The 250,239-nt window shown below is 53.3% G+C and overlaps 17 protein-coding genes, 3 long non-coding RNA genes and 2 other non-coding genes across 60 annotated transcripts; 14 read left to right on the forward strand and 8 right to left on the reverse strand.

Moving 5' to 3' along the window:
- Window positions 1-2,901: 2,901 nt before the first annotated feature.
- RPS11 (ribosomal protein S11) lies at window positions 2,902-5,382 on the forward strand. Its single transcript, XM_061389032.1, has 5 exons — window positions 2,902-3,012; window positions 3,935-4,066; window positions 4,253-4,328; window positions 4,643-4,772; window positions 5,206-5,382. Exons 1-5 carry the CDS (start codon window positions 2,998-3,000, stop codon window positions 5,327-5,329), a joined length of 477 nt encoding a protein of 158 aa, XP_061245016.1. The 5' UTR covers window positions 2,902-2,997; the 3' UTR covers window positions 5,330-5,382.
- Window positions 4,444-4,530, forward strand: LOC133231187 (small nucleolar RNA SNORD35). The gene has a single exon (XR_009731066.1). It is a non-coding gene; the product is annotated as a small nucleolar RNA SNORD35 (small nucleolar RNA).
- LOC133230940 (uncharacterized) lies at window positions 4,642-6,987 on the reverse strand. Its single transcript, XR_009730995.1, has 2 exons — window positions 6,840-6,987; window positions 4,642-6,740 (listed from the first exon to the last, which is right to left on the reverse strand). It is a non-coding gene; the product is annotated as an uncharacterized LOC133230940 (long non-coding RNA).
- A 7,031-nt stretch (window positions 6,988-14,018) lies between these two features.
- FCGRT (Fc gamma receptor and transporter) lies at window positions 14,019-20,611 on the forward strand. Of its 4 annotated transcripts, none has more exons than XM_061389050.1 (7): window positions 14,019-14,148; window positions 14,918-15,004; window positions 15,298-15,546; window positions 15,653-15,928; window positions 18,799-19,068; window positions 19,693-19,809; window positions 20,123-20,611. In XM_061389050.1, the coding sequence occupies exons 1-7, from the start codon at window positions 14,130-14,132 to the stop codon at window positions 20,200-20,202; spliced, it is 1,098 nt and encodes a 365-aa protein (XP_061245034.1). In that variant the 5' UTR covers window positions 14,019-14,129; the 3' UTR covers window positions 20,203-20,611. The 4 variants fall into 4 exon arrangements, with proteins under 4 accessions (XP_061245034.1, XP_061245035.1, XP_061245036.1 ...); XM_061389051.1 differs by lacking the exon at window positions 14,019-14,148 and adding an exon at window positions 14,375-14,503; XM_061389052.1 differs by lacking the exon at window positions 14,019-14,148 and adding an exon at window positions 14,375-14,499.
- Window positions 20,612-21,027: 416 nt separating this feature from the next.
- RCN3 (reticulocalbin 3) lies at window positions 21,028-42,609 on the forward strand. Of its 2 annotated transcripts, none has more exons than XM_061389056.1 (7): window positions 21,028-21,135; window positions 21,563-21,810; window positions 23,598-23,800; window positions 24,811-24,983; window positions 26,292-26,352; window positions 28,493-28,692; window positions 42,246-42,609. In XM_061389056.1, the coding sequence occupies exons 2-7, from the start codon at window positions 21,569-21,571 to the stop codon at window positions 42,291-42,293; spliced, it is 927 nt and encodes a 308-aa protein (XP_061245040.1). In that variant the 5' UTR covers window positions 21,028-21,135; window positions 21,563-21,568; the 3' UTR covers window positions 42,294-42,609. The 2 variants fall into 2 exon arrangements, with proteins under 2 accessions (XP_061245040.1, XP_061245038.1); XM_061389054.1 differs by lacking the exon at window positions 42,246-42,609 and adding an exon at window positions 28,935-29,491.
- Window positions 26,086-26,158, reverse strand: TRNAE-CUC (transfer RNA glutamic acid (anticodon CUC)). The gene has a single exon. It is a non-coding gene; the product is annotated as a tRNA-Glu (tRNA).
- Window positions 42,478-54,374, reverse strand: NOSIP (nitric oxide synthase interacting protein). Its single transcript, XM_061389057.1, has 9 exons — window positions 54,284-54,374; window positions 46,395-46,567; window positions 45,728-45,833; window positions 44,811-44,892; window positions 44,230-44,392; window positions 44,024-44,142; window positions 43,657-43,844; window positions 43,434-43,542; window positions 42,478-43,281 (listed from the first exon to the last, which is right to left on the reverse strand). Exons 2-9 carry the CDS (start codon window positions 46,462-46,464, stop codon window positions 43,210-43,212), a joined length of 909 nt encoding a protein of 302 aa, XP_061245041.1. The 5' UTR covers window positions 46,465-46,567; window positions 54,284-54,374; the 3' UTR covers window positions 42,478-43,209.
- Window positions 54,375-54,386: 12 nt separating this feature from the next.
- On the forward strand, window positions 54,387-60,884 carry PRRG2 (proline rich and Gla domain 2). 5 transcript variants are annotated; one of them, XM_061389069.1, is made up of 8 exons: window positions 54,387-54,474; window positions 55,225-55,287; window positions 56,078-56,248; window positions 56,903-57,078; window positions 57,245-57,284; window positions 58,766-58,901; window positions 59,723-59,860; window positions 60,299-60,884. In XM_061389069.1, the coding sequence occupies exons 3-8, from the start codon at window positions 56,164-56,166 to the stop codon at window positions 60,315-60,317; spliced, it is 594 nt and encodes a 197-aa protein (XP_061245053.1). In that variant the 5' UTR covers window positions 54,387-54,474; window positions 55,225-55,287; window positions 56,078-56,163; the 3' UTR covers window positions 60,318-60,884. The 5 variants fall into 5 exon arrangements, with proteins under 5 accessions (XP_061245053.1, XP_061245051.1, XP_061245050.1 ...); XM_061389067.1 differs by having other exon boundaries at window positions 56,152-56,248; XM_061389066.1 differs by lacking the exon at window positions 54,387-54,474 and adding an exon at window positions 54,523-54,655.
- A 246-nt stretch (window positions 60,885-61,130) lies between these two features.
- Window positions 61,131-90,500, forward strand: PRR12 (proline rich 12). 2 transcript variants are annotated; one of them, XM_061389035.1, is made up of 14 exons: window positions 61,131-61,692; window positions 63,200-63,312; window positions 64,281-64,442; window positions 64,531-67,850; window positions 68,355-69,000; window positions 70,927-71,372; window positions 81,354-81,470; window positions 81,689-81,822; window positions 82,121-82,593; window positions 87,194-87,319; window positions 87,411-87,508; window positions 88,863-89,009; window positions 89,224-89,319; window positions 89,519-90,500. In XM_061389035.1, the coding sequence occupies exons 1-14, from the start codon at window positions 61,607-61,609 to the stop codon at window positions 89,663-89,665; spliced, it is 6,111 nt and encodes a 2,036-aa protein (XP_061245019.1). In that variant the 5' UTR covers window positions 61,131-61,606; the 3' UTR covers window positions 89,666-90,500. The 2 variants fall into 2 exon arrangements, with proteins under 2 accessions (XP_061245019.1, XP_061245018.1); XM_061389034.1 differs by having other exon boundaries at window positions 61,132-61,692; window positions 68,334-69,000.
- Window positions 90,501-94,547: 4,047 nt separating this feature from the next.
- Window positions 94,548-98,283, reverse strand: RRAS (RAS related). The gene is made up of 6 exons (XM_061389063.1): window positions 98,093-98,283; window positions 96,212-96,299; window positions 96,000-96,102; window positions 95,812-95,920; window positions 94,933-95,051; window positions 94,548-94,852 (listed from the first exon to the last, which is right to left on the reverse strand). Exons 1-6 carry the CDS (start codon window positions 98,243-98,245, stop codon window positions 94,768-94,770), a joined length of 657 nt encoding a protein of 218 aa, XP_061245047.1. The 5' UTR covers window positions 98,246-98,283; the 3' UTR covers window positions 94,548-94,767.
- Window positions 98,284-100,118: 1,835 nt separating this feature from the next.
- On the forward strand, window positions 100,119-113,625 carry SCAF1 (SR-related CTD associated factor 1). 3 transcript variants are annotated; one of them, XM_061389038.1, is made up of 11 exons: window positions 100,119-100,204; window positions 102,875-102,988; window positions 103,234-103,291; window positions 103,983-104,077; window positions 104,394-104,494; window positions 104,580-104,695; window positions 107,655-110,435; window positions 111,037-111,119; window positions 111,326-111,544; window positions 112,832-112,960; window positions 113,192-113,625. In XM_061389038.1, exons 2-11 carry the CDS (start codon window positions 102,881-102,883, stop codon window positions 113,381-113,383), a joined length of 3,882 nt encoding a protein of 1,293 aa, XP_061245022.1. In that variant the 5' UTR covers window positions 100,119-100,204; window positions 102,875-102,880; the 3' UTR covers window positions 113,384-113,625. The 3 variants fall into 3 exon arrangements, with proteins under 3 accessions (XP_061245022.1, XP_061245021.1, XP_061245023.1); XM_061389037.1 differs by having other exon boundaries at window positions 100,204-100,221; XM_061389039.1 differs by lacking the exon at window positions 100,119-100,204 and adding an exon at window positions 100,261-102,484.
- A 1,241-nt stretch (window positions 113,626-114,866) lies between these two features.
- Window positions 114,867-120,674, reverse strand: IRF3 (interferon regulatory factor 3). Of its 3 annotated transcripts, XM_061389044.1 has the most exons (8): window positions 120,229-120,674; window positions 119,272-119,444; window positions 118,426-118,597; window positions 118,272-118,339; window positions 117,262-117,445; window positions 116,777-117,157; window positions 115,766-115,881; window positions 114,867-115,099 (listed from the first exon to the last, which is right to left on the reverse strand). In XM_061389044.1, the coding sequence occupies exons 2-8, from the start codon at window positions 119,434-119,436 to the stop codon at window positions 114,932-114,934; spliced, it is 1,254 nt and encodes a 417-aa protein (XP_061245028.1). In that variant the 5' UTR covers window positions 119,437-119,444; window positions 120,229-120,674; the 3' UTR covers window positions 114,867-114,931. The 3 variants fall into 3 exon arrangements, with proteins under 3 accessions (XP_061245028.1, XP_061245027.1, XP_061245029.1); XM_061389043.1 differs by having other exon boundaries at window positions 119,272-120,674; XM_061389045.1 differs by lacking the exons at window positions 118,426-118,597; window positions 120,229-120,674 and having other exon boundaries at window positions 119,272-119,831.
- Window positions 120,675-120,702: 28 nt separating this feature from the next.
- Window positions 120,703-127,566, forward strand: BCL2L12 (BCL2 like 12). 7 transcript variants are annotated; one of them, XM_061389060.1, is made up of 7 exons: window positions 120,703-120,788; window positions 121,350-121,464; window positions 121,677-121,819; window positions 123,780-123,866; window positions 123,953-124,044; window positions 125,206-125,484; window positions 127,333-127,566. In XM_061389060.1, the coding sequence occupies exons 2-7, from the start codon at window positions 121,358-121,360 to the stop codon at window positions 127,381-127,383; spliced, it is 759 nt and encodes a 252-aa protein (XP_061245044.1). In that variant the 5' UTR covers window positions 120,703-120,788; window positions 121,350-121,357; the 3' UTR covers window positions 127,384-127,566. The 7 variants fall into 7 exon arrangements, 5 of the variants coding, with proteins under 5 accessions (XP_061245044.1, XP_061245042.1, XP_061245045.1 ...); XM_061389058.1 differs by lacking the exon at window positions 120,703-120,788 and adding an exon at window positions 120,833-120,883; XM_061389059.1 differs by lacking the exon at window positions 120,703-120,788 and adding an exon at window positions 120,905-121,140.
- A 1,170-nt stretch (window positions 127,567-128,736) lies between these two features.
- Window positions 128,737-131,573, reverse strand: LOC133230955 (uncharacterized). Its single transcript, XR_009730998.1, has 3 exons — window positions 131,145-131,573; window positions 129,220-129,313; window positions 128,737-129,027 (listed from the first exon to the last, which is right to left on the reverse strand). It is a non-coding gene; the product is annotated as an uncharacterized LOC133230955 (long non-coding RNA).
- Window positions 131,574-131,664: 91 nt separating this feature from the next.
- PRMT1 (protein arginine methyltransferase 1) lies at window positions 131,665-141,933 on the forward strand. Of its 3 annotated transcripts, XM_061389047.1 has the most exons (11): window positions 131,773-131,904; window positions 134,157-134,210; window positions 134,751-134,852; window positions 135,602-135,757; window positions 135,900-135,963; window positions 137,728-137,870; window positions 138,623-138,710; window positions 138,803-138,918; window positions 139,554-139,704; window positions 140,006-140,127; window positions 141,633-141,933. In XM_061389047.1, the coding sequence occupies exons 1-11, from the start codon at window positions 131,869-131,871 to the stop codon at window positions 141,714-141,716; spliced, it is 1,116 nt and encodes a 371-aa protein (XP_061245031.1). In that variant the 5' UTR covers window positions 131,773-131,868; the 3' UTR covers window positions 141,717-141,933. The 3 variants fall into 3 exon arrangements, with proteins under 3 accessions (XP_061245032.1, XP_061245031.1, XP_061245033.1); XM_061389048.1 differs by lacking the exon at window positions 134,157-134,210 and having other exon boundaries at window positions 131,665-131,904; XM_061389049.1 differs by lacking the exons at window positions 131,773-131,904; window positions 134,157-134,210 and adding an exon at window positions 134,435-134,526.
- A 94-nt stretch (window positions 141,934-142,027) lies between these two features.
- On the forward strand, window positions 142,028-144,066 carry ADM5 (adrenomedullin 5 (putative)). Its single transcript, XM_061389070.1, has 2 exons — window positions 142,028-143,407; window positions 143,612-144,066. The coding sequence occupies exons 1-2, from the start codon at window positions 143,337-143,339 to the stop codon at window positions 143,862-143,864; spliced, it is 324 nt and encodes a 107-aa protein (XP_061245054.1). The 5' UTR covers window positions 142,028-143,336; the 3' UTR covers window positions 143,865-144,066.
- Window positions 144,067-144,551: 485 nt separating this feature from the next.
- Window positions 144,552-163,732, forward strand: CPT1C (carnitine palmitoyltransferase 1C). 3 transcript variants are annotated; one of them, XM_061389041.1, is made up of 19 exons: window positions 144,566-144,836; window positions 145,521-145,675; window positions 150,316-150,455; window positions 152,054-152,225; window positions 152,378-152,479; window positions 152,572-152,709; window positions 156,464-156,541; window positions 156,756-156,863; window positions 156,970-157,054; window positions 157,330-157,525; window positions 157,633-157,815; window positions 158,549-158,654; window positions 160,009-160,125; window positions 161,055-161,219; window positions 161,470-161,604; window positions 162,212-162,364; window positions 162,851-162,964; window positions 163,077-163,169; window positions 163,400-163,732. In XM_061389041.1, the coding sequence occupies exons 2-19, from the start codon at window positions 145,535-145,537 to the stop codon at window positions 163,511-163,513; spliced, it is 2,340 nt and encodes a 779-aa protein (XP_061245025.1). In that variant the 5' UTR covers window positions 144,566-144,836; window positions 145,521-145,534; the 3' UTR covers window positions 163,514-163,732. The 3 variants fall into 3 exon arrangements, with proteins under 3 accessions (XP_061245024.1, XP_061245025.1, XP_061245026.1); XM_061389040.1 differs by having other exon boundaries at window positions 144,552-144,836; window positions 163,077-163,492; XM_061389042.1 differs by lacking the exon at window positions 144,566-144,836 and adding an exon at window positions 149,408-149,555 and having other exon boundaries at window positions 145,587-145,675; window positions 150,316-152,225; window positions 163,077-163,492.
- Window positions 163,733-168,471: 4,739 nt separating this feature from the next.
- TSKS (testis specific serine kinase substrate) lies at window positions 168,472-184,428 on the reverse strand. 9 transcript variants are annotated; one of them, XM_061389071.1, is made up of 12 exons: window positions 184,155-184,428; window positions 183,649-183,874; window positions 174,995-175,096; window positions 174,810-174,905; window positions 174,520-174,603; window positions 174,128-174,211; window positions 173,278-173,564; window positions 172,635-172,829; window positions 171,035-171,208; window positions 169,970-170,105; window positions 168,751-168,950; window positions 168,472-168,651 (listed from the first exon to the last, which is right to left on the reverse strand). In XM_061389071.1, exons 1-12 carry the CDS (start codon window positions 184,322-184,324, stop codon window positions 168,495-168,497), a joined length of 1,911 nt encoding a protein of 636 aa, XP_061245055.1. In that variant the 5' UTR covers window positions 184,325-184,428; the 3' UTR covers window positions 168,472-168,494. The 9 variants fall into 9 exon arrangements, with proteins under 9 accessions (XP_061245055.1, XP_061245056.1, XP_061245062.1 ...); XM_061389072.1 differs by having other exon boundaries at window positions 168,783-168,907; window positions 184,155-184,427; XM_061389078.1 differs by having other exon boundaries at window positions 168,751-168,907; window positions 184,155-184,427.
- LOC133230958 (uncharacterized) lies at window positions 172,755-186,356 on the forward strand. Its single transcript, XR_009730999.1, has 3 exons — window positions 172,755-172,843; window positions 179,379-179,502; window positions 185,458-186,356. It is a non-coding gene; the product is annotated as an uncharacterized LOC133230958 (long non-coding RNA).
- A 3,553-nt stretch (window positions 186,357-189,909) lies between these two features.
- Window positions 189,910-217,969, forward strand: AP2A1 (adaptor related protein complex 2 subunit alpha 1). Of its 4 annotated transcripts, none has more exons than XM_061389082.1 (24): window positions 189,910-190,185; window positions 203,477-203,545; window positions 203,668-203,810; window positions 204,137-204,330; window positions 207,637-207,766; window positions 208,055-208,156; window positions 209,607-209,715; window positions 211,527-211,677; window positions 212,007-212,175; window positions 212,318-212,455; window positions 212,590-212,772; window positions 213,188-213,285; window positions 213,421-213,652; window positions 213,748-213,915; window positions 214,002-214,165; window positions 214,482-214,547; window positions 214,886-214,942; window positions 215,046-215,128; window positions 215,233-215,321; window positions 216,439-216,563; window positions 216,648-216,764; window positions 216,857-216,926; window positions 217,140-217,274; window positions 217,533-217,969. In XM_061389082.1, exons 1-24 carry the CDS (start codon window positions 190,119-190,121, stop codon window positions 217,608-217,610), a joined length of 2,937 nt encoding a protein of 978 aa, XP_061245066.1. In that variant the 5' UTR covers window positions 189,910-190,118; the 3' UTR covers window positions 217,611-217,969. The 4 variants fall into 4 exon arrangements, with proteins under 4 accessions (XP_061245066.1, XP_061245064.1, XP_061245067.1 ...); XM_061389080.1 differs by having other exon boundaries at window positions 215,233-215,312; window positions 216,430-216,563; XM_061389083.1 differs by lacking the exon at window positions 214,482-214,547 and having other exon boundaries at window positions 189,912-190,185; window positions 215,233-215,312; window positions 216,430-216,563.
- FUZ (fuzzy planar cell polarity protein) lies at window positions 217,754-233,606 on the reverse strand. 3 transcript variants are annotated; one of them, XM_061389100.1, is made up of 12 exons: window positions 233,497-233,606; window positions 223,796-223,981; window positions 222,628-222,749; window positions 222,293-222,377; window positions 221,720-221,788; window positions 221,391-221,495; window positions 220,374-220,571; window positions 220,130-220,225; window positions 219,673-219,779; window positions 219,533-219,597; window positions 219,377-219,451; window positions 217,754-218,236 (listed from the first exon to the last, which is right to left on the reverse strand). In XM_061389100.1, the coding sequence occupies exons 3-12, from the start codon at window positions 222,708-222,710 to the stop codon at window positions 218,010-218,012; spliced, it is 1,110 nt and encodes a 369-aa protein (XP_061245084.1). In that variant the 5' UTR covers window positions 222,711-222,749; window positions 223,796-223,981; window positions 233,497-233,606; the 3' UTR covers window positions 217,754-218,009. The 3 variants fall into 3 exon arrangements, with proteins under 3 accessions (XP_061245084.1, XP_061245085.1, XP_061245083.1); XM_061389101.1 differs by lacking the exons at window positions 223,796-223,981; window positions 233,497-233,606 and adding an exon at window positions 223,649-223,727; XM_061389099.1 differs by lacking the exons at window positions 223,796-223,981; window positions 233,497-233,606 and adding an exon at window positions 223,005-223,568.
- On the forward strand, window positions 229,647-247,091 carry MED25 (mediator complex subunit 25). 3 transcript variants are annotated; one of them, XM_061389085.1, is made up of 18 exons: window positions 229,647-230,156; window positions 230,250-230,295; window positions 230,796-230,920; window positions 236,328-236,426; window positions 236,832-236,952; window positions 237,154-237,316; window positions 237,442-237,572; window positions 237,785-237,872; window positions 237,955-238,148; window positions 238,569-238,697; window positions 239,110-239,195; window positions 239,270-239,327; window positions 239,414-239,521; window positions 241,671-241,859; window positions 242,220-242,291; window positions 242,411-242,629; window positions 242,882-243,062; window positions 245,279-247,091. In XM_061389085.1, exons 1-18 carry the CDS (start codon window positions 229,870-229,872, stop codon window positions 245,521-245,523), a joined length of 2,541 nt encoding a protein of 846 aa, XP_061245069.1. In that variant the 5' UTR covers window positions 229,647-229,869; the 3' UTR covers window positions 245,524-247,091. The 3 variants fall into 3 exon arrangements, with proteins under 3 accessions (XP_061245069.1, XP_061245070.1, XP_061245071.1); XM_061389086.1 differs by lacking the exon at window positions 245,279-247,091 and adding an exon at window positions 243,489-243,619 and having other exon boundaries at window positions 229,650-230,156; XM_061389087.1 differs by lacking the exons at window positions 229,647-230,156; window positions 230,250-230,295; window positions 230,796-230,920 and adding exons at window positions 233,635-233,726; window positions 233,761-234,595.
- The last annotated feature ends 3,148 nt before the right edge of the window (window positions 247,092-250,239 follow it).

Below are 250,239 nucleotides of genomic sequence, written 5' to 3' on the forward strand. Positions count from 1 at the left end.
GTTTGTTAGGAGCATAGATTGTATATTCTAAATGCAGTGCTTAAAAAAATTTTTACTAGACTTGTAAGTGGAAACAAAAAAAAAAACTCATGTTTTCTTCTAATATATAGCTTCTTTTCTTCATGGCTTCATTTCTCAAGCCTACCTAAATTTTATCCCTACACATCAGAAATTTACGTTGGCATAAAGTAGGAACTAGGTATCCAACGTTATCTTCAGATGGTCTCCCACTTGTCCTAACACAAAATTACTGAATAATTTGTATATTCCGCAGAGTTTTTAATTGCACCTGTCATCATATGCTAAATTCTCAGAGTTGGATCTATTTTTGGACTTCCTAGAAGATACACTTTAAATATTTACATTAAAGAAGTTAACTTTTTACTTAAATGTGACATAATATTTGCTCAAATATTTAAATATTTATATTGAAGAAACCAACTTTTATTTTTAAAAGAAATTGCATTTAACACACCCACAAAAATATAATAATGTACCAGGATTTCTTTTAAAATGATTAATTCAAAGGCAATTCGAAGCAGAATAAAACATACACTTAAGTCTTATATATATTGATTATGAACTCAGTACAACTTTGTACATTGAACTGGAAAAGTCTAGCAAAAGCCTAAATTTGAGGTCTTTGGTAAATGTGAAGCCTCAGCGAGAGCGCTGGGAAAATTCAGGCCAAGACTTAATTAAGGAAAGAGGCCAAAGTCTGGAGTTCGAATTCTCCCAACAAGGCCCAAGTCAGCACTCTTGCCTGGAAAATCCCATGGACGGAGGAGCCTGGTGGGCTGCAGTCCATGGGGTCGCTAAGAGTCGGACACGACTGAGCGACTTCACTTTCACTTTTTCACTTTCATGCATTGGAGAAGGAAATGGCAACCCACTCCAGTGTTCTTGCCTGGAGAATCCCAGGGACAGGGGAGCCTGGTGGGCTGCCGTCTATGGGGTCACACAGAGTCGGACACGACTGAAGTGACTTAGTAGCAGCTGCAGGGTGTTACAAGACAGAGGGTTGTTGCCAACACTGGCCAGAAGGGGGCGCAGTACGCAAAAAGTGCGACTGGTGCTAAGTCGCTTCAGTCGTCTCCGACTCTTTGCGAGCCCATAGACGGCAGCCCACCAGGCTCCCCTGTCCCTGGGATTCTCCAGGCAAGAACACTGGAGTGGGTTGCCATTTCCTTCTCCAATGCATGAAGGTGAAAAGTGAAAGTGAAGTCGCTCAGTCCTGTCCGACTCTCAGCGGACCCCATGGACTGCAGTCTACCGGGCTCCTCTGTCCATGGGATTTTCCAGGCAAGAGTACTGGAGTGGGGTGCCATCGCCTTCTCCGAAAAAGTGCGAAGTGAAGGTAAAAAGGACTCTGGTGTTCCTTCTTAAAAAGTTCATTTAAGTTCATCCGCTCAGTCGTGTCCAACTCTTTGCAACCCCATGGCTGCAGCACACCAGGCCTCCCTGTCCATCACCAACTTCCGGAGTTTACTCAAACTCATGTCCATGGAGTCGGTGATGCCGACTCATCTTCTGTCCCCTTCTCCTGCCTTCAATCTTTCCCAGCATCAGGGTCTTTTCAGATGAGACAGCTCTTCACATAAGGTTGACAGCTCTTCACATAAGGTGGCCAAAGTATTGAAGTTTCAGCTTCTACATCAGTGCTTCAAATGAACACTCAGGACTAATCTCCTTTAGGATGGACTGGTTGGATCTCCTTGCAGTCCTAGGGACTCTCAAGAGTCCTCCACCACCACAGTTCAAAAGCATCAGTTCTTCGGCACTCAGCTTTATAGTCCAACTCTCACATCCATACATGACTACTGGAAAAACCACAGCTTTGACAAGACGGACTTTTGTCGGGAAAGTAATTCTCTGCTTTTTAATAAGATGTCTAGGTTAGTCATAACTTTTCTTCCAAGGAGCAACCGTCTTTTAATTTCTCTAAAGGTAGGTGATTAAGTAGGGCTGGAGACAGACTGCTCAGGTTAAATTCCCAAATTCCCAACTATGCCTGTTTCCGCATCAGCAAAATGGGAATAATTAACAGAGCCATCCTTAGTGTGTTAGCACAGTTCTGCGTACATGGTAATTGCTATTAGATTTTTGCTTTCCAAAAATTGGTAAAATAATAAATTGATATTGATTTGGACCTGCAGTGACCAACGCAGTGGATAACTAGCTCCATGTGGCTATTTAAATCGAATAAAATTAAAATTAAAAATTGAGGTTCACAGTCACACGCCCCCCACTTACAGTGCCAGTGACCACTGTATTGGACAGCGCAGATAGAAAATATTTGCATCATAGCGAGGAGTACTATTGGACAGCGCTGTTCAACAATTAGCAGAAGGCCTTTTTGTTTTTTTTTAAATTCGAATTAAAATTGTCTTTTTTTTAATTTGAATTAAAATTTTCAACGAAACCACTCTCTGGGGAAAAAACGGCCCACAAAAGAAACCGACTTTTATTAAACTTCAGGAAGTTCATGGGTAGTGTCCGTCCCTCACAAAGATGGCGCTTCGCAGCGCGTGCATGTTCCTAACACTTTCTGGTCTCTCGCCCCGCAAAAAGATGGCCGCCGCCACGGCCCGTTCAAACCTTGCACGGAAACAGACACGAGGTCCCAAACCCCACGCGGTCTCACTCATCTCAGGAACATGGCCGCCTTCCGATAAATGTCGCGATAACATAGGCTGGTTAAGGCTGGCCACGCCTTCCCAACGTGACCTAGCATGCCGGCGCGCAATGATGGCGTAAGACTCTCGCGAGACAGTGTGCCGCTTCCCGCTCCTCTGCCTTGACCATCATGGCAGCTTTCGTTCTGTCTGCGAATCGCGTGCTTAGGTAGGACCGTTCGCCAATCAGAGTCTCGCCAAGGCACCGCCCCAAACCGTGTTTGTCCCGCCCCTTTGTCGTCACTTCCTCTCTAACCCTTGTACAGTCGATAAGGAAACCCGGACGCTGCCGCGGCCTTCCTTTTTTCAGGCAGCCGGGAAGATGGCGGACATTCAGGTATGGGCTACGGGCCGATGCCGACTCTGCGGGGTTTGTGTTTCAGAGGCGAGTCCTGGAGAGTGGGACTCCGCGCTCCAGTTTGGGGGTTAATTTCCCAGGGGTTAAATCGGGCAGAGGGCAGTTGTCTTGGCGTTAATCTCGATTAGCACCTCCTAAATGTTCCTTTGTAGCTCGGTCGGTAAATAATCTGCCTGCAGTGCAGGAATCCTGGGTTCGATCCCTGTGTCGGGAAGATCCTCTGGAGAAGGAAATGGCAACCCGTTCCAGTATTCTTGCCTGGGAAATCTCATGGACAGAAGAGCCTAGTGGGCTGCAGTCCATGGGGTCGCAAAGAGTCGGGCACGACTGGACGACTAACACTTAAATTTTGGAGGCTCCGCATTTGGGGTTTAATTTAAGGTTCAAGGATTTTGGAAGTTGGTCTTTTCAAAAATCAAGATTTACAGAGTACTTTTTTTGGGGGGGGGGGAGGCTTTAGGCTGTAGGGTTAATCCTTTGAGAACTGACGTCTAAGGGCCACTCCAGGGAGCCCGTCAGTTTGGTATTTAATTTTGGAGCCGCCTATGTTAGTTAAGGCGTGCATCCTGGTTGGATGTCTTTGTGTCTTGAATAATTTTTGCTGAACAGTTTTGGTGTTTAAGGCTTGTTTTGTATCGCTGGGGCTTTAAGGATTGAATGCTCCAGGTGGTAGGAGGTGTTTTAGATCATAAATACTGATGTAACCCTGGGTTCAGAGTTGAGTCTGAATTAGAGATATATTTGGGTTAGTGTCTTGGAAGATAATTCTGGGGTGCTTGGCGCTGGTGGCCAACGTTCAGGGAGTTAAATACCCGACAAGGTGGTATTGGGATTTTGTGAAGCTTTCCAGGCCAGGTTGTTGCCTGCTCGGGTCTTACCTGCTTCCTCCTCATCCCCTTAGACAGAACGTGCGTACCAAAAGCAACCGACCATCTTTCAAAATAAAAAGAGGGTCCTGCTTGGAGAAACTGGCAAAGAAAAGCTCCCTCGATACTACAAGAACATTGGTCTGGGCTTCAAGACTCCAAAGGAGGTATGGGCACCCTCAGAAGAAAGGAGGAGACCCCTGTGTCCCTGCACATGTGCCCAAACTGAGTTGACCTATCCACATCTCAGCGGCTGCTGCTGGGAACTGTAGTTTGTGTGTTTAGAAAGGCCACGCCCCTTGTTCTTTTCAGGAAGTATTTTCAGAGTTCCCTAATCCTCCTTATCCCTGCAGGCCATCGAGGGCACCTACATTGACAAGAAATGCCCTTTTACGGGTAATGTCTCCATTCGAGGGCGGATCCTGTCTGGTGAGTGAGGACCTTCCTGGGTGTGAGGGAAGAAGGGCTGGGGACACTGAGGCTCCAGGGTCCTGGGTTGGGGAAGGGGTTGGCAGACTTCTGGTGACCCCGGGGGCACACTTTTGGCAAATGATGTCTGTTTCACGATGGTCTTCAGATGCCCACCCTGGGCAGTGCTGAGAAGGCCACTTGGCACAGCTGATGCTGGAAACAGGGCTTCCTGGGAACCCTACTCAACGGCCCCCTGCTTCCTGGACACCCCGGGCTGCCCATGGCTCCCTTCCCTGTGGGGCCTGACCAGGAACTGCCCCCCGTCCCCCCAGGCGTGGTGACCAAAATGAAGATGCAGAGGACCATCGTCATCCGCCGAGACTACCTTCACTACATCCGAAAGTACAACCGCTTTGAGAAGCGCCACAAGAACATGTCCGTGCACCTTTCTCCCTGCTTCAGGTGAGCAGGGTTGGCTGCCCTCCCGGGCAGGGAGGAGGGGGTGGGCTGCACAGGAGTGAGTGACGTGGGACCAGACCTGGCTGTTAACAGGACGCCCTGGCTGCCGTGTGGAGGTCATCAGCTGTGGGGGCGGGTAGTAAAGGGGTCATGCATCACCATCTTTGTGAGCCTCCAGTGCCCTGCAAAAGGACATGACAGATGGAGGCCTTCTGTCCCTGGAAGGGTCGGCCCATCCTCCGCATGGCCTGGAGCCTGGGGTCTTACACGTAGTTTGTGCTCAGTAATTACCTGGGGACAGGTGAAACTGGAAATAGCAGCTTGGTTGGGGTTTGGAGGAGCCAAAGCTGAGAGGCTCCACCTAGAGACAGGAAGACGCCTTCAGGGCCTGCTGAGAGCAGAGCCTCCCCTAACCCAGCCCTGCTTCCCTCCACAGGGACGTCCAGATCGGCGACATCGTCACGGTGGGCGAGTGCCGGCCCCTGAGCAAGACTGTGCGCTTCAATGTCCTCAAGGTCACCAAGGCTGCCGGCACCAAGAAGCAGTTCCAGAAGTTCTGAGACTGGACCTCTGCCTGCTGCCCCAAACACAATAAAGTTATTTTCCCAATCTCTGGCAGGCTCTGGCTGTCTGTGCCCCTACAAGAGGGAGGGGTTGATGTGGAAGATGGGATTCGTCTTCATCCTCTGGGGGCATAAAGATGGGGACCACATCCTGCCTCCTGCCCTCACGTCTGGGTGAAGACAACCTGTATCAAGACGCTGCCCTCCTCTGATGTTTTGGTCTTTGTTACCTTTTGGTGGTGTGCTCATAAGGCCTTTCTACCTGGTGTTGAGCTCCCCCCGCAAGTCTCTGGGGAGGAAGTGAGTGAGGGTGGAGGTTCCTGGGTTCTCTAGACTCTGAGCCTTTTCTGGTCTCTGAGGGGAGGGGGAGGAAGAAATATCCGCCCTCTTGGCTTTGCTGGGTGTCAGCGTCGGTGGGTTGGGTGGGCTTGGGTTCAAAGCTGCCTGTTTGGGAGTTGAAGGTCTTGACCTCAAGCTGGGATTGTCTTCTGACGGGAAAGCAAGGCACCCACTTTCCCCCTACACGTCCCGCCATCCCTCCTAAGTGAGCACCATGCCTGTTGCAGATGAGCGAACTCATCTGAGGGGGCAAGTTCTCTGCTTAGGATCCCAGGAAGTACCTGAGCCACAGGCATCAGATGATGGTGACTACTTTGCCCAAAAGTCCTAGTGAGGAAAATGGTCTAGAGGGCGTAGCGAGGCCAGCTAGCAGTGAAGGTCACAGGTGGCTGCATGGATAGGAAGTCCCTCAGGTGGGACTGAATCAGGACAGACCAGATGGGGTGGCTTTGGGTGAGGAGAGAAATTGGAGATGGGGGAAAATGAGGGCAAGGCAAATGAAGGGGAAGAGATTTCTGACAGAGCCAGACAGGGCTACCTTGAGTGTCGGGGTAAAAACTCAGGAGGAGAGAGCTTAACAGTTGGTATTAACAGGGAAGGCTTTCTGCTAGAGGCAAATGGGGAAAGGAAGAGGGACCTTGAGTGTCAGATACGGAGATGAGAGATGTGAGACACCCCTCTGCTGGACACCAGTCAGAGACAGAAGCAGGTACAGAGACATGCATGGAGCAGGTGAGGCAGGAGGGTGGCAGGTGCAGACAGATGCCAAGGAGAGGAAGACAGCAGAGACCCTCACCTGAGCCACAACGGGGCAGAGATGGATGCTCAGGTTTAGGGGAGGCGCTGGTTACCCCGTTAACTCCAGCCCGGAGGCCTGGCGCTGCTGGGATCCCCAGGTCCCTGCCTCCCCGTACCTGTACCAGGGTCTGAGACACACACTGGTACAAGGGTTGGGAGACAGGGCCGTGAGGAGAGAGGAGCCGCCGCTGCCGCTGCCGCCTCCGGGGACTTTGCGTCTGGACCGGCCCGGGGGCTCCTTTTTACCCAGGCCCGGTGAGGGCGGGGGTTCCTGCCAGAGGAAGTGGGGCCGCATCAAAGAGGGCAGGAAGGGGCAGGGACGGGTCAGAAGGGGGCACGCCCCGAGGTTCAGCCTGCGAGCCTGCCCCACCTGGTGCTGGAGGGTGGGAGACTCCGCGGAGGGGCACTGGGACCCAGAGAGCGGGGGACAGCGATGGGGGAGAGGGAAAGGCAGATCGGAGAGACAGGACGGGGAACAGAGACCCAGAGGGGGACCTGAGGCCGCTCCAGGAGCCCCCACCCACAGGTGTTTCCGTTCGGGGTGGGGCCACCGTGTTTACAACAACAACAGGCCCGCTCCCCTGTTTCCTCCCAGCGGTGGGTTGCTGGGCGGCTCCTTGGCACCCCATTGTCGGGTGCAGCCCTGACCTGGTGGGGACCTCCTGATGGTCAGTGCACAAAATCCAAGGAAAAAGCCCCCAGGGCCGTGTCAATTCTCTGTTGCGATGACCTGGACGGGGACATTACCTGCAGTTCTTCTGTTTGTTTTGGCTGCTCTGGGTCTTCTGTGGCGAACGGGCTCCTTGTGGCAGCATGCAGCCTTTCTCTAATTGCAATGCAAGGGCTATAGAGTGGGTGGGCCCAGTAGTTGCCCCGCAGCATATGGGATCTTAGTTCACCGACCAGGGCTCAAAACCGCGTCCCCTGCATTGGAAGGCGGAGTCTTAACCACTGGACTGAGACAGGAGATAGAGGGGCTCCAGGTTAGACATTACAGCTGGCCTCCTGTTTGCATTTCACGGAGCACAAAGACGTGGGCTTCAGGCTGGATCCTTAACAACTGTTAGCATTTCCTGAGATGAGATAAATGAGATCCAGGAGGAATTTACAATCAGCCTCCCGTTTGCTCTGCAAAATGGAAGTAACAACAGAAGCAGGGTAAATAGCCAGTGTTGGTCTGCTGTAAACACTTTAATAGTCATGGCAATAGTCAAGGTAATAGTCAGGGCGAGGACAAAGAGGGCAAAACCCTGTTTGAATAAAGGATTATGGGATCTTCACTCCCCCTCTTTTGGGACAAGGGAGACCCTACACATGCGCAAAAAGGCTCCTTGGAGGCCAAAAGTCGGGATAACGCCAGGCCATAATGATTCTTGCTCCTCCCAGAAGCCTCCACTTTGAGATCCATCTTGGCTGAGCGGTGCGTGCGCACCCAGGGTAAGGGTCCCAGGGTAGGCCAGGTGTGGAAAAAGGAATCAGATATTGGGCTAAAGGTAAACAAAGACCTGGAAGAACTGACCTATGTAAACAACTTAACCGCCTCTTTACCGCACTCCTCCTCGCTACGGGGGACGCCCACACCCTCTCTGGGCGTGCATCTCTGCCTTGCTTCTGTCTTAACAGAGCAAACCACTTCTGTGTGCTCTCCCCACACTTGTTGTGCTCTGTCTCTAACAATAAACTTTGTACCTGCCTTTATAGTTTCTGCCTCCGTGATAAATGCATTTTTCACTGGGGCCAAAGAGCCAGGGAAAAACAGTTTATAGCCTCTAGTCCTTGCTGGTCTGGTGGCCAGGATTCCAGGCTGCCCAGTTCAATTCTTTGGAAGGGAATTAAATCTCGCTTCAAGCCACTGCTCACTGCTGCCTCACTGAGTTCAGGACCACCAGGAGGGGCCCCACTTGCCCTTCTTAGAGCCCTGTGACAGCTAGAGACATGACTCCTGGGCACAGATCACAGCCTCAGAGCTTGCCCTCTGCCTGCCTGGTCCTCCCACCCTCCCTGCTCCCCAGACTTGCTCCCTCCTCTGAGCCTTTGCACTGGCTGTGCCCTCTGCCTGGAACCTCTAACCCCAGGCTTCTACCTGCTGCTTCCCCCACCCCTTAACCTCTAGTTCTCACCAACCTCTTTCCATCTGGCAGAACCTCCAGCCCTCCCAGTCCCCGCTCCCTGCCTGAATGTCCCACATAGACAGGAAAGCCTGCTCATGGCATACTTGTATATTTGTTGCACAGATCCTCTATGGCCTGGCACACTTATTAGTTAACCTGTTAACTGCTGGAATATAAACTCCAAGAAGGGGGGAAAATCTCTGCAACCCCAGCACCTGGAACAAACTGTGAGTGCGCCTCACACATTTACCCGAGTGCATGAATCCTTTTGAGGTTAAATCCCAAATGAATTAATTTTCTAAAAAGTTAAATCCCCACATTCTCACAGGCCAGGCTTGACCCCTAGCATTACCCCAGAACCATCTCTTGGTGGGTGTTGAGCCGAAAGACCCAACTGAGCCAAAGATCAGGAAAAGGAAGGTTTGTTATAACTCGCCACAAGTAAGGAGAACACCAGGGACCCTCCCCAAAGGAGTGTCTCGCCAGCAGCAAAATTGGGGAAGTTTTAAGCTAAGGGAACAAGCACATTCATCGGGGTGGGGGCGTGGAGCAGAGGAGAAATCAGCACAGAACTGGGGCAAAGTTCACCAGAGCCCTAACTGTAGTTATTGAAGTCTGGAGGGGCAATATCATTCTACCTTCATCTGGGTGGGGCCTTAGTTACTGCAGATCTCAAAGATTGTATCAGATGGTTCTGTATATCCTTTGAGGAGGAATTAGGACTCTGTTTTATTGTTTCTTGACAGCTTTTCCTTTTTCCTGTATGCCCTCTCTTCCAGTAAAGAATCTGTCTGCAGGAGACCAAGGTTTGATTCCTGGGTCGGGAAGATCCCCTGGAAAAGGAAATGGCTACCCACTCCAGTACTCTTGCCTGGAAAATTCCAGGGACAGAGGAGCCTGTCGCAAAGAGTCGGACACGACTGAGCGTCTCACACTTGCACACTTTACTTGCACACTTTACTTCCCTGAAGATCACGGATTACTGAGACCTGTTCAAGGGCGAGCACTGGAGCCAGGCTTAGATCACAGATGGCTTAGGCCAAAATGGCTTCTCTTACATCAAGAAAGTCACTCCTGGTTCTTTGTCTTCAGGGACCCCCTAACCTATCCACTTACACTGGGTCTCAAGTCACAGAGTAACCGGAAGCAGTGAACATACAGAGAAATCTCCCAATGGTAGTATGAAGACTGCAGGCTCTGTTGCAGAGTCTAGCCCTACCCTCGTTAGCTGCATAACCTTGCTGGGAACCACAGGGCTTCAGTTTCCTAATCTATAAAATCTTGCCTCCCTGCCCCTTCGGGAACATGAGATAGACTTACCTGTGTTATTGGGGGTAGAACTAGTTCTAGTAAGTGATACTTCTTAAGGAAGTGATTGTGTCACATTCCTGAGCCTATTGTAAAGCAAAGCCTAGTGAGACCTTGGCGAAGCCTTTGCTGAGTCGCCTTGGCCAGCCAGAGGACAAGACTCTTTGGCAGGGGACTTCCCTGGTGGTCCAGTGGCTAAGACTCTGCGATTCCAATGCAGGAGGCCCAGGTTTGATCCCTGGCCAGGGAACTAGATCCCACATGCCACAGCTAAAGATCCTGCATGCCGCAAATAAGACCTGGTTCAGCCAAAGAAATTAATAACTAAAAAGTCTTTGGCAGAAGTCCCTAGAAGTATCAATGGTTATGTAATCCTGGATCTACTACAGCAAATCCTGGTGGTTTGTCATGGGATCTTGAGACTATTTTAGCATGCTTCTGGAATATTCTGTTGCATGCCTCTTATAGGTGTCCCCAGTGGTCATTTTCCAGGGAAATGAGCTCCAAGCATGTTTCAAAGCAGGGTCCCAGGTTATGATGACAGCAGGTGTCAGGCCTGTTACATGAAAACAGGGCAAATATTGGTTATATCATAACATTTTGTGGCCTCGCATCTATCAGAACAGGCCACAGGAATATTCTGTTAGAGCCAGACTGGTGAGCATCGTTGCAGCCCCTTGTGGTATTAGAGTACGACCAATAATAGATTGTAGTGGGACCTCAGGGTCTTGTAACTTTTTTTTTTTTTTTTAATTTTCCCTGTGGTCACAGTGCATGGTATGTGGGATCTTAGTTCCCCCACCAGGGATGAAACCTGTGCTCCTTGCTTTGGAAGCGCAGAGTCTTAACCACTGGACCACCAAGTACGTCCGTTGTAACTGGTTGTTGCAATACCTGGGTTATATGAGAGCCTGCACATGCATATTATGCGTGGAGCAGGCCCCTGGATTCATTAAACTAGCCCTAGGACTGCAAGTGGAATCTAGGAACATGGAATTGGAGCAGCTTCAGATGTGTGAGCAGCCTTGCTGTCGTATGTTAGCACTTCCCTGAGTTTTCCATCATCGGAAAACCCTGGAGTTTCGCATTACAGTAGGTCCGAGCTCTGTTGTATTTAACAGAGACCCACAGATTGTTCCAGGGCTGCACATAGATTCTGCTAGAACATTCTAGAAAAGTTTTAGGGACCTATTAAACCTGCCCCGGGTCTTTCACTACCAGCTTCCTTCATTCTGCTGATGCTTCCTGTGCTGGCCCCTGGGGATGCAAGAGTGAGCGAGACAGTGCCAGGGCCTGCCTACCATCTAGTGCAACCCTGGGGACTTTCACCTCATTGAGTGGGAGGGAGGCAGTGTGGGGAACAGGTTACTTCTATGCTCTACTATGTGCCCCGTGCCAAACCTTTGATTCATTGAAGCCTCTCTACCGAAGGAGGTACAATTATCCTACTTCCCAGATGAAACTGAGGAACAGAGAAGCCCGCCGGAAAGAGAGGGAGTTTGGTTTCAAACTCTGGTGTGATTGCATCCTTGGGTCAGGAGGGGGCGCTACAGTGCAGGGGAGAGAGGAGGGGTCGATGTTAAGGTGGTGATTCAGGAAGACAGCTCAGAACTGCCAGGGCCTATGTCCCCAGACACCAAGGGCGGCATCATGAGTGAGCTCCCTGTGCTGTTGTTCCAAAGGCACCTTGGTTCGTTTTGAAGTTGGAACTAAGCGCCCATATTTTCATTTCCCACTGGGCTCTGCACATTTCATAACTGTCCTGCTGTTTTCTATTACTTTATCAGGGGCCCCTGGCGATGTGATAGTAGGACCCCACGGAATCTAAAAGGTATAGGCAAAGGGACTTCCCTGGTGGTCCAGTGGTTAGGACTCGGTGCTTTTACTGCTGGGGCCCAAGGTTCAATCCCTGATCAGGGAAACTAAGATCCTGCAAGCTGCATGGCACACCCTGCAAATGCCACCCCACCCCCCCAAAAAAAACATGCATGAGCCGGGATCATTAGAGCATATGAGACAGGCAGCAGATGCTGTAAATGGTCTCTGAAGACACAGAAGGTTCCACGACACTTAGCAGCAATTCCTGGTGGGTATTAAGGGAACTTGAGAGCTTTTTCTTTTGAAGCAAGGAGGAGGAACATTATGAGGAATGTTCAGGTCAGACCTCTGAGAGGCCTCATGGCTAAACCCCGAGGTCATTCTGACAGGAGGAAAGGAAGACCTGAATGGGGACCCTACAGCAGAGCCAAGGGAGGGCACCCTCCATGACTGTGACCATGCTAGGCTGGATAGTGTTCCCCAAAGCTGCCTGTGCCCTAGAGCTCCAAAGCCTGTGATTACATGACCTTGTTTAATAAAGGGAACTTTGAAGATGTGATTAAATTCAGGATCTTGTGATGGGGAGATGATCTTGGATTATCCAGGTGGGACCAATGTCATCACAAGGGTCCTTAGAAGAGGGAAGGTCAGCAAGTTCCTGAGAAATGTGGAAAGTTTCTTGCCTGGTTCGCCAGCAATGCAGGAGACAGCAACAGGAGCTGTGGGTTTGATCCCTGGGTAGGGAAGATCCCCTGGAGGAGGAAATGGCAACCCACTCCAGCATTCTTGACTGGCAGAAGCCCATGGACAGAGGAGGCTGATGGGCTACCATGCACGGGGTTGCAGAGTCGGACACAACTAAGCACGCACACATACATGCTTAAAGACGTATCAACTTGGCGGGGCCACAGTGCCTGGATGTTTGGTCCAACATTATTCTGGATGTTTCTGTGTGGGTGTTTGGGGGTGAAATTACACTGAAATCAGTGGACTCTGAGTAGAGCCGACCACCCCCCACCATAATGTGGGTGGGCCTCATCCAATCAGTCGAAGGTGGAAGACTGACCTTGCCTCAAGCAAAGGGGAACCCTGCCAGCGGACTGCGTTTAGATTTCATCTGCAAGATGAGCTCTTCTGGGTTTTCCAGATAGCCTGCCTTTGGACTTGAACTGTAATTCTTTCCGGCCACCTCTATCACATTTTGAACTCGCCAAGTCTTCACGATCACGTGCGCCAATTTCTTATACTAAGTCTCTTTCTCTATATATATACACATCCTGTTGATTCTGTTTTTCCAAGAAACCCTGACTAATATATCATATGACCTAGCAAGTCCACTCCTGGAGAAGGCAATGGCACCCTACTCCAGTACTCTTGCCTGGCAAATCCCATGGACGGAGGAGCCTGGTAGGCTGCAGTCCATGGGGTCGCTGAGGGTCGGACACGACTGAGTGACTTCCCTTTCACTTTTCACTTTCATGCATTGGAGAAGGAAATGGCAACCCACTCCAGTGTTCTTGCCTGGAGAATCCCAGGGACTGGGGAGCCTGGTGGGCTGCCATCTGTGGGGTTGCACAGAGTCGGACACGACTGAAGTGGCTTAGCAGCAGCAGCAGCAACATGCAGGGGAAAAAAAATGTAAAAAAACAACAACAACCTTGCAAGCAAATATTTGCAGCAGCATTAGTCATAATAGCCAAAAAAGTGAAAACAACCAAATGTCCATCAGCTGCTAAAGGGATGAACCAAGTGTGGTCAATGCATACGACGGAGTATCATCCAGCCGTGAAGAGGAACGAAGTCCTGCCGCATGCTACCATGTGGCTAAATCTTGAAAACGGCATGCTGGGAAATTCCCTGGCAAACCAGTGGTTAAGACTCTGCATTTTCATTGTGATCTTCTGCGAGTCCTGCGGGGAGGCCAAAAAAAGAAAAACCCCACAGTACACTAAATGAAAGATGCCAGATATAAAATGCCACATTAATTTGAAATGTCCTGAATTGGCAAATCCATGGTGACAGAAAGTAAATTCGTGGTTGCCAGGGGCAGGGGGGAGAAGGGACCACTTAATGTGTCTGGCATCTCCTTTGGGATGATGAAAAAGTTCTGGAACTAGATCGTGGTGATGGTTGCACAACATTGTGAGTGCACCAAATGTCACTAATAGTAACTCCTTTGTCTTGGGCACTTTACCACAATAAAACAAGTGAATGGAAGCGTTATAGCAGGAATGTGGGCTGGAAGTGGGAGGCTGGATGATGTCCCAAGTATGGTGTAGAATATTGGGTCTGTGCATTACTGAGGTCATACCAGAAGATATCAAGGAATTGCAGGGGCACTTTAAGAGGCCCCTTGGGGGAGGAAGGAAGAAATGTGGAAGCTAGAGGACTTTTATCACCGCAGGCGTTAGTGACCTTTTCGGATGGGGGGCAGACAAGGAGGTAAGGAGGGGACCCACACAGACCTCCAAATTTGGCACTCGGATAATACTGATTCTCAACTTTGTCATGAATTTGCTGGGTGGCTGACATTCTCAAGATAAGAAAATCAGGGAGCAACAGTGCAAGAGAGAGAAAAAAAAAAAAAAGACAAAAGTTTCTCGAGAGAGGCAGAGACGGACACTCAGCCAGACCGGGCCCTGGGCCCGGGGTGTGCCCTACAGCTGTAGGGGCGGGGTTGGATATTCCTGGAGTCGAAGAGCCGTCGTCTCTGGACAGGATGTGAGAGAGGAACTGGGGTCTCCAGTCACGGGAGCCGGCTGGGGCCGCAGAGGGAAGGGATCGCGGCTGCCAGTGAGTGAGTCCAGAGCTGGGGCCCCTAGACCGAGGGAGGAGAGGGCCGGGCGCAGGACTCCCGGGTCTCAGGGACTAGGGAGCCGGCGATCTGGACTTTGGGGTCCGAGGGAGGAGGGGACGGAACTCGCGGTCTGAGGGAGGAGGAGGAAGGAGGAGGAGGCGGGGCCGAAGTCTGAGCCAGGAATCTCAGCCTATCCAGGCTCTGTAACTAATTAACCAGCGCGGATCAAATTAGTGGGTGAAAGTTCATCGAGGAGGAGGGCCTTGTCATCCTCCCCGCGGGATCGAGCTCCTCCACCTGCAGCCGCGGGCGAGCTGGGTAGCCGAGCCGAGCCGGGCCTGGCCGGGCCGGGTCAGAGCTGCGGGAGGGGCGGGCCGGGGGTCCGGAGGAGTCACGTGCCCCCTCCCGCCCCAGGTCTCCCACTCAGGATGCGGCTTCCCCGGCCTCAGCCCTGGGGGCTCGGTCTGCTGCTCGTCCTCCTGCCTGGGGCGCTGAGCGCAGGTGAGGGGCTGCCGGGCACGAGGGAGGTGCCAGCCTCCGGGAAATGACCGAAATCCAAGATCCCCAGCTCGAGCAGGGGGACTTCCTTCTCGGCCGCATTTCGTCTGGTTTCCCACGATCTTTTCTCCCTCTGGCGGTCTGTCTGGAAAACACCTGTCCCCTTCTTCCTGGGACTTCCCCCCCCCCCCCACCCCGCCAGGGTCTGGCCCCTCTGTCTGGGGTGGGGGTCTTTTCTCTCCCGGGGTGTCTGTCCCATCCAGGTCCCCCGCCCCATCTGCTTTCTTCGCCGGCAGAGAACTATCGCTCGCTCCAGTACCACTTCACCGCCGTGTCGGCCCCCGAAGCGGGGACCCCTGCTTTCTGGGTTTCGGGCTGGCTGGGGCCCCAGCAGTACCTGAGCTACAATAATCTGCGGGCGCAGGCTGAGCCCTACGGCGCGTGGGTCTGGGAAAGCCAGGTGTCCTGGTATTGGGAGAAAGAGACCATGGATCTGAGGAACCAGGAGACGCTCTTCCTCGAAGCGCTCCAAGCTTTAGGCGAAGGTGAGACGGGGACTTCCTGGGCGGGGAGCCTGGATCCCGGGTCTGAGGGAGGAGGGGACGGCGGACCCCTGCTCCCGGGCCGCTCATCCGTGTGTGGGCACCCCAGGCCCCTTCACCATGCAGGGCCTGTTGGGCTGCGAGTTGGGCCCTGACAATGTCTCGGTGCCGGTGGCCAAGTTTGCCCTGAACGGCGAGGAGTTCATGATGTTTGACCCCAAGCTGGGCATCTGGGATGGTGACTGGCCTGAGTCCCGGACTGTCAGTATCAAGTGGACGCAGCAGCCAGAGGCGGTCAACAAGGAGAAGACCTTCCTCCTCTACTCCTGCCCACACCGGCTGCTGGGGCATCTGGAGAGGGGCCGGGGCAACCTGGAGTGGAAAGGTGAGCAACCCCTGATCACTGCAGGCCCCCTCCATTCCCAGGGCCTCATCCTCTTCCCCAGCCTCTCCCCGTCGGCCCCCCTGACTCCAGTCCACCCTGCTCGCCCACAATCACGTCTCTGAGGGTCTTCCTCCACCCCTTGTGGTCTCCAGCCCCTCTCCTGCACACAGCCCTCCCGTGGCTCCCAGAGCCTTCGGGGCACGGCTCAGGCCCCTGGCATTGCGATCCCACGTGGCATGGCCTCTGCCCCTCACCTCAGCCTCGCCTGTCTCCATCTGCCCCACTCAGCCAGACACAGTCACCCAGAGCCCCCTGAGCTCGCCCCAGCCCTCCCATTTCTCCACCTTTGCCAGTTTCTCTGGTGCCAGAGGCCACTGGTGTCAGGTTCCACTCTGGCCCTGAGGTTTTTCTCTCGCCTCCTTCAGACGCCCGCAGGACCTTATGTGACCTCCATTCCATCCATCACGTGTCACTCTGAGCTATAATTACAGGCATGTCTAGGGAATTCAAGGGCTGCAGTTTAGAGCTCTTTTGTCCGCAGCCTCTCCAACATTGAGTTTCCTGCTTCTATCTCGGCCCTCAGTTCAGACTCTCCTCCACCCAGGAGTCAGGTGAATGTTTTAAAACATAAATGAGCTCCCATCCCACCCATGCTTAAAACCAGACCACAGATTCACGCTAATCTTGGATGAAAATCCAAACTTGCCTCCGAGGCCTGCAAGCCCTGCATGGTCTGGCTGCTTTCCACCACTGTAATTTCACAATGCCCCCAGTGACACTGGACTTCTCCCTTTCCTCCAGTATGTCAGGTTCTTTCCTCCCTCAGGGCCTTTGCACCAGCTGTTCCCGCTGCCTTTTTTTTTTTTTTTTAATTAATTAATTTACTTTTGGCTGTGTCAGGTCATCATTGTGGCAACACTGCAGGCTTCTCTCTAGCTGTGGTGCCCAGATGCAGTTGCCTCACGGCATGTGGGATCAAACCCCTGTCCCCTGCATTACAAGGTGGATTCTTCATCTCTGGACCACCAGAGTAGTCCCCAGTGTTCCCTTTGCTTTTGATGCTCTTTCTTGGGCTCCGGCCAGGACTGGGTCCTTCTCATGCTAAAGGTTTGACCTTGAATGTCCACTCTTCAGTAGGGCCCTCCCTGGCTAAAGGGTGCCCCCCAGTCGTACCCCCATTATTGTCTCTCATGCCCCTGTTTTTTGTCCATTCCTTCATTATAGCATCTTTCATTTTTTGTTGTTTTTTTTCTTGAGGTGTGACTTACCTATCTAAAGTACACTGCTCAGGGACTGCCTGGTGGTTCAGTGGTTAAGACTCTGAGCTCCCAATGCAGGAGGCAAGGGTTCAATCCCTGGTCAGGGAAGTAGACCCACATGCCACACAGTGTGGCCAAAAAAAAAAGTACATGGCTCAATTTTTTTTTTTTTTTGGCTGTGCTACTCAGGGATCAAACCTGTGCCTCCTGCATTGGAAGCACAGTCTTAACCACTGGCCACTAGGAAAGTCCCTGAACCTGGAATTTATCTGTCAAGAAGTTTTATATTATGGATTAAAATTTTTAAATAGTTATAGGACCACTACTCAGTTGTAAAATTTCTTCTTGTGTCTGTTCGGGAACATTGTGTCTCTCAGGAATTTGTCAAGTTCATTTAAATTTCAAGTGTGCTGGCTTGAAATTTTTCATATCCTCTATCTATTGAATGACTGTAGGGCCTGTCTTATTTTCCCTCACCACACTTTCATAGCCTGTTTTCCTTTCATTTATTTTAAAAATATTTATTTTTGGCTGTGTCTGGCCTTAGTTGTGGATCTTCCCTTGTGGTGCTCGGGGTCTTCATTTTGACGAGTGGGCTTCTCTCTAATTGTAGGGCATGGGCTCGGTAGTTGCAGTGCTCAGGCTTAGTTGTCCTGCAGCATGTTGGATCTTAGTTCCCCAACCAGGGATCGAACCCATGTCTCCTGCATTGGAAGGCAAATTCTTAATCACTGGACCACCAGCAAAGTCCTCCCTTTCATTTACATATACACAAATATTCATTTCTCTGGTAGCTCAGAGAATCTGGTGGTAAAGAATCTGCCTGCAATGCAGGAGACCTGGGTTCTTTGCCTGGGTTGGGAAGATCCCGTAGGGAAGGGAGTGGCTACTTCCGTATTCTTGCCTGGAGAGTCCCATGGACAGAGGAGCCTGATGGGCTACAGTCCATGGGGTCACAGAGAGTTGGACACGACTGAGCAACTAACACACTCCTCTCATTAGAACACAAGCTCCATGAGGACAGGGACTTTTGTCTCTCTTGTTCACTGCTGTATCTCTAGTGTCTGGAAGAGTGCCTGGCACATCCCATGGTAGATGCGTGTGTCATTGTAGGAAGGACTGGAAGAGAGATGGATACCCTTGTGGTGGGCAGGTTGGATATCAGTACCCCTAAGAAGGCCTTTCCCCCTTTATCGTTATGTTCTCTAGGCTCAGGACAGCATAGTGCACGATCAGGTGTAGTATGGGGGCTTCCCAGGTGGCACAGTGGTAAAGAATCCACCTGCCAATGTAGGAGATGCAAGAGACGCAGGTTCGATCCCTGGGTCCGGAAGATCCCCTGGAGTAGGAAATGGCAACCTGCTCCAGTATTCTTGCCTGGAGAGTCCCATAGACAGAGGAACCTGGTGGACTACAGTCCATGAGGTCACAAAGAGTCAGACACAACTGAGCGACTGAGCACACAGCACAGAGCAGCACACGGCACATGGTGAGACCTGCTGGGTAGAGGGGGAGGAATGGAGGCCTCTCTCCATCTCTGTGCAACTCTGGGCCTGGTCCTGGGGGGTCCCTGGGCCTGGGGCTTAGGCCTGTCTGCCTGTTCGTCTGCAGAGCCACCCTCCATGCGCCTGAAGGCCCGACCCGGCAGTCCCGGCTTCTCTGTGCTCACCTGCAGCGCCTTCTCCTTCTACCCACCTGAGCTGAAGCTGCACTTCCTGCGGAACGGGCTGGCCATTGGCTCTGGTGAGATAGACATGGGCCCCAACGGCGACGGCTCCTTCTACGCCTGGTCATCACTCACAGTCAAGAGTGGCGACGAGCACCACTACCGCTGCGTGGTGCAGCACGCGGGGCTGGCCCAGCCCCTCACGGTGGAGCTGGGTGAGGTCCTCCTGGGGAACTGTGCTCCCGACTTCCGGTTGTCTTTTCTCCCTCTGCTGCAGCAACCCTTCCTGAGTCTGACTGCTTTCTGCCCCACCGCTGCCAGTTCGTCCAAAGCCTGACAGCCTCTTGTCCTGCGTTGCTTGCCTCCCCACGTCTGAGTGCCTTCCATCCTGGTGCTGCTGGCCTCGTTGATTCTGGCCACTCGTTAACTGCTATGGGACGTCCTCCCTAAGTCTGACCACCTTCCGTCCTGCTGCTGCTAGTCTTCAGGGAGTCTGACCATTTGTTGTCTGCTGCTGCCAGGCCTCTATGAGTCTGATGTTTTACTGCTCTGTGCCCACCCCTCCTCTCCAAGTTGGAACACCGCCCACTCTGCTGCTACAGGTCCCTTGACCAGAGTGATTGAGACCCCTCTTGCTACAGCTGGTTCTTATATCCAACCTGGGGGCTTTCTAGATCTAGAACATCCTGGGAGTGGCCTTCCCTTTACCCACACCCACTCCCCACAACCTGGTGCTGGGATCTCTGGGGTTGGGAGGGACTGTGAACCCCCCGTCCCCTGTCCTGACTCAGATGTGGCGGAGGGTCCCTTAAATATCTCACAGCATTGTCTGACTGCAGAATCACCAGCCAGGACCTCGGTGCCAGTGGTGGGGATCGTCATCGGCTTATTGCTGCTCCTGACAGTGGCTGCGGGAGGAGCTCTCCTGTGGAGAAGGATGAGGAAGGGGCTGCCAGGTATGGGACAGGAAGAGGGAGGTGCCTCAGAGAGAGGGGTAGAGACCCCCTCCAAAATAGGGAGATTCATTCCTGCAGGGACAGAGGGGGACAGAGACCCAGAGAGAGATGGGGAGAAAGAAAACTGGAGGGGAGAAAGAGACTCAGAGGGGGATAGAAATCCATAGAGTAGGACAGAGACTGAAAAAGACACAGACACACACAAACAACACACACCACACACACACATACACACACACACGTGGGGAGGGGCAGGCAGAGACTTGGAGGATTTCAAAGTTTCTAATGATCTCCCCTGTCCCTCTTTTCTCAGCTCCTTGGATCTCTTTCCGTGGGGAGGATGTAGGGGCCCTCCTGCCCACTCCCGGCCTGTCCAAGGATGGTGAATCTTAGGATAAAAATGCATTCCCAGCAACTGCCGATCATCCCCCATCCTGGCTGTTACCAGCTAATGTCCTCAGGTCCTTTTCATGCTGTGAGACCTCCGGGAATCCTGGTATTTTTGAGCCTCCGGAAGGAGCCCGATGTCCTCCCTCTGGATTTCTCCTCCTGTGATCTGCCTCAGATCCCCCTCCTGATATATATGGTTCTTTTCCAGCTCCACATATAACATGGGTTTGGGCCCGAATCGTTGTGTTCTCATCGTTTCGACTTTTTTAGGGAATTGCGAGGGGGGATAAATGGTGTAAGCCTTGGGCTTCAAATCTCTCCTGAGGCTAACTTGTTGCCATGGTGGAATTTGCCAACTTTATATACCAAGTCATGTATTTTTAATGAATAAATTTCACAAATATTTACTGGATGTTTGTGCCAGGCATTTTGAGGAATTCTTGGCTGGAGTCTGATCTGACTTCTTGGTGTAGCAGAAGAGGTGTTCCCTCCTTGAGGGAAAGGAAAGCCTCCTCTGGCTCCTAGGTTCCCTTCCTAAAACCTGCGGACAAAGGGAAAGAGATAAAAATACATCTCCCGTGAGGCTTTGAAGCTAGAGCAACTGGAGGTGGTCGGGCAGGGCGCCCCGACGCCTGCCGGGAGTTGTAGTTCCCCCGGCCGTGTCTCTCCGGAGTTGCCCACTTCGCCGTCACCGGGAAGGGGCGGGGCCGAGCCTCGCGGGGCCGCGCTTTCCTTTGTGGACGTGGCGTGGGGCGCCCTTGGTCCGCCCTACTCTCTTTGACCCCGCCCCGTAAGGTCCTCAAGAGCGCTCATTGGCTGGGGGGCGGGGCCTCTGCACTTTAGGAGGCGGGGTCTGACTGGAGAGCCGCCAAATTGGGCATCTTTTTGGAGAACGCAGGGTGGAACGTAGAGAGCGAAGTGAAGCTATCTGACCCGGTAAAGGGAGGCGGAGGCGGGTGGCCTGTCCAGGGAGGACGGTTTGGGTCCGCTTGGGTGGAGGATTGGGGACCAGGCTGAAAGCGATGCCCGGGAACCTGCAAGATTTCTCTCTGGCCACGACCCTGCCCTGAACTACGCGTGGGAAGTGCGCCACGTCTCCCGCTTGAATCCTACCCTCTTGGGGTACTTCTCTGGGACTTCCTCAGAGGATTCAGTCCCCACAGCTGGTTAACCTCTGAGAATCCTGCCTTCCTTTCCCCCTTCCTGTCCCTTCTTGAGGCCCAAACTTTGCAACCAGCTACCAGCACTCTGTCCTGTCCTGGATCCCCCCTCCACCCCCCACCCCACACCCCGTCCCATCCCTCCCATCCTCTCTCTGTCCTTTCCTCTGTGACCCTGACTCCTAGCCTCCGCCACTCCTCAGGGACTGATGATGTGGCCACCCTCACTTCTGCTGCTGCTGTTACTGCTCAGGCGTGGAGCCCAGGGGAAGCCATCTCCTGACGCCGGCCCTCATGGCCAGGGGAGGGTGCACCACGCGGCCCCCCTGAGCGAAGCCCCTCATGATGACGCTCACGGGAACTTCCAATACGATCATGAGGCTTTTCTGGGACGAGAAGTGGCCAAGGAATTTGACCAACTCACTCCAGAGGAAAGTCAAGCTCGTCTGGGGTAGGAGAGAGATGGAGGGGAAGGAGGATAGTAATTTTCAAGAGGGAGGTTAGGGGAGCCTTCAGTGAGAAGGTGATATTTGAGCCACGTGGGTATATGGGGGAATAACATTCAGGCAGAGGGAACTGTAAGTGCAAAGGCCCTGAGGCAGGAGGGGGAATGATGTGCCTGGTGTATCTGAAAAAGGGAGAGGTCTATGTGACTGGAACCCAGTGAGCAGAGGGATAAAGTAGGAGGTAGTAGCAGAGAGAAGAGAGAGAGATCAGGTTGTGCAGGGCCTTTGGGGCCCCAGTGAGATGAGAGCTATGGAATGGCTCTGAAGGAGAAGGTGAGCCAACTTTGATTTTAACAGGATCCCTCTGGTTGCCATGCAGGGAACAGACTATAGGGAGCAAGAAGTAGAGAGCCCATTGAGGAAGGGACTGCAGTCTTCCAGGTGGGAGATAAGAGACCAGGGTATCCTGACTCAGGGTGGAGATAGCCGTAGTGGTCAGCTATGCTGACTGGAATGTTGTGCATGGATGGAGTTGGATGAAGTAGGCTAATGCGTTTGTGGTCGCGCTTACTACAATGCCCAGCACCGTTCAAAGGGCTTACCAGGCTTAACTCATTTAATCCCAACATCCTCAGTCTGAGGTATGTTCTATTATGTATTCCCATTTTACAGAGGGGGAAACTAAAGCACAGAGAGGTTATATGACGTGTCCACAGTCACACGGCCAGCAAGAAGAGGCAGCAGGATTTGAATCTTAATGTCTGGCTCTAGAGTCCGAGCTCTTAACCACAGCTCGAACCTCTGGGTAGCCGGAGCAGAGCAGAGACAACATAACGCTGGAGGGACGGGTCAGCGACCTAGGCAGGGCCATCTCAAATTGGATTCTGGGGACTGGGTCAAGGGGCTTTGGGATGGAGACAGGAAGAAGGGCTCCGTCAGCGGTCGGGCGAGGACACAGACCAATGACGGGACGTTACCAGGGATGGGACTTGGGAACCGACAGGCGTGGCCTGAGAGAAGGGGCATGAGGTGGTGGCCTAAAGGGGCTTGACCTGAGACAGAGAGGTGTGCAGGATCAGGCTGGAGTTCGGAGAGGAGTGGATGAAGGCCGAGCCCGCCGTGTTGGGGGTGACAGTCATAGGGCAAAGCCTGATAACGGCTAGGAAAAACCAGGCGCAAGAGGAGCATACCTCGGGACTGCAGGGCTATTGGCCTGAGATAGACCCGCGCGGCCAGGGAGGGGGCGGGGAAGAGGGCGGAGCTAGAGGGGCTAGCGGGCCAGGAGATTGGCGGAGCCAGGGAAGGGGGCGGGCCAGAGACGGGGAGCGGTCCGGACCGCGTGTTGCCGTGGCAGTCGGAGTTCAGAGTGAATCTTGGGACAGGGAATCTGCGGGCGATGGGCGCGGTGTGATTCCCTGCCCTCCGTCCCCTCCCAGCTCTTTCAAGTGAGAGATGGAACGTGCGCAGGGTTGAGAGGTGGGGCCAAAGTGGAGGGTTGGACCTGGATTGTCATGGGTCCTTCCCCCACGCCGGCTAGTTGTAGAGCGGAGCGCCAGCCACAGGCCCGCTGCATCTCGGCAGAGAGGTTATCGCCTTTGGGAGCGGAGCCTGGATTGAGAGGGCGGAGCCCTAAGATGGGAGTGGTCCTGGGATTGACAGACTCCTCCCCCCGGTTTGCCGGCGGGGACAGCATTTTCAGTCCTATATGGGGTTGTGTCTCCAGTGTCTAGAAGAAGGCGGGACCCGGGGTGGGCGGGGTCCGAGACTGACGTGCGCCCACTCCGGCTCGCAGGCGCATCGTGGACCGCATGGACCGCGCCGGGGACGGGGATGGCTGGGTGTCGCTGGCCGAGCTCCGCTCGTGGATTGCACACACGCAGCAGCGGCACATACGGGACTCAGTGAGCGCGGCCTGGAACACGTACGACACAGACCGCGACGGGCGTGTGGGTTGGGAGGAGCTGCGCAACGCCACCTACGGCCACTATGAGCCGGGTACGCGGCGAGAAGCGACCCCTGGTCCCCTCACACACCGTGACCCCGACATTTGTGACACCTTCATCCTGAGAACCTCAAGCCACGTTAACCATACCCCTAACCTTTGACTTCTGACCCTTGACCAGGGCCCACCCCCAATCCCTGATCTCTGGTTTCTCATTCTGACATCCACTGGGGACCTCAGTTTCTTGACCAGGGACATCTAACCGCCGGAGCCCTATCAACCTGACCTTTGACCTCTGACTTCTCATCCTGAGAACCCCAAAGCCATTTCCTCTGCCTCTGCCTCTGAATTTCCGCCTATCATCACCAGGCCCAAGAGCCCAACATGGCTCTTATCCTCTGGCACCTGAACCCTCACCCCAGCCCCCCTCCAGACTTCTTCACATACCCTCAGGGGTATCGTTCCACACTCAGAGCTGACCCTGACCTTCCTTTGCTCACAGTCTCCCATGACTCCCCAGGGTCCTCAGGCTCACCCAACCTCAGCCCCACATCAGCCCCACCTCAGCCAACCTTCCACTTTCAATTTTCTGCATTTTCTGTCCCAGCTAAATGGATCTTCTGCAGTTCCCCTGAACTCACCATGCTCTGCAAACCTCTGTACTCTGCACATATCATTTCCTTTGCTGAAAATGCTCTTCCCTTCCTCTGTTCCCAGCAAGCTGAGTCAGTAAACTGCACCAGAGTGTGACTTCAGGGCCCAGAGGGCCAGTGTCAACTCACAGTCCATCCTTCCTGACTGCATAACCTTGGGCAAGTGATTTCCTCTCTCTGAGAGTCAGTTTTCTTCATAAAGTGAGGACAAACAAAATAACTCACTGTAGTCTCTTCTTGGGAGAATGAATTGCAGTTTGTAGATAAAGAGCTTAGCACATCATCAGGTCTCACTACAAGGTTAATTACTGTTAATTATTATTAATCGGTGGAGGTCTCCCTGCCGTGATTCCCCTGAGTTAGATCCCTCTATCTTAAAGCCCAGTCCACCAAAACCCCTCCTTCCCCAGGTGAAGAATTTCATGATGTGGAGGATGCGGAGACTTACAAGAAGATGCTGGCTCGGGACGAGCGGCGTTTCCGGGTGGCTGACCAGGATGGGGACTCAATGGCCACTCGGGAGGAGCTGACGGCCTTCTTGCACCCTGAGGAGTTCCCTCACATGCGGGACATTGTGATTGCTGTGAGTGGGGCCTGAGGAATCCGGCTTCTTACCTCCCTTCCCGGGACCTAGGCTTCTGACACCAAGACTTGCGTCCCAGCGTTTACCTTGGGGGCCCCAGTGCCCACCCTCCACCCCCTAGTGTCTAATATCTCCTAATCTGGCCTCTCCCTTACTTTTCTTTTTTTAATATTTATTTAAATATTTTGTTGCTGCACATGGGATCTTTAGTTGTGTCCTGAAAACTCTTGGTTGTGGTATGTGGGATCCCATTCCCCGACCAGGAATTGAATGCATGTCCCCTGCATTGGGAGCATGGATTTTTGGCCACTGGGCCACCAGAGAAGTCCCTGGCCTCCCCCTTTCTGTGCTCACATTTGGGATCCAAGCACCCAGGCTACCTTCAGAAAATCACCCCCCTCCATAACTGCCTTAGAGGAGACCCTGTCCAAGCTGAATCCCAGGAAAATTCCGACCCTAGACATGGAGTGTCCACTCTGAGGCCATTTCTGCTTGCCCCCCATCTTCTATTATTTTATGATTTTTTTTTTTTTTTGCCAACTCTGTCTGTATTCTAGAGTGACAGGATTTTTTTTTTCTCTTCTCCCTCTTTTTTTTTTCCACTAGACTTTAATCTCTAGAGCCATTTTAGGTTCATAGCAAAGTTGAATGGAAAGTCCAGACATTTCCTCTGTCCCCCTGCCCATGCTAGGGGTAGTTAAATTCTTCCACCTGTTCCACCTGGTGGGGGTTTCAGTATCTTTATTACATTAGACATCTCAAAGGATATTGCTCAGAATATTTTTTTAGTATTTATTTTTATGTATTGGGCTGCGCTGGGTCTTAGTTGTGGCATGCAAATTCTTTTTTTTAAATTAATTTATTACGTTTATATTTGGTGGTGCTGGGTCTTCAGTGCTGTGTAGACTTTTCTCTAGTTGCGGTGAGCAGGTCCATTGTCTGCTTGCGGTGAGCAGGCTTCTCATTGCTTCTCTTGCTGTGGAGCGTGGATGTGTGGGCTTCAGTTGTTGGGGCTCCCGGGCTCTAGGCAGGCAGATTCTTTACCACTGAGCCACCAGGGACACCCTCATGCAAACTCTTGGTTGTAGCATGTGGGATCTAGTTCCCCATCCAGGGATCGAACCCGGGTCCCCTGCATTGAGAGTGCAGAGTCTTGGCCCCTCGACCACCAGGGACGTCTCTATGGCTCAGAATATTATCTACAGCTCTTGAGAGGAACTTAACGACCAAACTCCTATTATTTTGTCCTGTTTGACTGCTTTCCTCTGTTTCTGCATTTTCTCAGCCCCGATGCCTCTTTCTCCCCAGGAAACCCTGGAGGATCTGGACAGGAACAAAGACGGCTACGTGCAAGTGGAGGAGTACATTGGTGAGTGGGCCAAACTCTCCCCCCGAGGATGCCTGTCCTCTCCCCAGCCAAGGGTAGCAGCTGATACGTATCAGCCGTTAGAACAAAGACCCTCTGGAGTGGAGGCTGCCAGAATCCACTCACCCAAACACTCACGGAGCATCAGCTGTGGGTCAGGCCTGGGGGGCCTTTACCGATGATGTATACTTGCTGGGTTTGGGCACATTTTTTTTTTTTAATTATGTATTTTTCTATTTATTTTTGGCGGTGCTGGGTCTTTGTGGCTGTGTAGACTTTTCTCTAGTTGCGGAGAGCGTGGGGGCTACTCTCTAGTTGCGGTGCACGAGCTTCCTATTGCGGTGGCTTCTCTTATTATCGAGCACAGGCTGTAGGGCATGGGGGCTTCACTAGCTGCGTCACAAAGGCTCTAGAGCTCAGGCTCAGTAAATGTGGTGCACAGGCTTAGTTTCCTCGGGGCATATGGGATCTTCCCAAATCGGGAATCAGACCTATGACTCCTGCACTGGTGAGCAGATTCTTTACCACTGAGCCACCAGGGAAGCCCTCCAGCAAATCTTGATCAAACACCCACTGGGTGCCAGGCCCAGAAAACATTTATTGACTTCCTTTGGTGTGCCAGACCAGAAAAGCATGTATCAAGCACCTACCGTGCGCCTCAGTTTCCTCATCTTGTAAATGGAGATAATAGACCACCTACCATGTAGGAGCTATATATATAGTCAACCCAAATGCCCATCAGTGGATGAATGGGTAAACAGGAGGGGATCCAGCCAGGCCATGGAATACTGTTCAGCTGTAAAAAAGAATGAAGCACCATCCATATAACAATGTGGATCAACCTCGAGAACATCAGGCCAAGTGAAAGAAGCAGACATAAAAAGCCACATCGTACGTGATCCCATTTATCTGAAATGTCTAGAGTAGGAAAATCCATTGTGATAGAAATCAGATAATTGGTTTCCAGGGGGCTGGAGGGAGGGAGGAATAGGGAGTAACTCCCGAATGGGCACAGGTGTCTTTTGGGGAAATGAAGATGTTCTGGAACTAGAGGGAGGGGGTGACTGCACACTGAGAATGTGCTAAGTGTCACTAATGGTGAATCTTAGGTTGTCGGCTTTTTACCACAATTCCAAGAAAAAAAAAAAGAACCCCATGTAACTTCCAGTTACTGTGGTCATCATTTCCCATAAGAAATGATGACTGGGACTTCTCTGGGGGTACAGTGGTTAGGACTGGGCACTTTCACTTCCATGGCCACAGGTTCAGATCATGGTTGGGGAACTAAGATTCTGCAAGCCGTGAGGTGTGGCAGGAAAAAAGAAAAGCCTGAAGGTTAACTGGGTAATTGTGTGCCCAGCACCTGCTCCATTATTTTTTTCCCCTGCTTGCTCCATCTTTGATGACATCTCTAAGACAGCTCCCTGGTTCAAACCCTGAGGAGAAGAAAGCATTCTGTCCTAATTATGGTGGCTTTGTGTCTGGTATAAAAAAAGACTTGTCTGTTTGTAATGTCTTCCAGATCTATCTGTGGGCCCTTGGGGTGAAGGGTTTTGCAAACATTTACAAATGATTGCCACAAAGGAGGGGCTCCTAGAATCTTGAGGGATGTTCTGGATGTGGTGAGCTGTTCATAGTGTAGATTCAGAAGATCACCTATAAAAATTTTCACTCATTCCTCCTTCACATTCCTCCCCCACATGAGCACCTACCATGTGCCAAGCAGTGCACACTCTTGTGTCACGGGTGTATCAACCAAGTGGATGGATGATTCAATCAATCAAACGACCAATCCATCAGTGCAGTCAGTTTCAAGTGTAGCATAGGGATCACTGGAGAAGGGCATGGCAACCCACTCCAGTATTCTTGCCTGGAGAACCCCATGAACAGAGGAACCTGGTGGGCTACAGTCCATGGGGTCTCAAAGAGTCAGATACGACTGAAGCAACTTAGCACTCACAGCATGCATGCATAAGGGATCAGCTGTAAATCAGGTTTGTTCCTAATCAGATTTAAACAGAAGAGGAAATTAAGGCAAAGGACAGTGAAAGGCCCGGGATCCGGAAATGTCAGAACCAGGCTGGGAGGTCCCGGGAACCGCCCCTGATGTCACCCCCTCTCGCCCCCGACTCCCCCATCCCAGCTGACCTGTACACGGCGGAGCCCGGGGAGGAGGAGCCGGCCTGGGTGCAGACCGAGCGGGAGCAGTTCAGGGACTTCCGGGATCTGAACAAGGACGGGAAGCTGGACGGGAGTGAGGTGGGCCACTGGGTGCTGCCCCCCGCCCAGGACCAGCCCCTGGTGGAGGCCAACCACTTACTGCATGAGAGCGACACGGACAAGGTGCGCGGACGGGGCCAGCTGGCGGGTGGGTGGGATGCGCAGAAATGACCAAAACCCGGGCTTGGGGCTTTGGGGTTCTTGTTTGCAGAAAGGAAGAGGGACAGAAAGTTTGAGATGGGGAGGGAGAAGAGGGGGGGACAGGGACTTAGAGGGCGATGGAGATAGGGAGGCCATCCTTAGTTTCAGGGACGAGCCTCCCGGATGGGGTCCATTGCCAGTCCCCTGACCTCTGACCCCCTCAGGACGGGCGTCTGAGCAAGGCTGAGATCCTGGGCAACTGGAACATGTTCGTGGGCAGCCAGGCCACCAACTACGGCGAGGATCTGACACGGCACCACGACGAGCTCTGAGCCCCATGAGCCCACTGCCGCCTCGTCGCCCCACGGGCTGACCTGGGGCGCCCCAGTGGCTAGGCCCCCACCTGTCCAGCCCTGCAGGAGGCGGGCACCGGCCTCAGCATCCCCCTGCCCCTGGGCGCTCCACGGACTCACCACTGGGTCACCTTCTTTCCCTGAGACACTGCAGCCCCTCCCAGCTCCCCAAAGGGGCTCACAGGCCCAAATGATGAGATGAGGGATCACCCCTTTCTCACTGGCAGAGTCTCCCAGCCCAGACCAAGGCCCCCCGACATCAGGCTCAGCCTCCAAAGGCCTCCACTAACCCCCCAGCTCCAAATCTGAGCCTCATCCCACACAACGGAGAAACACACCCCTGGGTGCCCTGAACTTGCCCCCAGCACCTGCCCAAAGGATGTCTCTTCTCTGCCAGGGAGGCAATAAAATCCAGTGCTGGGGCCTCAGCTGCGTGTCTCTCTGAAGGGGGGACAGGGGCCTCGGGGGCTGTGACTGGAAGAGGAACGTGTTGGGAGTTGGGGGACTGCTGTGGGCTGAAGGAAGGGACTAGGCATTTGAAGAGGGGGCTCTAGGGGTTGGGCAGGGTTTGAGGTTGTTCCTTAAATTATACATAATGACCCATCTCGGGGAACCCTGCCTCCCAGGTTATTGTTCGGTTGCTCAGTCGTGTCTGACTCTTTGCCACCCCATGGACTACAGCATGCCAGGCTTCCCTGTCCTTCACTGTCTCCCAGAGATTGCTCAAACTCATGTCTATTGAGTTGGTGATGCCATCCAACCATCTCATCCGCTATCATCTCCTTCTCCTGCCCTCAGTCTTTCCCAGCATCAGGGTCTTTTCTAGTGAGTCAGCTCTTTGCATCAGTGGCCAAAGTATTGGAGCTTCAGCTTCAGCATCAGTCCTTCCAATGAATATTCAAGATTCATTTCCTTTAGGACTGACTAGTTTGATCTCTTTGCAGTCCAAGGGACTCTCCAGAGTCTTCTCCAGCACCACATTTTGAAAGCATCAATTCTTCAGTGCTCAACCTTCTTTATGGTCCAACTCCCACATCCATACATGACTACTGGAAAAGCCATAGCTTTGACTAGACGGACTTTTGTCAGCAAAGGGATGTCTCTGCTTTTTAATATGCTCTCTAGGGTTGTCATAGCCTCCCAGATGCTGAGCATTAAGCCAGAATACCTGTGTAACTCATGGGAAACCTACCTAGGTTCACCTGTGGGTGATTGTGGGAAGGAAGAAATGAACACATCCCCTCCAGGCTCTGACCCAGAACCCGGACCTGCTCTCTCCCCTCTTAGTATAAAAGAAGTCTGAATTCTAACTCAGAGAAAATGGTTCTTTGAGACACACTAGTCCACCACCTTCTTGGTCTGCTGACTTTGTGAATAAAGTCACTATTCTTTGCCCTGACAACTCATCTCTGATTTATTGGCCTGTTGTGGGAGGAGCAGTACCAGTTTTGGCAAAGCCAACTGGGAGCCTCCTTGCTCCTAGCCAACCCACCCCTGTTAGGGAATTTTGGGGTAAATCCCTAGCAGCTGTGAGACCACTTGTCCTGAGGATCTTCCCTTCAGAATCCCCCAAAGCAACACCAGCTGCCCCATCACTTGGCAGTTGGAGCAAGAAATTGACCTGTGGGAGCCGCTGGGTTCCATACAACAGGGCAAGTCATTTCCGGAGGAAACTTTTCTTCCAGGTGGGGCTTTTTCCCTCCAGAATAAGCCAGTTTGTTTTGTGTTGAACTGGGGTACCCTGTTGGAGAGAGGCAATGATTGCTGAACTTTTCCCTGAATTGTGAACCGGTTTGTCTGATGCTGGCGTTTGTGTGTGCTGTGTGCGTTTTATTTTTTCTTGTGTTTCTGTCTCTGCAAATTGAGGAATGTTCCGACTATCCCTAAAGAAAACCCTCTAGGGCACATCTTGGGTAGATGATCTGATTACAGCTACAAACCCAAGACTGAGAGGCACATAATACTTAATGCGTAACAATGTGTGACCACAGTACCTGTTAGGATCTCCACAAGAGGGTTGGGGAGGGGTTATCTTGGGACTCTGTGCCCCGTGTACCGTCACCTTTGCTGTGTTAATTCCATCATCTGCAGTCTCCTGGGTCATTGGTCTGGATACAGCAGCTCTCCAAGGAGTCACATTGCCCAGGGGTTGAGTTGATGGTTCTTGTGATACGTAAAACCTTGAGGCCAAACTTGAGGATTTATTTAGAGTTCTGCTTGTGGTCTGGGGTTTTTAATTTCATTTTGCTTTGGTACCATTTCTTTATTTACACACTGATGTCAAATGGAGGAAAGGAAGACAGACACAGATACACATATACAGACACACTTGCTGATACACACACAAACACCTGTCCATCCCTGTCCCAAACTGGGAGAAGAGAAAGGTTTTACTTGGATCCTAAAATCACTAAAGGAATTATCCCAGAATTCAGCCCACTTGGTGGATGCCAAGGCCAAAAGTCATCTTTTAATGGTTAGAGATGCTCAATTGCTATGTATGGTTTTACAGGAGACTTTGAATGGCTCTGTAGCTATTCTATGGTGAAGCAAGGAAGAGTAATGGAATTATCTAGGTGCAAGCATTTGTGTATGACATCAGGGTGAGAAAAAGACAGTTGTCACTTAATGGTAATAGAAACCCAAGAGAATATCTATCACACAGGAAGAAAAGGAAGGGAGCGAGTTGACACAGAGTTGACACAAAGTCAGTCTGTCCACTGAGGATCAGCACATAGGCTTTACTCAAATGCTTTAAGCTGTGGGAAATTTCAGATACCAGCTTGTGCATGTGGACAGTTTTTTTTTCAGGACAAGTGGAGGCATTTCCCACCCAGACAGAAAAAGCCTCTGAAGTGGTGAAAACCCTCCTTAAAGAAATTATTCCCCAATTAAGATTACCTTACAGCCTTCAATTTTCTTGGGCTCCAAAATCACTGCAGATGTTGACTGCAGCCATGAAATTAAAGACACTTTCACTTTGGGGGGGAAAAAATGACAAACCTAGACAGCATATTGAAGAAGGCAATGGCGCCCCACTCCAGTACTCTTGCCTGGAAATCCCATGGATGGAGGAGCCTGGTAGGCTGCAGTCCATGGGGTCGCTGAGAGTTGGACACGACTGAGCGACTTCACTTTCACTTTTCACCTTCGTGCATTGGAGGAGGAAATGGCAACCCACTCCAGTGTTCTTGCCTGGAGAATCTCAGGGACGGCGGGGCCTCGTGGGCTGCCGTTTATGGGGTCGCACAGAGTCAGATATGACTGAAGCGACTTAGCAGCAGCAGCAGCAGCAGACAGCATATTAAAAGTCAGACATCACTTTGCTGATGAAAGTTCATATAGCCAAAGCTCTGCAAGGAAATCCAACCAGTCCATCCTAAAGGAGATCAGTCCTGGGTGTTCATTGGAAGGGCTGATGCTGAAGCTGAAACTCCAATACTTTGGCCACCTCATGCGAAGAGTTGACTCATTGGAAAAGACTGATGCTGGGAGGGATTGGGGGCAGGAGGAGAAGGGGACGACAGAGGATGAGATGGCTGGATGGCATCACTGACTCGATGGACGTGAGTTTGAGTGAACTCCGGGAGTTGGTGATGGACAGGGAAGCCTGGAGTGCTGTGATTCATGGGGTTGCAAAGAGTTGGACACGACTGAGTGACTGAACTGAACTGAACTGAATGGTTTTTCCAGTAGTCATGTACCGATGTGAGAGAATATAAAGAAGGCTGAGTGCTGAAGAACTGATGCTTTCGAATTGTGGTGCTGAAGAAGCCTCTTGAGAGTCCCTTGGACTGCAAGGGGATTAAACCAGCCCATCTTAAAGGAAATCAGTCCTGAATATTCACTGGAAGAACTGATGCTGAAGCTGAAGCTCCAGTACTTTGGTCACCTGATGCGAACAGCTGACTCATTGGAAAAGATCCTGATGCTGGGAAAGACTGAAGGCAAAAGGAGAAGAGGGTGGCAAAGGATGAAATGGTCAGATAGCATCACTGACTCAATGGATGTGAGTTTGAGCAAACTCTGGGAGATAGTGAAGGACAGGGAAGCTTGGTATGCTGCAGTCCATGGGGTGGCAAAGAGTTGGACACGACTTAGCAACTGAACAACAACTTCCTTCAAAGGGACAGTGTCCTTGCTCTTGTCTCCAGTGTAACCAAACATATCTAAAGGATTACAAATCAATTGGAAAGTATATTCGTCCTGGAGATTACAATTAACAGGAAAAACTGAGAAAATGAATCCTATGTTAAAGAGGAGCATTAGTAAAATATGTCATGAGACTAATTTAACTTTGGGTTAGGCCTAGACAGTAATTGTTTTGTCTTACCCAGAGTTTATAATTGTTACCTGTTGGAGGGTTGGAATTTTTTAATCTCTGTGGCTCAAAGCTTTTAATTATAACACACTGTCCCCTAGTGGCGGAAGGTGGAGACTCTGTTTAGGAAGTTCAGTTCACTTCAGTTGCTCAGTTGTGTGCGACCCTTTGTCACCCCATGGACTACAGCACGCCAGGCTTCCCTGTCCATCACCAACCCCCAGAGCTTGCTCAACCTCACATCCATGGAGTCAGTGATGCCATCCAACCATCTCATCCTCTGTCGTCCCCCTTCTCCTCCGCCTTCAATCTTTCCCAGCATCTGGGTCTTTTCTAATGAGTTAACTCTTTGCATCAGGTGGCCAAGTATTGAAGCTTCAGCATCAGTCCTTCTGATGAATATTCAGGACTGATTTCCTTTAGGATGGACTGGTTGCATCTCCTTGCACTCTAAGGCACTCTCAAGAGTCTTCTGCAACATCACAGTTCAAAAGCATCAATTCTTCGGCCCTCAGCTTTCTTTATGGTCCAACTCTCACATCCATACATGACTACTGGAAAAGCCATAGGTTTGACTAGATGGACATTTGTCAGCAAAGTAATGTCTCTGCTTTTTACTATGCTGTCTAGGTTGGTCATAGCTTTTCTTCCAAGGAGCAAGTGTCTTAATTTCATGGCTGCAGTTACCATCTGCAGTGATTTTGAAGCCCAAGAAAATAAAATCTGTCACCGTTTCCATCATTTCCCCATCCGTTTGCCATGAAGTAATGGGTCAGATGCCATGATCTTAGTTTTTTGAATGTTGAGTTTTAAGTCAGCTTTTTCACTCTCCTCTTTCACTTTCACCAAGAGGCTCTTTAGTTCCTCTTCACTTTTGACCAAAAGGGTGGTGTCGTCTGCATATCTCAGGTTATTGGTACTTCTCCCGTATAGGAAGGAGTAGGGCAGATTTGTAGCTTTTTGAGAGCTGCATGGCTACTTGATGCAAAGAGAAGAACCGACTCATTGGAAAAGACCCTGATGCTGGGAAAGATTGAGGGCAGGAGAAGGGGGTAACAGAGGATGAGATAGTTGGATGGCATCACCAACTCAATGGACATGAGTTTGAGACTGCTCCAGGAAATAGTGAAGGGCAGGGAAGCCTGGCGTGCTGCAGTTCATGGGGTCACAGAGTCAGACACAGCTGAGCGATTGAACAACACTGTTTTAAAACTTTTTTTTTTTTTAATCAAAACAATAGACATAGCAACAAATTTGTAGGGAACAAATTATGATTAAAAGCTGCCCAGGGACTTCCCTGGCGGTCCAGCTGTTGAGATGCCACACTTCCAAGGCAGGTGGCTTTAATTAGTCACTACCCAATTCCCTCCTCCCTTCAGTCACTCAGTCGTGTCCGACTCTTTGTGATCCCATGGACTTCAGCACTCCAGGCCTCCCTGTCTATCACCAGCTCCCGGAGTTTACTCAAACTCATGTCCATTGAGTCAGTGATGCCATCCAACCATCTCATCCTCTGTCACCCCCTTCTTGTCCTGCCCTCAATCTTTCCCAGCATCAGGGTCTTTTCAAATGAGTCAGTTCTTTGCAAACCATTCAATATCACAGTAATCCAAGCCTATGCTGAAGAAGCTGAAGTTGAACAGTTCTATGAAGACCTACAAGACCTTTTAGAACTAACACCCCAAAAAGATGTCCTTTTCATTATAGGGGACCGGAATGCAAAAGTAGGAAGTCAAGAAACACCTGGAGTAACAGGCAAATTTGGCCTTGGAGTACAGAATGAAGCAGGGCAAAGGCTAATAGAGTTTTGCCAAGAGAACGCACTGGTCATAGCAAACACCCTCTTCCAACAACACAAGAGAAGACTCTACACATGGACATCGCCAGATGGTCAACACCGAAATCAGACTGATTATATTCTTTGCAGCCAAAGATGGAGAAGCTCTATACAGTCAGCAAAAACAAGACCAGGAGCTGACTGTGGCTCGGATCATGAACTCCTTATTACCAAATTCAGACTTAAATTGAAGAAAGTGGGGAAAACCACTAGATTATTCAGGTATGACCTAAATCAAATCCCTTATGATTATACAGTGGAAGTGAGAAATAGATTTAAGGGACTAGATCTGATAGTGCCTGATGAACTATGGACAGAGGTTCCTGACATCGTACAGGAGACAGGGATCAAGACCATCCCCATGGAAAAGAAATGCAAAAAAGCAAAATGGCGGTCTGAGGAGGCCTTACAAATAGCTGTGAAAAGAAGACAAGTGAAAAGCAAAAGAGAAAAGGAAAGATATAAGCATCTGAATGCAGAGTTCCAAAGAATAGCAAGGAGAGATAAGAAACCCTTCCTCAGCGATCAATGCAAAGAAATAGAGGAAAACAACAGAATGGGAAAGACTAGAGATCTCCTCAAGGAAATTAGAGATACCAAGGGAACATTTCATGCAAAGATCGGCTCCATAAAGGACAGAAATGGTATGGACCTAACAGAAGCAGAAGAGATTAAGAAGAGGTAGCAAGAATACACAGAAGAACTGTACAAAAAAGAGCTTCACAACCCAGATAATCACAATGGTGTGATCATTCACCTAGAGCCAGACATCCTGGAATGTGAAGTCAAGTGGGCCTTAGAAAGCATCACTATGAACAAAGCTAGTGGAGGTGATGGAATTCCAGTGGAGCTATTTCAAATCCTGGAAGATGATGCTCTGAAAGTGCTGCACTCAATATGCCAGCAAATTTGGAAAACTCAGCAGTGGCCACAGGACTGGAAAAGGTCAGTTTTCATTCCAATCCCAAATAAAGGCGATGCCAAAGAATGCTCAAATTACCACACAATTGCACTCATCTCACACGCTAGTAAAGTCATGCTCAAAATTCTCCAAGCCAGGCTTCAGCAATATGTGAACCGTGAACTTCCAGATGCTCAAGCTGGCCTTACAAAAGGCAGAGGAACCAGAGATCAAATTGCCAACATCCGCTGGATCATGAAAAAAGCAAGAGAGTTCCAGAAAAACATCTATTTCTGCTTTATTGACTATGCCAAAGCCTTTGACTGTGTGGATCACAATGAACTGTGGAAAATCCTGAAAGAAATGGGAATACCAGACCACCTGACCTGCCTCTTGAGAAACCTATATGCAGGTCAGGAAGCAACAATTAGAACGGGACATGGAACAACAGACTGGTTCCAGATAGGAAAAGGAGTACGTCAAGGTTGTATATCGTCATCCTGCTCATTTAACTTATATGCGGAGTACATCATGAGAAATGCTGGGCTGGAAGAAGCACAAGCTGGAATCAAGATTACCAGGAGAAATATCAATAACCTCAGATATGCAGATGACACCACCCTTATGGCAGAAAGTGAAGAGGAACTCAAAAACCTCTTGATGAAAGTGAAAGAGGAGAGTGAAAAAGTTGGCTTAAAGCTCAACATTCAGAAAACTAAGACCATGGCATCTGGTCCCATCGCTTCATGGCAAAGAGATGGGGAAACAGTGGAAACAGTGTCAGACTTTATTTTTGGGGCTCCAAAATTACTGCAGATGGTGATTGCAGCCATAAAATTAAAAGACGCTTACTCCTTGGAATGAACGTTATGACCAACCTAGATAGCATATTGAAAAGCAGAGATGTTATTTTGCCAACAAAGGTCTGTCTAGTCAAGGCTATGGTTTTTCCAGTGGTCATGTATGGATGTGAAAGTTGGACTGTGAAGAAAGTTGAACGCCGAAGAATTGATGCTTTTGAACTGTGGTGTTGGAGAAGACTCTTGAGAGCCCCTTGGACTGCAAGGAGATCCAACCAGTCCATCCTAAAGGAGATCAGTCCTGGGTGTTCATTGGAAGGACTGATGTTGAAGTTGAAACTCCAATACTTTGGCCACCTCATGCGAAGAGTTGACTCACTGGAAAAGACTCCGATGCTGGGAGGGATTGGGGGCAGGAGGAGGAAGGGACAACAGAGGATGAGATGGCTGGATGGCATCACCAACTCGATGGACATGAGTTTGAGTGAACTCTGGGAGTTAGTGATGGACAGGGAGGCCTGGCGTGCTGCGATTCATGGGGTTGCAAAGAGTCAGACACGACTGAGCAACTGAAGTGAACTGAACTTCTCATCAGGTGGCCAAAGTATTGGAGTTTCAGCTTCAGCATCAGTCCTTCCAATGAATAGTCAGGCCTGATTTCCTTTAGGATGGACTGGTTGGATCTTCTTGCTGTCCAAGCGACTCTCAAGAGTATTCTCCAACACCACAGTTCAAAAGCATCAATTCTTCGGTGCTCAGCCTTCTTCACAGTCCAACTCTCATATCCATACATGACCACAGGAAAAACCATAGCCTTGACTAGATGAACCTTTGTTGGCAAAGTAATGTCTCTGCTTTTGAATATGCTATCTAGGTTGGCCATAACTTTTCTTCCAAGGACAAACGTCTTTTAATTTCATGGCTGCAGTCACCATCTGCAGTGATTTTCAAGTCCCCAAATAAAATCTGTCACTCTTTCCACTGCTGCTGCTGCTGCTAAGTCGCTTCAGTTGTGTCCGACTCTGTGCGACCCCATAGACGGAAGCCCACCAGGCTCCCCCGTCCCTGGGATTCTCCAGGCAAGAACACTGGAGTGGGTTGCCATTTCCTTCTCCAGTGCATGAAAGTGAAAAGTGAAAGGGAATTCGCTCAGTCGTATCCAACTCTGTGCGACCCCATGGACTGTAGCCCACCAGGCTCCTCCATCCATGGGATTTTTCCAGTCAAGAGTACTGGAGTGGGGTGCCATTGCCTTCTCTGCTTTCCACTGTTTCTCCATCTATTTGCCATGAAGTGATGGAACCAGATGCCATGATCTTAGTTTTATGAATGTTGAGTTTTAAGCCAGCTTTTTCACTCTCCTCTTTCACTTTCATCAAGAGGTTTTTGAGTTCCTCTTCACTTTCTGCCATAAGGGTGGTGTCATCTGCATATCTGAGGTTATTGATATTTCTCCCGGCAATCTTGATTCCAGCTTGTGCTTCCTCCGGCCCAGCATTTCTCATGATGTACTCTGCATATAAGTTAAATTAGCAGGATGATGATATACAACCTTGACGTACTCCCTTCCCTATTTGGAACCCGTCTGTTGTTCCATGTCTAGTTCTAACTGTTGCTTCCTGACCTGAAAACATATTTCTCAAGAGGCAGGTCAAGTGGTCTGGTATTCCTATCTCGAAGAATTTTCCACAGTTTATTGTGATCCACACAGTCAAAGGCTTTGGCATAGTCAATAAAGCAGAAGTAGATGTTTTTCTGGAACTTGCTTGCTTTTTCGAAGATCCAGTGGATGTTGGCAATTTGATCTCTGGTTCCTCTGCCTTTTCCAAATCCAGCTTGAACATCTGCAAGTTCACAGTTCACATACTGTTGAAGCCTGGCTTGGAGAATTTTGAGCATTACTTTACAGCATGAGAGGTGAGTGCAATTGTGTGGTAGTTTGAGCATTCTTTGGCATTGCCTTTCTTTGGGTTGGGAATGAAAACTGACCTTTTCCAGTCCTGTGGCCACTGCTGAGTTTTCCAAATTTGCTGGCATATTGAGTGCAGCACTTTCACAGTATCATCTTTCAAGATTTGAAATAGCTCCACTGGAATTCCATCACCTCCACAGCTTTGTTCTTAGTGGTGCTTCCTAGAGCCCACTTGACTTCACATTCCAGGATGTCTGGCATTAGGTGAGTGACCATACCATCATGATTATGTGGGTCATGAAGATCTTTTCTGTATAGTTCTTCTGTGTATTCTTTTTATTTTTTCCTTCTGTGTATTCTTGCCAACTCTTCTTAATCTCTTCTGCTTCTGTTAGGTCCACACCATTTCTGTCCTTTATGGAGCCGATCTTTGCATGAAATGTTCCCTTGGTATCTCTAATTTTCTTGAAGAGATCTCTAGTCTTTCCCATTCTGTTGTTTTCCTCTATTTCTTTGCATTGGTCACTGAGGAAGGCTTTCTTATCTCTCCTTGCTATTCTTTGGAACCCTGCATTCAAATGGGTATATTTTTCCTTTTTTCCTTTGCCTTTAGCTTCTCTTCACAGCTATTTGTAAGGCCTCCTCAGATAACCGTTTTGCCTTTTTGCATTTCTTTTTCTTGGGGATGGTCTTGATCCCTGCCTCCTGTACAATGTCACAAACCTCAGACCATAGTTCTTCAGGCACTCTATCAGATCTAATCCCTTGAATCTATTTGTCACTTCCACTGTATAATTGTAAGGGATTTGATTTAGGTCATACCTGAATGGTCCAGTGGTTTTCCCTCCTTTCTTCAATTTAAGTCTGAAATTGGCAATAAGGAGTTCATGATCTGAGCCACAGTCGGCTCCTAGTCTTGATTTTGCTGATTGTATAGAGCTTCTCCATCTTTGGCTGCAAAGAATATAATCAGTCTGATTTCGGTGTTGACCATCTGGTGATGTCCATGTGTAGAGTCTTCTCTTGTGTTGTTGGAAGAGGGTGTTTGCTATGACCAGTGTGTTCTCTTGGCAAAACTCTATTAGCCTTTGCCCTGCTTCATTCTGCACTCCAAGGCCAAATTTGCCTGTTAGTCGAGGTATCTCTTGACTTCCTACTTTTTCATTCCAGTCCCCTATAATGAAAAGGGCATCTTTGGGGGGTGTTAGTTCTAGAAAGTCTTGTAGGTCTTCATAGAAACATCCAACTTCCCTCCTCCCTTCAGCCCCTGGTAACCACTAATTTATTTTCTGTCTCTATGGATTTGCCTATTCTGGACATTTTATGTAACAGAGTGTGACCTTTCGTCTGACTTTTTACTTTGTATAGTGCTTTCAAGGCTTATCCACTTTGTAGTATGGATCAGAACATCATTCCTTATGTCTGAGTAATATTTCATTGCATGGATTCAGCCCATTTTGTTTACCCATTCATCAGCTAATGGACATTTGGGTTGTTTCTACTCTGGGGCTATTAGAAGATTACTGCTGCTAGAATCATTCATCGGAGAAGGCGATGGCACCCCACTCCAGTACTCTTGCCTGGAAAATCCCATGGATGGAGGAGCCTGGTGGGCTGTAGTCCATGGGGTCGCACAGAGTCGGACACGACTGAGCGACTTCCCTTTCAATTTTCACTTTCATGCACTGGAGAAGGAAATGGCAACCCACTCCAGTGTTCTTGCCTGGAGAATCCCAGGGACGGGGGAGCCTGGTGGGCTTCCGTCAATGGGGTCGCACAGAGTTGGACATGACTGAAGCGACTTAGCAGCAGCAGCAGCAGAATCATTCATGTCGAAGTTTCTGCATGAACATTGTTTTCTATTTTCTTGGGTCTATGTGTAAGAGTGGAATTGCTATGCTCATTTTTAAAGGGATATGAAAATCTACTCGCACAATATCCCCTTTTGCATTTTAAAATTTTGATTCAGATAAAGTCCAGTTGTTTTGCTGTATAGGTCTATGAGTTTTGATAAATCAGTCATCCAACCACCACAATTAAGATACTGAACAGATCCATCATGCTGCCCCAAATTCTTATTATGCCAGCCTTGCAGTCAATCCCTCCTGCTCCCCTAGACACCAACAATTTGCTCTCTGTATATATAGTTCTCCCTTTCTAGAAAAGTCTCCCCATTAAAAAATCTCAACCAGTAATTATAATTGTCCTAAAATGCTGTGGGCTAGCTGATGCTGAAGGTCAAGATAAGCGCAGCATCCCCCACCCCATGCCCATTTCTTGCTCTAAACTGTAGACCACCATCTAGAGAACCTCTGCTGAGAAAAGACAAAACTTGTCTCCACTTCCCGTCCCACCCTTAGCTTCTGCTGTGGTCTGACTCTTGCTTCCTCTCCTTGTTACATTTGAAATCTTAAAGAAAACCTATTTCTTAGAGCTAAGACCTTGACTTGCACCCTACCCCTCCCAGGAAAGGGTATCTCAAAGGGCCTGTGAATTAAGGAGTGAGATTTAGGCTTCTTGTGGAAATCTGGGATTTCCAAGTTGCACCTTTAAGTCTTTATTTGGGGTGGTGAATGGCCTGTACCACACATAAACAGGATTGGAGTCCTTGGGTGGATGTGGTTCCAAGAGAAGACTCCGGGTAGTTAAAGGCTCTTAGGGAGGACAGAGATTGGGCGTGTTTAGCCTGGAAGATCCCATGGACGGAGGAGCCTGGTAGGCTGCAGTCCATGGGGTCGCTAAGAGTCGGACACGACTGAGCGACTTCACTTTCAGTTTTCACTTTCATGCACTGGAGAAGGAAATGGCAACCCACTCCAGTGTTCTTGCCTGGAGAATCCCAGGGATGGGGGAGCCTGGTGGGCTGCTGTCCATGGGGTTGCACAGAGTCGGACATGACTGAAGTGACTTAGCTTAGCAGGGAGGGCTAATCTCATCACTCTGGGTATAAAAGGATGGGGTGAGAGCTTGCCACAGTGGAGAGGTGTGTGGGTGGCAGTGTGTAAAGTCTGAGGGAGGAGGAAGCATAAAATGATAGGGGGGAAGGGCAGGACTGAACAAGGGGATCCAGAGGTGGCTGATCTCTGGGGGAACCTGGGTTCAGCTATGGCCTTGAGCAGTGTGACTTTGGGCCAGCTTTCTCAGCCTCAGTGAGCTATTCTGCAAAATGGGTACAAGCATTCTTCCCTCAAGATTGTGGCCAGGACTTGCACACACTGTAGACCGACAGGCCCAGAGGGCAAGGGCGCCCTGAGTGTCAGCAGCACCTCAGCTGGTTTCTGGAGACTGGGATCCCAAGAGCAGGGCATGAAGGTTCTAGAAATGTCTGAGGGAGGAAATGCTGGGTTTTGGGGGCTCCCCAGGGTGCAAGCAAGGATGACCCACCCTCCTACTGATAACTCTTCCCTGCAGCACCCCAGATGCACCCCCTGGTCCTACACCAGACATGAGCTTGCCTAGCATTCAAGGACACTTATGAATCTCGTCTGGGCTTTGGATGACAAGACCATTTTCCAAAATGAAAGGGCAGAGACTGTTCAATGAACGGAGAAGTATGTGCATGGAAATCTCTTTGGTGGAAAAAACTCCTCTGAGAAAGACCTGGCCGATGAAGACCTGGCAGGACAGAACCCGGGGATCGCTCTGAGAGGCAGGACTTCCAGTCTTTATTTTTACACTCTTTGCCGTATTTTGCAGCTTTTAGCTCTGGTTCTCCACACTGCACAGGGTCTGTTTTTCTGACTCAGCGGTTATTAAAAACGTAGCTTGAAAGGGCCCCCCTGCCCTCCCAGCCGAGTCCGAGCTCCAGGCAGGTCCACCAGACCGGGTTGCTCTGACCTCCTCCCACTCCTCACACCCGCCGAGCACATTGCTGCCTCTGGGCTTTTGCACTGCGGTTTCCTCTTCCTCTCCACCCTCCAGCCTTCAGCCGGCGGGGGAGGGGGTGTTCCTCACAGCCTTCTCTAGACCGGGTGCCTAACTTTCTCTCTCTCACAGACACAGCACTTCATTTCCTTTGGGTGTCTTATTACACTTTGCAATGGGAGACACGTGCCGCTAAAGCTCCCAGGCTTCAAATTTGGTTTAACTCAAAAGGAATGCGCGGGGATTTCCATCTACCCCGTTAACGTGGCGCCCTCCGGTGGTCGCAGCTCACATTCCGACTTGGGGCCACTCAACCCATTTACAGCTGTGCGTTTGCATTCCATTCAGACTTCAATCTTAACGTGAGACCACACCAAACATTCCTAGACCAGGCTTTCAAAGCACAGTCATTCCGGGGCGCACGCCATTCCCGGGCTCCTGGGCTCCGGTGCGGTGAATGAAGGCGCCACATGGCCAGTAGCGTCCAAGCCCTTTATTTGGTTTCCCGCGCTCAGGCCTGCATCACCGGCCGGGACTTCTCCGCCTGCAGCTTCACTCCGGAGCCCGCGAAGCCGGTGCCGCCCTGTAGGAGGAGAGGGTGCCATGAGGGTTCCCTAGCTGCGGAGGTGAGGCTGGCTGCGGAGGCCCTGGCTTGATGAGGGCGGGGCTAAGATAAAAGGGCGAGGCCTCTAGGAGGAGGGCAGGGTTACCGGAAGGCCAGGGGGCGCCACTCACCCGCTGCAGCACGATGATGTCACGGTCCGTGAGCTTCTCCCCGGTCACTGGGTCCACCATGTCCTTGCGAATCAGCTTCTCCACGCACTCCAGGGTGACCACAGCCCCACTGCGGTGAAGGTGAGGGTGGGGGCTGTGGATCAGGGGCCCCGCCCCAGACAGTGGGCCACACCTGCGCCCGCCGCGTCCAGCAGGTCCCCGGCCTGTCCCCTTGGCGACTCACGAGGGCCGCAGCACGGCGCACGGCGTGGCGTTGCTCAGGCTGTCGCGGGTCACGGCGCACACGTAGCGCTCGCTGCGCGTGATGAGCCCCACGCGGTCCACGGAGCTGTCCAGCGGCGTGAAGCGCACCGGCGTCAAGTCGGACATGCGCAGCGGCTTCCCGGACATGGGGCAGGTCACGATGCGCGACTGGGGGTAGGGGTGGGGGAGGGAGGCAGGGTCAGCAGGCGGCGCTGGAGCCGGGTGGTGGGAGGATGGTGAGGGGACCTTCAGGACCCCCGTTTGGGCGGGGGGTGTGTGTGGGGGCGTGAACCTGGCCCTCTCTGGCAAAGAGTACGCACAGGCGCGCGCTGGGGTAGGGGGCTCACCGGCTTCTCCAGCTTCGTGGCCTTCGCCTCGGGGGTCAGCGACGGGATCCAGAAGCTGGGCAGCGCTTTGTCCTTGTCCTTGCCTGCAGGGCCCGCACTGGACCCGGGTTGGGCATCGTCTGGGGGGGGGGAGGGGCTAGGATGCCGCACCCACGGAGGCACCTGTGGGACCCCCCCCCCCCCACCTGCAGACTCATCTCTCTCACCTGGGCCGTTCCCTGCCGAGGCGGCCTTGGGCGTGAAGGGGTTGAGGGGCCGGCTCACGATGGCTGCCTCCTTCTCCAGGAAGCCCCGCACGTGGTCCTGCGCCGCTGCCCGCTGCAGCTCCTTCTGCTCCTCTCGCCGGGCGCCCCGCTGCTTCTCGTAGGCCTGCAGGCAGCCAGGGAGCAATGAGCCGGGCACCCTCCTGTGGGTTGTGGGTTTGGGGCACCCTAGGTGGGGGCAGGGTGGCTCTCTGAATTTAAAGGAGGGTAAACCGGGACCCACCCAGGGGACACTCCGGGCAGAGGCTCTGTTTGGTGCCGGCTGGTGGCCGCAGTCATATGCCGTGTGTCTGCTGCCTTGGCTGGTTCCTCCCATCAACTGTAGGACGCCCGAACCATTTCCCTTTTAGCTGGTTTGGGACTCGGTGGCTTTTCTGTCCCTTGGCAGCAGAGTGGTCAACAGCTTGGCTGGAGACAGACTGCCAGAGCTCAACCCTGCCTCTGTCACTGATGAGCTCTGTGGCCTCTAGAAAGTGCTGTGACCTCTCCTGGCCCCAGTTTCTTCACCCATAAAACAGGCTCACCTTCATCTGCCGGGCAATTTCCTTCTTCTGGTGCAAAATGTACTCGAGGATTGCTTCCCGCTCATACAGGTAGCCATCTGGGCTGCAAAGACAGGACAGGACAAGAAAGCATGGCCAGTAGTTAACAGCCACCCACCAAACATCAGCTCCCTGTCCTGGAGACCCCCTAAGCATCTTACAGGCAGCAGCTCACTCAGGGCTCTGCTTAGGTGACTGCGCCGTTTTAACTCTCCTGGCTTTGTAATGTGATCCAACACGTAGGGGAAAATCTCGTGCCATAAAGGGTTAGCTCAGAAAGCCAAGGTCGTCCACACGCTGCATATTCCAACCAAAGGCCTGGCCTGTGCCTGGCTCCTGGGAGGGTACTTCTAAGCCCTTGGAATGTCCCGCCTGATAAGGGTTTGCCTGGGGGGTATGGCTTATGTGGCATCAGCTGGATCTCTGCAGTCAAGTGAGGGAAGTGAAGTCGCTCAGTCATCTCTGACTCTTTGCGACCCCATGGACTGTAGCCTACCAGGCTCCTCTGTCCATGGAATTTTCCAGGCAAAGGTACTAGAGTGGGTTGCCATTTCCTTCTCCAGAGGATCTTTCCAACCCAGGGATCGAACCTGGGTCTCCCACACTGCAGGTAGACACTTTACCATGTGAGTCACCAGGGAAGCTTCTGCAGTCAAGAGGCAGATAACGGGAAGCACTCTGTGAACTGTTATCATGGGCTGGCGGTGTCCCAGGAGCCCTACCCTCTATTATGAGCGTATTCTCTCCCACACCCCGTGAAGTATACTAGGATCGTGCCCAGTTATCAGAGGGAACACCGAGGCTCCGGGAAGGTAGGTGGCTTGTCTAGGGTGCCTTGGCTGTACAGCCCCTCTCTTGCCCTTTGCCCCCCGACCAGCCCACCCACGTGCCCAGCTTACGTGACGACAGGGTCGTGGCAGGGCTGCAGCGAGAGGCAGCAGCAGTCGAAGTCCTTGACGGCATCCCGGCTCAGTCGAATGTTCTGGGTGCCATAGCCTGAGGCCGCTGGGGACAGGAACACACAGACGGACGGAAAGACAGGGGACGTGCCCCTGTGCAAATCCGGAGAGAAAGGCACAGCGAGGACACAACAGAGGTGGGGGGCGCTTGTGCCCGGGGGCCGTGTGTTGGGGGCGGGGCACATCCACAGGAGGTGTTCATCCCCAGAGGGTAAGTGACAGGCTCTGAGGCAGCCCGAGGGCCAGCTGAGGGAAGAGGCTCGTGGCTGACTCCCCTCGGGCCTTCTGGCTCTGGGACCCAGCTCAAGCGCCCGCATCTCTCTGGGCCTCAGTTTCCCCATCTGGAATATGGGCTGACAACACTGATTCCTTCCTCTGTGGGTGTTTAGGAGGCTTAGTCGAATTCAAGCAGGAAGGCACTTAATGTACAGGCAGGGAAAAGGTTGTTGGCTTGTGTGGGCTGTTATGTCTCTGGTTATGACCGTCAGTCACATGGGCTATGTTAACACGGTCAGGAGAAAGACACACATAGCAAGCTCAACCAGAGGGGCAAAGTGAGCGACCTGGGCATTTTGGGGTCCATTTGCCCCCCTCGCAAACCCAGTACCTGTGTCCTTCTTTTTCTCATGGTAGGTGTAGACGGCCCCTGCTGTGCAGTTCTTGCCGTGCCGCGTCATCCCGGCGGGGAGGAAGGGGTAGCTGCAAGGCGGTGGTGACCGGAGGGAGCCCACACAGAGAGGACTGGACCTTTATGGTCCCCGAGCTGACCTGATGGGGAAGCTGGGAGTGGGGCAGGGGAAGATAGTTTTGTACTCATTAAATGGTTAAGAAAGGCCTCTACCCTCAAAAAAAAAAAAAAAGCACTCCATCCTGAAAAAGACCTGAAGTTTGCTTCTGGAAGTGGTGTTGGAAGGGGCACAAGTTGCGAGTTATCCTGAGGTGGTGGAAGGAGGGTTACGTGCAATCTGACAGAAAGTTCTGGCATCCGAGGCAATGGGTGGGGCCAGAACTCACGTGGGAGACGGAAGCGCCAGGCAGATGCTCTGGGTTCTCGAGCCCATGTGGATGCTACACGCCCATTTCAACTGAGTGCGTCTGGATTCGCTTAGGTGCAGTGCGCCTGTTGCTCAAGTTGTTCCCTCATGTGTCATTTGCATTGGAAAAAATTCCAAGTTTTCAAAACAAGTGTTAGAGGGAGAACTGACTGGTAAATCAACCAGAAAAACCCAGCTACCCTGATAGGAAAACGCGCCAAGGGTGAGAACAGGTGAGTTACAGGAGCGGCCCAAAGACTGACAGGTGGATGCCTCAAGCTCTCCTCACAGGAGAACCAGGACGAGATGTCACTGTGCTCCTCTCTCCAGGGCGGCGGGTGGCACCGTGAGCGCGTGCTAAGGCCAGGGTGAGGGCTGGCAAGAGGAGCCCCCGCAGGGGGTGCTGGGGGAGCATGTACGAGGATGTTCACAGCGGTGTCGTTTATCCCGGAGGGGAGCTGAAGGCAACTGAATATCCCACCCTGGTGAAACGGACAGTGAGTGCCCACCAAGGAGACCACCCAGCAGTGAGATGCAACTGACTGGGTGTGTACAGAGCATCATGGGTGGATCTTAAAGCCATGGCACTGGGTGAAAAGGAAAGAAAACAATCTACACGTGCACCAAACATTACATTTTGAACACCTGCAAACAAAAGGATCAAGCATGTAACAATGGCTGCCCATGTAAGGGAGGGGACTGGATAGGGGATGGATGCACGCATGCTCAGTCGCTTCAGTCCTGTCCCACTCTCTGAGACCCCATGGACTGCAGCCCACCAGGCTCCTCTGTCAGTGGGATTCTCCAAGCCAGAATATAGGGGTGGGCTGCCATGTCCTCCTCCAGGGGATCTTCCCAACCCAGGGACTGAGCCCACATCTCCTACATCTCCCACATTGGTAGGCAGGGTCTTTACCAGCTAGTGGAAGACTAGGGGGATTACAAGAGTAATCCCCTTTTAACAAGAGTAAATCAATCGAACAAGCTAAGGGTTGATGGGATCAATGGAATAAGACCTTCTGCCTGGCCTTGGCCCTCTCCTGGCGGTGACTCTGGATGGGTAATTCCCTTTCAGCGCCCTTTGGGTAAGAGGTGCGGAGAACCATGGGCTGAACCTGATGTTAACTGGATGGCTGTGTGGATTAAATGAGGTCATACACAGAGTCTGGCTATGGAATGCTCAGGAAATTATTCTCTCCAGTTCTCCGGCTGCAAGGAGGAGTCAGAAGGCAGGGGTGGGGGCACCACCAGGGGCTCCCAAAATATGAAAAAGCAACTTCATCTTTATTTCTCTGGTTTGTGATGCTTTCAGAAACTTGCCTTTCTCTTTCAAAACATAAACCTCTCCTGGAACTTATGGACCTTGCACGCCCCCTACTGGCGTCTTCCTCCCAGTAGGTACATTTACAGAGAATAGATGCACAGACCCGTAAGATGCAGTTGATGTGTTTTGACAGATGCATACACCCTCCTAACTACTGCCCCAATTGCGATGTGGAACATTCCTGTCACTCCAGCCGCAGCCACTGTGCTGCATGCAGCGGTTCACCTTGGTGAAACACCCCAACTCGACCCACGGCCCCTCCTCAGGCTTCCCCTCACCCCCCAGCTTTGGAGCAGGTGTCAGGCACCTGCTGCCTCCCCAGCTCACCTGCCACCCCCCTCCTCCACCCTGGCCCCCTGGCTTCCGCCCCCATTCCCCCACCCATCACCAGTCATGAAGGTCGAGTTCACCTCCGCAGGGACAAATTCCCCACTCTATTCTTAGTTGTCAACTGCCTTGACCCTCCGTGGTATTTGGCACTGGGCTGCCTGTCTTGTGGCCAAGCTCTTTGGCTTTGTGGACTGGGACATTTTCTCTCTGAGAAGAGAGGAACTGCTAGAGAGGGATCATCACTTCTCTGGGCTGTCACGGGAATAAGCACAAGGGACACTGCTTGACCCTTGACCCCTAGGCCAACTCCTCGAGGCCTCATGTCATCAAGCGTCCAACTTCAGCCACCCTCTGAGGTCTGCTCCATCGGCATCTCCACTTTGGAGAGAGGCAAACAGAGGCACAGAAGTGAAGCCACTTGCCTAAGCCAGTGGTTCTCAAAGTAAGGTCTGCCAAGACCCCAGGGGTCCCTAAGATACTTTCAGGGGGCCCACAGAACGATTTCCATGACATCAATATGTATTTGCCTCTGTTCCTCTCATTCCCTAATGAGCGTCTGGTGGAGTTTTCCAGAGGCTGTGCGACTTGTACTTGTACAACCCTGGCTTTAAAAAATGTCTGGTACGGAGTGAAAGAAGCCAGGTACAAAAGGCCCTATTGTTGATTCCGTTTATATGAAAGGTCCAGAATGGGCAGATCCACAGAAACAGAAAGGAGACTGGTGGCTGCCACCCGCTGGGAGAAGGGAGGACGGGAGTGGGGAGAGGCTGCTAAGGGGGATGGGGTTTCTTTCTGCAGTGATGAAAATGTCCTGAAATCCGAAAGTGGAGATGGTTACAAAAATAGTGAGTATATGAAAAACCAGAGTTGTATACTTTAAGATGAGTTTTTTGTTATTTGAATATTTCAGTAAAGACCCTTTCATGTCTGTTTTCATCTTATAAGGCAAGTCTTTTTTCCTTTGGCCGCACTTGTGGCTTACAGGATCTTAGTTTCTGGACCAGGGATCAAACCCAGGCCTTCAGCAGTGAAAGTGCGGAGTCCTAACCAGTGGACCACCAGGCAAGTCCCCTGATGTGGCCAACTATGATGGATCGAACTTCCACACACAAAAGCTTTTTGGAGTCCTTGCTGATTTTTAAGATCCTGAGACCAAGAAGTCTGACAACCGCTGACTGGGGTGGGCAGGTTTATGGTCTCCTCAGTTAGGACAGGCTCAGAAAACAGAACACTAGCACTTCAGAGAGGACACATCCAAGTAAGAGCAGCTATTATTTATCAACCTTCCCCTCTTACAGAGGAGAAACCAGGCCCGTGGAGCCCCCCTGGCAACAGAGCCGGACTTGAACCCGGCACTTGGGCTCCAGAGCCGCCCCCCCTTAGTCACGTGACAGCTGGCAGTCCTCCCAGGGAGGTCACAATCCGAGAAGAAAGGCTAATCCACTCCCATTCTCCCAAGAAATCTTCAAAATCCACAGTCTAGTCCACCCTTTTAATATGTCTCGAGTCAGAGAACAATTTTCACTGGAGGAACTTGTCCAACATTTTAGATTTCATAAAATTTACAGGAGCAAATGTACATTCACACGTCCTGGTTGCCCCAGACATACTTAAAAGTTTTCCAGGGACTGAATCCAGTATTGGTGCTTGAATGTAAATTAATTAAAATGAAGTGATTAAAAAAAAAAAATACAGTCCCTTGGGGCCCTGAGACAAGTATCAAAGTGCGCCACAGCCTCTGGGGACTCGTGGCTACTGTGTTTAAAAAACATGATCACAATACCATGGATGCATTAATAATTCCTTAACATCATCTACTATCCAGCTGGTATTCAAATCTCCCTTATTATCTCCCCAGGTCTTTTTCTGCAGTCGATTTGTTTGAATCCTCAATATCCTGAGGTCAGAGATCCCTCTGAGAACTAAAGGATGAGAAAACTAAAGAAGAACTAAAGGATGCTACAAGTCCCCTCCCGAGAAGAGCATGGGGTCACATGGATGCTGCTGGCTGTCCCAGGGGGGTGTAGGCCTGTGTTGCTGCTGCTGCTGCTGCTAAGTCGCTTCAGTCGTGTCCGACTCTGTGCGACCCCATAGATGGCAGCCCACCAGGCTCCTCCGACTCTGGGATTCTCCAGGCAAGAATACTGGAGTGGGTTGCCATTTCCTTCTCCAATGCATGAAAGTGAAAAGTGAAAGTGAAGCCGCTCAGTCGTGTCTGACTCCTAGGGACCCCATGGACTGCAGCCTACCAGGCTCCTCCATCCATGGGATTTTCCAGGCAAGAGTACTGGAGTGGGTTGCCAGCCTGTGTTAAGGGAACCCAAAGGTCCAATTACATTCAAGGAATTCACAGACAGATATAGGAAGTATCGGAAGCAGGAAGGAGGGAGGCTCCCTAAAAGCAAAGGGGAACATCTGAGATTTTTCTATTAATAGTGACTGGTATTCATCTAAGAGGTTTGGTAAACCCAGCCCTGTTATAAGCACTTTATACATGTTAACTCCACTGAATCCCAGGGCTTCCCTGATAGCTCAGTTAAGAATCTGCCTGCGATGCAGGAGACCCTGGTTCGATTCCTGGGGTGGGAAGATCCCCTGGAGAAGGGATAGGCTACCCACTCCAGTATTCTTGGGCTTCCCTGGTGGCTCAGACGTTGAAGAATCCACCTGCAACGTGGGAGACCTGGGTTCGATCTCTGTGTTGGGAAGATCCCTTGGAGAAGAAGGGAATGGCTACCCACTCCAGTATTCTGGCCTGGAGAATACAGTCCATGCGGTTGGAAAGAGTTGACCAAGCGACTTTCACTTTCAGTCTCCACCGAATCCCACAGCACAAATGGCTGCTACAAACAAGGAAACAGAGGCAGGGAGAAGGTGCCCAGTGCAGCCAGGGGTTGCCCTAGGCATCTGTGTCTGTGGCCGAGGCCATCCCATCGATGGTGCCGCCTGGCTGCAGGTGGCCCCAGGCTCTGTGCTGACTCAGTGTGGAATGGGCCCTACAGGCAGGGCCTGGCTCTGCTCCTGGAAATCCCTGTGGGCCTGGTGCACCCCCTACCCTGCCCTGGAAATCCCATCTGCTTCCTCCTCCCAGGACCCATCAGGAAGCCTGAGGGAGGCATTCCTGATGCTCTGACAACGCCCTGATTTACCTCCATTACAGCCATCTCAGAATTTCCCCCTCCAGACTAGGAGCCCCCTAGAGGTGGGGCCTGGGCTGGACTCCAGGCTGGGTCCCAGCACTGCCTGGCACCTGGGGGTGGGGGCTGGGCACAGAGATGGCATGACAGTATCAGTTAACGACTTCCAACCATAGGGCCTGGGTAGGTGTGTAATCAATGAAACGAACCATCCATCCAGTCAATACATCACAAAAGCACTATAATAATAGAAATGACTGGACTTCCCTGGTGGTCCAGTGACTAGAAGACTTTGTGCTCGTAATGCCGAGGACCCAGGTTTGATCCCACATGCCATCACGAAGATCAAAGATCCCATATGCCACAACTAAAACCCACCACAGCCAAATAAACAAATAAATATTTAAAAAGAAAAAAAACCAGGATGGTGTGGAGGGGGAGACTGTTAGAAATTAAGAGGAATTTAAAAGACAAAACAATTATTTGAATTGATTCTGATTCAAACAAATGACATTTTTATTAGGGTTGCTTTTGTAAGTATTATGATAATAGTATGATATTATGATAATACGATTATGATAATAGTATTGTGGTCATGGAAGAAAATGTTCCCGCTTTTTTGTGTGCCTGAAAACGAAGATCATGGCATCTGGTCCCATCACTTTATGGGAAATAGATGGGGAAACAGTGGAAGCAGTGGCTGACTTTATTTTTCTGGGCTCCAAAATCACTGCAGATGGTGATTGCAGCCATGAAATTAAAAGACGCTTACTCCTTGGAAGGAAAGTTATGGCCAACCTAGATGGCATATTCAAAAGCAGAGACATTACTTTGCCAACAAAGGTTCGTCTAGTCAAGGCTATGGTTTTTCCTGTGGTCATGTATGGATGTGAGAGTTGGACTGTGAAGAAGGCTGAGCACCGAAGAATTGATGCTTTTGAACTGTGGTGTTGGAGAAGACTCTTGAGAGTCCCTTGGACTGCAAGGAGATCCAACCAGTCCATTCTAAAGGAGATCAGCCCTGGGATTTCTTTGGAAGGAACGATGCTAAAGCTGAAACTCCAGTACTTTGGCCACCTCATGCAAAGAGTTGACTCATTGGAAAAGACTCTGATGCTGGGAGGGATTGGGGGCAAGAGGAGAAGGGGACGACAGAGGATGAGATGGCTGGATGGCATCACTGACTCGATGGACGTGAGTCTGAGTGAACTCCGGGAGTTGGTGATGGACAGGGAGGCCTGGCATGCTGTGATTCATGGGGTCGCAGAGTCGGACACGACTGAGCGACTGATCTGATCTGATGCTTTTTAAAATTAAAAAAAAAAATTGTTGAAAAATTTTTAAAAAGTTGAGGTATAGTTAGTTTAATGTTGTGAAAATGTCTCTGCTTTTTACACATGTATCCTAAAGTATTTAGGGGTGAAATGTCACGATAGACAGGCTTTGCCTTATATATTTAATTAAAAAAAATACCCAGCCAATATGGCAAAAGTATTAATAAACAGAAACTCTGGCCATAGGAATTTTTATATTATGATCCCACTTTTATGTAAGTTGTGTTAGGTAGGAAGTTAGACATGAGCAAGGAGGGGAAGCCTGGCTGAAGGAGACACACCCAGGAGAGCTCACAAATATGCTACAAATATAACCACAGAGACTTTTCAACTCCTGCACAGGTATCCTATTCACACAGTGGATACAAAATGACCACAGGGGCCTCTCCAAGTAACCTTACCTGCGGTGAGGCAGTTAGGAGCCTATTAAGACATAACCAACACAGCCTGCAGCTATACAATTTATAATTAAATCATTGAGCGTATGCTCATTTCTATTCCCTTTCATTGACTGGTGGTGGGTAGAAGCCCTACTTTGAACGGGGCAAAGCCAAAAGAAGACTGGAAGTGTAAAGAGGGAGGCTTGACAGGAAGGATGAGGAGGACTCCTACGGAGTGTTGGATTAATAAAAGATTATCTGCTTGAGCTGAATGGAGCTGTAACTTGTCTGTTGTTCTACACCGTTTCGTCCATTGCTCCAAATTTTTGTTGCCACGAGACAAGAACGGAGGAAGAGACATTAACCTGACAGGTGGGACACTTTCATAGTAAAATATTACAGTAAAACTGCTTTAAGGATCCATCAAGACCTCAGTTCACAACGAATCGGCAGCACCATCAAGGTGAGAACCTAGGACTGCCTAACCCCAAAGTTCCACAGAGGAAAACGTTAACCTACAGCAACTCCAAGAGGGAAGGGCCTGTCAAAAAGGTGCAAGGAGGCAGCGGCGGCGACTGCACAACCCTTCCCCGCTCTCCCCATCACGATCTGAGAAACTGAGGCCAAGAAAGGGGGTGCGGGGGTTGCTTCTCATTCAATATCACTCCTTAGACCTCCAGGAGTCCCAGTCTCTTCCGTGCCCTGGGATCCGCAGCCCATTCGTCTGCACTGGAATTAATACTCTCGGGAGAACTGCCGGATGAAGATTTGGCTACCTAAAGGGATTTAAAGCACCTTCAATTCGGCTTTAAACTTGAGGCACCTAGAGCGCTCTATTAATAACTGCCAGGAAGTCAGCATTTCAAAATATTGTCCCAGTCTCCCTCAGGACCACAAGACTCTTGCCCACAGGAAGGCAATCGCACTAACACTATTCTTCTACCGCCTAGAACTCACCTCAGAGACGACCCTCTTTCCTCGGTGGCTACTTCAACAGTACCCCTACACCGGAAAGGAGAGCTGTTTTCCCTCTCCGCTCCGACGCTTCCGCCCGGGGAAGAGACCGGAAGTAGTTCTGCCCCTAAAGGCGGAGATAGCGCTTCTGGCTTCGTAAATTCTCCTTTCTTTTTTTTCCTCCCCCCGGAAACGTGAGTGGCAACTCGAGGGTTCCGGCCGGTGAAACTGGCGTGAATAGGGGGCGTGCTTAGTAAATACTAGGCGTTTCCCTGGGCGGGCAATTTCCTGCTTGTTCCTAGGCTTTGCGTCTCTTCAAGCCTGTGTTTAAGGACTAACCACTTTGCCCAGAAATTGAAAAGCCCGCTTACCAAAGTATGTATCATCCACTTTTCTGCCGCAAAAGAAGAAACAATAGAGAAGGGACAGCTCCTCTGTCCCCACTTTGTAAATGGAGCAGTTGAGAAATCGAAAGTCAAAGCCTTTCAAATTGTCTTAGGAAGCAGGAATTTACTGCGGCGTACCTACCTATCTCTAGGGACTAAGGCATACGTTTCCCTCCAGTTTCTAGATAGCTAGATATCTAGATGTTCATTTCCCTAGCTCAGCCTGGCGAGCTCTCTGGGGTGGGGTGGGGGGAGGAAATTATAGGAGGGGAGGGGAGGAGGCGCCTATCCAACACCCTAAGTGTCCCCATGGTGTCAGGAGACCCAGGCTCTCTATGAGGCTCTGGACGTTATACCCTTAATTATAAGGTCCCTTTATCTATTTATGTATTTTTTCATAAGGTCCCTTTAAATACTCTGTCCCTTACCTGAGTCCCGCCCAGGGCAGGTAATAAAAAACCCCGCCCCTCTTGCCTGGAACCAGGATTGTGCCGGCTTTAATGAACAAAGTACCCTCTGGTTCCTCTCCCCTCCCCTCTCCCCTGCCCCTCTTCACAGCTGGCCGCAGTTAGCCGAGGAGGCCCCGATTAAGTAGAGGACAGTGCTCAGAAGTCTAGGCAGGTAAGTGAATGTCCCTGGAGGCAAAGCTTGGCTTGGGGACCTTGGCGACCTGGCTGTTGGAGCCCCCACATCCAGGAGTCCAGGATCACTGCCCCCTCCCTCAACTGCTGGACCCCAGGATATGCCCCTCTGGTTTTACTTCTTGTATACTCTTTGATCTCTGTGGGTGGAAAGGTTTCCCTGGTGGTCAGGCAGTAAAGTATCTGCCTACAGTGCAGGAGACCTGGATTCAATCTCTGGGTCAGAAGATCGCCTGTAGATGGGAAGGGCAACCCACTCCAGTGTTCTTGCTTGGGAAGTCCCATGGACAGAAGAGCCTGATGGGCTACAGTCAATGGGGTCGCAAAAAGTCAGACACGACTGAGCGACAAACGCTGTAGGTGGATATGGCAATGGGCACAGAGAGATGGGTGTGGATGTGGCAGTGGGCACATGGAGATTATCAGGAAGAAAGGGATCCAATCAATGGACGTGTTTACGAGCGCCTGCTATGTGCCCAAACCCATGCTGGGTGCTGCATGCACAGCTGGGAAAAAGATAAGCTCCTGGCTCTGGTCTCTGGAGGGACACTGCGTTTGCTGAAATCCTGCCTCTGAATCTTGCGAACTGTGTGAACTTGGGCAAGTTCTTTTACTTCTCTGTGCCTCAGTCTCCTCCTGTATCAAACGGAGATAATAGCACTGTGATGAAAATGAAACTGAGTTGATAGAGGTAAATGACCTTGAACAGTCTCTGGTCCAGATTACAGGCCACGTAAGTGTCTGCTCTTATTATAATTCACGGACCACAGAGTCTGATCAGGGAGACCTGGCCTCATTCTTCAGTGGCTGAGGCACTTCTCATCTAACCACACCTGGTTCCTAGTGTCCACAAAATATGAGGGGCCGCCCCTCTGTGCTGCTGCTATACCTGGGATTGGCCACCTGCCTGGACACTTCACCCAGTGGGAAGCAAGGCCGAGGTGAGTGTTGGGGGGAAGAGCCAGAGTCCAGGCACCAACACCCACCTTCCTCTGGCCCAGGAGAAACCCTGCCTCCAGTCGCCTCCTCCCCAGGACCCCATAGCTCTCCGTTTCTTTAAGTTCAGGCTCCTTCATGTCCCCAAGGACTTGCCTGTAGCTCAAACAGGAAGGAATCTGCGTGCAATTCAGGAGACCAGGGTTTGGTCCCTGGGTCAGGAAGATCTTCCGAAGAAGGGAATGGCAATCCATTCTAGTATTCTTGCCTGGAGAATCCCATGGACAGAGGCACCTGGCGGGCTACAGTCTGTGGGGTCACAAAGAGTCGGACACAACTGAGCGACTAACATACACACACACACACACACACACACACACACACACGTGTCAGTCCGAGGAGCCCTCCGTTTTCTGTCCCTTGTGTCTTTTGGGTTCCCCTGGAGGCTCAGACGGTAAAGAATCTGCCTCCAATGCAGGAGACCAGGGTTTGATCCCTGGGTCCAGAAGATCCCCTGGAGAAGGGAATGGCTACCCACTCCAGCATCTTTGCCTGGAGAATCTCATGGACAGAGGAACCAGTGCAGGTTACAGTTCGTGGGGTGGCAAAGAGTCAGACACAACTGAGCGACTAATGCCCTGTGTGTCTTTTGGGCCTAGAGGTCTTCCTGGACTCCCCAGAGGCACAGAGCTTCCTGGGCAGCCGTAAGCGGGTTCCAAGAGCCAATTACTGGGACCTGGAGTTGTTCACACCAGGGAACCTGGAGCGGGAGTGTCTAGAGGAGATATGTTCCTGGGAAGAGGCGCGAGAGTACTTTGAGGATAATATTCTGACGGTGAGGACCTAGGGTCTCCCGAGGAGTCCCCTCTAGGACCTGGGGGTGGGGTCCTGCCCCTCAACTCCCTCTGCCCTCCTGCCTCAGAGATCAGGGTGGGCTGGTCTGGGGATGTGGAATCTTCCAGATAATGCTTTTCAGCCTTCCCTCCTCCTGCCCATTCAAGGATCGCTTTTGGGAGAGCTACATCTACAATGGCAAAGGAGGTGAGTTGGGAGAGCTCTGTCATCCTGTACAACTAGGGCAAGGCTTTACCCGGGAGGCTGAACCACCATCCCCCACCCAAAACTGGCCCCCTCCAGATTCCACGCTCCCTGAGTTCCTGGAGGGAGTTGTCAAAGAAAGCCCTTCCTCTGAGACTAGAGCCCTTGCCTCAGAATCCCACCACACCTCACTGGGAGGAGGTCCCCTGTCCCCAAGAAGGGGGACAGTTGGAAGGAGAGGTTACAGCCCTGAGGCCTCAGACTCAGAAGCCCCAGCCCACCTGAGCCCATCTTTGGAGTCCAGAGCCTCAGCAGCTTGGTTGCTAAGGGGTTGCTCCCTAGCAACGGGGCCAGGGTAGGCCAGTTGGTGGAAGCCTGTGTGTCTTCACCTGCCGGATCAGCCCAGGCCCAACCCCAACCCCTCTCTGAGTTCTGAGGCCCCCTTGGTGGCTGCAGCCTTGTTGCTAAGGGGGGGGGGTGCTCCTTAGCAACCAAGCCTGGCCTGACCAAAGAAGCCAGCAGCACTCACTACCTGGTTGGTTCCCCCTCCCCCACAACTCCATCCTGGCTTTGCCCTGGTTGCTAAGGAGGCCTTCTCCCTAGCAACCACACCTAGCCAGGCTCAGGACCCAAGGCCTCCTGCCCACAGGAGGACCCCCCTCCAGGTACCAGGCGTCTCACCCCTCTAGTGGCTTGGTTGCTAGGAGTGTATCCTTAGCAACAGGCCCTAAGTCTGGGCTAGAATCCTTACATTGGTTGCTAGGGGAGGTAACTGATTTGCTACAGGCCTATCAAGGCCTGGTGGCTACTTGAATCTACCTGAAGCGTGTCCAAATCAGGAAGCCCCACCTTCTGAGTGCAGCTTTTTGCGAAGAGGGCTAAAAGCCTGGGGTTTACTGTTTGAGGAAAGTCCCCCCACTACCCAATCCTAAAGGAAACTTCCTCAGCAGCAAGACCTAGCAAGGCCTCAGGAAGCCAGGGTCCTCCCTGTGCCCCACCCCCATTTTGCTCAGATATGAAACCTTGATTGCTAAAGGTACTTCACCTTAGCCAAGGGTCCACATGAGTCCTAAACCCCATTGCTCTGTGACTGAGGGGCGATGTCCCCCTTGATAGATGAGTTTTTCTGACCTGTGTGGTGAGGCCCCGCCCCTCTGTGGGCTGGTTGGTAAAAGGGACTGCATTCCAGAGGGGACAGGGTTGCCAGATAAAATACAGGATTGTATTTTATCCCCACCCTACACCCCCAGTTAAATTTGAATCTCAAATACACAGGGATAATTTTTTTTTTAGTATATCTTATATAGTCCATGAGACATATGAAAAAGTTACTCATTGTTTATCTAAAATTCACATTTAACTGGGTCTCCTCATTATTATTTGCTAAAATCTGGCAGTACTCAGCGTGGGGGCTCAGAAAATTGTCTACCTGAACTCCCTACCTTAACTAGGCATGTCAACTGCAAACACCCCACCCCCCGCAGGACGTGGACGAGTGGATGTCGCAAGCCTGGCTGTGGGGCTGACAGTAGGCGTTGTGCTCATCATCCTGGCCGGCCTAGGAGCCTTCTGGTATCTACATGGCCGTCGGGGCCGCAGGCAGCGTTCCTGTCCTCAAGAGTAAGGGGCTTTGGGGGCTTTAGAGCTTTAGAGCAGGGTGAGCAAGGGAGGGAGGGTCATCCTAAGGAGACAGACCAGATTGGGGGCACGTAGGCACTGCTGAAAGATCTGAGGAGATCGTCCTGTGAAGAGTCTGTGAGATTCTGTGTCCAGTTGCAGCATCCAATTATATCCACAGCGCTCGGCACCAAATAGGGACTCCGTCAATATTTGCTGCCTGGCTGTCTTTGCAGTACCCGGTTTACCAGTGATCTTCATCCTGTGGATGCTGTATCTGATGAGGCTGCAGCCTGTGGTCTGTGGGTGTCTGTGGGATGTCAGTTTCTGGGGTGACAGGATGAGGCTGTCTTTGTGTGTGTGTCCGTGTGAGTTGTCTAGGTGTGTCTTTCTCAGTGACAGAGTGTAAGAGAGTGCTGGAGCATCCGTCTTCAAGTGGAGTGGATTTGGAGGTTTCCAGGAAGAGTTTGTTGGAAGAGTGGATCTGGGAAATTTGCGCCTGAGTGTTTCCCTGTTGTGTCTGTCTGTTTCTTGTGTGTTCTCTGCAGGGCTGTCTGTTTCTCCATGACTCTGCCTGTATCGGGGCACATGTGTCTGTGAATAAGCCTGTCTCAGCAACTGTTGATTTCTGTGACTGCCTGTCATTGCGTGGTGCTTTTCTGTGTGCAGGGTTCGGTTGAAGGTGACCCTCTTTTTCCCTGGTCTATCTCCCTTACTTTGTCCCCCTACGACCCTCAGAGTCTCTGTCTCCCTAAGTCTGACCTTTTCCCAAGGCTCTCTCTCCTGTAGGTTTCCCCTGCTAACAGTGCACCTTCTGTCCCCAGTGTCGAACTCATTAGGCCCCTTAGCGATCTGAGCCCGCAGACGCCCCAGCCTCCACCCCCACCTCCAGGCCTCCCCACCTACGAGCAGGCGCTGGCGGCCTCAGGGGTGCACGACGCACCTCCGCCCCCCTACACCAGGTACTGGGCTGGGCTTCGGCCTGGGGGCGGGGCGCAGAGGGAGGGCACGGCCGGAGGAGGGGCGTGGGCTTAGGGGCGGGACTTAGAATTTTGAGCTTATTATCCAGGGAGAGGCTTGGAGAACGGGGGCGTGGCCCAGCCGTGTGTATGTGTGTGTCTGGAATATTATAGGAGGGTGGGTCTTGTGTGTGTGTGTGTGTGTGTGTGTGTGTGTGTGTGTGTGGTATATTGTAGGAGGGCGGGTCTTGAGTGTGTGTGTGTGTGTGTGTGTGTGTGTGTGTGTGTGTGTGTGTGTGTCTGGTATATTGTAGGAGGGCGGGTCTTGAACCCAGAGGGTCCGGGATTGGCTGAGACGCCCAGGGCGGGTCGGAGTGGTCTTGGTTGATGGGGCAAAAACAGCCGGGCCTTTGACTCCGCACTGTTATCCTCCCCCTGCAGTCTCAGGAGACACAGCTGAAGAGCGGCTTCGGAGCGGAGCCGGGGTTCTCTGAACCGTGCCCCAGATTCGCACCGGATTCCGGAAACCCCCAGGCCTCTTAAACTCCGGAGCTGAGCTTGGAGGGGTGATGGGAGTAGGGGTCGTCCGGCCCGAGGCCTACCCTAGCACACGTGTTTCCGCTGCGTACGGATACACGCAAGTTCCCAGGCAACGTGTTCCCGCGTCCCGGCCCCTCGCAGGCCCCCACGGTCTTCTGACCTGGGGGTATCCGCCAGCCCTGCCCCCGGGGTAGGAGTGCGTGGAAACTCGGACCCAGGAGCGCAGTCCGGGTGCGCAGACTCTCATGTGAGCGGGTGTGACACGGCCATCGCCCTCACTGTCACGGACCACGGACACGCAGAGACTCGCCTGTGCACACGCGTGTTTCCCTGCGCTCCCCGTGCGTGCACAGGGGCACTTTGCAACCCAGGAAAAGATGGGGGGGGGGGTGCGTATTGCAAGCGAGCTCGGTTGGGGGCAGAATCACGCTGCACCTGGGGGACTGGAGTTGAGCTCTTTCCCCAAATAAAAACACCTTGGAAAAGAGATGCAAGAGTGAAATAATGCAAAAATTTAAAAAAATCAAATAAACTGAACTGCGTTCCCGGGCGCGTCTGCGCACGGCGGAGCTGGCTTTCTGTACAAACGCTGCACCCTACACCCCCAGGCCCTGCTAGCGCCCTGTGTCTGCCTCTCTCTCTCTCTCTCTTTTTTTTTTGCATTTGCACGGGATTGTGGGAGGAAGCGGAGCGCAGCCAGACACCCCGCCGCCCGCCCCCCCTTCCCCTCCCCCCTCCCCCAGCCGCCTTGTGCAAAGATGGCTGCACCGTGAGCGCAGAGGAGGAGGAGGCGGCGGCGGCGGCGGCGAGAGCGAGCACCCAGAGCCCGCACCCACCCCGGGGCCGCCCGGGACGCCCCCTCCTGAGCGCGCGCCCCCCCCTTCTCTCTTGCAAGGGCCGGGGCAAAGGCGGAGACAGCGGGGTCCCTCCTCCCCCCTCTTTCCCTCCAGGGGGAACCCCCCTTCCCCCCTCCTTGGCTCGGCGGCTGCACCCCCTCCCTTGCCCGCCCCTCCGCCCCTGTCCCCTCCCTCCCCCGCCCGGGGCCTTCCCGGGCCTTCGGCGGCTGCAAAGAAAAAGAGAGAGAGAGAGAGAGAGAGAGAGAAGGGAAAAAAAAGCAACAGCGGAGGGAGAGGCGGCGGAGGAGAGCGCGCGCGCGCCCCCTCCCTCCCCCCTCCCTCCCCCTCCCCCAATTTCCACCGCGGCCAATTCATGGACAGGAACTACCCCAGCGCCGGCTTCGGGGACCCGCTCGGCGCCGGGGCGGGATGGAGTTACGAGAGGTCAGCGAAAGCTAGGTAAGGAGCCGGGGGTGGCCTGGAGGAAGGGGCCAAGGGGTGGGGGCCCAGCCCGGCCGGGCCCGCCCGGCTACGCGTGCATCGCAAACTCCCCTCCGGCTTGCAAGGGAGCGGCCTTCCTCGGTTTGCAACAACGCCGCCGCCCCAGTTTGCAAATTGCAAACTCCGCCAAAGCCAGCTCCGGCATGCAAAGAGAAAGATGCAGCGGGGAAATGGGGGTGCAAAACAATTTCTGATCGAGAGGCCTTGGGAAGGTGGGAGGGACTGGCGAAGCAAGGCCTGGATTTCCCCCCATCCTTGGATTCCCAGCTTGCTGACCCCTCCCCCTCGCGCCCCAGGCTCTGCTCTTGCAAAGGTGGGAAGGAAAAGAGAATTAGAACGCAGACCTGGGGGGCGCGCCCCCCCTCCAGGTCCTATTGTTCCGGGACTGCGCGAGGCCGCGCAACGCGGGCCCCCCCCCCCCAGAAATTCCGCGAGCAGAGTGGGCACGGGGCCCCGCCCCCTTCCTAAGCTGGGGTTCTGTGTGTGTAAGGGGGGGGTCCTGGCATCAGAGACACGCCCCCTTGAGCTCCCCCACCCGCAAAAAAAGAGAATCCTAGTTGATGGCGAGGAGTGGAGTGTTTGACCTCTTGAGTCCGGGCCATGGATGGGGGCCGCTGCATAGGAAGACGAGGCTGTTTTTCCAGTGTGTGGTTGTGTGTGTGAGCGTGGGCCCAGGCGTACATAGCTGGCAACCAGTTCACCTGCGAATCTGCCCCTTTTCTGCTGTTTGTGTCACGCCCTCACTCTTCACCTGCCCCCTGCTCCCCTCTCCCCACACACCTGGGTTTCCCAGCCTGGCAGGGCAGGACCCCACGTGAGTTAGTATTTTCCATGTGGGACTCCTCGCTCTGTATCTTGCCCCACGAGTGAGTTGAATACTGGTTTGCACACATACCTGGCCTTGCACAGGCCCATGCATCTGAACCTCAATCCGGGGGATGGACGACGTTCATGTTCACACTTGTACCTGGTACTTTCCCGGAGTCCTATCCTCACCCCACCTCCCCATCCCTGCTGTTGGGGAACAATCTGCTGCTGACCCTGGCTCGGTTTGCACCATCTCATGAGGTTCAGGGCCTCTGTTCCCACGTGTCTGAAGAAGAGGGGGCGTCCCTCGGGGTTGGCCCCAGGGCTTTGTGTCACCTACAGGGTGGGGGCCCTGGGAGCAAACTCCCTGTTTTCAACTTAAGACACTTTTCTCTGACTCTTCAGCCTGTCTCCTTCCTGTGCATGTCTGTGAGGCTCTCTGGGATCTATTTACTGGGGCTCGAGTGGGGACCATGGCTCTTTTAAGTTGGGGACCCCGATTCCCTTGTCTTTCCTTTATGGCCCAAGGTTCCTGATGATAACCCCCAGTCAGCTGGAAGATTCTCCCGAACTCCCTGGGGGATTTGCTGAGTTCCTCACTCCGAGGGCAGCTTCGGAGGAAACCCTAACACCTCCCTTTCCCCCTACCCCCGCCCAGCTTGGTCTATGGCAGCTCCAGGACCTCACACCCCGAGACGGACATCTTACACCGCCAGGCCTACGCGGCCCCCCACCCACTGCAAAGCTATGCCACCAACCACCACCCGGCAGGTACGGCCCCTGTCCCGCCCCGCCTGGCCCTCCCTCCAAAGCGGCTGATTGGCTGCTGAAAGTTCCACCCTTCCTAATTGGCTGTGCCCTCCGTCCTGGCTCGCCCCTTGCCACTTCTTCCCTGATTGGTTGTTCTGAGACTGGTCAATTTCTCGCCGGATTCGTCCGCTCCTGTTTCTGGTCCCGCCTCTTTAGCTCCAATTGGTCCGGTCCTCTCAGCCCCCAAATCCCACCTTCTCTTCCAGGCTTTTCCGCCTCTCCAGCCCACCCGGTCCCTTCCCTCTGGATTTGTCCATCCTCTTGGTTCTCTGAATTCTTTCTTCCTGATTCCCTTTCTTCCTGATTGGCTCCGATTCTTGGACCTCCGCCTCCTCGCTTAGATTTGCCCACTACCTGATTCTTCTGTGACCGGGCCTCTAGTACCTCGGGTTGGTTCTCCTTTGATCCTGCCGCTTCCTTTCCTAAATGGATCAGCTACCAGACTGTTGTCCAGTTTGACCCTAAGACCCTCTTGGTTGGCTCCTTCCCTTTATCCCTCTCCCCACCCCCACCTTTTTTAAAAAATCCGGACCCTCTCACTAGGACTCAACCCCTTTCGACTTGTTCTCTGGTTCTTCCCAGTGGCTCCAGTATCACCCCATCTCTTCCCCTTTCTTGTTAGAATTGCCTAACTCCTTTGGCCTCCCTTGGACCATAGGAACTCTCTGTTTCTCCCACTTTTTTTCACTTCTGGATTTTTCTACTCCTTTGTCTACCTTTCCCCTCCTGGGCTCCCTGCCCTTAGGATTGCATCCTACTCCATCCTGCTTACTGTCTCCTTGTTTCTGCCTACTTTCTCCTCTTTGAATCTGCACCTTCCATCCAACCCCCTTTGCTGACCCAACTTGCCTTTAGCTTGCTCTTTTCCCCTTTCGACCTTGCCCTATCCCCCACCTAGCTGACTCAACCCCTGCCCCCACCCTTGCCAGGCCTCTCTGGACTCTTCGACACTGGCCTCCATCACGCAGGCTCAGCAGGGCCCGACGCCTCCGTCATGAACCTCATCTCGGCCCTGGAGTCCCGGGGCCCCCAGCCTGGCCCTTCTGCCTCCTCTCTCCTCTCCCAGTTCCGCAGTCCTTCCTGGCAAACAGGTAAGCCCGCTGCCAGCCCAGGAGGGCCAGGGTGGGGCTGGCTTGTGGTCAACCCTCACCTGTGGTCTCCTCCCTCATTCATCCCTAGCCATGCACACGCCAGGCCCCACGGAGCTCTTCATCTCAGGCGCCCTGCCCGGTTCCAGCACATTTCCATCCTCCTCCGCCCTGTCGGCTTATCAGCACCCGGCTTCCTTTGGCAGCCGCCCCTTCCCAGTTCCCTCTTCCCTCAGCCTCCAGGATCCCCCATTTAGTCCCCCAGCTAATGGGCTCCTGTCCCCTCATGACGTGCTGCACCTGAAGCCCTCGCAGGCACCCACGGTGCCCTCCTCGCTAGGTTTTGAGCGCCTGGCGGGGGGTGGTGTCCTGGGGCCCGCTGGTCTTGGCCCAGCCCAAACCCCACCTTACCGCCCTGGTCCCCCAGACCCACCCCCACCTCCCCGCCACCTCCCGACTCAGTTCAACCTGCTGGCTTCCTCTTCTGCTGCTGCTGCCGCCGCTGCCGAACAGTCCTCTCCACAGCTCTACAACTTTTCGGGTGCTGCCCCCGGCCCGCCACCCCCCGAGCGGGCCCTGCCCCGCCAGGACACGGTCATCAAGCACTACCAGCGGCCCGCCAGTGCCCAGCCCCCCCCACCCCCACCCCCAGCCCATGCCCTCCAGCACTACCTGAGCTGCGGAGGCAGCTACACCTCCATGGGCCATCGGGCCAACTTGGCCTGCAGCCCGCTGGGCGGTGGAGAACCCTCGCCTGGCGCTGGTGAGCCTAGCAAAGCTGGGCCCAGTGGAGCCACGGCCGGGGCATCGGGCAGGGCTGCGGGCCCTGAGGCAGCCGGAGGAGGTGGGGCAGGGGGTGGCGGTGGAGGTTACCGCCCCATCATTCAGTCGCCTGGTTATAAGACGGGCAAAGGTGGTTACGGGGCAGCTGCGGGCGGTGCCAGTAGGCCCCCACCAGCCCGTTCGACCGCCACACCCAAATGCCAGAGCCTAGGTGGGCCAGCAGCGGCCTATGCCACTGGGAAGGCCTCCGGGGCTGGAGGGGCCGGAGGCCAGGCCTATTCCCCCGGTCAGCCCCAAGGGCTTCTAGGACCCCAGGCCTATGGGCAGGGGTTCGGAGGGGGTCAAGCACAGGACTTGAGCAAAGGCCCTAGCTACTCAGGGGGGCCACAGCAGCCCCCGAGTGGTCCCCCGCCTCCTGGCCTAGCCACGTGTCAGAGCTATTCCCCAGACCAGCTGCAGGGGCAGCTGTATGGGGTGCAGGGTGAGCCGTATCCGGGGCCAGCTGCCCACTCCCAGGGTCTGCCCACAGCCAGCCCCTCGCTCAGCTACAGTACTGGCCATTCCCCAGCACTCTCGGGCCATGGAGGCGGTTGGGGGCCCAGCTCCCTGGGGGGCGGCGGAGAGGCCAGCCCTTCTCACATCATCCGCCCACTACAGTCGCCACCTGCCCCTGGCCGCCCACCCGGAGTCGGCTCTCCAGGAGCCCCTGGCAAATACCTGAGCTCCGTCCTGGCCTCAGCCCCGTTCCTGGCACCCCCAGGGGCCAGCAGCTATGCAGCCGGAGCAGGTGGCTACAAGGGCAAGGGGGATGGCTCCGAGCTGCTGGCGGGCCCTGGTGGGCCTCCCGCTGAGCGCACGGAGGATGAAGAATTCCTCATTCAGCACCTCCTCCAGGCGCCCAGCCCTCCGCGGACCTCAGGGGCAGATGGCCTGGTGGGCGAAGATGGGGCAGCGGATGCCTCCAAGGGACTTGGGGGCAGTGGAGGGGCTGGGGGTCCCCCAGGCACACCCTACGAGCTGGCCAAGGAAGACCCCCAGCGGTACCATCTGCAGAGCGTCATCCGGACCAGCGCCAGCCTTGACGAGGGTGCCACCGCAGCCCTGGAGCTGGGCCTGGGGCGGCTGAAGGAGAAGAAGAAAGGGCCGGAACGGGGTGGCGAGACCCCTGAGGGGCTGGCCACCTCGGTTGTCCACTATGGGGCAGGTGCCAAGGAGCTGGGGGCCTTCCTCCAAAAGAGCCCTCCGCCCCCACAACCCACGGCCCAGTCGGCCCAGCCTGCCCCCCATGGCCTCCTCCTAGAGGCAGGGGGCCCCGACCTCCCTCTGGTGCTGCCGCCCCCTCCTCCCCAGCTGCTCCCCTCAGTCCTCAGCCACACTCCCAGCCCCTCCTCCAGTGCTCCCAAAGTCGGCGTCCACCTCCTTGAGCCGGCCACCCGAGATGGGGCACCCCAGCCGCCCCCGCCACCTCCCCCACCCCCACCGCCCATGCCCCTCCAGCTTGAGGCCCACCTCCGCAGCCATGGCCTGGAGCCTGGTGCCCCCAGCCCCCGCCTGCGGCCGGAGGAGAGCCTGGAGCCACCCGGCGCCATGCAAGAATTGCTGGGGGCCCTGGAGCCGCTGCCTGCTGGACCCGGTGACACTGGCGTGGGCCCACCCAACACCGAAGGCAAGGATCCCTCCGGTGCCTACCGCAGCCCCAGCCCGCAAGGCACCAAGGCCCCCCGCTTCGTGCCACTCACTTCCATCTGCTTCCCTGACTCCTTGCTCCAAGACGAGGAGCGCAGTTTCTTCCCCACGATGGAGGAGATGTTCGGCGGAGGGCCGGCGGATGACTATGGCAAGGCTGGGCCACCCGAGGACGAGGGTGATCCCAAGGCAGGGACCGGGCCGCCCCCCGGTCCCCCTGCCTATGATCCCTACGGGCCCTACTGCCCTGGCCGGGCATCTGGAGCCGGCCCCGAGACTCCGGGCCTGGGCCTAGACCCCAACAAGCCACCCGAGCTGCCCTCCACAGTCAACGCTGAGCCTCTGGGCCTGATCCAGAGTGGGCCGCACCAGGCGGCGCCCCCGCCCCCGCCTCCCCCTCCGCCGCCGCCGCCCCCTGCCTCGGAGCCCAAGGGAGGCCTGACCTCGCCCATCTTCTGCTCTACCAAGCCAAAGAAGCTGCTCAAGACGTCCTCTTTCCACCTGCTGCGGCGCCGCGACCCGCCCTTCCAGACGCCCAAGAAACTGTATGCCCAGGAGTACGAGTTTGAGGCCGATGAGGACAAAGCCGACGTGCCCGCTGACATCCGCCTCAACCCGCGGCGCCTGCCTGACCTGGTGTCCAGCTGCCGCTCCCGCCCGGCTCTCTCCCCGCTGGGTGACATTGACTTCTGTCCACCCAATCCAGGCCCCGACGGCCCCCGGCGCAGAGGTCGCAAACCCACCAAGGCCAAGCGTGATGGGCCGCCCCGGCCACGTGGGAGACCCCGGATTCGCCCACTGGAGGTCCCCACCACCGCTGGGCCAGCCTCAGCCTCCACACCTGCTGATGGGGCCAAGAAACCTCGGGGCCGGGGCCGGGGCCGGGGCAGGAAGGCCGAGGAGGCAGGGGGCACTCGGCTGGAGCCCCTGAAACCACTGAAGGTGAGGGGTGGGACCCTAATGCCTGGGGGTTGGAGCCACATTTGAGGTTCTTGGGCAGGATAGGGAATGTGGTATGAACTGACTCCCAGGAGAAAATGAATCAGAGGGCTCAAACTCCAGAGTTCCACGCTTGGAGAGATCTGAGAGTTGAAATTTGTGTGTTCAGAGGGAGGCTGGGAGATAGTGCTTGTGTTCTTAGGTTCTAGGTCCCACAGGACTATTGATCGTGGGGATCCTGGGTTCCTGGGTCTTGTGGGAGGGAGTCAGTAATGAGGGAGGAATATCAGTTCTGTCATTCTGGAATCTGAGCAAAAGGGTTTGTGGGATTCAGTTCTAGGTCTGCAGGCTGAGATTGCTGAGAACTTGAACTTAATAGTCTTAAGCAGGGAGAGGCCTGGGGCCCCAGACTCCTGAGTCGGAGGGAGGAGGGGACTTAGGGGCCGGGACACGTGGGCCCTGACTGCCCACTGCTCCCACATCTAGATCAAGCTGTCTGTGCCCAAGGCCGGCGAGGGTCTGGGAGCCTCATCGGGTGATGCTGTGTCAGGAGCTGACCACAACAGCCTGGACTCCAGCCTCACTCGGGAGAAGATCGAGGCCAAGATCAAGGAGGTGGAGGAGAAGCAGCCCGAGATGAAGTCCGGCTTCATGGCTTCGTTCCTGGACTTTCTCAAGTCAGGCAAGCGCCATCCACCACTCTATCAGGCTGGCCTGACACCCCCGCTCAGCCCCCCCAAGAGTGTGCCGGCCACTGTGCCGGCCCGGGGCCTGCCTCCCCAGCCCCCCACCGCCCCCACTGTACCACACCCCCCACCCGCCAGCGCCTTCGGGCTGGGGGGGGCGCTGGAGGCCGCGGAGAGCGAGGGGCTGGGGCTCGGCTGCCCTTCACCCTGTAAGCGGCTGGACGAGGAGCTGAAGCGGAACCTGGAGACCCTGCCCTCCTTCTCCTCTGACGAGGAAGACTCTGTTGCCAAGAACCGGGACCTCCAGGAGAGCATCTCCTCAGCCATCTCTGCTCTCGATGACCCGCCACTGGCCGGGCCTAAGGACGTCTCCACTCCAGATGGGCCCCCCTTAGCTGCAGAGGCTGCAGTCCCCGGGCCACCCCCGCTCCCGGGGCTCCCCAGCGCCAGCAGCAGCGGCACACCTGGTGAGAGCTGGGAAGGAGGTCTGTGGGGGCAGGCCAGGGATTCCCCAAGATTCAGGGCACAGGTCTGATGGTGTAGGTTACACACTGGTCAGCATAGGTTATAAGTGATGGGGACAGGTGGGTGACAGGGTCGGAGAGAGCTTTTAAAACTGATGAGGGGACATGGGATGTGCGAAGACCTCTAGGGGTTAGAGATGTATGACAGAGGACAGAAGAGGGTCTGGGGGAGCAGACAGAGACTTGGGGAGGGTTGGTTAAAGAAACATGCATTACCAACGACTAGTCAGATTGTGGGGTGTGGGGCATCAGGAAAGGCTAGGGGTACAGTCATGTCTGAACGGCATTTAGTCCTGAGAGGGCATGTCGGACAAAATTTCAGGGGCTTTGATAGGGGCATTGGGGATGAAAGAGTTGAGGTTTGGGGGAGGGTGTTTGGAGCAGTGAATGAAGCTTAGGTGCTCAGAGGAGTCTTATGGAATGGTGACATCTTCTGGAAGGTGGGAAATGGGGAGTAAGACAGTGAGAGACTAAAGGAAAGCATCAGGGAAGAGATGGGAAAGACTGGCAAGTTCTATGCAGAGCGTCTGGATCGGCTGTAATGGGAGAGAGCATCATGGAAAGAGAGGGCCTTGGAAGGGTCAGGAAGGCTCACGGCTAAGGACCCAGGGATGGATCAAAAGCAGTTTGAAGAGTCAGGAGATCTCAAGGCGTTGGGCTGGGTGAGTGAGGATGTTTCAAATATCATGGGTATTTAACAGGAAGGAGAGGGCATTGGCAATTCCGAAGAGCAGGCTGAGGAAAGGAAAGGAAAGGGGAGAGCTTGGATAGAGGAGGATGAGATCTCTGAGCAGATAAGGAACAGGTATACAGAGGGGATGGCCCAGGAATCAGGAGGGACATTAACAAATGGGAAGTAAGCACCAGACTGGGACCCCAAAACAGCAAAGGTAATTCTGGACTACAATGGACTCTGTGGGAGCCTGTTTCAGGGGCTCAGAATCCTCACTGGAGTCTCAGGGAGGGATGCTGGTGTGGCAGAAGGACTGTTGGGGAGCTGAGTGGCAATAAGGAAGGAGCCAAGGGGCTGTTGGCACAGGGAGAGACATTCACGGACAAGAGCAGAGGTGCTGGGATGGAGAATGGTATTTGCAGACTGGGGGGCAGGGCAGGGCCAGAAGATTTGTAGGGACTAGGCTAGGGAGCCAGGAGGGGGGTTTGATGGGACCAGAGAGGCCTCCTGGCCATTGTGGTGGGGGGACACTAAGCAATGCAGTTGGGTTGCAGAACTGCCCTATGACACTGGGGGTCTGCGAAGACCGGGGAAAGATGAGGACCAGAGTGGCATGTCTGCCTGAGTGCCTAGTCAATCAGTCACGTCTGACTCTTTGTGATCCCCTGGACTGTAGCCCGCCAGGCTCCTCTGTCCATGGGGATTCACCAGGCAAGAGTACTGGAGTGGGTTGCCATGCCCTCCTCCAGGGATCTTCCCAACCCAGGATCGAACCCAGGTCTCCCACGTTGCAGATGGATTATTTACCATCTGAGCCACCAAGGAAGCCCATTAGGACATTGGAAAGAGGAGTTAAAGGAACATGGGCTTCTTGTAGGTGTCGGGGATGGGGCGGGTGTTGAAGGTCAGGGAGAGGACAGTGAGCGGGTCAGACAAGGACCCTCTTTGAAGGAGGAGAAAGGGCAACAGAAGAGTAATGGAAAGTAGAAATGGAGGGGGGTTGAGGCCAGAGATGGTTGTTAGGTGAAGAGCTCAGTTTGATCAGGAGGGATGTTGGGATACAGGGCAGGAAGAGGACTGTGTTGGGAGCCCCCCCCAGAATAGGCTGAGAGAGTTTTCACCGTCAGCAGGTAACATGTTTGGTGGGAGGGTGGGTTGAGGGGGGGCTCCAGCCCTGATGCCCCTCTCGCCCCTAGAGCCCCCACTGCTGGAGGAGAAGCCCCCACCCTCGCCGCCTCCCGCCCCAACACCGCAGCCGCCGCCCCCACCGCCGGCCCTGCCCTCGCCGCCCCCGCTGGTGACCCCAGCACCCAGCTCGCCGCCACAGCCACAGCCGCCGCCGCCGCCGCCTCCGGCCCCGGCCCTGCCGGCCCTGCCGTCGCCGCCCGCCCCCGTGCCCCCACCGCCGCCGCCGCCCCCGCCGGCCACCGCGCCCCCGCCGCCGCCCCCGGAGGAGCCCGCCGCCCCGTCCCCCGAGGACCCGGAGCCACCGGACGCCCGGCCCCTGCACCTGGCCAAGAAACAGGAGACGGCGGCCGTGTGCGGGGAGACGGACGAGGAGGCGGGCGAGAGCGGCGGGGAGGGCATCTTCCGGGAGCGCGACGAGTTCGTCATCCGCGCTGAGGACATCCCTTCTCTCAAGGTGAGCCCCCGCCCCCGACCGCCGGCGTCGCGGGGACCAGCAAGCCTGCTGCCTCGGCTGCTGGAGAGGCTGCTGGAGAGTTCGCGGAGCCCTTGTTGGATGACAGGCCCGGTGCTGGGGGCTGCACGTACCGCGGTGGCGGGGCCTCTCCGCTGCACCTCCTAAGACCCGTGGCAGGGCAGGTGGATGGGACCTGCTAGTCAGTGTGGAGGATCCCGGCCTCTGAGCTGTTACTCGGGTGTATATGCATATGTCACCGGTAAATACGGTGAAATGATTGTTGGCAGTTATTCCAGATACTCTTACTGTGAGTGTTAGGGTCATACTAAGGGACAAAGCTGAAGCAGGCGCTTTTAACAAGCCGATGGGTGCTGTAAAGGCTACTTGTCACTTATAGATGGAAAGGTGAGGTATTGATGTGACCCGTACCTTTGAAAACACACACCTATACAGTCACAGCTGATGGTTTGGGAATGCCTGTGTGTCAGGCCACATCTTAAACCCTTTTTAATTTTTTTTGCCTCACCATAGGGCGTGTAGGATCTTAGTTCTGTGACCAGGGATAGAACCTGTGCCCTTTGCAGTGGAAGCAGTCTTAACCACTGGAACACCAGGGCAGTCTGTTAAATACTCTATACACCAGCCCATTTACTACTTCCAGTTACTTTATACAGGGATGGGTGCACTATGACACACACACACACCCCACCTGGTTTTGGAAATTAAGTTTTATTGGCACATGGCCCCGCCCATTTATTTACATATCATATACATAGGCCGCTTTTCCCATCCAATAGCAGAGTTGGGTATTTGCAGCAGAGCTGAGCTGACCCACAAATCCCAAAATACTTCTTGTCTACTTTGTTACAGAAAAAGTGTACTGACCTCTCCTGTGGTCATTTGTTCATTGAATAAGGTAATTGGATCAGAGGGTTAATGTCAGTGCTTGATAAGGGTAGGTGAATTCAGATGCCTGTGTGGTGCTTCTCACAGGGCATGGGGCTAGAAGGAGTTCTCAGGTCAGCAAGCCATGATCACCCTGGTCAAGATACCAAAGTCTAAGTAAAGCCATTCTTTATGTTAGTTACTGTCACTGACTGGATATTCACTAGGGGGCAGGAACCATGTATCTTAACTTTAATTTCACCTTGGGTGTTGTTTCTTGTCAGTTACAGATAGAGAGGTTGTGGAATGCATTCATTATAAAGATAGACACTATTATTATACTTTGTTACTAAGAGTGTGTTTTGGGAGATGAGCTTAATGTGCTTTTTCCTGTGTTGTTTTCAATTTATTTTATTATGGAAAGAGTAGAGCAAATAGACCCCACTCTACTACTCTTGCCTGGAAAATCCCATGTTCGGAGGAGCCTGGGTGGGCTGCAGTCCATGGGGTCGGTAAGAGTCGGACACGACTGAAGCAACTTTACTTTCACTTTTCACTTTCATGCATTGGAGAAGGAAATGACAACCCACTCCATTGTTCTTGTGTGGAGAATCCTAGGGACTGGGGAGCCTGGTGGGCTGCCGTCTACAGGGTTGCACAGAGTCGGACACGACTGAAGCGACTTAGCAGCAGCAGCAGAGCAAATAGAGTAAGGGGGCTGTGTGTATCCATCACTCAGCTTTTACCTTATCACCTTTTTGTTGGTCCTGCTTCCTCTCCACCCTGGCATTCTTCTTCTGCTCCTTTCTTTTTTTTTTGGCCCCACATCACAGCATGTGGAATCTTAGTTCCCCAACCAAGCATCAAACCCATGTTCCCTGTATTGGACATGTAGAGTCTTAACCACTGGACCACCAGGAAGGTTCCACCATTCTACCTCCTCCGCCCCAGCCCGCCAATCCCGGGCTGTGTCTTCTTACCCATTGTTTTATCGTCTTCATATCATGGTATTCGATAACATACAAACGAACATTCACGAGAGATTGGTAAGTTGTAAAGCAGAGTGAATGCTAGCATGAACTCTCACATCCCCACCCCTCCGCCAGTGACGGGACCATTCCTGATGCCTTGCGTCTCAGTATCCCTCCCTGCCCGGTCCTCCCACCTCGCTCATGGTCGTGCTCACTCTGCTAGTGCCCTGTGCACATCATTTCATTTGACGTCAAGATTTCTGAGACTCTTTGGCCATCAGCTGGGACAAGCGATGGAAATGTCAGATGAACAGCAGTGATGGGAACTGCTAGCAGTTCTCAGGGGATAGGATTTTTTTTTGGGGGGGGGTTTATTTTTGGCTGCACTGGCCTTTCTTTGCTGCATGTGGGCTTTCTCTAGTTGTGGCTATCTTGTTGCAGAGCATGGGGTCAGGAGCTCAGGGTCAGTAGTTGTGGAACATGGGCTTAGTTGCTCTGTGACATGTAGGATCTTCCTGGACCAGGCATCAGACCTGGGTCCCATGCGTTGGCAGGTGAATGCTTAACCACTGGGCCACCAGGGAAGTCCAGGGTTTAGGATTCGGGATGCATCACATTCAGGATTTAATTTTTTTTTTTTTTTCTTTCGGTTATGTTTTTCGGTTTTTCGGTTATGTATGATAACCGATACACATCATGAAGTTTATCATTTTAACCATTTTTTTTCCCTTGGGAGGGGGCCATGCCACACCGTATGTGGAATCTTAGTTCCCTGACCAGGAATCGAACCCACGCACCCCCTGCAGTGGAAGCACTGAGTCTTAACCACTGGACTACCAGGGAAGTCCTTGTTTTAACCATTTTTAAGTGTACCATTCAGTGGCATGAAGTATTTTCACATTGTCATGCACACCATTGCCCCCACTTGTAAATTTTATCTTTGTAATCACTTTCTTTATAAGGATTACTATCCTTCTTTTACAGGGAAGGAAACTGAGGCTCAGAGCATTAAAATGGCTTTTCCAGGCTTTTGCAGCTTGGGACCTGGATACAGTTACTGGCCCTGGGAGCCCACGCTCTCAGCACCAGGGTCAGCTGTTCTTTGGGTATTAGAATTCTAGCAAACACTAGTAGTGCCTCTGGGCACCCAGTACTGGACGAGATGAGCCAGGCTCTGGGACCCTGACCATTCCCAGTTTACAGATGAGGAAGTTCACATTCAGGGTGAGGGAATCATTTGGCTGGCGAGTGCCAAGCCAGGATTGGAGCCAGGGCCATCTGATACCACCTCCCAGCTGGCATGGGGCAGGGGAGGGGGCCAGCCAAGGACTCAGATGCTTAAAATACAACACGGGTATGTGTTCTGATGGGGAACTCAGAGCACCAGGATTGAGCCACTCGTACAGATGAGGACTTGTTCGTGTCTCTGGAATCCGGGCGGGCTGGCAGCATGGTTATTAAGAGCCCAGCTTTGGCACAAAACTGATTGGCTTGAATCCATGCCACTTCCATGCTGGACTAGGGTTTGACCGTCCCGAGCCTCAGTTTCCTCATCTGTAAAATGGGAGCTGATTGTGTTAGAATTCCTTCATATAATGTGAGGACTCAGGTGTTACAGCCTGTCCGGTGTTCTGATTGTGGGTGGCATGTCGAAAGCACCCTGTAAACTTTGCTTCTGGGACTTCCCTAGCAGTCCAGCGGTTAAGACACCACACTCTCAGTGCAGGGGCCACAGGTTCGATCCCTGGTCAGGTAACAGATCCCACATGCCTCATGGCCACACAGCCAAATAAAAACAAAACAGAACTTTGCTTCTATTATTCATCTCAGTGATCTTGGGCAAATCTCTAATGTAGAGCTTGGCAAACTTTTTTTGTGAAAGGCTAGAAACCTGGGCTCGATCCCTGGGTTGGAAAGATCCTGTGGAGCAGGGCATGGCCACCCACTCCAGTATTCTTGCCTGGAGAATCCCAGGGACAGAGGAGCCTGGCAGGCTACAGTCCATGGGGTCGCAAAGAGTGGGACACGACTGAGCGGCTAAGCACAGCACACATAATAAATACTTCAAGCTTTGCAAGCTGCTTATGGTGTCTGCCAGGTATTCTTTTGGTTTTGTTTGGTTTTTGATTTTCTTTTTCACAATCCTTTAAAGTAGAAACCATTCTTAACTCATAGATTTATAGAAATGGGCCACTGGCCATAGTTTATGGTAAAACAAGGGCAGCCCAGTATAAATAATCATACAAGCCATGTTCTTCATTTAAAATTTTCTTACATCTACACTTCTTTAAAAAAAGTTAAAAGATGTGTGAGGTTAGCCATAGGGTTTTCTTTAACCCAGTACATCTAAAATATTTAGTTTCTGGACAGTTTAGGAAGAGTTAGTGAGTTGTTTTACAGTCTTTCTTGTTTACCAAGTCTTTGAAATCCAGACTATATTTTACACTTACAGAACGTTGATTCAGGTGAACTGGGTTTCAAGTGCTCAAGAGCCATGTGTGAGGAGGGCTTACTGCACTGGACAGTATAGGGTTAACAGCCCTCTCTGCTTCAGCTTCCCCACCTGTAAAATGGGCATGAGAATATTAACTCCCAGTCCTTAGGAATGCTGAAGATTTACCAGGAGCTAATCTCTGAGCATGTAAGTTTATTGGATAGAGAAAAGTATGTGGAGGGCAGTCCAGGCAGAGGGAATAGTCTGTGCAAAGACCCTGTGGTGAGGCATGTCTATGTGATGTGTTGGGATGGAAGCAAGGGCTTAAGTGTCTGGACAGCAGGAGCCGAGGCTGGGAAGGTGGGCAGAGTCCAGATCATGCTGGGGTGAGATCAGGGGTCCTTGCTTGAGAATCTGCTTTGGGTTGTCTGGCTGCTTCTCTGCCCCGGCCAGCAGGGAGGTGGCTGGGAACCTGCAGTCCTGTTGACAGTCTGTCCACTGCCTCAGTTCTATGACAGACTCCCCTGTGTCTGACCCTGTAGCTTTCTCCTTAATGGCCAAGCTGGGTGCCTCTACCTTACTCATATCCTGCTGCTTACTCCCCTTGTCTCAGCTGGTCACCATTCACTTTCCCAGAATACAATCTGATTGGTCCAGCACAGCATTTGAAGTAAAGATGAGCTTCATGGTGTGCCTGCTGATTGGCTGTCCTTGTCAGGTCTCCTCCAATCAGCTGTGGTTTCTGTTGAATAGGGGCCATGGGTGGGGCAAGTTTCCCACTTAGGGGAAGTGGGTGTGGTCTGTGATTTGATTGACATGGGGAAAGGAAAGACGTGGCTTTGGGACTAACGGACCCTGGTTTGGGAGAAGGCAAGGAGGATGTTGCCAGGGCCTGGATGATTGGGGGATGGTGGGATCCTGGGAGGAAGAGTGGTTTGGGGAAAGAAGCCAAGCCCAATCGGGATGTGGTGAGTTGAGGGCCCCACGTCCAGTTAAGAGAAATAGCTGGCTCCTTAGAGAAAGGAGATTGGCAGTGGCAAGAGACAGAGAAAGAGGTGCTCTAATGGATTTTTTTCAAAAACATCTGAGAACTGGAACAAGGAACGTTATATCCACAATGAGAGGGAAAAAAAGGCACCTCTAGTCAGGGGCCCCTGCATATTCAGAGACTTGAAAGTCAGAGAGTCTGGGCTTTGGGTGCTGAGCTTTGAGGGCCACCCCAGGATGGCCTGGGATGGGAGAAAGGAAAGGAAACTGAGGCTGTCTCTATGCCAGGCTGTGGAATGTGCTTTGGAGGCCCTGGTGGAAGGTTTTGGAGCAGGCAGGATGTAAATGGACTTTTGAGTCCTTGAAAAGGATGGGAAATAGACTTTTTGATCTTCGGACTTCTGACCTGAGGAGCCAGGAGTGAGGATTGAAAACTGGTATCCTTGGGGAAAGCACTTGGGGTGAGAGGTCTACAGCCCTGTCTCATCCTGCCTCCTTTTTTTTTTTTTTCCTTTTCTGCCTTATTCTGCCCAATGAGATTGCAGCCAAGAACCTCTCTGGCCCTCATTTTCATTCGGTTGTTTTAACTCCTCCTTTCTGTTCCCCTGGCTGATCTGAAGGATACAAAAATTCGTGGATGTGAAAACATTTGACCAAAAACCAAGAGTAGATAACCAGTACGTGGCATTCAGGCTTCTGAGCTGCAGCTGCTGTCAGCAGCAGACATCACTAACTGATCCCAGCACTTGCTGCTCCTGAGCCTAGTGCTCAGGGCAGCCATGATCAATCCATTGGCGTTATCGTCTGAATCTTGTTTATCACTTGACTGTGGAGTCTTTGAATGCCAGGGCTTGCCTGTCATTCATCTCTGGGTTATCACAAAGCCCAGTGCGTATTTCCCACTGTGTTCTTATTCTTTACTTACTGATGCCTGTCAGTTGCTCTTTTCTAGAACCATAGCTGTCCTACATGTTACCTGGCGGTCCCTGGTCATCACCCAGCCCCCTCATGGGAGACACAGCCTCATTTAGGTGTCACTTCCTCAAGGAAGCATTCTTGGATTGAGCCTGAGTCCAGAGTCCTTCTAGGCTTCTGGGACACCTGCCATCAGCACATTCATTACTTGTGCTGCTATTTTTTTTATGCCCAAGCCTGGTTCCCAGGTACCCCTCTTACTCCCTGAGATCAGATTCTGGGCCTGACATCCTTTGTTCTCAGTGCCCTACTGGGATACATAAGCCTTGGGTTTGGGGATGGGAGTCTGAGTATGCTGAGGGGAGTGTAGATTGGGGAGCCTTTGTGTCACTGTCCTGCCCTGCAGTGGCCAGGCTGATGAAATAAATGGTCTCATGTAACCTGCCACGTGTCTATTCTAGGCACAAGCCACTACCTCACCCTGTTTTGTTTCTTTGCTTGTCTTATTATGTCTGTAATGACGACCCCAAAAAAGGCTTTGTCAGCCTTGTTCTCTGCCTTACCATGGTCCCCATCACCATATCTAGAAGACGGTGGGTGGGTGAGTGCTCAGATTCTGTCATTTCTTTGAGTCATGCAGATGGCTTGTTCCAGAATAGATTCAGGGAACTAGATCTGGTAGACAGAGTGCCTGAAGAACTATGGATGGAGGTTCCTAACACTGTATAAGAGACAGTGACCAAAACCATCCCAAAGAAAAAGAAATGGAAGAAGGCAAAGTGGTTCTCCGAGGAGACCTTACAAATAACAGAAAAGAACAGAAGTGAAAGGCAGAGGAGAAAGGGAAAGATACATCAACTGAATGCAGAGTTCCAGAAAATAGCAAGGAGAAATAAGAAAGCCTTCTTAAGCGAACAATGCAAAGAAACAGGAAAACAGTAGAATGGGAAAGACTAGAGATCTCGTCAAGAAAATTGGAGATACCGAGGGAGCATTTCATGTGAGGATGGTCACAATAAAGGACAGAAACAGCAAGGACCTAACAGAAGCAGGAGAAATTAAGAAGAGGTGGCAAGAATACATGAAGAACTATACAAAAAAGGGTCTTAATAACCCGGATAACCACAATGGTGTGGTCACTCATCTAGAGCCAGACACCCTGGAGTGTGAAGTCAAGTGGGCCTTAGGAAGCATCACTATGAACAAAGCTAGTGGAGGTGATAGAATTCCAGGTGAGCTATTTAAAAATCCTAAAAGATGATGCTGTGAAAGTGCTGCACTCAGTATGTCAGCAAATTTGGAAAACACAGCAGGATTGGAAAAGGACAGTTGTCATTCCAAAGAAAGTTTAAACTACCGTACAATTGTGCTCATTTCATATATTAGCAAGGTATTGCTCAAAAGCCTTCAAGCTAGGCTCCAAACAGTACGTGAACCGAGAACTTTCAGATGTACAAGCTGGATATAGAAAAGGCAAAGGAACCAGACATCAAATTGCCAACATCCGTTGGATCATAGCAAAAGTAAAGGAATTCCAGAAAAATATCTACTTCTGCTTCATTGACTATGTTAAAGCCTTTGACTGTGTGGATCACAACAGACTGTGGAAAATTCTTAAAGTGATGGGAATACCAGACCACCTTAACTGCCTCCTGAGAAATGTATATGCAGGTCAAGTTAGAACCGGACACAAAACAATAGACTCCTTCAAAATTGAGACAGGAGTTCATCAAGGCTATATATTGTCACCCTGCTTATTTAACCTATATGCAGAGTACATCATGTGAAATGCCAGGCTGAGTGAATCACAAGGGGGACTCAAGATTGTCGGGAGAAATATCAGCAACCTCAGATATGCAGATGATACCTAATGGCAGAAAGCGAAGAGAAACTAAAGAGCCTCTTGATGAGAGTGAAAGAGGAGAGTGAAAAATCTGGCTTAAAAGTCGACATTCAAAAAATGAAGATCATGGCATCCAGTCCCATCACTTCCTGGCAAATACATGGGGAAAAAGTGGAAATAGTGACAGATTTTATTTTCTTGGGCTCCAAAATCACTTTGTACAGTGACTGCAGCCAGGAAATTAAAAGGTGTTTGCTCCTTGGAAGGAAAGCTATGACAAACCTAGACAGCGTATTAAAAAGCAGAGACGTCATTTTGCTGACAAAGGTCCATCTAGTCAAAGCTATGGTTTTTCCAGTAGTCATGTACAGATGTGAGAGTTGGACCATAAAGAAGGCTGAGTGCCAAAGAATTGTTGTTTTCAAATTGTGGTGCTGGAGAAGACTCTTGAGAGTCCTTTGGACTGCAGGACTGCAAGGAGATCAATCCAGTCCATCCTAAAAAGAAAATCAGCCCTGAATACTCATTAGAAGGACTGATGCTGAAGCTGAAACTTCAGTACTTTGACCACCTGACGTGAAAAGCCAAGTCATTGGAAAAAACTCTGAGGCTGGGAAAGACTGAGGGCAAGAGAAGAGGGCAACAGAGGATGAGATGGTTGGATGGCATCAACGACACAATGGACATTAGTGTGAGCAAGCTCCAGGAGATGGTGAAGGACAGGGAAGCCTGGCATGCTGCAGTCCATGGGGTCGCAAAGAGTTAGATATGACTGAACGACAACCACAATCGCACGGTAAAGCTATGATAAGTAAAACCTGGTAGCACAGAATGAACAGCCTATTTGTAACAGCGTGAACCGAACTAGAGATTATGGTACTGAGTGAAGGAAGTCAAAGACAAATACCATGTGAAAACACTTGCATGTAGAATCTACAATACGACACAAGTGAATTTAACTACAAAGCAGAAACAGACTCACAGACATAGAGAGCAGACTTGTGATTGCCAAGGGGGTGGTGGGTGCGGAGGGAAGGATGGGGAGTCTGGGATTACCAGATGTAAACTGTTGTGTATTAGATGGATAAACTACAAGGTCCTACTGTATAGCACAGGGAACTATATTCAGTGTCCTGTGATAAACCATAATGGCAAAGAATATAAAAAAGAATATGTGTAACTGAGTCACTTTGCTGTACTGCAGAAACTAATGCAACATTGTAAATCAACTATACTTCAATACAATGAAACACACAAAAAACAATAGAATGAACAGCCCGGTTGGAAATACACATTGTCCTCAGTGGTTCAGTTCAGGATTTTCCAATTTGACGGTGATGCAAATGCAATAGGCATTTAATTTTGAATTCTTTTCTATTCCTGGGCTAATGATACACGCTTTGATACTCTTGTGATGGTGGGCAGTAGCAGGGAGCAACAGAAACCTCCAGTTCGTGGTCAGCCACGCAGTTAATCACAAGGGTGAACAAGTGATACACTTTCAAGCCTCCCGTATCCAGACAACCATTCTGTTTTTCACTTTCAGTCCAGTATTCAATAAATTACATGAGATGCTTTACAGTTTATTATAAAATAGGTTTTGTGTTAGATGACTTAGTGTTCTGAGAACCTTTAAGGCAGGCTGGGCGAAGCTATGCTGTATGGTGTATTTAGGTGTATTCGGTTTATTGGGAGGGAACTCCATGGCAAGTCAGAGAAGCTCTGTTGGGTGAGCTGTAGGAAGGCAGGGCAAGATGGAAGCTGCAGCCCCAGAGCTGAGAGCATCAGGAAGCCAAAGATACCCATCAGCTGCGTCTTGGTTGATTCTTGTTGACGACGATGTCTTTTCTCTTAAGGGGGTATGGAGGGAGGAGAGAGGTCAGGAATTGGGTTTGGAAGGGCCGGGGTGGGGGTTGACCTTGCGGTCTTGCTGTGCCCCCCCTCAGCTGGCCTTGCAGACCGGGCGCGAGCCCCCACCCATCTGGCGAGTCCAGAAGGCGCTGCTGCAGAAATTCACTCCGGAGATCAAGGATGGACAGCGGCAGTTTTGTGCCACCAGTAATGTGAGCCTGCGGAGGACAGCGAGGGCCAGGGGCGGGGGGGAGCCGGGGTCCCCCTCACACATGACTCTGATTTACCGTGGGTCTAAGAGGCGTCCCTAAGGGGCTCTCCAGCCCCCGGCAGGCTCCCGCGGTAGCGCAGGGCGGGGCTGGGAGTGCTGGGTGTTGGGTTGCCCATCTGCGGTGGACGGAGTTCTTCACGTGCTCCTTTACTTTCGTAGTATTTGGGGTACTTTGGGGACGCCAAAAACCGGTACCAGCGCCTGTACGTCAAGTTCCTGGAAAACGTCAACAAGAAGGATTACGTGAGGGTCTGTGCTCGGAAACCTTGGCACCGGCCCCCAGTGCCTGTCAGGTACCTTGGAGGCTGCGGGGCAGGTCATGGGCGGGGCGAACAGTCCTAGGGGTAAAACATACTGGGATATTGACATAAGATCAACCATTTTAAAGTACAAAATGCTTCTAAGCAAGAGTCGGGAAGGGGGTGCAGAGACCCTGAGAGTGGGGGCCTCAGAGAGACGGGGACAGAAACCAACTGCGTAAGAGTCTGTGCTTTCAGCTGTGGGCTAGGTAGTGGGGGCTCGGGTACACCAAGGGGGACAATTTGGGTTTTGGGGGCTGCTGAGCACAGTCCCATCTATGTCTCCTTCCAGGCGCTCTGGGCAGGCCAAGGGCCCCGTGTCCGCTGGGGGTAGCTCTGCACCGCCCCCCAAGGTCCCGGTACCACCTCCTAAGCCCGAGAACCCTGACAAGACAACGTCGGAGAAGGCCCCAGAGCAGACAACTGACACGGCCGTGCCTGAGCCCCCTGCCCCCGCGAAGCCCTCGCCGCCACGGCCCGCTGAGAAGGAAAAGGAGAAAGAGAGGGCAACGCGCGCGGAACGGCCGCTACGGGGCGAGCGGGGCATGGGTGGCCGGCAGATTCGGCCAGATCGGAACCTCACCACGGGCCAGCCCGCCACCTCCCGGCTGCCCAAGTCCCGACCCACCAAGGTGAAGGCCGAGCCGCCCCCTAAGAAGAGGAAGAAGTGGCTGAAGGAGGCGGCAGGCAACGCCTTGGCGGGTGGGGGCCCACCGGGCAGCTCCTCGGACTCGGAGTCGTCCCCCGGGGCCCCCAGTGAGGACGGTAAGGGGCCATCAGCAGTCGTTGGGCTGGTGGGGAGGTGACCCCATGGTTTTCAGAAAGAGGCATGGTTGGTTATTATACAGAGGGCTCCAGGCAGCGTCATCAGACAGTCATAGTAGTAATAAGTTAAAAATCATAGCTATGGCTGATGGTTATCTGGCACCTAACCATGTGACAGGTTGTCCCATAAGTTGTTTATACATGTTAACTTGCTTGATTTTTTTTTACCGTGGCCCTATGAAGTAGATACTCCATATTATCCTCAAATACAGGTGAGCAAACTGATGTGGAGAGAGTTCAGCACAGCTGGGTGTGGGTGTGGAATCCCACCTGAGTTGGCTTGCATCCAGCAGAGTCTCAGGCTGTGCCTCCACACTGTTTTGGCTCAGAACAGGCACGTTCTCGGGCTTCCTAGGTGGCTCAGTGGGTAAAGAATCTGCCTGCAGTGCAGGAGACCTAAGAGACAGGGGTTCGATCCCTGAGTCGGGAAGATCCCATGGAGGACAGCATGGCAACCCACTCCACTATTCTTGCCTGTAGAATCCCATCGACAGAGGAGCCTGGCGGGCTATAGTCTATAGAGTTGCAAAGAGTCCCAGGAGTTGCAAGTTGCAAAGAGTTGACTGAAGCATGCACACGCGTAAGCAGGTTCTGAGGAGCTCTGGGGACCAGCATCTATCCTGGAAGCCCATAGACAGTGGTGTTCCCTATGACCCGCTGGGTGACTCTAGGAAACAGGCGGCAGCACCTCAGTGACCTCACCTGTAAAATGGGTTAATAATAAAGTCAAGTAAAGTAAAAAAAATTCACAGTAAAGCATGTAGGAGGGTACTCGACTATAGTGGGCACCAGATGGGAGCTCCATTGCTTAGAATGATGTCTGGTTTATTATGATAGGAACAACAAAAATATATGTGCACATATGTATAAAAATATAATAGCTGACTTAGTTCTTTTAAGTGACAGGCGTCATTTTAAGCATTTTACACATTGGCTCATTTTATCTGTAGATAAACCCTGTGGGATTAGGTACTTTAGAATTCTCATTCATTTTAAAATATGTATTATTTCATTTATTTGGCTGCACCAGGGTTTGGTTGTGGCATGTGGGATCTTAGTTCCCCAGCCAGAGTGCAAACCCAGGCCCCCTACAATGGGAGTCTTAGCCACTGGACCACGAGGGAAGTCCCTAGCCTCATTTTATTGTCAACCATTTTTTAATTAATTAACTTACTTATTATCCTCATTTTTAAAGATGAGAACACTGAGGCCCTGGGAGGTGCTATGACTTGCCCAAGGTCACCTACTCTTTGAGGTGTAGTGCAGGGGTAGCTGTTTTAATGGAGGCTAAACATACAGCTCGTCAGTCAAATGAGAGAGATGGAGTTAATTCTCTTTCCATCGAAATCCTGATGAAGTAGAAGATTTGTGGAGCATAAGAGGCTCCTCTCAAGGTTGTCCAGGTCTGGGTTTCTTTTCCTCTTGTTGCTCTGCTGCCCCCAAGCTTGCTGTCGTCGAGCACGTGGTGAGAGGCATAGCCCAGCAGCCCCACAGCTGCAGTCCTGCCAGTAGGAAAGGACCCAAGGGTAGCGATAGACTGGCCTTCCAGCTCAGTGCCAGATCTGGGAATGGCCCACATCCTGTCTCCTCTTCATCCCACTGGCCAGAACTCATAACATGGCCACACCTAGCTGCAAAGGAGCCTGGGAAATCCAGTCTTCTGTGGGTGGTGGGCTCAATCTGACCAGGTGGAGGCACCCTTGGCCAGTTACAGCTGGCTCAGGGGAAGATGCTGGCAAAGGAGGAGCTTAACCAAAGGCCCAGATTTGCAGGACTTGTTTCTTAAAACAGTTTAATTCTTTTGACTTTTAGTGTAGTCAGAGCTGTGTATCCATCTGGCAATCAACTTTAGAATATTTTCATTGCCCCTAAAAGACACCCTGCTTCCTTTGTCCATCACTTCCCTTACTCCCCCTCTTCATCCCTAAGCAACCAGTAATTTACTAATTTCTATAGATTTGCCTATTCTGTATATTTCACGTAAGGGATATCACACGATGTGCGCTCCTGAAGCACTAGCAACTTTGCTTAGCGTGTTTTTGATGTTCATCCATGTTGTAGTGTGTATCAGTACTTCATTCTTTTTTTTTCTAATTGAACTACAGTTGATTTACAATACTAGTTTCAGGTGTACAATATAGTGATTGAACATTTTTATTATACTCCATTTAAAGTTATTCTAAAATATTGGTTGTGTTCCCTGTGCTGTACAGTATATCCCTGTAGCTTATTTATTATTATACATAGTTGTTTATAGTATTTCATTCTTTTTTATGGCCAAATACTATTCCATAGCTTGGATATGCCACATTTTATTTGTGGACTGGTTGATGGGCATTTGGGCTGTTTCCACTTTTTGGCTACTGCTGCTGTGAACCTATATGGACAGCCCAGAATTTTCTGAACCTATGAAATGGGAGAATCTAAATTCTACACCCTAAAAAAAAATAAAAAATAAATTCTACACCCTTTGGGGAAGCTGTTCCCCAGCCAAGGGTCAGTATCTTTCTCTCAGTCTGGTTCTTTGTCCATTCACCCCGTTTGACCAGGAGCCCCTCCAGGGCAGGGTGAACCTGACTCCTGTCTGGGTGCCCTGAAGGTTCTGCCCAGACAAGGAGACCTCAGACCAACCCTCTCACTGGTCTTAGACTGGTGACTCTCCTTGTGCTAGAAGCTGATGTGTCTCCTTGGATTCACAATGAAAGTTCTAAAAAGGGGCTGTGCCCTCCCTTCCTTTAGTCCACTCTCAATCTGGCTTTCTCAGTCCCTTTCTGCAGATGTTAACTGAACACCTACTATGTGCCCTGAACTGGGGGTTCTAACCCTGAACAGAATAGACAAAAACATGTATCCCCATGGGAGTTTACCGACTCTCTGGGGGAGTTGATCAGATAAAGAGGTTATGTAATAGAATTTCATAGAAAACTATGAAAAATCATCAGTGTAAGGCTGGTTGGGATTAAGGGCAGTAGAGAAAAATAAATCTGGTAAACAGGATCCGAGTGGGATCCTGGGTGATTATTTTCAGGAGAGGGGGGAGTAGGGGAAGGTTTCTGGAAGTGACATTGGAGCCAAGATCTGAAGGCAACAGGGCTGGGGTGGTGTGACATTAGGGGAGAGAACATTCTGGACTGGGCGTGTCTGAGGATCAGGAAAGAGGCCAGGCACTGGAGGAAGTGAGGGCAGAGAAGGAACAAGACCAGATCCTGGAGAGACAAGGAACTTGGGACTTTGCAGCCCTACTGGCAGGATTTTATCACGAGCGAGACAGGAGCCATAGGAAGGTTCAGGCCGAGGCTTGACGGGGTCTAACTTCTGCTGCCAGGTGGTCACTCTGGGCTTTTGAAACTGCTGTCAGCGAGGACCGTCCATGTGGATAAATCAGGCGGTCATTTCTCGGGCCTCTTCCTAAGGGATTTTTTGGGGTCTTCTCATGCGTGGGCCCCCTGCTTCTGTTTTCTCCCCGCTACTCCTTCTTGAGTTGCTAGTGGGTGTCCCTCCAGTGCTATCTTTGGGGGATTCTCTGGTTAGGACTCTGAGATTTCACCGCAGAAGCCCGGGGAACCATCCCTGGTCAGGTAACTAAGATCCCATGAGCCAGGTGGCATGCACTACAAAAAGTAAGAAGATGATCTTCCATCCTGTTGCTTGACCTTCCGTACCTCTCACTTGGCCGGCTCCCTCCACTTTCGTGAGCCTCAGACTCCTTTCTTTACCCTGGCCATCCTCCCAGCCTACCCCCACCCCCCTTCCAGAGTTCATGGAGCAGGTCCTGGTTTCTGTATCTCAGATGCAGCCCCACTAGCCACCCGCTTACTAGGCCAGACCCTCCAGGCCCCTCCCTCACCTCTGCAGCTCGGAAACCTCCAGTCCCACCCCTCCAACCCCAACTGTCCCCACCCTACTGCCCTGTCCCACAGCCCTGGCCCAGACATTGGCCCTCCTGCCCCTCAAAATCTCTGTACCTGTCCCTCCAGCCCCATCCCCGCCTTGTTCTTTCTCAGCTGCTCCATTGCCCTGGCCTCTGGTCTCCCTCTCCGATCCATCAACATGGCCTCGGAGAGGTTGCTCTCCAATTACCTTCACCCTTCCCTGCTCACAGCTCTCTCCCATGGCTCCCTGGGACCCCTCCCTAAAAAAGCCCCTGCCCTTTGCACCTCATCTTGGAGGCCCCATGTGGTCTGGCCTACACTAACCTTTGCAGTCTCAGTTCCCACCTCCTCCCTCAACCTTGCCCTTTGTGATCTGATCTCTCAGACTTGATTCACTGGTTTGGAAACCAATTCTGCTGCTGCTTTAGACTTTACAGAAACTTTGTGGAACTGGTCAAACACAAAGGTCACCGACCTGGAATTCTCTTTCAGATCTCAAGATTTGGTGCTTGTATGACCTTTAATAGCTTTCCCTGACTTGCCAGGCTGAGCTCGTGATGGTACCTGTGATTCACCCTTAGAGTTATTGTCCTGGTATTGGAGCGTCTTCCCTCAGTGGACTCAGAAGTTGGAATAATGGATCCATGTCTCCTTTTTTTTCTCCCCAGAGCGGGCAGTACCTGGGCGTCTGCTGAAGACCCGGGCGATGCGGGAAATGTACCGGAGCTATGTGGAGATGCTGGTGAGCACGGCACTTGACCCAGATATGATCCAGGCCCTGGAGGACACACATGGTAAGTGGACGCAGACCCCTAACCCCTGCTTTCCTCCCACCATGTATTGTCGTGGGGCTAAGCTTTTCTGATGTCCCTCCTCCCCTTTCAGACGAGCTGTACCTCCCACCCATGCGGAAGATTGATGGCCTCCTGAATGAGCACAAGAAAAAAGTCCTGAAGCGGCTGTCGCTGAGCCCAGCCCTGCAGGTGCTTGGGGGGCTGGGCAAGCGGTGTCTGGGACCCAGAGCTCAGGCCCAGAGGAGACACGTGCACGTCAGCCACTGTGCTCCTTCCCAGAGCTTTGGGCCCTGGAGGGGGTGATCATTGGAAGGCTCAGGCTTGGTCAGGAGAGTAGTGGAAGGCTGAGATGTTCCATGGGGATCTCTGGGCCCAGCATCCCCACCCACCCAGATAGAGACAAGCTGCGATGGCCTGGAGGGGTCATTGTCAAGGTCTGGGCTGGGCTGCTGGGCAGGCCCAGCAGAGCATGGTTATGCAGTACAAATTTGGGGACAAAAGGTGAACTAGGACCTGGACCCAGGGCTCGCTGGAGCAGAGTGTCGAGCAGATTCTGATGGCTTCTCTTGTCAACATAATTCAGGCTCTTTGAATTTCAGGCTCGAGCATGAAGTTGTCTATGTAATTTCCCTTCTGGGATGGGATGTTAGGGTGGCTCCGGAAATTCTGGGAGATAACACTAATCTGGCTCTGAGAATTCTAGTGGGGATGTTAGTGTGGTGCTGAGAATTGGGCTGTGAAATATCAGGACAGCTCAGAATTCAGCCGTGGAATATTAGTCTGGCCCTGAAGGTTTGTTGGGGGGGATGTTAGTCTAGTTCTGAGAATTCTGGGATGGATTTTAGGCTAGCTCTAAAAATTCTGATTGAGATATTAGCCTAACTATGAAAACATGGGGTAATCTGGTTCAGGAACTCTGGGTGGGATGTCAGGATGACTCTGAGAAGCCTGGGATTGACTATTCGTCTGGCTCTGAGAAGACAGGGCTGGGTGTTGTGCTAGGATTAAAAATTGCGCTGTAATGGGAATTCCCTGTGGTCCAGTGTTTAGGACTCCATAATTTCACTGATGAGGGCACAGGTTCAATCCCTGGTCAGGGAACTAAGATCCTGTAAGTCTTGTTGGCATGCCCCGCCTCTCCAAAAAAAAAAAAATTTACATGGTAGAACATTAGGGTATGTCTGAGCATTATGGGATGGAATATGAGTCTGGTTGTATAATTCTGGGGTGGATGTTAGGGATTCTGGGTTTCAGGCCAACTCAGAATTTTGAGTAGGACGTGCAAGTGACTCTAGAAGCTTGGGTGGGATGTTAGCTGTCTCGGGAAGGCCTGGGCTGAGCCACAGAGCACATGATAAGGGTCACCAGCCTGGCCTAGGTTTCTGCCGTCCTTGGAGGAAACCAAGATGCTTGTGTCTTTTCTGATGGGTTTTCTGGGTGAAACCCAGGCATCTGACCACTCGGAATCTGAGAACCGGGGAGGTGGGTGGGTCTGGGGTGGGCGGGTCCAGGGAGGTCCCCCTGATCCACCGGATTCCTGCAGGACGCCCTGCACACGTTCCCCCAGCTACAAGTGGAGCAGAGTGGGGAGGGCTCCCCCGAGGAGGGAGCTGTGCGGCTGCGGCCAGCTGGGGAACCCTACAACCGCAAGACGCTCAGCAAGCTCAAGAGGAGCGTGGTCCGAGCCCAGGTGCGATGGGTAACCGGAGAGTGGGGCCTGGACGGGAAGGTGGGGGGACAGGGGCGGGGCCTAGACTGGAGGTGTGTGGGTCAGGGGCGGGGCCTGAGAGAGGTGTGGTCAGGGGCGGGGCCTTGTGGGAGGGCGGGGTCCGGGCGGGGCGTGGAAGGAGGGGCTGCCTCGTGCTGGGCAGGGTGACTGAGGCTTCTCCTCTCCACTTGCCCAGGAGTTCAAGGTTGAACTGGACAAATCGGGATACTATACGCTCTACCACTCACTCCACCACTATAAGTACCACACCTTCCTGCGCTGCCGGGACCAGGTGAGCCCATGCACGCCCCGCACGTATCACTCTGGGATTCTGCCCATCACAGGCTCCTGGCTGGACCCTGGCAGTCCAGGTCCCCGACCCGTCTTCCCTCAGACCCAGGAGTCCCACTCCCAGCCCCCTTTTCCCTGAGACACTGACCCCGAGGCCCCCAGCCCCCTCCCACCCCAGATCTACGTTTAATCCCCTACAGACCCTGGCCATCGAGGGCGGCGCGGAGGACCTAGGCCAGGAGGAGGTAGTCCAGCAGTGCATGCGGAATCAGCCGTGGCTTGAACAGCTCTTTGACTCCTTCAGCGACCTGCTGGCCCAAGCACAGGCCCACAGCCGCTGCGGGTGACCCCACCCTGGCCTGGGGGGGGGCCCCTCCTCCATGAACCAAGAATGGGGACAGAACTGTGCCCTCAGGAGTTAACCCCTGGGCCCTGTTGCTGGGGAAGGGGGGGTCACTGGTCAGGGTGTGTCCGTGCTGCCCCCACAGGGCAGGGTTCAGAGTTCGACTCCCCCCACTTCCCAAGCCCTCTCCACTCCCTCCCCTTTCCTCCCACTGTCGGGTGTACAGAGAAATTATTTATATATATGTATAAATGTCTATTTAGTAACGGTTTCCCTCCCCCACCTTGCCCCGATCCCCGCCTCCATGGCCATAGCCCCAGCCCCTCCACCTTGTACATAATGTATAGGAAAAGTCTATGTATGGTTGAGGGGGGCGGGGCGGCTTCAGAGAGCTGGGGGACCCCTTCCCCCTCCCCGCAAGCCCTCCCTCACAGGCCAAGATCTTTGCTAAAGGCCATTCCCTCCCCAGGGCATTTGGCGTCGGGTGGGAGGGGGCAAACGCATCTTGTTAATTATTTTTAATCTTATTTATTGTACATACCTGGGGCGGGGGTCTGGGGAGGTGGAGGGGGGAGAAGGGTCCCCTCCCTTTACCCCTCCCACTCCTTTTCTACTGCGATTTGTCTGTGTCTGCTCCCTCCACCCCCATCCCCTTGTCATCTGGATGTGGTTCTATTTTTTATCAGTCTCTTCTCTCCTCCTCCCTCTCTCTAACCCCTCTGCTCCCATCTCCCCACCACCCTTCGTCTCTTGCTCTTTCTTGGGCTTCTGTACAACTCAACTTGTATACACTGTGTACACACAACCAGCCAAACGAAAACCCAACGGCAAACACTTTATCGGCTGGCTGGAGTGCCTCTGTCCTGCGGCATGGTGGGGCGGGGTAGGGGGGGTGGCATGGGCAGAGTCTGGAATCTGGAATGTGGCTTTTCTAGAGCCCTGGAAGGTGGTTGGGCTGGGGTCACTGTTTTCCATTATGTCTTGCTGTGTAACAAATTAGCCCACCCCAAAACTTAATACCTTGAAAACAACAAACATTTCTATCATAAGGTTTCTGAGTTCAGGAATTTGGGAGCCAGTTAGTTGGGTGGTATTAGGGTCAGTCATGAGGGTTCAGCCCTCATGGGTTTGACTGGGCTTGAAGGATCTGCTTTAAGGTGGCTCTCTCATGTGGCTCTCGGCTGGAGGCCTCAGTTGCTTGCTGTGTGGACTATGCCTATAGGATGGCTGAAGAGTCTTCCACACGTGACAGCTGGCTTCCCCCAGAGCGCGTGATTGAAAGGAGAGATCAAGGAGGAGGCCACTTAATCTTTACGTCCTAACCTCAGACAGTGTGCTCCACTGCTTCTGCCACACTGTTCATTGGAGGGGGGTCATTAAACCCAGCACACACTCAAGGAGGGGAATCAAGCTCTACTTTGTGAAGGGGAAAGTATATGAGTTTGGAGGTGTTACCTTTAAACCAGTCCAGGCCGTGATGGGTGTCAGGAGTTAACCAGGTTTCTCTTGGCTCCCTGAGGTAGGCTTGAGGGTTCTCAAACTTGAGGTAGGGTTAAGATCCTAAGTGGGTTGGCATTTTAGAGGTCAGCCTGCAGAGTTGAATGTGAATTCCTGTATTCTCACGCCTTCCTGGAATCCTCAAAGAGCTGGTAGAGATGTAGACTCTTGGGTTCTTTCTCAGCCCTGAGTCAGAACCCATTTTTAAAATAAAATCCTGGGAGGATTCTAATACGCATTCAAGTTTGAGGAACAATGTTGTAGAATAAGAATGTTAACAATTTGGAGGTCACCTGGTGTCTACTATACCAGCCTATAAGGTAGTGAGTAAGCCATTGTTCTAGTCGTGGACGCATCCTCAAAAGGAGACCATTGGTATTTTAGAACTCTGGAGTCAGCGTTGAGGGTGGCTGGTCAATGGGTAGAGACCCAACAGAAAGTGTAAGGTGGATTATCAGCATACTAGATTCTCTTCCAGATGAAACTGAGGAAGAACCCCTCTTCTAGAACCTTGGATATTGGCTAGATCATAACCAATGTGATAAATTTTAGAGACCTGGTTTTATAGAATGGAGGACTGCTAGTAACATTTGAGGACCATGACAGAGTGAATGATGAGCCATTTACTTTCTAGAATCATGGAATTAAGATGAGTCATTAGTGCCCTTGAACTCTGACCTATAGCACATGAGTGCAGCCTCTGTGAGGGAGTCACATTTCTGGATTCTGGGCTGCTGATGTCAAATTGGGACCAAAGTTCCCTGGATTGTCCCAGAGTAGAGATCCAGGGTAGAATTCAGAAGAAATGTTCAGAAGGTGACCTGCGGAGGCAGTATCATCCCTTTGGGGACAGAATTACCCTGTGGTTGGCCTTCAGAATTCAACTGTCCAAATCCTATATCAGCTCCAGCATTGACCAGACAAGTTGGATAATAGCCTCTACCCTCAGCTTTGTGATCTGTAAAACGGGCTTCTGTCAAAAAGGAAAGCTATTTGTTTGAAGCACTGTTCAGTGCATAGCAGGAGACCCTGAGAGGTTTGGTAGCAGTCCAAGAGATGACGAAAAGGGAGGAGAAGCAAAGAACTATAAAGATGGATAAAGCAAGGGACATTAAAACCCCCAAGGGATTTGAAATCATTGACAAGCCCTGCTAAGCCCAGGGGAGGGCAGGAACCTGAGACTCACAGGCACACACTTCACCTAGGCAGATGCCAACTGGGCCAGCCCAGCCTCTTTGCTGTTGTCTGACCAGCTTTGGCATGGTGGTGGCTGCAAACTTTCCAAAAATGGCCTGCCAGTTGTCATGTGGGTTTTGTATCTGTGCCTTTTTTAGGGGCAAGCAGTAGCTTTCGTCACTTTCTCAGAGTGCATCTTGGTCTTCTGAGAAACGAGGTGTCCCAGCCAGAACTTAACCCCATTAGACCACACAGAAAAGACCGCTAGCGGCGAGACTGGTAGGAGCCGGGGAGAGAGGAGTTAGCAGGGGCCCCCCTGGTTCCTGTTGAGAGGAGCTCGCCCCTGACTGGGGCTTAGGTGGAGATATCAGATCTTAAATGAAACATCCCCGTCCCACAAGGGGAGGCCTTTGCTGAACAGAGGTTCTTCTGGGGGAGTGGACACTGGGGAAGGGAGGGGAAACGCAGCACAATACATCTGAGCCACGCTTATTCCCAGGGCGGAAGGTTGAACCCAGGCCAAGGATTCTGTGATAATGAAACCCGGAAAGGGATCTTTAGCTAATCGTTGTTCTAATCTGGAATACAGAGGGACCTTCATGCTTCTAAGACTGGAGAACTCTGTCATTGCTCCTGAGCGCGGAGTACCTCCCAGGCCCTGCTTTCATCCTCTGGGTGCAGGTTTGGTTCCGAAAGGCCTGTGGCCATGGGAAGCAACTGCAGTCTCCCCCACTCTGTAGATGTGAAAACTGAGAAGCACGCACAAAGGCACTTGCCTAGGAGAGTCAGCGCCGGATTGGAACCCAGGCAGCCTGCTGCCAGGGGCCACGTGGGGTCATCGTCCACCCCAGAACCAGGAAGCAGGTTCTGGGGTGGGTGGGTAGGTGTGAAGGGAGCGTTTTGGGATCAGGGCCCAGAGATTCTGTTGAGAATTAGCCAATGTGAGGGTAGGGGGAAGAGATCATTGACTGTTAACAGTAGTCAGGTGGGGACCAAAGTTCCAGGAGACACAGACATCTTGGTTGAGATTTCTGGTGTGGTGTGTTGGAGTTCAAAGATGGTCTGTCTGGGACTTCTCTGGTGGTGCAGTGGCTGACTGAGTTCTCAGTGCACATGGCCTGGGTTTGATCTCTGGTCCAGGAACTAGATCCCACATACCAAAACAGACCTGGTATAGCCAAATAAGGAAATATTAAAAAAAAAAAGATGGCCTCTCTGATGGGCCTGGGCGATGGGGGAGTGGTGTTCTCCGGTTCTGGCTCCAGTCTTCGAAGTTAGCAGCTGCGGTACAGAATTGGGGGTCCTGATCCCCAAACCGTTGTCACCCTACACTTCGGCCCCACCCCCAGAGGAGAGGCTGGCAGGGAGGTTCCTCCACACCAGCCTCCAGTTGAATTCAAGGTTGAGAGTCAGACGTCAGCCCAACCGAGACCTTTCTGGAACTGAGAACCTGCCTGTCTGCGGCTTAAACACCATTCAGCCCACCTGTTCCTTCTCCCCTGCGCAACCAAACCGCCTTTCTCAGTACACATTGGAGGTGGGAGGCAGGTGGGCACGGTTCGTAGCACTTGCTGCTCATCTCCAAGGTCTCCTAGAACACCACTTCTGTCCGACAGACCTGTCTGCAGTAATGAGAATATTGTGTATGTGCCCCACCCACGGCGGTGGGGCTAGGGTGTGGGTAGTAGCCACTAAGTCACACGTGTGAATACTGAGCTTTTGAATGTGGCTGTGTGACTCAGGAGCTGAGTTTTTACATTGAAGTTAATTTAAATAGCCACATATAGCTTCCAGCTACCAGACTGAAAAGTGCAGTTCTAGAACTTCCCAGAAAAAAAGATTTTTTTATTTACGCCCCCCCACCCCCACCCCAGCCCCGGTCACCAGCTCCTCCCTGCCTGCCTGCCTGTGGGAATCTTAGTTCTCTGACCAGGGATCCAACCCATACTCCCTGCCTTGCAAGGCAAAGTCTTAACCTCTAGACTGCCAGGGAAGTCCCCCCTCAAATATTAATCCTCATCCCAACAAAATGCCCATTGAGACAGAAAAGGGTAGAATCTGTTAAGAGAGGAAGTGGGGGTCAGATGGCTGGCTCAGCTTGTCTCTGCCCTGAGCAAAGGGTCTTAGATCTGATGGTTCTCGGTGGCGCTAGGCTTTAGCAAGTGTGCACAGGCCTGGAGTTCACCCGGTCCCTTTTATAAAAAAACACCTCCTTGGCAGTGACGTTTATTTCTCTGGGGAGGGGAGTTATATACAGCAGTGACCCGGGTGCCCGGGAGCCCTCACCCTGGGGCTCGGGTGGGGGAAGGCAGCGGTGACAGAAGGCACAGGGTGGTCACGGCCCCCTGGGGGAGGCCAGGAATCGCGGGTGGGGGTGTAGTGTGTCCTGGGAGACCCAGATCGGGAAGGGGGCTCAGCGAGAGCAGCTGGTCCCTACAGAAGGACACAGGGGCAACCTCCGGCCTTCTTCCTGGGGGCGCTGGGCGGGGAGGGCGGGAGCTCTTGTTCCTGGTACTTCCTGTGGGAAGAGGCTGGTGAGTTTGGGTGGAGTAGGGGCTTAGGGGACGAGGAGGATCACGGGAAGGGGGCTCAGCTCACCGGACAGCCCGCACCAGCTGCTCGAAGGCTTCATCCACGTTGAGGCGCAGTTTGGCAGAAGCCTCGAAGTAGGCCACGTGGTGGGAGGCACTGAAGGTGGAGGCTTCAGATCGAGGGACCTGGGGCACGGGGGGCATACGGAGGAGTCAGGTGCCTGCTGTCAAGGCTAGTCCCAGCCGGCAGGGAGGCAGAAAGACAGACTGTGTGCTCTAACTGGGGTAACGTACTGTGGAGGCTCAAGTGTAGAGGAAAAGGTCCGGGGTGATCACGACAGAGGAGCCCAAGGGGCTGGGTGCCATGTAAGTAGGGAGTAAGAGAAGGCGCCACAGACCTTCCTGAGTTGTCAGGCAGAGAAAAGTCAGGGTGTTCCCAGCAGAGACCCAAGCAAAGCTCCAAGGCCTTAATCGAAAAGATGAGTTCTGTGTGGAAATCACAGTCTGTGTGTATAGGGAAATGGTGAGAGCAGAGGAAGGAAAGGACAGGACCGCAGGGGTGGGCATCAAAGGCCAGGTGGCTGAGCTGGGGTGTGAGCAGGGGAGGGGCAGGTGGAGTGGGAGGTTGACTGGAGGGGAGAAATCCAGAGGAGGCCGAGGCCAGGCTCCAGGTGGGAACAAGAGGAGGGGTCAGGACAGAACAACACTGGGGCTGGTAGACCCTGGGAAAGACACCCTTTTTCCTTTTTACCATTCAGCCACCTCTCCTGAGAACTCCCGTGTGGGCAATGCTGGGGACTCAGAAGCTATGACTAGTGGGGTGTGTGGCTGCAGACCGAGGGAGTCAGAGGAGGATGCTGACGTGAGGAGCCTCAGGAGGTGGCGCCAGAAGGAACCTCCCAGACTGAGATGGGGTTGGGGTCGGGGGTAGAGGGGAATCCCAGACCTGGCGCTGTGTTTCCAGATCCGCCTTGTTGCCAACCAACACGACGGGGAAGTCGTCTCGGTCCTTGACTCGAAGGATCTGCGTGAAGAGCTTGCCCACTTCGTTGAAACTGTGGATGAAGCCAGAGGTCCAGCCAGCTGCTCTCTCCCTGCGCCCCCTGCCGACCCCCCCCATACCATCACTCTCACCTCTGCCTGTCATTAATGGCAAACACCAGCAGGAAGCCATGGCCCGCACGCATGTACTGTTCCCGCATGGCACCAAACTCCTCCTGGCCGGCGGTGTCCAGAACTGCAGAGAGAGGGAGAAGGGTCTCCAAGGGGACGGGGGTCCGGCCAGCCACCCCCACGAGCCCTCAGCCCTGCCACCCTGCCCCCACCGCCGCCCCTGCCGCCCTCACTGTCTAGCCGGGCTGGGACGCCATCCACAGTGCAGATCTTCGTGTAGGAGTCTTCGATAGTGGGGTCGTAGTCAGACACGAAGTAGGACTGGTGGGATGGGGAGAGGACCTCGTTAGTGCGGCGTCCCAGCCAAGGTGACGCAGCCCGGCCTCCAAGCCCTGGCTTTCTCGGCCTCCTTCCTTCTGGGTCTCTTCCCGCCCCTGAGTTTGTCTCCCTCTCTCTGGGTCTCTGGGTCTTCCCATTGCCTTCCCCAGGCTCTTCTCTCTGTCTCCTGGTCCTCTCTCTCTTTTTCTGGCATAAAGTACATTCCTGGCATCGTCATTACATCCTGGCTGTGTGGCACTGGACGAATCACTTCCCTCTCTGAATCAGTTCCCCTCTCTGAACCTCAGTTTTCTTATTTGGAAAATGAGGATAAAAATAGCTGTAGGCTTAATCCAGGGTTTGTGAGATTCAGGGAAAACCCCTGTTCAGTATTTAACACATCACTTGGGCATAGTAGGTGCTTGGTTATTGGGAACTGTTCTTGTGCAGAATCTGCCTGTCTAGCTCTCTCTTCTCCTCCTCCTTTTTCTCTTCCCTTTCACCCCCTCCTCCTCCCCCTTCTCCTCCTCGGGCAGTGTCTCCTCCCAAGGGAAGGTCCGGGTTCCAATCCGGCGGCGAGAAACTGCCCCGCCCGCAGGCCGGCCCCTCCCTTCCTGCCCGGTCCCGCCCGCCTCCAGCCAGGCTTTGGGCCAGTTTTGGGTCTGCCCCTGGGTGCAAGGGGCCCAGGGCTGGGGCCTTTCTCTACACAGACAGGGGCTCCCGGGCAGGTGCTGGCCGGGGTCTCTTGGTGGGAGAGCTCTGCGGTAGCATCTCAGTAGCAGACAGACACCTTTCTTGGGTTTCTCTGAGGTGGGAGGGTTTCCCCTGGCAATGGGGTGGAAGTTTCCCACGCAGAGGTGGGTTTTCAGGAGAGAAGTGATGACCTGGCAGCTGGTGGTCTGCAGGCTGCATTCTGCCTGTTAGAGGGGTGTTTGGTGAGGGAGGGATCTAGCCCTAGGGGACTGAGGGGTGTGTCTGCAAAGGGGAAGCTCAATGGTGAGAACTGGGGGCTGGGCTCAGGAGCATCTGGGAGATTTGCCCTAGAATATAGAGTCTAGAGAGTCTTAAAGACCCTGGAGACGTATTTAAGCTATCAGAGACACTCTCAAGGGGCAGGTCTGTCGGGGGTGTCAAGAATCTGGGGGCCTCCTCCATGGAGATGATTTGAGGACTAGCCAGATTTTCAGAGAGGGAATCGGGGAATCGGAGTGGAGGACGACTCAAGATGGAGGAGTGGTTGGTTTTCCTTGGGGAAGGCTGGCAGGGGGGAGGGTATCGGTCTCAGGGGATGGGGGATTCCCAGAACTTGGGATCTCAGAGTTCTCTGGAATGGCCAGAGGGCAGAATCTGACTAGGGGAATCTCAGGGGCGTTTTCCCAGTTAGGTTCTGGGAAGCTGGGATCTGGGATTTGGGGGAGATGGGGCTCAGGGTTGGGGGAGGTGGCACCTGGTGGGGGTGGGGGCCCATGAGAGTGCTTAGGGTCTGGATGGGGTGACTTCTGGATTTAGGGTGCTCCCAGGAGGCACTCAGGGTCAGGTCAGCAGGGAAGTGGGGTTCTGATTACTAGGGATGGGGTGATGGGTCTCAGGACACACGTACAGGAGGAACGTCCCTCGTGTGTGGGGGGTGGAGGCCCCAAGGGGCTCAGAGTCACATCTGAGGGGATTTCTTTTAAGATTAGAGGGCCTCATAGGAGGGGTTGAGTGATGGATCGAGGGGCAACGGGAGATCTGGGATCCCGCAAAGGGCTCAGTTCTAGGTCCCGGGGGCACCCCCCCTGGTGAGGGCCCTCTACCTGGATGAACTGGATGGTCAGCGCGCTCTTGCCCACGCCGCCGCCGCCCACGACCACCAGCTTGTGTGTCTCGCTGGGTGGGGGGTCCCCGGGTCCCGGCACCCCGCCCCGGGGCCGCCCCCGCCCTGTCCCGGACGCCGCCCCGCTGCTCATGTCGCCACCGCTGCCTCTGCCGCCGCTACCGCCTGGGGGGGAACCGGGCGGGGCGTAGGGGCGGGCCACGCTAATAAGGCTACTGCATAATCATGAGCTCCAGCGAGAAAGGCTTGTGTCTCCGGACACTTAAGGAGGAGGCAAGGCCTGGGAAAAGGAGGAGCTATGCTAATAAGGGTAGGCGACAGGCGTTCGCCAAGAAGGGGAATTCCAAGTGGAGCTGGAGAATGCTAACAGAGAGCTGTGCTCACCCGGAGCAGCGCCACGCGCTCTCGGCTGCCGGGCCTCCTGGGGGCGGAGCTATGCTAATAAAGGCCTCATTCTCTCGGCGGACGGGTTGAGAAGCTCGTTCGGGGTGGGGCTATGCAAATAAGAAACCCAGGGATGCAGTTTCTTAGGACGCCATCCCAGAGGCCTCGTTCTAGTAGGCGGAGCTCAAGGACTCGCGCTCGGCCGTATATAGGCGCGCTCCGAGAAAGTAGCAAGTCTTGAGGGGAAGCTCAGCCTCCGACCTGGGATCCTAGCCAAGCTCCCGACCCGGATGTCTGGGCTGGATGCTAGAGGCTCCGCCCGCTAAGGGACCCAGGCTTCCGGTCCCTGCTGTCCCAGCCAAGCGGAAGACAGACTGGGAGGGAAGATGGGGCCCTGGAGGGGGACAGCGGCTAGCTGGGCAGGGAGGGGCCGTGAGATCACTGCATTCCTAATTCATGAGCCAGCTCGCTCAAGCCGGGATGCCTGGGTTATGAACGGTCTAGGGTCAAGATGTCTGGGTCATGAGAGAGGAGAAAGCTGAGACCCCAGGGTCTCTAGGAGGGAAGCCCAGACCCCTGAGTCCCTAGGAGAGAATAGCGCTGAATGTTTGAACTCCTGGATCCTTGGAAGGAGGGGGCCAGGGGGTCCTTAGTACTAGGTTCGGTAAAGGAGAGATCTGAGAACCCAGACTCTTGGATCCAGTAGTTGCAGGGGCTAGGGACCGAAAGTTCTGGACCCGAGGGAGTTAGTGAACCCGAACACCTGTGTTAGTGTAAGGTATTTGCTTGAGACCAGGAATGGTCTGTGGAAGACCAAAGGGCCTGACTCCTGGATCTAAAACGCAAGAAGGGCTCAGACTTCTGAGTCCCATGTGTGCTTAGTCGTTAGGTCATGTCCGACTCCTTGCGACCCCATGGACGCAATCTGAGCCCGCCAGATTCATGGACTGTAGGCTCCTCTGTCCGTGGGGATTCTCCAGGCAAGAATACTGGAGGGGGTTGCCATGCCCTCCTCCAGGGAAACTTCCCAACCCAGGGATCGAACACAGGTCTCCCGCATTGCAGGCGGATTCATTACCGGCTGAACAACAGTCCCATGGAGGAGGGAAATATGAGTTCGGATACTCTGCTCTGAGTGAGAGGAGTGTGGGCTTTTCTGTCCTAAATGAAGAGGAGGCTGTAGGGTCGGGCTCCTAGGTTCTAAATTTAGCGAGGACTTGGTATCGGGATTCGGGGATCCCTAGAATGTAGGCGGGGCAGCTCCCAACCAGTCCTGCATTTTTTTCCCTACGGCACACTCCGCGGAACTACAACTCCCTTGCTTCTGTCAGGCTGACCGCTCTTTACGTAACTTCCTTTTCCGCCGCTCTTTCCGCGCGCGTGCAGGGCACTATGGGGCCTAATCGCGGGCTACCGCAACCCCGCCCACTTCACCCCTCATCTCCTTGCTGTCCCCGCGCGGCAAAGGCAACGCGCAGACTACGCCTCCCGGCGTGCATCGCGCGCACCCTGCCCATGTGTCCCGTTGGCTGCCGGGAAACTGAGTCCGGAGCCTTCTCACCAGCCTTCGCCGCACCGTGCTCGGTACTTGAAGTCCCGGCAAGCTCGGCGGCGTTTTAGCTCCACCCCTCCCCTCCCTCTGCTCGCGAGCCCCGCCCCAGCCCGCCCCGCCCCGCGCCGGGGCCGGAGCCGCAGCCCGAGCGGCGGGGTAAGATGGCGGCTGAGGTCCGGGCAGCGGGGCTCGGGCCTATTGGGGTGGGCGGGGCGGAGTCGGGTCGCTAGTTGTCCAGGGGTCCTCCCGGCACGCCGCAGGGCCTGGAGGGCTTGGCTGGGTGGCCTCGGGCCCGGTAGCGGTGGCAGAAGCTGGCGCCCAGAGAGGGGCCTTCTGAAGGCCCCGGGACGCGTCTGTGGTGCCGGGGGGCATCCACGGGGCGTCCCCGAGAGGACTGGGGGCGTCCACAGGGCCTGGCCTGAGACTGAAGCCTGCCTTCCATCATATAGCTGCCTTGGGTCATTTCTGTGGGCACTGTTGAGCGTCTTTATGAGCTGACCGGAGGCTAGGGTCTGTTTAGAGGGTTCTGGGGCCATCTTGAGATCTTGAGATATGTCCCAGGGGTTAAAGAGATCTGCAAGAGCTGGAGAGTATCTGCAGAGCCAACTATAGCGCCTGGGCTATGTCTGTTAGCGCTGGGAAGTGTGTGCACGGGCTGACCTAAGGATGCGGCTCACCTACATGGGTAGGAGCCATTTAGGTGGGCTCTGAAGAACTGTTTCAGGACTGGGAAGTCTTTTATAGTCACCCAGAGGAGCCGGATGTACCCACTAAGGGAAGGAGACAAATCCTGAGATGTTCTCAGAGAGGCGTGGATGGGTTTCCAGCTGTCTGAGGAGTGTCTAGTCTGGGTGACAGAAGGCTTGGGGCAGTTAGAAAGACCTGGAACCATCTAGGTGGCTTTGAGTGTGACTGCAGGAGTGCCGTCTCTATGTCTGGAGCAAATTTGAATGTCTTTGGGGACCCGATAATTGCATGGAAAATAAGACAATGAAGAGATTTGGAAAGTTTGCTGGGCTGTGTTGTACTTGCCCTTTCGAAAGTAATTGAAATGCAAAATGTTGAAAAATTCTGCATGGCCCTGGGGCTACAGAGAGAGTTAAAATTAGTCCACATTGGTCTGGGAAAGTCCATAGGATCATCTAGACCCATCTATTGCAGTGCTTCTCAAACTCTTTTGACCTTGATCTACAGTGGGAAATACATTTTTCATTGAGACCCAGGGTACACCGTCATATGAATGTAGTACTCAAGTCCCATTAATAATATTTCCATTTACTTGTGCTGTATGGTGAAGAACCTTGTGTGTTCAGTTTGCTTTGATGACAAGCTATTTGTGAAGCACTCAATTGCTACCAAGTTTGGGAAACTGATCTAGAGTGACCAAGCAGTGTTTGCAGAGGCTTCTCTGGTCTTAAAAGATGTAAGGAGCCCAGGGTGTGTCTGCAAAGCCTGAGGCATATCTAAATACACAAGGGAGGATCTGTATACCACAGAGGGTTTGAGGCTATGTAGGTCTGTAGTCAACACTTCTTGATTGAGCATCTCTTACCTCTTAAGACACTGCCCTACCATACAAAGTATGTGCTTCCCCCCAGAGGTGCCCGAGAGCAGCTCCAGGGTCGGGAACTGTCCGGGGGGTGGGGGTGGGGGCCTGATCAGGATGAGAGGTGTCTATTGGAGTTAGGGAAGGAGGTGCAAGCTCTTAGAGAGCTGGGAGGCGGCACAAGAGCTTTTTGAAAATCTGGGATGAGGCCAACCAGGACCGAGGTTTCTTTGTTTTGCAGGTATGCAACTAGCGGTGTGGGGGAGACCACAGTAAGGGAAACCTGGGTATTAAAGGCTAATGATAATTATTGTTACTCTGTATAGAGGGCTTGGGCTGTTAACTCTTGTGTCAGGAGGCAGTCTCCTTTCTCTTGAGAAGAGTTTCCTATTGGACCCACTTGGAGTTAAGTGGATGGAGTTGGGGGTTAGGGGTTTTGAAGCTTTCTAGGAGCTGTGGGACTGGATGCTGTTTTCAGAGTAGGAGATTTGATGGTTGCAGGGAAACGTACAGTGAAATACTTTTTCTGAAGCCCTAATCAAGCCCCGCCCCTCCCTCAATCAATCTGAAGAGTGATCTTTCAATCTCTGCGTGTTACCTAAGAATTTCTGTGACAACGCAAAGGCTTTAGCCACACTTCCATACAAGGGGGCAGCTAGGTGATCGGAGGTTGCTTCCTGTGGTGTCTGGTGGACAGCATTCCTGAAATGCGTGTTTTCATCTTCAAGATGGCACACTGGTTTTGTAGATCATTGTATCCTAGTTCCATCTTCTGTGTTTAAATACATTCTGTCGGGTCCCTCACCATTGAGGAAAATCGATGCTTGAGGAAGTGGCGTGGCATTTGAGGCGCACGCGAGCACACTGGCACGTATCTCAGTTTGGGAAAGGTGGGTTTCTGAGACTTCCGGACGCAGTATTTGACATCACAACTGGCCAGAAAAAAGTCTCGGCTCCTGTGGGGTCTTAAAGTTTGGTTGTGGGGGAAGCTCTGGGAACTGGGGAGTGGGATGTGGACATATACTGGGAAGGCTGCCCTTTGACAGAGGGGGTATCTGAAAGTCAGAAAGAGTTGCCCAAGCCCCTCCAGGGTCTGCACTGGGCCTGGAGCTTAGCGCTGGCCAGGGATGAGGTGGGGGTTGGGGGAGGATGGATGCTGAAGCAGATGCAGTGCTGGAGGCCACTGAGGCCTCCACGTCCGTCGTCTCCTTCCGCCACCTGACACCACCATGCGCTGCCCACTGGCCTCCACTCCAGACTCTGTCCCGCTCCCCCACCAGGTGACCATGGAGGAAGAAGATGAGTCTCGAGGGAAGACGGAAGAGTCAGGCGAGGATCGGGGCGACGGTCCGCCAGACAGAGACCCTACGCTTTCTCCTCCTGCTTTTATCCTGGTGAGGCTGTCAGACGCCTGGGGCCGAGGGAGGGAGGGGCGGGGAGCCCAGATTCCTGGGCCCTGACTCCTGGACCCCCGGAGGAGGCGGGTTGGGGGCCAGGACTCTTGGCCTGTCTGTAGGGTTTGAGTCTGGTTGTAGAGGTGTCTGGAATGGCTGTCTCCTAGCAGCAGAGCTTGTGACCTTTGGCATGCATCTCTGACTCATCTTTGTTTCCACCCTCTTCCCTCTCACCTTGCCTTCAGCGAGCCATTCAGCAGGCTGTGGGGAGTTCCCTGCAGGGGGATCTGCCAAATGATAAAGGTATGATGGTGTCTGGTTCCTCCGAGACTCCTGCCCCATCTCTGTGTTCTTCCTCCTGCTCTCATTCATACATGATTTCCCCGGGTCTCCCAGGTGCCCCCGCTGGTGCTGGCACAGGGAGCCCCAGATGGGTTGGCCTCCGTGGCTGCCTTGGAGGGGCTCACAGTCTGGTGGAGGGGAGACATAGTCCCATCACAGAGGTAACCCAAGGCAGCCCAGCTAGGGTAGTGTGGGGAGAGATGGAGTCCAGGAAGGCTTCTGCGAGGAAGTGACAGGTGACCTTGGTCTCTAAGGCCGTAGGAGCACTGTCTGGTTAAGAGGAAAGCCTGAGAGGCAGCAGGTACACGACCCAGAGGCCGCTGGACTGAGTTATGGGTCTTTGGGGCTGGCGGGCAGAGGGTGTTGGCAGGAGAGCCTAGTGAAGACTGGGTTACAGCAAAGCTCAGAGGCCAGGCTGACCTATCTGGACTTTATCCCAAAGATGGCTGGGGGCACAAATCGGGTGAGAGAGTTGGGGCCTCTGAAAAGTGTTGGTGGGACCCGGCTTGGGAGATGGTGGGATGGAGGCCAGGAAAGTAGGCAGATGTTCTCGGTTCCCTTGTCAAGAGCGAGGCGGTCTCTTTCTTCTCTGCTGTGTAAGGTCTCTGCCTCTAGTCCCCTGTCTCTAGTCCCCCATTCAATGTCTCTCCAGATGGCTCTCGGTGTCATGGCCTTCGATGGAGGCGCTGCCGGAGCCCACGATCGGAGCCCCGTTCCCAGGAATCCGGGGGGACTGACACGGCTACAGTAAGTAAGAAGACAGGGCTAGGTACCTGGATTCCTGGGGCTGGGGCAGGAAGGTCACTGGGGCCTGGACCCCAGAGATGGGGCTGGGGGACCCAGTCTCCTGGATCTGGGGTGGTGATCAGGGGCAGTGTGGAAGAGTCTGAGGGCCTGGTCCCTTGGGTCCTAGAGGCAGTCACGTTGAGGGAATTGGTTGGATCCTTGTGTTTTCTTAGCGTCTCAGGAGTCTGGGTTACTGAGAGGTTGGGGCCTGGGGAAATGGGATGTGTGGTCCTCACATGAGCAGGGACAGGGTGGAGCCCCTCCTGGCCTATTCCAGGTGTTGGACATGGCTGCCGACGGCCTCCTTGCGGGGCTGGTGAGCATCCTGGATCCCCCAGACACCTGGGTTCCTAGCCACATGGACCTGCGGCCTGGCGAGTGAGTATCTGGGCTGCTGGACTGGGAGAGGCCCTGGCGTGGGGGTCGGACACACCTCTGAGGCTCCCTCCTCCCTGTCTTGCAGAAGCGAGGACATGCTGGAGCTGGTGGCCGAGGTCCGAATTGGGGACAGGGATCCAGTCCCTCTGCCGGTACCCAGCCTGCTGCCCCGTCTCAGGGCCTGGAGAACAGGCAAAACGGGTATGTGGGGCCAGGGCCGCCCTGGCAGGGGTCAATCGAGGCCTTAGCTGTCGCTGGTAGCAGTGGTAGTGCTGTTGGTGTCATTTAGACAAAACCTGTACCTTAACGTCTTTCCTGCTAGACTTCAGGAAAGGCTGTAAGCACGCACGTGTCGATGTAAGTAAAGCTGAAACTGACATGAGAGCTAGTGCCTGGGAGCAGTGAGCGCGTGTCCAGGGCTCTGTGTATCAGTGTAGCTGTGTTAGGAATTCAGCTTTCCGGGATGGGGGCTTCTCAGGAGCGCTGACTCCAGGGGGAGAAAAGTCTGAAAGAGGGAAGGTTCTTCCTCGAGGTGGCACCAGCAGTTGCTTCATGGTGGTCCTGGGTCTGGGGCCTTCTCTGTGTAAAGCTGGAGTTTTTCTCTTCCAAGGTGGGCACCTGTCTGAGGGAGTGTCTGCTCCCAGCCCCGCACACAGTGCGGGCTGAACTCCTGAGCACTGTAGAGCAGAGGGTGTCCCAGCTCTGGGCGTCTGAATCACCACAGAGGATTCGTTAATCCATGAGTGGCCTGGCCCAGGGGTGTGTGTGTGTGTGTGTGTGTGTGTGTGTGTGTGTGCGCTCAGTCACTTCAGTCGTGTCTGACTCTCTGGAATCCTATAAACTGCAGCCCACCAGGCTCCTCTGTCCATGGGATTCTCCAGGCAAGAATCCTAGAGTGGGTTGTCATGCCCTCTTCCAGGGGACCTTCCCCACCCAGGGGTCAAACCCACGTCTCCAGAGTCTCCCGCATTGCAGGTGGACTCTGACTAATTCCCCAGTTTTGCTGCTGCTGGTCACTGGGGCGCTGATGAGAACCCTGGGTTTAGTCTTCCCTTCTGCGTATCCATACGTATCGGGAGCGGTGGGGAGGAGAGGAAGGTAGGGCACTGGGTCAGCTGTGAGCAGCTGTTCTGCCAGAGGCTCGCACATCCTGTGAAGCAGGTCAGGTTTTATCTCTTTTTTCCCTCACATATGCAGGATGACTTCCTTATCCACTAGACTCAGCGAACATGGTGCTGGGGGCCCATCAGACTCTTGGAGGCCCTCAGGGGTCTTTTCTTTTCTTTTATTATTTTAAAAAGTTTATTCATTCAGGCCTCACCACTCGGCCTGCGGACTGTCAGTTCCCCAGCCGAGGGTTGAGTCCCAGGCCTGGACAGTGAAAGCCCCGAATCCTCAGGCCTGGGTCACCAGTGGCCACCCTCTTCCTTTAGAATCGGGAGCCATAGGGGATAAGTAAACAAGTGGGCGGACACTGTTACCTATTTACTTATTTACAGTCAGACCTGATTTACTAAAACAGATGGTGGGCGGGATTTGGCCCCTGGGCCAAAGTGATATCCATAGGTGGGTCTGGAATAGCTGTCTTCAGTAGGATCCTGAGGTTATGATCTGTTGTCTTTTTTTTTTTTTTTTTTTTTTTATGGTTTATTTATTTTTGCTGTGCTGGGTCTTCATCACTGCACTCGGGGAGCGGGGCTACTTTCTAGTGGTGCTGCGTGGCCTTCTCGTTGCGGTGGCTTCTCTTGTTGCGGAGCACAGGTTTAGTAGTTGTGACACATGCGCTTAGTTGCCCCATGGCATGCATCAAACCCCTGTCCCCTGCATTGGCAGGCGGATTCTTATCCACCGGATCACCATCGAAGCCCATGGGCTTGTTTTTCTTAGGTGTTTTTTGGTCTTTATTTGGAATGTGTTAAGAATGCAAGAAAAAGAAAAGAAACTCACCTGTAGTCCTATTTTGCAAAAACAAAACAAAACTGTAAAGAAGCAGATGTTTTGCTTTGCTTCAGTCTGCAGGCTTGGTTTTTGCCTGAGGTGGTTGTAATAACAGCCAGGGTTGTCAGAGCTCCTGGCCAGAGAGTCCTTGAAAGCAGAGATTTTTATCTCTGTGTGCCGTTGTACTCTCAGTACCCCAAACTGCTCCTAATCAGTGATCAGAAAAAAGTGCTGAATGAATGAGTAGACTCCCATTTCATAGATGAGGAAACTGAGGCAGACAGGGGTTGAGTCGCTTGCCTGTGGGCAGGTTGAGGTTGAGGGCTGGGGCCTGGGGTCCAGGTGGAAAGTGGCCCCTGGTGCTACGATCTCAGCCCTGGGCTTCTCCAGCGCTGTCCGCATGACCCTGCCGAGGTCCACGTGACCCTGCTGAGGTCCCTTCTGGTGCAGGAGCCTGGCTGTTACGTGTGGTTGAGAGAGTGGCCTCTGAACTCTGATGTGTGTGTCTGAACCCTGGCCCCGTCACCTGGCCTGGGGGCAGCCCTGGTCACTTGGCTCTACATGTGTATGACTTGTGGTGTGGAGGCCATGAAGTGCTTCAAAAGCAAGATCTTGGGAGGGCAGAGGAAATAAGGGAGGAAAGCCCGCTGCCTGGCCGGGTCATTGATGTCTGAGTCCTGAGCAGATACTGCCCCGGGGATGGGGCTCATCAGACGGCCGGGGGCACACGGGGACTCAGCCTGTCGGGGCTTACCGGCTCTGCCACTTCGCACCTTCTCAGGCTCCTGATAGGCCTTCTGTACAAAGGGATGGATTCCCACAAGAGGGGCTTGACCCTGCAGGTGGCGCTAGGTTGGAACCTGGCTCTCCAGTCCCGGCACATGCCTCCTGTGGGAATATCAGTGCTCTTGTTGGTCAGGGCGGTCTTGGGTTGCCGGCCTGCTTGCCTCTCAGGATATCAGAGGGCAGCCTCCAGGGGTCACTTGTACCGCGCTGACTGAGCCCTCAGGGGAGATCCTGCTGCTCTGGGTCACAGTACCTACCGCATGGAGCTGTTAGGAGCGTCCTCCGTGTTGACTGCATGAAGCACTGGGCGCAGTGCCTGCTGGAGCAGTGAGGGCTGAGTGAGGGGGCCCAGCGGACGGGGTGCTGCCCGCCTGCGGGCCCCTTGCCACACCGGGACAGGCCCCTGACCCCTGCTGTCTCCGCTCTTCCTTTGCAGTTTCTCCGCAGTCTGACTCTTCTCGACCCACCTGTGCCCGCCACCTCCTCACCTTGGGCACTGGAGACGGGGGCCCTGCCCCTCCCCCTGCCCCCTCCTCTGCATCCTCCTCCCCTTCCCCTTCGCCCTCCTCATCCTCCCCTTCCCCGCCTCCCCCTCCACCACCCCCAGCACCCCCAGCTCCTCCTGCACCCCGGTTTGATATCTATGACCCCTTCCACCCCACCGACGAGGCCTATTCCCCACCGCCTGCTCCGGAGCAGAAGTACGACCCCTTCGAGCCCACAGGCTCCAACCCCAGCTCATCAGCCGGGACCCCTTCACCTGAGGAGGAGGAAGAGGAAGAAGAGGAAGAAGAGGAGGAGGGCCTGTCACAGAGCATCAGCCGCATCTCTGAGACCCTGGCGGGCATCTACGACGACAACAGCCTGAGCCAGGACTTCCCAGGTGACGAGAGCCCGGGCCCCGACCCCCAGCCCTTGCAGCCGACTCCAGCCCCTGGCACACCGCCCCAGGCCGACTCCACCAGGGCCGACGGAGCCACCCGCCGGCGTGTCTTTGTAGTGGGGACCGAGGCGGAGGCCTGTCGGGAAGGCAAGGTCTCCGTAGAGGTGGTGACAGCTGGCGGAGCTGCCCTCCCGCCCCCTCTGCTGCCTCCGGGCGACTCGGAGATTGAGGAGGGCGAGATCGTCCAGCCCGAGGAGGAGCCCAGAATGGCGGTTTCCCTCTTCCGCGCCGGCGGCCGGGCAGCGCGGCCCCCACCCGTGGCCCCCTCTGCGGCCCAGCCCCCGCCCCCGCCGCCCGCACCCCGGGCCCCCGAGGGGGACGACTTCTTGTCTCTGCACGCGGAGTCCGACGGCGAGGGCGCCCTGCAGGTGGACCTGGGGGAGCCGGCCCCCGCGCCGCCAGCCGCCGACACGCGCTGGGGCGGCCTGGACCTGCGGCGCAAGATCCTGACCCAGCGGCGCGAGCGTTACCGGCAGCGATCGCCCTCTCCGGCCGTGGCCCCCGCCCCCGCCGCCCCCACCGGCCCGCCCACCCGCAAGAAGTCGAGGCGGGAACGCAAGCGGAGCGGCGGCGAGGCCAAGGAGGCCGCCTCTTCCTCCTCCGGAGCGCAGCCCGCCCCGCCGGCCCCGGCCTCCCCCTGGGACTCCAAGAAGCACCGCTCGCGGGACCGCAAGCCGGGCTCCCACGCCTCATCGTCCACCCGCCGCCGCTCGCGGTCCCGTTCCACCCGCCACCGCTCGCGGAGCACCGACCGGCGCCGCGGGGGCAGCCGCCGGTCACGGTCCCGGGAGAAAAGGCGGCGGCGGAGGCGCTCGAACTCACCGCCTCCGGCCACCTCATCTTCCTCGTCCTCCCGCCGCGAGCGGCACCGTGGCAAGCACCGCGATGGCGGTGGCAGCAAGAAGAAGAAGAAGCGGTCGCGGTCTCGGGGCGAGAAGCGTTCCGGGGACAGCGAGAAGGGCCCTCCCCCGGCCCAGCCGCCCTCTGGCTCCACCTCCCTGGGCAGTGACCGGGACAGCCGCCGGCGGGGGGCCGTTCCGCCCTCCATCCAGGACCTCACGGACCACGACCTCTTCGCCATCAAGCGGACCATCACCGTGGGCCGGCCGGATAAGTCTGACCCCCGAGGCCCCTCCCCGGCCCCGGCCTCATCCCCCAAGCGGGAGGTCCTGTACGACTCGGAGGGGCTGAGCGCCGAGGAGCGGGGCGGCAAGAACAGCGAGAAGGACCGGCGGCGCTCGGGGGCTGCCTCCTCCTCCTCCTCCTCCCGGGAGAAGGGATCGCGGCGGAAGGCGCTGGACGGGGGGGACCGGGAGAGGGACAGAGACAGGGACAGGGACAGGTCGTCCAAGAAGACCCGGCCCCCCAAGGAGTTGGCACCCTCCTCGGGGCCCCCGCCAAAGCCTCCAGTCAGCAGCGGCTCGGGCTCCTCGTCCTCCTCGTCCTCGTCGTCTTCCCGGAAGGTGAAGCTGCAGTCCAAGGTGGCGGTGCTGATCCGCGAGGGCGTCAGCAGTACCACGCCGGCCAGGGAGGCCTCCTCTGCCGGCCTGGGCTCCATCGGAGTCAAGTTCAGCCGCGACCGGGAGAGCCGCTCCCCCTTCCTCAAGCCAGACGAGCGGGCTCCTGCGGAGGTGGCCAAAGCAGCTCAGGGCAGCACCAAGCCCAAAAAGACCAAGGTCAAGGCCAAGGCTGGGGCCAAGAAAACCAAGGGGACCAAGGGAAAGACCAAGCCATCCAAGACCAGGAAAAAGATCCGCAGCGGGGGCAGCAGTGGCCCGGTGACGCTGAAGAAGTCCAAGGCGGATAGCTGCAGCCAGGCCGCGGGAGCCAAGGGGGCCGAGGAGACCTCCTGGTCCGGGGAAGAGCGGGCAGCCAAGGCCCCCAGCACCCCACCCCCCAAGGTGGCCCCTCCACCCCCTGCACTGACGCCCGACTCGCAGACTGTGGACAGCAGCTGCAAGACACCTGAGGTCTCCTTCCTGCCAGAAGAGGCCGCTGAGGAGGCTGGGGTCCGGGTTGGGGCAGAGGAGGAGGAGGAGGAGGAAGAGGAGGAGGAGGAGGAGGAGGAGGAGGAGCAGCAGCCGGCCACCACCACAGCCACCAGCACGGCGGCAGCCGCGCCGAGTGCTGCCCCGAGTGCAGGGTCCACAGCTGGTGACTCGGGGGCGGAGGACGGGCCCGCTCCCCGCGGCTCCCAGCTGCCCACCCTGCCCCCGCCCATGCCCTGGAACCTGCCCGCGGGCGTGGACTGCACTACCAGCGGCGTCCTGGCCTGTGAGTGTCCCCCGGGGACCTAGGGCAGGTGGGGGCAGACAGACGGGATCCAGGAGGAGAAGGTCATATGGGGATGAGCTTGGAGGCAGCGGTGGAGACACCTTGGAAGGGCTGGGTGTATAATGACCAGGACCGGGAGGGCCTCAGGTGGGCGAGGGCCAGTCAACATCTGTCCAGAAGACTCCATGACGTCTGGGTGTGCTGGAAGAGAGCAGCAGGGTCACAGGGGCAGCAGGCAGCTGGGCCACTCCAACACAGCCGGGAGGGGTGGGCTGTGTCCTGGGGTCTGCGTAGAGGCAGCCTGGAATAGGCTTGGTGGAGGAAGAATGGAGAGAGCAGGGTCCCTTAGGGGATGCCAGGAGTCTGCTACACTGCAGACGTGGGGAACGGCCACGGGGGCTGGGGACCAGCCCCACGCCCACACACCTGAAGTCCTGAGAACACACAGGCTGTGGGCGGGCCCTCTCAGTGCCTGAGGCCCCCTCCTCCTGGTTGGTCCTGAGCGGAGACCTGCAGCCAGGGTGGGAGCGAGGGGGCAGCAGTGGTTGGGGGAGGCTTACCCTCTCCTCTCGCATCAACTCCTGATCCCCACCTCCTGCAGTGACTGCACTTCTCTTCAAGATGGAAGAAGCCAATCTGGCGAGCCGAGCAAAGGCCCAGGAGCTGATCCAGGCCACCAACCAGGTGGGCTTCCTGGGGAGGAGTCCCCGCTGCCCCCTTTCCTGTCCCCTGCTTCGGGTTAGGAGAGGACTACAGCTCCTGGCAGGCTCTGGAGCAGGGTATTGGCCAGAAGAGGAGCCTGTCGCCTCTGGGACTGTTGGGAAATCAGGGTGGGAACGGGTACCGGTTCCGTCATCCCCTCCTGCTTATCCTCCAACCTTTCCCCACAGATCCTCAGCCACAGGAAGCCACCCTCAAGTCTGGGGGTGACCCCAGCTCCTGTGCCCACCTCCCTGGGTCTGCCCCCTGGCCCCTCCAGCTACCTGCTGCCTGGCAGCCTCCCCTTGGGAGGCTGCGGCTCCACCCCTCCCACCCCCACTGGGCTGGCTGCAGCGTCTGACAAGAGAGAGGGCAGCAGCAGCTCCGAGGGACGTGGGGACACAGACAAGGTGAACTGGGCTTGGGAGAGGTGGGTTGATGGTGACGGTTCTGCTGAGATTACAGATAGATACTGAGATGCAGGGGCTTGAGGAGAGCTGTGGACTGATGCCCGCAGATGAGGACTTAGATAAAAGGGAAGTCATTCAATTGTAAGGAAGGAAACTTGTCCTTGATTAGACGAGTGGGTGGGAAAAGAGTGCTAGGCAGGTTTTTTAAGAGTTTCATATAGTGGTGGGGATAGAGAGAGATGGATATGAACACACACTGATATTTATATGTATACCCACTGCAGTCTACTCCTTGGTTACCTGTCTCCCTTTCTCTGACCCCAGTCTTTTTGTGTAAGCGGGGCATGGGGTGGTATACAAATGAAAAATCAAGCATCTCTTGCTGGACGGAGGGAGGAAGAAAGGATGCAGGGCAAGCAGGGGTTTTTTCTGCTCCTCTAGCTGGCTCCTGGGTCTCGGCTTGTGCGCCTTTTTTTTGGTCTGGATGCTGGTCACTATTGTCTTGTCACCAGATGATGGCGCTGTTCACCCTTTCTGCAGCCCACGTACGGTGCCAGAAGGCTGGCAGAACAAACTCTTGTATTATAAACCCCATATAAACGGAGATGGGCCACAGCTTTGATGGACACTTGTCTGTGGCCGGTGCCATGGGCTGCAGGACAGGAACAGTATGGGCTCTGTGACGAGCAGCAGGTCCCTGTGCCGCCGGCGAGGCTGCCCTGTATGTTCCCTACCGTTGTTGTCTCGGCACATCTAGACAGAGGTGGGCCACACCCCCTTTCTCTTGGCCGCATGTCTAGAACCCACTCCTGTGGGGCTAGGGAGGCCTGAGGAGACGCCCTGGGGTGGCCATGCCTCCCCCAGCAGCTTGCCCGACAGCTGGCATTCTTGTCTCCGGGGAGATGCTGACCCTGAAGTGTGGGGTGTCCTGCCCTCCCGGGCCTTGGTTTTGCTGCTCCCATCTCTCTGAGGCAGCAGGGAGCAGCCGCCTGGCTCAGGTCTGTCTCCCTAATAGACCAAAGGGCAGCGGACATGTGGATCCTGGTCAGGGATGCCTGGGCCAGCCCCGGGTCCAGCCTGGAGGAAATGCTGGTGACACTGAGGCCCAGGCCTGGCCTGGCTGGCGGGGGTGACCACAGCAAGGGCAGACCCTCAGCAGGACTTCACCTCCAGGAGTAACCGGGTGGTCAGGAACTCTGAACCTGCAGGCCGGTGAGCGAGGCAGGGTTCTGCAGAAACTCACCCGGCCTTTGCTGTCCCTCTTCCCACCCTGTCACCACCTCCCAGTATCTGAAGAAGCTGCACACACAGGAGCGGGCGGTGGAGGAGGTGAAGCTGGCCATCAAGCCGTATTATCAGAAAAAGGACATCACCAAGGAGGAGTACAAGGACATCCTGAGGAAGGCCGTCCACAAGGTGGGGCCCGAGGAGACAGATGCGCGGGGGTGGGCAGAGGGGAGACAGCGTGGTGGACGTGAGCGGACAGGCAGACAGGGATGGTGGGTCAGTCTGGAAGGTGAGAGGGAGATAGGATTTCCTCCAGCCGGCATCAGCGGGGCAGGTTCAGACGGCCTGGACCTGAGGGTGGGCCTCCCACCCTGGGGCCCTGGGGGCTGGTGGTGACTGCGGCTGCCCCTTGCCCCCCAGATCTGCCACAGCAAAAGTGGGGAGATCAACCCCGTGAAGGTGAGCAACCTGGTGCGCGCCTACGTCCAACGCTACCGCTACTTCCGCAAGCATGGCCGCAAGCCAGGGGACCCTCCGGGGCCCCCGCGGCCACCCAAGGAGCCAGGACCCCCTGACAAAGGCGGCCCGGGCCTGCCCTTGCCCCCTCTCTGAGATTCTCGGCCCCGCCCCTTTCTTCCTTCGCTGCCTCTCTGGAATTCTGGACGTATTTATGGCTCCGTCTCCCCGTTTCCCTCCCCCGTCAGTGGGATGATTGGGGGAGGGCTGCTGCGGGAAAGAGGAGAGCCCCTGCCCCATCTCACGCCCATCTCCCTTGCCCCAGAGCCTGTGCCCCGCGCCCAGACCCTTTGTTCGTGCCCCTCCCTCAGTTTCATTAAAGGTTTCATGAAATGTTATCCCTGAGCCCCATGATTTTTAGCCCTTCTCAGAGTCCAGTTTGGGAAGTGTTGGGGAGGAGACTTGGCCCAAGTGAGAGGGTGGTTAGCGGAGAGGATAGACAGTGTGACTTGGGGAAAGTGCAGCTGTCCCACCGGGCCTCACTCTTCGTGTATAAAGTGGGGGCTGTGAGGATTAGGAAAGACCCAAGGCGGGTGAAGCACTTAGAACCAGACCTGGCAGCTCCCCAGCTGTTGCTCTTGACAGTGGTGAGGGGAGGGCAGGGTCCCCACCCACCTGATCACTGCCTGCCCAGCTCAGGGCACCTGCATGCTATCTGCCTGCCTTGGAACTGCCCCAGAAACCGGATCTTTGTCCTCCATTGAATTGGATCCTTTCTCCCGCTTCCCTGAGGCTGGGGTCGTCTAACTGACTCCCCCGAGATGGAGGGAAGCTGAAGCACAGCGCAGCGAGGGCCACACAGTAAGTCAGGCCTCTGTCAGCCCGTTTTTTTTTTTTTTTTTTTAAAGTAGAAGTAAATAGAATTGTGTCAGATGGGCTGATAGGACCTTGAAAAGGTGTTTGTTATTTTTTTTAAACTTTATTTTGTATTGGAGTATAGCCGATTAACAACGCTGTGATAGTTTCAAGTGGGCAGCAGAGGGACTCACCATACGTACACGTGTATCTGTTCTCCCCCGTCCATCGGTCCCTGTTACCCAGAACCAGGAGTGATGAGGCGAGGTGGGGGCATCCAGCCCGTGGGGTGGGTCAGAACGTCTTTACAACTGGCCCTTGCAGGCCCACACAGAGGGGACCCCAGGCCCAGAAAGGCAAAGGACTGGTCTGCCCAGCAGGAGTTGAGAACGGCACCCGAGGCTCTTGACAGAGTCTCTGCCTCTGGCCGTTGGCTTGAACTGTTTATAGGCAAGATGGACGTTCCAAATTGAGCCCAAAGGCCACCCTCAAAGAGCAGCCATTTAAGAATGAGACCTGGATTCTGACCTGCCTTGTTTTCCTATTTTGTGACCTTTGTTCCTCTCCAAGACTCGGTGTCTTGGTCTCTAAAACGGGTGACTCACTAGGTCCCAGAGAAGAGAGGTAAAGTGTCAGCTGCCCCCTGCACAGTGCCTGGCCCTCAGGCCATGAGCACCTACGATGTGAGTGGCTTGCACAGGTGGATAAACAGGCCTTAAGGAGGAATAACCCCTTGTTTGGGTCAGGGCTGGCCCAGTGACACTGAACACCAGACACACAGTGATGACCATGGCCAGAACCAGTTTATTGGTCGAGGTGAAGGGCTTGGGCTCAGGCCTCCCCAGCAACCTAGAAATCCATGTCTTCGGCCAGGTCCTGGAGGCAGGCCATGTACTGGTCTGGGGTGAGGGAGAGGGGGTCGCTGTTGGAAATGTGCAGGTCGACAGTGTTCTCCAGGGAGGAGGCACCCCCTTGCCGCGCTATGTCTACAAGAACCCTGAGACACATGGGGACAACCTGTGGGAGATGGGGGAGAAATTGTCAGGAGACAGCCAACACCATCCTCTACCCAGGATGGGGTTGAGTAGACTACAAATCCCAGTATCCCCCACTGTAACCCAGGATGAACCATTAGGCCCAGGCCTGCTGGGAGTTGTAGTTTTCCCCATATTCACGCCCAAGTTCAGTTTAGTTCAGTTCAGTCTGTCAGCCATGTCAGTATCTTTGCAACCCCATGGATTACAGCACGCCAGGCTTCCCTGTCCATCACTAACTCCCGGAGCTTACTCAAACTCATGTCCATCAAGTTGGTAATGCCATCCAACCATCTCATCCTCTGTCGTCCCCTTCTCCCGCAACCAAGGGAGGCCACAAAAACTAGGGCTAAGGCTGCTGAAGGGGTTCCTAGAAGCTAGGGCTCAGCAGCTGGTGCTCAGAAGGATTCTTGGAAACTGAAGTACCTCACACAGGCTGCTAGGACTTGTAGTCCACCAACTTCCACATGGTTGAGTGAACTCAAAATTGGCTCTGGGAGAAAGGCCATTGGAGGGACACCCAGAAGCCCCTGAGGAAGAACTGGCAGTTGCAGAGACTGCCAGAAGAACTATGGGAGTTGTAGTTTCTGGAAGCAGCCTCTCTTTTAAAATCCACCTCTCAGCTCCAGGAGCCTGGGGCTGGCAGTACCTTGACCATCACAAGCCTCTTGATCCATGGCTGGTCCTGGGGCCATGACTGCCCCACACAGAACCAGAGGGTATAGAGTGGTGAACGTCTGCTTCCTTCAATGAAGGTGATCAGATCTGGGGGCCAAGGAACAGAGAGTCAGGGATGGGAAGAAGACCTTCTACCTGCCCCTCTCCTCTGCCCCAAAACCTCATTAACATCCTTACCTTCTCTCCTGATCAAAAGCCCGGCATACCTCTGCCACCATGACTGGGGGCTGTTAATTTGGGGAAAGCCCCTCCACTTACGCACAAGCTTAAATGTTCCTCCTCCCTCCCTCTCATCAAGATGGGGCTGGAAGGTGAACCCCACCGCACCCTCCACCCCGCCCAGAGCCCCAGCCTTTGGATGGGGAAACAGGCCCAGGAAGGGCGTTCTCCTCCCCAAGGATTCTCAGTGGTTCTGGAGTACCAGATCGGTGGTGGTAACTGCTCTTTAACCCCCCAAGCCCACACTGTCCACTATGTAGCCATTAGCTATGACTATTTAAGTTTTAATTGTATCTAATTAAAATCAAATAAAACTTAAAATTCACTTCCTCATTTTCACTGACCTCATCTAAATACTGAGCATCCACATGCAGCTAGTGGATACGAAGCTGGGCAGTGCAAATACAGTGCTATTTGCATCCCTGCACAAAGGTCTATTCGGATAGCAAGCCTCTAGAGGGTATCTTTCTCCTGCATCTGTCTTTCCACCACAATTGGTAATAACGATAACAACTCTGGCAGCTAATTCCCTGAGTGGCTTCTGTATGTTGGGCCTGAGCCCCCTGCCAGCTCCAGGCAGGTAAGGAGAGGGAGGAGACAGTCTGCAGATTTCACAGGTTCAGAGCAGTCCATCCTTCTCCCCAGGTTCAAGCACAAGCAGAGCCGCAGGGTCTGAATTCAATCTCCAACCTCCTGACCCCAGAGATTTTCACCACTGTTGCCTCCTGTTTCCACAGCAGAGTGAAGGCCCTGTATCACTCACCTGTTATGAAGGGCCCCAGGTTGAACACACCTCCTTCCCTGTCCTTCGGGACCTCGCCGTCAGGCTTGTGGCCACAGCTGGGGAGGAGCTCCTCGCCTATGGCCCAGTACACGTGGCAGTGCCCCAGCCTCTGGGCGCAGAGCCACTGCCCGGCCCGCCACAGGGCCAGCCCCCCGCCCAGGCAGCTCAGCACACGCTGCACGTAGTCTGTCACGCTCTTGTCTGTCAGGGACGTCGCAGGGTCCGGCAGTCGTATAGGCTGCCCAGGCAGCATCCTGTCCCCTGCTTCTGATCCCACCAGCCGCAGGCCCCCAGGGCAGAAAACAGTCTGCTGGAAGACTTGGCAGCCCCGGTAGAAGGCAGTCACCTCGAACTCCCAATCTGAGCAACAGCAGCCATAACGTGAAGGGGGAGAGAGCATGAGAGGGTGTGAGGGGGTTCTCGACCCGGGTCCTGGCCCCTCCTGCCCCGCAGCTGGCACTCACCTTCCTCGTTTGCCAACAGCTGCTTCAGGGGGTTTTCAGAGAGTCCCGAGTTTGGGCAAAGAGCAGGGATGTCTGAGTCGGGACTCTGCAAGAACTGAGGGGGGTTCTCAGAGGCCATAGTCAGATTCGAGGGCCCTCCTGGGCTCAAGTCCATGTCACTCAGTAACTTCTCCAGAGTGTCTTCCTGGACAGGAAAAAATAAAGATCCAGGTGTTTCCATGGCCTTTTCTGGACATTTCTCACTAACCAAGCTTTGTGTTCAGCCATGTGGAGACCCAGAGAGGAGACAGACCTGAGCTTTGCCCTCAAGGGGCTTCCAGCCCAGGGGAGACACAGCCACCAGCACAGTAAAAGACAGACAGCCTGGGTGTATGCTGGGCACTACAATGGCCCGAGGGGAGCAGCTAATTCCAACCTGAGGAACTGGCTCTACAAGCAAGACGTGGGCAGAGGGCCTTCCCTGGTGGTCCAGTGGCTAAGATTCCGTGCTGCCAATACAGGCAGCCCGGGTCCCATCCCTGGTCAGGGAACTAGATCCCACATGCTGCAACTAAGCGTCTGCATGCCACAGCTAAGACCTGGTGCAGCCAGATAAATGCTTTGTTAAGAAGACCTGGGCAGAGAAGTCTCAGGAGAATTTCAGAGAGGACTTTCCCCGGCACAGACATCAGCAAGATCAAGGATAGTGAGGTTCTGAGCTCACAAGAGGCTGAGAGAACCCTGCACAAGGAGGAAAGCTGTCAAATCCTGGAAAGTGGATTGGGGCCTCGAATGGCTGGTGAAAGCTCTGAGGTTTCTCTTGATGATGGCGCTGGGAAGCCATGGGAGGGCTGTGAACAGGGAAGAGTCAGGGGCAGACCTGGGTCAGGTTGGGGACAGACTGCAGGGGAGAGAATGGAGCCTGGGGTGACGGTCCCGGGGGAAGAAGATGACATCTGGACAAGCTGGTGAGAACACAGAAAGAAGATGGGGTAGAGGCTGAGGGCAGCATGGTTGGGGAGCCTTCTTACCTGGGTATCAGAGGTATTGTGTCTGCCATTGTCTTGAGAGGTATCTGGCTCAGGGATGTCCCTGACTCCTATGGAGAAAAGTGGGCAGTGTAGTAGCGGCCCTGGGGACACTCGAAATCCCATCCCTCTAAGGGAAGCCTCATTCCCAGCACACCTGAGTTCACAAACTCATAGATTTTGTGTGGGTCTTGGGAGTCCTTGCTGTGGTCCTCCGCTAAACGCAACACTTCCTTCCGGTTCAGGGCAGACCGGAAATTCCTCTTCCAGGTCGGCAGGTCGGGCTTATCCTTCCCAGGAGTATAGGCACCACTGGCTACAGCCCAGGCCTAGGGGACCAGTGGTGCCGAGATAGTGGGGAAGATGACTTAGACCTTGCTCCAGGGGTCCTAACCCTGTCTCCTCGTGCCCGAACACCGTCCTCTCCGCGGGCACGTTCTAACTTGTCAGGGTTTCATCCCCAAATTCTCAGATTCTCTGTGCCCCAAGTCCCACTACCTCCGCCCTTCGAAAACCTGTGCTTGCTAAGCCAGCCTTCCAGGTCCCTTTGAATGTCTGCCACCAACTTGTCCGAGGACACGCTCTGTAATAACCTCGGCCCCTCGCACTCTACTTCGGCTTACCACCACCGGTGTATCCCAGTTTGGTGGTAAGAAACCTTAGCTTCAGGGCCAAGTCTTGCCTCTAATATCCAAGACCGGCCCTCAGAAATCCTACAACCAAGATTCCCACCCCAGGGGCCTCTGAACCCCCTAGGATGCATTTCCTTCCTTTTCCGGTTCTATTCCCAGAACCAGGAGACTCCAATCCTGACTGCTCTCCCACACCAGTCTGCGGATCCTACCACCTTCTCCCTTTCGAGTTCTAACTCCACCCACTTCCACCAGCCAACATAAATACCGGGCAGCTCCAGGTGCGCTAGCCCCGCCTTCTCGGCCCCGCCCGCTTTGGGACCGCCCCGCCCTGCCCCACTCGGGGACGGCCCCTCCCCGCCGGCACGCACCTGGAAGATGCCGAAATCCTCCTGCTGGGCATCCTGCCGCAAGCCGTGCTTCCAAGGGATGCGGAAACGCGTGCGGCTCTCGCCCAGCCAGGCCACGCCCTCCAACTCCCCTCGGTCCAGCTGAGATATCAGCCAGGGCAGTATCCGAGGCTTTTGGGTTCCCATGGTCTGGCCTGCGCGCAGATAATACTTCCTGGGCACAGGCGGCCTCCCAGGCCCGCCCAGTCGGAGAGTTCCGCACCCAGACCTCCGTCTCAAGGGCCGCGTCGCAGGTCTCTAACATATTTTCCTGGGGTACAGACCTCCCATCCTCCACGGAGGCTCTCTAAATTCAGCGAGGACTCCCTCCCAAGCTCATTTTACACCCCTCCCCTCTTTCCCCCAGCTTCTGATGTGTAGATATATCTACTTCCGTCAATTCCGCCGGTGTAGACCTCTCTTCCATTGAATACCTCTCCCTCCCACCTACATAACCCCGTGCAGATACTCCCACCTTCAAGGTAGCGCCCTCCCCCTAGTTACTGCGGTGTAGATGCTACTGACCTGTAGACCTCCACCCCCGCACTTACCCCAGTGAAGAGACCCTTCCACAGTTCCCCCCGCCGCCATGATCCTTTCACCCATTTCCACCGTAGACCATCCACAGTCTCTCCCAAACAACCTCCCCCAGAGCATATCCTCATTTTCTAGAGTGGACTGCCTCCCATTCGCAGTGATCCTTCTCTCCCGAGATCCGCCAATATAGATGCCTCCTCTCCCCTCCTCCTTGCAACTCCGTTTGTTTTTGTTTGTTTGTTTGTTTTACAGCCGACCTGGGCGTCTGCTATTGCTTCACTTTTTTCCCTGCTTGTTTCACTTTCCCCAGATTACCCGCCTTCCCCACTGTCAATGCACACCCATCCTTTCTCCGCTTCCTCACTCCTGGACGCCACCAGGTCTTCAGTTTTTCCGTGTTACCTAAGTGTTGGGTCGGGGCGCGCAGGGTGCCAGGGCCCAGCCCTGTCTTTGGGGTCCCGTAGCTCTCGAACTCTCAGCTGCACACCCCCACTTCCCGTCAGTTGAGCTTTAGAGGTGGGGCTTCTTTTTCTCTCGATTTCTCGAAATAAAAAGGGCTTGATCGTCGTTTGGGTGACAGACTCCAGAACCAAAGAGGCGGCTCGGCGAGTCGTGACGTCCGTTCACCTCCCATCCCTTGCCCTTCTTAGGTTTTCCGACCATTGGCATGCTGGGAAAGTCACAAGCAAATTAGGCGGGACCCAGCGCTCCGCCCCTCTGTGTTTGGGCCCTCACCAATCCGAACCAGTGCGCAGGCGCGGGAAAGTTGTCCTAAGAAAAGAAACTTAATACAAGTTCAGAGGAGGAGGAGGTGGTGGCGGCGGCGGGGGCCCAGGATCAGGTGAGCGGGACGTCAGCGCGGGCTTGGAGAGGAGGAAAGAAGAGGGAGCCGGGATCCAGGAGCGGGCAACTCAGTCCTATTCCCCCGACATCCAAGCGTCTTCAGTCTCCCAAATTCTAGCGTGAGTCAGAGAGTAGAACTATACCTCCCAGCAGGCTGCGCGGCGAACCAGTAACGCACCGAGGGGAATGTTTGCTGCGAAGCCTGCTGGGATTGGTAGTTCTTGATCCTCTACGGATTTCAGTCTCTTTGCATCTTCCTTCAGAATCCAGAAGTCGGAGCCCTAGAGGCCCTTCTTCCTCGGGGATTCAGGGGTCTGAGGCCACAGCCCCAACCCTAACCCTTCTCTCTTAGACTCAGGAGTTCAAACCCCCAGCCCTCTTCTCCAAAAACTCAAGCGCTCAGGCCCCAGACCCCTCCTCCCTTAGACCCAAGAATCAGAATCCCCAGACGTCTCCTCTCTCAGGATCAAGGTGTCTTTGTCTTCATTCCTCTTCTCTCTCTAGAGACAAGCATCGGGGCTCCCAGACCCCGAAACTCCCATAAAAGACCTGGGATCCCCTTCCCTCTTTGGGGATTCATTAGTCCTGGCTCCCTCCTCATTCCCGGACTAGGAATTTGGGCCCCAGCCTTCACTTCGCTCTGAACCCTAGAGCCCATCCTCCATTTCCTTCTCTCACAGGTGCCCCCATGGCGGGCTCGGAAGAGCTGGGGCTCCGGGAGGACACGCTGAGGGTCCTAGCTGCCTTCCTTAGGCGGGGTGAGGCTGTGGGGTCTCCCATTCCGACCCCACCCAGGTAAGAGGGAGTTGCCCTCCTTCCTCAGGGTGCTGCATTTGGGATGGACCCCTCTCCAACTCTTGCTCCTGGACTCAGTCTGTCTCTTTCCCCGCCTCTTTATATCTCGCTCTACTCCTTGTCCTGGGGGTTGCAGGGAAGGGCTCTCAGGAGGACAAAGGGACTGCTTGCAAAGAGCTTCTGGGATCACTCTCTGAGGTCCCCTTCCCCAGGAGCCCTGCCCAGGAGGAGCCAACAGACTTCCTGAGCCGCCTTCGAAGATGTCTTCCCTGCTCCCTGAGGCGAGGAGCTGTTCCCCCTGAGTCCTCTCGGCCTTGCTCCCTGCCACTCCGGCCCTGCTATGGTTCAGAGCCTGGTAAGAGAGTTCCTTCAATCATCCAAGAACTGGCAGGGTCAGCAGCTTTGATTCTTAAAGCATAGAGAGGATAAGGAACTAGTTTAAGATCACCCAGCTAAGGGAGTAGCTCTGAGGGGTCTCCAGCACCTACCTTCACCCCCGACACCCAGCTGGATTGCTATCTGTCAGTTCTGTGAGCTGCTTTAGGAGAGCTTTTGGTCCCTCTCTATTATCTCTCTCTTTCTACACGTGCTTCCTTGCCCCTAAACTTTTGTAGCCACCAGTACCCCCAGTACTGGATTTAGAAAAGGCAGAGGAACCAGAGATCAAATTGCTAACATCCATTGGATGATAGAAAAAGCAAGAGAATTCCAGAAAAAATCTACTTCACTGACTATGCTAAAACCTTTGACTGTGTGAATCACAACAAACTGGAAAATTCTTAAAGAGATGGGAATACCAGACCACCTTACCTGCCTCCTGAGAAATCTGTATGCAGGTCAAGAAGCAACAGTTAGAACCAGACATGGAACAACAAACTGGTTCCAAATTGGGAAGGGATTATGTCAAGGCTGTATATTGTCACCCTGCTTATTTAACTTATATGCAGAGTACCTCATGTGAAATGCCAGGCTGGATGAAACTAGAATCAAGATTTCCAGGAGAAATATCAGTAAGGTCAAAAGTGCAGATGACACCACCCTTATGGCAGAAAGTGAAGAGGAGGAGCTAAAGAGCCTCTCAGCGAAAGTGAAAGAGAAGACTGAAAAAGCTGACTTAAAACTCAACATTCAAAAAACTAAGATCATGGCAAATAGATGGGGAAACAATAGAAACAGTGCAGACTTTATTTTTCTGGGCTCCAAAATCACTGCAGATGGTGACTGCAGCCATGAAATTAAAAGACGCTTGCTTCTTGGAAGAAATGTTGTGACCAATCTAGGCCACATATTAAAAAGCAGAGACATTACGTTGCCAACAAAGGTCCATCTAGTCAAAACTATGGTTTTTCCAGTAGTCATGTATGGATGTGAGAGTTGGACCATAAAGAAAGCTGAGCACTGAAGAATTGATGTTTTTGAACTGTGGTGTTGGAGAAGACTCTTGAGAAGAGTCCCTTGAATTGCAAGGAGGTCAAACCAGTCAATCCTAAAGAAATCAGTCCTGAATTTTCCTTGGAAGGACTGATGATGAAGCTAAAGCTTCAAAATTTTGGTCACCTGAGGCAAAGAGCTGATTCATTAGAAAAGACCCTGATGCTGTCAAAGACTGAAGGCGGGAGGAGAAGGGGATGACAGAAGATGAGATGGTTGGATGGCATCACTGACTCTATGGACATGAATTTGAGCAAGCTCCAGGAGTTGGTGATGGACAGGGAGGCCTAGTGTGCTGCAGTCCATGGTATCGCAAAGAGTTGAACATGACTGACTGACTGGACTGAACTGAACTGTACCCCCAATAGGGAGGCAGGAGACCTGATTTTCAGTCACAGTTGCCTGGCCGTTTTGGTTACATGAACCCTTTTCTCCAGTAGCAAAGTAGGAATGAAGAGGGGTGGGAATTGGACTTGATCAAGAGTGATAGGTTTTTTCTCACACATGAGCCTGGATAGACTAGTAATGGCTACTGCAGGGGCTTTGTTGAAGAGGATTTCACAGCTGGGGAGAAGAGTTCTGTGATGAGTTGCCTGAAAAGGACAAGGGGTAGAATGGGATGCTAAGGGTCATTAACCTGGGGTGTGCCGTATGTCTGCCTTCCTTAGATGGGATCATCTTCAAGGTCCAAACACTCTTAAGTCCAGCTTGGGGAAGAGTACAAGGGGTTTTTTAGTCAGGTTTGCTCATTGGTCTTCAGTTTACCCCACTCTGAAGTAGAAATCCTTGCTACCTGGCAAGATGATTGGGAGGAGAGAATACCCAAGTTCCCGATGTTGGGTCCAAAGTTCCTAAAGACCCATCGCTGGCTCTTTTCATTCCAGGCCCTGCTACCCCAGATTTCTATGCCCTGGTGGCCCAGCGGCTGGAACAGCTGGTGCAAGAGCAACTGAGATCCCCACCTAGTCCAGGTGAGGTGCAGAGGGGTGCTGGAGAAGGATGCATGTAGAAGGGTCACCAGGGTTCTGCCCCCAGCCAAATTCTCTTCTGCCTCCAGAATTACAGGGTCCCGCACCCACAGAGAAGGAAGCCCTGCTGCGAAAACTGGTCGCCTTGCTGGAAGAGGAGGCAGAAGTCATCAACCAGAAGGTGATGGGTGGTCTGTTCCCCCTTTAGCTAGGATAGGAATTGCAGCATGGTTCCACACTGGGACCTGAAGCTGAATCTGCATTCTCACTGGATGGTCGGACAGGGAACGGTGGTACAAGGCTTCAGTGAAAGAGTGAGTAGAAGGGTAAGCCAGGGCAATACCTTAAATTACTGCCTTTCATTGATCGCTAGAGGGGGGTGGCTTATAGGCAAAGACTGTGGCCACCAGAAACACATTCTAGGAAAGAAATTGGGACCAGGTGAGGAAGTAAGGGACTGTATGGTGATGGGAAAGGGTGGGAGGTGTGGTTTGAAGCTGCTGATGCTGTTTAGTTGCTAAGTCGTGTCTGAGTCTTTGCAACCCAATGTACTGTAACCCAAAGGCAGCTATCTAAAATCTGAAGACCTGATTGACTATATAGGGCTATGACTTAGAATGTAGGAGAAATGGACTGCCAGAGGGAGTGTGGCTTGTGGCTCTGTCCTGGAATCTAGTTGGCTCAGGAGCTTGGGCAAAGTGTACAGTCTTATTCATTGTACGGTAGAAGGCAAGGTTGTTGTAGACACTGGCTTGGCCTCTGGGTCTCTGGGAAGCCCACAGAAGTGTCGCTATAATATTAGCAAGCTAGAAGGCAATGGCACCCCACTCCAGTACTCTTGCTTGGAAAATCCCATGGATGGAGGAGCCTGGTAGGCTGCAATCCATGGGGTCGCTAAGAGTCGGACACGACTGAGCGACTTCACTTTCACTTTTCACTTTCATGCATTGGAGAAGGAAATGGCAACCCACTCCAGTGTTCTTGCCTGGAGAATCCCAGGGACGGGGAGCCTGGTGGGCTGCCGTCTATAGGGTCGCACAGAGTCGGACACGACTGAAGTGACAGCATAGCATAGAAAGTTTAGGGCTTGGCCCTGATTGGCTGTTGGGGCCTTGGCAGGGGCGTGGCTTGGCTTCGCCGGTTCTTGGCCATCTTTCTGGGAGTAGCTTGGCTGAGATATTATAGTCTAGTTTGTGATTGGCTGATGTGCTGGATAGGGGCGTGGCCTAGAGCGCCAGTTACACCTAGAACTCGCTTGAAGCCACGCCTCCGAGCTTCCTATTGGCTAGCTACGAGGGTGTGACTGAGGCTTACCTTAGCTCTTCCTCTCCCTGTCCCACAGCTGGCTTCAGACCCAGCCTTACAGCGCAAACTGGCGCGCCTCTCTGCCAGTTCCTTCAGCCGCCTAGTGGAACTCTTCTCTAGCCGAGAGGTCAGCCCTCGCCCAAGCCAAGCATTACCGTGCCCTGGGCCTCCGCCACCTTCCCCGGAACCCCTGGCCCGCCTGGCCCTGGCTATGGAGCTGAGCCGGCGCGTGGCTGGGCTGGGGGGCACCTTGGCCGGACTCAGTGTAGAGCATGTGCACAGCTTCGCGCCCTGGATCCAGGCCCATGGGGGCTGGGTGAGCCGCCACAGCCTCTCTGGGCTTCTCTTTACCTAATTGTCATTGTATGTGTGTGTATTGGCGGGGAAGGACGGGGGTGGAGTCTTAACCTTCCTTTCAGACATCACGGGTGTTCTCCCGCTTCCACCGTTCGTCCGTTCTGTGTTTATTGAGCACCTACTGTACACCAGGCACTGCCGTGATAACTGCAGATGCCCTGCCCAGCTTTAACCACTCTGGTATACACAAAAAGTTATGTCAGAAACAAATTCCCTCATCTGTAAAGGCAGGAGAACTCCAATACCTACCTCAAAGGGTTATTGTGAGGATTAAAATGGGATCATCCTTGTAGGTACTTGGTCTTTGTGGGATGACTGTCTGTGCAGCACTGCCTGCGGGAATGCCTTTTCCCCAATATCCCCCTTCCTTGCTTCCTCTGCCCATCTGCTCAGGTATCACCCCCAGTGAGGCCTTCCCTGGTCTTCATTTAAAGTCGCAGTCACCCCCACACCCTCCCACCTTACCATGCTTGCTCACTGCTTTAAATCCAGCGCTGGGCTCAGAGCTGGATGGGGCTCCTGTGTACGGACTAAATGACCTTTGGCTGCTGTCCCCGTCCCCTTGAACATCAATTTCTGGCTGCTTAATGGACACCATCTCATTTACCGGCCTCATCACTGCCAGACTGTCATTGCTTCACAGACTGGCAGAAACTGGCTAGGTGTGTTTGAGGAGCAGAGAGGCAGCCAGTAGGGCTGGAGCAGGGTGGGTGAGGGGGAGAGGATGGGAGATGAAAGCAAGAGAGGCGGCCAGATCGTGCAAGTCTTTAGGCCTTGCGATCATGCTTAAGAACTTGCACACAGAGTGAGCCCGGAGTTGTAGGAGGGCTCTTTGTAGAGGGATGCAAGCTGACTTGGGTGGTCACGGGCGCCCTCTGGCGGCCATATGGGGACTAATGTAGGGGGCAAGGGCGGAAGTGGGGAGCCCCAGAAAGATACCAGCGCTGGTCCAGGGAGGAGATGAGGGTGTATCAGACCAGGGTCGGGGCAGTGGAGAATTCCGGATTTAATTTGGAAATAGACCTGACAGATTTTGCTCACGGAGTGAATGGGGAGACCAAATGGGAGACAGGAGTCGCGGATGATGCCGAAGATGCCGACCTGAGCAGCTACAGAGCTACATCTGATGTCCCCTGAGACCAGGAAGAGCAGAGTAGAGGGGAAGGTGGGGGGCAGATTTGGGGAGGAGTTAGAGGTGATCGGAGGTGGTTCAGTTAAGGGAGAGAGAACCTTCAGACCTCAATGCAAGATGATGATGGAACAGTGGATATTAGGGTCCAGAGCTCAATGCAGAAGCTGGATTAGTCGTAAGAACATTTTATTCTTTAAGGAATAACAGGCAAGCTTGGCCAGGTGCTCAGGCAAGGCCTTTAGTGGAATGATCCCATCTATACCCCTCACCCACCTTATAGGATTCGATTATTATCCTGGTTTTATGGAGGCTGAGGGAAAGTCCTTTATTCAGGGTGGGGAATTGGAATTAGGACTTTAACACAAAGTCAGGGCTCTGTATTGTTAAAGCCCCAGGACTCTGTTCCCCTTCTTTCAGTCTCTCTACCCCAGCTGTGGGGCTTTGCCTCTCCCACCCACCCCCAGGACCGTTTCCACCCACCCCAGGTCTCTGATCCTTTCTTGGGGTCTCCATCCCTCACCTCTCATCCCTGTCTGCCTCTCTCTGGGTCTCTGTCCCCTCCTCCTCTCTGGTTCCTTGCCTTCCCGGTCTCTGCTCTCACTGGGCCAGCGTGGACACTGCTGTGAGTGGAGGACGCCTCTCCGCTCACGGGGATCCGCCACTTTTCCCTTCCAGGAGGGCATCTTGGCAGTTTCACCCGTGGACTTGAACTTACCCTTGGACTGAGCTCTCCCTCAGAAGTTGCTGCAAGATCAGACCTCATGTCCCTGCACCCTCTTTCCAAGCCTTCCTATTCTACTCAGGGCTGTGGGGTGGTGCCTGCCCTGTTTTTTTGCCAAAAAAAAAAAAAACTGTTTAAAATGTTTTCACATTAAAAACTTTTTCAAGTATTTTATTATGTGTTCTTTCTCTCAAAAACTAAAGGACTAAGTAGAGGAGATTTGGTTCAGGGACCTCTCTAGTTTATAAATTGGGGAAAGAACCAATATTTTCATTCCTTCTGGAAATATTCATTTGGGGCACCTACAAACTCCTGCCACCTGAACAGCTATCTCCAGAACAAAGCTATGCTCTTCCTTCACGGGGCATCCAGAACACCATCCGCTTCTCATTTTTCTCTTCACACCGCTCCTTCTGAGCCTTTTTTGCTGGTTTCTCCTCATCTACCAGTCTACCAGAGGTTGTCACCCTCTTAGGGCTATCACTGCCTTCACTGAATTATGTCTGTAAATGCCTAAAATGAAAAGTACAGGATTACAAAGGAAGCCAAGTACAGTCAAGCCTTGGTATTCAGATTCCGGATTTTCGAATTCGCCTACTCTTGAACATTTGTCTGTAGTCCCCAAACGAATACTCACGTGCCTTTGCACTCACTGGTAGGCGTGCACGTGCTCAGGGCAGTTAACGATGGGACTGACCCAGTGGGCACCCTTCAGCTCAGGTTGGCGAGGCAGCGCTGCCTTCTCGTTGCAGCTCTCACACTGTGTACACACATCCTTTCCACAGTCTATTCAGTGCCACATTTTTCACGTCTCTGTGCTACTTGTGGTGATTTCGCTGTCCCAAAGGGCCCCAAAGCATAGCCCGAAGGTCCTAGCCAGCATTCCTAAGTGAAGGAAGGCTGCCATGTACCACAATTAAGTACAGTTTGTCGTAGCTCGTTTTCGTTATAGTGCTGTTGGCTGCAAGACCAATGTGAATAGGCCCACTATACATTAAATAATGTCTCTACAAACAAAATACACAGAAAACCTGATTATATTTTGATGGGTTGATGAAAGTGTTGTGACAAGACACTTGTGGCAACCTGACCCTGTATCTCCCCCAGGATCAAGGCTGAACAAGGTGTTCGCCAGTTCAGTGTTTGTGATGACTTTGTGGGATGTAACCAGTGCAAATAAGGATCGAGTGTGGAAATAAAGCTTTCAAGATTAATATAAAAATTAGTGGTATAATAATAGACATGCCTCCTCATTAATTAAAAACACCTACGGTGGGTCTCATAACCATGATTTCTAAGTAGAGCAGGAATGACATTTGGAGATGGATCACTTATGGTCGTGTGACAAATCATACACATTTAGCGGCTTACAACAACGCATTTATTAATCTCAGTCTCTGTGTGTCAGGGGCACGGGTGCAGCTTAGCAGGGTGCTTGGCTCAGGGTGTGACTATGCTGCTATCAAGGTCTCAGCTTCAGTCTCACCTGAGGCTGGGGGCCTCTTGCCAGTGCTGGTTTTAGCAGAATCATTGCGGCCTCATAGAGACACCCAACTCTTCAATTTGACTCAGGTCTTCTGACCACCTTTCTAATCACACGAACTCGCCAGTGATCTTGTCCATTTCGTGGTCTATGACCTAATGCAGCACTGGCCAACAGAAATATAACATGAGCCATAGGTGTTATTTAGAATATAATAGTAGCCCCATGAAAGCAAAGTAAAAAAGTTAAATTAATTTTAACAATAATTTTTACTTACCCCATTTATCCAAAATAGAATCATTTTAACATGTAATCAATATAAAAAATATGAATGAAGTATTACAGATTCTTTTCTTACCTGAAGTCTTCAGAATCTGGTGTTTTACAGCCATAGCTTATCTCAGCTAAGACTAGTCATGGCCCATTACTCAGTTGTCCCATGTGGCTGCCATCTTGGAGAATGCAGAATTTGACACTTGAGACTCCCCCAGTTTTGCTTCCAGCCCAGACCTCCCCCCTGTACTCTCTGTGGTGTGGAATTCACTCAGTCGTATCCAATTCTTTGCGACCCTATGGACTGTAGCCTGCCAGGCTCCTCTGTCCATGGAATTCCCCAGGCAAGAATACTGGAGTGGGTTGCCATTCCCTTCTCTAGGGGATCTTCCCTATCCAGGGATCAAATCCTGGGTCTTCTGCATTACAGGGAGACTCTACCATCTGAGCCACCTGGGAAGCCCCTATACTCTATACCCAGTGACACTGGTTTATTTCCTAATGTTGTAGAGAATGTGTTATAATTTTTCCTTCTTCATAGCAACACAAGAGCAAAAGTAATTGATTGGGTTAACTGGAAATCAGAAAAAAAAAAGATAAGACACGAAAACCCTGCTGAAATATTTGGAGAAATAGAAAAGAAAAAAAAATTCCACACAACATATAAAGATCAAGATGTGGGTTCAGATAAAGTCTCTGCTTTTCAACAGACAACATTAAGAAAAGGAAAAGACAGGTCACAGATTGGGAGAAAAATGTAAAGTCAGTATACCTGACAGAGACCTGTATCTATAAAGAACATTTACAGTTGATGAATAAGAAAACAACTCTGTTTGCAAAAATACACAAAAGACTTGAGCAGACACTTGACAAAAGAAAATACACAAATAGGGGAACTTCCCAGGTGGTCCAGTGGTTAAGGACCCGCCTTCCAATGCAGGAGATGTGAATTCCATCCCTGGTTGGGCATCTTGCAGCAACTACTGAACCCACATGCTCTGGAACTTGTGCACAACTAAAACCCGAAGCAGCCAAATTAGAAATAAAAAAAATATATATATATATAAAAAAAAATATATATATATATATATTTTTTTTTTTTTTTAAGAAAGAAAACATGCAAATAGCCGATAAGCACACGAAAACATGAAAAGGTGCTGAATAACTTGGCGGTCAGGGCAATAATGCAACTCACAACCAGGAGATAATCTCTTCCTACATAGGAGAGTCGTTAAAATTATAGACTGATTTTATCAAGTGCTGGAGGGGATGTGGAGCGCCTAGAACTCTCACGCATCACTGATGGAAATGCAAAACGGTAGAACACCATAGGAAACTTTGGGGCAGTTTCTTATCAAGTTAAACATACACCTTGCATAGGACGCAAGCATGTCCTCCTAGATTGCCCCAAGAGAATTCAAAGTGTACATCTACAGAAAGGTTGGGACACGATGGTTTATAGCCACTTTATTCATAACAGCCCCAATCTGGAAACCACCCAGATGTCCACCAAGAAGAAAATGTGATCCAGCCACACAATGGAATACTCCTCAGCAATAAAAAGGGTTGGACAATCGTTATATGCGACATGAACGAATCTTGAAACCATTATGCTGAGAAAAACAAGACAGGCACAAAAGAACACATACTTTTATCGGAAATTTTAGAAGCTGAAAAGATACACTATAGTAACAAAACATAGTAATTGCTTCTGGGGTTGGGTGGGAGGGCGGTGTTGACTAGAAAGGGTCGTGAAGGAACTTTCTAGGGTGATGGATACATTCCACAAGTAGCAGTTACCTTCATTCAACAAGTAACTTTTTCTACAGGTCGAGGGAAGCTACCTGGAGGATGTGGCGACTGAGTTGTGTCGGGACTAACTCAAGACGGCCAGACGAAGCGGGTGGGTGTTCCCAGCGTGGTAGGACTCGGCAAAGGCCAAGTGCTTGAGTGGGGTCACTGGGTTTAAAAAACTTGTAACAATTAAGTAGAGGGCTAGAGATTAAATACCTCGATGCCTGAGTCCCATTTCTGACTTGATTCGGGATCCTGGCCAAGACCTCCCTCTCCTTGAGCCTCTCACTGCTTCAGTTTTCCCGCAGGAAAATGGGCACAAGCTCCTTTATTCCCCCTTGGATTCCCTACAAACTGGGAGAGCCACAGAGTGGACGACGAGTGACAGTTTGTTTGAGCCAATCTCTGAAGCCTAAAGCCTGCTTTCCTTTCTCGTGGGCCAATCGTCACGTTCTCCTTGCGGCCAGCCGCTTGGTGGAGGCAGGCCGAAAGCCTCATGACGTCACATCGTTAATAAACCAATAGCAGCTATTAAGAGGCGGGTACTTTTGGTGATAGTTCTATTTCAAGATGTCCGCTCAGCGCAGGGTCCGCCGGGAAGCTTTGAGGCGGTACTGGAGAAGGGGCGGGAACTCCCAGTAGATTCTGCCCAATCGTCAGTCGCGCTTCTTGCGATAGACGGGCAGTCTTTCCCATCCCCGTCGACTTAAGGGGGCGGGGTTCGGCACGCCAGACTAGGCGGGCACCTCAGCTTTGATGGGCGTCTCCTTCGCCCAATGGCTAAATGGCATTTCCACACAGGTCACCTCCGCTGCCAATGAGATCTCCTGGCGGGGTCGCGGTGGGCGGGCCGTGGACCCTCCGGTATAAGGCGGTCCCGGGGGAGTGCGGAGAAAGGGGGGGGTCTCGGCGGCCGGAGGAGGAGTAGACGCGGGTGAAGATGGCGGCAGCCGAGGCCGCGAACTGCATCATGGAGGTGAGCGCCAGGAGCGCCGCCGGGGGCGGGGGGCGGTTTGGAAGTCGGTGTTTTACGCCTCCGCCGTGGGGAAGGGGCTCTGAATCGCCGGATTGGGGTTGAAGGCCCCCGGCTGTACGGAGGGGGGCGCCGCGTGCTCCGTGTCCGAGGATACCGTTTGAAGTGCGGGTTCCTTAGCTTTCGGGGGCCTGAGGCGCCACGCCGAGCCGAGGGCCTACTGCCCCCTCCCACGTGGAGGAGGGCTGGGGGCGCTTCCGGCCTGGCCCCCACGTGGCCGCGGCACGGTGGGTGGGGAGGGGGTGTGCCGTGCCCGCTGGCCCGGCGGGTTCCACGTGCGGGACAAAGGCCCCGCCCCCGGCCGGGGGAGGGGCGCCCCGGGGGGGGGGGGGCGGAGAGGAGGCTCGGACCCTCCCTCCGAGGCCCCCTGCCCTCCTCCCCGGGGATCGTGACAAGCACCTCGGGGTGGAACTTACGTGGGGACCTCCGCGCAGTAATGAGGCTCTTGGGAGGGACAGTGTGTCTCGACCCTCAACAAACCCCTTCCTGGGACCAGGGCATCTGCTTAGGCATCCGTCCAGGTTTCGTGCACTCTTGCGTTGGGACTGGAGGAAGACGAAGAATTGGTTCCCTCTGGGACCCCTCCTACCCTCCAGTTTCTTGTCTCTGGATTCTCCCCCTCTTTGGGAGCTGGGGGGATGGGGCATGCCCCTGTGACCTCCCTCTGGTCGATGGGGGGGCATCGAGCTGAAGGAGATCTTTCCCGATTAGGCGCTGTGCACCCCCTTGTGGCCATTTCTGGGTGTGTGGGCGGGACATCTTTTTCATGGGGCGTGTCTCCAAGCCCCCCTCCCTGTCGAAGCCCTCCCGGGCGAGGGAGAGAGAGGGAGAGAGAATCTGTCCTGGGAAGGGGGTGTGAGGCAGTGGAGGCAGCGGATTTACCCCCTTCTGGCCCTTCCTCTTCCTGGGGTATTTGTGAAGGTGGGAGGTGACTTCCTCCTCCCCGAACCCCGGTTTGAGGGTCTTGAGCCTGCTTGCGTGAAATGGTGTCCTGTGAGGTGTGATTCTCTTGCAGCTATGTGGGGCTTGTCCTGATGTTGTGTCTCAAGCGCTCTGGGGGCATGTCTGGCGGTGATGTCGGTGGTGTAGAGAAATGGGCCCCTGTGGGAAGTCCCCTCACCCGCCGTCTTTCTGTATCCGCGTCATTCACTGGCTTGGGGAGGATGGAGGTGGGGCTTGGAGCCCAGGGGTTATGTCTGTGATTTCACGCTTCTTGGCGCCTGGAGAGTGCTTGCATCTGGAAGAGCTGTAATCTGTTTGGCCCTCGTACTCTCGCCTGTTAGCTTGTAGCAGTCTCAGGAATGGGAGATGAGGTCCCAAGATGCATACCTTGGGGGGGCAGCCCCCAGGAGTCACTCCAGTGACACCCCCCCCCCCGCCCCGCCTTGGCTCTCTGCTAAACAGGGCCTTCTTGGCTGGAGGAAATATCTTCCTCAGAGGGGGCTCCAGGACTCGGCCCCTCCCCTGGGGAGTTTCGGGGCCTGAGATGGTGGTTCGAATGGGGAGTAGAGGGGCTTGGGGGGTCCAGGGTCTGGCCTCCTCCGTGGGACTCTGCCCTCCTGTGCAGAGGGTCATGATCAGGAGATTGGCGCTCCCTTGTTTTGTTTGGGACTCCCTGAGTCCCAGGCAGGAGCTAGCAGCCCACGTGCCAGCTCTGCTGGGGGCGCCTGTGTGCCACACCTCCTTTCTGGAATCCTCTCAGATGAGAGACTGCTTTGCAGAGGTGGCAGATGCCCAGTGGATACACCCTGCCAGTCCCTTCCCCCAGCTACGAATGGTACCCCAGGATGAGGCTTTGTGTCAGGAAGTGTCATCTAATCTGGGGAGATTAGACGGTGAGGGGGAGTGACAGCTGGCAGTGCCCTTGTGCCCGGCGGGTGCCAGTTCCTTTGGCCTGGATGGGGGAGGCGCGTGTGCTCAGGTGCCTGGCCCAACAGGGGCAGTTGTGGGGGCAGGCCGCCATCTCTCCAGCCGCAGCTGGGACAGAACCCCCTCCCTGCTCTCCCCACATCTCCCACACCCCTGTTGAAAACAGCCTTGCCTCTTTACTTGTTCCTTCTCCCACCACTGCTCACAAAGGAAAAACAAAATTGTAGGAAACATATCTTTCTCCCCCAAGAGCCAGAGTCGCCTGGCCTGGCCCTCCCCTAGCCGCTCCCGGTAGCTAATCCTTTCTCCGTGTTACTCTCTCCTAGAATTTTGTAGCCACCTTGGCTAATGGGATGAGCCTCCAGCCGCCTCTTGAAGAAGTAAATATCCTTTTGTGAGACCCCCTTCCCACATACACATATCTCCTCACATGTCAGGCCCTTTTTAGTGGTCTGACTGATCCCTCTGGCTTCAAATCACTCTACCCTTGGCCCCAAAACACTTAGTCCAGACTCCGTCCAGGTTTTGGCCCCCACCTGGCCTCCCCCAGTACTGTGGCTACTTCCTTAACTCCATTTACAGCCCCCCACCCCACCTTTGTCTTTCCCCGTGTCTGCCCTGCTTCTGCCTTCCTCTCCCCTCCCTTCCCCAGCTGTGGGCTGAGCTAGAGACGGGGGCAGAGAGACTGGAGAGATGGTAGGCCTGGCTGAGGTATTGGGGGTGCCCTCCTGGATGGTGTTCTGGGGGTGGGGGGTTCCTGGGAGAGGCAAGACGGCAGCTGGGGGCTGTAGGGTTGCCATGGTACGGTTTGGGGAGTGTTCTGTATACTCCAGGGAGCAGTAGAGACCTGCCTGGAGGCTTCCGAATCTGTGGGGAGTCCCCAGATGTGACCCCATTTGCTCCCATTCACCCCCTCCCAGGTCTCCTGTGGCCAGGCAGAAAGCAGCGAGAAGCCCAACGCTGAGGACATGACGTCCAAAGATTACTACTTTGACTCCTACGCTCACTTCGGCATCCACGAGGTGAGTATGGACAGACAACTCCTAAGGCTGCCGAATCTTCCGGGGGGTCATGTTGGGGAGGGCTGGAGCTTCATCTCTGACGCATGCGCACTCCCTTCCCTGGCAGCGGGCCACCCCCTCTGCGCAGGCAGAGCTCGCACTCCGGGGTCGCCTCGCGCAGCCGTTGCCTGGGAGACGGGGTTAGCCTGGCGCTCTACCAGTCCTCTCCTGGGAGGCCGCCGTGGGAGCGCGCATGTGCGTCTGAGACGTCAGCCTGAGGTCAGGGCCTACCGGTCTTTGCCGCCCTCTAGTGATCGGCAGCGGCACTGTCCCCCAGCGGCTCGAAAGTCTTCTCCACCCCTTTTGCATGTGGTGGAGGCTGAGGTCCCAGAAAGCAGCAGAGATGGGGTGGGAAAATTTTTCTCTTTCCTTTTTTTTTTTTTAATTGTTATAAAATGTGCATAGCAAAATTTACCATTTTCACGTGGGCGGTTTAGTGGCTTTGGCTTACTGAGGACTTGTTAAAGTCAAGGCTCTACAGGGAGGCGGCAAGGGTAGAAAATGCCTAAGATAGGATTTTGGTCCATCCAGTCCAATTTCATGTAGGGAAACTGAGGCGTGTGGAAGGGAAATAACTTGTCCCAAGGGGACTAAAGCAGGTTTGAGGACTGAGTGCTGGTCCTCAAGTTGATCAGCGTGTTGGAGGCCAGGACACCCTGGTTTTCGGGACGCCAGTCCCCTCATGATCTCTTTGTTCCCACCCCTGCCAGGAAATGCTGAAAGATGAGGTCCGCACCCTCACATACCGCAACTCCATGTTTCACAACCGGCACCTTTTCAAAGACAAGGTGGTGCTGGACGTGGGCTCGGGTACAGGGATCCTCTGCATGTTTGCCGCCAAGGCTGGGGCCCGCAAGGTCATCGGGGTGAGTGTCCTCGGTGGCCAGCTGGGCCTGGGCCTAGGGACGGAAAGGGGGCCCCTTGGGGCTCAGGGATTGGGTGGAGGGGAGTGGGGGCGGAGGGTGGGACTTGGGGGGGTCTCACCCTCCCTTCTTCCTGGGCCCCCAGATCGAGTGTTCCAGTATCTCTGATTATGCGGTGAAGATCGTCAAAGCCAACAAGTTAGACCATGGTGAGCCCAGGAAGAGAACGGGGTCTTTGGGGAGGGAGCGGGGGATCCCAGCTTCCCCGGGGCCCCTCGGCAAGGGAATGGGGGCCATGGAAGTCAAATTCAGGCGTTCATCCCCTGTGGGCTCTGGGCTGCCGACAGCCCCAAAATCCAGCCTTCTCAGAACCCATCACCTGATGAGCCGTCTTAGAATCTGCATGTCGAAGTCACAAGCTTAGTGCTTCAGTCTTTTATTTAAAAAAAACAAAAAAGTTCAAGAAGCATCTTGAGTTTTTTCAGTGAGTGATAGAGTCACGTGGTTGGCACATGAGGCCCATAGTAAGAAGTCTCCCGCCCGCCTCTCAGCCACTCTTCTCTAAGTGCAGCCAGCTCTCCCTCCTGGAGAGGTTCATACCGGTGAACAAACAAGCGTGCGTATGGTTCTGCATTCACGTGCTGGTTTTTGACACAGATGGTGTTTCATATGTGCCCTTTGCGATTTTCGCCTGTGTATCGTGTAGTTTAGCACCTGACACGATGTTGAGAGGATCTTGCTTTTTGATGACGGCCATCCTCTATTTGCACATACACCAGCTCTGTTAACCAAGTTCCTGCTCATGGGCATTTGAGCTTCCAAGACTTCCGTCCCCCACGTGTAATGTCATCATCAGTCATATATGAACTAGTGTTATCTGTGAGGTCAGTTCATAAAAGTCGGGTTGCATGGATCAGAAGTGGAAGAAAGTTGGGCAGAAGGTGCCACATTGCCCTTCCCACCTGCAAGGTTTGAGGGGCGGAGAACATGGGAACGTGGGGTTTTTTGATATGAGGGCCCTTGGCATTCTAGAAGCTGAAGGGGTTTTTTTTTTAAAAAAAAAAAAGAGAAACTAGTGTAATGAATCCTCAAGTTCCCATCACTCAGCTTTAAATACCTCCTTTTGAAGCAAATTCTTTTTTTTTTGCAAATTCTGACTATAAATCCTGCCATGTGTCTCTAATAGATAAGGCTATTTAAAAAAACATGACCACGGGAATTTCCCAGCAGTCTAGTGGTTAGGACTGCTTTCACTGCTAGGGCCCCACTTCGATCCCTGGTCAGGGAACTAAGATCCCACAAGCTACACAGTGCAGCCAGAAAAACAAAACATGACCATGGCTGTTAGCGGCAAAATCTCTTTTTTTAAAAAAATTTACTTTTCTGCGTCAGGTCTTAGTTGCAGCGTGTGGGATCTAGTTCCCTGACCAGGGGTTGAACCCCAGTCCCCTGTATTGGGAGCACGGACTCTTAGCCACTGGACCACCAGGGAATCCCATGGGCTGACTTCTAGTAGATTTCAGGAAGGGCGCTGCTCTGCCCCATACAAAACCCTGACCCAGAACCAGGTTGTCTGCAAATGGTTTGGCACCAGGTTCCCCATGAGTGTGTGAGGCGTGACGGGTAAGAGGGTGGCCGCCTTTCCCATTCTGTGTCCTAGAGCGAGGGGCTGTCTGCGCCGGGTCCTGGTCCTGCCTGTTAATGGCAAAATCTTAACGTCACCTAATACCTGATTCATGTCAAGTTCTGTTCCTGCCTCAGAAATATCCCATGATGAATGAATTTTAAAACTTAAGTTGACAGGGTGTGGCTTCAGCTCACAGAGTTCTTTAAAGGGCCCCCAGCCCTTCCTTGAGAAGACAAGGCTGTCCCAGTGGGGTCCCCAGGCCCTGGGGTGTCCCCACCGCCCCCAGGGGAGGCAGGCAGACGGCTGTCCTCGGGGCTGGTGGCATGTGCCCTTGTCTGCCCCACAGTGGTGACCATCATTAAGGGGAAGGTGGAGGAGGTGGAGCTCCCAGTGGAGAAGGTGGACATCATCATCAGCGAGTGGATGGGCTACTGCCTCTTCTACGAGTCGATGCTCAACACTGTGCTCTATGCCCGAGACAAGTGGCTGGTGAGGCCCCTGGTGGGGCGGGAGCAGCTCGTGCAGGCTGGGGTCCCGCTGTTGAGCCGGTGTGGGGGTCCAGGCAGAAAAGGAAAGCCATGCTCGGTACTTCCCACCACGGGGACTGAGTACAGGGGCTGGAAGACATCTACACGGATGTTAGGAGGCCCACGGGCAAGATGGAGGAGGCCCAGTACCAGAGGCTAGACAGGGACAGGGAGATGGTGCTGGAGAAGAACCACAGCAGGCCAGAGGGATTAGGAGGGACTATGGACCCAGGTGCTGTCACAGCAGGCCTCCCAGGGAGCTGACCGAGACCTGAACCCTGGACGGGGAGGAGCCACATGGGATCTGAGGGGCAAGGCACACTGGACAGAGGATTTCGGGCAGTGCAAAGGTCCTGGGGCAGCAGCGAGTTGGCTGTGTAGGGAACCTGCAGTAGAACGAGGATCGGGAAGGAAGTTGGAGGTGAGGGGTGGAGGGGTCTATGCAAGTCTCGTGGGACCTCATGGACGTGTAAGACTGCTTTACTCCTCAGAGGGGCGAGGTTAGGACGGGGTCTGACTTAGATGCTCCTCAGAGCCATCAGGCAGCTATCTGGGGAGTAGACTGAGGCTGGGGACCAGTGAGGAGGCCACAACAGGGGCCCACCTGGGAAATGCTGAGCCCAGACCAGGGCGGTGTCGGGTGGATAAAGAAACAAAATGGGGCAACCTTGCCCAGTCCCCCCATCCTTCACGCCCTTGCCCTGCTCCCCGTAGGCACCCGATGGCCTCATCTTCCCAGATCGAGCCACGCTGTACGTGACGGCCATCGAGGACCGGCAGTACAAAGACTACAAGATCCACTGTGAGCTCGGGGCCCGGGGAGCTTACGGGGTGGGGACTGGCTGGGTGCCGGTTCCCCCTTGGGCTCACCGCTCCTCCCCGCCTCCTCCCCAGGGTGGGAGAATGTGTACGGCTTCGACATGTCTTGCATCAAAGACGTGGCCATCAAGGAGCCCCTGGTGGATGTGGTGGACCCCAAGCAGCTGGTCACCAATGCCTGCCTCATCAAGGTGAGCGGGTAGGGTGGCTGGGGGTCGCTCAGGGTCAGCCCAAGAAGAGCCAGCACCTGGCCCATGTGTGGGACCGTGAGTGCTTGCTTGTTTGAGGTCTCGGGAGCTTATATACACACGTGGGTCCCTGATGATATACCGACAGCCATCATTTTTTGAGGATCCCCTTCTCAACCCCAGTATCAACTCTCACAAGGATACGGGAGGCAGGCCAAACTGGGTGGAGGAGGGAGTTTGTGGACGGAGATGGGGAGGGGCAGACGCCCTGACTGGGCACGCCTCCGTGGCCTGAGGCAGGACCCCCAGTTTTACCCTGAGCAGTCAAAGGATTTTAAGCAGGGCTGTGACGTGATCCGTTTCTAGGCTGTCAGGCTGTCTGATAAGGGATGTGGGAGGAGAAGGCGGGAGCCATGGAACCTTGTTAAGATGCTGCCACAGCGGAGTGGGGACACTGGCTGGGGGCAGGCATTGGAGAGTGGAAACTGGGCGATTCTCCAAGGAGCGGTACTCCTTCTAGGAGGTCAACCTGTCAGATTCGGGGTTGGGGTTGGGAGAGCAGGGGATCCAGCTGGGCCCCAAGGTTTGACCGCTGGGCTGGAGGTCAGGGAAGGGGGCTCACGAGGCTTTTCCCGCAGGAGGTGGACATCTACACAGTCAAGGTGGAAGACCTGACCTTCACCTCCCCCTTCTGCCTGCAAGTGAAGCGGAACGACTACGTGCACGCCCTGGTGGCCTACTTCAACATCGAGTTCACCCGCTGCCACAAGAGGACCGGCTTCTCCACCAGTGAGGCGGGGCGCAGGGGCGCGGGCACAGTGGGGCCTACGACAGGAGTGGTCAGAGGGAGCCCCGGGGGCCTGGAGGCTTCTGACAGCAGCTCTGCCGGCCAGTCCGAGTGCACGGTGCTCCAGTCTCTGCGCCCGAGAAAAAGCCCGTCCCAGGCTTGATCGGGGTGAAGGGACCACAGTCACTGCGCAGTCAGTGGGCTCTGGAGGGCGAGGGGGTCCCGAGGAGGGAAGGTGGGGGTGGGGAGGGACAGGCGGTGAGCTGGGTGGGCCGGGCTGATGCCGCCCACGCCCACCCCCAGGCCCCGAGTCCCCCTACACTCACTGGAAGCAGACAGTGTTCTACATGGAGGACTACCTGACGGTGAAGACAGGCGAGGAGATCTTTGGCACCATTGGCATGCGGCCCAACGCCAAGAACAACGTGAGGCTCTGGGGCAGCTGGGGGGTGGGCTCGGGCACCTCTGCCTGTTCTGGGGCCCGGGGACCTCTCGGCCCCAAACCCGCCAGCTAGCCTGCTTACCCTCTGTTCTGCAGTCATCTGTCTGGCCTGTGCCCCTCACACTCCCACCCCCGGTCTGCCTGTGACCAGTTTCATTGAGCACCTACTGGAAACCAAGGGACCCCAGGGACCCAGGCATGATCAGGCCGGACCCCTGCTGTTCAAGTTCTAGACACAGGAGAGTCATGTCAGTGCCAGCTGGTCATGACTTCTGTGCTCAGCTGGGAAAGGGGCCGGCAGGTACTGGAGCAGATGGAGACAGGGCCGGAGGATATCCTGGCCCAGGAGTGGGAGCGAGAAAGGAAAGGAGGGCTGTTTCATCTGCTGAGATGTGGCGGGGAAGCAGGTCTGGGAGAAAGTCAGGAGCTCAGGCATGGGTGGGAGGACTCCTGGGTTGGCGGGAGGAAGGTCTGGAAGTTGAGGGGCGTGGCCTGAGCTGGAAATGTCAGTGGAGCAGGGAGTGGCACTGCCTGAGCTTGGAGGGGAGACCCCAGGGTGGCCCCACTTTCTAAGTCAGGGAGGAGTGGCACTGCCTGAGCTTGGATGGAGGGGAGACCCCAGGGTGGCCCCACTTTCTAAGTCAGGGAGGTAAGAGCTGGTTTCAGCAGCTGTTCTCAGCCAGGGATGGTATTGCCCCCCCCCCCCACGTCATTGTCTGGAGACATTTTTGCCACAGTTGAAGAAGGGGCACGGCTGGCATCTAGTGGACAGGCAAGGGAGCCGCTCCGTGTGCAGGGCACAAGATAAGACTCCCTCACAGGAAAAGAGTGGTCTGGTAGCGAAAAGGCTGAGAAAACTCAAACCAGAAATTGAAAGAGACCCAAAGAGGGAAGAGGGACCCAGGAGTGACGTGCAGTCAGGTCTGAGGAGGGCATCAGTTCTTGAGGTTGTTGGTGGCTTTGCCCCAGTCTTTTCAGGGGTTGCTGGGAGCCCAGGCCACAGGGTGGGCCCCAGGAGGGTTGGCCTCCAGGAAGCTTTGGAGGAGAGGAAGAGGGGGGCGGTGGGGTGGGGCCCCAGAGTTTTTTGAGAGGAGGAAGTTTGCTAGAAAGAGGTTTGTTTCTTGTAAAAGAAGAAAGAAATAACTTTTGCTGATAGGGTTGGTTTTGATAAAGGAAATCTTAACGATGCAGGAGACAGCAGTTGCCCCTCCCTTCCCTCTCCACCCCCCACCCCCCAAGGCAAGGGATTGGCTGGGTTCCAGGTGGTTTTGAGGATGTCACGTTGAAAACCTCACGGGGAATCGGGCACCCCGGGTCAAGACAGATGCTGGGTGTGGGAGCAGCAACACGGCGTCTCCAGGGAGGGGGTGTGGACCACTGGGGGCCTGCGGCACCTCTGGCGGGCTGTGCTGTCCTCCCCCTTCCCCCCGCTGCCCTCTGTCTGCCTGCCCTGTCCCAGCCCCCCTCATGGCCGCACTCTCCCCACAGCGTGACCTGGACTTCACCATCGACCTGGACTTCAAGGGCCAGCTGTGTGAGCTCTCCTGCTCCACTGACTACCGGATGCGCTGAGGCGGCGCCCGGCTTCTCCCACCCCAGCCAGGCTGGCCCTGCAAGGGCCCAGGGGCTGTGGCGTTCTTAGGCGGTTTCGGGGCTCCCCCTTCCTCTCCCTCCCTCCCACAGAAGGGGGTTTTAGGGGCTGGGGGTGGGGGGGGCACATCGTGACTGTGTTTTTCATAACTTATGTTTTTATATGGTTGCATTTACGCCAATAAATCCTCAGCTGGGATGGCAGCTCAGCTTCCTGGGGGGCACGGTGGGGTCGGGGTTCTGTCTGCAGGTGTCCAAACCATCCAGGACACAGAGACAGCACCCGCTGGTGGCTTCAGGTCTCTGTTACCACTTCTGTGTCTCTGGGTCTTGCTACCTTTCCCCAGCCTCCTGGATTCCACAGCCTCCACTCTCAAGTCCCACCTGGCCCTCAGCTCACTCACAGGGTGGTCTCCACTGGCTCTCAGAGTCTGCCCCCCGCCACCCCCATCTAATGTCTCCTCCTGTCACAGGGGCCTCTGCCGGGCTGGGGGAGGGCTGGGGTGTGGATTTCCAGCACAGCTGGCCTCTGAGGTTTCCCAGAAGCCCTCTCTCACGCCTTCCCCCATCACACACATTGTTCCTCTCGGGCTGTTTTTTCCTGTCCAGGACCCTCCAAGGCCAAACCAAGGCTGATTGGCAGTGCCTGCTGCCCTGCCCTCTCCACCTGGGGAAACTGAGTCGGGGGTGGGGGGGCGGTTCTTTGTTGGGGTGGCTGCCTGCTTCCTCCCTCAGCCTGGCTTGGAACTCAGGGGGTTCCCACCATCTGCCCCACCTTGGAGATGCACACTGAGACCCCACTGGCCTTCACCGCTCCCAGTGACTGGCTCTCCAGCCTCTGCTGCAGACGTGGTACCTGCGCCTGCCCACCCTGCCCTTCCCAAGGCCATGTCCCAAAGTCACTGGCCCCCTAGGTCTCTGTCCACACGACCTGGATCACCCTAGACAGAACCCATGACCTTTCCATGACCTTCCTACGGCTGCTTCAGTACAGCTGAAATGCTTGGCCTGCTGGCACCCCACACCCATCTGCACACATTCCTCTTCTACCAGCATGGTGTTAGGGTCCAAGCTGACTCCACGACTTGAGGTGCCTCAGTTTGCCGCCTGTCCCAATTGTCAGTGCCCCGCATTGCCCAGCCCCCGCCCTGGAAGTCGCCTGTCCCTTGACATTGCTGTGCCAAAACAGCAGAAGAGGGTGAAGTCGCGCCTTGCAGCATCCCCGCCCCCAGTCCTTTCCTGGAAGCCCTAAACTGCGTCGCCACTCGCAGGTGTCGGCTGCCCCGCCCCTCCTCCTTCCGCCTTAAAGGGGTCGCGTCTCCCGGGGCCTCCCAGGGGCATCGACGGCACCGCGGGTCCCGTGAGGTCTCCTTGGCCGTGGTGCGGGAGGTGGGCATTCCGAGTCCTAATCCTGCCCTTCTGGCGTGGTGTGGCTCATTCGGCCTCAGTTTGCACGGTCTGAGAAGTGGGGCCGCCCTGATTTCCTGACGCTAAAGAAGGCGCTCAGGGCATTTTCCAGGCCCGGGGAGGGGGCGGGGCCGCACCCCGGAGGAGCCGCTTCGCCCACCGGTTTCTCAAACGCCGGTCCGCCCCACCCCCACGATGACCGCCCACATTCTCTTGCTGTTGCTCGTCGCCTCCTCCATCCTGGGGGACCCGGACTCGGCGGGCAGGTGAGAAACGCCGAGGGCAGCGGGGACGGGGCGGGAGGGAGACCGCGGTGGGTGTGCGCCCTCTCTAGGCCGTTTTCCGCTTCAGTGGAATGGGAAGTTGGCCAGGAAACGGGCCCCGCCCGTCTCGGAGTTCTGGGTACCCCCCGATCCCCCTTTCTCGGGTGGGGTGTTTGAACCCGGTCTTCTCCCACGCTCCATCCCCAGGCGGTCCCAGCCCCAGGTCTCCCAGCAGCGCGGGCGCCTCTGTTCCCTGGGCACGTGCCAGACCCACCGCCTGCCAGAGATCATATACTGGCTCCGGTCTGCCTCCACCAAGGAGCCCTCAGGGAAGGCTGGCCGCAAGCCTCAGGATCCCCACAGCTACGGGCGCCGCCGGCGGCGCGAGGCCAGAGTCCCGCTACGTTTCCAGGACCCCAGCCTGCGGCAAGGCCAGCGCAATGCCCACCTCGCTGGCTGATGCTGGGCACATCTCTGCACGTCCCCTGACTTCAGTTTACCCATCGTGTATTGGGGCCGTGACCTCAAGTTTCAAGACCCCCTAACTCCACCTCCTCGGAGGGAGGGCTGGGCTGGACTGGGCTGGACCCACGTGCACACCGGCCCCAGCAGGGACAAAGAATATTAACGACCAGAACTGAATAAAACGAGAGTTCCGTGTTTCGGTCGGCTTGTCTGTGCCTATTCTGGCCTCCCAATTTGAGCCGGGTCTCTAATATATTTTCCGCTTTATCCAGGCAAGTCCACCCCCCAACGGAAGCCCCTCTGATTAACTTGAATCCGACCCGCTGTAGCACCTCCACGCCAACTCAGTCCCTACAGCTGCATCTCCCGTGGGTGGTTTTGGTGGGTCTACCGGACCCCAAAGCAGTCCCCTCCCTCCCCTGGGTGGTGGGGCTGAAATTCGCTCCGGCTCCCACGCGCGTGGGCTGAACTCTAAGCTGAGCTTCTTTCCTCGAAGAGAAAGGAGAGAAAAGAGACAAAGAGTGGACTCCGGAGCCGAAGAACATGGGGTTCGGAGGAGAGGTGCTGCGTAGAACAGGGGAGGCCCAATGGTGGAGAATCAGGCGGGTAGGAGTCTGAAGGCAGGGGATGCAATGGAGGGAGGGGATTGGACGCTGCAATTTGAAGGGGGCGGGAACTGAGCGAGAATTGAAGGGGGCGGGGATAGAAGATTAGAAGAGGGCGGGGATAAAAGCCGGGGCTTGAATACCCAGCGAGGAACCCGAGAGGCAGAAATTGGGGTTCCTGGATTTTGGATAGTCGGAGGCGACAGGAGCTCCGGAGGCGCATCAACCAAGTCGTGGACTCACAGCACTGGGACATATGCAAGTGGGAGGCTCCAGTCCGGCGTTCTAAATAGGGGGCGGGTGTGTATGTGTGCTCGGGCTTGGTCCCCAGGATCCGGTCGGCGGACCCCTGACTCAGCGTGGTAAGTGCTGGACTGTAGGGGCGCGAACTCCTGCGGGGGCCTGAGGATTGCGTCTTGGGCTGGGAGTGCGGGCATCTCCATCACTTGTCCTCGACGCTCGCCTCTGCTCACAGCCTCAGCATCCCCGAGGCATGCGCAGCAGTGTGCCTCCTCCCCCGTCCCCTTCAGCCCGGGGCGGGGGGAGGGGACGCTGGGTCACCCCAGAGCACATGAATTTATCAAGAACCCCCCTCAACTCTCCTCCGCCCCCGCTCCCTGCCACAAGTCCCTCACCCCCAGTCCTTGCCTCGGAATGGGAAGCGGAAATGAAGTGGACAATGCCAACGTCCGGCAGGTGTTCATTTCAAAATCGGTTTGGGAATAACGCTTTTTCCGAGATCCCGCAACTCACCCTGGACCAGTTTCCTGCCTCGACCCCCAAATCTTGAAAGTCCTTTGGAGGGGGCCACTGTCCCCGCACCACGTTCTCAGAATAGCCACAAAAGGGGTTAACGCGAATTATCCGCCCTGCCTTTCTGTGCGTTCACAGAGGTCCCCGGCTGAAGCCCCCACAACACTGGAGTCTATGGCCAGGACCCTCAGGACCCCGCAGGTGTTAGGGAAGGTTGAGCTGGCGTCCTACATTCCTGGGTCTGCGGAGAAGGGGCTGGGGGTCTGGGGAATGACCCTCTGTCCTCCTCCCAGGGCTGTAGCCTGACATGGCTGAAGCTCACCAGGCGGTGGGCTTCCGACCCTCACTGACTTCGGACGCGGGGGAAGTGGAGCTCGGTGTCCCGGTGTTACAGGAGATCTACCTCTCCGGACTGCGCTCTTGGAAAAGGCATCTCTCCCGTTTCTGGGTGAGAAGGGCTGCGACGCGGTTTCCTTCCGGGAATCCAGTTACCTGTTTCCAGGATACGCGAGGCTCCCTTCCTGGCATCCCGGGTGGTCCCGCTTCTGGGAGTTTTCATGTCCACTTCCAAACCCCCTTAAAGCCAATTCTGGATTCTCTGTGGCTCACTGCTGGGTTCCTCAACCTCGCCTAGAACTGCCATTCACCTGTGGTACCCACTTCCTGGACGCTCTTCACACTCTCCCCACAAACACAACTTCCATCCCAATTTCTAGAACTCAGTCCCCTTACCTGTGGTGCGCCTCTCACCTTTCCCTTTCATCTCCAGGCTCTAAACAAGATGCTCCCTGTTCCAGAACACCATGGCCTGATCAACGACTTGGGTAGCCCACACCCCAGTCCTGAAGGCCCCCTTTCCCAAAGCCCTTGCCCACTGGCTCTCTGCGCCACCTCCTTGCCCCTGCTCTCAGCCCCCAGTACCCTCTCCAGTATGTGGCACACCCTCCCTCTGGTTCTGAAATGTGAACCTCCACCGACTGAATTCCAAACTCCCACTTCTTGCCTTTGCCCTAGAATGCCTTAGAATGCTCACATCCACCTAGAACCCGTGTCAGCCCCGGGGTCCCCAGTTCTAGAAGTCTGGCACCATCTATGGAGTCTCCCTGGAGTAGGAAATTGCAGCCCACTCCAGTATTCTTGCCTGGAGAATCCCATGGACAGAGGAGCCTGGCAGGCTACAGTCCATTGGGTCGCATAGTCGGACATGACTGAAGTGAATTAGCATGGGCTCATGGAGTCTCCCTGCTGGCCACACCCTCTTTGTGAACACAAGTCTTGAATGCCTTTGCAGTCTACCAGGACTGGGTTTGAGTCCTGACTCTGCCACTGACTAGCTGTGTGGCCTTGGGCAAGCGCATCTCTCTGAGCCTCAGTGTCCCCACATGTGAAACAAGAGTGATGGTAGCACCTCCCTCACAGCACAGTTGCAAAGATTAAACAAACTCTCACGTGTAAGCCTTGAGTCGAGTGCTTGGCCCATGGCAAGTGCTGAAGGTTAGCTTTTTTTGGCTGCACCTTGAGGCATGTGGCCTGGAGAAGGAAATTGCCACCCCCTCCAGTATTCTTGCTTGGAAAATTCCAGGGACAGAGGAGACTGGCGGGCTACAATCCATGGGTCGCAGAAAGTTGGACATGATTGAGCACAAGGCATGTGGAACTTCCCTGACCAGGGATTGAACCCGTGTCCCCTGCAGTGGAAGCGAGGAGTCTTAACCACTGCACCACCAGGGAAGCCCTCTGAGTGTTAGCTTTTGATTATAATATGGTTTTTCATTTGCAAAATATCTGTGGAGCATTTGTGAAGGGCCTGGCACCATTTGAGGCCCTGGGGACATGGCAGGGAGCAAGACAGACAGAGTCCTTTCCTCATGGGGAAGATAAGTACTCAAAATGTAGAGTATGTCAGATGGTGACGTGCTGTAATGGACGATAATGTGGGCAGGGAAGAGGGAGCATGGAGATGTTAGAATACAACCCAGGGGCAGCCCAGGGTTCTCTCTGGAAGCTGCAACATTTGAGCAGGCTGGATAGCACTTCTATGGCCATATTGGTTGTTAAAACGATTATTAAAATAGGGATGTATCTGCTCCAGTGAGTAAATAGCCACTAACCCAAACCCCCAGAGAACCCCTTTCAGCCCTACCCCTGGGAACCCTTGGGCCTCAGGCCAATCCAGCAACCAAAGTGTTAACTTGTGGTTTAATAAACACACACATACATACACACATAAATAGGTATTTAAACTAAGATGTAATTATATACAGAAGAATGAGGATGTTTTAAGTGTACAGACCTTGAATTTTGTAGTATCTTTGTAACTGGGGTAATACCTATGTAACCAACTCCCCAACAAAACAGCATAGCCATCATTCTAGAATGTTCCTTAGAGCCCCTTTCCTGCCAGTACCCCTTACCTCGCGCTCACTGCAAAGCAATCACCGTACTGATTTCTATGCTTATAGACGGATTTGAACTGGTGCTGCTATGTCGAAAAATTTTATCTGTAACGCCTGTATTCGAGTCAGCTCTGAAACTCCTTTCTGACTCAAATGCCACTGATGGTCAGTGGCCCCCACCAGACACTCATATTAGTATAACTGATAATTGTAACAGTGACTCTTTCCTTTCAGTTACATAGCTGCCTCTCGCCCTGATGGTCACTTGGAGTTCTCACATCCTTCCTTTCCAATCAGGGACCCCAGGAACCACCCTGAAGCCGTAGCTCCTGGAACTGGGTCCGAAGGAGAGGGCTGTGCCCTCAGTAACACCAGAGCTGTAATGCCATAGACTCATTGCTAAGCCTGAATTTCTTCACTTAAAAAATGGGAATCTTGACAGCCCCTGCCTTGAGGGACTGTTGTAACCATTAGTTGTCTTAGGAGAAGGTCTGACTCACAGAAGTCACCACTCCAGCATGGCCGTTCTTATCTCACATACCACACAGGTGCTGTGTGACCTCCGGCATGTTAGTAACTTCTCTGGCCTTCTGCTTCCTCATTTCTAAAACCATACTAGAGAGTAATAGATCTCAGGCTCTATACCAAGCAAACCCTTTGAATGTATTGCTCATCTGGTCCTCATTAAGACCTCTTTTTTTGTCATGCTGAACGACTTGCAGGGTCTTAGTTCCCTAATCAGCTAATCAGTGATTGAACCCTGGCCATGGCGGTCCTAACCACTGGACCACCAGGGGATTCCCTCATTTAGAGCCTTCTAAGGGAAGCCCATCATTAGTCCCATTTTACAGATGAGGAAACAGAAACTCAGAGAGATATTTTCACTTCCCCCAGGTCACACAGCTGCCATGATGCAGAAGTAGAGGCAGACCTGGAAGAATTAGAAGTCTAGCTCTGGAGCCCATGCTGACTCCTCACTATCCTGGGCTGCTTTTCTAGAACATGGTCTCAGTACTGATGCCCACGAGTTGTGAATTACACGCAGTGGGTCACCTGGGCCAAGCATGTGGCTTTGGTGTAGGTGGTTCATTGGCAGGAGATTAGAGTGTTGCCTGAGATGGTTTCCAAACGGATATGAAATTCTGAGATACAGAAGATTTCAGAGTATGGTACCCTCGTCCAGCTGGTTTGAGTGATTGACAGTGCCCTCTGGAGCCAGGAGACTGGATTCGAATCATGCCTCCACCACTTCCTGGCCATGTGGCCTGGGATGAGGTCTTCAAACTTTGTGTCGCCTCCGTTTCTTCACCCATATGATGGAGATACGAATAATTACTATCTTACTGAGTGTGACGGGGGACGAAATGATTTAATGATGCTCCTGGTACTTGGGAAATGCTATAGAGAAATTTTCTGATATTAGGAAGCCCCTGTTCTATTGCAATCTAGAGCCCCAGATAGGAGCACTGAAAACATCTTTTAAAAAAAGAAAAACTAAACAACAAAAATAACCAGGTTCACCCGTAACCTCCTTCTGCCAAGCCAAAGGGAGATTGCCCAGTAAATAAATCCCCAGTGAGAAGATTAGCGACAAAGAGGACATGGTAGTATTTATTGAGGTCCTATGGTGTGCCTGACTCTGAGCTATGCAATTGACCACCCTGTGCCACCCTACCCCACCCCCAGCCCTCTGCTTCATTTTCTCCATAGCACCTCTTGCCATCTGACTCATTCCACTAAGCCTGTATTTATGTAGGTGTTGTCTCTATCCCCCATGAGAGCAGGAATCTTGCTGTCTTGTCACTGCTGTTGGACTGCAGTAAGCCTTTGTGGAATGACATTTCCTCATCCAGCCCTCGTGACAGCCCTATGAGCCAAGTACTGAGATTTGGATTGTTCCCATTCTACAGATGAGGAAACTGAGACACGGAGGTAAAGTCACGTGCTTGCAGTCACTCAGCTAGGTAGTGACAGAGCAGAGATTTGAGCCCAGAGGGTGGGGACTCCAGAGCCCAAGGTCTTAACCATGATCTCTGGGAATTTCCTGGCAGTCCAGTGGTTAGGATTGTGTGCTTCTCTGGAAGACTGCAGGAGGCACAGGTTTGATCCCTGGTCAGGGAACTAAATTCCCGTAAGCTGCACAGTTTGTCAAAAAAAAAGTTTATACTTGTAAATGGCACCTGGCATGTAGTAAGCACTCATTAAATGTTAGTTATCACTTCCCTGGGAGTTGGGAGTTTGGTTAGTTACCCAGCAGCTTGTGGGATGTTCCCTAACCAGGGATTGAACCCTGACCATGACAGTGAAAGCGAGGAATCCTATCAACTTGACCACCAGGGAATCCCAACCCAACATTTTCATTCATTCCTCATTCATTCCAAGGCCAGCCCCTGAGCTCTGGACCCTGCTGTATCAATTGTTTTGCCTTTTTGACAGTCTCACCTTCAGGGTCCTGCCTGAGAGTAACCCCTCCTCCGGGAGCCCTCCCTGACTCCCTCAGCCTGAGCAATCTGCCTTATCCTATCACCATGACCACTCACTGCATTCTGGTCTGACCTCCTTGGGGGCAGGACCCAGATCTGTTTATTCCTCACGGTATCTTGGGCACGCATCTCAATGCTAAGTCAACATCTAAGAGTGGTGCTTAGCAGATGGGATAAGTGATTGAATAGGTGACCTTTCCTCTCCACAGAACGACTTTCTCACAGGTGTGTTCCCTGCTAGCCCCCTCAGCTGGCTTTTCCTCTTCAGTGCAATTCAACTTGCCTGCTTCCTCCAGCTGGATCCTTCCTTAGGACTGATGGAGAAGATCAAAGAGTCTCTGCCAGACTGGTGAGGTTCCCCACTTCAACCCAGTAACCTCCTAACCCCTTGGCCTCCACCCAGGACATTTCTGTATCAGCATGTGTGCCTGTTAAAGAAAAGTCACCTCTAAGACTTACCTGGGGTCAGATTAATAAAGGTAAAGCATCAAGTAAAGGGAGGTGATTTCCTCTATTGTCTCTGCACATTTTTCATCCTGGCTGCTTCTTGCTAAAGAGAATGTTGGCAAACTAGACAAAGGCCAGGTATGGTTATATATACTAACAGAAGTATGAGTTCTGCTAATCTACAGTTGTGTGGTCTTAGGCAAGAGACCTCACTGTTCTTGGTGTCAGGGGCTTCACGACCCAAATGAACTTTTGGGCCAAAACCATGATTGGTTTTTAGGGTGGTTGAGGAATTAAACAAAATCATGCATGTGGAATATATAGTACAGTACTAGGAGGTACTAGGATCTACCCTGGTGGCTTAGACGGTAAAGCGTCTGCCTACAATGCAGGAGACCTGGGTTCAATCCCTGGGTCAGGAAGATCTCCTGGAGAAGGAAATGGCAACCCACTCCAGTATTCTTACCTGGAAAATCCCATGGATGGATGAACCTGGTTAGGCTACAGTCCATGGGGTCGCAAAGAGTTGGACACGACTGAGCGACTTCACTCATTCACTCATTAGGAGGTTATGAAATGGGAGTAGTTGAATGATTATTGTTGTCTGGAAATCAGATGTAGGTGAAGTTGTCAGATAGCCTGAAAGGGCAGATCTAGGATCGGAAGTAGAAATTTCCAGAAAGGCTAGATTTACCTAATCTGAAGAGGGTAAGTGACTCCCTTCAAGTCCTCCAGGTGGGATTCGCTCATAGTCTGTCCTATTGCAACTTTGCAAACATGTTGACTTACTGTATCTTTAGACCAGCCATTCCTAATCTTGAGTTTGTATTAGAGTTATCTGGGAGGCTTGTTAAAACACTGATTGCTGGGCCTAGGGCCCAGGAATTTGTATTTCTGACAAGCTCCCAGAGGGTGCTCTTGCTGCTGGTCCAAGGGCCACACATTGAGAACCTCTGCCTCAGGGTGTAATTTCATATCTGGTATAGTGAAAGTAGCTCAGTCTGCCAGACTCTGGGATCCCACAGACTATACAGTCCATGGAATTCTCCAGGCCAGAATACTGGAGTGGGTAGCCTTTCCCTTCTCCAGGGGAATCTTCCCAACTCAGGAATCGAACTGGGGTTTCCTACATTGCTGACGGATTCTTTACCAACTGAGCCATCAGGGAAGCCTGATATCTGGTATATTTCAATAGAAATACCAGCTCGCATTTATTAAACTCCTACCAATTTCCATGGGATGTGATTAGAAACTTGGTGTCTCCATATTCCTGAGGGGAGATGGTGGGCACACCAAGAGAGAGAATCACACCTCTAGCACTTCACAAGTGAGGAAACTGGACTTTTTCTGACCGACTCTAATTCTACGGATATTCCTCCAACAGCCAAAAGATCAGAGTCAGAGAGTGTTAGGAACAGCAGGCGCTGGGTAGGGCTGGAGGGGAGGGATGTTCTGAGGCCAGGAGATGCTGGCCTATTCTTTTTCTCTACCCGCCCCCAGGGGTGGACAGCATCACAGGCTGCGGGGGGTCCTGGCGGCCGCGCTGTTTGCGTCCTGTCTGTGGGGAGCTCTGATCTTCACGCTTCATGTGGCCCTGAGGCTACTTCTGTCCTACCACGGCTGGCTCCTCGAACCCCACGGAGCCATGTCCTCGCCAACCAAGACCTGGCTGGTACGGGAGAGGCAGAGCCCTTGATCAAGCCCCCTCTGTCCTGTTTTCTCTGTGGAGTGCCACCCTCGCCGCGCCCCCACCCCCACCCCAGCACCTTGGCCCCGGGCTGCAGTGAGGCGTTTAATAAACTACTAATTCCTGCTCCCCACCAGGCCCTGGTGCGCATCTTCTCCGGCCGCCATCCAATGCTCTTCAGTTACCAGCGCTCTCTTCCGCGTCAGCCTGTGCCCTCCGTTCAGGACACTGTGCGCAAGGTGGGCCAGGTACCCCAGGATGGGGAGGGAGGCGGCCGAGCTGGTAGGGGGTTGTCTATGGGACCTGCCCTCTTTCCTTCCGTGCCCCGCAGTATCTGGAGTCTGTCCGACCCGTCCTCTCCGACAAGGACTTCGACTGGACCGCGGGCCTAGCGCAGGAATTCCTGAAGCTGCAGGCCTCACTGCTGCAGTGGTACTTGCAGCTCAAGTCCTGGTGGGCGTCCAATTACGTGAGTACCGCGTCCTGTAGGCGAAGCTTCTGAACCGGCGCTCCTAACTCTGCGAGTTCTACGTCCCGCCCTACGCCCCGCCCACAACCCCAGGCCCGGCGGCGATTGGCGCTTCACTCCAGATGTGAGCCCATTGAGTCCCGCCCCCACGCTCCAATAGTTTAAACCTAGCCCAAGATGCTCCAATATTCTGGGCTCCCCTCACCTCTCCAATATTTTGAACCCCATCCATCCTGTGCTAACATTTTAGGCCCCATCCCCCACGCTCCCACATTCGGAGACTGGGTCTTCAATGATCTAGCTCCGCCTCCAGGACCCGCCCACATCGAGAACTCCGCCCCCAACCCTCTAGTATTTAAGTCGGAATTCCGGGCCCTTTCTAACATTTCAGTCCGTCCCCTGGTGGCCAGAGACTCCAAGCCCTACCCCTAGAATAGTTCTTTTCCTCTGCCTTCTGTGCGCACAGACGCCTGCCCTAAACGTACTTCCATCTGATTTCAGGAACTAGGGTCCTAGAAAGCACTCTGAGTTAAACTCCTTGAGAATCTGAGGCATAGAACCAGGCATCGAATTGCCCTGTAAGCGGCTTCCAGGTCTCTCATTCTGTAGGAAGCCATAAATAGCTGCCAGGCAGCATGTGATGTGCTGGAGGTAGTGAAGAAGAAATAGATGTTATTTTTTTTTAGGTTCCACGTATAAGTGATAACATATAATATTTGTCTTTGTCTGACTAACTTTACTTAGTATGGTAATCTCCATCACTGACTCGATGGACATGAGTTTGAGCAACCTCTGGGAGTTGGTGATGGACAGGGAAGCCTGGCGTGCTGCAGTGCATGGGGTCACAGAGAGTCGGACACGACTGAGTGACTGAACTGATGTTGCTGCAGATAGCAGTATTTCATTCTTTTCTATGCAAGCCTTAGTTTTAGAGGGGTTTTTTTCCTTCATGTTCTTAGACTAGAGTCCATTCTTAAAAATATATATATATATATATATATATATATATAAAACACTTAAATAACATAATTATACAATGTATAAATAATGTACATGTATAGTTATATAAATAATATATATACACACCATATGTATATTTAATTGATACATTTCATTATACCTCTAAGGCACTGTCAGCTGTAACATGCACCATTACCTTATGGACAAGAAAAGAAAAAGAATTAAGTCTAACACAGTGCTTTCTTATCACTTATACAGATCAGTCCTCATTATTCACACATTCTGTATTTGAGATTCTTCTACTTATATTAGTAACCCCTAATCAGTACACGTGGCACTTTCGTGATCATTTGGAGAGTTGTGCAAGGTTGCAAAAATTTTGACTTGGCTTGAAGTGCACATTTCACTGAGGTGAAACAAGAGTGGAAGGAATCTGACCCTGTATTTCCCTTTGGAAAAATGGCTCAGTGTTGGCTAATCAGCCTTCACTGGCACTTTGTAGGACATAACGACCTTGAGTAACAGGTGTGTATTAAAAAGAGCTCACTTAGGGACTTTCCTAGTGATCCAGTGTTTATAGAATCTGCCTTCCAATGCAGGGGACACTAGTTCAATCTCTGGCCGTGGGAATGAAGATCCTGCGTGCAGCAACTAAGACCCAATGCAGAGACATCACTTGCATATACTGTTGCATCACATGGATATAATGTTACAATATTATACATATAGTAAAACACACACGTCTTACACATACGGCTTAAGTTTTATGTATGTATATAACCAGATAACCCCTACTTAGATCAAGGTATAGAACTTTTCTACCATTTGCTGGAAACTTCTGGATTTTTCCAGAATATGTTGCCTATTCCCAGGGAATGACAGCTACATCCTGGCTGGTCTAAGTTTAAGGAAATGTACGATACCACCAACTTAAAAGATCCCAAATGCTGCAAGGAAGACCAAAGATCCTGTGGACTACTACTAAGACCCAGTGCAGCCAAATAAATAAGTAATTAAATATATTTTTAAAAAATAACCTTAATAAAAAGGAAGGAAAATATCTAGAAAACACTAAAAATCTCTGACCACCTCCCTTTTAATTCTTGTCCCTCCCAACATTGCCTGTGAGAAACACTTTGGTCAGAGTCTTTTCTGAGTGTATGTATACATATATTGATACCCAGGGTTATGTAGATATTCTTCAGGTATATATATTTTATTTATAATATATAATTTTAATATATTTAATAAGATAACATGTTATATATCATATTACATGTTTAATATACAGTATATAAACACACATAACATAAATATATATAATTTTAATTATGATTCAAATGTACATAATATAAACTTTGCCATTGTAACCATTTTCCAGTGTACAATTCAGTAGTACTAAGTATAGTCACAATGTTGTGACCCCATGGACTGTAGCCCGCCAGGCTGCTCTGTCCATGGGATTCTCCAGACAAGAATACTGGAGTGGGCTGCAATTCCCTTCTCTAGGGATCTTCCCAACCCAGGGATAGAACCCAGGTCTCCTGCATTGCAGGCAGATTCTTTACCGTCTGAGCCACCAGGGAAGCCACATAACATAAATATCATATAATTTTAATTGTGATTCCAAGGTGCATAATATAAAATTTGCCATTGTAACCATTTTCCAGTGTACAATTCAGTGGTACTACTAAGTATAGTTACAGTGTTGTATAACCATAACTACTATTTATCTCTAGAGCTTTTTTATCATCTCAAACAGAAACTCTCTGTGCCCATAGGCAAAACATTCCTATCCCAGGGACTTCCCTGGTGGTCTAGTGGCTAAGACTCCGTGATCCCAATGCAGGGGGCCTGGGTTCGATTCCTGGTAAGGGAACTAGATCCCACATGCTGTAATAAGACTCAGCACAGCCAAATAAATAAGTAGAATAAACATTTTTTAATATTTATTTACTTGTTAGGCTGTGTCGGTCTTAGGTGTGGCATGTGGGTTCATTTGTTGCGGCATATAGATTTCTCTCTAGTTGTGGCCCGCGGGCTCAGTGGTGGTGGCGCACAGGCTTAGTTGCCCCGAGGCACGTGGGAATGTTAGTTCTCTGATCAGGGATTGAACCCACATCCCCTGCACTGCAAGACGGATTCTCAACCACTGGACCACCAGGTACGTCCCTAAATATTTTTTTTTAATTCCTGTCCCCATTCTCTGAAGCCCCAGGTAACCTCTGTTCTACTTTCTGTCTCTATGAATTGGCTTATTTTAGATTTTTCTTAGATGTGGAATCATACACTATTAGTCTTGTTGTGTCTGACTCATTTCAGTTAGTGTGTTTTCAGGGTTCATCTGTGTTGTCACTCTGAAGAATTAGAGCTTCATTCCTTTTATTCTGTTGTATAGATAGACCCCACTGCCTATTCACCCACTTGGTGGACAGGTTGGGTCTTAGTAGAATTTTTTTTTTTAATAAAATGCGATCATTTCACATTTCTTGTTGTTTGCCTATCCTTTTTCACTGTGCAGCCCTTCTTGGTGCTCATTCTCTGTCAGTAATATAGATGTAACTTGTTCTTTTTAAACAGCTATGTTATTCCATAACATGAGGGTTGCACGGTTTAGCTAACTGGTCCCCCATGGATGGACATCTAAGTTATTGCTAGTTACCTCTCTTGACACCTGCTTCATTGAGCTCCACGCTCCCCATTTGACATAGCAAAGTCTGGAGGGACCACCCCCTCATTTACCCCCTCCCTTGACCCCAACCACCCCAGCTGTGTGTCTCTGCCCCACTCCCAGGTCAGTGACTGGTGGGAAGAATTCGTGTACCTGCGCTCCAGGAACTCACTGATGGTGAACAGCAACTATTACATGATGGTGAGAAGGGGAGACGGAGGTTAGGAAGTGGGCAAGGGATGGGGTTCATTGTTCCTCGGGTCTAGGGCTGGGGTGTCTGGCTAGAATGTGGGGTTTAGGGTCAGTGACCCCAATCACAGTCTGGAATTCACCATCCCGCCTGTTGGGATCAAGACCTGTGTTTGAGGTCAGTGCCTCCATCCTGCGCAAACCTGATGCCTGGCCTGGCCCGCAGGACTTCCTGTATGTCACGCCCACTCCTGTGCAGGCGGCGCGCGCGGGCAACGCAGTCCACGCCCTCCTTCTGTACCGCCACCGCCTGGACCGCCAGGAGATCCTGCCAGTAAGAGGGCTGCCCCTGCGGGCTGGGGATGGAGGCTGTGGTCCTCAGATGTGTGGCCACCACCTGGGTCCTGGGAGGCAGGTCACGAGCCTGTGATCTCCTGCAGACTTTGCTGATGGGAATGCGACCCTTGTGCTCCGCCCAGTATGAGAAGATATTCAACACCACGCGAATTCCCGGGGTCCACAGAGGTGAGGCCCCTCTACCCCTCTCGTTAATAGAGGTAGAACAGTATAGTGGCTAAGAACACGCTCTCTGGAGCCAGCCTACCTGGGTTCGAATCCCAGCTCCGTAACTCCCAAGCTGTGTGACCTTCAGTTCAGTTCAGTGACCTTGGGCAAGTTATTACCCTCTCTGAGCTTGAGTTTCCTCTTCGCTCAAGTGGGACAATAAGGGTACCCGCAAGCCACTTGGTAAGTGGCTAACAAAGGTCCTTATTCTTACAACGTATCCCCCCCAACCCCAGATCACATCCGCCACCTCCGTGACAGCCGACACGTGGCCGTCTTCCACCGGGGCCGGTTCTTCCGCGTGGGGACCCACTCGCAAAGCCGCCTGCTTTCCCCGCGGGCCCTGGAGCAGCAGTTTCAACGAATCCTGGACGACCCCTCTCCCGCCTGCCCCCACGAGGAGCATCTGGCGGCCTTGACCGCTGCTCCGAGGTGAGGGTCAGAGGTCTGGGGGCCCCAGGCCCGGCCAGAACTCTGAGGTCGCAGGCCTGGCGGAGGCTGGGCAGGGAGGAGGGTGGACTCAGTCACTCCTCCGGCAGGGACACCTGGGCCCAGGTGCGGAGGTCTCTGAAGACTCAGGCCCAGGAGGCCCTGGAAGCTGTCGAAGGGGCCGCTTTCTTCGTATCCCTCGACTCAGAGCCCGCGGGGCTCACCAGGGAGGACCCCGCAGCTTCCTTAGACGCCTACGCACATGCCCTGCTGGCTGGCCAGGGCCACGACCGGTGAGTCAGCCCGCAGATCTGGCCCCCACCCGACCTGTGACCCCAGACCCAATGCACTGAGACCTGGGGACCTCTGAGGCCGTTAACCTCTAGACCAGGGACCCCAGATTTCAGGACCGCCAAACTCCTGACCTGGATTCTCAGACCTTGAGAAACTCTAGACCCAGACTCCAGACTCACAATTGCAGACACAGGGACCCCAGATCTGAGGATTAATAGGTGCCAAATCTAGGACCCAGGGAATCTGCCAGCCAGACCCTAAGCCTGGGGACCTCAGACTCAGAACTTCAGACCATGGAATCCTCGGACCTTAATGTAGGTGCCCCAATTCAGGACCTCAGCCCTGGGACCCCCTACCTAGAGATTCTCAGATAAATTCTTAGATGCCCACAAGGCACCACTCTGATTTCTGAGACTCCTGGGAGAATTTCCCTAAGCTCTCAGCACCTGTAAACCCTGAAAACTTTTTAAATTTTTTCTGAATTTTTTTTGAACTTAAAAAAAAAAATGTTCTCTCAAAACCCCTGAACCCTATGATCCTGAGATACATTTCAGAGATGATCAGAACCCCCCACTAGAGACCCCTACCTTCTTAGGGATCCCCACACCAGGCCCCCAGCCCTGATTCCTAGATCTCCCAACCAAAACCCACTCAGTTCCCACAGAGAGTCCCCTGACTTCCCTCCTGGCCTCTTTGACTCTTTGGTGACCGCTTTGAACTCTCTCCCGGCAGCTGGTTTGACAAATCCTTCTCCCTAATCGTCTTCTCCAATGGGAAGCTGGGCCTCAGCGTGGAGCACTCATGGGCTGACTGCCCCATCTCAGGACACATGTGGGAGGTACGGCAAGCCAGCTGGCCCTCCACCCTGGCGACCGCCACCCTCCCCCCACCATTTCCAAAGACCTTCCTCTCTGGTGCCTTAAGGTTAGAGGAAAAATGAGACTCAGAGAGAGGCAGACACCGGACCAGGGTCACCCAATAAAGAAGGGTATCTAGGATTGAAAAGGGAGAGCGTTAGTTACTCAGTCTTTGCAACTCCATGGACTGTAGTCCGCCAGGCTCATCTGTCCATGGAATTCTCCAGGCAAGAATACTGCAGTGGGTTGCCATTCCCTTCTTCAGGGGATCTTCCTGACCTAGGGATTGAACCCCGGTCTCCTGCACTGCAGGCGGATTCTTTACCATCTGAGCCACCAGGGAAGCCCATCTAGGATTATGACCTTTCTTTTTTTTGGCCTATGCTGCTTAGTTTGCAGAATCTTAGTTCCCTGACCAGGGATGGAACCCAGGCTCCCACAGTGAAAGAATTGAGTCCTAACCATTGAACTGCCAGGGAACTCCCTATGACCTTTCTTTGACAAATAGGCATTTGGGACTCAGAAAAAGGAACTGATTTGCCCAGAGTTACAGAGTTAGAAGCTGCCAAGTGAGAATAAAAATCCAGAATATTCTGAGACCAGAGTGAGGCCTTCCAACCATATCACCCTGAGTCAGAACCATCCTCTGGCTCTGGGTTGCTGTGTGACCTTGGGCAAATTACTCCCCTCCTCTGAGCCTCAGTTTCTGCCTCATCAAGTGAAAGGGTTGTATTTTCTTTCATTTTTAAGCTCCTGTGCAGTCCTGAGAAACTTAGCCTCTCTCTCTTCTCTGTTTCATTTAGTCTTTAAACCATCAGGGGTGGTGTCTGCATCCCACTGGGTTCCCAGTCTTCCATAGTGTTGCATGAGGGGTTGGCTAGGGCCCAGGGTGAGGATCAGGCATGTATGAGAGGAAGGAGGGCTGATTCTAGATCTTGAGAGCAGCCCTAGCTAAGCACTGATTCCTCTGTGCCTATTTTTTATTTAAAAAACGAATTTTTTTTTTTTGCCTTTGATTATATTGGTAAATGACACTCTTAATTCAATTTAACCTCAGACCCTACAAGACACTTCCTGTCATCTGTCATCTCTGCATATCATACTTTGAACCAGTCAGAAGTACAAGGGCAGTAAGCACCAACTGAGTATTAGTATTAGCCTTGCTCTCAATGACTGTGACCCCAAGATCCCACCTGTGACCATCCAGAGGTTTCTGTTTCTCAGAGATTGTCCTGACTCCCTTAAGAGGGGACTTCAGAAAAGGGGGGCCTGGTTCGATGCCCCTTGCTTGGTCCAGCGGGAGGAGGGACTCTGACAGCTTCAATCTGCACGCAGTTCACTCTGGCCACAGAATGCTTTCAGCTGGGCTACTCGGCAGACGGTCACTGCAAGGGGCACCCTGACCCCTTGCTGCCCCAGCCCCAGAGGCTGCACTGGGACCTTCCAGACAAGGTGAGGCCAAGTTTCTAGGTTCCTCTTCCACATCCCCAAATTCCTGGGTTTGCCTCTAATCTCATCCCCAACCCCAGTCTCAAGCAAAAAATCAATCCCATCCCTAAGCCCAATTCCAAACCCACATCCCAAATCAAGCCAAACCCAAACCCCAATCCTGTCTCTAATCTAACCCCATCCCAACCACATCCTCTGTTCTAACCCTAACCCCAAACTAACCCTCTTTCCACCACCCCTGCTCAACCCCAATCTCCACACCATCCTCAACCTCAATTTACTTCTATCCCAACTCAGATCCAACTTTGTCTCCATCCCAAACTCATATCCACCTCCATCTCCAGCAGCATTCTTTTTTGGTTTATTCACTCATTCATTCATTCATTTGGCTGTGCCGGGTCTTAGTTTCATCTTGTGGGGTCTTTTTGGCATGTGGGTCTTTTTGCTGGGGCATGCGGGATCTAGTTCCTTGTCCCGGGCCCCTACGTTGGGATCATGGAGTCTTAGCCACTGGACAACCAGGAAAGTCTCCCCATCACCATTCTTAAATTCAATCCCATCCTCAACCCTAACCCCATCCCATGCATCCTAAGTGGCCTCAGTCATGTCCAACTCTTTGCCACCCCATGGACTGTAGCCCACCAGGCTCCTCTGTCCATGGGATTCTCCAGGTAAGAAGACTGAAGTGGGTTGCCATGCCCTCCTCAACCCCATCCCATACATAACCCCCATTCATATCCCATCCTATACCCAATCCCAACCCCATTCCCAGTCCTAATTCATTCCTCATTCCCAGCTCCATTCCCTGTCCATCCCATCCCTGTCCCCAAAACTCAATCCCATCCTGATCTTCACTGCCAGCACCAGCCCCAACTCCAACCTCCTCCTGTCTGTAACCCCCAGCCATTCCTCCCTCCCTCCTTCTCTGGCAGATCCATCTATCCATCTCTCTAGCCCTGAGGGCAGCCAAGACCTTGTCTGGAAACATCGACTGCCACGTCTTCCCCTTCTCCCACTTTGGCAAGAATTTCATCAAACGCTGCCATCTCTCTTCAGACAGCTTCATCCAGACCACCTTGCAGCTGGCCCACTTCCGGGTCAGTTGGGTTCCTAACCCCAGCCCCCCTCTCAGGACCTCAGTTCCCCTGGGCCCCCAAGACCCGTATTGTCGAGCCCTTTCATGACTCCTTGGTGGTGGGTCTGCCATCTTGATTAAGGGCTCCATCGAGCCCTCTCCCAACTGCATGTTCCTGGGTGGAAGGAGGCTGGAGGGCCACACAGAGGTGGGTCAGGTCTGTGAAGGCTTCCTGAGCCTGGCTGACAGGCGTGTCTCCTCCTTGTCCCCAGGACAGGGGTCAGTTCTGCCTGACTTATGAATCCACCATGACTCGCTTGTTCCTGGAAGGCCGCACAGAGACGGTGCGTTCTTGCACGAGGGAGGCCCGCGACTTTGTGAGAGCCATGGAGGACAAAGAGAAGACAGTGGGTGTGGGCCTCATTTGAGGCTTCGGTCATTTCCACCTTCTCATTCATACATTTACAAACACTTAAGGAGCGCCTTCTGAGGTCCAAGCTCTGTGATGAGACAGGGGAGGAACAAGCCGAGTCTCTGACCTTAAGGAGCTCACTGATGGGGGAGACAGAGGTAGTTCAGCATAGTGTACTACATGCTTTAATGGGGATCACACAGAGGGCACGAGTGGGCACCCGTTTCCAAAATGTAGGTATCTTTATTTAACCTCTGTGTGACCTTGTAGCTTTCATTTGTACCATTCCTCATGTTCCCTACATAATCTCTCGCTCAGAACCCCACAGGCACCTCTGTTTCCTCTCCCCCTACTTGTTTTGAGGCTCAGTGAAGGGAGTTTGGGCCCTCGATACCTGGGAACCCACCTGATTCTGCCTTGCTGTGTGACCCTGGGCAAGTGACTTCCCCTCTCTGTGCCTGTATCCCTGCTGCGAAGTGGAGTTGATATCTCTGCCTTGCAGGGAAGTTGCAAGCTGGGTTGAGGCCGGGGGTGCGACAGGCCCCAGCAGTAAGCCCATTTCCTGTCTTTCCATGACCTGTGACCTCCCCGGGGGTCCCCAGGACGCACAGTGCCTCGCCCTGTTCCGCCTGGCGGTGGATAAGCACCAAGCTCTGCTGAAGGCAGCGATGAGTGGACAGGGGGTCGATCGCCACCTCTTTGCTCTCTACGTCGTGTCCCAGTTCCTCCACCTGCAGTCTCCATTCCTGGACCAGGTTGGGAGCAGGGAAAGGGTTAAAGAAGAGAAGGGAGGCACTTCAGGGCAAGGAGGGTGATGTTGGAAAAAGGAGTTATCAGCAGAGGAGAGAGCTAGGGAGGCCAGGCAAGAGAGAGGGAAGGAGTGGAGAGGGAAGTGGGGCCTAGAGAAGGGGGCACGGTTATGGAAAGGATGTGAGGGGCGTGGTCAGGGCGGAGGGGCGGGGCCAGTGGGAGAAGAATGTGGTCTAGAAGACAGCAGGGTCAGGAGTTGAAAGGGATAGGGGCGTGGTTAGGGGCGGGGACAAGGAGAGGGGCGGGTTCTGAGTTGGTGAGAGGGGCGTGGTTAGGGCGGGAACAAGGAGAGAGGGTGTGGTCTAGAGGGGAAAGATCACACGGTGACGTCAGGAAGGGGCGGGGCAGAGTGGCACATCTTGAAGAGAAATTGGCAGTTCAGCAGCCGTGGCTTGTCTTTAGCGCATACGTGACCGACTTCTGTCCCTCAGGTTCACTCAGAGCAGTGGCAGCTGGCCACCAGCCAGATTCCTGTTCAGCAAATTCACCTGTTCGACGTTCATAATTACCCCGACTATGTCTCCTCTGGTGGTGGATTCGGGCCTGTGAGTGGAACTGGGTCCTGAAAGAGGAGGGGGCTGGGAGGCCCGCCGTCCCACCTATGGCGGGGGGATGGGACCTAGGGCTGTGTTGCTCCCCTCACTCGTCCCTCTGCAGGCCGATGACCATGGTTACGGTGTGTCCTACATGTTCATGGGCGATGACGTGATCACCTTCCACATCTCGAGCAAAAAATCAAGCACAAGAACGGTGAGGCTAACCCACCCCGGCCCCTCCTCCCTCGGGACTTCCGCCTCCCTCCTCTCCTACAGCTCAGGATTCCAGACTCCCAGCTTGCCGCCTGCCCACGATCCCGGAGCCCCAGTGCTCAAACCCCGCAGCCCTCAGGCCCAGGGGCAGGGACCCCAGCCCTCTTGTTTCTCAGCCTCTCGGAACCCCTCTCCCAGCTTCTCTTGCACGTGACACATCTCTCCTTCCAGGACTCCCACCGGCTGGGCCAGCGCATCCAGGACGCCTTGTTGGACGTGGCCGCCCTCTTCCCGGAGGGGCAGCGTCTTAAGCGCAGAGGGTTAGGGGAGGAAGACTCGGGTTAGGGGAGGAGGACTCGGAGCACAGCTGTGGCTCTCTCCCCTGCCTTACCAGGGGCTCCAGAGCCCCCACGACAGCCACTAACTTTTGACGCCTTCCAGAGGGGAGCTGGTCTCCCCAGGAACTAGGGGGAAGGTCTCTGCAGCTGGGCTGGTGCAGGACAGAGGCAGCCTGTCTGGGTTTGGAAATCCCACATCCTGACTAATAAAGATGTGTAAGCTGGGGGTGTGATATCTGCTGTGCTCTTGGGCTGGGCAGGGATGGGTGAGGTGAGGGTCATGGTGGAGGAAGAGAAAAGTTCCCATCCATCCCCAGGCTCTGCCATGAATTCTCAGTTACAGTCACCATGTCAGCTATAACCCTGGCACCTGCTTAATTTACTGCCTTTCAGCTCCAGTCACACCACACCCAACCATGCAAGACCCATCCCAATCAACCCCACAAGCTTTCATGAGCTCAGTTCCTGCTGCCCCAACACCTACTGCCCACCTTGCATTTTAAATATATATATATACTTATTTATTGGGCTGTCCTGGATTTTGACTAGGGATTGGACCTGGGGGCCCCTGCCTTGGGAGCACAGAGTCTTAGCCACTGGGCTACCAGGGGAGTCCCTGCCCACCCTAAACTTAAAAGGTTGAGAACTCCCAAATGAATCCCCCAATATTCTTAATGCGGTTTTGATTCTATCTTCCATCTTCATAGCCGTCGTTGTTGCATCCCTCTATGCCTTTCTCCACTAGTCATACCTCCTGTGACTGATTCCTGCCATCTAAGGACCCTTGTGGTTGGACTGAGCCCATCCAGATGATCCAGGATTAGCTCCTAATCTCAACTCCAACTGATTAGCAACCTTAATTCCCTCTGCAACCTAATTCCCCTTTGCCATGTAGAATACCATATGCACAGGGTCCAGGCATCTTTGGGGGAACCATTTTCTGCCTACCACAGGTGCATAGATGAAACCAGACTGGCCATGAGTTGGTAAGTGGGGAAACTAGGGGAAAGGTCATTGGGGTGGGGCTGGTTCACCAGAGTGGTTAACAAGCTGCCTAGTGGTTGCAGAGAGCGGCTTCGGGCAGAAGGCCTGACATCAGGGGGACTCCTCAAGGGCTGCGGGGTTCTGGGGGCGGGGGGCTCCTAATTGTGCTTAAGGCTGAGCTTTTCAAACAGATACTCGCCCAGCCAAGCCTGGGGACCAGCCAGCCTGCGGAGGTCAGTCAGGTGATCACCCATCTTGCAGATAAATGTCACCTGCTCACCTAGGCTGAGGATCCAGGAAGTCACAGAGGTGGGAGTCTGCACAGGGAGAACCCAGGGCGTGCGGATCCATATGGGCCTGGTTCATGGAGGTTCTTCTCCATGAACACGAAGGCTTCCGTAGCATCCTGGGTTTTACTCCACTCATCTTGATACAGTTTCTGCCCATCTAGGAAGAGGGCATGGCAGCCATGCTGGTTTTGCGGTTTCAAGAAATGGTGGGTGCCCTGGCGCTTCTCCTAGAGCAGTTCAAGGAAAAGGGGGCTCATGCTCTCGAGTCACATTGTGGCAGTGGAAAAAGAAGCCCAGAGGCGGGTAGGTGTAGGAGGCCTGCAGATACTTGTTGACCAGGTGGTGGACAGCGGCCTCTACCTCGGTGAAATGATTCTGATGAATCTGGGAACCCATGGTTGATCGGTAGTAAGGAGTTAAGCTCAAAAAATGGTGTCGGCTGGTCTTGGTGACCGAGGATAGCTGCGTAGCTGATTCCAAAGATTGCAACTGGAAAAAAAAATGTTGGAGGGTGGTGGGAAGCTGGAGGAAGGGACATCCCTGGGTCTGTCGCATCCAAACACTGTGGAAGAAAGAGGGTCTGTGAGACCACCACGTGCACTCTATAACAGCGGTCTCCAACGTTTTTGGCAGCTTTCGTAGAAGACAATTTTTCCATGGACCAGTGCGGGGGTGGGGGGATGGTTTCAGGATGATTCAAGTGCCCTACATTTATTGTGCACTTTATTTCTACTAGTACTGTGGCAGCTCCACTTCAGATCATCCTGCATTAGATCCCAGAGGTTGGGGACCCCAGTCTATAAAACCCTTCCAAAGAAAACAGGCGCAAGGCTTCATGACATTGGATTTGGCAATGACTTCTCAGCTTGGATGTGATAGCCAAAGCACAGGCAACAAAAGGAAAAAAAAAGATACATGGCATTACAACCAGATTAAAAAATTCTGTGCATCCAAGGACACGATCAATGGAGTGAAAAGAGCTGGCATGTTGGGAGACTATAATCTGCATATTGTGTATCTGATAAGGAGTTAATATCAGATATATGACACGACTCCTACAATCCAACAACAAAAGCCAAGCAACCCCATTCAAAAAATAGGCCAAGGACTTGAATAGACATTTCTGCACTGAAGATTCACAAATAAGCCCATGAAAAGATGCTCCTGGCAGTTGCCAGGAGCTGGGAGGAGGGAGGAATGGGGAATGAGGAGGTTTTGTTTAATGGCTACAGTGTTTCTGTTTGGGAGGATGAAAAGCTCTGGACATAGACAGTGGTGATGGTTACCCACTGTTGTGAGTGTAATTCATGCCACTGAATTAGACACTTAAATATGATTAAAAGGGTAAACTGTACATGATGCATATTTTGCCAAAATTTTGAAAGCCAGTCATTCAATATGCTCACGATCATACAATCTGGGTTGAATTGGACTCACTGGCCTTGTTGTGGTCACCAGTCATTGGTCATTGCATTAAGCTGAAGGGTCACCTGGGAAATGGGATGGCCAGGGCTCTCTGTGTCTGTGGGGTATCTTCAATAAGTGTTCCCCAAAGAGCAGCCTGATTTGTTCTTTTTTAAACTTTTTATTTATTTTTCTCTTTTTAAATATGATTTTTAAAAGATACTTAGCTGTGCTGGGTCTTTGCAGCATGCAAATTCTTAGTTGTGGCATGTGGCATCTAGTTCCCTGACCAGGGATCAAAGCTGGGCCCCCTGCATTGAGAGCTCAAAACAGTGTCTTAGGCACTGGATCACAAGGGAATTTTCAGTGTAACTTTATATTTTAACATACTGGCTGTAGACTTATCTTATTACTCTTCTGTAGAAACAAAAAACTTTGCTTCTCTCATCTATTTGTTTCTTCAGGAGACCTTTAGAATAATTGGGTCAATTCCTTTAAAAATAATCTCACTGGGATTTTGATTGAATTTTCATTAAAACCACAATAGAATTTGGATAGAATTAACATCAGCACAACATTCAGACTAGTTATCCAGGAAAATAATTAGTCTCTCAAGTATTCAATGACTCCTTAAAAGATGCATTTGGGCCTTAGGGGTATGGAATTGGATTACTCATAATCGCTGATCATCGGTACACACTCCTGTTACGTGTGCCAATTATTAAGCTATTATCTCTCGGATTCAAATTCCCTCCCTTGTGAATCTGGGACACCGAAAACCACTTTTTCTTTGCCAACAGGCTGTGTTCGACTCTGCCAGTAGGGGGCACCAAAGGGACTGAAGGAAGCTAAGAGACTGGGCTCTTCCGGTTTGCGCTCTGCTTATTTCCTGTCAGTTTTTCCTACTCATCGGTTATCACCCAGCATAGCTTCTTTATCCCAGCTGAGGCATTTCCTTCCTGCAGCAGCTGCTAAGTTCAGTTTGCAGTTTTTCCAGATCTTGCGCACCCTGAGAAATGCCAGTACCATTTTAGCATGGTTTCAGAGAAGGCCCCAGTCCCTGGTGGTCCTCTAAGCTCAGATAACATCTGCAGCAGCTGAGCAATGCCCCCTCCTCATTGTCCTCCTCGGATTTCATCTTCGGTGAGCCTCTCACCCAAGTGCTTAGTTTTCATAATTCTAAGCCATATTTGTTTGTCCTTCACCAGTGTTATTAGCTGCTTCCACTGCCACGAGTTATTACCACTATGATACCATAGCGCTCTTTTTGCCTTTTCAGTTTCCTAGTTACCAACTCTTTATACCTAAGTAACATTTCCTTATATGAAATCATCTCTGTAAAAATAACCAGTGTGATTTCTGTCTCCTGAATATACCTTGGCTGACATCAATATTTGCAATAGGAAGTGAATTCTCAAATTTGGTTTGGGAAATGGTTTAGTTGGTTCTTAGGATTTGAACATAGTGATGAGCTCCTTGTCAAGAAATGGAATGCTAATATTCCACAGTCTGCAGTGGCATCATGGTAAATCATATATTAGCATCCATCTTGACTGTTACGAGGTTCTAACTGAAGTCTGTGACTTCAGGGATGAGCGGCTGCTGCAATGAACCATCAGGGCACTAACAATGGCCACAAGGAGAGTGGCATTCAGTGGCTTCTTCTGAGTGCCCTGACAGGCTTAATGAAAGAACATTATGAGCTCAGATCTTTGAAATATTGCTTCTATGTTTTGTTTTGTTTTTTTTTGGCTGCAATTGGCTGCAAAGCATGTGGGATCTTAGTTCCCCAAACAGGGATGGAACCTGTACCCCCTGAGCTGAGATCTTTAAACTCTCAGCTCCAGTCACATTCAGGGAACCAATGAGCTTCCATGGAAACCCTAAAAGAATTTCACATTTCTTGTAAACACAGGGTCAACATGGCTGAAAATCCAACACAAGCTGTAGCTGTATGGGTTCCAGAATTACATACCAAGTTGAATTAAAAACCTTGCTAAGTCTCTGATAGGAAGGTTGGGACATTGGGAAGGAGTGGAAGCCTGAGACTTACAATGGGAACATCTGGTTGAACACAGATAAATTTCAGACTTTTGAACTTTGTTTGTTCCCACTTCTCCACACCGGCTATCAATTCATTCTTGACTCCCCTTTCAAGCAGAACTCGGAAGAGTGTACCATCATCGACATCCCATCGGCTGAGGATCAAGTCAGAGTGAGCACAGATGCTGGTGTGTGGCATGTGCAATTTTACTAGCTCTCTTTTGGTGCCAAACAGGAGACTGAATTCATGCCAGCATGAAGGGCCATTTATTGCTCAGGGGTTGGGCCCCCACGTTTTGGGGGAGTTCCCCCACCACTTCCTCCCCCCATTGTCCCCGTGGACCCCTCAAGTGGCAGGTTGCTGAGCTGATCGTGAAGGGAGCACATTTTCAAGTGTAGATAGTCCAGAGCGGCCACCTTCTCCCTGTAATGAGACAGCGGGCAGTTAGTGCTGGTGAGGCCAGAGGCCTTGGGGCTGAAGTGGAAGGTGGGGGTGTCTCAGGCCCTCTCCCCAAGACCTCACCCTCCTCCCATGCCCTCAGCCTCCTTCCTCACTCCGGCTTCATCTTGTCCGTCAGCAGCAGGTTCTTGGCCCGCAAGGCTTCGTCTTGGGCCAGCCGAAGGGTGGAGCTCAGGGCCTCTGCCCTGACGTGTTTGGCCAAGGCCTGGCGCTCCAGCTCCTGGGGAGAGGAGCGTAGGCGCCGCTGGGCTTGCTGGACTGGGCTGGGGGTGGAGGGGGGATCTGGATCGTGAAGCGCAAGGGGTAGGGTCCTCTGGGGCCCGCATCCCCCCGGGAGTATCCCATCATGCCTTGAGCCTGAGGCTGACCCCAGCTTCCCACATTGCACTGGGCCTTCCTGATTCCCTTGTGCACTAGACTTGTATCTGTCCCACCATCTGTCCTCTGTTGATTGCACTGGCCTTCTTTGTCCCTGTAAGCACTAAATCAGCATCTGTTAAATTGTTCCTTACTGCCCATGAGCCATCATGCACTTGACGTCTGGGCCCCATCTCATCACGTGGTGACCGTGACCATCCCATAATTCACAAGACCCCACATCTCCTATCTATCAGGGCTCTCTGTCCCAATAAATAGTCCTCAGTGCTCTGGTGCCCTGTGTCCCACAATGCACCAGGCCCCAGGTCCTTTACTGCCTCATTTGTCCGTCTTACCCACTACAGCTCATATCCCATCACACATTAGGCCAATATCCCATAATATACTAGATGGCTATGTTTCAGAATGTACACTGGTCTCAGATTCCACCTGCTATTGCGCCTGTGTCTGTGTGCAATGCCTCAGGAAGAGCTGTGGTCCCATTTCCCATAATGCGTTAGCTTACTATGAGCTGTATTCATTGGTCCCCCATCTGACCGCAATGATCCCATATAATGCATTGCCTCTCAAGGTTCATAGAAAATCAGGCTTATATTCCACGAAGCTATAGACTGGTGTCTGTCTTCTCTGTCCCACAAAGCACCAGATCCAGGTTCCATGATGCTTTAGGCCCAAGTCCATCACCCAAGCTTCCATAATGACTGACCTATGACTCACTAACCACCAAACTGCTCTCCCTGCTCCCCCCATTCTGACATATCAGAGCCGAGCGTAACCCCAACACCTGCTGCCCCCAGTTCACCCTTCCCATCCTGCCACACACCAGCAGTATCCTTGTGCCTGGGGCTCCCCTCCCCCTGCCCTGATCACAAACTGGACCACGGTGGCCCATGGTCCTTGGTACCAGAATCTTCTTGTGTAGCCTCTGGCAGCTGGGGCAGGCAGGAGCCAGGCCTCTCTGCTTCACCTCGTCCACTAGCGGGGTCAGCGCTCGTTCCAGCAGCTGCTGCAAGGACTCCGTGGACAACTGCTGCCCCTGGCTGGGGGAGGGGTAGTCACCAGATGAAAGAGGCCTCAGACCCGGATGGCCCAGGCCAACCTGCCTTCACCCAGGCCACCTTCCCACCATGCACAGGGGCCAGACTACAGTGCATCTGGTGTACTTTGGCTTCCACAGCATGGGGAACTCCCACAGTGCCTGGGGGTTTCCACTCCCGACACCAGATGGCCCTCAGGGCATCAAAAACTCACACTTCTCACAATGCGCTAGTTAAAATTGATCCCACATTGTATTGGAAGTGCCCCCACTGTTCCTAATACAGGTTAAACATGGTATCCTGTGCCTCTCCAATACCCCAAGTTCTCACACTTCCCTACAGTGCACTGGGCAACTCTGCCTCCCACCAGTACCACTGCCCAACCTTCCCATGATGCACTTGGAAATCCAGGATGCTCGAAACAAAGCAAGACTTTCTCGTGTTCCACAAGACACTGACTTCACCGTGTCGGGAAGGGAAGAAATGTGACTCCCCAAATGCAGCAAGACTGGCCCGTCCTATAATATGTGGGGCTGCCCTGTGTCCCACAGCACATCTCCCTCTCCATTCATGCTAAAGTCTCATTTCCTTTGATGCTGTGTTCTCAATATGACACAGAATGCACCTGGAGACGGAGAAGGCAATGGCACCCCACTGCAGTACTCTTGCCTGGAAAATCCCATGGATGGAAGAGCCTGGTAGGCTGCAGTCCATGGGATTGCTAAGAGTCGGATACAACTGAGTGACTTCCCTTTCACTTTCCACTTTCATGCACTGGAGAAGGAAATGGCAACCCACTCCAGTGTTCTTGCCTGGAGAATCCCAGGGACGGGGGAGCCTGATGGGCTGCCGTCTATGGGGTAGCACAGAGTCGGACACGACTGAAGTGACTTAGCAGCAGCAGCACCTGGAGCCAGGCGCTGCCCCCTTACCTAGCACAGCGGGTACAGGAGCCTTGGGCTCCCCGATCCAGGTTCATAGAGAGGTCAGACACCCTGCGAGAGCTCTGAAATTGCCGTCCAAGCTCCTCCAGAATTGGTTTCACTGGGCCCAGCCCCTCCAGTTCGCTCCTCAGTGAAGCCACAGACACTGCAGACCGCTCCACCCTGAGATGTGAGAATAAGCAATGCAGTGAGGTTGCCTCTCAAAGAGAATACAGGCATTCTCCGATTTCTGAAAGGTCACTTTATCCCAGTCCATTTCTAGGAAAGACCTACATTAGTACCTGTTTTCACTAACCAAAAGAAATCAGAAAAGGATTTTTGCTTTTATGAAAAAAGCACAAAGCATTTGTTTTGTAGCAAGCTCTTGTTCATTCGCTGTCGCGTCCAACTCTTTGCAACCCATTGATTGCAGCAGGCCAGGTTTCCCTGTCTTTCACTATCTCCTGGAGTTTGCTCAAACTCATGTCCATTGATTTGGTGATGCCATCCAACCAACCACCTCATCCTCTGTCGTTCCCTTCTCCTCCTGCCCTCAATCCTTCCCAGCATCAGGGGCGTTTCCAATGTGTCGGCTCTTCGCATCATGTGGCCAAAGTACTGGAGCTTCAGCTTCAGCATCAGTTTCCTTCCAATGACTATTCAGGGTTGATTTCCTTTAGGATTCATTGGTTTGATCTCCTTGCTGTCCAAGGGACTCTGAAGAGTCTTCTCTAGCACCACAGTTGGAAAGCATCGATTCTTCCGCGCTCAGCCTGTTTTTACAGAAGCAGGACACACTACAAGCAGTGAGAGTGGAGCCACCAAGCTCCTCCTCTGAGAACTGCACTCGGTATCTAGGCATCACGCCACCATAGCTTTGAACTGTGTTCTGTGGGCATCTGTGCTTTACCTCACTTTATTTTGTGCATCTGGTGGCAAGATGTATTCTAAGGTAGTTGCTTCTTCGGTTTATGTTATTTTGGCTTACCAAAGGTTTCACAGGAACCGCTCTACTTTTGTATAGCAGGGTGAGGGCCCAGCAAGGCTCCACCCAAGATTAGCCCAGTACCTCTGCCTCCGTACAGTTTGCAATACCTCGCCATACGTGCAGCCTCTGCTCTGACTGGTTCATCTTTTTTTTTTTTTCCTTTTATTTCCGGAATGCCTCTCCTTGTTCTCTAACTGGTTTGTCCTGTTCCCATTTGCCTCCCCTTGCCCTTTTAAGGTACACTGAAAGTGAAAGTCGCTCAGTCGTGTCCGACTTTTTGCGACCCCAGGGGCTATACAGTCCATGGAATTCTCCAGGCCAGAATACTGGAGGGGGTTGCCATTTCCTTCTCCAGGGGATCTTCCCAACCCAGGGATCGAACCCAGGTCTCCCACATTGCAGGCGGATTCTGTTCCAGCTGAGCTGTCCGAGAAGCCCCTCTTTTGTAGTGGCTCCGCCCCTCAGTCCTTCGGTAGAAAGCACCCTTCCCCTCCTCTCTAATTGGGGCCCCCACCTGTCAGTACTACAGTCTCCACCGATTGACTCCAGCTGATTGGCCCACCCCCTCACTCAAGGATCCGCCCTCGCAGGTTCCCACAGTGCTCTCGGGTGGGCCCTTACATGGTGCACAGCTCGTCCGCCCGGCCCCGCAGCTCCTGCAGGCCCCGCGCGGTCTGCGCCTGCTCGCGCTGCGCCCGCTCCCACTGGCCCAGAAAGCCGTCGAGCCTGCCACCCAGACCCCCGAGCAGCCGTAGGGCCTCCTGCACGGCTCCCTCCTCCTGATGCCACCGGGCGGTCAGCGAAGACACCTCCCTCCTGTAGGGGCAGAGGTAAGGAACCCGGCAACGCTAAGTTTGGACACGCCCCGTCCGCCGGGCCAGGGGCTCCGGACCCACCCAGTCCCCGAATTCTCCCGTCCTGTCCATGTCTTGGAATCCTCTCACGTCCTCCAGAACCCGGCCCTGAAAGAATCCCCTTGTCAGATATCCTGGCCTTCTCTCGGCCTGCCTCACAGCCCTGCATCAACCGCTCCAGACACTGCCTCCTCAAGATACCACTCGCCCCAACCCTGTTCCCCTGAGTTTGGAGCCACCTGCCACCTCCCCAGACTTCACCCACCTCATTTTCACGGGCCTCCCTGCCACCAGTCCTATACTCTACTCACTTCTTCGAAGTCCTGCCCTTTCGGGTCATGGCCCCAGAATACTCCTTCCTAGGCTCTTCGAGGCTCCACCCCCCGGGCCCATCTCGAGATCCCACTCACCTCAGCTCCTCCAGGCCGGCAGAGACCTTCTGCAACTCCTGCTCGCTCACGATGGGGCCCTCCCCTGCCCGGGGCCCCATTCCCCAGCCGCCTGGGGCCAGGCCTCGCGGTCGCGGGGGTTCGTCGGGGCTCCCGGGCGGACCGGAGCAGCCTGGGGGCTGGGTGGCGGGGCCCAGGCCGTGCCTGGAGAGGCCAGCCTCCAGCTTCTGCTCCAACTCCTGCAGCTCGGCCTCCTGCCTCCTTGGAGTCTCATCCTGCAGTTGCTGCTGGAGGTAGCGCAGCTTCTCCTGGGCGGCGAAGGCAGGCAGGGTTAGCTCGAGCATCCGGCCCCTTGCCTCCCACCACTGCCACCTCCACCCCCCAGATCCGCTCAATGAATTCCTGACACTAGAAAGTAAATGTATGTGGGGACGCGATTAGGGAGGGAGGTTCCATTCGACGCCCAGCTGGAGTCCCAACTCACCTTAACCTCTAAATGCCTGCCTCTCTGTCTCCATCTAGCCCTCCACCCCAACTCTAATCCTCGATAGGCCTCAAACTCCAGTCCCTCCTGTTCAGGAAGAACAACTGAAGCTTTTCTAACATTCTGTTGGGAAATCAGTGGGCGTGTGGGCAGGACAGGCAATCCCACCCACTCCAGGTCTGACATGAATTCCTCTCCCTGGGACCTGAATATGACTGTGCGTGGAGACGTATGACCGTGAACACGAAGGGGCAGGGTGGTGGTGGTGGTGGTGGTGGTGGTGGTGGTAGAGGTGATTGGCAGGACGGCAAGTCCTACCCGAAGTCCACCTCAAGTACCTCACGTACTTGAGTAACTTCCTCAAACCCTTAGACCCCTCCGCCTTACCTCCAGCAGGGCAGAGTTCTGCTTCAGGACGTTGGTTTTTATTTCAGCGTCTTCCACCGACCGGGTCACCTTCCGGCAGTTCTCCTGCAGGACACCAGGGCAGGGGCCCTGCCTTCCCATTCTGGTTCCGTCTCCCAACCCTTATCCCCGTTATTTTCCATGCAGGCTCCACCCACCTCAGCCGAGACACGCCCACTTCTTCTGCAAGGACTGCCTCCGCCCAAGGTTCACTTGGCTAAAGGGCCAGTTTGTCCTCGGACCTCTCCCATGCTCCCTGTCCGCTTGCCCCCGTCTCTCTCCTGTCGACCACTCCACTCCTCCCCATTTCCTCTCACCCTCTTCCTACTTCTGCTCCCTCCTTTCCGCCCCGCTCCTGCCCCTCAGCGGCTCACCTTGAGTTGACTACAGTACCCTTCTAGTTCTTCCGCCTCTTGCCGCCTTTTCTCTAAATTCTCACTCAGCACAGAACACTCACTCTGGAGCATGGAAGGGAGGAGGGGTTAGCCAGGGCCTCCAGGGGACACCCCGTGGGGAGGAGAGGTGGGAACATCCCTTTCCCTTCTGAGCCTCAGTCTCCCCCAACTGGGCTATGGGTGCATTGAGCTGGAGGATAGCTCAAAGAAGGGGAACGTGGCCCCGAAAGAAGAGGAGGTATTGGCGGGGGACGGGGTGGCCCTCACACCTGCAGCGTCTGCACGTGCTGGTTAACCCGGGTGGTCTTCTCCTTCAAGCTGGTGATGGAATCTTTGGCACGCACCAATCCACTGTTGACCCCACTCTGGGGAAGAACCGGAGACAGCCAGGGGTCGGTGGGTGTAGGGGAGCAAACCCCAACCCCAAGAGAAAGTCTTAAAACTGGCTTTACACCTTGATTCTGCCCTGGAATGGCTGGTGGAATTGGGGGCCAGGGCTGCGCGTCTTTGATTCTCGGTGTTCTTGCTCCATTAAGCCAGGGGGCAGACTCTTTTTCTGCTTAGTGGATGGGAAGAAAAATAAGTAGGATCCAGGAGGGAGTGGGGGGTGGGGGGTTGCTCAGACATGTGGGAGAAGGAGGATGTTCTTAACCTGAGATAAATGCCTTTGGGTCCAGAGACATAAATAAGATAAAAAAAATGCCCTGTCTTTCTCTCCAGGCAGTGGAGAGTTCTAAAGATAACCCACTTTCCAAATATAAGCACTCACTATGCACCTAGTCACGCACTTACCCACGTTTTCCCTTTTATTCCCCATAACCGCACCTCTTGAGGTTATTTTGGCGCATTTTGCAAGGGAGGCAAATGAGGCCCAGAGAAGGGATTTCCTTTGTATTTCCAGGTACATGGTACGTGAGGTGCCCTTGTCAGAATTTATACTCAGAACCATTGTTTTAAACCATGATGCCGTGCGGCTGCTGATCATAGCTACCTTATATCATAAAATGCTTTGTGACCCCTGTCAAAAAAACTGGCTCAGGAAGGCCGCATGTGACAGGATCTCCACTCTCCTCTCTTCCACATTTATAGAAGAGTTAGCCTGGCAACATGACTGCCCAGCCAAAGACTACATTTCCCAGGTGCACTTGCAGCTGGGCAAGCCCATGTGACTAAGTTCTGGCCAATGGAATATGAGTGGGAATAATGTGGGCAATTTCCAATTCATGCCTTTAATAAAAGAAAGTAGGGAACATACCTCCCTTTCTCTCTCCCCATGATGTTGATGGCTAAAGCCAGGGCAGCCATCTTGGACTATGAGATGGAGGACACAAGATAAAAGAATATTGAATTCTCAACCCTGTGAAGCTGCCATACTCAATTTCAACCACTTTCGAATACTTTACATGTGAGAAGGAGAACATTTTCCACCTTGTTTAAACTGTGCTACTTTGGGGACTTCCCTGGTGCTCCAGTGGCTAAGACTCTGTGCTTGGGTTCGATCCATGGTCAGGGAAGTAAGATCCTCCATGCTGCAACTAAGAGTTTGCATAAACACATGCCACAACTAAAAATATCCGGAGTAAGGTAACTAAAGACCCCACATGTCACAAGGAAGACCCAGTGCAGCCCAATAAATATTTAAAAAACCCAACACTGCTACTTTGTGTCTTTTTTGTTACAGCAGCCAAACTTGTGACTTAATAACAGCCTCCAGAACCCTGGGGCCTCTGACCTGCTATACTTGAGATGTTTATGTCAGCAATAAACTATCCTGCTTCAACCAGATATTTGGGATTTCTTTCACAGCTGCTTAAGTAATACACAAAGAGAAAAGAGAACAAGCTTCCTTCATTGTAAAATGGGAACAACTTCACATTTCTTGCACAACTGCTCTGGATAAATACCGTGATAAATACTGTATTAAGGTGATATCAGCAAAATAGAAGAGTTGGAAACCCCCAAATTCCACCCCTCAGTGAAAACAATGAAAAAAAGTGACCAAAACTGACTCAAGTCACTGGGAAGATTACAACAATCATAAATATATATGCACCTAATAGAGCTTCAGAGTACATGTATCAAAAACTAACAGAATTGGGAATTCCCTGGCAGTCCAGGGGTTAGGACTCTGTGCTTTTACTGCCGAGGGTCCAGGTTCAGTCCTTGGGTCAGGGAACTAAGATCCCACATGCCGCATGGCACAGCACCCTTCCCTCCCCACTCAAAAAGAAAGAATGAATTGAAAACTAGAAAGTAGATCAGCAAAGAGATAGAAGACTTGAACAACACTATAAACCAACCAAACCTAACAGACATCTATAGAACATAACACGCAACAGCAGAATACACATTCTTCCCAAGTGGAATGAAACATTCTTCATATGGTCAAGGACAGATACTACTAAAGGATATGAAAACAAAGTGTGCTTTCTGAACTTAAAGACCTCAGTAGAATGAAATTAGGAATCAAACACAGAAAGAAATTTGAGGAAATCACAAGTATTGATATACGAAAATTAAACAACACACTCATAAATAATGGGTGGAAGAAGAATCACAAGAGAAATTATACTTTGGAATGAGAGGAAAATGAAAAAAGTTTACAGTGGAGAAAATGAAATAGAACAGTAGAGAAAAATCAGCAAGCCGGAAGTTGTTTTTTTAAAAAAGATCGACAAAATTGCCAAATTCTTGACTAGAATGACTATGAAAAAGAGGAAGATTACTCAAATCACTAAAATCAGGAAGGAAAAAGGGGACATTACTACCAGTCTTAGGGAAAAAGAAAGGATTACAAGAGAACTCTGTGAACAATTGGATGGTGTCAAATTTGATAACCTAGATGAAACGGAAAAATTCCTTGCAAAACACTAACTGGAGAAGAGATAGGACATCTGAATAGCCCTACAAGTAAAGAGTTTGAGTTAGTGATTTTAAAACTTCCAACAAAGAAAGCCCAGATGTCTTCACTGGTGAATTCTACCAATCTTTTTTTTTCCCAAAAGTTGCTGCCAACTCATCTCAAACTCTTCACCAAAAAACAGAAGAGGAGGGAACTAACATTCTATGAAACCAGTGTTACCCTGATACCAAAACCAAAGACATCACCAGATAGTAAAACTACAGACCAGTATCCTTTCTGGAAATAGCCACAAACATTTCAACAAGATACTAGCAAACCAAGTCCAGCAGCATATAAAAAGGACTGTGTGCATGTGCGCTCAGTCATGTCTGACTCTTTGTGACCCCATGGGCTGGAGCCCACCAGGCTCCTCTGTCCATTCGATTCTTCAGGTAGGAATACTGGAATGGGTTGCCATGCCCTCCTCCAGGGGATCTTCCCAACCCAGGGATTGAATCCGAGTTTCCTGCATTGCAGGCAGATTCTTTACCCACTGAGTCACTTGGGAAGCCCTTAAGAAAAAAAAAGAAAGAAAAGGATTATACACTACACCATATATGATTTACCCCAGGAATGCAAAATTGGTTCAACATGAAGATTAACCCATGTAACATACCATATTAGTAAAAGAGAAGGGGAGGGTGGAATACAATCATGTCACTGAATACAGAAATAGCTTTTGACAAAATCCAATATCCTTTCATGATAAAAACACTCAACTAAAAGTGCAAGGGAACTTCCTCATCCTGGTAAAAAGCACCTACAAAAAAAAAATAATTAAAAACAATAAAACCCACAACAAAGCCATGGTGGTTTTAAATATACCCATAAATTTTTTGAGGCTGTTTCCAAATGTAGTGCTTTATTCCCTCACTTGAGTGTTGGCTGGACCTAGTGACTCATACCCAGTAAATAGCATAAGTCAGAGTGATGGTATGTGACTTAAAAAACTAGTTCAGGAAAGGAACTGTGGCTTCCTTCTTACTCTTGCCTGGCTCTGGAGGATGATAACTGCCAGGCCATAAGCAGCTCCTTCTGGAGAGGCCCATGTGGCAAGAAACTGAGGCCACCAACCAAGAGCTATACGAGTGTGCCGTCTTGAAAGCACCCCCTCCATCCCTAGTCAAACCTTCAGATGTGTGGTTAGTTGCTCAGTTGGATCCAACTCTGTGGCCCCATGGACTGTAACCCACGAGGCTCCTCTGTCCATGGGATTTTCTCCAGGCAAGAATACTGGAGTGGGCTGCCATTTCCTCCTCCAGGGGATCTTCCCAACCCAGGGATCAAGCCTAGGTCTCTTGTATCTCCTGCGTTGGCAAGTGGATTCTTTACCACTAGTGCCACCTGGGAAGGCATCAGATGACTATGTGTTAGTCACTCAGTTGTGTCCGACTCTTTGTGACCCCATGGACTGTAGCCCACCAGGCTCCTCTGTCCCTGGGATTCTTCAGGCAAGAATACTGGAGTGGGCTGCCATTTCCTTCTCATCAGATGACTATGGCCCCTGCCAAAATCTTTTTTTCTTTTTTTAATATTTTTTGGCCAAGCAGCATGTGAGATCTTAGTTGTCTGACTAGGGATGAAACCCACACCCCCTGCAGTGAAAGCATGAGGTCTTAAAAACTGACATGCCAAGGAAGTCCCACTTGGCCAAAATCTTGACTGCAACCCTAAGCCAGGAGCACCCAACTAAACCACTACAGATTTGTTGTTTTAAGGTCATGAATTGTTTGTTTCACTGCAATCGCTAACAGATACACAGAATGATATTTTAAAACTGAAGACCCGAAAAGTCTTGGACTTCTTGTAGGTAGAGGTTCTGGAAAACTAGGAGAGCAGGTTCTGGGATCAACTTATTTCTCCCACTTATTAGCTGTAAGGCCTCAGAGAGGGGACTTCACCTCTCTAAGCCTCTGTTTCTCTCCTTGTAAAACAGGGAAGGACTAATCGCTACCTTCACGGGGCTGCTGTTGGGAAGAGTACAGGCTGACCCACAAAGGCCGCTGGTCAACACTTGGGGAAAGAGAAAGGGCACTGGAGAAAAGCTGGGGTCACTGGAGGTGAGTTTTAGTTTCTCTGAGAGCACATTTGGGAAATAGTGAAGGCTGAGCCTGTTAGCCTTGGCTGAAAAGTGAATGGCGTGAAGGAGGTACATCCGTGTGTACCTGCTCAGTCCCTGCAGTGGCATCTGACTCTTTGCCACCCCGTGCATTCTAGCCCACCAGGCTCCTCTGTCCATGGGATTCTCCAGGCAAGAATACTGGAGTGGGTTGCCGTGCCCTCCTCCAGGGGATCTTCCCAACCCAGGGATTGAACCCGCGTCTCCCGTGTTGTAGGCGGCTTCTTTACCACTAGGCCACTGGGGAAGCCCCATGGTGGAGGTGGGCGGCAGCCAGATCTGGAGATAAACCTCTCCTCCTTGGCCACCCACACGCCATGCAGCTGGGCAGTCCAATTCCCCATTCCCAGCCTGCCTCAGTTTTCTTCCCTGTCCAATGGGAATGATAATACCTTGGCAGATGGTGGTGAGGAAGGGCCAACAAGATGTTAGGATCCATAAGGCAAGTGCCATGATTAGTCAGCATCATTAAAAGTAACAATAGGGCAGGACATACCAGGAAGGGGTTTAACACTGAGATCGCACAGCTGCCTCAGGGAAGGCTGCAGGCAGCAGGACAAGTGGGAAGCAAGGCTGCAAAGACCTAATCTGGCCATTTCTGCACGGAGGCGCCGACATTTCCTAAAAGCAATACCACCTCCTCAGTTGCATCCTCTGGCCTCATAAAGATCTCAGAGCTTAAGCCACGAACCAGGAACTTCCCTGGCAGTCCAGCGGTGAGGACTCTGTCTCTCACTGCTGTTGGCGCAAGTTCGATCCCTGGCTAGGGAACTAAAATCCCACAAGCTGCACCGGTATGGCTGAAAAAAACAACAAAAAGGAAAACACGAACCAAAGCTGTCTGCTTCACCATCTTCTTCCGACCCTCCTTCCAGTCTGGGAATTGTCATTCTCTCACCGGGGTTCTCCATCACTCAGGGGTGTCTTCCTCTTCTGTCCACTTCTCTGTCCCACTTCTGTCTATGGTGTCCGTTCCTTCCTTCTCTAGGTTTCTGGCCCCCTCCTCTGTCTCTGGTTTTCTGTCTCCCTCTCAGCTGGTCTCTGTGCCCCTCCCTAGGTCCAAGTCCTCCTCTCTCTGGGGTCCCTGCCCTCCCCCCTACCCCGGATCTTGGTCCTCCTTGATCTCTGGGTTTCTGCCCGCTCCTCTCGGTCCATCTCCAGCTTTCTCTCCTGATGTAGCTCTGACGCTGTGAGCCAGTCCCTGTTACTGCCCGCCTCTTCGCTCTTCTTGCCCCTAGCCCAAGGTGCTGCCTGTCAGTAGTTTTTTCCATTTTACAGAGAAGCCTCATAGAGGCCGGGGCTCCCCCGCAGCCCCACAGTGAGCTCGCAGCTGCAGCAGACCTTGATCTTGGCCGCCCAGGGCTCTTTCTCAGGCATCACAGTCCTCTGGGGGATGTGACTCAGAAATAGCTCCAGTGGGAGGTGGACCTCTGCAAGAGATGCCTGAGCGATGCTGGCAGCGATGGGGAGAAGATGCCTCCCAGGCCATCCATCCCAGCTGGACTCTCTCTGCCTGCTCCCTTCTCTCCACCTGGTCCTCTTACCCGGGATCTTCGCCTGGCCTCCTCTCTGGCCCTCCTGCCTCCAGTCTCTCCCCTCCAAACATGTCCCACCTGGGCCCAGAGGCATCTCCTAAGGAAAGAAAGCATCAGACCCACTAAACCTCTGGTCCTGGCCCTGCTTCTTACAAGCTCTCTAACCTCGCAGAGGGTCACGCCACTTCTCTCTGCTTCACTTATTTTTTTTTTTTTCTTCTTCTTCAAATGGGTCATTATTCCATTTGCTTTGCAGAACTTCTCAGAGAGGAAAATGAGACCCCCTTCCCCACCACAGGGATGTGGCACAGTGCCTGGCACATAGTAGGTGCTCAGTAAATGGGTACAGAGCCCAGACTCCAGCGTGGCTCCTCTCCCCCTGCCCAGGAACACTCAATGGCTCCCTATTGCTCTCAGGAGAATGTCCACACTTCTCAGCCTCTGTGTCCTGTGCTCTACCCCCTGCCAGCCTCACCTCTCCCACACACCATGATTGAGCCACAAGGACCTGCTCCCCCTGGGACTCTTTTCAACCCCTGTCCTTTTGTCTATGCTGTTCCAGCTAGGTGGAACACCCTTCCCTGTATTCCACCTTCTTTATCTTAAGATCCAACCTGGGAGTTGCCTCTTCCAGAGAGAAAGCCTTTCTTGACCACGGCCAGCTGGGCCAAGGCCTTGCTCTTCAGGGCTCTCACGGTGACCTCTACTGCCCCCATAAATGCAGGGTGCCTCCCCCCACCCCTGACCCCTAAACCTGGCCCCACTACTTAGAAGCTGTGTGACTTTGGGGGTGCTGTTTAACCTTCTAGAGCCTGAGTATCTTCATCTGTGAAGAGGGGATAACAACAACTAACCTGTATTCTGTGCATACGGCTGACTCTTGGGCTACACATTTTACATGAATGAATTGCATTTCATTGTCATGACAACCTCATGAGGAGGCAGAAGTTCTCTACAGAACTCTTAGGTGCGACTGTATTTCCCGCTCCTAGACCAGCGCCTGACACATTTGTAGGTGTTTAACCATCAACTGCAAATGGTGACTGCTGCCATGAAATTAAAAAACGCTTACTCCTTAGAAGAAAAGTTATGACCAACCTAGATAGCATATTCAAAAGCAGAGACATTACTTTGCCAACAAAGGTCCGTCTAGTCAAGGCTATGGTTTTTCCTGTGGTCATGTATGGATGTGAGAGTTGGACTGTGAAGAAGGCTGAGCACTGAAGAGTTGATGCTTTTGAACTGTGGTGTTGGAGAAGACTCTTGAGAGTCCCTTGGACTGCAAGGAGATCCAACCAGTCCATTCTGAAGGAGATCAGCCCTGGGTGTTCTTTGGAAGGAGTGATGCTGAAGCTGAAACTCCAGTACTTTGGCCACCTCATGCAAAGAGTTGACTCATTGGAAAAGACTCTGATGCTGGGAGGGATTGGGGGCAGGAGGAGAAGGGGACGACAGAGGATGAGATGGCTAGATGGCATCACTGACTTGATGGACATGAGTTTGCATGAACTCCTGGAGATGGTGATGGACAGGGAGGCCTGGCGTGCTGCAACTCCAGGGGTCACAAAGAGTCGGACACGACTGAGTGACTGAACTGAACTGAACTGAAGAAATATTTCTTGAAAGAACATACACATGCGTCTCCATTTTACAGATGAAGAAACTGAGGCTCCGGAACATAGAAAGTGTTCAGTATCTGCTAATGAATCTTAGTATCATTATAACCAGGGTTATTGTTAGTGTGATTCTCAATGTCTGTGTCAAGCCTAGTTCAGAGCCTGGCCCAGGAGAAACCTGGCAAGGGGTGGAAGGTGATAGGGGAGTTAAAGGACCAAGGTATAGCATTGGTTAAAGAATCTGCCTGCAATACAGGAGACTTTGGTTCGGTTCCTGGATCGGGAAGATCCCCTGGAGTTGGGCAGGCAACCCACTGCAGTATTCTTGCTTGGAGAATCCTGTTGACTGAGGAGCCTGGTGGACTATTGTTCATAGTGTTGCAAAAAGTTGGACACAATTAAGCATGAACATTCTATGCTCTAGTCAGAAATCCTCTAAATTTTCCTAGATTTTGCTCACCTGGCAGTTTTGTCACACCTTCTGAAGTGGTCCCCTCTGAGAACTCATACTCATCCTTCAAAGCCCAGTGTCAATGCCCCTCCTCCAGGAAGCTTTACCTGATATACCTAGTCTGGTTTGAGGGGCCCTTTTTTGGGATCTCTGGTGTTACCTCCATCATGGAATTTATCATTCCATCTGTATCTGTCACTCCCACCAGACTGGGAGCTTCCTGGGAGCAGGGACCTGGCCCGATTCCCAGCTGTGAACCCAGTCTCACTCAGGGCATTTGGAAGTGACTGAATGAATGGAAGACCAACCCCAAGCAACATGCATCATTTAGCCTCTATGGAGCAGATTCGTGGCTGCCTGTCAGGGCCCTGTAGGGTGACCAGAACCTTCTCATTTCCAATCATGAAGACCACCCCTCCATCCTCAGTTGTGTACCACCAGGGTGAGGGCCCTGGTCTTCCCCAGCCCAGCCAGGGGCCCCTCACCAGTATTTCCGTGATGTCTGGGTCATCTGGTGCCCAGGGTGGGGTTGGGGAGGCAGGGGGCACGGGCAGTGCCAGTGAGCTGCTGTCTTCCGTGGTTGAGTCTGTCCCCGAGGAGTCGGTGGGCTCCATGGCCGCCAGGTTGAGCAGGGACACATTGGTGCAGGCCGAGGACCGTTTGAGGTTCAGGCACCAGTGCATCGGCTCATGGGACATGCGAGGCTCAACCCTGGGGCGGAGAAACGGGCAGGAGGGTCAGGGTGTGGCCCCAGCAGGGCACGGCCCCTCCCGCCTCCCTGTCTGCACATCCCCTAGTCCCTCTGACTCCATCCCCACTACCTTCTTCCTCCTACACTCTCGAGTCCCCCTTGGCCACTGGCCCCCTGCCTGCCTCTCCTCTGCGCTGTCCTCTCCTTCCCCACCCCTTCCTCCAGCACCCACGGTGGGACTCGTGCTCTGTCGGACGCAGCGCTGGGGGCTAGGACCCCGCCAGGGTGCGACAAACCCACCCGTGGAACGACACAGCCTTCTTTTTCTTTGCGATCCCCTTGACTGGGCTGGTTACCCCCCCAGGAGTCTCGGGGACCAGCTGGGAGCGGCTCTCGACCCCCGCAGGGGGGTCCCCGGCCTCGTGGATCTCTTTGGACTGCCAGATTGTCTTCACCACCACACTCGCCATGGCGTGTGGGGGGCCCGGCTCCCAGGGGCTCCTTCCTCCGAGACTATCCACCTATTCTGACCACTGCCCCTCAAGGTCCCCGGTCCCCACAAGTCTGCCTCATAAAGGACCCAACCACTGGGCTCCAGTAAGGCGGGGGTGGGGGGGTGGGGCGGGGCACAGGGGTGGGAAACGTGACTTATCACCTTCCCCCAGAGGGGTTCAGTGAACTCTTCCTTGTCCAGGTTTCTAGTTCTGCCCTGACCTTTCCCCCACTTCAAAACCATAATGAAATTGATTCATTCTGAACGTGGACTGCCTCACTGTTTCTTGGGAGGGGTCCAAATTCCCTTTCCCTGAAACTCTCTTATTTCAGCACTCTCCCCACCCACCCCCACCCCTGCCACCTGCAGTCAGACTTGATTCATCCTGCTGGACTTGTCCCTTTCCCAGGGTCTGGGGGAGGATGAGGATTGGAAGGAGGGTCGCTGGAGGATCTCACATTCAATGGGAGGCTGGAAGGGAACAGACAGACAAGCAGTAGCAACAAACCGAAAAAGTCTGAATGTGATATGAAGCGAATCAAAACCACGTGACAAAGTGGACATTTGTCAAAGCTCATCGATTTGTTCACCTGGGATTTGAGCCTCTTATTGTGTGAATTCTGCTGATTTAAAACCCCCCTAAACTAAGGACTTCCCTGGTGGTCCAGGGGTTAGGGCTCTTCACACTGTCTTCTCTCTGGACCAGTTTCCAAGTTTCCCCTCTTTTAAGAACACGTACTGGATCAGGGCCCATCCAGATGCTGCTGCTGCTGCTGCTAAGTCGCTGCAGTCGTGTCCGACTCTGTGCAACCCCATAGACTGCAGCCCACCAGGCTCCCCCATCCCTGGGATTCCCCAGGCAAGAACACTGGAGTGGGTTGCCATTTCCACCCAGATGACTGCGTCCTAACTTCATCATTGCTAGAGACCCTACCTCTGAATAGGGGCACATTCACACCTATTGCAGGTTAGAACTTGAACATCTTTTGCAGGATGTAATTCAACCCATAACAGGGTTGACGTGTATTGATGTCTACAACTTTTTTTTTTTAATGGTTTCTTTATTGAATAAAGTTGACATATATTTTTATTGTTTTTTTTTTTTTTCAGCTGTGCTGTGTGGCTTCCGGGATCTTAGTTCCCCAGCCAAGGATTGAACCCCAGCCCCAGCAGTGAAAGCACCAAGTCCTAACCACTGGAATGCCAGGGAATTCCCTGTAGCATTTTTAAAAATTAATTAATTTTTGGCTGCACAGGCTTTTCTCTAGTTGCAGAGAGTGGGGGCTACTCCCCAGCTGCGGTGTGCGGGCTTCTTCTCATTGCGGTGGTTTCTCTTGTCGTGGGCCACAGTCTCTAGGGCTCTCGGCCTTCAGTATTTTTTGACACACAGGTTCTAGAATGTGGGCTCTCTAGTTGCGGCGCGTGGGCTTATTTGCTCCATGTCACGTGGGATCTTCCTGGATCAGGGATCAAACCCCTGTCCCCTACATTGGCAGGTGGATTCTCAACCACTGAACCATCAGGGAAGTCCCCCTGTATCATTTTATAAGACTCCACATGAGTGATACCATACGGTACTTGTCTTTCTCTGTCTGACTTACTTCACTTAGTGTGGTAATCTCTTTGCCCATCTGTGTCGCTGCAAATGACATTATTTTCTTCTTTTTTTATAGCTGAGTAATATCCCATTGTATATATAGATCATATATTCTTTATCCACTCTTCTGTTGATGGACATTTATTAGGTTGCTTCCGTGTCTTGGTTATTGTAAATAGTAGGCTATGAGCACTGGAGTGCACCTGTCTTTGCAAAGGAGAGTTTTCGTCTTTTCTGTATATATGCCCAGGAATGGAATTGCTAAAACACATTAAAAAAAAATACTGGATAATGTGTGCAAGTATAACAGGGAAAGATCACTTTAAATCCCTAAATCCGGATTTCTCTCCGAAGAGGCGCCATTCTGTTGTGACCTGAAGGACAAGCCAGCCGCGGGGAAAGCCAGGGTTGGCAGGGGGCAGGAATGAGTCTTCTTGTTGTTGTTGTTAGTCACTGAGTCACGTCCAACCCTTTGCAATGGACAGCAGCATGCCAGGCTCCACCGTCCTTCACTGTCTCCTGGAGTGAGACAGGTCCATTGAATCGGTGATGCCATCCAACCATCTTGTCCTCTGTCGCCCCCTTCTCCTCCTGCCCTCAATCTTTCCTAGCGTCAGGGTGCTTACCAATGAGTTGACTCTTCGCATCAGATGGCCAAAGGAATAAGTCTGGAGGGTCTGAGTTGCCTAGAGGAGGCCAGTGTGGCTGATGCATTTAAGCTGGGGAAGGACACAGCTGATTGATGTTGCAAAAAGCACCCTGAGTGGCCAGGATGGAAGCAGGGAAAACAGCGTGGGATGTCACAGCAAGGTTCCAGCAAAAGACGATGGTGATGGTGGTCTGCACAGGGGGAGGCAGTGGCCGTGGGAGGGGGTGGCTGGTTTGGGGGTGTGTTCTGGCTTTGGTTTGGTGTGAAGGACACGGTGGGGTCCTTTCTGGTGAGAGTGCCTGGGTGATTGATGGTGGGCCCATCTGCCAAAATGGGAAGACGGGGGAGGAGTCCTGTTTTTCTGGTGAAAATTGAGTTGATTTGCTCAGCTCAGAATCTCAGAAACTATTGCAGTTCAACTTGTGAGCTCTTCGAGGGACTCCTCGTGTTCTCTTTGTGCTCCATCCTGAAACCAACAAGGACTTGTCTAAACCTCATCTAGACCCCCACACATGAGCTTGTTCATGATGGTCTTAAAACTTAGCAAAGGGTCATCTGCTGAGCCCTTGCACCCCAGAATGGTCTCGCTCAAATCCGGTCTCTAATTTTCTGCCTCTGATAATGCCCCGTGGCTGCTGAGCGATTGTGACATGGTGAGTTTCCACTGAGATGTGCTATGTTTATCAACACCCGATTTCAGACACTTAGGATGATATGTCAGCTATGTTGAAATCATAATATTTGGGTTGTTTGTTGTTGAGTCGCTAAGTCATGTCCAAATCTTTTGTGACCAAGGGACTATAACCCACCAGGCTCCTCTATCCATGGGATTTCCCAGGCAAGGGTAGTGGAGTGGGTTGCCACTTCCTTCTCCAGGGGATCACCCTGACCCAGGAATCGAACCCACATCCCTTGTATTGGCAGGCGGATTCTTTACCACTGGGCCACCTGTGCTGTGGTTAGTCACAGTCGTGTCCGACTCTTTGTGATCCCATGGACTGTAGCCTGCCAGGCTGCTCTGTCCATGAGATTCTCCAGGCAAGAATACTGGAGTGGGTTGCCATGCCCTCCTCCAGGGGATCTTCTCAACCCAGGGATTGAACCCACTGAGCCACCAGGGAAGCCCAATATTTGGGTGCATGGGGTTAAATGAAGTATATTATTAAGATTCATCTCACCTTTTCTTTTTACTTTTTCAATGCGGGAGGAGCATATTTGTGACTGTATTTGTGGCTCCCACTGCATTTCTTTTGGAAGGCGCTGCTCTAACTTGGCACTGGTGAGCCCATGAGCTCTGGGGTGCCACATCCATCCCCATGAAGTCTAGGAAGAGGGTGGCTTTTCCCTCTTCCTTAGGGACATAATTCTGTTCATCTGGCTCTGGATGGCTCTCTTTGCATCCCCTGAAAAGCAGACTAAATCCAACCCACTACTATCTGTCTATCTATCTGGTATCTATCTATATTTAATGGTGTTATCCTCAGGGAGAAAAGTGCTTCTTCCCTTGTCATGGACTCCTCCAGTCCTTGGATTGCTTGAGGTTATCTTCCATGCTGCTGCTGCTGCTAAATTGCTTCAGTCGTGTCCGACTCTGTGCGACACCTTAGACGGCAGCCCACCAGGCTCCTCTGTCCCTGGGATTCTCCAGGCAAGAATACTGGAGTGGGTTGCCATTTCCTTCTCCAATGCATGAAAGTGAAAAGTCAAAGTGAAGTCGCTCAGTTGTGTCCGACTCTTAGCGACCTCATGGACTGCAGCCCACCAGGCTCCTCCATCCATGGGATTTTCCAGGCAAGAGGACTGGAGTGGGGTGCCATATCTTCCATAAAAAAGGAGTTTTTCCAACTCCTATTGGTCCTAATAATTTGTTGTTATTGTTGTTTATGGGGCCATTCTATAGTCTTCAGGGGCAGACCGCCTCCCCCCACACCAGAGATGTTTGTCCTCCTAGAATCCAAAATAGATTTTCCCAAGCCCCATCCCTGGAAACCCAAGTGGACGAATCCATTGAACCTGGAAGATGGGCTCTTCTGCCCCGTCCCCATCTCCCCCAGGGGATGTTCCCGGACCTGTGACACACCTAAGGCTCAATCCAAGCATACTAGGCTTCTGATATTGGAAAAGCCTGATGGGGGGCTTAGTTCCTCTAGGTGCTAGAATGGACTCTTCCAGTTCCCTTTGCCCCAAATTTCTCAATAGCCCGGGGCGTTGGAGTTTCTGAGGTTTTTGCCTTCCCCAAATACAGTCTAATGAGGAAGGTCTCTGGGGCGACAAGCGGTGTTGGTTGGGTCAAACAAAGCGGGCTCACCGACTGCTTTCCTTATGCAACGTTCTTCATTCATTACCAGGTCCCCTTCTTGTTCAGGAAGAACTCAAAGTCTGGTGGAAAGACTCGCAATTTGTATTTGATATCTATTTAATGGTGTTACAGTTGCAACAACAAAAAAAGCCATTGTATATGAGAAAGTAGTTAAATGTTAGTATATAGTTTAATCCTCCCGATCTCTGTGACCTTGGGCATGTCATTCAACCTCTCTGGACGTCAGTTTTAACCTCTGCTTAATGGGAGTAGACTTGAATTACTGTTTCTTCAGCTCTGGGATACTAGGCTTCCGGACAAGTTAGGTCCCAACATCTACGCGGCTAGAGAAGGGAAAGGAAGGAAGAAGGGAGGGGGAGGAGGTAGGGACGGCTCCCTGGAAGAAGATTTAAGGAGTCCGGGGGGTGGAGGATAGGAGGGGGGAAAAAGGGGGGGGGGGGTGGACAGAAAGACGCTTGCGCAGTAAGCACCTCACGCTCTCCCGCCCCTCCCAACTTCTTCTCTGCAGCAGGGAATTGCAGGAGCCGCTCCACCTATCCCAGCCCAGGCGAGTAACGACCCTCCTTTCTCCTTCCTTCTTTACGGATCGTAGCCTTCCTCCTTTGCCGGCCCAATCGAGGGCGGGAGTAGGACTGGCCCGGCGAATCCGCGACGCCCACGGGGGCGATCTACCCGCCCATTGGCCTCCGTCAACGTGAGTCCCGCCTCTGCAAGTTCACGCCCCCTCCGTTGTTCGCGTCCGTCCCTCCTTCCTGGGAGAGCCCCCGGATCCAATCGGTCCCTCACCCGGACGAGCGGAGGGGGCGGTCCCACTGTACGTCATTGAACTCCGCCCGTCGCTCGGGCAACGCCCCCACCCCCCCCTCCACTCCCGAGCGGAAATAGCGGGGCGCTGGGCCAATCGGAGCCGCACGCCTTTGTTCAGCGACCAATGAGACAGGCGGAGGGGCCGAGCCTGTGTCTGAGCGCCAGTAATTGCAGCCTATAGGCGGCCCCGAGAGCGCAGGCCGGCGGAGGCGAGGGGAGGGGCCTGGGGCGGAGCCGCGGCCTGCCCGCCCGCCCGCCAGCCCGCCCTCCCCCCGCCCCGGCCGGCTCGGCTTCTCAGCGCTGCCTGGGGTCCTTTCCTCCCGGTCCCCCCACCGCCTGCCAGCCCCCGCTGTGCCGTGCCCTGCCCGGCCAGGCCTGGAGCCGACGCCACCGCCATCATGCCGGCCGTGTCCAAGGGCGATGGGATGCGGGGGCTCGCCGTGTTCATCTCCGACATCCGGAACTGTGAGAGCGCGGCCGGGGGAGATCGGGCAGGGGGGAGAGCGTGAAATGGAAGGGTTCGGGGGAGCGTTACGGAGGGGCCCAAGGATTAGAAATCCATTGCGGCCATAGAGTGAGAGGCGAGAGAGGCCACCGGGGCGGGGGTACTTAAGGGTGGGTTGGGGGGAATGGAGGGGGTTAGGGTGTCATAGTGTGTCTCTCGAGGTGACGACGCGGAGTGTTTAGAGGCATCGCGGAGGGTCTTAATAGAGAGGAGATTAGTAAAGTCCCGGGAACAGGGCATAGAGGTGTCCCCTGGGAATGGAAGGAAGACTGGGGAATCGTATTAGCGGTAGGGTTAGAGAGATCCCTGTTGTTGTAGATGAAAAAGGAAGAAGGTGCATGGGTGGGTGGGTGGGTGGGAGGGTGGGTGGGGGTACCCTGTGGAGAGGTAGAGTAGGAAGAGGCCAAAGAGGACTGGGAGGACGCGAAACACAGGAAACCTAAAAGGAACCGGGCTTGAGGGCCTGGGCGAGGGGGTGTTATAGAGACCAAGGGGCTAGACAGGTCACGGAGGCGCCCAGCTGGTTCATAGAGAGGACTTGAGAATGATAGAAAGTCCCAGGGATTTGGGGAGGAGAGATGGGAACAAGGGAGACTCTCTGGGACCTTGGTGAGGCATAGAGGGGATCCTGGATGAAGGATTGCTTAGGAGACGTGGCGGGCAGTGGAGAAGGGGCTAGAGGGATTATTGAGGGGAGCACGGAGGAGAAGCACTGCAGATGGATAGTCTTGGGAGAACCCGAAACAGGGAGCTGGGGGGCCTGGAAAGGAGAGGTCATTATAATGTGGGGACTTGCGGGAAGTGCCAGAAGGTAGAGAGCTCAGATCTCAAAGAAGGGGCCTGGGGGGGCCTTAGACATCCATGGGGAAGAGATCTGGAAAGCTGGGGGGCATGGGGGGAAGCCTGGTTCCAGAGGGGTCATGAGTCGGGGAGCAGGACAGCCCTGAATCTGGAGCCCTCTCCCCTCTGACCACATCAACATGGGGACAGCCCTCACCAGCAGGAAGAATGGTCGTGACTATGGGAGGCCTGGCGCCAAGTCAGCTCCCAGCTCTTGGGAGCGGGTGTTGGTGTTTGGAGCTGCCAAGAGCTTCAGAGACTGTATCCGCACAGGCTCCGGGGTCAGCCAGGCTTCGGTTTGAGTTTGAGTGCTCCCTTCCCCTTGCCTTGTGACCTTGAATGAGGGACTTCACCTCTCGGTTTCCTCATCTGTCAGGAGGGGCTGCCGATGGCATCTTCCTGATGGGGTTGTGATGATAACTGAATGTGAGTGAAGCGTTTCACACATTCCAGGCACTAGATGTCTTGGCTCTTGTTTTTGTTACTTGGCCGACTCTGAGGAGTGGCCTCTGCAAGTGCCCAGTGATGATTTTAGAATTTAGCAGGTATGGGATGATCTGGCACATAGTAGGTGCTCAGCGAGCAAGAAGGGTGGACAAGTGGCAGAGGGAGGTTATGTTTGTTAGGAAAGGGGTGGAACATTGAGGGGTTGTGGGTTGTGGCGGGGGGCAGCTGTTAGAAGCAGGTGTGCATTGCCTCTGACACCTACCTTGTGACCCTTGGCAAGTCATTCAACCTCTTGAAGGCTCCCTTTTCTTGTCAGCTGACTCCATTGACCAGAACATCTTGCCTCTGAAGGTTCATTCATTCATTCTCATTTGACAAATGCTTTTTGATCACTCCAGTGTGCCAGACACTTCTAGGGACGAGAGCTACCACAGTGAACAGAAATTCCTGCCCCTTGGAGCACTCGTGCCAGGAGGGAGATTAAAATATAAACACAGAGAACTACAGATGATAACTAGTGCTGTGAAGAAAAATAAGGATGGGAAGAGGGGGAAGGGAACAGGATTGAGAAGGGGCAAGTGGTACAGATTTTGGAGGCAAGAGGGGTCCAGGCAGCGGAATGGCATGTTCAAAGGTCCTGAGGTTGTAGCACACTTGGTGAGGGTTCAGATAAGAGCGAGGGGGCTTGTGTGGTTGGAGCCAAGCGAGGGAGGGTGGGAGAGGTGGGAGATTTGGGCAGAGAAGGGATAGGGAGTGGGTACGGCTTTGTGGGCCATGGGGAGCACCTTGGCCTTTCTCTGAAGCAAGGGCGGCGAGAAGGTTTTGAGCATGGGAGGGACGGGACCTGATTGATGTTTTAAAATAGTTCCTTTGACTGCTGGATAGAGAATAGACCCAAGGAGGTAGGCATGGAAGCAGGGAAAGAATTAGGGGGCTGTTGCAGGCATCCCTGCACAAGATGGTGATTTACTCGACTGGGGTGGGAAGGAAACCGTGAGAAGTGTTTGGGTTAGAGATAGATCTTGGAGGATCTGCAAAGGGATTGGATGGTGGGGATGAGGAAGGAAAGAGAAAACAGTGGGTGTCACCGCTGGACCCCAGTGGGAAGCCATAGGATGGGGGAGAGACTCCGACTTGGGGGCAGTGGAGGTCGTTTAGCCAAAAGAATCAGGACTGGAGGATCAGGGTGCCCCTTGTCCTTGGTTTTCTCATCGAGTGTATGTTGAATGGCTGGTATGTTTCAAACCTTATCATGGGTGCCGGGAACACAGTGGTAGATAGGACAGACTTGTCTGTACCCCCATGAACCCAGAGGGAGACAGGAACTGCATAAAAATTGCAGCTGTCCATCTCCCAAACACTCGTATATGGATGTTTGTACAACATCATTGATGATCCATAGCCAGAGAGCACAAACAAACCCAGATGTCCACAGCAGATGGATGGAAAAACACAGTGTGGACGCCCACACGATGGAATATTATTCAGCCATCAAAAAGAATGAAGTACTGTGGAGGCTACAACATGGGTGAACCTGTAAAACACCATTTTAAGGGAAAGAAGCCAGACATAAAAGGCTACATATTGTAGGAGTCCAGTACATGACACGTGCAGAAGAAGCAAATCCAGAGAATCGGAAAGTAGTTGAGTGACTGCCTAGGGCGAGGGGGTGGTGGAATGTGGAGTGACTTCTAATGAGAACAGGGTTTCTTTAGGGGGTAATGAGAATGTCCTGGAGTTAGATGGTGGTGACAGATGGACAGCACTGTGGATCTGCTAAAGAAGCCCTGAATGGCACTGCCGAGTGGTGAGCTGTGTGCTCTGTGAGTTGTAGCTCAAGTTTTCTTTAACTGAAGTACAGTTGATGTACAATATTGTGTTAGTTTCAGGCGTACAGCAAAGTGATTCAGTTACACATATATGTATTTTGTTCGCATATTCTCTTCCACTGTGGTTGAATATAGTTCCCTGTGCTATACAGCAAATCCTTTTATTTCACGTATGCCACTGTTTGATGATACATTAAATTTATTTTCTTTATGTAACATAAAGTCAGATCTAAATATATTACAAAGCATTCAGGGAGGTATATCTTGTTGCCCCTCAGAAAGTCACGTGAAATTTACTTTCAGAATTGATATCGACTTGTTTAAAAGCCCTATCCTGGCTCCTTTCTTGTTCTCATCAAAAATTTTATATGCATTATTTGTTTGGCTGCACTGGGTCTTGGTTGCAGCATGTGGAATCTAGTTCCCCAAACGGGGATTGAACCCAGGCCCTTTGCATTGGGAGCTTAGAGTTTTAGCCACTAGACCACCACGGAAGTCCCCCAATTTTTTTTTTTTAAGTGGGAAAAAAAAAGAATGTAGCTGCCCTAAGTCCAATGAGGGAGAGGGCCATGGTGTTGGGAGAACAGGAGCTGTCTTATTGCATTGCCCAGACAATGTGGAGGAGTTTAGCCAGGCCAGAGGAAGGGGAGGTGAGCTCTGAAGGCAGAGGGACAGCACGTGCAAAGGTCCTGAGGCCCCGTCGAGACTCTCTAAGGTCTGTGTTACAGCTGGTACAGAGAGGGATGTGATCTGACCTTGGGGAGGTGGGCAGAGGCCAGGATGGTGTTTGTTCTGAGAGCGCTGGAGAGGGTTTCAAGCCCGAATGAGGGAAAGAGGAGGGTTGGGGTGGGGGGGCAGGTGGAGGACAGGAGGAGAGTGGAGGCCTCCTACTGGATGATTGGCACAGTGGAGCTGGGGGGAGGATCTAGAAGGGGATGAAGGCAGGCTTTGAGGAGAAGAGCCAGGAAGGGCAAATTCTGCAGATAAGAAAGGGAGGGGTGAGGCCAGGCCTGGCCTGAAGGCGTGGTCCTGTCTTGTCTGGAGGGGGAGTCTGGCCTCCAGACACTTATCTGCTGGGAGCTCACTAAGGCAGGGGCGGGGCTCCCTCCTCTCTAGGGCCCCAGCCCTCCCCAAGCCTGAGGAGAGTGCAGGTGATGGATGGGAAGTGGGTGCTGGGAAGTAGGTGCTGGGCTGTCGCAGTGCCCCGAGCTCTCCAGGGGGCACATATCACAACAAACTGTGACCCATCCTGTTTGTGGCAGTCTTCCCCAAACCCTGGAACACAGGCCCCGGTCTGATTGCTCCCTGGGTCCCCAGTTCTACCTTCTTCAGGCCCTGGCCCATGGCAGCCCTTTTGAGGTACTTGCTGATTGAATGAATGAATGAACGAATCTATCTTTGTGAGCACTGACTGAGTGCCAGACACTCTTCTAAGTGATGAGACCACAGTGGTGAGCAAAAGTCCCCTCCCTGTGGTGCTCCCATTCTAGCGGGGAGCTGGACCAACCCACAAGTAAATATACAGTGTTCAGCTGTTCAGAGTGCTGGGAAAAAATAAAGCAAGGAAGGGGTGTAGGGAGAAGGTCAGGGATGGCACTCTGGTATTGGCTGGTCAGAATCTCTCTCTGAGGTGACATTGGAGCAAAATTTGGTGGGTGGATTGGCCCATAGAAATCTGGAAAAGACATTCTTGGTTTCACAGACAGCCTGTGCAAAGGCCCTGAGGCAGGACTGTGCTTGAGGAATAGGAATGCGGGGAGAGGGTGGGAACTGTGGTCAGAGAGGGAACTAGTGGATCCAATAAGGACTTTGCTTTTACACTGGGCCAGATGGGAGCCAGGGAGAGATTCACAGCGGTAAAGGAATAGGATTTGACTCAGCAGAAGGAATGAGTCCCACTTTGGTGATGCTCCAGCATCAGTGTGTTAAAGGAACTGGCTCGATGCTGGCAACAGACAGATCCAGGCCTGAGCCCTCTTTCTCCCTCTCGCTGTGTTTCTTGTGACCTCGGTCCACAATCGCATTCAGCACCTCCCCTGTGTCAGGACAAGGGGCTTCCCAGGTGGTGCTAGTGGTAAAGAACCTGCCTGCCAATGCAAGAGATGCAAGAGATGTGGGTTCGATCCCTGGGTCAGGAATATACCCTGGAGGAGGGCATGGGAACCCACTCCAGTATTCTTGCCTGGAGAATCCCGTGGACAGGGGAGCCTGGAGGGCTACAGTCCATGGGGTTGCAAAGAGTTGGACACGACTGAAGCAACTGAGCGCTATGTCAGGACTGCCCTGGGCCCTGGCCCTGATCTCGGGCTCCTACCCCTGCCCTTGGGGAACCAGTGTTCCCAGGCAGAGGCCTGGGGTTTACAGAGCAGCACATGCCCTCTTCATATATTGGGAAGCAGTTCAGGAGGTCTTTGCAGCTGAGCTCAAGCCAGGGAATGACAGGGTGTGACTTGGTTGCTCAAGGAGAAAACTCTGTCTAGGGGATGTTGAGCACTTTGATAACATCTAACCTGGGGCTTTCATATGTCAATCCACATAGGTACATTTTTTAAAAGTTGTTCAGTCCATGGGGTCGCAAAGAGTTGGACACAACTGAGCAACTGAACTGACTGAACTGAACTGAGTCAGTGATGCTAACCATCTCATCCTCTGCCCCCTCCTTCTCCTTTTGCCTTCAATCTTTCCTAGCATCAGTCTTTTCCAATGAGTTGGAAATTAACTATACCTCAGTTTTTTAATTGAGTTCATATATATATATATATACACACACACACACACACACACACACACGCATATATCCTTTTTCAGGTTCTTTTTCATTTTAGGATATTATAAGATATTGAGAATATAGTTCCTTGTGGTATACAGTAGGTTCTTATTTATCTCTTTTATGTATAGTAGTGTATGTATGTTAATCCATAACTCCTAATTTATCCCTCCCAACTTCCCAGCTATCCCCTTTGGTAACCTTAAATTTGTTTTTTATGTCTGTGAGTCTGTTTCTGTTCCATAAAGAAGTTCATTTGTATCATTTTTGTAGATTCCCCAGATAAGTGATATCATATGGTACTTGTCTCTCTCATATATTTGTTACTTCATTTAATATGACAGTCTCGAGGTCCCTCCACATATAGACATTTTAATTTTCCAGGAGTCACATTACAAAAGTAAAACTGGGGAAATTAACTTTAACATGTTTTATTTCCTTTACCCCGGGATGGCCCAAATATTATCTGAATGTGTAATCGATATTTTTCAATGATTAATGAGACAGTTTATGTTCCTTTCTCCACTCGGAAGCTCCGTTTTCATTGGAAATAACTTGCTCTGTCTGAATAGTTTACAAAACTTGTGGTTAAAAAGAAGCTTCACAAAAGGGTCCAAGTCGTTCCAAACATACTTTCCCGGTAACTGAGTGGAGGATCATTTTTTAAATTTTAACTTATTACAAGTAAATTAGGAATCCAGTCCCTCAGAGGCACCAGCCGTATTTGGAGTGCCCAGTGGCCGCGTGTGGCCAGTGGCTCCCCTAGTGGACGGAGCGGGGATAGCACGTTGTGAACTTCACAGGGATCCAGAGTCAACAGTCTGATCTCCCAGAAGCCTCTTTGAGGACTCCGGGCTGTCAGGACTTGTGTGGGAGACAACAGGGCACATCCTCGTAGAGAGAAACATTTGCTCCTTTGTACTGTAAACAGCAGTTGTCTGGAAGGCACGGAAGGGCCTGGCAGTGAGGCGCCGGATAGTGCCTGGGTTACCTGACTGCTATAAAAGCGTCACAGTCCCTTCTTGGCAGTCAGGGTTGGTGAAGATCCCTTTGATGGCACTGACAGCCCCACCCCGATGCCCCAGGTTACATGTTCAGGGAAGCTGCAGCTCCCCCAGCCAGGAGTCCCCTGGTATATGTGGAGCGTTCAGCAGTCACCTGCCCTGGCCTGTAGCCAGACGGTGGCCTCGTTCCCTCCTGCACGGCCCTCACAGCAACTGCTGCAGGCAGAAGAGGTCCCCTGCCTTCCCGTGGCTCCCCAGCACCTGCAGGGAATCCTGCAGTCTACCGCCACCTGCTGTGCTAGCCCCTGGGCTTTCACACAAGCTGACCTTCGTACCCCAAGCACACCTCCCCTTATTGCTGCTTGATGCATTTCAGCCTTGTCCTTTGAGCCTCAAATCCTAGGAGTGGGGTTCCCTGGCAGTTCAGTGGTTAGGGCTCCATGCTTCCCCTGCAGGGGGCATGGGTTTGAGCCCTTGTCTGGGAGCTAAGATCCTGCATGCTCTGCTGTGCGGCCACCAAAAAAAAAAAAAAAAAGTATACCAGGAGCTGGGTACCAGGAAGCTTTCTTCCTCCCATCTGATTCTAGCCTCCCAGCCCTCACCGTGTGTGCCTCTGTCAAAGTTTTCCATGTTAGCCCTATCAGCCTCTCCTCCAATCAGGGAGCATCCCCAGGGCAGAGCAGGGTCTGAGCCTGGCCCAGGGAATGTTTGAAGATAAAGAAATCTCTTTATAATAAACACCCTGAAGTGCTTACATGCCTCCTGTGACAGGGAGCTCACTTTCTGTTGCAAGCTGCCCCTGAGTGATGAAAAATTTCTTCCAAAAGCCCAGTTCTGTCACAGCTGCCTATAGCCTCTTTGTCCCATGCGTTACCCTCAGCAGCACCCAGGTGCTGTCTCTGGGCACCTGGGCACTAGATATTTGCAGAGGTTATGTGCTCTGCCAGAATGCCCTTCCTCAGGGCCACAGAGCATTCTCTTTGGGAGACCTGATGCTTTGTTCTTTCTGTGAATTCTTTTTTTATAGGGAAGTATATTGGTGATCCAGAAGACAATGTCAAATAGATGTGGACAATTTAAAGACTTTTTAAAGTTTATTTTTAATTTTTACACATAGAAGCCACTAATATTTTTTATTAAAGGACTGAAATGTCCAACTATAGCATAATAAATGAATAATTCACTCAGCTGACTATCATAAATTCTTTTTTAAAAATTTTTATTTATTTGGCTGCATTGGGTCTTAGTTGTGGCGTGCAGGTTTTGGGGTGGGCTTAGTTGCTCTGCCGCACGTCGGCTCTTAGTTCCCTGACCAGGGATTGAACCCATGTCCTCTTCATTGGAAGGTGGATTCTTAACCACTGGACCGTGGGTAAGTCCCTTAATGTTTGTATATTTATTTGGCTGTGCTGGGTCTTACTTGCAGCTCACGGGATCTTTAGTTGCGGCCAGCAGGATCTAGTTCCCTGACCAGGTATCTAACCTGGTCCCTCTGTGTTGGGAGCATGGAGTCTAAGCCACTGGACCACCAGGGAAGTCCCAAGGAATTCCTGAATATTCTTTAAATTTTCCGTATCTGTTTGATATTCTTTTCTATGTCCTTGATGTACTTAACTATAAAGACATGTTAATATATATTCCTATACAAATATATATATTCACTTATAGGTGTATATATATATAGTGTATCTATAAAAAAGCTCACAGATCATAAATGATGAATTTTGATGAAGCCATCATCAAAATCTGATGAATTTTCCCCAGCTGAACTCAGCTGCATAACTGGCCCCCAGATGCAGGAACAAATAATAAATGAATAATTTATTCATTTTTAATTTTTACCCAGCTCCCCAGCACCCCCTGCTCACTGCTCAGTCATCCAACACTCTTGGTTAGTTTTGCCTGCTTCTTGAAGCTTTTAATAGAGGTGTAAGCAAAGGCCGGAGAGGGTTTTAGTGTCGGAAATGTAATTACCATTCAGGTTTCCATCTGCCTGTGGTAAAGGTTAGGCAGCCACTTTGTGGTATGTGGTCCATCTAGAAAAACTGTTTTTGTTTTTATTTCTTTTCTGGTCCCTACAGAATAGCTTTAAGGCAACTTAAGAGTGTTGCACAGGCTGGGAGAATGAACGGAGCATGCGCACGTGGAGCATGCGCACCAGCTGCGTGGGTGCAGGTCCCCGCCCCTGCCCCGCTCCCAGGGGAGGTGCTGTCCTGACGCCCGGGCCACCCTCCCCTGGGCACTCAGAAGAGTGGCTTAGTTCTCCCTGGTGAACTGCGCCTGAACTCTCCTCATCTTTCACGGCCCTCCTCAAATGTCCCCTCCTCTCGGCAGCCACCAGCAAGGCCCCACGGGTGCCCCCGTGACTTCCATCCACGCATACCTTGCTCAGGTGTGGGCGGGGGATATGCAGCCTGCGCCCCACCGGGCCCGGAGGCCCTGGGGGAGGCTCAGAACTGCTGTAGTCCTGGGTACCCGGTGTGGCCCTCCTCAGCCTGCCCCGCAGGGCTCAGGAACCGTGTAATTAATAAAGGAAGCGTCAGATGGGCTCTGGGGCCACACAGGCTGGTTCAGCCTCATCACGGCCCTTCATCGCCTAGGTCCCGGAGACCTCCTCCCTCCCTGAGGACTGGGAGCGGGTCACTGTACCTCTTCAGGCTCTTTGTATTTTTTCACATCTTGTCTTTCCTGAGCGCAGCCACTCAGTAAGCCTGTGAAACATGGAGTCATTACTAGAAAAGTGGCCCATGCTCAGCCCTCAGGTGGTTCCCACTGTGGTCTGGGGACGGCGCAGACCCAGACACCACAGCAGCGCTGACCCGGGCAGTGTGGGGAGCCCCGGGAAAGCCTGAGAGCAGTCCTACCCAGAGTGTGAGCAGCATGTGTGGTTTTTAACTTCCTCAGGAGCCACATTTTTGTTAAAAAGCAGAAAGGAATGGGCCAAATTAATTTTAATGTATTTATGTAATTTGATACACTCTTGTTCAGTCACTCAGTCGTGTCCGACTCTGCAATCCCATGGGCTGTAGCATGCTAGGCTTCTTTGTCCTCTACTGTCTCTTGGAATTTGCTGAAATTCATGTCGAGTCTGTGATGCCATCCAACCCTCTCATCCTCTGTCACCCCCTTTTCCTCCTGCCCTCAGTCTTTCCCAGCAACAGAGTTTTTTCCAGTGACTCAGCTCGTCACATCAAGTGCCCAGAGTATTGAAACTTCACTTTCAGCATCAGTCCCTCCAATGTATATTCAGGATTGATTTCCTTTAGGATTGACTGGTTTGATGTCCTTTCTGTGTACAGGACTCTCAAGAGTCTTCTCCAGCACCACAATTTGAAAGCATCAGTTCAACATGTTATCAGTATTTAGATTTTTTTTTTTTTCTCATTTAAAACCACCCTAATGGCAGAAAGTGAAGAGGAACTAAAGACCCTCTTAATGAAGGTGAAAGAGGAGAGTGAAAAAGCTGGCTTAAAAGTAAACATTGAAAAAACTAAGATCATGGCATCCAGTCGCATCACTTCATGGCAAATAGATGGGGAAAAAATGGAAATGGTGGCAGATTTTTTCTTGGGCTCCAAAATCACTGCAGATGGTGACCATAGCCATGAAATTAAAAGACACTTGCTCCTTGAAAGAAAAGCTATGGCAAAACTACATATCTATATTAAAAAGCAGAGACATCACATGGCTGACAAAAGCTGGTCTCGTCGAAGCTGTGGTTTTTCCAGTAGTCATTTATGGATGTGAGAGTTGGATCATAAAGAAGGTTGAGTTCCGAAGAACTGATGATTTCGAACTGTGGTGTTGGAGAAGACTCTTGAGAAGTGTCCCTTGGACTGCAAGGAGATCAAACCAGTCAATCCTAAAGGAAATCAATCCTGAATATTCCTTGGAAGGACTGATGCTGACGCTGAAGCACCAGTACTTTGGCCACCTGATGCGAAGAGCCGACTCATTAGAAAAGACCCTGATGTCGGGAAAGATTGAGGGCAGGAGAAGGAGGTGATAGAGGATGAGATGGTTGGATGACATCAACTGACTCAGTGGACATGAGTGTGAGCAAATTCCTGGAGATAGTTGAAGGACAGGGAAGCCTGATGTGCTGCAGTCCATAGGGTTGTAAAGAGTCGGATACAACTTAGCAACTGAACAACAACAAATAATTAATATTTTAAACTTTGCAATGAGATAGTTTACATTCCTTTTCTTCCCCCGCACTGAGTCTTCTAAATGTGTCTTTGCCACTCACTTCAGTAGAGAACAGCCACCTTTCAGGTGCTCGAGAGCTGCCTGGCTGACAGCCGCCACATTGCACAAGGCAGCTGTAGCATCTGCTCGGAAATGACCAGGAGGTGCTGATCAGAGGGGGCTTCCTGGAGGCATCTGCTTGGAAATGACCAGGAGGTGCTGATCAGAGGGGGCTTCCTGGAGGCATCTGCTTGGAAATGACCAGGAGGTGCTGATCAGAGGGGGCTTCCTGGAGACATCTGCTTGGAAATGACCAGGAGGTGCTGATCAGAGGGGGCTTCCTGGAGGCATCTGCTTGGAAATGACCAGGAGGTGCTAATCAAAGGGGGCTTCCTGGAGGAGCTGGCCGCTGAAGTGGGGCTTGTGGGAGCTTCCCTGGAAGTTGGGAGTGGTTGGTGAGGCAGGGTTTCTAAAGAGAAGGAGAGGACATACTCTCAATTGCTCCTTCATTTATTCATTCATCTGAACCTCCTTGTTGCCTTGGCACAAGCCATGGGTCAGAGCAGTCTCCACCCTTCATATGACTAGCCGTTTATTTTTATTGTTTATAATATTTATTTTTATTTATTTGACTGTACCAGGTCTTTGTTGCAGCATATTCTAGTTCCCTGACCAGGGACCAAACCCAGCCCCCTGCATTGGGAGCTTGGAGCCTTGGCCACTAGACCACCAGGGAAGTCCCGACCAGACATCTGTTAAGCACCTGCTGTATGCTGGGCACTGTTCTAGAAACTCCCTCATGATGACTTGTAATGAAGAGGGAGCCGAGGTTTGACGGTAGAGATAAATGGTTATGCAATGTGACATGTGCCAGGGAGGACATTTTTTAAAATGAGGAAACCGAAGAATAAAGCATTGCCTTTAAAGAACTGGCCAGGAAAGGCCACATGGAGGAGGTGACAAGAGCTGAGACCCAAATGATGAGATGAGAACTAGACAGATGGGCATAGCAGGTGCAAAGGCCCTGGAGGTGGGAGGGCGTTGGAATGGCCCTGGAACTGGCGGAGGCCCGCCAGGCAGGACACACAGTGAGATGTGAGGGGTGACCAGGGCAGGGCCAGAGGGTTTGCTGGCCCCGGGGTGGAGTCCCCGCCCTGGGAGGCAGGGAGGCTGCTGCAGTGATCCAGGTGGGCGGGCATGGGGTCTGGACAAGGTGGTCATGGTGGAGGTTGTCTGGGCTCATGTTCTGAAGGTCGAACAGAGAGGACGTGGCGACGACTTGAGTGAGGGGTGAGGACACCCAGGTTTCTCTTCTCGGAGGAGCTGAGTGAGCGCTAAAGCCTGTCAGGGGTGTGATGGTGAAGTCTGGCTCGAATGGGACTGGGAGGCTGGGGGAGGTACACAGCCGGCGATGAGGGCGGCCGAGACCAGGTCACTGTCCAGTCGGATCGTGGTCCGATGGGGTCTCCTGGGCATCAAGGAGCACAGAGGCTCATGGGGCCCAGGGAGGCCCTCTCGAGTCCGCCTCTGGGTGGGTCTCGTGAGAAGAGTAGGGATGTGGCAGATGGACGTGTAGCGGGGAAGGAGGAAGTGGGTCTGTGGGCCAGGCTTCAGGGGTGGGATGGGGTATGGAGAGAACTGGCAGGTTGTGAGGAGGGACCAGGTGGCGGCAGGGGAGGGCAGCGGGGAGCTTAGGATGCAAGGCCTGGTGAACGAGTCAAATTAGGAAGCTGAGGGCAGAGCAGGTTTTCAGGAGATGCTGAGCTCAGTGGGGATGTGGGGTTGAGGGTCCCAGGGGTTGGCTTGAGGGCAGCCAATCTCTTCACTCATTCATTCATCACACATTCTCTGCCAGGGGCTTATTTCAGCTGGGGGCTGGTGCAGAGCCATGGATGTGATGGGAACAGGAGGAGGAAGAAGGGAGGGGGTCAGGGATCGCTTCAGAGTATGTGCCAGGCTTTTCCTCTGGGTGGTAGGGACCCCTGAGTGAACGTTCTCACCTCCCTGAAGCTCCCATATAGAGATGGAGTCCGAGGCCTGACTTCAGCCCCCAGACCGGGACCCCAGCATAGAGAGAATCGCCCTTCCTCCTGGGAGGGTCCTGGCCCCGGAAAGTGAGGTCAGGCAGCTCAACTCTCTGGGACCCTCCTCACCTGCCCTGCCTTCTCCTCCCCAGGTAAGAGCAAGGAGGCAGAGATTAAGAGAATCAACAAGGAACTGGCCAACATCCGCTCCAAGTTCAAGGGTAGGCTGGGGGCCCATCTCCTGGGTCTGCGGGAGGAGTGGGCTGGGGGCTGGAGTACCCGGGACTTGTAAGTATAGTCCTTTCTCACTTTTGCCACCCCGTCCTCCTTCCTCTGACCCCAGGGGACAAAGCCTTGGACGGCTACAGCAAGAAAAAGTATGTGTGTAAACTGCTCTTCATCTTCCTGCTTGGCCACGACATTGACTTTGGGCACATGGAGGCTGTGAACCTGCTGAGCTCCAACAAGTACACGGAGAAGCAGATTGTGAGTCTGGGGAGGAGGACCCCTGGGTCTGAGGGTGGGGCTGGGGGCCTGGACCCCTGGGTCTGAGGGAGGAGGGGCCGGGAGCCAGACCCTTGGGTCTGAGTCAGGAGGCCTGGGGGCCTGGACGTCTGGGTTGAGTCAGGAGGGGCTGGGGGCCTAGACCCCTGGGTCTGAGTCGGGAGGGTCTGGGGGCCTGGACCCCGGGTCTGCAGGAGGAGGGCCTGGGGGCTGGACCCCTGGGTCTGAGTCGGGAGGAGCCAGAAATGTAGACTGCAGGGCTGAGGGTCAGTTAGCCACAAGCCCCCCACTTCCTTCTCGCCACCCAGGGTTACCTGTTCATCTCGGTGCTGGTGAACTCCAACTCCGAGTTGATCCGGCTCATCAACAACGCCATCAAGAATGACCTGGCCAGCCGCAACCCCACCTTCATGTGCCTGGCCCTGCACTGCATCGCCAACGTGGGCAGCCGCGAGATGGGCGAGGCCTTCGCCGCTGACATCCCTCGCATCTTGGTGGCCGGGTGAGGCGCTGGGGACCCAGCTGCTGGGGCGGGCTAGACAAGCCCCAGCCCAGTTTGAGGGGCCGAGAGGTTGCGTCGCCTGCCCAGGTCTCCCAGCCGGGACGTGGGGGTTATGCTGGGCTTGGTGACAGCCCCATGCTTGTCCCCTATCATCTCACCAGTCTGACTTGGCCTTGTAAGGCAGCTCCCCAGCAAAGCCAGTGGGATGTCTGTCTAACTGACCTTTTTTTTTTCATATTTATAAATTATTGTTTATGTACCATAAGAAAAAATAAGGTCAAAAGTACAGTTAAAAAAAGTAGAAATTTGTTACTATTTATTAATAACTTACTATTCTTGGTAAGAACTAGAAAAATGTATTGTCCCAAATAAGAGACAGTCGAAAGGCTTGGAGAGTTTCCTAGGCATTTTCCTTTGACTCTCATACAACGTTGGTTACCATGTGGTATAAGATAAACCAATACAAAGAGAGTGAAATAACCTTTTTATAAAAATAACAGGAAGCACAGGCCTAGTAATGAGAAACACTGGAAATAAATATAATGATAGTGTTAGTCGCTCAGTCACGTCTGACTTTTTGCGACACTGTGGACGGTAGCCCACCAGGCTCCTCTGTCCGTGGAATTCTCCAGCAAGGATACTGGAGTGGGTGGCCATCCTGCAAAATGAATTAAATGACTTTTTGCTCGCAGGAATGAAGGGGCTATCACTGAATGTGATAAAACTTGCAAAATTCTTGATTGACCTTTAACATCTGGTAAAGAGGCAATGACCTTAAATTATGTCGGTGACAGCCTTCCAGAACTTTTGCCTCTTCTCCATTCATTCATTCAACAATCATCTATTGGGCATCTATGTGTGAGGCGCTGTGCTCGTTGCTGGGGACGTAGCCATGACCAGAGGCAGACATGCTTATCATCCTCCCGGTGTTCACGGTCCAGAGGTGGGAGATAAACATTGATTGAATAATTGCAGGATGAAACGTATTACTTCCTCTCGGAACCCTGCTGTGGGGTACAGGAGCCTAAGGGCATTTAGTGGGAGCATTTGAACTAGGCTGGGGGTCGGAGGGCTTCTCAGAGGAAGTGGCATTAGGTTGAGAACTGGGTGAGGAGGAGGAGTTGGCTGTGGAAAAAGGAAAGGCATGAAGGTCCGTGATCAGCCTGTGATCTTTCTAAAGCCGGAGGGCATTGAGCAATTATTTCTTGAGCACCTGCAAAGTCCCAGGCTCTGTTCTGGGCGTTGGGAGGCAGGAGGGAGCTGGGGGAACAGTTGTCCCCACCCTCAGGGAGCTGGCATCTGAGAGGCGCTCCAAAGAGCGAACGCATAGGCAGAGAAGTGAGTTGAGTTCAGACAGTGACAGCTACACTGAAGGAAAGAAAACAGGTGGCAGGATGCGGATGGGCTACTTAAGTCAGACTCATCAGGGAGGGTGTCTTCACGGAGGTGCCATGTACCTGGAGGCTGGAATGAGGAGGAGAAGACAATTAGAAGTATCGGAGAAAGTGTTCCAAGCAAAAGGAGCAGTAAGTGCAAAGGCCCTGGGTGGGTATGAGCTTTGTATTGGGTTGGCCAAAAAGTTCACTTGGGTTTTTCCATAGTGGTGTTTGGATTTTATTCTGATCGAAATGGGAAGCAATTGGTGTGTTTTGAGCAGGTAAAACCATTGCGGTTTTGAACTGGATTTTGCTAAGAGCATTAGCTGAACTGGATGAACCTGGGTATTGGTTTTGGGGCCCTTCAGCCTCTGGGAACAGAAGACAAAGCTTGTTCAAGCAGAGGCTCCAGAGGCCACACTTCAAAGTGAGGGTGACCTAGAAATAAATCCCCTTAGGGAGTATAGGCAGAGTTACCCCTTTCAAGTCTTGGCATGGAACAGGCCACAACACTGGTTTTCAGCCTGATTTTCCCTTTCCTGGATCATCCATAGATCTGTAAGCCAAGCTGTAGTTTAAAGTGATACACACAGCTAGTACCCTAGTGCCTGACAGATGCAAACAAGTCTTTTTCTGGAGAAAGCCACTTTCACCACAAGCCTCTATAATTTCCCTAGATGAAGCTCCAGGTTACATGAGAAGCTCACAGTTGAAAATCACTAAATGCAGGCTGCAAGGCGCCATGAAGGAGAGCCAGCAAAAAGAAAACGGAAAATAACAGTTGAATTGGAGTTTTCAGGGAATTCCGTGGTGGTCCAGTGGCTAGAACTCAGCATTGTCACTTCTGAGGGCCCAGGTTCAATCCCTGGTTGGGGAACTAAGATCTCACAAGCCACGTAATACAGCCAAAAAAAGAACTGGGAGTTTTCATAAAGAAAGTAAGTGTTTTAGTTTAGCAGCAGAGTAGACAGAACCAAAGCAGGGATTGGAAATAGGCAGAGGAACTGGACACGTTGATCAGAATGCAGCCCAGAGAAGCAAAGAGGTGGAAAAATTTAAGAGAGGCTAAGAGTCAAGGGAGATACAGTCTAACAACACCGTTTAGAGTTCTAGAAAGAGAAAAGGGAGAGAATCGTAACAGAGGCAGTGTTTGAACAGATGACAGCTAAGGAGATCCAAGAATCAATGCAAGAGCTTGATCCTAAGATTCAGATAGCCTAGAGACTGTAGGGGGCGCCAAACCTCCTCCGGGCTCCTCCCACACACAGGCCCACCTGCCTGGGGGCCTCCACAGGCTCTTGGCTCTGCGGGGAAGATCTGTGTAGATTTTTAGTGTTTTCTCGCAGTTTTCTGTTCACCTGGTGCCTTATCAGTGAGGCTTTCATCCTAAACACCATCCCCAGAGCTCCTGCGCTAGGTGGCCCTGGAGCACTGAACCCAGACAGTATCTGTTGTAGGATGGGGCTGCCCTGGCAGGAACATAAGCTCTCTGAGGACACACTTTGGACCAATTTGTCCACCACTCTGTCCAGTATTCTTGTCCGGAAAATCCCACGGACAGAGTCTGGCGGGCTACAGTCCATAGGGTTGCAGAGTCAGACGCAGCTGAGCTACAGAGCACACACGCACAGTCCGCAGTGCCGACAGGAGCGCCCGGTGCCCAGTAGGTGCTCAGATAAGCAGACGGTGACTCAGTGAAGGTGCAGAGCCATGCTTGCCCTGCCTGTGACCCCATGAGGTCACTGGGATGCAACCCATTTTGCAGAGGAAGAGACGGAGGCCCAGTGGGCAGTGAGGGCAGTAGCAGAGGGTTCCTGGGAGGCTCTTGTCGCCTCTCGCTGGACAGCCTTCCCAGGAGGGGTGAGAGGAGGAGGGGGTGTGCCAGGCTGGGGTCGCGCTGAGCCCCCCCACCCACTCTGTGTGCCTGCAGGGACAGCATGGACAGCGTGAAGCAGAGCGCGGCCCTGTGCCTGCTGCGGCTCTACAAGGCCTCGCCCGACCTGGTGCCCATGGGCGAGTGGACGGCCCGCGTGGTGCACCTGCTCAACGACCAGCACATGGTGAGGCCCCTGCCCCCACAACCCGCCCTACTCTGGGTACCCCCGGACGCCTGAGGCCCCCTGTCCCCGACACCACACCCTCCTGGCTGCCCGGGGTCCTGTCCAGTGTCCCCAGCATCCATCACTCACCCCGCCCCTCAGAGAACATCCAGCCTCTGTTTCTGACACCCAGAGGTTTCCCCCACATCCCAGCGCCTGCCCAGCCAGCGTAGAGACGCGGACCGCTGTCCCCTCCCCGATGCCCTAGTACCCCGCGGGCCCTGAGCTGCCTCTCTCCTGCCCCCGCAGGGCGTGGTCACAGCCGCTGTCAGCCTCATCACCTGTCTCTGCAAGAAGAACCCGGATGACTTCAAGACGTGCGTCTCCCTGGCCGTGTCTCGCCTAAGCCGGGTAGGTGTGGTGTCTGTGCCAACTGCAGGAAGGTGGCCCTGGTGCACCTGTCCCCTGGGCACCCCTCTGGTCCCCCTCGCTCTCCCTGAGAGACCACCTAGCCTGGCAGTTAAGAACGCAGGATTGGAGCGGAGTTCATCCCTGCTCGGCCACTCCCTGGCTGTGTGGCCCTAGGCAAGTGGCGTCACCTCTCTGGGCCTCACTGGCCTTATCTGTTCAACGGGATGATTCCAGGTGCCTGCCTCACGGCATAGCTGCTGTGAGTTAACCTGGACAGAGTGTGAGCACAGGGTCCAGTGCACCCGGAGCTCCCAGCAAGGGAGGTTGCTCTCCTGTCTCCCTCCTTCTTGCACCCTCTTGTTTCCTCCTGCTTCTTCTCTGGCTTCTCCTTCTCATGCGTCTTTCTTTCCCTCCTTTCTGCTCCTCACCACCTTTGCCCCTATCCTGGGCGCATGCCCTGAGGCTGCTTCTGTGTCCAGCTCTGTGCAGGCTGACACTGGAGACACAGATGAGTGAGACCCTGCCTTCAGGGGCTTCCTGTCCTGGTCGGAGGAGGGATGCGTTGCAGGACAGGCCAACTCAGGCACAGATGATCATAAAAGGGACAGTGTGTATGGTCATGGAGATAGCAAGGACGTTGTAGGCCCCCAAAGAAGGCACTCCACCCAGCCTAGATGTCCAGGAAGGCTTCCTGGTGGAGGTGATCCTTGCCTGAGTTGAAACTTGGAGTAACTAAAAACATTTCCTGAGCAGGTAAAGAGAGGCCTGGGTTCTCAGTCAAAGAGAACAAAACATCAGCTCATTCATTCAACCATATTTTTCATTCATTCACCACACATTCGAATAGTCCTGTGGGCCACGCTTGGTAGGAGAGGCACAGACAGTGACAGTGGAGGAGGGGCAGCTACTGTCATGGAAGGGGCTCAGAGCAGGATGAGGCTTGCCTCTTGGAGAAGGGGTTTTCACAGTTGCATAGGAGTTTGCTGTGAGGACAGTAAAGTCACACGCTCTTTCACTAATTCCCCCACCCCTTTGCTGAGCCCTTCTCTTGTCTGACTGTGTAGTAGGCCCAGGGACCCAGGAAAGGGTCAGACTCAGTTCCTGTTTCTGAGTAGCTTCCGGTGTTGGGGGACAGCTACAAGGGAGCGCGCTCCAGGGAGCTGGTGAGGTCCAGCTGCTAGTGGAGGTGGTCCAGGTGTTGTGAGGTACCGAGCTGGCGTCAGGCATTCACAGAAGGGGATCGATTGGCCAAGATTCCCTGCCCACCCAACACCAGCTTTACTTGGAAAAATCGACCAGTCCTAGCTTGGATCCACCCGGTCACACTCTGTGTCCCCAAGGCTTCCTCACCACCCTCCCTGAGCCTCCAGTTTCTGCTCCATAAAGGTTCACACTGTGACAGCCGCCCCTCCCCATGCCCCTGCCCCTGCCCGCCCCTCTCTGCCCCCAGATCGTCTCCTCGGCCTCCACTGACCTCCAGGACTACACCTACTACTTCGTGCCAGCGCCCTGGCTCTCCGTGAAGCTCCTGCGGCTGCTGCAGTGCTACCCGCCACCAGGTACCAACAAGCCCACACGGGCCGGGGTCTGGGGGCCTCCGACCCCAAGGCTGGCCACGGGGTGGGGCACCAGGGGTCTGTGTCCAGATTTCCCAGAGGCTGGCCTGGTGCCTCCAGCCCCTGCTCTGAGGCTGCAGTGGGGGCAGTGCCGAGCCCACGGCCCACTCAGGCGCTGGGACGAGTTTATTGTTCGAGACAGTGAGGGGCCGGGGTGCAGGGCACCTGCAGCAGGGAGCCCTCCCCCCAGCACAGGGAACGGACAGATCGCTGTTTGATTCCCCTGCTGTGGGCCAGGGGCCCTGTAAAGCCAGACTCATGCCCTGGCCCTGGAACGTCAGGGCTCTTGTCACCTGTCTCTTACAGATGAGGAAACCGAGGCTTGGAGAGGGGGGCCTTGCCCAGGGTCACCCAGCAGATCAAAGGGTAACTCCAGGCTGTGTGGTAGGAGTCAGCATAGCTCTGTTAGGGGTTTTCACGCCCTCAGTGCTCGTGGTCACGAGCGCTGGTGTGGATGAAGGGCCTGCAGTGAGCAGGTGCTGTACCAGCGTGGCCTGCTGCCCCCGCAGAGCTGGCGAGGGGCAGCCATCTCGGAAATGGGGGCTTGGAGATGAGGCATCTTTCCAGGCCCTGGGCAGTGACAAAGAGCAGAGCCTGACCCCTGAGTCCATGCACGTAACCCCTTCCCGCTACCACATGGGCCGGGCTCCCTCGGAACATCCCGATCCTCGGCTGTCTGACCTCACAGAGCAGTTTCGAGCACCTATGCTGAGGTGCTCGGCACATAGTAGGTCCTTGAGAGACAGTGCCTTTCTATTCAGCCAGGGTGCTGGGCGCCTGCTGGGGATGGTGGCTGGTGTGGCCCTGAATCTTGCAGCCCGTGTGCACACACTGTAGCAGAGTGTATGATGAATGTGACACAGAAGGCCCTTCTCAGCCTGTGAAAGCCAGGGATGCATTTGGTTGTGAATCCCTGGGGAAGGCTCTTCCCAAGCTGAGCTGCTTTGCTCACCCCTTAAGAAAAGGTACAGCTGGAGCCTAAGCCCCACCTCATAATTTTGGGGTGTGCCCAGGGCGGGCTTAAAAACTACAGTCCAGGACTGCAAATTAACTGTGATTACAACTGTCGTTTTTTTTTTTTTTTACGTCTGTCATTTTTTGCCCCACATCTGGAATAGTTGTGCCTCCCACTGCCTGGTTTTTAAAAAACAGGAGAATTTTGTGTTGTGGTGTGTCAAATGTTCTGGATTCGGCTGATCGCTCCCTGGGTCCTTTAGCTGGTTTTCTGTCTCGTGAATTTTCTGATAGATCTGGGTGCCTCATTCTTTGCTGGAACAGTTGCCAGCTGTTCTGTCCACTTGGGGTCACCTCACAGGCAAGGAAATGGTGGTTCTCCGGGTTTTGTGAGCTCCTGGTTGGCAGCTATCTCAGGCGCTCAGACCCATCCTTGAGAAGGGCCGGGTTTGGGGGTGTCTCTAGGGAGGGTTCCTGGCGCTGTCTTCGCTTTGTGAGACTCCTCCAGGGCCTGGGTGCTACAGCGGGGGGAAAGGGGGGCTCCCAGGGTGCTCCCTCTGGCCCAGCAGAATCAGAACAGAGCAGGACGAGAGCCCAGGTCTGGGGTCCTGTCCTCTGTCAGCTTCCTCGTGTGGCCTGGGGACCCCAGAAGGGCTTGGGGAAGTCAAGACCCCAGCCTGAAGCTGCTGGGCCCGCCCTCTTCCTCTGGAGGACAGGGGCCATGGCGTGGCCTCTGCCCCCTGGCAGGGGGCCCGGGCCTGCAGGGAGCTCAACCCGGGGCGTGCCCTCTGTTTCCTCAGAGGACGCGGCCGTGAAGGGGCGGCTGGTGGAGTGCCTGGAGACCGTGCTCAACAAGGCCCAGGAGCCGCCCAAGTCCAAAAAGGTCCAGCACTCCAACGCCAAGAACGCCATCCTCTTCGAGACCATCAGCCTCATTATCCACTACGACAGGTGCCTGCGGGGGCCAGGCTCCCGGGTCCTAGGGGACGGGGTCTGGGAACGTGACTTCGAGGTAGGAGGGCGATGTGGTTCTGGAGTGTTGCCGTGACTCGTGGGCGCTGGCCCCTTCTGCGGGGCAGAATTCCTGGCTCTCCGTATCTGGGCTGGACAGCCCAGGTGTCAGGTCCCCAGCATGGCTATGACTGGGACAGGGCGGGAGCTCAGAGCGGGGTCCTGAGGGGGACGCGAGATGCGTCGGCTGGGGCCAGTCCTGCGTCTCCTCAGGTCAGCTGTGTGTTCTCACCGCCCCCACCTGCCATCTCTCCCTCTCGCGCCGGCAGTGAGCCCAACCTCCTGGTTCGGGCCTGTAACCAGCTGGGCCAGTTCCTGCAGCACCGGGAGACCAACCTGCGCTACCTGGCCCTGGAGAGCATGTGCACGCTGGCCAGCTCCGAGTTCTCCCACGAGGCGGTCAAGACGCACATCGACACCGTCATCAACGCCCTCAAGGTGCAACTTCTGGGAGCCTGTCCTGGCCACACTGACCTGGCCTATGGCTCCTCTGCTCCCTCGGAGCGGCTTGGGGACCCAGCGGCCCTGGGTGACCAGCCCAGGGAGCCTAGAGCACACTCTACCTGCTCTGCTTCCTCAGACGGAGCGGGACGTCAGTGTGCGGCAGCGGGCGGCTGACCTCCTCTACGCCATGTGTGATCGGAGCAACGCCAAGCAGATCGTGTCAGAGATGCTGCGGTACCTGGAAACGGCCGACTACGCCATTCGTGAAGAGATTGTGAGTCCTGGGAGGGCCAGGCACCCAGATTCCAGGGTCTCCAGGTGGGGACCTGCCCAGACGTGGCGAGTCCACACCCCCAACTCCCCTGCCTGGGGCACACACGCACGCCCGACCTTCCCTCTGGCCGGCAGGTCCTGAAGGTGGCCATCCTGGCTGAGAAGTACGCCGTGGACTACAGCTGGTACGTGGACACCATCCTGAACCTCATCCGCATCGCGGGCGACTACGTGAGCGAGGAGGTGTGGTACCGCGTGCTGCAGATCGTCACCAACCGCGACGACGTGCAGGGCTACGCTGCCAAGACCGTCTTCGAGGTCAGCGCCCCCGTCTCACCCCATGATGGGGCATCAGGGCAGAGCCAGGACAGCTGGGGCTGTGGGGCCAGCTGGCTCGGGCCTCATCCTCAGAGGGGCTGGGCCACCACGAGCCAATGTGAGGGTCAGCAGGGCACAGGGTGCCTGCTGTGTAGTCACTGGTCCCTGAGTGCCGCCAGTTTCCCGAGCCTTCCACCCCAGACAAGAGGGCCCATTCAGTTCCGTTTTATTCTCTGTGTGAGCTCAGTTTAGTCACTTAACTGCTCCGTGCCTCAGTTTCCCCAGCTATAAACCCACCCGCAGCAGGCACCAGGCTTCGGCAGTTAATAGGAGTCAAGGGCTCAGTGGAGCGCCTGGCACATGCTGAGCACTCCTGAGCCAGGATGCTGCTGCTCACCGCTGTCCCCACCTGCAGGCGCTCCAGGCGCCCGCCTGCCATGAGAACATGGTGAAGGTCGGCGGCTACATCCTTGGGGAGTTTGGAAACCTGATTGCTGGGGACCCCCGCTCCAGGTGAGGGGTCTGGGGCTCCAGGGCCCACCTGGGGTCCTGGGAAGGGTCCCTCTGAGGGAGGGTGCACCTCCCGTGGGGGCTTCTAGGAGAGGGTGGTGGAGCCGGCCGCCCACCGACATCCGCCCACTCCCGCAGCCCCCCGGTGCAGTTCTCCCTGCTGCATTCCAAGTTCCACCTGTGCAGCGTGGCCACGCGGGCCCTACTGCTCTCCACCTACATCAAGTTCATCAACCTCTTCCCGGAGACCAAGGCCACCATCCAGGGCGTGCTGCGGGCCGGCTCCCAGCTGCGCAACGCCGACGTGGAGCTCCAGCAGCGGGCTGTTGAGTACCTCACCCTGAGCTCGGTGGCCAGCACGGACGTCCTGGTCAGAGCCCAGTCCCCACGTGCCCCGCCCCTGCGCCTTGCCCCTGCTCCAGCCCCAGACCAGCGCTGACGCCCGTCCCTGACCGAACCTTGCAGGCCACGGTGCTGGAGGAGATGCCACCCTTCCCCGAGCGTGAGTCATCCATCCTGGCCAAGCTGAAGCGCAAGAAGGGGCCGGGGGCCGGCAGCGCCCTGGATGACAGCCGGAGGGACCCCAGCAGCCACGACATAAATGGGGGCGTGGAGCCCACCCCCAGCACCGTTGTGAGTACCCGGGGGCTGGGCTGGGGGCGGGGGCGGCTGGCCCGGCCAGGCCGGCCCCTTCTCACCTGCCTCCACGTTGCCTGCAGTCCACACCCTCGCCCTCCGCCGACCTCCTGGGGCTGCGGGCAGCCCCTCCCCCCGCGGCACCCTCGGCCCCCTCGGGTGCAGGCAACCTCCTGGTGGACGTCTTCTCCGACAGCCCGGCTGCCCAGCCCGGCCTGGGGCCCAGCCCCGAGGAGGCCTTCCTCAGGTACTGGCCTTGGGCCCAGGGTGGGCCCCCTTTTCATCTGCCCCCCACCCCAGCTCGCCCTCTCCCTGAGCCTCGTGTCTGCCCTGGCTGCCGCCTGCCCCAGTCTCCCCCCTCGCTCCCTCTGGGCCTCTCTGGGCTCTCGCTGACCCTGGCCACCCTGTGTCGTCCTTCCCTGTCACCGTCTCAGCCTGCTCTTCCTTCTCCTTCTCTCCTCCTGTCTCTCTCTCTTTCTCTCTCCGCCCTCTTGCTGCCTCTCTGGGACTGGCTGCCTGCCACGCCTGTCTTCTCTTGTCTGCTCTGGGATTGGATGGCCCAGCGAGCTGGAGCCGCCTGCCCCTGAGAGCCCCATGGCTTTGCTGGCTGACCCAGCTCCAGCTGCTGAGTAAGGGGTGGCCTCAGGGGGTTGGGGGGCAGACTCTTGTATCCCCCAGGGAGGGTTAGGGGACTGGGAGCTCTCAGCAGGCTCTCCTGATGAGCTGCAAGGGCTTGGGAGTGAGAATCAGGGCCGTCTGGTACAGGGTAGGGGGGTGATGGCTCCTGCCAGGGTCCTATTCCCATCAGAGGCAATTGCCAGTCTTATTGAGGGGCTCTGTGGGGAATCCAGGTATATGGATTCTGGGCTTCTGTTCCTTCAGGGCTTGCTGTCTCCCACCACTAGCTCTGGGCCTTGACCTCTAGCCCCGCAAGCCCCCTCCCATCTCCCTCTTTTCCCATCTGCAGCCCAGGTCCTGAGGACATTGGCCCGCCCATCCCAGAAGCTGATGAGCTGCTGAATAAGTGAGTTGTGGGTGAGGTTGGGGAGGGAAGTAGGGACAAGTAGGGAGCACAGAGCAGAGCCCAGGCAGGCACCATCATCCTGACCCCCCACTGCCCCATTCAGGTTCGTGTGCAGGAACAATGGGGTCCTGTTTGAGAACCAGCTGCTGCAGATTGGAGTCAAGTCAGAGTTCCGGCAGAACTTGGGTGGGTACTGGGGGCAATGGGGTGAGGTTTCCAGGAGACCCCGGCTCGGGGAGGACATGGAAGGAACTCAGATAGAACCCTGCCTCTCACCTCCATTCCCTCAGGCCGCATGTATCTCTTCTATGGCAACAAGACCTCGGTGCAGTTCCAGAACTTCTCTCCCACTGTGGTTCACCCCGGAGACCTCCAGACTCATATCCTCTCGGCCTGGCCTAGCCCCGCCCCTCCAGGTCTGCCTTCCTGGCAGCCGGGAAACAGATCCAGATCCCTGTTTGGCCTCCTTACTTGTAGAGCCTGAGCCCATGGTACTTCTCTGAGATTTAGCATCATCTGTAAGAGGGAGTGGGCCTCTTTCCCAGGACAGGAGAGGACACTGACATGACATGAAAGGGATGCAGGAGGTGTTATTTCCTGAATCCCACATGCTCTGGGCCTCAGTTGGTCCCTGTTAGGCCCCTCCGCCGTGTCCTAACCTTGTCTTCCATCGGGCTCCACACCCGTGATTCCAGTGCCTCGGCCAGTCGCTTGGCCTCTCCGAGCCCTGAAATTCCTTCAGTGAAATGTGGACCCTCCTCTCCTTCTCAGTCTTGTTTTGAGAATCAGTGTGGCTGGAAGACCCTGGAAGGGTGCTGGCATGAAGGAACTGCTTGAGCAGTGTCAGTCCCCTGTCCCCCTTCTCTTGGCCTCAGTTTCCACAACTTGGAAATTAGAGTGATTATACCCCAAAATTTGAAGACCATTTTAGCTTTTTGTTTCATTCATCATTTCCAGAGACTTCCTTGAGGCTCAGCTTTGTTCTGGGCAGGGGCGGGAGGAGAGAAATAAGGCCCCAACTTGCCAATGGGTTGTCGACACAGATAGATGGTAGTAACACTGATTGCTACCATTTCAGTGAACTTACCATGTGCCAGACACACTGACAGGTACTTGTGGGAGATTATTTCATTGACTGCTGAGGACACTTATATCCATTTCGAAGATGAGGCTAAGAGAGGTTAAGTGACTTCTTAACCTCTAAGAAGAGCTGAGATTCAAGCCCAGGTCAGCCTTCAGAGCCAGGGCATGACCTGTGCCTAATGGAGGTGGCTGAGCCCACTGTGGAAAGCCAGAGGCACCCAGGTCAGAGGTTTGGATTAGGAAGGACTTTGGAGCTGGTTCATGTTGGATGAGCCCGGGATGGCAGGGCTGGGGGCGCCAGGGAAGTTCTGAACCATCAGGTGATGGTGAAGTCCTCGAGCCCTCGTCGGCTCCCCTCCATTCCTCCCCCCTCCCCCGCTCGCGTTTCTGGCTTCCTTGACCACGGGCGGGCACAGCTGGCCGTGCAGACCAAGCGGGTGGCCTCGCAGGTGGACGGCGGGGCGCAGGTGCAGCAGGTGCTCAACATTGAGTGTCTGCGGGACTTCCTGACGCCACCGCTCCTGTCGGTGCGCTTCAGGTGAGTCAGGAGGCGGGGCGCTGCCGGGTGGGCGGGGCCTCCAGGGCGAGGGCGGGGCCTGACGAGCCCTCCCTCTCCCGCCAGGTACGGGGGCGCCCCCCAGTCCCTCACCCTGAAACTCCCAGTGACCATCAACAAGTTCTTCCAGCCGACGGAGATGGCGGCCCAGGACTTCTTCCAGCGTTGGAAGCAGCTGAGCCTGTGAGCCGAGGGCGAGGGGAGCCAAAGCCGCCCTCAGGGTGGGCGGGACTGGGGCTTCCAGATCCCTGACTTGGACCTTTTCCTGCCCCTAGCCCCCAACAGGAGGCCCAGAAAATCTTCAAAGCCAACCACCCCATGGACGCGGAGGTCACTAAGGCCAAGGTGAGAGGCTAGACAGGAGAGGCACGGGGGCTACCATCCCAGTCCTGCCTCACTCTCCTCTCCCGAATTCTGGGATTTGGGGTACGGTGGCTGCTCTACTTGAGCCTGTTTTCCCATTGGTAAAGTCGGACTAATTTCCACTTCCAAGGGTTTGGGGTAACTGGCATGCTGCTGTCTGGGAGCTAACAGAGATTGGGCCCCCCGCCCCCTTAGCTCCTGGGGTTTGGCTCTGCTCTCCTGGACAATGTGGACCCCAACCCTGAGAACTTCGTGGGGGCTGGAATCATCCAGACTAAAGCCCTGCAGGTGGGCTGTCTGCTCCGGCTGGAGCCCAATGCCCAGGCTCAGGTGAGTGGTGGTTTCCAAGGCCTTCTGCTCTTTGTGCATTCTCTGCCCTTCTGTCTTCCTCTCCCTTTTCCTCCCTGCTTTTTGTCTCTATATCCTTTATACCCTTTGTGACCTTTTTTACCTTCATCGTTTCCCTCTCTTATATCACTTTTCTGACCGCTTGATCCTTTCTCATCATTTATCTGCCCTGTGTCTAACTCTCCTCCCCCGGCTCTCCATCCTCTCTGCCTGCCCCCTGAGTCGCCCTGTCCCCACTAGATGTACCGGCTGACCCTGCGCACCAGCAAGGAGCCCGTCTCCCGTCACCTGTGTGAGCTGCTGGCGCAGCAGTTCTGAGCCCTGGACTCTGCCCCCCGGGGATGTGGCCGGCACTGGGCAGCCCCCAGGACTGAGGCAGCTTTGGTGGATGGGGCAGCGAGGGACCTCCGCTGGTGACAGGGAAGACCCTGGGGTGGGGGGATGTCCAGGAACTTCCTCCGGCCTTTTGTATTTTTATTTTTGTTCATCTGCTGCTGTTTACATTCTGGGGGGTAAGGGGGAGCCCCCTCCCTCCCTTTCCCCCTGAAGCACAGAGGGGAGAGGGGCGGGGAAGTGGGTGCCTCCTCCCCTCCCACCCCATCCTGTCATAGCCCCTCCTGCCCCCTCCCTTCCAGGGGCTGTGTATTATTGTGAGCGAATAAACAGAGACGCTAATAGCCCCCATCCTTGTCTATGTCTGGCGTTCAGGTCCAGTGGTCAGAGGAGCGGGGTGAGGGCATGCAGAGTGTGGGTGGCCAGGCCCCGCAGCCCGTATGTGGGACTCTGAGCAGACAGCAGCAGCAGCAGCCGCCGTGGCCCCAACTGCAGCGCCACCAGCCGCCATCCTGTGCCTGGCTCCTCAGTCCCCAACACCAAGTAGCAGGCTCTGGCTACCTGGGCCCGGTGGACGGCCTCTTCTGCTTTCTCCTCTGGCTGCCCCGGCTCTGAAGGAAGGACAACGAAGGTCGAGGTGACCAGTGAGGCCTGGACAACTAGAATGCCAACCCTGAGGGAGCCAACCCCCATCCTGGGCTAAGTTTAACATCTGATGGAAGAGGCTCGCAGCTCCAGCCAGCTGTCAGGACTTGAGATCAGACTCTCCCCCTCTTCCAGCCCCAGTGCCCCACTTTCCTGGGGACACTGTGTGTGCAGCCCCAAGCAATCTGGTTAGCAGTACAGATCACAGACATGCAAGAGATGCTGCCCAGGTGCCAGGCACTGGCCTCCAGAGGACCCCACCCCACTTGGGAAGCAGGTGAGGGAGGTGGGGTCGCATGGCTAGGAAGGGGCAGTCCTTTGCCCCTCCAGATGGAACTTTTCACTATTTTGTTACACTCATCAGGGTCTTTGCTGGGATTGTAGTATCACTCTGGGTCCCTTTCTTTGTCTGGGCCTCAGGTTTTGTGTGACAGCTTTTCCTCCTGGACCTGTGTTCTGTGGAATCTACCAACATCCTCCACCCAAAGCCTGTATTTTTAGCAGTAGAGCAGGAGCGTGTGGATTGCCTGTGTTTGAATCACAGCAGAGCTCTGCTGTTTATTAAGCCTGTTTGCTCATCTATAAGATGGAAATAATGATGTAACAGGAGATAACCTTCAACTATGAGGATGCAAAAATCGCTTAGTCTTCTCTGACTCTCTGTGATCTCATGGACTATACAATCCATGGAATTCTCCAGGCCAGAATATTGGTGTGGGTAACCTTTCCCTTGTCCAGGGGATCTTTCCAACTCAGGGATCGAACCCAGGACTCCCGCATCGTAGGTGGATTCTTTACCAACTGAGCTATAAGGGAAGCCCGAGGAAGAAGTGAGTCAATACACAAAAAGCACCTGGCAGGAGATGAGGTCTCGGTGTTTAGGGTCAGCCAGGAGGCTCTGAAACCTGCAGGCTGGGCCCTTCCTGCCCCTCCCTTCAGCTCTCTTCCCTTCGTGCCCGTGTACATGCCCGGGGCTCACAGACGGCCATCCCCAGTCCACGCTTCTCCTACCGCTTTCCCCCTCCCCTGCTTCTTACTCCCGCCTCGTGAGAACTGGGACCCAGTGCCCCAGTGTGTGCAAAGGGGTCGCTGTGCCCGCCGCTGACCTGGTGGGAAGTGAGTGGCGGTAACCAGGGTGTAGAAAGAGCGGAGAAGGCGCCGGCGGTGCTCCGGAGACGGTTCTGAAGGTGGAAGAGGGGTGCGGTAACGCAGAGCCCCTGCCCAGCCCCCGCCCCTCCCGGCCCCGCCCACCTCCCAGTCACCTTTATCCCGCGAGGGCTCCACCGTGAAGAGACAGCGTTTCAGTTCCAGGTGGAGGAGCAGCAGCCTGTGGGGAAACAGGTGTCACGGCCAGGAAAGAGGTGCGGAGGACCCCCAACCCATTCCCCCTGCCGCGCCCTACCCGAGGATGTCCGTGTGCAGTGGGAAGCCCGCGGGCAGCGCTCGGGTTCCCAGCGGCAGGCAGCCCCGCAGCGGCTCCAACAGGGGCTGCCACCAGCGCTCCAGAAGCTGCAGGGGGGCGTGATCAGCGAGAGAGGCGAGGCCCAAGGACGAGGTCAGGGCGGTACCAAGGGGAGGTAGTTTGGCCAGGGAGCTGGGGAGGAGACCACAAAAGCAGAGGGGACCGCGGGAGGGAAGAGAGGGAGGCCTGGAAGGATGGGGGCCACTGAGGCGGAGCCCAAAGGGGCGGGGCCTGCGAGAAGGTGGGGTCTGTTAGGGGCGGGGCCTGCGAGGGCGGGGCGGACACAGGGCGGGTCCAGGGTAAAGGCGCACTCGCCCCGCATGGTGCTCAGAGAAGGGCCAGGGCTCGCGAGTAGAAAGGTAAACTAGGAGAAAAGCGGGACGGAGCCCCGATTCACCTGCGCATCCAGCTGGCTGAGAGGAGGCTGCGGGCCGCAGAGAAGACACAGCTCCAAGTCCGGCAGAAGCGTCAGGGTCAGTAGCCGGTGTGGAACCTGCAACAGCGAGGAGGGTGGGCTGGCCGGAGCCCCTCCTCTTCTCATGTCAAGCCCGGGCTCCTAGAGGCGGTCCTCCAGGTCCTACCCCTGGCGCGCTCCTCCCAGCCCTCACCGTTCCGCCTGTCCGCCCCACCCACCCACTCACCGTGGGGCTCCCGTGCGGCAGGTACACCGGGTAGTCGCGAGCGGCCTGCGGGGGCAGGGACCCCACCAGCCATGGGAGCAGCACGGCCTCCGGCATCCCCAGCCGCCACCAGCTCTCGGTCGCTGCAACCACCCGGCCTGACACGACCAGGCTGATGAAGGCCGTGCCCGCCGCCTCAGCGAACCCAGAGAGGGCTTCCTGGGTAAGGGAGGCAGGCCGACTGCAAGTCAGAGGACATGAGCAGAGGCGACAGACTTCCAAGGCGGGTTAGTAGGGGGAAGACACCGGCGTACAATTCAAAGCTAGCTTGGTGGCCGTGCTCCTGTGTCTCACCCTCCCTGGGCCTGAGTTCCTTCACCTTCACATGCAGCTTACCATCCCCAAGTCACACTGTAAAATTAAACAGGTAGGGTGACCGCTGCCTAGTCTGACACATCCTGCCGAAGCTAGTAATTTTAACAGCAGCAGCTACAGTTTATTGAGTGCTATTAAGTGCCAGGTGGGCGCAATCCACAATCTACTGAAGCTCAGAGAGGTCGTCACCTGCCCAGAGCCACACTGCTGGGAGGCACCCATGCCAGATGAAATCAGATCGATATTTAAGGAAAAGTAGATAGAGATTTCCGTGGAAGAAAGAACGGGATGTGCCAGGGCAGAGAAACTGGGGAGTTGTGGGGATTTGCGAGACTCATGAGGCAGCTAGGAGAGGGTGGACTGTGGAGTTAGGAGTTAGAAGAGGTCAGGGCGAGAAGGCGGGCAGGCGTCAGATTCCTCAGGTCCTCAACTTGACACTAAGGGGCTGGGACCTTGTCCTGGGGCTGATGGAAGTTGTGGGTGGGCTGTGACCAAGGGAGGGACAGAGTCAGCTCTGGGTGTAGAAAGATCCTTCCGGGGTCAAGTGGGAGTTGGACCGGAAGCCAAAAGGATAGGAAGAGGCAATGGTCCAAAGGTAAGAGGATGGACACTGAGCCAGGGCCAGAGGGATAGTTTTAAAAGTTTACAAGGCATTCCCAATACCTGCAGCAGGGACCCCTCGGGAGGAACCACACAGTCCACACACTGGGTCAGGTCTCCGATGAGCTCTGAGTCCCCCAGGAAGCTGTCGATGAGGCGGTAACTGGCCTAGCAGAAGGGGAAATGGAGGAGCCTAAGATGCAGGTGGCACCCAAATCTGCTGGCTCCTCCTCAGAAAACTGGCCCACTGGGCCTTGCTAGGGGATGTCAGACAACCAAGATGCCCTGGGAGCCCAATGGATAAGGCTGCCCCAGGGTTTTCTGGGAACTAAGTTCCCAAATATCAGTGATCAGGTACCCTAACTTCCCATCCTCATGTCCTTCAGCCTCACCCTCAGCTCCTTCTTCAGTCTCTCTACGTTGCGGATATTGGTTAGCTCTTCAAGTCCCACGAGAAGAACCTAGAAGAAACATATAGGAGAGTAGGGGCCCTGGACAATTGGTTATAAGACAGGAGGGGCTGGGACTCAGACTCCTGTGTCTAAGGGAGGAGTCAGACTGAGGGCCAGAATTCCTGGGTTCTACAGGAGGCTGCTGGAGTCTGGACTCCTGGGTCTGAGGGAGAGGGATGCTGAGAGCTCAGATTCCTGGGGTTGGGAAAGAGAGTTAAGGAGGGACTTCCCTAGTATTCCAGTATTCCTAGTATTCCAGTATTCTTGCCTGGAGAATCCCATGGATGGAGGACCCTGGGGGCTACAGTCCATAGAGTCACAAAGAGTGGGACACAACTGAGCAACTTCTCTCTCTTCCCTAGTGGTCCAGTGGTTAAGACACTGCACTTCCACCCAGCAGGGGGCGGGTTCAGTCCCTGGTCTGGGAACTGTGATCCCACATGCCACAGGGTGTGGACAAAAACAAACAAGAACTTTAAAAAAAAAAAAAAAAAGAGGAGTAGGGAGTCTCACCATGGCCCCAAATACCATCTGGAGTAGTCTCTCCAGCCTCAGCTCCGAGGTGCCCTCCTCAGACGACAGAACAATGAGGGTGATGCTGTGAGAAAGGAATGTGAGAAGGATGAGTCCAGGCCAAGTAAACAAGGCAAAGAGGAGAGTAGGTCTGCCCTGGACCCATGCCCCAGCACAACCGGCCTCTCATACAAAGAAGCTCAGGAATCAGGCTGAATGCCTTGTCAAAGATCCCACAACCCAGTCTCAGCTGGCGCTGGAGATCTGGACAGGCTAGGGGTCATCTTCAACGGGGGCTGTCCCCCTGGCCCTGCCCCCAAGCTGCCCTTGGAGACCTGTCGTGGAAGCTCTTCCACACCACGGTTGTGTCCTCCGTCCTCGAAGAGCTCAGTTGCACCTCGAGATTTTGCCCAAACATGTGGACTCCATTGAGAGAGCCGATGACAGAGAATGGGAGCTGGGGAAAGATTGTGAACTTGAGACAAGAGCCCCCCAATTTCCTCCTCCTTGGGAACCAATTACTCAGGCCCCCAACCCCGTTCCTCTCTCTAGATCCCCTGGGCCCTCCTCTTCAAGGAACCAGGATCATTGGTCAATTGCACCTTCGACGGTCTAAACAAATTCTGAAACGTCCCCAGCCTCTACTCTCTTGAGGACCCAAAGTCCTTCTAAAACCCTGCTATTTCAGAGATCCAGGCGCCCGGGGTCCCACCTGTTGGCGGGCGGGGGCGCCACCGCGGCTGCTCCTGCAAAACAGAGGGACCCCGCTAGATGCAGCGAGGCACAGCAGATGTATCGTGCCCTCGGTCCCCTCCTCCCCCATCTGGAACGCTCGCCACCCAGTTCCCTCGTGGAGAGAGTCAATGCCCGCTTCTGAGCACGCCCATAGTCACACGAAGCCGGGCTGCTGCGGTCCGGAGCCGCCAGAGGGCGAGATAGGGAGCTGATTGGAAGAGGACTGAATTCCCGCCTTCCTCATCGCAACTCAAACCCCTCGTCAAGACCTTTTCCAGCGCCTCCCCCCGAGCCCCGTTACGCTCTCTTCCGCCCCCGCCGGAAGTCACAATACCCCTAACAAAGATGGCGGCTTTGTATTTGCTAAGTTGACTGGTCGCTACTTGAAGCGATTTGAGTTTATTTAAAGAAGAGGATGAAGAGCCCAATTTGAAGGTAGTGACAACCCCAAGGCGCTGCCTAGTAACCACCACGTAAGCGAGTGTGTTTCACATTCTGAATTGACAAACAATCGTACCACACTCAAAGATGGCGATGGCGTCTAGGCGTTGCCTAGCAACCGCTTTAGCTAGGCTTTCTCTTTCATGGTAGAAACACTATGCCCCGCTCAAAGATGCCGACCTTGCCTTGGGGTTTCCTAGCAACGACCAGTCTTATTTTCCTTCTAAGGCTGTAAATAGCTGTGCCCCTCTCAAAGATGGCCGCATGACGAATCACGAGCAATCTTCCTTAGAGCAAAATTGAGAAAGACACCATCTCCCCCCTTACCTTCGAGGATGGTTTGGTCCGGCAAGAGTTGCCTAGTAACCAACAAATGACTTGGTTGTTTTTGTTATTAGAAGAAGGAAGATGAAGTCCTTTATATTCCAGAATCGTAAAATAATATTTATAATGAATTTATTCATGATAGTGTATAGTGCAGAATGTGAAAATACTCCTACCGAAATCCTTTCCCTGAAATAAAAAGTTGACAGTTTAACACAGGATATTCACGTTTTCACAGATACTACTGTGCTAATGTTGTTTTCAAACTTTGTATTTCTCATGAAATTGTAGAAATATACCTCGTCTTTTTAAAATGTCTTATCCTAACCTATATCATGGATGTAACAATATATTTAGCTCATCCTATACTGACATGTTAGGTTCTTTTCACTATGTGTTTAAAGGGATAAATATTCATTATCAGTAAATCAGATCGTTTTTCTCAGAACAGTTGCCTTCATTTATGCAAATATATTTACAAAACATATAGTTGTATTAAGAAGGCATTTATTTCTTTTAAACATGCTTTGCCTGCATTCTGGATTTGATTTCTAATAGCTGATAAGAAATAAGACGTTTACTCTGCACATTAAATTACATGAAATTTAAAGAGGAATAAGGTGCATAAGATAACAAATGAAGTAGAATATCAATTTTTCCTTGTAGTTCTATGAATTTTTCCTTTAGTCTGCTTATATTTGTTTAGACTTCTGATATACTTAGGTTTATTTCTATCACTTTATTTTTTTTGGTAAGAAGTAGAACACTCCATAGACAGCATGGGGGCCATCTCAGAGGCAAAGGGGACCTATTTCTATCTTTTTATTTTTATATTTCTTGTTGTCCTGCCTTTTCCATGCTTTTTTTCCTCCTTTCTTTTACTGGATTTGTTTCCTCGATCCATTTTGTCCTCTTTCTTCTGGTTCCAAATTTATACATTAATTCTCTTTTATTAATTTTTGAAATTTTGCCATCACATTTAATTCAGCAAAAGGTTAAAGATTTTTAAACCATCTCTCAAAAACTACAAAGAATGTGACAAGTTAATTCCATTAAACTCCCTCCAGAGTAAGCAACTAGTGTCGCTAGCATTCAACTTGACTTTTTTAATGCCTTCATTGAATATTTTTTCTTAGTTTATTCAGGCAATTGTAATTGTATGTTTATGATTCATTTTGCCCTCCCTGTTCCTTCTTGCATTTCAGATCACTTTCCAGGGATAGCTGAAAATTTTCCTGCTTCCTAGAGGATTTCCTACTGGAAAACTCTCTACTCACAATATTTCTAATACCAAATGTGCAGGCTTTTCACACCAAGCAGTTCCCCAGTTTTCTGTGGACACAGACTGTCTTATAAGCCAGTTAAATTCTGACACCAACCGCCTAGAGTTACACACACACACACACACACACACACACACACTCTCACTCACATCCTTAAGGTCTCAGATCCACAAGACTACAGCCACTTCACACACCAATTAGAAGTAGTGGGTCCCCAGGTTACCCACACTTCAGTCTGAGTGGCCTACATATAACAAGGATCCCCATGACCCCCTCTTCTTATTGCCCTAACTTGGCCTCTGTTCACTGGTGCTGAATAGAAACGTGGAAATAAGAGTTTTGGGTGGAGTAGAGAAGAGTAGCTTTTATTTCTTGGCCAGGCAAAAGGGACCAAGTGGGCTGATGTCCTAAAGACTGTGACCCACTCTGGAGCGGGCAGTGAGGAGTATCACAGTGTTCAGGGAGCAGGGCATGATCAGCTCGTGGACCATTCTTGGATTGGTTGGCATTTAGGTGAAGTTTCAAGCATCATCAATTTTCTGGTTTCAACCAGTCTAGGGTCTACATTTTTGTGGTCAGCAGTTTTCATCTGGAGCGGGTCTGCTTCCTGTAAAAAACAACTTAGGAATGTGTGTCAGGCCTTTATCTATATCTTTCAGGGAACTGGGATTTCAGCATTTCTGCTGTGTGGCAGAATCATAGTCTAAATTGTTACCATTTCCCCAATTCAACAGCTATTCTTTGTTTCTACATCTTCATATTTCCAAACCATTAACTTTTGGGTCAGCATTTTACTTCAAAAGACAAGGACACAGGGCTTGTACACTATTTCATTCTCATGTTCAATAATTTGCTCTTAGGGTTCACAGAACCCACGGAAACATTTTACTCACTACTGTTGGTTTATTATAAAGGATATTACAAAGGATAAAAACGAACAGCCAGGGGAGTGATAGATCGGGACTTTGGAATTAGAGACACAGACAATTACATGGATATGGGACTTCCCTGGTGGTCCAGGGCCAAGATTCCACAGTCCCCATGCAGGGGGCTCCTGGGTTTCATCCCTGGAAATGGCCACCCACTCCAGTATATTGCCTGGAGAATCCCATGGACGGAGGAGCCTGGCGGGCTATAGTCCATGGGGTCGCAAAGAATCGGACACATCTAAAGTGACTGAGCATGCACATGGCACGCACAGGGAACTAGACCCCTTATCCTGTCACTAAGCGTTCACATGCCGCAGCTAAACATTTCATGTGCCACAACTAAGAACCGGCAAAGCCAAATAAATAATAAAAAAAGAACTTGGCAAAAGTGGTGGGATGTCACTTCTGAGATTAGGTTATAAAGTGGCAACTTCCATCCTTCTTTGTATTCTCTCTCTTGCCCTCTCTTGTTCACTCTGATGCAGCCAACGCCGTGTTGTGACTTACCCAAAAAGAGGTCCTTGTGAGTCAGGCTGGGACCTGAAACTTGGCAACCTTTACTAGAGTGCTTGCACTTAAGACAGACATCTCCTTGAGCAAGAGAATACAAAGAAACTATGAGACTAAAAATAACTGCATGCATGCAGTTGGGGAAAATTATGTACATATGTGCAAAGTCGCTTCGTGTCCGACTCTTTGCAACCCCATGGACTGTAGCCCACCAGGCTCCTCTGTCCATGGGATTCTCCAGGCAAGAACACCGAAGTGGGTTGCATGCTCTTCTCCAAAGGATCTTCCCCACCAGGGATTGAACCTACATCTCCTGCAGCTCCTGCATTGAAAGCAGTTTTTTTTTTTTTTTTTAACTGCTGAGCCCTAATTAATGTTCAATAAGATACAAAAAGGCCACAAACCAGTTGCCACTTCTGAGGCTCCAGGAGCAAAAGCAGGGTACTGTGCCCAATTCCTGCACACAGCACCACCAAGGGGTGGGCAGACCACCTAAGCCACCTTTCTAGCCCAACCCCTCCCCACCCTCGCCTCATTTAAAGAACCAGCCTGTTTCCCCTCACAAGCAAGCAGGGGTGCCTGTTTCTTGTTCTTCTTTTCTCTCCTTCATGCTAAGAGTCCGTGGGAGAGTCCCAATAAAGCCTTGCCTGAATTTCTCATTTGGTCTCTTATCAATTTCTATTGATTAAAAAGTCCAAGGACCCTAGTCAGTAACACATGGAACCTCTAGTCAATAGCCTGGGAGGAACTGAACCCTGCCAACAATGACAAGAATGAGCACGGGAGCAGGTCCTTTCTAGTCTTGCCTTGAGATGATTCCAGCCCTTGCTGACCCTTTGATTATAGCCTGTAAGAAACTCTGAAGCACAGACCCGGCTAAGCCACATCTCAATTCCTGATCTACAGGAACTTGAAAGTAACAATGTTGTTGTTTCATGCCACTAAGTTTTGGGGTAATTTGTTACACAGCCCAAGGTAACTAAAATAGTGTCCTTTATTTCTATTATTTTGCATATTGTGGTACTTTATGAACCTGACAATTCCTGTACCTGAATCCTGGGGGTGGGAGTGGGGCAACATCCCGTTAATTTTTGTTTCTGTGAATTCTAAATTCAATCCTTGTCTCTGCAGCTGTGGTCTTTGTGCTATTGATCGGAGTCCTCTAGGGAGGATTCACCCTCCAGGTCATTGCAGAGTGTCAGGCTGGGCTCCGTGTGTTATTTAGCAACTTCCCACAATTTTACACATGACTGTGTAGATATGTCAATGCTACTTTCTTAGTTCGTCCCACCCTCACCTTCCCCTGCTGTGTCCACAAGTCCCTCTACTAGATTTCATCAGTACCATTTTTCCAGATTCCATATATTTGCATTAATATACTTGTTTTTCTCTTTCTGATTTACTTCACTCTGTGTAAGAGGCTCGAAGACTATCCCAGAATTAGATCAGCTGCTGTGGAAGGCCATTGCTTAGCTGAAGAACTACACCAAGTTTTTCACATCACAGCTGCCTTCAGGTTCTTGGTAATGACAATGAGCACCTCTGGAATTTCTTTTCCAACCCCATCTTTTTTTGTTGTTGTCGATTTGTGTTTCCTCTCTGGGGGAGGTAAGATCCTTGAAAACTACCCATACCTCTTATGAAACCACCAATGTTGCAAAAACAATGTCATATCATCTAATTACCAATGCCAGAAGCTGAAGTCCAAGCTAAAGTATCTCATTGTTTTACCATTCATAATCCATTGATGGTAACCATGGTAACAGTTTAAACTCAGTTAACAGAACCAATTATGCATTCAGCTTATCTAAAGGAAAGTTTCCTTACGGTTAGGAGGGCATTTTAGGTGCCATTTCAAGCTCCATACCTGTTGATCATTTTGCCTTTCTCCAGTTTACTTTTATCTTCCTTATGATTTTATTAAAATTTAATTACACTAGCATACAAAAGAAGGGATCTGCTTTAGATTTAAAGGAATTTTAAGATGTCTAAACACAGGTTCAGTCATTGTTGGATCTTGATGCAAATAAAACTGTAAAAAGACATTTTGCAAGAACTGGGAAAATTTGATTATGGATTTAAGTGTTCGACAATACCAAGAAATAAGAATTTTGTTGGAGGTGTTAATGGCATAGTGGTTACCTGCAACTTTTTGGAGATGCCTATCTAGCAGGCAGAGGTAAAATGATACAATGTTGGGATTTGCTTTACAAGCGTTCAGCAAAGAAAATAAAAGAAAGGGATCAATAAAGTACATGTGACAAAATGGTGATACTGCTGAGTGCAAAGCAATGTACCCTTTTACCTTGAAATACATTGACAAACTGCATTGGAGCAAGCTGTTTTGGTTTCCATCTCCACTAGATCACGTCTGAGCCTGCTCATTTCACCCAAACCTTCCCACCCTCATGGACTTATTTTTCCAACCTTAACATGACAAAGATAAAATGACATATCACTGGACTCTGTGTTAGCACTTATTAACTTGTGCATATGAGCGACTTTAATATTTTTTTGCATATGGGAAAAACCTGCTTAGTTTTCTCCCCAATTAAAAAAAAAAAGCATTTCTGCTTTCCTAAGTTTTTATTGATCAGTAATACATATTTGGGTAGTACATTTCTGTCGACACATATGTTACAGTGACTTCCGCAGTTTACCGTATTGTTTTCAACTTGGTTTATGAAGTCTTCTGCGGACAAACAGTTTAATATTTTCCGTCCTCTGGCTTTGCTGTAATGATAAGAAACTCTTTTTCCCCAGTCTTCAGGATTATACAGTGTTATGGTTTCATTTGTTATATTTACATTTTTAATCCACCTGGAATGTATTTATGTCCTAGGCCAGTTTCTGGCTCTTCTCCCAGAAAACAACTATCAGGTGTTGCTTAGCAACTTCCACTTGGGTTAGAGTTCGGCTTCTTTTAGTGGGGAAAAAACAGCTGCACTCCCTTCTGAGTTGATTGCCGCCTTAAAGCGTTGCCTAGTAACCCCGTTTCAGACGTTGTGATTGGACCCTTCACACGACCCACCCACCCCCATCCCCCAAGAACCAGAAAGAACTTAACTAGAAACCTAATCTGTCTTTTTAGGAAAACAAGGGCAGCGTATGCGTTGCATAGCAACCAGGTCGCCTGGCCCTTCCATTGAAACCGGTGTTGGAAAGGTCGCCCCCCTCAAAAATGGCCTCTGACGCGCCGCTTTCGGTATATTTCGCCCTCGAAAGTTCTGCCAGTAATTCAAGCTTCCACCTCTGGTCCCCGAAGGAGTTCTCTAGGTCCTTTTTGAGTCTTGCACACACTGGGTGCGAAGGAGGATGGCGATAAACCCACCCGCTCTGGGCGCCCCGCACAAACATGGCCGCCAGCGCGCCGCCAGCGCCGAGAGGCGGTCCTGTGCGGGGGCGCGCGCGGCGCAGGCGCACTTCCGCTCAACCCGTGGTGTCTGAGGCGGCGGCGGCGGCAGCGGCAGCGGCGGTGGCGGCGACGGCGGCATCTGCGGCGCGGGGCATGGTCCCCGGGTCGGAGGGCCCGGCCCGCGCCGGGGGCCTCGTGGCTGACGTGGTGTTTGTAATTGAGGGCACGGCCAATCTGGGGCCCTACTTCGAGGGGCTCCGCAAGCACTACCTGCTCCCGGCCATAGAGTGAGTGCCGTTTCCGCGGCCCCAGCCCCGCCCTCCGAGTTGAGTTTTCTAGTCTCTCTCCTCACCCCGACCTTTCACTTCCGACCCTCACAGGTATTTTAACGGCGGCCCTCCTGCCGAGACGGACTTCGGGGGAGACGTGAGTCTTGGAACTCTCGAGTTGGAGGGAAGATGGGAGTCCGGACTGGGTCTGCGGGAGGAAGGGGCGGTACCTGGACCCTGGGCCCGAGATGGGAGGGGCTCGGGTCCGGACTCCGGGGTCGGCGGCGGGAGGGGCTGGGGTTTGGACTCCTGGGTCCGAGGAGGGGGAAGCTCGGGTTCTGGGTCCGAGGGGCTGGGGTCAGGATTTGCGGGTCCGAGCGGGGAGGAGCTGGGATCTGGTCTCTGGTTTCCAGGAAAATGGGGCTCGGGTCCTGGGTCCGAGGGAGGATGGGCTGCGGTCTGGACTAATGGGTCCGAGAGGGGAGGAGGCTCAGGTCTTGGGTCCGAGGCGGGAAGGGCTCGGGTCCTGGGTCTGAGGTGGGAGTACAGGGGTCCGGACCCCTGGGTCCGAGGGAGTAGGGGCTGGGAGCTCCGACTCCCCTGAGGGAAAAAGAAACTGGGTCCCAGATGAAAAGTTGTTCTGTCCTCCCCTCCCAGTATGGGGGCACCCAGTACAGCCTCGTGGTGTTCAACACGGTGGACTGCGCTCCAGAGTCCTACGTACAATGTCACGCTCCCACCAGCAGCGCCTATGAGTTTGTCACCTGGCTCGATGGCATTAAGTGAGCTCTTTTCTTGGCTTCGGGAAGGGTTGGGGGAACCTGGGAGGGACCGCAGAGGAATGGTGGCCTGGATTTGAGCTGCCGGATCCAGCCCCTCACATTGGTTGCTAAAAAGGGCTGCGATGGGGGTTGTGGTTTTGTCCCTAGGTCACTTAAATGGTCAGTTCTGTATGCTCAGCTGGTGTTGTCTGACTTGGAAGTAGAAAGCATTTCCTGGTCAAGGAAGCCTGGGGAAGTCTAGCACCCCTGTCCTACTCCTCATGTATTCTTCCCCTTTCTGTCTGTTGCTTCTTTTGTCTACTCTAGTCCTTCTTTTTCGTACCAGGGGCATTGAAGCTTGAGTGCAAGAGGGCTGGGGCTAAGCCTCTGTGCTTTGGAGTAAATTTTGGTAGTTGACACTGCAGATGCAGACAGCCTGGGGCCACTTTTCAGCTCTACCACAACAGGACTCCCAGACCCACGAGTCCCTGTCCTCTGTGTCTAATAGAACTTATCTCTTAAAGGGGAACGGTAATAGTACTTACAGTCATCCTGTTACTTATCCAGTGTTGGGAAACCAGATTACAGCTTACTGACTTGGAAATTCTTTGACAGTCCAGCAGTTGGGACTCTGTGCTTCCACTGCACGGGACATGGATCCGATCCTTGGTGGGGAAACTAAGATCCCACATGCTGAGGGGCACAGCCAAAAAAAAAGAAAAAAACTTATTTAGTGCCTTGTTTCCTTAAGTAAGGAATTCAGGGATGGCTTTGATGGATGGTTCTCACTCACTGTCTCTTGTGGGATTTCAGTCATGGTGAGCTGGGACCACAGTCATCCGACTGTTTGATCGGGACCAGGGGATCCATTTCCAAGGTGGCTAACCCTGTGGCTGTTGGCTAGAGGCCTCAGTTCCTTGCTAGCTGTTATTCCTAAGACATCTCTTGATGGGGCTGCTTGAGTGTCCTCCCAACATGGCAGCTGGCCTTCCTCAGCCTGAGCAATCCAACAGAAAGAGCAAAAGGAGGCCACAGAGCTTTTTATAATCAAATCTTAGAAATCACACACCATCATTTGTGTCACATTCTGTTTAGTATCCAGGTCAGTTCTGTTCAGTGTTGGAGGGGGCATGAATACCAGGAGATGGCGCTCATCGCAGATCTAGTTCTGGTGACACTGTAGGGAACTTTGGGAATCAGAGTTGATGACTGTTGAAAACAGTGCCTGACATGATTAAGTGCTCCCTCAGCTTTTGCTGTTCTTTTGTGTTTTGGTTTCTTGGTCTGCAGAGGGATAACGGTAGTCCATGGCGGCACTCAGAGGCGGGTCACAGAAGCTAATCTTCATACTGTGTTCAGCTCAGGGTCTGGTCAGAGTCCATTAAACAACACGGATTCGTGGGCTGCCGTTATCTTCATTCGCCCCTGCAGCAAATGTTTGTTGAACACTTGGTTTGTTCCAGGCTTCATGTGCTAGACCAGGCGCTGCACGTTCACTTTCCCCCTTTACGGTTGTTAGAATTCATGGTCAGGGCAGAGCGGGGTTTCTCAACCTCAGCACTGTTGACCCTTTGGGCCAGATGATTATTGTATGTATGTTGTGGAGGGGTGGGGGGCATTCCTGTGTGTTGTAAGGAGTTGGGTAGCATCCCCGGCTCCTACCCCCCAAATGCCAGTGGTCCCCTCCGTCCCCAGTGTGATAAACAATAAAAACAAAGACGTCTCCAGACATTGTCATATGTCCCTTTGGGGACAGAATCCGCCCCAGTCGAAAACCTCTGGAACAGATTGTGGTGAGACTTGAATGATGTGGAATGGGGGCTCCTTGAGGTTCAAGTCCAAGTCTGATTTCCCTCAAGTCTCTAGTACCCAGCACAGGGCCTGGCATGAAAGAGCCCTAAGGAAAACTTTGTAGAACGAGTGAATGAACGAATGTCCAGAATGTACCTGATACTCTGGTTCTCCCTGGTAAACGCCTATTTAAACATCAAGAGCCAACGCAAACGTCCTTTCCCTGATTCCGGCAAGCGGTCAGTTGCTCTCTCCTCCGCCCCCATTGCTCTCAGGTGTTTCCCTGTTGCAGCTTCACACCTCTGGACTGTGAATGTCCAGGCCTTGGGTGTTTCTCCTGCTGTTTGCCTGAGATGGGAGACCTTTGCTGAATAAATAAACGAGTGAAAGCTGTAAGGAAGAGAATCACCAGGAAAGTGAACCTTTTGGTGGGTGTCAGGAGAAATAGTGAAACCCCCTTGTTTAAAATGTCAAGGGCACTAGGAAGATAAGAGGGAAATATATTCTGAACACTTCCATCCCATATCCACCCTCTCCCTTAATCAGCTTCGAATACACTGCCTGTTTAACCAAAAAAGAAAGCTTTGTGTGCTGCCTGCTCACCAGAATCCTCCCAATCAGCCGATAAACATTTTAAGCCATTACTGAATATTCAGAGTCATCACTGTTTTATCAGGCCCTATGTAACCATCTAAATTCAGTTTCTGTGACGTTCTGGGGAAGTCTGTAACAGAGTCACAAAGAAAGTCAGCAAGTTTTGTTCACATGGAGAAATCTTATCTTCTCCTGGAACATCCATTACTTACAGTACAAAGCAGGCAGTGTGATTTTTGGAAAGTCCTTGCTTTGAGGAGATTCGTTTCTGATGTTACATTTCCTGTCTGAAATGTAAGCGAGGCGGTTCCCCCACCCCTGACAGCTAGTGACCCAGCATCAGAAGGGACAGCCCAGGTGACTTCCCCACAGCATTGTGACAGTGCGTGTGTGCCTTCATTCATTCACTGGTTTGTGTGTTCATTCATTCAACAGACAACCTGTGGAGCAGAGTGTTTCAGGCACTGAGGGGGCAGAAGGCAAGCAGGGTTCTGGCCCTAAGGAACTGGTGTTTCCTTGGGGTGACAGGCTGTGGCAGTCATTGGTCAGGGCTGGCTGCGGTTCACATTCATTCATTTTGACTAGTCCCTCTGGGGGGCTCCAGAGGAGGGGCCCCTTAGCCCGTGAAAGTGAGTGACAAGGACTCAGGGGCATGACCTCAGGGGCGGGGTGTGAGGATAAGGAAGCAGTGAGTCAGATCCCACCTGTATCTCCCAGCATACTTTCATTTTTGTTTCACTTTCTGTTTCTAATCTGAGGGATTTATTTGAAATTTTTTAATATTTAAAAACCTACTTCTAACTGGCCATATATTTTTTTCCCTACTCCCCAGTTTTTTCTCTAGACAAAATATTTGTTTTGTGTCTTTTTCTGAGCTGGTAACAGATGGCTTACGTTTAATATTCATTGAAAAAAAACAAACTCTAGGGTCTCAGAGTGGTCAATCTCACTTTCCTTTAAATTATTATTTTTTTTTTTAGAAATTAAGGTGAAATTCCCATAACACAAGCAGTCAATTTGAAGTGGACAAGTCAGTGGCATTTAGTACATTTAAAATGTTGTGCAGCCGTCTTTTCTGTGTAGTTCTGGAACATTTTCATCCCTCTTAAGAGAAGACCCCGCATGCCTGCAGCAGCTGCTTCCTGTCTCTCCCCCTACCCCTCACTCCTACCCTTAGCCCGGCCGGGAAGATGGCTTGATTTCTTCTAGCACAGGCAGTTGGCAGTAGGGTGGATCCAGGATTGGTTGATTCATCGGCCTCTGCCCCAGCTCTGTGGCATTAAAATTCCTGTGCAAACCAGAGTCTCGATGGTGAGGAGGAGGAGGAGGAGGTCTGGGGAGTGGGTGGCGGGGAGGGGGAGTGGTGTAGGCTGAGCTCCCTGAGTGTGGGGGCAGAAGACCGAAATCTACACTGGGGAAGAATCCAGGTAGAGCACAGACGGGCCACGCGTTGGGGGCTCACTTATTCAGAAGGTACTTCCCGGAGCCTGTGTGTCCTCGGGCACATCATAGAGCCTGCTGAGGTCTCACTGAGGGCTGCGCTTTCTTGGGGCTGTAGGAGGAAGTGTGACAGTCACGGTATTGGGGGACATGTGATCAAGGGTGATTCATGTGGCAGGTGGGGAAGGCTTCCTGGAGGAGGATGACACGGGGCTGGGAGTTGGAATAGGTATGCAGGGTTTCCTGGGCCAGAGTGGGTGGCGTTATGTGGTCTTCGGGTGGATAACACAGGCAGAGACCTGGGTGTGTGGCGGATGACAGACTCCAGGGGCATCCAAGACCTTCTCGGAGGCACCCAGGGAGCAATGGAGCGGGAAGGTGGGCAGGGCCCAGGGCGGGGCAGGCTTGGCTCTGTTCTTGATGACCAAGGTTGGATTTGAAGCTGTTTGTTTATGTAACACACAGTTCCAAGCCCTCCCCTGTGCCATACTGGGGGGGCGGGGCGTGTGTGGCTGGGACAAGAACAGTCCAGACCTCATCCATGCCTGGTGGGGGAGACAGGTGCAGACACAGACACAGGGGCCATGGTCCAGAGCCACAGGGCCCAGTCTGCACAGATGTCCCTCGTGGCAAAGGGTCAGCCTTGCCACCACGTGACCCAGAGAGTCATGGTGGTAGCAGCTGCCATCTGGCAGAGGCCTGCCACCCACCCCACAGGGACGGACACCGGTGACCCCTCTGTGGATCAGATGGAGGAGAGACCAAGTCTGTGTGTCATAGTTTCCTGGGGCTGCTGGAGCAAAGTACTGGAAACAAGGTGGCTTACAGCCACAGCAGGTTACCGCCCTTCAGTCTGGGTCCAGGAGCGTGAGCCGACGTGGGGTGGTGGGGTGCCATGCTCCCTCTGGAGCATGTAGGGGAGGGTCGTCCTTCCTTGCCTCTTCCAGCTTCCGGTTGCCCCAGACGTTCCTTGGCCTGTGCGGTGTCCCTCTGATCTCCACGTGGTGTCCCGCCCCCTCTCTCATCACATCCATGTTCCCTTTCCTCTGAGCGTGTCTGTCTCTGCTTCCCCGTTCGCCTTCTAAGGACACTGGTCATATTGGGTTCAGGCCACCCTGCCGACCTCATCATGGCCTGTTCACCTCTGTAAAGACCCTGTTTCCGAATCCAGTTGCCTCCTGTGGTAGTGGGGGGATCAGGACTTCAACATACGTTTTTGAAGGATGCAGTTTCACCCCTAAAGGTGGGAGGGCAGAGGAGGCCCCACAGCAGGCTGGGAAGGTAGGGGAAGGCCGGGCAGACGGCCCAGCGTGGGGCAGGCGCATGGGGACTGGGCCTCAGCGTAGGCTCCTGGGCTTAGTGTCCCGGGTCCTTTCTCTGTTCTGTGCTCTCATGGGGCCTTTTGCCAGAGGGACTCCCTCTCAGGAGATGACAAACAGCCCCTGCCCACTGGGGCTAGGGCAGGGCACTCTTGAGTGTCCCCATCCTGAGGGGCACAGACTGCGGAGAGGGTTGGCCCAAGTGTGGGCCCCTCCCTGGTGGCCTGGGGGCTGGCGGGTGGTGGCCCTGGGCACCCCAGGCGCTGACCCCTTGCCCCCTGCAGGTTCATGGGCGGGGGTGGTGAGAGCTGCAGCCTCATTGCCGAAGGCCTCAGCACGGCCCTGCAGCTGTTCGACGACTTCAAGAAGATGCGGGAGCAGATGTGAGTGTGCCCGGTGTGGGGCCCACACCCATCTGTCCACCTGGCCCGTAGCCCGCTTGGTGGGTCACAGGCTCCACCCCCAGCCTCCCTGTGGGGCATTGGGTGGGCTGTCTGTCCTGGGCGCTGGGAGCCAGGAGGCAGGAGGTATCCCCTGGCCCACTCCCTGTCTCGGAGTCCTCATCCGAAAGGGGAGCTGGCTCGGAGTGTGCCTCCTGCCTTCCCTGTGGCTGGGTGACTTCCAGTGACTCAGGAGGCTCTCTGGGCCTCAGCATTCTCAGCTGGGAAATGGGTCCCCACTCCTGACTTCCAGTGGGGTGGAGGACTTGGTCACTGCTGCTGCTGGCTCGGGTCTTTTCTTGGGGTCCCTGCTGCCACCCTCTCCTCACCTTTGCTTGTCTCCGGTAGCGGCCAGACACACCGAGTCTGCCTCCTTATCTGCAACTCGCCCCCGTACCTGCTGCCTGCTGTCGAGAGCACCACGTACTCGGGGTGCACGACGGAGACTCTGGTGCAGAAGATCGGAGAGGTGACGACTCCTGACCTGAGGGAGGAGGGGGCTGCCAGCCTGGGTCTCAGGATGGGCACAGATGCCATTGGCTCCTATTGGGAGACCTACAACCCAGAATCGCCCAGGGCAGCTACTCTAGGTCTTGGGTCTTCTGTCCCAGAGCTTGGTGGGAACTTGGCCCCGTGGCTTCGTCCTGACTGCTTGTCCCCTCTTGTTCAGCGAGGAATCTACTTCTCCATTGTGTCCCCCCGGAAGCTGCCTGCCCTGAGGCTGCTGTTCGAGAAGGCGGCTCCTCCAGCCATGCTGGAGCCCCTGCAGCCGCCAGCAGACGTGAGCCAGGACCCACGGCACATGGTGCTGGTGCGGGGGCTTGTGCTGCCCGGTGAGCCCGGGGGCTGGTGGGGGGCAGAGTTGGGGGTGTCCTCCCCAGCTCCCTCTCACTCAGATGTGCTTCGTGTCTCTCAATCCCCTCCTTAATGGGCTCTACCGATCATCCTCGGCGCTCAGTTGGGGGTGGCTCAGCCCCAGGCCCCCTCCAGCCCAAGCAACCTGTACCCCTGCCTCCAGCCGCACCCGCAGGCGCCACACTCTCAACAGCCCCCCAGCAGCCTCTGCCACCGGTCCCCCAGCAGTACCAGGTATGGATGTTGCCAGGGGAGGGACGTGCTCCTAGGGCTTGGCGGAAGCCCTGGCCCCTTGGCAGAGACCTGGTTGGAATTGTTAAGTCTTGGATAGGAGAGTCTCCCCTGAGACACTGGAGGGTGGGACTCTTCAGGCTAGGAGTCACGTCCTCTTAGGATTTTGGAGCTGGGCAGGATGGTCCTCAGCAGCTCTTCCCCTCTGTCACCAGGTCCCTGGGAATCTGAGTGCAGCTCAGGTGGCTGCCCAGAACGCCGTGGAGGCAGCCAAGAACCAGAAGGCGGGGCTGGGCCCTCGCTGTGAGTACCAGCAGGGACGTGGGTTTGGGCAGCCAGGTCTCCGCACCCCCACCCACACCGCTTCCCTTGGTCTCTCCCACAGTCTCGCCTATCAACCCTCTTCAGCAAGCCACTCCAGGAGTGGGTCCTCCCTACAGCCAGACCCAGGCCACCCAGCTGCCCCCAGGGCCCCCCGGTGCCCCCAAGCCACCTCCTGCTTCCCAGCCCAGCCTGGTCTCCACCGTGGCTCCAGGCCCGGGCCTGGCGCCCCCTGCACAGCCCGGGGCACCGTCCATGGTAGGTGCCTGCCTCCTGGCCGCCAACAGTGCAGGGAGGAGAGGTCGGCCTTCCTGAAGAGGGCCCGAGGGCACATGGGTCTTATTGTTTGGGGTCCTCGGGAGCTCACAGAGCCTGTGCTTCAGGCGAGGCTGAGACTAATTCTGGGGGCAGAATCGGCGGGTACTTGCGGGTGGGTGAAGACTGTTCCGAGGAGTCCAAAGGGTCCTGGGAGTCCAGGGTCTTTGAGAGAACCTGAATCCTCCAGGATTAGAGCATCTGTGGCCCCAGGTGCGGCCCAGTGGCGTTCTGGGCCTGGGGAAACACAGGAAGGGACCTTTGTCCTCTTCTGCCTGTTGACCTGGTCCTCTCAGGACAGCCCCTCCCAGGAGATGGTCTGATCCTGCCCTGTGGCTTTTCCTTCTCTTTCCCCTCTGCCAGGCGGGCACCGTGGCCCCAGGCGGGGTGAGTGGCCCTTCCCCGGCCCAGCTCGGGGCCCCAGCCCTTGGCGGGCAGCAGTCAGTCTCCAACAAACTCCTGGCCTGGAGTGGGGTCCTTGAGTGGCAGGAGGTGAGCGGCTCTGTTGGGCCAACCCTGGTGTGCTGCAGGGCTGGACCAGCGCCCATGGGGTCATAGGATTTGTCGTCCTCAGGATAGTCCCGAGGAAGCTTGGGATGGGTAGCCCAGAGTTCAGGGTTAAGAGAAGTCTCAGCTTCTCGGTCCGGGGAGGACCCAGGAGATCGTGGCATGGAGGGGACAGTGGGTGGTAGGGTTTGAGGGCAGGAGGAAGAGGCCCACATTCGTGGAATTCGAAGGCTGGAGGATTGCAGGGTTGGTGGTCTGATGAAGGGGCCCAGGGCTTGTGGGCCTTAAACTGGGGGGTTATCCTGAGCTTTTGGGGCTCCCCGGGAAGGGCGGAGAGGTCAAAGAAATGGTGGCTCAGGGCCCTTTTCACCCAGATACACCTTTCCTTCCCCCTTAGAAGCCCAAACCCGCCTCTGTGGACGCCAACACCAAGCTGACCCGGTCACTGCCTTGTCAGGTCTACGTGAATCACGGCGAGAACCTGTAGGTGGCCAGGGGTGTGGTGGGTGGCGAGCTGGGATGTGTGTCTCCTGACGCTTCTCCTGGTGTCACCCCAGGAAAACGGAGCAGTGGCCCCAGAAGCTGATCATGCAGCTCATCCCCCAGCAGCTGCTGGTGAGTGGCCGGTGGCGGGTGACCTCCCACCCCTCCTGCCTCTGTCCTTGCCTCCGCACGCCCGCTGACCTGGGTGTCTCCCGCAGACCACCCTGGGCCCTTTGTTCCGGAACTCGAGGATGGTCCAGTTCCACTTCACCAACAAGGACCTGGACTCTCTCAAAGGCCTCTACCGCATCATGGGCAACGGCTTCGTGAGTTGGGTGGCCAGGCATTGGCTTCCTGTCTTGGGCCCAGGGAGCTGTTTTTGATGGTGGGGCTGCCTTTGTGATGCTGGGCTCCTAAAGTCTGCCCCACATTGAGGTTTCTTTCACTTTAAAACCATGGCAGGGTATGACAGGAGCCATCGGAGAAAGCTCTTGGCTCTGACGGGTTTGCGGGGTGTCACAGCTTCCTGGGGCCAAGAGCAACAGAAGTGCATTCTCTCGCAGTCCTGAAAGAGAGAAACGTGATCGAAATCAGGGCGTCGGCAGGGCTGCGTGCTCTCAAGGCTCTGGGGGAAGACCCCTCCTTGCCTCCTGCGGGTGGCAGCCCCAGGCGGGCTTGGCTTTAGACAGCCTGCTCCTGTCTCCTGTTCTCGTCGTCATGTGGCCGTCCTCTCTCCATGTGTCTTCACGTGGTGGTCTCTTCCTGGTGTGTGTGCCTGCTTATGGGGACGCCTGTCATTTGGATTGGGGCCCACTCGAATGACCTCATCCTAACTTGTTACCTCCGCAAGCACCCTATTCTCAATAAGGTCCCGTTCCCACGTGCCACGGTCTGGAACTTCAACGTGTTTTTGGAGGACACCATTCAGCTCATAGCACTAAGGGAGGGTCTCTAAATAGGACCAGAACCAGTTACTGAGTCCATTCTGTGAACCTAGCTCTTTTTCAGGAGAGGGGACTCCTCATAGGTTACCTCATGGTACCTTGAGGAAAATTCTCCAAAGAAGGCAATCCTGAGAGTTAAGAATGCCTCCAACAGCAAGTAACAGCACACCCAGCCGGCAGGTTTTTTAGAACAGATAGATGCTTGGGGTGAAGGCTTGGACCAGCAATTTACTGTTTCTCGCAGTCCTGTGTGGGTCTGCTGGGCTCAGCTGGGCTAGTCTTGCTCGGGGTCTTTGATGGGGTTGCCATCAGATAGCAGCTAAGACTGTGCTCATCTGAAAGCTCGTCTGGGCTGGAATCAAGATGGTCCCCTCTCATGGTGCTGCCCATCAGCTGGGGTTCAGCTGCGCCTGGTCTTCCGAGTGCCTCCATGTGGTCTCCCCGTGTGGCTCGGGCTCCCTCACAGCGTGGCATCTGGGTTCTGAGAGCCGGATACAAGCAGGCGTTCACTTGTGACGTGTAACAGGATGCCCAGAGGAGGGCACTCTCAGGGCTAGGTCTGTAGCCCCTTGACGTCAGGGCCAGGATCTCTGGGGCTCCCTTGTTTCTCTCTCGTGACTGTGAGGTGGTTCCTGAAGCTCAAGGAGTCCTGTCTGACTTAATGTAGGAGGGCAAAAAGGAGGTGTGTTATCAGCCTGTATTTCCCCTTCTTTAGGAAAACACGTTCCCACACCAAGCAGGCTTCCTTTCACATCTTGGGCCCCTGATCCCCCCGTAGGGACAGAGGAGACCGTGGGGGAGCAGGCACCAATGAGTGCCCTGGGGCCCAGACGTGCTGCTACCCAAACAGAATTGGGGTTCTCCACACAGGGAGAGGGGCAGATGTTAAGCAGCTATCAGGGTCTGCCTCGCCTGAGAAAGTGAGACTGGCTTGGCCGAGGTTCCACCGGTTCCGTAAGCTCATCAGCCCCTCCTCCACTAAGAGCCCCTCTCCCAGAAGCCTTGTGTGTTACGGCCTCGCTTCACGTTCACTAGCGTTCCCTGGGCACTTCCTGTGTATACAGCCCAGTGCAGGACAGTGGACATGATACCCGGGTCTGTCCCTTGAGGTGTGAGCACCGCCTCCTGTGAGTTTCACTGCAGACGCTGAGGTCCAGGTGGTGTGGCACCCCAGGGGCCTCTCGGATCCCTGGTCAGTCAGGGTGTCTGCCACCACCACTGAGCACGCACTTCCCATGTCAGCTCTATGTTGAATTCCCTCTCTGTCAGCTGTGAGCCCTTTGAGGGGGGCAGGATTGGAGGGGGCTTCCTCTGCTCTCCATCCAGCCATTAGCAGCAGTCCCAGCTGCACCCTGTTCCTTTGGGCACCCAGCTCTCTGGAGCAGCCTCAAGCCAAACCTGGACCCTCCTCCACCTTTCAGAGCAGAAAGCTGGCCACGCCTGGCCTGTGCGGCTTCTAGAAGCTTCTAAAATCCAGAGAGGTGGGCTGCCCCCTCCTGCAGGGCGTGATGGCTCTGATCCCCTCCCGCAGGCGGGCTGCGTGCACTTCCCCCACACGGCCCCGTGCGAGGTGCGCGTGCTCATGCTGCTGTACTCGTCCAAGAAGAAGATCTTCATGGGCCTCATCCCCTACGACCAGAGTGGCTTCGTCAACGGCATCCGGCAGGTCATCACCAACCACAAGCAAGTCCAGCAGCAGAAGCTGGAGCAGCAGCGTGGGGTGAGCGACCCCGCGGCTCCCCTGCCCTGGGGCCTGTGCTGCCCTCCTGGGTCCCAGCTCTCACGGCAGGACCCCTGGGGCCCTCCTGGGGCTCCAGTGTTGGGCACGTCCTCCTCCGCCAAGTTCAGTCTCCCCCCATGTTTCCCTGCAATCTTTGTTTCCTTTATAAAGAGTATTCTTAGTGAATTTCTAAGACACAGTCCCCTCTTTAGGGGCATAAAGTTTACATCCTAGACAACCCCGCCCCCTGCCCAGGAAAACGTTCCCAGCTCCTGACAGGGTCCCGTTCAGGGTGCAGACTCTCCGCAGCATGGGGATTCCCCGCCCAGCCACTGACCTGCTCCCTCTCTCCCCACACAGATGGGTGCCCAGCAGGCGCCCCCTGGGCTGGGTCCCATTCTGGAGGACCAAGCAAGACCCTCGCAGAACCTGGTGAGGACAGGGCCGCGGAGGGGGTGGGGGTGTGTGTAGAGGACACTGTGATTCTGATCTCGCTGAAGAGGTGGAGGGGTCTGGGGGCTCCATCCCTCACCCGTGTCTCTTCCCGTCAGCTCCAGCTCCGCCCACCGCAGCCCCAGCCTCAGGGTACTGTGGGGGCCTCTGCAGCCGCCGGGCAGCCCCAGCCCCAGGGTGCTGCCCCGGCCCCTCCAGGCGCCCCGCAAGGCCCTCCTGGAGCAGCCCCCGGCCCGCCCCCTCCTGGACCCCTCCTCCGGCCCCAGAACCCTGGGGCCAACCCCCAACTGCGGAGCCTCCTCCTCAACCCGCCCCCGGTGAGATTTGGGGAGGGGGTCATATGGGAGCCGGGGGTTCTTGGCTTGACAGTCGGATTCCCTTCCTCGTGGAGGCGGGAGGTTGGTTTGATGGGAGTGGGTGATTGGAGGTCAGCCTGGCCATTCCCCACATGTCCTACGTGGGCTTCTGCCGAGATTCCTTTGAAGGAAGACCACAGGCTCCACCAGGGAGTGGGGCAGGTGGGGGCTCTCCGCCAGGGCTTCTGAGCCACTTTCTCTGCCCCACCCCAGCCCCAGACTGGGGTGCCCCCTCCTCAGGCCTCCCTCCACCACCTCCAGCCACCAGGGGCCCCTGCGCTGCTGCCCCCACCGCATCAGGGCCTGGGGCAGCCCCAGCTGGGGCCCCCTCTCCTTCACCCGCCGCCAGCCCAGTCCTGGCCTGCTCAGCTTCCCCCGAGGGCTTCACTGCCAGGTAAGGGGGTTTGGGGGAGGCCCGGGGCCTGGGCTGAGTGTCCCAGTGTCCTGTGACTTCTGGGAAGTGAAGTCCTGGGCCTTTGTGGCTCATGGGGGCTCCATGGGCCCCCGGGAGGTACAGCCCAGGGCACCGAGAGCCAAGGCAGCAGGTGCTCTCCCCCCGGCTCCCCACCTCCGTGTCCTCTGGGGTGGCTGGGAAAGTCTCAGGGCCGGAGAGTTGTGCTGGGGATGGGCCCCCACAGGCTCACAGGAGGTGGACGGCCCGTGGCCATGTGGGGTCAGGAGGCGCCCCTGGGGTCCCCCCGGGGCTCCCTCGACCCCCCCGTGCCTCGGGCCTCCAGAGGCGGAGGGAGGACTCAGGCCCAGGGCCCTCCCGGGCCCCAGGGACTACCGGGAGATGCAGTCCCTTCCCACTGCCCCCCAGGTCAGATGCTGCTCAGCGGGGGGCCCCGGGGCCCGGTCCCCCAGCCGGGCCTGCAGCCCAGCGTCATGGAGGACGACATCCTCATGGACCTCATCTGAACCCCGACACCCAATAAAGTTCCTTTTAACACACGCCCCGGCTCCCGTCACTGACATCCCCCAGGACTGGGCAGGAGGAGATGGGGGGAGACACCTCTGCCCTTGTTCTCGCTTCAGCAGATGCCCCCAAGGCCCCAGGCTGGTGAGGCCGGGGCCTCCGCGGTGAGTCAGGCCATCTGGTGCAGCCTGGCTTCCGGGAGGTGAGGAGGCTGTAGGCAGAGGTCCTAGGACCACGAGTGCCCATGGAGGTAGAGAGGGTACCAGGCGGGCCCAGAGGAGGCCTGTGAGCCAGCCAGGCAGGTGGGGTCTGTGAGCAGCAGTCAGTGAGGCAGTGAAGGAAGGTGGTGACAGTCTAGGTGCTGAGATGACAGAAAGGAAAGTGTGGGGCAGGAGGAAGCTTGGGATGGTCAGAGGACAAGTCAGCAGAGGCCTCTGGGAGCACGAGCCTTTGCGGGGGAAGGAGGGCCTGGAGAGGTGGGGAGGGAGCTCAGATTCCAAACTGAGCAGCTGGAGGCTTGTCCAGGGCGTACGGAAGGGCTGCAGGAGGCCAGGCCCTAGGGCCAGGCCTGGGTTGGTTGGGTGTCAGCCCCTTGTGGGCTGCGGGATGTGATGGGGCAAGATAGGCAGGGAGGAGCCGAGGGCAATGTTCCTGGGGAGGGAGAGGCCAGAGGAGCAGCCAGAGTTGGGGGGCAGGAGGGGTGAGGCCAGAAACTGGTGTGCCCATGTGGAAAAAGTTGTGGGTGTAGGGTGGGGTCCAGGGTGGTCCCCAGGACCTGGCCTGGGTGCTGGTAGATGGTGGGCCTTCCTGAGGCAGGAGCCGGGAGAAGGAGCCAGTGGTGATCGCTGATGGTCCGGGACATCTGAGGGACAGAGGCCACGCTGGGAGCCCGGGGTGTGTCTTTAGCGGCAGCGTGTGTGCTTGGTGGTTGAAGACACAGGAACAGAAGAGGTCTCGTGTGGAGAGAGCAGGCAGAGACCAGGCTTCTGGGGCTTTGGACAGAGTGGACAGTGGGGCCATCCTGGTGATGGGAGACACGGCGGGGATCTAAGGAGGAGATACAGGTTTGGGTGTAATGAGGCAACGGGCCTGAGGCTGTCCTTAGGGAGACATCCAAGGGCCAGCTGCTTTGGCCTGTGAGCAGAGACTTGGTTGTCTGTTGTCAGACCGAACCCGGAGCAGTGATGCTCAGAGTGTGGTCTAGAGGTGGACCCCCAGCGTCCGCATTGTTTGAGATGCCTGTTAGTATCAGATGCCCAGACCCCCTCCCAGGAGAGAGGTTGCAATCTGGTGGCCCCTGGGCCACTCTACAGATGAGTTTTGTTTGGCCTTCCCTGTGTTAGGCTATGTGGCATTTTTTTCCCTAACGAGTTAGTTGTAAAAATCAGGATGATTCTCTCTCTCAAACACCCACACACACACACACAAAATCTGTAGTCTTGTCTTCTCTTGACAAGTCAGAAGATCTGGCTCCCCTGGGTCCACCCTCCCGCCCAGCAAACAACGGGCTGGAGCCGTCCCTCTCCACGGGGCGTGTGCTCTCTGGTTCGCCACAGTCCCCACCACTCCCTCCTGACTCCCCCACCATGAGGCAGAAGGCTGTCGCCTTTGGCACGGGGCTGGCACGGTTGGTGTCCCCGGGGTAGTATTCGGAGACAGTGAAATCTTTCTTGTACCCATGTCTCTACCAAAAGTGGCAAAACGAAAGAGAGAACGAGAGGGCCACGTGTTTCGAGAGAAATGGGAGCGAGCCTATTTCTTTGTGGAGGTGAAGAGCATGCCTACGTGCTTAATATGCAAAAAAATCGTGTCTGTGTTGAAAGAATACAACCTGAAGCGTCACTATGAATCCAAGCACAGTAAGAGCTTCGACCAGTACACAGAGCAGACACGAGACGCGATTCTCAATGAGCTGAAGAAGGGCCTCAAGTGTCAGTAGGGCCGGTTTCGGAAAGCCGACGGAAGCAGTGGCGTGGCTGCCGCTCGAGGCTCCAGAATCACGTGACACAAATCACCCAGGCGTTCCAGCCCACGGACATCCAGTTTATAAGGGAGCTGAAGAGACGCCCCCTGAACAGAAACCCCCGTCTGCTTGGACCGTCGTTTGGGTCCAGCAGGCATCCGCGTCTCGCGGGAGGGGAAGAGAAATCTGAAGATCGACACGTCCAGTTGCTTGACCGAGTCAGATCAGTCGTGGCCTTTACTGTTGCTGCTCATGAACTATCACCACCCAGTTAGCTTTATTTATTTGTGGCATGGAGAATCTCGATGTGACTGAACAAAGCTGTGACATGGTGCCAAGGCAGGCCCGACCTTGGGAAGTGACTTGTTTTCTGTGTGTCAAGAGAAATACCCACTTTTCATGAAAGCTGGTCTACACCTAAGCACAGCTACAGACTGCGGTGGTGATGAAAGACATCTGTGTCCCTGGGGACGTAGGCGGGTTACCTCAATCTGAGGGGGCGTCATTGCCAGAGACTCAAGTCAGGTCATCGCATCAATTACCAGGCCCCGACCTTGCCGTGAGAGGTCAGTGGAACACACGACACGGCACCTGTGACAGGGTTTTGTACCTTAACCATGGCAGGCTGGTGATGAACTTGACCCCAGTGTGTTTTATAGAAGCTCTGCGACCTTGTCATGTGACATGTGGAAGCAGTCTGAACTGTTGCAGTCCATCAGCTTAGCTCATTTCAGGTGAGCCAGCAGCCATACCTTGGTCCCCCTGAGAAGGTCAGTCAGAGATTTTGGGTCAAAGTTCCTACCCTTCTGAACATTCTTTTTCTCCCAAGGACATTCACAAATAGCTACTTGAATGTATGATCATGTTCACCCAGTCCAGGCAGAAATGGGGATGCCGTTGGCAGGGAGTATTCTGACTCCCTTTCCGTGGCTGCAGGTGGTCTCCAGAAATAAAGGGCATGGCCTGGACAGCGTCCACTGAACTCGTGGGGCTAAAGACCAAACTGCCCCAAGGCTCCCGGCCTCCAGACTTGATGAAAACGAACGAACACTGCCCCATTTGCTTTTCTTGGTTGCTGTCGATCATGTGAGTGCGGACCGCAAATACTAGCCGCTGATCTCCAGGGCAGTGGGCTGCCGGTCGCCCAGTGGGCTCCCTCGGAAGACAGCCCTCACCACTCTCCAGCAGTCGCCTGAATCTCCATGTCTGGAAGCACCCACGCTTGTGAGCAGCCATTTTCCGTTACACAACTGAATCAAGTTCAATGCTGCCCCCAGCTTCAGGAGTCCAGGTCGAGTTCTCAGCCACCAGTCCCGCCCTTGACATCTGGGGGTGGCATGGATGAGGCCCACCCCCCGGCTTCATAGTCCAGGGAGCAGAAGAATTACGAAAGAGAAAACAAAAAAAATTTAGTAATTAAATATTTCTATTTTTCAATTTGTATTTTTTCAATTTGGATTTGAAAGATAAACTCCAGTACCATACCTGTTTGTATTATGTTCCATGCATTCACCAGCGTTCAGTAAAGATTCCATTTGATTATATTTCTGGCCGTCGACTTTTCTTATACCTGGCGAGTTCACTCATTTATGTGGCCCACCTGGCTCCTGCAGGCATTTGAGTTTACGATCCCTGCCCTAGAGTCTTCTAGAACGGTCGAAGCGAATACTCCATCGGGGGAGGGAGGGAGGCTGGGCTTCAGCATCAAGCGCAAGCTCCCTCGGCAACTCTGACGCAGACGAGGTCGAAGGAGGGAAAGCGGGCCACGTGTCCCAGGCGGCGTGTGTCGCAGGGGTTCTCGAAAGCTCAGATGGCTCCAGGGGCCAGGCAGGTGATGGAAATGGGTGACACAGGCGGGTGTAAGACGACAGGGATTGACGGGGACTGTGGCGAACTTGGGGAGTGCTTGCCCCACCTCACGGCATTCAAATTAAAACCAAAAAAAAAAAAACCACACTGTGAGGACCAAACAAAATCCGCTGGTGGGTCTCAGGAGGCCGCCGGGCTGCCATTTTGCGACCTCTGGAAGAAGAAGACGCAAGGACAAGGCCAGAGGCCAGAGGAGGACCCACATGTGAGGGCTGGGCAAGGGCTGGGAGACAGGAGGAGCAGGCAGGTGTGTTCTGGAAGACGAGTGTTTTCAAGGAGAGAGTGACCGACTTGTGTCCAAAGCCATCAAAAGGGAAGAGGACTAGCAGGACGCAGGCTATGCTGTTCCCACAGGGTGGACATTGCCCCATGGGCGCAAACAGACACTGCTCGAGTCCTCCTGGGACAGATTGATCAAACAAACCAGTGGCTGTTCCCAGTCACTGGAGGCCCCAGACCTCAGCACCCAGTTAGATGAACTGAAGGGACTGTCCCCGTGTCATCACCCCGTACTGTACCCCAGATGAGAAGGAAGCCCTGGGTTATAGCGTGCCCAGAGAGAGGAGATCTACCCACGCAGCGCTCACCTCCACATTTCACAGCCCAGGTGTAGACAACAGCCTCTCAGAACCAGCCAACACTGAGAGAGCAATCTTTCCAGAAAGTTTTTCTCTGAGCATGAGGTATTGTTAAAGCTGCTGCAGTGTAGTAGTACAGGCCTTAAACATCAGGGTTGAGACTCCAGCTTCTGTACCAATGGGTTGTGTGGCTTTAGGCAGGTCCCCGTGCCTCTCTGAATCTCTGACCCCATGTGGCTAGAAGTGATTTCTGCAGGATTGAGCCCTCGAAGGAGAGCTGCCGTTAGCCACGGTTGCCATCACTGGTCAAAGTATGCTCCTAGAGGGCAGAACTGCATGCATGCTACTTTGTCAGAACCACCAGGGCATCCATGACGGTTGTAATTTGGGTGAGTGACTGGTTAGAAACATTTCATTTCTGACCAGTTTGTTTTTGGGGCCAGGCATGTAGGACTGGAAGCAAGACTGGGAAACTGATGAGAATTCTTGCACAGGAACAGATCTGGCAAAAGTGGGAGAACATAATTTAAAAAAAAAAGCTAGATCACTGACTTGTTAATGGTTAGATATCTGTCTTGGGTGAGAGACTGCCCACCTCCTACCTCTGTGAAGAAATTTTATGAGAAAAATGACACCCTCTAAAAAACATGTTTGTCTAAAGGTACATAAAACTCACTAATATTTTCCCATCAGTTTGGGCTTTTAAGAAAATGAACCTTAAAATTCTATTGAGTTACATAGGAATCTAGTTTCACAAAGATGAAAAAAAACTACTGAAGTGTAGAACAAAAAGTGAAATATTCCTCAGAGGCAGGTTTATCAGTTTGGTGTTTGGGTTTATATGCTTACGGTTGTAGACACACATTGTTAGCTTCTTAAATGTTTTATGTAAACGAGGTCAGTTTCTATATGTTCTTGATCTTGCCTCCCCCTCCCCACCTCACTTGAATCATGGCCATTTGTCCACATCATTCACTACAAGTAACTCTGTGTGCTTTTAGTAAATGGTTGCTTCCCCTGGTCCATTAAGTGGACGCATTCCAATCCCACAGACCATCCAGTCTGCATAAACTGCCTGTTGATGTAACCATTCCAGGGCTTAAAACAATAGCATTTACTGTCTCACAGTTTCTCCGCATCAGGAATCGAGGCCCAGCTTAGCTGGTGCTTCTGGCTCAAGATCTCTCGAGGTGGCAGTCAAGCTGGGGCTGCGGTCTCATCTGAAGGCTCCACTGGGGGAGGGCCCGCTTCCAAGCTCATTCACATGCCTGGGGGCGGGATCTTGTTTGCTCCTGGCTGGAGGTCTCGCTCGGTCCCTCACCTTGCAGTCCTTTTCACAGGACACCCAAGGTGGGAGGCACAGTTTTTTCTGTAACCCAAGAGTGGAAGTGATAGCCTATCACTTTTGCTGTATTCCGTTCATTAGAACAGTTGCTAGGTCAAGCGCACAGTGAGGCTGAGAGGACAATAAAAGGATTATAATACTAGGAGGTGGGGTCACAGGGGGCTGTCTTTGAGGCTCTGCCACATTCTTCGCGGCAGCTGGGTAGCTGTATAGTTTTCCACTATTATAAAAAAAGCTTCAGAGAATCAGCATGAACATGTATCTCTTCCCCTTCATTTGTATAGGCATTCCTTTTTTTCTTTTTGGCCACACCCTGGGGCGTGCAGGATCTTAATTCTCTGACCAGGGATCAACACTGTACCCCCTGCAGTGTAAGTGAGCTGTGTTAATCACTGGACAGCCAGGGGAGTTCCTGTTCAGGGATTCCCGTGTGATATATTTCCAAGTGGAGAATTTCCAAATTGAGGTGTATGCCGATTCTGTTTTTATTTACTTCACTTATAAAAAAATTCAACTTATTTTTTGCATAATAAAGCCTCCTGTGGTTCACACTTTTAGAGGCCTCCAAATCAACCCAATGCACGGCCTCTCCCAGCCCTCTCTGGAGACTAGCAACCGATTTCTTGTGTGTTCTTTGATGATCTGGACTAGCAGGTAGAAGCAAACAAGTATATTTGTTTTCTGGCTCTTCTGGCCAGTGGCAGCTTACTTTATACTTTTATAAGCAGCTTGATGGAGGTATGATTGAGTTTGGATATGCACATACACTTGTGAAAGAATCATTGCAGACAAGGTAGCAGGCACTCATCGCCTCCACAAGTTTTCCTGTGTCCCTTTGGTCTTCTCTGTGTTACGTGTGTGTGGTAAGGACACTTCAGCAGACCTACGCTCTTAAATGTC

This window comes from Bos javanicus, chromosome 18 (genome assembly GCF_032452875.1).
Source record: "Bos javanicus breed banteng chromosome 18, ARS-OSU_banteng_1.0, whole genome shotgun sequence".
Lineage (NCBI taxonomy): Eukaryota > Metazoa > Chordata > Mammalia > Artiodactyla > Bovidae > Bos > Bos javanicus.

Bases quoted from the DNA above. Each gene is read 5' to 3' on its own strand.
- RPS11 (XM_061389032.1), top strand. The intron at 4,329-4,642 runs GTGAGTGAGGAC...CCGTCCCCCCAG, and splicing joins TCGAGGGCGGATCCTGTCTG to GCGTGGTGACCAAAATGAAG. The intron at 4,773-5,205 runs GTGAGCAGGGTT...TTCCCTCCACAG, and splicing joins CACCTTTCTCCCTGCTTCAG to GGACGTCCAGATCGGCGACA.
- FCGRT (XM_061389050.1), top strand. The intron at 15,929-18,798 runs GTGAGCAACCCC...GTTCGTCTGCAG, and splicing joins GGGCAACCTGGAGTGGAAAG to AGCCACCCTCCATGCGCCTG. The intron at 19,810-20,122 runs GTATGGGACAGG...CTCTTTTCTCAG, and splicing joins GATGAGGAAGGGGCTGCCAG to CTCCTTGGATCTCTTTCCGT.
- RCN3 (XM_061389054.1), top strand. From the start codon at position 21,569: ATGATGTGGCCACCCTCACTTCTGCTGCTGCTGTTACTGCTCAGGCGT. The intron at 21,811-23,597 runs GTAGGAGAGAGA...TCCGGCTCGCAG, and splicing joins GAAAGTCAAGCTCGTCTGGG to GCGCATCGTGGACCGCATGG. The intron at 28,693-28,934 runs GTGCGCGGACGG...TGACCCCCTCAG, and splicing joins ATGAGAGCGACACGGACAAG to GACGGGCGTCTGAGCAAGGC.
- NOSIP (XM_061389057.1), bottom strand. From the start codon at position 46,464: ATGACGCGGCACGGCAAGAACTGCACAGCAGGGGCCGTCTACACCTAC. The intron at 45,834-46,394 runs GTACTGGGTTTG...TCCTGTCCCCAG, and splicing joins TGAGAAAAAGAAGGACACAG to CGGCCTCAGGCTATGGCACC. The intron at 44,893-45,727 runs GTAAGCTGGGCA...CTGTCTTTGCAG, and splicing joins TGCCACGACCCTGTCGTCAC to CCCAGATGGCTACCTGTATG.
- PRRG2 (XM_061389069.1), top strand. From the start codon at position 56,164: ATGAGGGGCCGCCCCTCTGTGCTGCTGCTATACCTGGGATTGGCCACC. The intron at 56,249-56,902 runs GTGAGTGTTGGG...TTTTGGGCCTAG, and splicing joins CAGTGGGAAGCAAGGCCGAG to AGGTCTTCCTGGACTCCCCA. The intron at 57,079-57,244 runs GTGAGGACCTAG...TGCCCATTCAAG, and splicing joins TTGAGGATAATATTCTGACG to GATCGCTTTTGGGAGAGCTA.
- PRR12 (XM_061389034.1), top strand. From the start codon at position 61,607: ATGGACAGGAACTACCCCAGCGCCGGCTTCGGGGACCCGCTCGGCGCC. The intron at 63,313-64,280 runs GTACGGCCCCTG...CACCCTTGCCAG, and splicing joins CACCAACCACCACCCGGCAG to GCCTCTCTGGACTCTTCGAC. The intron at 82,594-87,193 runs GTAAGGGGCCAT...TTTTCTCCCCAG, and splicing joins CGGGGCCCCCAGTGAGGACG to AGCGGGCAGTACCTGGGCGT.
- RRAS (XM_061389063.1), bottom strand. From the start codon at position 98,245: ATGAGCAGCGGGGCGGCGTCCGGGACAGGGCGGGGGCGGCCCCGGGGC. The intron at 95,921-95,999 runs GTGAGAGTGATG...CTTCATCCACAG, and splicing joins GCCATTAATGACAGGCAGAG to TTTCAACGAAGTGGGCAAGC. The intron at 94,853-94,932 runs GTGAGCTGAGCC...CTCTTCCCACAG, and splicing joins CAGCTGGTGCGGGCTGTCCG to GAAGTACCAGGAACAAGAGC.
- SCAF1 (XM_061389037.1), top strand. The intron at 102,989-103,233 runs GTGAGGCTGTCA...CCTTGCCTTCAG, and splicing joins CTCCTCCTGCTTTTATCCTG to CGAGCCATTCAGCAGGCTGT. The intron at 104,696-107,654 runs GTATGTGGGGCC...CTTCCTTTGCAG, and splicing joins CTGGAGAACAGGCAAAACGG to TTTCTCCGCAGTCTGACTCT.
- IRF3 (XM_061389044.1), bottom strand. From the start codon at position 119,436: ATGGGAACCCAAAAGCCTCGGATACTGCCCTGGCTGATATCTCAGCTG. The intron at 117,158-117,261 runs GTGAGTGCCAGC...GCTGTTGCTCAG, and splicing joins GCTGTTGGCAAACGAGGAAG to ATTGGGAGTTCGAGGTGACT. The intron at 115,100-115,765 runs GTACTGCCAGCC...CATCTCCCACAG, and splicing joins AGAGGCTTGTGATGGTCAAG to GTTGTCCCCATGTGTCTCAG.
- BCL2L12 (XM_061389058.1), top strand. From the start codon at position 120,856: ATGTTTGCTGCGAAGCCTGCTGGGATTG. The intron at 120,884-121,349 runs GTAGTTCTTGAT...CTTCTCTCACAG, and splicing joins TGCGAAGCCTGCTGGGATTG to GTGCCCCCATGGCGGGCTCG. The intron at 125,485-127,332 runs GTGAGCCGCCAC...TTTCCCTTCCAG, and splicing joins TCCAGGCCCATGGGGGCTGG to GAGGGCATCTTGGCAGTTTC.
- PRMT1 (XM_061389047.1), top strand. From the start codon at position 131,869: ATGGCGGCAGCCGAGGCCGCGAACTGCATCATGGAG. The intron at 138,711-138,802 runs GTGAGCTCGGGG...CCTCCTCCCCAG, and splicing joins CAAAGACTACAAGATCCACT to GGTGGGAGAATGTGTACGGC. The intron at 140,128-141,632 runs GTGAGGCTCTGG...CTCTCCCCACAG, and splicing joins GGCCCAACGCCAAGAACAAC to CGTGACCTGGACTTCACCAT.
- ADM5 (XM_061389070.1), top strand. From the start codon at position 143,337: ATGACCGCCCACATTCTCTTGCTGTTGCTCGTCGCCTCCTCCATCCTG. The intron at 143,408-143,611 runs GTGAGAAACGCC...CTCCATCCCCAG, and splicing joins GACCCGGACTCGGCGGGCAG to GCGGTCCCAGCCCCAGGTCT.
- CPT1C (XM_061389040.1), top strand. From the start codon at position 145,535: ATGGCTGAAGCTCACCAGGCGGTGGGCTTCCGACCCTCACTGACTTCG. The intron at 145,676-150,315 runs GTGAGAAGGGCT...TCCTCTCCACAG, and splicing joins GGCATCTCTCCCGTTTCTGG to AACGACTTTCTCACAGGTGT. The intron at 152,710-156,463 runs GTGAGTACCGCG...CCCCACTCCCAG, and splicing joins CCTGGTGGGCGTCCAATTAC to GTCAGTGACTGGTGGGAAGA.
- TSKS (XM_061389071.1), bottom strand. From the start codon at position 184,324: ATGGCGAGTGTGGTGGTGAAGACAATCTGGCAGTCCAAAGAGATCCAC. The intron at 174,906-174,994 runs GTGTAAAGCCAG...GTTCTTCCCCAG, and splicing joins CATTCCAGGGCAGAATCAAG to AGTGGGGTCAACAGTGGATT. The intron at 168,652-168,750 runs GTGAGGTCTTGG...GTCTCATTACAG, and splicing joins GCTGAGGGCATGGGAGGAGG to GGAGAAGGTGGCCGCTCTGG.
- AP2A1 (XM_061389082.1), top strand. From the start codon at position 190,119: ATGCCGGCCGTGTCCAAGGGCGATGGGATGCGGGGGCTCGCCGTGTTC. The intron at 203,811-204,136 runs GTGAGTCTGGGG...CTCGCCACCCAG, and splicing joins AGTACACGGAGAAGCAGATT to GGTTACCTGTTCATCTCGGT. The intron at 214,166-214,481 runs GTACTGGCCTTG...TGGATGGCCCAG, and splicing joins CCCGAGGAGGCCTTCCTCAG to CGAGCTGGAGCCGCCTGCCC.
- FUZ (XM_061389099.1), bottom strand. From the start codon at position 223,115: ATGGGGGAGGAGGGGACCGAGGGCACGATACATCTGCTGTGCCTCGCT. The intron at 222,750-223,004 runs GTGGGACCCCGG...ATCTTTCCCCAG, and splicing joins GCGCCCCCGCCCGCCAACAG to CTCCCATTCTCTGTCATCGG. The intron at 219,780-220,129 runs GTGAATCGGGGC...GCCCCCCTGCAG, and splicing joins TCAGCCAGCTGGATGCGCAG to CTTCTGGAGCGCTGGTGGCA.
- MED25 (XM_061389085.1), top strand. From the start codon at position 229,870: ATGGCCGCCAGCGCGCCGCCAGCGCCGAGAGGCGGTCCTGTGCGGGGG. The intron at 237,573-237,784 runs GTATGGATGTTG...CTCTGTCACCAG, and splicing joins CGGTCCCCCAGCAGTACCAG to GTCCCTGGGAATCTGAGTGC. The intron at 242,292-242,410 runs GTGAGGACAGGG...TCTTCCCGTCAG, and splicing joins CAAGACCCTCGCAGAACCTG to CTCCAGCTCCGCCCACCGCA.